The 288,358-nt window shown below is 38.1% G+C and overlaps 3 protein-coding genes, 1 non-coding gene and 1 pseudogene across 13 annotated transcripts in view; 3 read left to right on the top strand and 2 right to left on the bottom strand.

Annotated features, from left to right (window-relative positions):
• The window catches only part of FAM184A (family with sequence similarity 184 member A), a 129,492-nt gene extending 26,398 nt beyond the window's left edge, over nucleotides 1-103,094 (top strand). For 2 of the 6 annotated variants that reach the window (XM_047859584.1, XM_047859588.1), the window contains exons 2-18: nucleotides 25,910-26,764; nucleotides 27,418-27,553; nucleotides 29,405-29,586; nucleotides 32,721-32,918; nucleotides 36,973-37,095; nucleotides 49,285-49,446; nucleotides 52,443-52,564; nucleotides 53,238-53,388; nucleotides 72,268-72,480; nucleotides 82,264-82,417; nucleotides 86,434-86,561; nucleotides 88,004-88,188; nucleotides 88,613-88,759; nucleotides 95,685-95,802; nucleotides 98,407-98,511; nucleotides 100,947-101,182; nucleotides 102,749-103,094. In XM_047859584.1, coding sequence (XP_047715540.1) covers nucleotides 25,910-26,764; nucleotides 27,418-27,553; nucleotides 29,405-29,586; nucleotides 32,721-32,918; nucleotides 36,973-37,095; nucleotides 49,285-49,446; nucleotides 52,443-52,564; nucleotides 53,238-53,388; nucleotides 72,268-72,480; nucleotides 82,264-82,417; nucleotides 86,434-86,561; nucleotides 88,004-88,188; nucleotides 88,613-88,759; nucleotides 95,685-95,802; nucleotides 98,407-98,511; nucleotides 100,947-101,182; nucleotides 102,749-102,830 — 3,297 coding nt within the window. In that variant the 3' untranslated portion in view covers nucleotides 102,831-103,094. Of the gene's footprint in view, nucleotides 1-25,909; nucleotides 26,765-27,417; nucleotides 27,554-29,404; nucleotides 29,587-32,720; nucleotides 32,919-36,972; nucleotides 37,096-49,284; nucleotides 49,447-52,442; nucleotides 52,565-53,237; nucleotides 53,389-72,267; nucleotides 72,481-82,263; nucleotides 82,418-86,433; nucleotides 86,562-88,003; nucleotides 88,189-88,612; nucleotides 88,760-95,684; nucleotides 95,803-98,406; nucleotides 98,512-100,541; nucleotides 101,183-102,017 lie in introns of those variants that run through there. The other 4 variants (XR_007152306.1, XM_047859585.1, XM_047859586.1 and 1 more) reach the window with 4 other exon arrangements.
• Nucleotides 97,840-97,946, top strand: LOC125166969 (U6 spliceosomal RNA). Its single transcript, XR_007152647.1, has one exon. It is a non-coding gene; the product is annotated as a U6 spliceosomal RNA (small nuclear RNA).
• Nucleotides 103,095-156,033: 52,939 nt separating the features above from the next.
• Nucleotides 156,034-156,558, bottom strand: LOC125166493 (peroxiredoxin-5, mitochondrial-like; annotated as a pseudogene).
• A 1,145-nt stretch (nucleotides 156,559-157,703) lies between these two features.
• MCM9 (minichromosome maintenance 9 homologous recombination repair factor) lies at nucleotides 157,704-275,558 on the top strand. 5 transcript variants are annotated; one of them, XM_047858404.1, is made up of 13 exons: nucleotides 157,704-157,972; nucleotides 161,246-161,564; nucleotides 170,679-170,995; nucleotides 172,444-172,525; nucleotides 177,325-177,525; nucleotides 181,177-181,302; nucleotides 182,727-182,846; nucleotides 230,037-230,211; nucleotides 263,791-263,993; nucleotides 264,607-264,810; nucleotides 266,674-266,756; nucleotides 267,239-267,384; nucleotides 271,460-273,665. In XM_047858404.1, the coding sequence occupies exons 2-13, from the start codon at nucleotides 161,261-161,263 to the stop codon at nucleotides 272,925-272,927; spliced, it is 3,429 nt and encodes a 1,142-aa protein (XP_047714360.1). In that variant the 5' UTR covers nucleotides 157,704-157,972; nucleotides 161,246-161,260; the 3' UTR covers nucleotides 272,928-273,665. The 5 variants fall into 5 exon arrangements, 4 of the variants coding, with proteins under 4 accessions (XP_047714360.1, XP_047714361.1, XP_047714362.1 ...); XR_007152116.1 differs by lacking the exon at nucleotides 271,460-273,665 and adding an exon at nucleotides 275,546-275,558 and having other exon boundaries at nucleotides 157,844-157,972; nucleotides 267,239-270,388; XM_047858405.1 differs by lacking the exon at nucleotides 271,460-273,665 and adding an exon at nucleotides 270,616-271,450 and having other exon boundaries at nucleotides 157,844-157,972.
• On the bottom strand, nucleotides 186,541-199,007 carry ASF1A (anti-silencing function 1A histone chaperone). Its single transcript, XM_047858408.1, has 4 exons — nucleotides 198,533-199,007; nucleotides 192,806-192,921; nucleotides 188,190-188,366; nucleotides 186,541-186,939 (listed from the first exon to the last, which is right to left on the bottom strand). The coding sequence occupies exons 1-4, from the start codon at nucleotides 198,639-198,641 to the stop codon at nucleotides 186,727-186,729; spliced, it is 615 nt and encodes a 204-aa protein (XP_047714364.1). The 5' UTR covers nucleotides 198,642-199,007; the 3' UTR covers nucleotides 186,541-186,726.
• Nucleotides 275,559-288,358: the final 12,800 nt, after the last annotated feature.

The raw sequence follows: 288,358 nt of genomic DNA, 5'->3' as shown, positions 1-288,358 counted from the left end.
ATGTTGCTGTGGGATGGTAGAAGCCTAAATTAATTTTAGGAAGCTTCTGTCCATTTCATCTTTTAAGATTGTCATCTGTACCTGGATGTCTGCCATCACCTCAAATGCCACATGTCCAAAATTGAATTAATCATCTTCTCCATCAGACCTCTCCCACATGCCAAAGAATAAAGAAATAAACCAAAAACCTAGTTTCCTTTCTTAACTATAGCATTTCTGTCTGACCCTACTCTCCTTTTAGAGTGGAACTTTGGAATTAAATTTTCTATTTCTTTTTTCTTGCATTTTTGTTTCTTTGGTATTTCATTTCATTTGCATTTCCCCAGGCAGGAATCCATGTAGACCTTATTTTTGTAGTCTCTTGACTTTTGTCCCTATTTCAATTTGTCTTGTTTAGTCTATTGTACTATTAATAAACGTAACCCCCGCACAAATAGTCATTTTCTCTTTTTTGTTCACTGGACCAAGTCTAAATTCCTCTCCATGACTTTTGCTTATCTTCCTATTTGTGAGTTAAGGGGTTCTATGGCTTAAACATCTGTATTAGTCAGGTTCTCCAGAGAAACAGAGCCCATAGAGTGTATGTGTGCGTGTGAGTCTGCATATATGTATACACTCTATGTAAGCAAACCAAAATCTAAGCCTGTAAATGTCAAGGTTATGAAATCTAAACACACAGAAAACCAATCACAAAGAGCCAACTAGAGTTTAAGCTGTAGCCAATCGGATAATGTCCTTACTTTGCTTCCACCTCTTCTCTATCAAAGTCATCACTAGCTTCTGTCAGTGGAATGCTCTGTTAACCACATTTGGTTTGGCACTGCCCAATTTGAATTAGGTTTTGCTCATATAAACTCTTAAGATTTTAAATATGCCGTAGCAATGTGTGTTAGGAAGCATAAGTATTTGTTAGGACCCATTGGCTCATGTGGTTATGGAGGCTGGGAAGACCCAATATCTTTCGTCGGCTAGTGGGAGACCCAGGAGAATTGATGATGTAGTTCCAGCCCCATGGCAGGAAAGACCAATGTTCCAGTTGAAATGGACAAAGCAGTTCCCTTTTACTCAGCCTTTTTTGTTCTATTTGGATCTTCACTTTGATTGATGAGGCAGTTTGCTTTACTCAGCCCACAGATTCAAATGTTAAAGTCATGGTGAAACCCCCTCACAGACACCCAGAATAATGTCTGACCATACACCTGGGAAACCCCATGTTCCAGTCAAGCTGACACATAAAATTCACAATCACAGCTCTTCAGTTGGAAAGGTTTTCTTCTGTCATTGCTTTTACTCACAAATTAAATGGCAGACAGACTGCAGACTACAGTGACAAACTGAGGAATAGAGAAAGAGAATGGGACAACATTTAATAGTGCCAGGACAAACCATAGGTGAAGGAGTAGGTCTGGAGGGCTTGTAGCCTAGGCATATTAGGAAGGAGGAGCATGGAGAGGATTGGAGGGGCAGAGAGGAGGTTAGAGTCAAAGGGAGAATGAAAAATTAGGAAGGACTTTGGAAGTGTGGAATGTGAGAGTGGGAGACAGAAGAGGGAATTGAGAGAGAGGGAAAAGCTGAAGTTTACAGAGGTAGGGCTGACAGAGGCTGCTGTGATGAGGGCAAGGCTGTGTGAAGGAAAGCTAAGTATGTGTTGTCCAGGTGGGAGCAGGAACCGGATGAGGAGCAGGAACCTGATGAGGACCAGGCCTCAGAGATGAAGTGGAGAGTATAGGCTTCGTAGGAGAAAGAAGAGAACAGGCTAATAGACAAAGAGCATGGCTTTTGGGGAGGTTACCAAGACAGGAGCTGAAAGGGAGGGAGGAACTCATAATAACCACACTCACTCCAGACAGTAGCAGAGGATAAAAAAGCATGTCATAGGCGTGCTTGGGTGGCTCAGTCAATTAAGCATCTGACTTCAGCTCAGGTCATAATCTCATGGTTTGTGAGTTTGAACCCCACATCGGGCTCTGTGCTGACAGCTCAGAGCCTGGAGCCTGCTTCAGATTCTGTGTTTCCTTCTCTCTCTCCACCCACCCCGCCCCAATCATGCTCTGTCTCTCACTCTCTCTCAAAAAATAAACAAACATTTAAGAAATTAAAAAAAAAATCATGTCATAATGCCCAAAGAAATGTATGTGATTTGACACTAGAGATATGTTAATCTGTACCATGCATATTTAACAAAGAATTAGTTGCCATCACTAGTCATTAGGGAAATGCAAATCAAAACTACAATGAGATCACACACTAAGACAGGTATAATAATTTACAAAAATAGGAAAGTGTTGGCAAAGATGTGGAGAAATCAGAGCCTTATATATTATGGGATTATAAAATGATGCAACCACTTTGGAAAATAGTTTTTCAGTTTCTCAGTAGGCTAATGTAGAGTTACCATATGATCCATCAATTCTATTCTTAGGTATATACCCAAGAAAATTGAAAATATGTCCACACAGAAACTTGTACATGGATGTTCATAGCAACATTACTTATTTTCACTAAAAAGTGGAAACAACCCAAATGTCCATCAACTGATATGGGGGAACAAAATGTGGCTTGGCCATAAAAAGATGGGAAGTACTGATACATGCTAAAACACACATAGAACTTGAAAACATTTAAGTGAAATAAGCCCAACACAGAAGGACACATATTGTATAATTTCATTTCTCTGAAGTATTCAGAATGGGCAAATCCATAGAGACATAAAGTAAATTAGTTGTTGACAGGGGCCAGTGGGGAGTGGGAATAACTAATGGTTATGGGTTTTTTTTTAGGGTGATGAAGATGTTCTGGAATTAGATGGTGGTAATGGTTGTAAAACCTTGTGAATGCACTCAAAGCAATTGTATACTTTAAAGGGGTAAATTTTATGGTATATGAATTATATCTCAAAGCAGTTGTTTTAAAAAAAGTCACAATGTTTAGTTACTCAGGGCTCAACAAGACCTTTTTTTTTTTTTAATTTTTTTTTAACGTTTATTTATTTTTGAGACAGAGAGAGACAGAGCATGAACGGGGGAGGGGCAGAGAGAGAGGGAAACACAGAATCGGAAGCAGGCTCCAGGCTCTGAGCCATCAGCCCAGAGCCCGACGTGGGGCTCGAACTCACGGACCGTGAGATCGTGACCTGAGATGAAGTCGGACGCCTAACCGACTGAGCCACCCAGGCGCCCCATCCATTTTTGAACATAGGGCCTATGAGAAGTCTGTATGAATTCCTCCTGCTTTAATCTTGCCTAAAACAAAACGTATGACTTCACAGGTTTGATGAGCTACTTTTAGTGACCATTAAAGTAAATGTATTGATTCCTTAAAGTCATCTTCTGTGCCCCATTTTGGGAAAATCTGGATTATTGCATGCAGTTGGAAAGCTAGCATGCTTTATTTTGTTGTAATTCACTCATTTAGCTTAGTTTCCCTTTCAGGGTTACATACAGTATTTTCTTAAAAAAATTATGTTAGGGGCATCTGGATGGCCCAGTTGGTTGAGCATTCTTTAACTCTTGATTTCAGCTCAGGTCATGATCTCACTTTTGTAAGATCAAGCCCCGTGTCCAGCTCCACGCTGGGCATGGAGTCTGCTTGAGATATTCTCTCTCTCTCTCCCTCTCTCCGTCTCTCCCCCTCTCCCCCTCTCCCTCTTCCTCCCACCCTCCCCCCCCTCCCCCTCATGTGTGCTCTCTCTCTCTCTCTCAAAAATAAACAAACAAAAAGTAAAATAAGGGGCCCCAGGGTGGCTCAGTTGGTTAAGCATCCAACTTCGACTCAGGTCATGATCTCTGAGTTCATGAGTTTGAGCCCCATGTCGGGTTCTGTGCTGACAGCTCAGAGCCTGAAGCCTGTTTCAGATTCTGTGTCTCCCTCTGTCTCTGGTCTTCCCCCACTCATGCTCTGTCTCTGTCACAAAAATAAATAAACGTTAAAAAAAGTAAAAAATTCTGTTACAAAAGTAAAGATGCATGGGTTAGTAAAGGAGTAGGTGTTTTTTTGTTTGTTTTTGGTCACTAAATTAAATGCTAATTTTTTTTCTCTAAACAATTTGAATATTGACAGCACTAAAGCTCTTTCCTAAAATTTCATTACCTTTCTTAACTTCAGATCCTCTCAGAATGGCACTGAGATTTTCACAGTAGGGAGAGCATCATAATATTCATCTCATTAAACTATGTGTAGTTCCTGCTGAGAAGTAGATTGAGACCTGAAAATGTTTATCACCATAGGAAACAACAGAGAAGATATTTCAAAAACCACAGAGTAACTTCTCTTAGAATTCAATTTGGGACACTACTGTTATATATCTGAATCTTATTCTTATAAAACAGGTTAGGAAAGCAGTAAGTGGTTCTTAATCTTGTTTCCACTCAATCCCACCCCTTGGTGAGTGTGTTGGTACCTGTCAGAAAGGGAGAGGGGAATGAGTGTGTAGTTTTAAAAGGCCACTTGGTGATTCTTGATTGCATCCTATCCCTAGATCAAAGTAAGAATGTCTACCGTAGTGATCAAATGAGGGGCGCCTGGGTGGCTTTGTCGGTTGAGCATCAGACTTCAGCTCAGGTCATGATCTCACAGTTCATGGGTTTTTGTGCTGACAGCCTGGAGCCTGCTTTGGATTCTCTGTCTTTCTCTCTGTCCCTCCCCCACTTGTCTGTGCATATGCTTTCTCTCTTAAAAAAAGTTGGGGCACCTGGGTGGTTCAGTCAGTTGAGCATGCAACTCTTGGTTTTGGCTCAGGTCATGATCCCAGGGTCATGGGATTGAGCCCTTTGTTGGGCTCCGCACTGAGCATGGAGCTTGCTTAAGATATTCCCCTCTCTCTCTCTCTCTCTCTCTCTCACTCTCACTCTCACTCTCTCCCCCTCCCCCTCTCCCCCCCCACTCCTCTGCTTGCGGCTGTGTGCTCTCTCTCTCTCAAAAATAAAAATGAAAAATACATTTAAAAAAATGTTATTTATGGGAGCGTAATATCCTCTTGGTTATGGGGCCAAAAAAGGATTAAGCACAAATAGCCCAAGAGAAGGCTACAGAAATTTGGGATGATGCATTTTTAGAAGTGCCTGGTCTTCTGGGAAGATAGAAGCAAAGAACAGAACTGTAGACTTGGGAGTCAGAGGCTCCTGAGTTCTATCCGCCCAGGTCTATTTGAAACAGCAGGTCACTGTCTGGGGGTAAGGGTGGGTGGTAGAGGGGTGGGACGTGTGAGTAATCTCAGTAGGCACTATACAAGTCCCCAGTAACTCATCAGGTATGAATGAACCCTGGTTGAAGATAGAATGAAATTTATAGAGGTACATAACCTCCCTGACAGACTGAAAACTGGGAGAGGTATCTCTCCTTCCACTTTGAATCAGACACCAGATTCCCTTGCTGTGTATGATTTCCTAAATACCTCTAAACAATCAGGTCTCATCTCTCCCTGCCAAAGTTTATGTTAGGAACCTCAGGTTATTTTGATACATTTTGGCTGTTTTTTAGTCTTACCCCATCTAATGTATCTTTCACAGTGCAGTGAGAATTTTACTTTCTAAAATGAAAGATCAAGTTATTTTTCTGCTTAAAAGCCTTCACTTCTCCCATTACTTACAAAGAAAGGCATATTTATTGAACTCCTTAGAAGGTACTGGTACCTTGGCTTTTGATTGATTCATTATGCTGGGGGTACTTTCTTTAAGAAAACGCACATAGAAATTCAAATTCCTCATGAGTTTTGCACCCTGTGCCTCTCAACACAGCCTGTGTAGTACTGGTCTCAGCTTGTGCTGCTTCCTCTGTTGTCTCTGGGGGTATATTTGTTGATTCATTTGGCTTTAGGCTTAGGTTAGGAGTAGGGACCAGATCAGGTACAACTTCGAAGGTCACAAAAAAGGACTTTTTTTTTCTGCATTCGTGTGATGAAAACTATGAGAGTGTTGTTAGAGTGACCTCAGCTGTCTAAAAGGTTCAGGAAAACTTGTGATTTTGTAGGTGTTTGGTATTTTTTGTTACTGTGTACATTGCTCCTTCTATCTTTCTATATCCTACTTGGAAACTGGAAGTCCTTCAGATGATATATATATATATATATATATATATATATATATATATATTTTTTTTTTTTTTAAATTGAACACACCCAATGTCAGTATGACTTTTCTTTGAGTGGTTTGTGTTCTCCAGAGGATTTTTTTCTTTTTTAATTTTTTTAAATGTTTGTTTGTTTTAAGAGAGCAGGGGGGAGAGAGAGGAGAGAGAGAGAATTCCAACCAGGTTCCATGCTCAGCGAGGAGCCTGACACTGGGCTTAACCTCACAACTGTGAGATCGGAACCTGGGCCGAAACCAAGAGTCAGATGCTTAACCAACTGAGCCACCCAGATGCCCCTCCAGAGGATTCTTTAATCTGTTGCCAGGGACCTGTAAGTCTGACTCCTGGCATTTGAAATCTGGGAAGGACAGGGAAACTGGGACTCCTTTTTCAGGATGCGGATTTTGTCTTTAATAGATTTTATATTTTAGAAATGTTTAGGTTCTCAGAAAAACTGAGTGGAAAGTACAGAATTCCCATGTACCCCATTCCTATACAAGACACAGCACCCCCCACTATAAATATCCTGCACTAGGGTGGTACATTTGTTATACTGATGAACCTGCACTGACACATCATAATTACTTAAGATTCCAGAGTTTACAGTAGGTAAATGTAACTCTTGGTGTTGTGCATTCTTTAGATTTTGACAAATGTGTAATGACATGTATCTATCATTACAGTATCATACAGAATCCTTCCACTGACTTAAAAATCCCCTGTGCTCTGTCTGTTCATCTGCCACTTCTCCCTGGCAACCACTGACCTTTTTACTGTCTCCATAGTTTTGCCTTTTCCAGAATGTCCTATGTATCCTTTTCAGATTCGCTTCTTTTACTTAGGTATATGCATCTAAAGTTCTTCCGTGCCTTTTCATGGTTTGATAGCTTATTTCCTTTTAACACTGAGTAGTATCCCCCTGTCTGGGTATACACCAGTTTATCCATTCACTTACGGAAGTATTAATTGGTTGCTTCCAAATTTTGGCAGTTATAAATAAAGCTGCTATAAACATAACGTGTGTAAGTTTTTGTGTGGACATATTTTTAACTCATTTGGGTAAATATTGAAGAGCAAGGTTGCTAGATCATGTTAAGAGCATGTTTAGTTTTGTAAGAAACTGCTAAATTATTTTTTTAATATAGTTGACACACAGTGCTACATTAGTTTCAGGTGTGCAATGTTGTGATTGCACAAGTCTGTACTAAACCTTAGTTATACCAAGCTTATACTAAGTGATACTAAGTTTATATGAAGTCTATACTGTCTTTTAAAGTGGCTATACGATATTGCATTCCTGCCAGCAATCAGTGAAGAGTTCCTATTGATCCACATTCGCACCAGCATTTGTTATTAGTTTTCTGGATTTTGGCCATTTTAACAGGTTTGCAGTGGTATCTCATTTAATTTGCAATTACCAAATGTCATGTGATGTTGAGCATCTTTTCATATGCTTATTTACTTCCTGCATATCTTTGGTGAGGTGTCTGTTCAGATCTTTTGCTTATTTTTTTTGAGTTCATTTATTTATTTTGAGAGAGAGAAAGAGAGGGAGGGAGGGTCAGAGAAAGAGCACCCGAGAGAATCCCAAGCAGTCTTGTGCTGTCAGTGCAGAGCCTGACTCGAGGCTTGACCTCATGGTTTGTGAGGTCATGACCTGAGCGAAAACCAAGAGTCAGATGCTTAACAGACTGAGCTACCCAGGTGCCCCTTGCCCATTTTTTAATAAGGTTATTCATTTTCTTACTGTTATGAGTTCTCTGTATATTTTGGATAACCATCTTCTTCATCAGGTATGTCTTTTGTAAATATTGTCTTCCAGTCGATGGGTTGTTAGATTTTTTTATGCCTCATCCCTGCCCTCTTTTGTGCCCAGTGTTCCCCAGTCTGGAGCTGTTCTAGCTCACTTTTCCCAATTCCCTTCTATTTTGTACCAGTATAGAAATGACTTAACTGTTTGCTTGATCCAAGTGATGACTTGGGGATTTAACTGCTCTTGACAAACTTGGAAACAACCTCCCTATCATCATACCATGATTTTACCCCATGCTTTCCAGACCTCTGCTCTGGAGAAGTTTTCAACTTCTACTCTGAAAAATAATTTATCATTTCTACATTTGCTTTCTATCCTCTGGTCTCTCTGTTGTCAACTCTTCACTTTCTGTAAGGACTCAATTTAGATATGTTCCTACCCCTTCCTGCTGTAGATCTTCTGGTCATTTCTGTTTCTTGTGAGTAAGAAGTAAGAATTTGCAACTTTTTATAGAGTTGCAAGTTGATCATGTTCTACTTTAAATATAAAACACTTTTCCCCTCCTCATCCATTCTTCCTAATGGCTTCATAGTGCTCTCAGTTCATAGTAATGGTTGATTTTTAAGATGCATTATTGTTTTTATGTACCACTAAGGGGGCAAAAAATGTACTGTCCAACTGTGATGCAAATTGATTGCAAGATTCATCCCAACTTAGATGTTTAAGTGTGTGGGAAAAAAAGTATGTCTTGGAACCATTGTCCAGCACTATAGTGAACATAGAAACAGAAAATTATGTATAGATTCTAAATCTAAGTTTACTGGAGAGACCTATTTCCCAATTAAATTTCAGGGAGAAAACTAATCACCAGGAACTTTTTATTTTTAACTTTAACTGGCTTTCCCTACCACTCACCATTCTCTCTCTTCAGGATCTGACCATACCTGCCGTGGTATGAGCTACCCTCATTCCTGTCTTGTACCTTAACTTGGGCTGCTTTCTTCCCATTTACTGCAGCCTTCATGTAGTGAAACTCCTCCCCCCAAAACTTCTCCTGCTGTACGTGGTATTCTATACTCTGTAGCTTGACACTGAATACATATTATCTAAAATTGTCTGCCATTATTTTATGTATGCTTTATTTTAAGTAGTTCTATTTAGGATTAAGTAGGAACACATATACATTTCTTTGCCAGAATACATATAAAAAATGTACTGAGCATATAGCAAGATATTCAGTAAGAGTCTGTTGATTTTTAATTTTTTTTTTTGTTCTTGTTCAGTAGCACAGATCCCATTGCACAAACCCTAAGTAATAAACCTTACAGTGGGTTGTTAGAGTTGCTATTTGCTATTTCAGAAGTCAGGTTAAATCTCCTGCGGAAATAGATATATTCTACATTACCATAGAGAAAAATATGTCTACTGTTTCTAGACTTTATAAATATTTTTCAAAAGACTTTTCCAACAATAATTACAGATATCATAGAGAACAAACATATCTCTAAAAGTAATTCTTTCTCAAAGCAGTTGGGTTCTAAAGCTCTTTTTAAATTAGGGTTTTATAGTGCCCTTGGCTTAAATAAATCCAAATGAGCTTTTTTTGCTAACTGCCTTATAAATGTTTCATTTGGACATAAGTCTTTGCTGTAATTAATTTGATTACATAATGTTTGAAGAATAGCCTTTGTTTTTTATTTTTCTTTCTAACTTAAAACAAAAGAACCTGGACCAAAAAGGAAAAAATGGAAGTAATTGATTGCCAGCACCAAAACTACTCTTGAATAGATAGCATCTCTTCCCTTTCCGCTCACCTTGAACTCTACTACTTCAGTGTATTTCCCTAGTTCTATAGTCATTAGTGGCAAATGCTGTGTGGCAGAATATTTTGTGAGAAGATGGAATAAGAGAGTTTGCATCTTAAGAATCCTGGGTGGCTCAGTCAGTTAAGCGTGTGACTCTTGGTTTTGGCTCATATCTCAGTTTCGTGAGTTTGAGCCCCATATTGTGCTCCATGCTGACAGTATGGAGCCTGCTTGGGATTCTTCTCTCTCTCTCTCTCTCTCTCTCTCTCTCTCTCTCTCTCTTTCTCTGCTCCTCCCCCACTTGTGCTGTCTCTGTCTCAAAATAAATGAATAAACTTTTAAAATTTTTTTTAAAAAGAGGGTTTGCATCACATTGTATATTGCATCTCAATATATATATTGCATATCAATTATATCATATAACATCTCATGTTAAGATCCTCTCTAAATACCCAGCCTGTTTATCTCTTCACCACTCTCACAGACTCTTAGAAAAATCCCCTCCACTGTTTTGAGTAATTCAAGCCTGGCCTTTGGTTTACAAATTCTACTCAGGAAAAGAAAGGACAAGGAGCCCACGGGAGTAGCTATTATTCACACAAGCCCCCTTGAACGGCTTGCCACATATAGGTAAGATGCTTTATCTTAGGGACTCAACCGTTTGTAAACAAAATTAAATTTGTTTTGTAATTATTTTCCTCCTTTCTAAATGGCCTTTAAACTGTGAGTAGGACATCCTCAAAAAGGGAGATTGCATTGGAAGAGGGTGGAGGAACAAAAAGGAGACTGACAAATGTGCCCTTGTATTGTGGCATTAGTTACCATAAAATCTAACAGGATGGGTTGAGAAAACACAACATAAAATTTCCACAAAGAGGAACTTGATGTAATTGTATGAAAGTCTTTATCATATGTTTATTTCTTTTTGAGAGAGAGAGAGAGAGAGCGAGAGAGCGAGAGAGAGAGAGAGCGCAAGCAGGGGATGGGCAGAGAGAAAGAGGGAGACGGAATCCCAGGCAGGCTCTGTGCTGTTAGCACAAGAGCCCGATGCAGGGCTTGAGCTCCCAAATGGTGAAATTACGAACTGAGCCAAAACCAAGAGTCAAGACTTAACTGACTGAGCCATTCAGGTTCCCCAAAAGTTTCTCATATTTATTCTGCAAGACAACCTTAGCCTGGTCTGTTAAAAAAGTCAATGCCATGGGGGGGAAAAAAGGCTTGGTTTTGTTTTTTGTCTTCTTTGTATTTTGACTTCTGTATATTAAAGTAATAAGCTCAGTACAATGTGGGATCCTTGATTGAATCTGCATCCGTAGAGAAAGGCTGCTATAAATTTCACTATTGGAATAATTTGGTAAACTTGAATACAAGCTGTGTGTTTCATTAGGTTAAATTTCTTGGGTGTGATAATGCTGTTGTCTTTGATTTTGGGAAATATATACTAAAGTATTTAAGGGTGATTAGTCCTGATATCTGCAATTTATTTCAAGATGGTTCAAGAAAAGAAAATGTATGGTGTGTGTGTGTGTGTGTGTGTGTGTGTGTGTGTATGCACACATACGTGAGTGCACATGCTTAGTGCTGAAAGAGGGGTTTTCTCTTTCACACATTTGTTTTACACTAAGTGATGTCCTGTGGGTTTTGCCTCTTGCTTGCTTTTCTTTAGGATGCATGCTCATTTGTGACTTCCTAATTGTTATTTTCCCTTGTGTCCATTTTGCTAGTGTGGAGCTACTTGGGACGAGCTCTTTAATTGAGTTCTAGAAACCTAGAATTTATTTTTAAACTGTTTGTTTTCTTACATTGCAATGATTAATCCTGTTATCTAGGTTGCAAAAATACATGCTATTATTGATTACCAACAGAATAGGTCAGAAAATATGGAAGGATTTGTGCAATTTCATCACCTCTAAAAGAAAAAGTTTTTTAAATTGAAGTATAATTAACATGATGATGTTATATTGGTTTCAGGTGTACAACATTCGGATTCAACAATTCTATACGTTATTCAGTGCCCACCACAAGTGTAGTTAACCATCTGTTACCATACAATATTATTATAATATTACTGACTATATTCCCTATGCTGTACTTTACATCTCCATGACTTATTTATTTTATGCCTGTAAGTTTGTACCTCTTAATCCCCTGTATCTATTTTGTCTGTCCACCTAACATTCTTCCCTCTCTGGCAGCCACCAGTTTAGTTTGTTGTCTGTATTGAGTCTGTTTTTTGTTTGTTCATTCATTTGTTTCTTACTATTTTTTTATTAAGATTTAATTTTTTTAAGTAATATACACCGAACATAGGCCTCAACCTACAATACTGAGATCAAGAGTCGCATGCTCTACCAACTGAACCACCCAAGTGCCCTCATTTGTTCTTTAGATTGCACATTTAAGTGAAATCATATAGTATAACTACTTTAGCACAATACCCACTAGGTCCATTCTTGTTACAGATGGCAAGATCTTAAGATCTTAATCATTTTTATCACTGAGTAATATTCCATTGTGTGTATATATCACATCTTATTTATTCATTTGTCTATCAGTGGATACTTGTATTGCTTATGTATATTGGCTGTTGTAAATAATGCTGCAGTAAATATATGGGTACATATATCTTTTCAAATTAGTGTTTTTGTTTTCTTCAGGTAAATACCCAATAGTAGAATTAAAGGATCATATGTGATTTCTATTTTTAATTTTTTGAGGAGCCTCTGTACTGTTTTCCACAGTGGCTGCACCAATTTACGGTCCCACGAAGAGTGTACAAGTATTCTCTTTTCTCCACATCCTCACCAACACTTATTTTTTGTCTTTTTAATACTAGCCATTCTGACTGGTTTAAAGTGATATCTCATTGTGGTTTTGGCTTGCATTTCCCTGAGGATTCAAATGATGTTGAGCATCTTTTCTGTGTCTTGGCCATCAGTATGTCTTATTTGAAGAAATGTCCATTCAGGTCCTCTGCTCATTTTTTAATTGGATTGTTTGTTTTTTGGTGCTGAATTGTATAAGTTCTTCATGTATTTTGGTTATTAACCCCTTTCAGATAGGTCATTTCAAATATCTTCTCCCATTTGGTAGGTTATGTTTTTGTTTTGTTGATGGTTTCCTTTTCTGTGCAAAAGTTGTTAATTTTGGTATAATGCCAATAGTTTATTTTTGTTTTGTTTTCCTTTCCTGAGAACATATATTTATAAGTACATTGCTAAGGTTGATGTTCAAGAGATTACTGCATGTTTTCTTTTAGAAATCTGGTGGTTTCATTATTGCATTTAAGTCTTTAATGCATTTTGAGTTTATTTTTGTATATGGTATAAGAAAGTGGTCTAGTTTCATTGTTTTACATGAAGCTGTCCAGTTTTCCCTGCACCATTTGTTGAAGAGACTGTCTTTTCCCACTGTGTATTCTTGCCTCCTTTGTCTTATACTAATTGACCATATAGGTATGGGTTTATTTCTGGGATCTCTATCCTGTTTCATTAGTCTACAAGCCTGTTTTTGTGCCAGACCCATACTGGTTTGATTACTGCAGCTTTGAGTGTATCATAAAATCTGGGATGGTGATACCTCCATCTTTGTTCTTCATTCTCAAAATTGCCCTGGTTATTTGGGATCTTTTGTTTGTATTATACAAATTTTAGTATTATTTGTTCTGGTTTTGTGAAAAATACTTACTGGTATTTTGATAGGTATTGTATAGAATCTGTAGATTGCTTTGGGTACTATGGACATTTTAATGATATTCTTCCAACCCATGATCATAGTATACTTTCCCATTTGTTTATATCATCTTCAATTTCACTTAGCAGTGTCTGAACAGTTTTCAGAGTATAGGCCTTTTACCTTCTTGGTTAAATTTACTCCTGGGTATGTTATCCTTGTTGGCACAATTGTAAATGGGATTGTTTTCTTAATTTTTGTTTCAGCTACTTTGTGATTAGTATATAGAAATGCAACAGATTTCTGTGTATTAATTTTGTATCCTGCAACTTTACTGAATGCATATTTTAGTTCTAGTAGGCTTTTGGTCTTATCTCTATGGGTAGTATCATGTCATCTGCAAATAGTGACAGTTTTATTTCTTCCTTATCAATCTGGATGCCTTTTACTTCTTTTTCTCATCTGATTGCTGTGACTAGGACTTCCAGTATTATGTTGAATAAAAGTGATGAGTGTGGACGTCCTTTTATTGATTTAAAGGACAAGTTCTCAGTTTTTCACCATTGAGTATGATGTTAGCTGTGGAATTGTCATATATAGCCTTTATTCTGTTAAGGTATATTCCCTCTGAACCTGCTTTGTTGAGAGTTTTTTTTTTTTAAATCATGAATGCATATTAAATTTTGTCAAATGCTTTATCAGCATTTATTGAGATGATCATATGGTTTCTATTCTTCCTCTTGCTAATGTGATATATCACATTGATCACTTTTGCAAATGTTGAACCACTCTTACATCTTGGAATAAATCTCACTTGATCATTGTTTATGATTTTTTTAGTGTATTGTTGAATTTTGTTTGCTAATATTTTCTTGAAGACATTTGCATCTATGTTCATCAAAGCTATTGGCCTGTAGTTTTCTTCTTTTGTACTGGTGTTGCTATCAAAGTAATGCTGTCTTCTTAGAATAAATTTGGAACTTTTTCTTCCTTTTCTATTTTTTTGGAATAGTTTGAGAAGAATAGGTATTAACTCTTTTGTAAATGTTTGGTAAAATTTACCTGTGAAGCTTTCTGGTCCTGGACTTTTGTTTGTTGGAAAATTTTTAGTTACCAATTCAATTTTGTTACTAGTAATTGGTCAGTTCAGATTTTCTGTTTTTTTTCTGATTCAGTTTTGGAAGATTGTATGTTTCTAGGAATTTATCCATTTCTTCCAGATTGTCCAGTTTGTTGGCATATACTTTTTTATAATATTCTTTTGCAGTCCTTTGTATTTCTTCGGTGTTGGTTGTTACCTCTCTTCCTTTGTATCTGACTTATTTTATCTATTTATCTTTTTTTCTTGATGAGGCTGGCTACAAGTTTGGCAATTTTGTTGATCTTTTCAAAGAACTGGCTCTTGTTTTCATTGATCTTTTCTATTTTTCTTAGTTTCTATTTCATTTATTTCTGCTTTAATCTTTGTTATTTCCTTTCTTCTCCTAGCTTTGGCCTTTGTGTTTCTTCTTTTTACATGTAAGGTTAGGTTATTTATTTGAGATTTGTTTCTTAAAGTAGGCCTGTAATGTTATAAACTTCCCTCTTATGGGGCACGCCTGGGTGGCTCAGTTCATTAAGCAGCTGACTCTTGATTTTGGCTCAGGTCACAGTTGGTGACACTGAGGTCCACATTGGCCTCCTCACTGACAGTATGGAGCCTGCTCGGGATTCTCTCTCTCTCTCTTTCTCTCTGCCCCTCTCCATGTTCATGTACATTCTCTCTCTCTCTCTCTCCCTCTCCCTCTCTCTCTCAAAATAAATAAATAAACTTAAAAAAAAAAAAAACTTCCTTCTTAGAACTACTTTTGCTGCATACCAAAGATTTTGTACCATTGTGTTTTCATTTTCGTGTGTTTCCATGTTTTGGGTTTTTTGTTTTTTGTTTTTTTTTTTGTTTCCTCTTTGATTTGTTGGTTGACTCATTGGTTGTTAAGTTGCATGTTGTTTAGCTTTCATATGTTTGTGTTCTTTCCAGTTTTTTTTTCTTGTAATTTATTTCTAGTTTCATACCTTTGTGGTTGGAAAAGATGCTTAATGGGATTTCACTTTTTTTTAATTTATTGAAGCTTGTTTTATTGCCTAACATGTGATCTATCTTGAAGAATGTTCCAGGTGCACTTGAAAAGAATGTGTATTCTTCTGTTTAGGGTGGAATGTTCTATACATTAATCTGTTAGGTCCATCTGTTATAATGTGTCATTCAAAGGCACTGTTTCCCAGGGCATCTGGGTGGCTCAGTCGGTTAAGTGTCCGACTCTTGATCTCTGCTCAAGTCTTGATCTCAGGGTTGTGAGTTTGGGCTCCACATTGGGTGTGAGGCCTACTTAAAAAAAAAAAAAATTAGAAAAAGAAAACAAAGGCACTGTTTCCTTATTGATTTTCTATCTAGATGATTTATCCATTGATGTAAATGTACCATCCCTACTATTAATTGTATTACTGTCAATTTCTACCTTTATGTCTATTAATAATTGCTTTATGTATTTAGATACTCTTATCTCAGGTCCATAGACATATCCTCTTGTTGGATTAATCTCTTAATCATTATGTAATGCCCTTCTTAGGCATAGACATATCCTCTTGTTGGATTAATCTCTTAATCATTATGTAATGCCCTTCTTTGTCTCTTGCTTCGGTCTTTGTTTTAAAGTCTATTTTGCCTGAAATAAGTATTTCCACCTTTTTGTTTTGTTTTGTTTTGTTTGCTTCCATTTGCATGATGTATGTTTTTCTGTCCCTTCACTTTAGGTCTGTATATTTCTTTAGGTCTGAAGTGAGTCTCTTGTTAACAGCATATAGATGGGTCTTTTTTTTTTTTTTTTTTTATTCAGTCACCCTATGTCTTTTGATTGAAGCATTTTGTCTATTTACATTTAAAGTGATTATTGATAGGTATGTACTTACTGCCATTTTGTTAATTGTTTTCTGGTTTTTTGTTTGTGTTTTTATTTGAGAGAGAGCACACGTGTGGCACGCACATACTTACAAATGGGGAGAGGGAGAGGGAAAGAGACAAGCAGGCTCCACACTTAGTATAGAGCCCCATCTGGGCTTGATCCCAGAACTCTGGGATCATGACCTGAGCTGAAAGCAAGAGTTGGATGCTTAACCAACCGAGCCATCCAGGTACCCTGTGTGGTTGTTTTTATAATTCTTCTGTATTCCTTTCTTATCTAGCTCTATTATCTCATGGTTTGTTGGCTTTCTTTAGTGATACACTTGGATTCTTTTCTCTTTGTTTTTTGCATGTCCTACTACCAGATTTTGGTTTGAGGTTACCGTTAGGTTTGTATATAACATGTTATGCATATAGCAGTCTGTGTTAAGTTCATGGTCTCTTAAGTTTGAACACATTCTAAATTTTTACTACCCACTGTCCACATTTTATATATATGATGTCATATTTTACATCTTTCTACTTTTTGTATCCCTTGACTAATTTTTGTAGACATAACTGATTTTACTACTTTTGTGTTTTAAACTTCATACTGGCTTTATAAGTGATTCATCTACTACCTTTCCTCTGTGTTTGCTTTTACCTGTGAGGTTTTTCCCGTTTATAATTTTATTCTAGTTATGGCCCTTTCTTTCCAGTCAAATAATACCCTGTAATGTTTGTTGTAAGGCTGCCTTAGTGGTGATGGTTTCCTTTAACTTTTGTTTGGGAAATTCTTTATCTCTCCTTCTATTCTGAATGATAACTTTGCTGGGTAGAGTATTCTTGGTTGCAGGTTTTTTTCCTTTCAGCACTTTGAATTTGCTACTCCCTTCTGGCCTGCAAAGTTTCTGCTGAAAAATCAGCTGATAGCCTTTGGGATTGCTCTTGTATGTAACTGTTTTCTTTTGTTGCTTTAAAATTCTCTCTTTATTATTACCTTTTGCCATTTTAAGTGGACCTCCTTGGGTTCCTCTTGTTAGGGGCTCTCTGTACTTCCTGGACCTAAATGTTTCCTTCCCCCAGTTAGGGTATTTTCAGCTATTGTTTCTTCAAATAGATTTCTTTACCCCTTCTTTCTCTCTTCTCCTTTTGGGATCCCTGTAAAGTGAATGTTAGTATGCTTGATGTTGTCACTGAGTTCCTTTACCCTGTTTTCATTTTTTATCATTCTTTTTTGTTTTTGCTGTTCAGCTTGATTTTTCCCATACCCTGTCTTCCAGACCGTGGATCCGTTCTTGTGCCTCCTCTAGTCTGCCGCTTTTTCCCTCCGGTGTATTTTTTCAGTTACTGAATTCTTTCTCTCTGACAGGTTCTTTTTTATATTTTCTTTTTGTTGAAGTTGTCACTGAGATTCTCCACTCTTTTCTCAAATCCACTGAATATTGTTATGGCAATTATTTTGAATTCTTTATCAGGCCTATTGCTTATCTCCATTTCACTTAGGTCTTATACTGTGATTTTGTCTTATTCTTTTATTTGGAAAGTATTCCTCTGTCTCCTCATTTTGTCTTACTCTCTGTGTTTCTGTGTATTAGAGAGGTCAGCTACACCTCCTGGTGTTGAAAGTAGTGGCTTTATGTAAAAGAGGTCCTGTGTTGTCCAGTAATGCATTACCCCCTGGTGACCAGAACCAGGTGTTCCACTGGGTATCTCCTGTGTGGGCTACGTTCCCCCTGCTATTGTGACTGAGCCGTATTTGCCTGCAGCCGAGCTGGCTGCACTGACCTGCTTTTCCTCCTGTGGGCGTACTGGGCAGGGTTTGCTCCCTGCACTGTTGAGAGGTCTCTCTGAGGTTGCCTAGGGCTCATTGGTGGGCGAGGTTGGGGTCAGGCTATTTATCTGCAGTCAGCCGCTCTGCCATAACTACAGGTGCATAGAATAACAGGGCTTGCTCCCTCTGCAGCCAGCTAAAAGGGTCAACTGCTGGATCTGGGTTATCTCACCTTCTCCTCTGGGCAAGAGTCAGTTTGGAGTGGCACATGTCCCTGCTGGGGCTGTTTGCAGGAAGTGGTGGGACAGAAGCTGCTTTGGAGGATGCCTGCTAAGGTGTATTCACAGGAGAATGTAGTGCTAGCAACATAGATGGAGAGTGTGAGCTCTGGCTCCATCAAGTGTCCAGCTATTTAGGCTGGGGAGGGGAAGAGAAATGGTGCCTGTCAGCACTATTATTCCTGGAGATATCTGAATATTCCTGCTGTTCCAGTGCACATTCTAAGATTAGTAAATAAATCTTCACATACATCCTAGGTCCTGTGTCTTTGGTTGAGTTAATTATTATGCTGGCTCTTTAAGAGTGGGGACTCAGTTTTCTACTACCTTTCAGATTTCCTAGAGTTAACCCCACTGATTTTTAAAACTCTCAGAGTTAAGGCTTATTGGCTTTCAAAGCCAGATGTTATGGGGACTTGTATTCCTAGTTCAGGTCCCTAGTGCCTAGGCTGCCTGGTGTGGGGTCTATCCTCTTGCTTCTTTGTGCTTATGATGTCCCTCCTGTTTGTGGTTAGTTTCACAGGGAGTTTGGTTCCCAGTCATGTCTATGCCCCTCCTACCCTTTTCAATGTGGCTTCCTCTCTAAGATTAGTTGTGGAAGGTTTGTTCTGCCAGTTTTCAGAGTTAGTTGCACATATGTAGCTGCTATATCAAGAATGTCCTGGAGGAGGTGAGCTCAAGATTCTAAGAAAACGTTTTAAACACATTTTATTAACATGCTCTTATGTAGCAAGTATGCTAATACTATACCGACTCCAAAAAGGTGAACCATTTCATAGAAACATTAGATTCCCTAGGTAAGCCACCTAGAGCTCATCAATGTTATTTGATAATATGTGAAAATTTTACTTAGAAGAGTGGTATGCGAGTACTATTGAATATAAGTTATGGTTTAAAGCAATGGTCTGTGTTATTGCTCTAGAACAGATAGAATAGAACCTACATGGCAGAGGTCAATAACCCACTATTTTTGAGAAGTTAGAGTGTCTCTTTTCAATATTCTTTAAGTTTGGTGCTTTAAGGCCCAAAGTAACCTTTTGGTGAGTAGCTCAATTAGAAGGACTGAGTGTTTAATAATAAAAATATATTTTATTCTTCCTTGTACAGGATCTTTTTAAAAAAAATATTGAATCTGAGATTGTTCCTTTATTACTTTGTAAGTTCCCTTGTGCCTCATATAGTACTTGTGTACTTGAGGGTAAATCCACACTTCCTCCCTCCTCCTCTCTCTCTCTCTCTTTCTCTCTCTGCTATTAGTCTATGTGTCTCTGACATTGATAAGAAAGGGAAAGTGAACAAGTTCCCAGAAATTTCAAATAAACAAAAACTAAAGATTGAGATTGGCTGGGAAACATCTGGAGGAGTAGTGATGAGAAGGGTCTGCACATGGTTGCTGTGTGTCTGAGGCTGTCTTCAGTGGGACATGCTGAGAAGGCTGGGGCTGGCCTCACCAGCTAACATTAGGAGCATTGTTTGTGTCCAGTGGAGAAGAGCACCCCCACTGCACTCTGTGAGGATAATTTCATCTCCCTATTAAGGAGAACTATGACTCAGTCAGACAGGAGTTGTCCATCTTCCCTCTTTACCTAAAGATCTCAGTCTTCAGCCTTGCTCTCTTGGGAGGACTTTCTCCTACTGTCAGCCAGCACCAGTCTTTCCACTGTGTCAGGCAAGCCCAGCCTCAGACTTTCTTCATGACTTCGGTTCTACAATTGACCCTTTCTGGGTCACATTTTCAATCTCTCTTTTAAGAAAAGTACTCTCCCTGGACTTTGCTGCCTCCTAAGCCATTATCCTAGTTGTCCCTAGTTGTTTCCTTTCTTTTACCACCATTTCTTGGAGCTTTTCTCTACTAATGGACTGCCTCCATTCACTTACCATCCACTCACCCACTTTTGCCATTTTTCTTCCAGCTCTGCCCTCACCACTCTACCAAATGTGCTCTCAAAGACCTACTTCTGAGATTTAGATTCTGAATTCAGGGTCTTTGAGTCTTCATTTTTCTTGATTTTTATTCAGCCTTTGACAAGATGTATTGTTCATCTTAGACCTTGATGCTCTGCCTCCATTCCACTCTTACTCATCTGTCCAGCATGTTGCCTCTGTCTGTGGGTCCTCATCCTCCCTGCTGCCCCTGAACCCTGCCCAAGGCCTGTCCTCAGTCTTTTTCACTCTTTCTAATTAGTTTCTCCCTTCTGGATCCCATCCAGAGCAACAGCTACAATGCAAGTACCTCTGCAGTGTGTTGCATGTCTACCTTTGTAGCTCTGGAACCCATTTTTCCCCTCACAGAATCCTGTGCTTTCCATTTCTGTGCCTTCTACTCTTAGCCTTCAGCTCACAATTCTCTCTCTCTACTTTATCCATAACATTTTGACTAAATGAAGAGATTCTGGTTGAGATAAAGTAAGCATTTCATTGAGAATAAGGGGAAACCCCTACATTACCACTGTCACTCCCATCCCTTGCAAAAACTCATTTTGTCTTTATTCTCCTTTGTGTAACTTATCAAAATTTTATTTGACTAATGGAGTAAATATTTGTTTAAGATTGGTCTCCACCAAGTTGCATGAGAATAGATACCATGTATGTGCATCCAGCTTACAGTTGTGTTTACTCTGCCAGTTATAGACCTTGGCACATAGCAGGTGTGCAATATATTTTTGCTGAACGGAAGAATAAATGAAGTAGGAATTGACCATTATGTTATAACCATATGTTATCAAATTTTAACTAAGTATCATTATGTTATAACCAGTATGTTATCAAATTTTAACTAAGTAACTAGATTTTTAAACTTTTTCTCAAAATATGTGATCTTTTTCATAAGTAAAATTACTTCATAAGTAAAATTCTTTAAAATATTTAAGTGTGATTTTTATAAATGTTTTATTGAGTGATTTTAAAGGAAACTTTCAGAGTGCCTGTTGGTAATTAATGAATGTTCCTTTAATTTTCTTTTTGAATTTTGATTGTTTTTTTCCTAAAATGAAGGCATTTTGAATATTCTTTTTTTAATATTGTTAGTGTTAATCTTTTAAAAGGGCTTAATGTTTTCTGACTATAATAGTAACATACATTCATTATAGAAGGTTTAGAAATACTGAAAGTATTTTCAGTGGAAAAGAGAGTGAGGAAGCAAGCTCACTGATGTCTCTTATGTAGGCACTGATCCCATCATGAGGGCACCACCCTCATGATCTTGTCTAAACTTAATTATCTCCCGAAGGCCCCATCTTCAAATACCATTATATTGGCAGTTAGGGCTTCATTCAGTTAGATGAATTTTGTTGGGGGAAGGAGAGGGACACAATACAGTCTATAGCAGCCAACAACAAGAACTATTTCAGAGACTGTTTGTTGTTACTTAAGTAGCATTTTAAAGAGTAGATCTAGACTTATTCTCATTTTATTAGTGGGTAAGATTATTTGAAAATCTTCATAGAAAAAGTAAAAATTACTGACTATTCCTTTTTCATCCTGGAATATGTAGTTAAATCGTGCATTGTTGGCATAAGCTGGAGCTGCGAAATTACATGAAATTGTGGTAATAATTGTGCTCTCCCATTCTCTGAGTGCTTATAGTCCCTGAAAAACTGCAAATGGCTCTTAATGTCTTTAAAAATACTTTATGAAAAGAGATATTAGAGAGTTTCCTTTTCCCATGTGGAAAATAATAGCCAACTTTATGGGTGATTATGATCACTCACCAAAGTTTCTTTTAAAGTTATTCTCGGGCACCTGGGGGGCTCAGGTTAAATGCAGCCTCGGTTAAATGTCCGACTTTGGCTTAGGTCATGATCTCACAGTTTGTGAGTTTGAGCCCTGCATCGGGCTCTGTGCTGACAGCTCAGAACCTAGAGCCTGCTTCAGATTCTGTGACTCCCTCTCTCTCTGCCCTACTCTATCTTGTGGTGCTCTGTCCTCTGTGTCTCAAAAAATAAATAAATAAATAAATAAACATTAAAGACAAATTTTAAAGCTATTCCCATTTTCTCCATAAATAAATGATACAATGAATAAAAAAAGATTTATCATCTCATAGTGCTTTATATTTTTTGAAAAATATTTATATAGTATCATTTTTTTAAATGTCAATGATAGGTTGATCTTATAATAATGATGTCACTAGGATAGAATAAATATGATCTCTATTTAATATTGAGAAACTTGAAGAAATTGGAGAAATTAAGTTATTTTACGTAGAATGAGAAATCCAGTTTGGATCAGTTCTGTTACTTCAAGTCATATTTTCTGTGTGTTCAAAGAACATAGAATATTTCTATTTCTTTGGTCTGAGAAAGAGTAATTAACCAGAGAAAGGTACTTTAAAATGGTTACCTTTGTAATTATGTAGAAAAGTGAACAGTCAGGGGATATCTTGTTAATGTCAAGTTGAAAATTCATATATAGCATTCTCATTTATAGTGGTGTATTTTAAATGGCTATTTAAAGACACTATTAGTTTGTTATTGTTGTTTTTTAAGATTTTAGAAACTTTATTTTAACATTGCTGTCTTGGAAGATACTATTATATGGCCAGTATAATATTGTATTTCTTTTATATTTATACTTTCAGAATCAAATAATTGGTTTTCTTAATGTCTTAAGAAGCTGTAGTGGTAAGAACCCTGGACTATTTATTAGAGGGTAAACAAAGCTAGTGCAAATATTTTTTATTTTTGGCTGCCAACTTTGGCTGATGAGTTGTCAAGTGCGGAGCGCCTGCGGGGCTCAGTCGGTCCAGAGTCTGACTTCGGCTCAGGTCATGATCTCACAGTTCATGAGTTTGAGCCCTGTGTGGGGCTCTGTGCTGACAGCTCGGAGCCTGGAGCCTGCTTCAGATTCTGTGTCCCCACGATCCCGACCCCTGCTTGTGCTCTGTATCTCTCTGTCTTTAAAAAATGAATAAACATTTAAAAAATTTTTTTAAATTTTTTTTTAATGTTTTATGTTTGAGACAGAGAGAGACAGAGCATGAATGGGGAGAGGGTCAGAGAGAGAGGGAGACACAGAATCAGAAGCAGGCTCCAGGTTCTGAGCTGTCAGCACAGAGCCCGACGCGGGGCTCGAACTCATGGACCGCGAGATCGCGACCTGAGCCGAAGTCAGATGCTTAACTGGCTGAGCCACCCAGGCGCCCCTAAAAAAATTTTTTTAAAAGATGACTTGTCAAGTGTACATCACAACAGGAGTCACTACTAAGGTCTCTTCCGTAATTACTCAACTTTGTTGTTGTAGTAGGAAAGCAGCTGTACACTACACATACACAAAGGGGCATAGCAGTGCTCCAGTAAAACTATTTACAAAGACCAGCAGCAGCCATATTGGGCCTGCAGGCCATAGTTTGCCAACGTCTGGAATAGAATATCAAGTAAATAGAGTTCCTCACCATATTTCCCTATTATTGGTCAGACATTTAGTTTGTTTTTCTTAAATTCTATTCTAATTTCACCTTTTAATCCATACTTTTGTATGTTACTGTGCTTTTATATCTTCAGCTACTTTTCTAGGCTCTCTAACATCCTAAGCCAGCTTGCCAAAATTGTTGTCAAGACCCCCATTTTTAACCAGGTGAACATTTACTGATTTACAGGAATGAATAGTGGTAAGGAAATGAAGGTACTGGATATAAAGAAAAGATAGACTCCCGTGAATTTGGGTGGTCTTGGAAGCCTTATTAAAGGATACAGGACTTGAGCTGATGCTTCAAAAACTGCAGGGAAATCAAGTATTAGAAAAAAGAGAAGAGTATTGTTGAGAAATTGTTGACAAGGGGAAGCTCACATCTTCCCATAGTGTTTCATCCCTCGTTATATGGAATCCCACCATGGAGTGGTCCTTTTCAAGATCATTTCCTGGGATAAAATGATGAAAAGTGTCACTTATTATTCTCTAGGGATTCCATCTCTTGTATCATTTATTTTCCTTCCATGTGCTTAGTAAGATAGTTAGGGGATTTGTGCAGATTCCCTGGGAAGGTCTGAGACCTGTGGCCTACACCAGCTCTGCTCTAAGCATTCTACAAATGGACTTCTCTCTAGCTAGTTGGCATTTTTTTCCCTTAGTGCCTCTTTCAGCCTTTTGTGGGCATCAACATGATGGGTAGGTAAGACCCTGGAGGAAGGTTGTAGGAGTCTACCAACTTTCTTGGGTTATAGGCTACCTTTAGGCTTAAATGTGTAAATGAAAGGAGTCCTCTATGGGGATCTTGTCTAGCTCATTAGGGACATAACCTGGGATTTGGAATTAGGGTTATTTAAAAAAGGAGAAACTGGAAATGAGCATTTATTTCTGTTCTGTGCACATATTTCCCTTTGGAAGTAGCTAGCAGGTGAAGTAGCTGGCAAGACAAATCGAGTCCGGCCATCTCTCAATCTTTTCACCTTTGCTATGATTACATCTCTCAATAGTTAGAGCAGACCAAGTGAGTATATGAATGGGGGCCTGATTCTGGAAGACAAAGCCCTGTGTGGAGAGAGTGAAGCCCCTGCAGTGGGGTAAGCCTCCAATGTGTCTTCTCCTTCCACAAGTACAGCTACAGGCCTAGCAGGTGACCACCTAGATTTAGCAATAGGATCTGGCGTCACCAGGATGTGTGAAGAGCCAGGTAGTTTGTTTCTGTTGCCTCAGGCTGTATGAACAAGTTCTCTACAAAAATTGCAACATGTTTGCATCTTAATTGCCTCTGACTTTTGGGGCTAGAATCCATTTCTAAAGCCAGAATAAGATCACATTGAAACGAGCAAAGCTCCAGGACACTGATTTTTTAGCTTCTGGATTTTTGGATTGGAGAGTGTTCATTTCTCTTTACTTCAGAAGAAAGTGGGTGAACCTGTAAGCCTTAAGTAATAGTCATGAATATTGTACTGTTTGGCCACAGTGGTATGATGGAGGGTATCAAAGAACATACAAGAATGGAAGCATCACTACAAAGGGAGTATGTTGTCATTTGTAATTAAGGTTGGGGAAATGTCAATGGAATCATTAAAATCCAAGGACTAAAATGAAAATAAAGACCTTTGCCCAGATACTCTGGCTCTAGAACCCTGGCTTGCCTGGATTCAGAGGGAAAATTAGGCAGTGAGTAAAACTATAGTGTTTAATATGTGAGCAGAAAAGTACTAACTGGATTTTGTAAGGAGACCACTAGGAACTTGGAGAGAAGAGGATCAGCTTTAAAAACTGACCATAGGAGAATTAGAAGAGGAAATTTCTAAATTTAGAACGTACCAGACATTAAACAGATGAAAGAGCCTTTAAGAAGACTTAAGGCCTAGAACTTCCACTCATGCAAAGCACTAGAGTAAGGCAGATACTTTGAGGCTTTTCTGCTGATCCTCACCCCAAACTAGACTGGACCCTATGGAGAGCTCCTTTCTTCTAGGCTTCCTTTGTCTCTTTTCTCCTCACTGTTTCATTTATAGTGGAATCTTCAGATGCAACTTTTCAGGTTGTGCTAAGGTAAAACTTTGCTATGTAAATCAATCTATGAATCTAAAACAATGCATGAAGCTTCAGTATTTAGTATTTACCATACCCAATTTTGTGTGTTGAAAAATATCAATCCAAATGGAAGAATTAACTTCCAGTAAGAACAGAACATGGTTTGCTCAATTCTTTCCCTTTTTTAAAACTGTGCAGGTAATATATGCTTTAAATACTAAAAATGATGAGCATGAATCTGCAATTCAGGCCCTCAAAGATGCTCATGAAGAAGAAATCCAACAGATTCTTGCAGAAACAAGAGAAAAAATATTGCAGTATAAAAGCAAAGTAACAGAGGAGTTAGACCTGAAGAGAAAGATTCAGGTTTTAGAAGCATCATTGGAAGACCACATAAAAATGAAGCAGCAGGCTTTGACAGAATTTGAAGCTTATAAGCACAGAGTCGAGGACATGCAACTTTGTGCAGAAGCCCAGCATGTCCAACGCATAGTAACCATGTCTAGAGAGGTTGAAGAGATCAGAAGGAAATTTGAGGAAAGATTACGGAGTTTTGGGCAACTCCAAGTACAGTTTGAAAAAGACAAACGGTTGGCATTGGAAGATTTGCGAACTGCTCATAGACGGGAAATCCAAGAGCTGTTGAAGTCCCAGCAGGATCACAGTGCCTCGGTCAGTAAAGGGCAGGAGAAGGCAGAGGAACTGCACAGGGTGGAGGTGGAGACATTAAACAAAACACTGGAGGAGCTAAGACTTGAACGGAAAAAGCTAATTGAGGATTATGAAGGCAAGTTGAATAAAGCTCAGTCCTTTTATGAGCACGAGCTTGATACTTTGAAAAGGTCACAGCTTTTTACAGCGGAAAGCCTCCAGGCTAGCAAAGAAAAGGAAGCTGATCTTAGAAAAGAATTTCAGGGACAAGAAGCAATTTTAAGAAAAACTATAGGAAAATTGAAGACAGAGTTACAGATGGTACAGGATGAAGCTGGAAGTCTTCGCGACAAATGCCAAAAGCTTCAGATAGCACTTGTTACAGCAGAGAACAATGTTCAGGTAAGCCTCTTACTTTCAACCTATGGATACCCACTCTCTCTCCCTCCCCAGTTTTGTCTTTTTCTTTTCAATTAGACTACTTTAACTTTTTTTTCCCATTTTGCTTTCTTTGCTTTTCCTTTGTGAGAAAAATCAAAAAAGGGGCAACTTTTTACTACTCTGTAGTTATTATCTACTACTAGAATTTCAGATATTAAAGGCCCATAAAGATAACTTGAAACCTGATAAAGAAAGGTTTCTATTGAAACAACGTGTTGATATTTTTCACAAGTGACTTGGGAGAGTTAAAATATTGGGCTTTAGTTTTAATTATGTTTTCTCCTTTACTTTTGTTAATAATGGTCTGCACAGTGATCAAAAAATTGTTTTCTAAATCTGAAAATAGGTATAGAAAATTTCATAGCTGTTTTTAATATCTGCAGCATTTGAGTGGATTAAAAAAGGTTGAATAGCCTTTCATGATTGGGTCATATGATTTATGAAGGTAAGTTCTAAGTGTTATCAAAACAGATTTAAAACTAGGTATTATTAACTGTGACTTTTGAATACGAGAAAGTTGATGCTTGTAATTTAAGTGAATTGGCATCATTAGCTTAGCTAATTAGCTTTGCATCATTCTTGCATATTAGTAATGGCTATTTGATCATTCTTAGGTTCTTCAAAAACAGCTTGATGATGCCAAAGAGGGAGAGATGGACTTACTAAGCAAGCACAAGGAAGTGGAAAGTGAGCTAGCAGCGGCCAGAGAACGTTTACAACAACAGGCTTCAGACCTTGTCCTCAAAGCTAGTATGTGTGACCACAGTTCTAGGTGTATTCCTTAGCTAAAACCAACACTAAAATATTTACTCAAGACAAAATTTGCCTTCTCTTCTCATACTTTAACATTATTTAGATTCTAAATATTTTAAAGGACTCTAATTTCTTTTTAATCATAAGATAAGCAAATAATAACTTATTTTTAAGAATATATATTTTTATACAAAAATTAAGAGCAGGTATTTTATCACCAATAAATCATTCACTAAAAGAACAAAGAAGCATTCTAAGAAGTTTTTTGTTCTTTAAAAACATGTTTTAAAGTATTTAAATTAGTGGAACTATATGTGAATTATAGTGCCTCATTTCATTTGGCTTATTAATAAGGATCATTTACATACTAAAGCTGAGTTGCCCATCCTAATATGGCTAATGTTCTCATTTCATAACCTGTACTAGAGGAAGTGGGTGATTCATGTCAGTTCTGAAGTTACATTTTGCCCAAGTGTTTAGTGTGCCAGATGAAGCCATTTGAAGTAATTCTTTGAGAATGTCATTTGAGGGGCGCCTGGGTGGCGCAGTCGGTTAAGCGTCCGACTTCAGCCAGGTCACGATCTCGCGGTCCGTGAGTTCGAGCCCCGCATCGGGCTCTGGGCTGATGGCTCAGAGCCTGGAGCCTGTTTCCGATTCTGTGTCTCCCTCTCTCTCTGCCCCTCGCCCGTTCATGCTCTGTCTCTCTCTGTCCCAAAAATAAATAAACGTTGAAAAAAAAATTTAAAAAAGAGAATGTCATTTGATTTGATTGGCTCATCTGTGAATTCCCAGATGACCGTTCTCCTAAGTAGTAGTTTTTCAACTTTAGTGTGTATGAAAATCACCCAAAGGGCTTGTGCAACCACAGATGCTGGGCTCCAGCCTCAGAGCTTCTGATTTAGCAGGTCTGAGATGATCTTCACTGCGGGCTCAAGTTCCCAAGTCTGCTGGTCCAGGGCACTTTGAGAACCACTGGCCTACCTAACACATGCTTTCTGAGACCTTTATCTCACACTCATTTTTCATCTCTCTGTCTCTCTTATTGCCCGTCCCCCTTTTTTGTTGTTGTCATTTATTTATTCTTTGATAACTTGCTGACTTAATCTCTTAATCCACCTTAGTTCTTTATCAGGTTTCTTGTCTAAAACAAATTCAGTTTCAACCAAACCACTGCCTTCCATATTTACTACCTGTGTACAAATTTCTTTCTCTTTAAAATTTTCTTTAATGTTTATTTATTTTTGACAGAGAGAGACAGAGCATGAGTGGGGGAGGGGCAGAGACAGAGGGAGACACAGAATGCAAAGCAGGCTCCAGGCTCCAAGCTGTCAGCACAGAGCCCGACGCGGGGCTCAAACTCACAGACTGTGAGATCATGACCTGAGCCGAAGTTGGATGCTCAACCGACTGAGCCACCCAGGCGCCCCTAAATTTCTTTCTCTTTATGTGAGAATTTGGAAAAAGAGATTAGAAAAGAACAAATTGCTCATTTTGGCACTGTAGTGCCATCCTCTTTGTTTGACTCCCAAGGCTTTTTTTTTACATGCATCTCTGAGAGTTGCTTCTACTTCAGCTTGTTTAGTGTGCAATCTTAAAAAAGGGTCCTGGGTACAGTGATGCAGTGATGTGAAAATAGACCTTTTCCTCATTTAAATGATTCTACTTGGATAAGAAACATTCCCATGGTAAATATTTCCATTTTATACGGTGAACAAACCAAAGTACTGTTTGTACATGCAGACTATTTATTTCACTCAGGTATTAAGTACAATTGTGTCATTAAATATAAACTTTTACACCACAGTGCAACAAATTTTAAATTGCAGAGTTTTTCTTTTTGGGGTATAGGTCATATTGGAATGCTTCAAGCGACTCAGATGACCCAGGAGGTTACAATTAAAGATCTAGAATCAGAAAAATCAAGGACCAATGAGAGATTGTCTCAGCTTGAAGAAGAAAGAGCTTTTTTGCAAAGCAAAACTCAGAGTCTGGATGAAGAGCAGAAGCAGCAGATTTTGGAACTGGAGAAGGTAAAAAGCAGTAGAGTTTGCCCCCCACCTGCTGTCCCACAACAAAGAAAGGAAAAGAAAAAAAGTTCGGTTTTCTCAGATTTGATTTAAAAAGTGTTTACTTCTACTTCACAGTAACAGTCAATTTTTATGTAATGTTTATGTATTTTGAGAAAGAGAGAGTGGGGGCGGTGCGTGGAGAGAGAGAGAGAGAAAATCCTAAGCAGCTAACATGGGGTTTGAACTCACAAAACTGTGAGATCATGACCTGAGCCAAAATCAAGAATCAGATGCTTAACCAACTTAAGCCACCCAGGAGCTCCAATAACAGTCCATTTCTTAATTCTAGTAAGTTTTTGTCTTTATTTTGAGGAAAAAGATATAAAGCTGGACTATCTATTGTACATGTATTCAGAATATTTTTTCAGATTTTTTTAATTTTTTATTTTTTAAAATTTACATCTAAATTAGTTAGCATATAGTGCAACAATGATTTCAAGAGTAGATTCCTTAGTGCCCCTTACCCATTTAGCCCATCCCCCCTCCCACAACCCCTCTAGTAACCCTCAGTTTGTTCTCTGTATTTATGAGTCTCTTCTGTTTTGTCCCCCTCCCTGTTTTTATATTATTTTTGTTTCCCTTCCCTTATGTTCATCTGTTTTGTCTCTTAAAGTCCTCATATGAGTGAAGTCATATGATTTTTGTCTTTCTCTGACTAATTTCACTTAGCATAATACCGTCCAGTTCCATCGATGTCACTGCAGACGGCAAGATTTCATTCTTTTTGATTGCCGAGTAATACTCCATTGTATCTGTATATACCATATTTTCTTTTTCCATTCATCCATCGATGGACATTTGGGCTCTTTCCATACTTTGGCTATTGTTGATAGTGCTGCTATAAACATGGGGGTGCATGTGTCCCTTTGAAACAGCACACCTGTATCCCTTGGATAAATGCCTAGTAGTGCAATTGCTGGGTTGTAGGGTAGTTCTATTTTTAGCTTTTTGAGGAACCTCCATCCTGTTTTCCAGAGTGGCTGCACCAGCTGGCATTCCCATGTATTCAGAATATTATTAACAATTTATAATGTAAAAACTTAAGACATTTCAACGTATTTCAACCAGAAACTGTGAAACTCTTATTTCAGTGGAATGTACATTGTGGTTGATCATATGTTTTTGTACTGATGAAATGTATTTTTGCCTATACACCTAGGAAATTTCGGTAAAACTTTTGGCAATCATTGAGCTCTGAAAATTCATATACCAACATATTGAATTTCTAGATTAAACAAATAAGACCTATCATTTGTAGAGTAATTGCTGAATATTTATTGCAGTTGTTCAGATATCAAGTGGGAGTTCTGGAATCTTTCTTTCCCTCAACAACCAGGCATATTAAAAATAAGTCTGATCTCCTTGCCCTTTGCTCACCTCCCATTCATGCCTTAACCTGAGTGCCATGTGGTTTCTCTTACGACGACTGCACAGAATGTGTGTTTGCCCCAGCCTCCGGGGACATCCTGGTTGCTGGACTTGATGAATCTCATCCAACAGTGTTACTTATTTCTCTCTGATTTACAACATCTCCCTTTTGGTATTTCACATTCACCCACATTTTCCTCCTGCCTGCCCGGCCTTGCAGTCTTGTTTGTGAGCTTTCCTTCTGTCTGTTCCCTTACCATTTACATTCCCCAGCATTTTCACCTCATTCTGTATGCTTTTCCATTCTGGTAACATCAGCTGTCACTTGTTAAGTGATCCCTCCCAAATCTGTTGGCCTAGGCCCCATCTTTTCCCTAAATTTGTGCCCTGTGTGTCTAACTCCCACAAGATATGTTGGTTTCTCACAAACGTGTCAAATCAGCATACCTAGAACTTTCTCCCCTCAGAAGTACTTTTTTTTTCCCCCACTCCTTTTTTCAACCAATAGCACTACTGTGTGTGTAGCTTGGTAAATCAGTTGTTATTGATTACTGTTTCCTTAACCCTCTTATCTGTTAGGGAGTCCTCTTGGCTTTCTGCTCCCTTAATGTATTTTTATTCCATCATATCCCTTCATACCCTTTCGCGGATTCTAGGTTTAGGTTTAGATCATTGTTGCCTGGATTTCAGTTACAGCTTCCTAAGTGCTCTCCCTGCCTCAGCTCACTAGCCTACTGTCAACATGACTGTTGTTAAAAATATGTCAGTTACATAAATTGCAGTGATTTCTCATTCCTATCAGAATAAAAGTCAGAGTCCTTAGCATAAAAGACCCTTTTTCATCATTTGATTCATGCTCCCTGCTGAGCCCCATTCCTTACCACTGCCAGCCTCATATCTGCTGTTCCGTCCACACCGCTCAGCTACATGGTCTTCCTATCTTATCTGAACTTCATTACCCAGCTGGCTACTGCTCATTTTTCAAAATGCTGGAAATGGTTTTGAATGCAGGTTTTTGACACCAGATCTAGGTTTGAAATTTTCTCCTCTTTCATTTCGTGATGGACTTGTGAGAATTAAATGAGAACGTGTCATCAGCAGCTCAGATGTTCTCTTCTGGAAAGCCTTCCCTGATGTATGTATGTATGTATGTATGTATGTATGTATGTCTCTCTCTCTCTCTCTCTCTCTCTCTCTCTCTCACACACACACACACACACACACACACACACACACCCTTTCCCACCCCATCCAGGTTAGTCTCCTTTCCTGTATACTCTTACAATGTGTGATGTACACTCCTTTCATAGAATGTATAAAATTATATTTCCATTGTCTTTTGCCTTTTTCCAGACTATGACTGCTTAAAAGGCATATAATTGGCACTCAGTGAAATTGTATTGAATATCATCTGAGTGGTAAATTGGTAAGCCATTTTGTGTACAGCTTTGACATACAGGAAGGCATTCTGTCTTAAGCTCACAGATGTGCTAACTCACACTTGGTTCTGACCTAGCCTGTTTTATTACTTGTGTTAAAATTATTAATTTTGTCAGTGCTACCCTGTCATTTTCTGAGAACACCAATGATGTAATCTCATGTCCAAAGTCTAAATTCCATAGTACTCAGTTCATTCAAATGTATGTATTTATTGAGTATTCAGAATACTAATAGCAGTAATGAAAAAAGCAGGTGTAATTATTGATCTTTATTTGCTTTAATTTTAGAAAGTAAATGAAGCAAAGAAAACTCAGCAAGAATATTATGAGATGGAGCTAAAAAACCTGCAAAATAGATTGGAAGGGGAGGTTGCTCAATTAAATGAGGCTCATTCTAAGACTTTGGAAGAATTAGCTTGGAAGCACCACATGGCAATTGAAGCTGTCCACAGTAATGCAGTTAAGGATAAGAAAAAACTACAAGCGGTGAGTATAAATTCAACGTAGCATTGCATCATGAACTGGAAGGGTTTCTGTAATGATCCAGTATGACCCATATTGTAGAGTAATAAGTTACTTCATTCTGATGGCTGCTCTCTCATAATCTGTAAATCATGATTCAGAGAGTAATATACTTAAAAATTCTTGTTATCTCCTGTGTGTAAATTGATAGGAGGCATTCCTACTTTGTATGAGCCATGGTAATACTCCCTTGATCTTGAGCTGTTTCTTCATGAGACACTGTCTTAAGTGTGCTCCTCGGGAAGTCTCAACTAGCTGAAGCACTTATTCTCCTGTAGATGTTTCCTTTCGCATAGTAGAAGAAACAAGGTGTCTGACAGATCTGGGATTTACACTGAGCTCTTTGTTTACTGGCTGCCTAAATTTGGGCCTCAAAAACCATGCCTGTCCTCGTGTGACAGATGAAGAGGAGATCCATCTTATAATGTTCCTGTGAAGGTTAAGTGAAATAAAATGTTAAAAACTCAGACATGTCCTAGCATATAGTGATAAATAAATGTTAGTTTTTAGTATTTCTTACAGTGTGCCAGGCGCTGCAATAGTGTTTTCCATCTGTTTTTTTACTTAATTCCCGCCACACTCATAGGTTTAATTTTTGCACCCGCTTTACTGAAGAGGAGATAGAGGAAAGAGAGGTGAAACACTTGTTCAATCACATGCAGCTAGTAAGAATCAGTCAGGTCTTGAACTCAGGTTTCAGATGTCAAACTCTAAGGCGTTTAACCACCACATAAAAGCATGTATTAATGATGATTGTTGTATGTTTTACATAATAGCTTTTTAGAGTTTATTAAGAGCTTTCTTGTATACTCCTCATTACTTAAGGCTTGAAGATTAATGTCATTTTTATTATACAGGTGGTGAAATAGTTTTAATAAACCTAAATGATGTATTCAGTGCCACCAACCTAGTATATAGAAGAAGCAGGATATGAATTGAGAGATTCGCCTCTATGTCTCTTCCTTTTGTGACACAACTAGTTGGAAAAAATATTCAACACTTGAACTTAATTAAAAACTCAAATAAAACTTCCTGTTAAAATGTTATTTCTGTCTAAACCTGCTACTATACGTTTATGTAGCTGGAGACAAATCTTAATGACATGTTATTTCTCAAAATTGTGGTTGTTATTTTCTCTGTGCCAGCTCACTATTCCAGAACGAATTTGTACAGCTTTAATTACGTGGTGCATGTACACGCTTACTGACTCTGTATGTCTGTGTCAGTTGTTCAGGGATTTGTAGTGAAGTATTCAGTGGTAACTGCTGCTTCAGTAAGCTCTTCCATAGCTATTTTTTGTTTTGTTTTTTCATCTCTACATCCCTTATTCACCTTAGCCTACTCCCTTATTGTGATATTTAACCTGCAGGTGTTCTGCTTTTTGCCTCTCTTTACTCCTCTATATTAAGTTCTAAGTGCTAGAATCTAGGCATCTTTCATCAATATCATTTTTGCCTCATTACTTCTCTCTTAATTATACCCTTGCCCACTGAATTTCAATTTCTGAGCCACCTAAAAATCTGCTTTAAGCTACTTACATTTCTTGCAGTGTTTCTTTAAAATGTGGTTGCTATAAAACACATGACATGCATTTCCTGTGTGTGAACATAGTCAAAACTCATGATAGCTTTATCTATCCCCTTCCCTTTTCTCAAAATAACTTGTCACTTGCTGTTTCATTCCTCTCTTGCCTAGCTAGCTCATGTCTGAGCCTCAGCTCAGTTCAGTTAGAATAGTCTTTCTCCAATGTCACATTATCTTTTATTATTTTTTTAATGTTTATTTATTTTTGAGAGACAGAGAGAGACAGAGTGTGAGCAGGGGAGGGGCAGAGAGAGAGGAAGACACAGAATCTGAAGCAGGCTCCAGGCTCCATCTGAGCTGTCAGCACAGTCATCTGAGAGCCTGATGCGGGACTTGAACTCACGAGCTGCGAGGTCATGATCTGAGCTGAAGTTGGCTGTTTAATGAGTAAGCCACTCAGGTGCCACATGTCACATGTTCTTTTAAAGAACATTTACCTAAAGGTGACTTCTTCATTCCTTATTACTTAGTTATCAAAAAGGATTATATTTTTTTTCAAAACTTGAGTTTACCCACCCCATTTGAAAGTGAATACATAGGGGGCGCCTGGGTGGCGCAGTCGGTTAAGTGTCCGACTTCAGCCAGGTCACGATCTCGCGGTCCGTGAGTTCGAGCCCCGCGTCAGGCTCTGGGCTGATGGCTCAGAGCCTGGAGCCTGTTTCCGATTCTGTGTCTCCCTCTCTCTCTGCCCCTCCCCCGTTCATGCTCTGTCTCTCTCTGTCCCAAAAATAAATAAAAACGTTGAAAAATAAAATTTAAAAAAAAAAAAAAAAGAAAAAGAAAGAAAGTGAATACATAGAGAATCCATGCAGAAAAGAGTTACCATTGCAGGCCTGAAGCTGCTATCCTTAGAAAGGCACATGGTGCAAGGTTGGCCCTTGCTAGTACCTGGGAACTTGAATTTCGGGAGGGTTTCCACCATTCCCTGATAACAACAGCTCATGTGCCTAAGGTGTTTATGCAAACAATATGGTTTCTGCTGAACATCCGCTTTCCTTCATGAAGTCTGGGTGTTTGGCACATGGTAATCAAGTGGTACCTATGTGATTAGCCCCGAATAAAAAACCTAGGCAATGAGTCTCTCATGAACTTTACTAGAAGACAACATTTCACATTATTGTCACAACTTGCTAGAGAGTCCTGTGTGAGAGGACTCTTGGAAGTTTGTACCTGGCTTCCTACAGGCTTCACCCCCTATGCCTTTTTCCTTTGCTAAATGTGCTTAGTATCCTTTTGCTATAAAGTAAATTATGACTGTGAGGACAACTATATTCTGAGTCCTGTGGGTAATCCCAGCAAATCATCAAACCCAGAGTTTGTTTTGGGAGCTCCACAGAACTGCATTTATTACTCTTCTCACCTTCCACTATAGAAATATTGAACTGCTTGTAACATACCAGGCTCTTTTGTACCTCCATGGTTTTTGCACGGGTTTCTTCTGCTGAACATGTTATATTTCCCCCTTGCTTCACCTCTGTTCCTTACTAGTACACTCCTTCAAACTCTACTTAGGAATTGCATTATCTGTGAAGGTTTCCTCACCAAGATAGAATTTACCAGTTCTCCATCCATGCACTCCTGTAGTCCCTATGGATATTTAATTTTAATCACATATTCTTTTTTTTTTTTAAATATTTTTAACGTTTATTTATTATGGAGAGACAGAGAGACACAGAGCATGAGCAGGGGAGGTCAGAGAGAGGGGAAGACACAGAATCTGAAGCAGGCTCCAGGCTCCGAGGTGTCAGCACAGAGCCCGATGTGGGGCTTGAACCCACAAACTGTAAGATCATGACCTGAGCCAAAGTCGGTCACCCAACCGACTGAGCCACTCAGGCGCCCCAATCACATATTCTTTAATTGCTTGTTGCCTTGAACCAATTAAGGGCAGGCCCCATGTGTTAATACCTGTGTATCCCAAGTACACCTCCCAAGTAGCATGCCAGATAGTAGGTGTTCTTCAGTAAGTATCAGTTTTACTGGCATTGTTTCTTTAGATGCCTTAATTTTGTACTTGGTAGCTCTTGACTATGTTCTCATGTTCCAGAAATGTTACTGGATTTTGGCTCTTTTTATATAAATATAAAATAATTCTATATTCAAGAGATAGTTAGAATTTTTATTTATCTCCCCACATTATCACTTATAGCATACATTCCTGTTACTGACTCAGCTTGATCTAGACCAGTCAAATATTCTTATCATTTTAAAAAAATAATTATTTAACCACATCATAAGTGATTCAGAATGACAGAATCTAATCCCTTAGGATTAGTTAGGTTGACTAATAACTCCAATATTATTAATTAACAATAAGGCTAATTTGAAGAGCAAAATATCAAAATATAAAACAGAATAGTAGTCTTTTTCTTGGAGTCTTTGAGGTATACAATGTTTGCAATTTTGTTAATGGTTAAAAATGTCTCTTCCTAAGGAATTAGAGGAACAGTATAAAAAGGAGAAACTAAACCTGGAAGAGGATAAAAGTCAACTTCAACAAGAGCTGGAAAACTTGAAGGAAGAGCTGGAAGACAAGCTGAATACAGCCAATCAAGAGGCAAGAATTCTTTAGCCTTATCACCTGTGTTATGTCTTATCCATAACATCCTTATTTGGTAATGTTGTACCAGAGATGGTAAAATATCTAGAGTAAAAATAATCACTTTGCTTCATGCTGAATTTTTCATAATACATTGGCTATATCTTACCAGGTAAAAATTTACTACCCAAAACATTAGACCCAGGTGCTTTTGTGGGGAAAAGCAAAACAAAGGATAATGTCACCATATGAAAAGTAATTGAAAAGGTTTATACACCCTTTTGTAAAACACAGACTTAGTATTCTCTACACTGTATCTCCATTTTAAAAAGAGATTTTATAACATCTGGAGAGTGACATCTAAAATAATTTTTAAATGCTATAAGAAAATAGTATTCTTTAGCTTAGAGAAGGCTAAGAGTATAAAAAGAATGTGAATTCACAAATTCTGTTGTGAATAAAATAAATGTAAAGACAATTTAAAAATTCTAATATTGTTTGTTCTTTTCCTTTCTCTCTGTAGCCCAGGTTCACCTATACCCTAGAATAGCCACACCTGTTGTCTTTTTTTTTCCTTCCATTCCAGTTCATCCTTCATGTGTGTGGACAGTCTTGTCTTGCAGAGTGCTCTTCCTAAGACAAGTTCTTGTCTTGACATTTCTCATCTTGTCAGCTGTTCCTGCCTCAATAGCGTCATCTCTCCCAAGATTGTCTAAGTCCTGCTTTCTCATCACTCAGCTGCTGCTCACAGAAACCATGCCAACACAGGAGTGCCCCTGGGCATGCTAATCATTTGCACCCAGTCTTCTTTACTTATCTTTAAACATTTATTCAGAGAAGGCACCAATCACTGTGTTTGGGAATGATAGAATTAAGACTGTTGCAGGTTTCCCCTGCTTGTCTGTAGGTAGAGTGTCCTCAGAAACCTTTTGTAAGCTGAAATGGTGTAAGGTGAATAAGCAGTTATGATTAATTTATATGGAAAATTGTTTGAGCATTCCAAGACCCCAAAATTAACCTCTCTTAGGCTTTTCTGATACCTTAGGACCCATCTTGCTAACAGATACACACAAAAAATATCCAGCAACTGCACAGATGCTCACAGACACAATTCAAAGCTATGGTAGTGTGATACTGAAATGCTGAGTGTGGTTCTGAAGGAAGGAACTAGGTGGGGCCCTCTCTTCCTGGGGTGCATGCTGTTTCTGTGAGGGTTCACTGCAAAACAGATGCTGAATGCTATTTTATTTTTTGCCTTTTTTTTTTGTAAAAGTGAAAATCTCTCCAGATGATTTCTGTTAGCAAAAATAGGTACTACTGTAGGTATTTTGTGAAAGTGAAGTAGCATAAAATGAACTTTCAAAAAGCAGGTGTTTTAGCTATATTAGATTAGGTCAGCCTCTCTTCTCTTGTCCAAGATAATTCACTGCTGCTCCATATTTGCATATTTCTCTTGGCAGGATATGATCCTTGCAGTTATGGTGTCCTGCTCTCATTAGAAGGCAGTTTAGTGACCATCTGTGTTTCTCATTAAGCTCCCCCAGGGTCTCCTCTCAGTTGCAAATGGTTTAAGCATTCCTGCAATCTACACACTGTAATCTCACTAAGAAGAGCTATAATAAACATGTAATTGATTTTCCTTTTAGATACTTTCTCAATTATGCTTTAGTACCCTGGTAATGTTTTGGTGCCATATTAGAATGTGCCCCAAGAGGAAAGAATTGAAAATGGTGGAGCAGCATGGAGACCCTCAGCTCATCTCATCCCTGAAACACAGGTAGATCAGCACCAAACCATTTTGCACACCTAGGAAATTGATATGAGGATTAACACAATGATATGCATAACTTGAGCCACAGAACTCAGCAGGAATTCACCCCAAAAGAAAAAACAGGAAGAAATGACAGGCAGGGGCTTAATCAACACAGATCTAAGCAAGATGTCTGAACTAGAATTTAGAATCACTATAGTAAGAATACTAGCTGCGGTCGAAAAAAGCATAGAATCCCCTTCTCTGGAGATAAAAGAAGTAAAATCTAGTCAGGATGAAATTAAAAATGCCATAATTGAGATGCAATCTTGAATGAATACCACGGCAGCAAGGATGGATGAAACAAAGCAACAAATCAGCGATATAGAAGACACAATTATGGAGAATAATGAAGCAGAAAAAAGAGGAAAACAAAGGTGAAACAACATGATAAAAGACTTAGAGAACTCAGTGTCTTATTAAAACGGAATAACACCGAAATCATAGGAGGCCAAGAAGATAAACAGAGAAAAAGAGGGCAGATGGTTTATGTGAGCAAATGATAGTGGAAAACTTTCCTACTCTGAGGAAGGACACAGACATCGAAATCCAAGAAGCACAGAGAACTCCCATTAGATTCAACAAAAACCAAACATCACCAAGGCATATCATAGTCAAATTCACAAAATACACAGACAAGGAGGGGGCACCTGGGTGGCTCATTGGTTAAGCGTCTGACTTTGGCTCAGGTCATGATCTCACAGTTTGTGAGTTCAAGCCCCGTGTAGGGCTCTGCAGCTCGGATCCTAGAGCCTGCTTCAAATTCTGTCTCTGTCTCTCTCTGCCCCTTCCCTGCTTGCACACACGCTGTCTCTCAAAAATAAATAAATAATAAATAAAATAGACAAGGAAAAAATTATGAAAGTAGCAAGGGGAAAGAAGTCCTTAACCTATAAGGGAAGGCAGATCGGGTTTATAGTAGACCTATCCACAGAAAGTTGGCAGGCCAGAAAGGAGTGTCAGGATATATTCAACGTGCTGAATTGGGAAAATATGCAGCCAAGAATTCTTTACCCAGCAAGGCTGTCATTTGAAATAGAAGGAGAAATAGTTTCTCAGACAAACAAAAACTAAAGGAGTTCGTGACCACTAAACTAGCCCTGCAGGAAATTTTAAGGGGGACTCTCTGGAGAAAAGATGTAACAAAACCATGAAGACCAAAAGCAACAAAGACTAGACAGGACCAGAGAACATTACCAGAAACATCAAGTCTACAGGCACCACAATGGCACTAAATTCATATCTGTCAGTACTCACTCTAAATGTCTATGGACTGATTGCTCCAATCAAAAGACATAGGGTATCAGAATGAATAAGAAAACAAAACCAATCTATATCTGCTTACAAGAGACTCATTTTAGACCAAAAACACCTGCAGATTGAAAGTAAGGGGATGGAAAACCATCCATCATGCCAGTGGTCATCAAAAGAAAGCTTGAATAGCCATGCTCATATTAGACAAACTAGATTTTAAAATAAAAACTGTAACAATAAATGAAGAAGGGCATTATATCATAATTAAGGGGTCTATCCCCCAAGAAGATCTAACAATTGTAAATATTTATGTCCCAATGTGGAAGAACCCAAATATATAAATCACATTTATATATTTACATTATATATAAACTTACATATGTTTTATTATAATTGTGTGATTAACACAAACATAAAGAAACTCATTGATAATAGTACCATAATAGAGGACCTTAACACCCCACTTACAATAATGGAATAATCATCTAAGTAGAAAATCAACAGGAAACAAAGGCTTTGAATGACACACTGGACTGGATTGACTTAACAGATATATTCAAACCATTTCATCCTAAAGCAGCATATACACATTCTTCTTGAGTGCACATGGAACATTCTCCAAAATAGATCACATACTGGGACACAAATCAAGCCTCAACAAGTACAAAAAGATTGAGATCATACCTTGCATATTTTCAGACAACACTATGAAACTTGAAATCAATGAGAAGGAAAAATTTTGAAAGGTCTTGAATACTTAAAAAACATCCTACTAAAGAATGAATGGGTTAACCAAGAAATTAAAGAGGAAATTGAAAAGTACAGGGAAGCCAATGAAAATGGAAACACACCAGCCCCAAATCTCTGGGATGCAGCAAAGGCTGTCACAAGAGGGAAATATATAACAATCCAGGCCTTCCTAAAGAAGGAAGAAAGGTCTCAAATACACAACCTAAACTTTCACCTAAAGAGCTGGAAAAAGAATAGCAAATAAAGCCCAAAACCAGCAGAAGAAGGGAAATAATAAAGAGTAGAGCAGAAGCCAATGATACCGAAATCAAGAAAACAGTAAAACAGATCAATGAAACCAGGAGCTAATTCTCTGAAAGAGTAACAAAATTGATAAAGCTCAGCCAAATTATCAACAAGGAAATGACCCAAATAAATAAAATAACAAATGAAAGAGGAAAGATGACAACCAACACTGCAGAAATACAAACAATAATAAGAGAATATTATGAGCAATTATATGTCAACAAATTGGGCAATCTGGAAGAAATGCACAATTTCCTAGAAACATATAAACTATCAAAACAAACAGGAAGAAATAGAAAACTTGAACAGACCCATAACCAGTAAAGAAATTGAATCAGTACTCAGAAGTCTCCCAACAAACAAGAGTCCAGGGCCAGATGACTTTCCAGGAGAATTCTACCAGCAGTTTACTACCTGACATGTCTCCAGAGGCAAGGGAAACAAAAACAAAAATGAACAATAGGAATCTCATTAAGATAAAAAGCTTCTGCACAGTGAAGAAAACAATCAGGAAAACTAAAAGGCAACCAATGTAATGGGAGAAGATATTTGGAAATGACATATCAGATACAGGGTTAGTATCCAGAATCTATAAAAAAAAAAAAAACTTACCAAACTCAACACCCAATAGACAAATAATCCAGTGAAGAAATGGGCAAAATACATGAATAGACACTTTTCCAAAGAAGACATCCAGATGGCTAACAGATACATGAAAAAATGCTCCATATCACTCATCATGAGGAAATACCAATCAAAACCACAATGAGCTCACACCTGTCAGAATGGTTAAAATTAACAACTCAGGCAACAACAGATGTTGGCAAGGATTCAGAGAAAGAGGGATCTTTTGCACTGCTGGTGGGAATGCAAACTGGTATAGCCATTCTGGAAAAAAGTATGGAGATTCTTCAAAAAATTAAAAATAGAACTCCCCTACAATCAAGCAATTGCACTACTAGGTATTTATCCAAGGGATACAGGTATACTATTTCGAAAGGCACATGCACCCTAATGTTTATAGCAGCATTATCGACAATAGCCAAAGTATGGAAAGAGCCCAAATGTCCATTGACTGATGAATGGGTAAAGAAGATGTGGTATATATATTCAATGGAATATTATCCAATGATCAAAAAGAATGAAATCTTACCATTTGCAACAATGTGGCTTGAACTAGAGTGTATTCTAAGCAAAATAAGTCAGTCAAAGGCAAATATATGATTTCATTCATATGTGGAATTTAAGATACAAAACAGATGAATATAAGGGAAGGGAAGCAAAAATAAAAACAGAGGGAGACAAATCACAGGAGACTCTTAAATATAGGGAATAAACTGAGGGTTGCTGGAAGGGTGTTGGATAGGAGGGAAGGGCTAAATGGGCAAGGGGCATTAAGGAGGGCATTTTTTGGGATGAGCACTGGGTGTTACATGTAAGTGATGAATCACTAAATTCTGTTCTTGAAATCATTATTCTGCTATGTGTTAACTATCTTGTATTTAAGTTAATAAAATAAAAAAAGAACCACTCCCCAAGAATTTGCCTGGCTCATCCCTCTGTATGTACCTACCCTTTCCTTCAGCCTGGACATCTTTTTTTTTTTTTTTTGTCCTACTTTGCTGGATAAGATGCCTAGAGATAATAAGTTTTCTTGTTTTGTTTCCTGCTCTTAAAGTGAAGGATGTCAACATTTTATAGTTAATTATCATGCTTCTCTAAAATTTTACTTTGTAAATGTTCTTTATCAGGTTTAGGAATTCTCTTATAATTCTGGTTTCCTAACTTAAATCACAAATTGATGTTGATTTTTCTGCATCTGTCGAGATCATACTTTTTTTCTTTAATTTGTTAATGTGGTACCTTATATTAATTTTCAAATATTAAATCAACTTTGGATTTCTAAAGTAAGCCCAAGGTAGTCATAATAGATTATATATATCTTTTTGTGTATAATAACTAGATTCAGTTTATTAATATTCATTTGGGGAGTTTTTTAAGCCTAGGTTCAACTAATATTGCTTTGTACTTTTCCCTTTTAATACCGTCCTTTCTAGTTTTGAAATCAAGGTCCTATTAGCCTCTTAAAATGAAAGACTTATATCCTTTTCTGTTCTATGGGAGATTTGTGTGAGATTGACATGCTTTTTAAACTTTAACTGCATCATGGTTAAATATTGTTTGTATGAAAGCAATTTTTAAATTTTTAAATTCATCAAAGAAATTTAATATTCTGGGTGTGTCCAATTTTTCAATGTAGTCTTGTATCCCAGTTCATTAAACAAGATTTTAAGTTATTTTCTTCAATATTCTGTGTTCCAAATATTATATTCTTTTTGAATTTTATCTTTTTCATATATCACTTACTAAAAACTGATACTTTGATGGGGGATTTGTTTATTTCTTATATTCTTTCAATTTTTGCTTTAAATATTTAAAAGTTTTGTTATGTGCATACAAATATAAAATTTTTTTTAGCTACTTAATGAATCATGATTTGTGGTTTAGTCTGTGTTGTTTGATAGTGTGTCACCAGCTTTATTTTGGTTTGTTATGATTGGTGTATCTTTTTCCATCTACTGACCCTTTGTTTTTCTGCATCCTCATGGTTACACAAATCATGGAATCATGATTTGTGGTTTGGTCTGTGTTGTTTGATATTGTGTCACCAGCTTTATTTTGGTTTGTTATGATTGGTATATCTTTTTCCATCTACTGATGGTTACATGTGCCTCTTGCCAACCACATATAGCTGCATTTTATCTAGTCTTAAGTTTGTTTTATTTTATTGTATTTTATTTTACTTTATTTTACTTTATTTTTTTTTAATTTTTTTTTTAACATTTATTTATTTTTGAGACAGAGAGAGACAGAGCATGAATGGGGGGAGGGCCAGAGAGAGAGGGAGACACAGAATCTGAAGCAGGCTCCAGGCTCTGAGCTGTCAGCACAGAGCCTGATGCGGGGCTCGAACTCACGGACTGTGAGATCGTGACCTGAGCGAAGTCGGACGCTCAACCGACTGAGCCACCCAGGCGCCCCAATTTTACTTTATTTTAAAGTTTATTTATTTTGAGTGAGAGTGCACGTGAGGGAGGGAAAGAAAGAGGGAGAGAGAAATTTCCGTGCAGGCTCCACTCAGCACAAAGCCCAACACAGGGATTGATCCCACAACAGCAGGATCATGACCTGAGCCTAAATCAAGAGTCAGATGCCCAACTGACTGAGCCACCCAGACACACCTGAAGTTTGTACCTTTTAAATAGAGATTTTATTCCATTTACATTTATTGGATGGAAAATAGATATATCTATGGAAAGATAGGGGGAAAGAATTAAGGGGTACTTCATAAAGACTGAGAGTGATTGTTTTAGAAAAAAAATTAATGAATGTATTATCTTCATAAGATGGATCTTGATACTCTTAGAATTGATAAAACCTAAAAACATAAGTAGGTCAGTTAGGGATTTCAGTGATAAATTCATGAATGCCCAAATCATATGAAGATATATTAAGGGAAGCTAGTGAGTCTAAAATCTCAGGGGGGAGGATAATCCTGTTATCCTATCAAATGTTATTTGGGGTCACCTTTGAGGACAAAATACTAGACTGGTCAATAAAATCTGTTACAGTCTTTTTAAATGTTCTGATGTAAGTTGTAGATTTTCTTCTAGACATAAGATTTTTAAGCATATACATAGTTCAGTAGTTTGTTACAATAAACATCATTTGGCTTTATTATAAAATGTTGTATCACAGATGATACACTACCTGACACATAAGAAATCAGTATTTGCAAATGAAATATTTGTTGAATGAATAAAACTCATTGAAAACTAAGTCAACTTAGTTTAATAATAATAAATAAGATTATTAGTTTTCTATTGCTGTGTAACAGATTACCAAAAATTTAGTGGCATCACACAGCTCATGTTTATTACCTCATGGTGTTGTGGGTCAGGAGTCCAAATATGGGTTAGCTGGGTCCTCTGTTCAGGATCTCGCAAGGCTGAAATCAAGGTGATAGCCATACTGCAGTCCCATTTGAGGCACAGGATCCTTTTTTAAGCTTACTGGTTGTTGTCAGAATTCATTTCTTTGTGGCTGTATGACTGAGGTCCCTGTTTCTTGATAGCTGTTGACCAGAAATCTCTCTCTACTTCTAAAAGCCCCCCTCAAGCCCTTGCAACATGACTGCCTCCTCTTATAACATAGCAGTTTACTTGTTCAAGGCTATCAGGAAAACTTTAGTGGCTTTGAATTTCTCTGGTTTCTAAGGGCTCACCCAATTATGTCAGACCCACCTAGAGTAGTATCTTTTTGGATAACCTTAAAGTCAACTACAGTTAAGGATCTTAATTATATCTACAAGATCCCTTTTGCTAAATAACATAATACAATTATGGGAGCAAATCCCATCATATATGCCTAAGTCCCAGGGAAAGTGAGGGTCAGAGAGGGGTCATATTAGAATTCAGCCTACAGAAACACACAAATAACTAATTTCTCTGGCTCCTGTAGTGGCTACACTAGCATTTAGGTAATAGAAGACAAACAGGTTATTTATTGTGATGATTTAGAGAACAGGATTAAGTTTCTAAAGTCTGTTCTGGAATATCCATAATATATTCCTTTCAAAGGCACTGATTGGTACGTGCCAAAGTTGAACATTGCTCTTTATGAACTTAAGCAATTTTACAAAAAAAAAAAAAAAAAAGTAAGAACATGAGGAATGTTTTCAGGATTCCAGATTTTCTAATGGTATTTAATATGTGTATGTGCATTTTAGTATGGTTGCAATCTATATTCACAGTACTTTGTGTACTTGATTTATAAAACTTTTTTACATATAAATATTTGCATTTAATTTTGTCTACATGTTAGTCATTTAAAATATTCATATAGTGTTCCATTATATATCTTTACCATAGTTGCTTAAACATTTTCTTTGTTGAGCATTTAATGTTTTAAATACTTTATTATAAAGATAATTTTAAGGAGTTGCTCCCTCTTAACTTGAGGAGAAAGGATGATCGTGCAAAGGCCATGGCCAGTATGGCAGGATTGCTTTTTCCTAAAGCCAGTTCTTTGTCCTCATCAGTGACCAACCAAGGTGTATTTCAGCCATGAGCCCTGAAACCCTCAGGAGCCTGGGGTATTAGAGAAGACTTTTCTGAATGCTGTTTATCAGTGTCTTATTTTTACTGGTAATTGGATAAATTATCAGTTCTGTTAATACTTTTCATTTTTAAAAATTATTTCCTTTTTGTGTAACTCCTGCCCTCAATGAAATTACTGGGTCAGAGTAGGAATAATGTTATACGTCAAGTTATTTATTACTAAATTGCTCTCCAGTAAAGTTGGAACTACAGTCCGGTGACATCAGTAATATTGCATATCTTTTATGATTTGGGAAACATTTATTGACTACATGATATCTTCTAGATGGTAGGAATACTTTGACAAAATGTCAAGGAACTCATAGTTTCAAGTGACTGTTATGAATTGGTGATAAATACAATGTATTTTTAAAGTTCAGAGGAGGGAGTGATTCTCTACCATAAGTGTTCATAAAAACTCTGGAGAATGTAATATTGGAGAATTTAAATGTGGTATGGGAGGTGGTCTTTGAAAGGTGGGTGTAAATTTTCCAGCTGTAAGAATGATGAAAGACAGTATGGGTATGAAGATTAGTATAAGTAGGGTCATATTGGTATACAAGCTATAATGCCTTGGTGAACCATAAAAAGTTATTTATTTCTCATGTTTAATTGTGCAGCATTTTAAGGTTTTTGTCTATTTAAACATATCAATTCTGTCTAATTATATTCTTAGTTTCTTGAATAGATCTTGTCTATTCTTTATGGTAATAACTACAATACTAAGTTTTTTCTTTTTTCTTTTTCTTTTCTGCAATTTATTTATTTATTTATTTTTGAAACAGAGCATGTGAGCAGGAGACAGGCAGAGAGAGAGGGTGAGAGAGAACCCCAAGCAGGCCCTGCACCATCAGCACAGAGCCCATTGTGGGGCTCCATCTCACGAACTGTGAGATCATGACCTGAGCTGAGACCAAGAGTCAGACGCTTAACTGACTGAGCCACCCAAGCATCCCTATCAGTTTTTTCATGTATTCCATTTGTGCGTGTAACTCTTACTCATTTGAAAATTATCTGGATTGTGAAACAAAATTTTTTTGGCAAGCCAGATCAACACAAAAAGTAAAGATACAAATAAGCTAGATTGATTAGAGAAAGGGGGCATAAATTCAGTGACAGAGAAAATGTTAAAACATGGAATGAATATCATATTCTATTCTTTAGGAAAAAAGGTGACTTTGTATAAAACTTTAAATTTCTGAAATGACTCAAAGTAGTTGATTAACTTGACCGAACTAATTATAACCACGAAATAAAGACTCCCAACATGTATCTAGAGAGGCACCAGGCCCAGAGGATTTTAATGGATGAATTTCATTAAAAATTTTAAGAAACAGAGGGGCTCCTGGGTGGCTGGCTCATTTGGTTAAGGATCCAAGTCTTTTTTTTTTTTCTTTTAAATTTTTTTGTTTACATTTATTCATTTTTGAGAGACAGAGTGCAAGTGGGGGAGGGGCACAGAGAGAGGAAAACACAGAATCTGAAGCAGTCTCCAGGCTCTAAACTGTCAGCACAGAGCCTGATGGAGGGCTCAAATCCATGAACCACGAGATCATGACCTGAGCCAAAGTCAGAAGCTTAACTGACTGAACCACCCAGGCGCCCCAAGGGTCTGAGTCTTGATTTTGGCTCAGGTCGTGATCTCATGGTTCATGGGATCAAGCCCCTAATTGGGCTTACGCTGCAGCGTGGAGCCTGCTTGGCACTGTCTTTTTTCCTCCCTTTCTGACCCTCCCCCATCTCAAATAAACAAACTTAAAATTTCAAATAAATCTTAACTGTGAAAATATTTCAGAGTACAGAAAAAAATAGAAGCTTCCCAGCTCATTTTATGAAGTTGGTATCCATCACCAGAATTGTCCAGTATATAAACATCTGCGTGGAAAGGGGACAGGAAAAGGGGTGCTGAATTGAGACGAGGTTGAAGGAAAATGTTTATAATTTTCTTTATGGTGTCTGTATTTAAAATGAGAAATATTCAGGTGTTATTTTTAAATTAGCAGTTTTCATTTCTGTCGAGTTTTGATCAGCTTGGCCATTTTATAAAAATGAGATTTTTACTTCATAGTGGTTTCCTAGATAATTTAAAGTATTTCATTTATTGATTTTAGTTCTCATAACTCGAGGATATAGATCTTCCTAATCAACAAATAGTCTTATTAACTCCTAATTTCAAGAGTATATATAAATCAACTCTTAACAATTTCAGATATTGTATGGAAACAAAGAAATCACAATTTATTCAAATACACATTTACCAGCTTATCACTATTGACCTAAATCAGTCACTTTATAAATGGTAGGAGAACTTGGTTCAAATGAAGTGTAAGTGATTGAATTTTGAAGAGCAATTTTAAAAGTACTTTTTTATCTAAAAAAAATACTTTTTTCCCCCTCTGTCTTTGATGTAATCATCTTGGTTCAGTTCCTTTGATAGAACTGGGAATTCTCTTTGTTAAAACAGGGCTTTGAATTATCCACCTATTTCCATGGTTGTCACAAAAAAGGGAAATCATAAATATGGAGGTCTTCACAAAAAAAAACAACAGATGAAGTCTATCATGATTATTTAAGTGCTTCTTCCAAATTCATCAAAAAAGACCCATTCAGTAACACTACCACTAAAGAAAAGACTTTAAGAAAACAAACGTGACTTTTGCTAGTCGATAACAGTGAGGTATATTTTTTTTTTAATTTTTTTTCAACGTTTTTTTTATTTATTTTTGGGACAGAGAGAGACAGAGCATGAACGGGGGAGGGGCAGAGAGAGAGGGAGACACAGAATCGGAAGCAGGCTCCAGGCTCCGAGCCATCAGCCCAGAGCCCGACGCGGGGCTCGAACTCATGGACCGCAAGATCGTGACCTGGCTGAAGTCGGACGCTTAACCGACTGCGCCACCCAGGCGCCCCAACAGTGAGGTATATTAAAAGTACTGTATTTACTTGCAGATTGGCCGCCTCCAAGATCTGGTAAGGAAAAGTGAACAAGGTCTTGGCTCTGCAGAAGGACTCATTGCTAGTCTTCAGGACTCCCAGGAAAGACTTCAAAATGAGCTCGATTTGACTAAAGGCAGGCTGAAGGAGACCAAGGATGCTCTATTGAATGTTGAGGTAATTTTATAGTCCTGCTATAAACATTAGCAAGGTGAAAATATAATTTAATTACTCTGCTTAAATTTCTCATAAATAGACATTATATATAGTATACTAGTTCTGTAGGGCTTTCCTAGCAAAATACTAAAACTAAGTGGCTTAAAACAACAGGAATTTATCCTCTCACCGTCTGGAGGCTGAAAGTCCAAAATCAAGGTGTTCTCAAGACTATTCTTCCTTTTCAACCTAGAAAGCAGGTCTTTCCTCACCTTTGCCAGCTCCTGGTAGCCCCAGGCCTTCCTTGGCTTGTGTCACATTTCAGTTTCCTCCTTGGTGTTCAGTGGCATTCTTCCTGTGTGTCCTTACATATTCTTTTTTTTTTTTTTTACTTTTTAGAGAGCACAAGCAGGGGAAGGGGCAGAGGGAGAGAGAGAGAGAATCTTAAGCAGGCTCTGCACTCAGCATGGAGCCTTACTCAGGGCTCAATCTCACAATCCTGGGATCATGACCTGAGCCAAAATCAAGAGTCAGATGCTCAATTAACTGAGCCACCCAGGCTTCCCCCCTTTTTGCCCCACATCTTCTTCTTATGAGGCTACCCATCACATAGTACTAGGGGCTCATCCTATGACCTCTTAAGGAATTACATCTTCACTGACCCCCTATTTCCAAATAAGGTCACATTCTGAGGTACAGGGGTTGGGATTTCCACATATCTCTTCAGGATCACAATTCAACCCATAACAATCAGGATGCACAATTCTTCTATTGGTAAGCATTCAAACTCTCATAGGTAGCAACTAAACAATGCTCTGTCACCTACAAATTTTGAAAGGCTCTGCTCCCTTCCATTCTCACGGAGCAGAGCAAATATTTAGATTCCCTCAGAAAGTGGAGAAAAGAATCCATAACAACTAAGCGTATAGTTTCCAGAGAGTTCTTACTTTTCCTTCAGAGAGGTGATTTAGAGTGTGGGCTCTGAAGTCAGATTGGCTGGGTGTGATTTCTTGATCCATCGCTTAGTGTGTCACTTTGGGCAAGTTACTTATTCTAAGCCTCAATTTACTCATCTGCATATTGCAGGAGGGGGTAATAATACACCTCACACCACTACTGTAATAATTAAATGAGGTAAACCATTTACAGCACAGTGCTTAGTAAATATCAAGCATTCAGGAAACATTGCCTTTTATTAATATTTCAAATTTAATTTTTGTAGCTTAGTATTGGAATCCGTTTCATTTCTCTAAGGTCCTTGCTCATATTTACGTTGCTCTTCTATCAAGTAGTGGAATATACTAAGTGTTGTAAGCAAAACCTTAGCAACTGTCCATTTTTTTTGTTCTGCTGGACAGTTTTGATTGAGAAAATACAGATACTGCATCACAGTTTACTTCAGCTTTAGGTAAGCTCTTCAACAGCAGGTGTTTTCTCTGGATGTGAGTTTTTTCCCCTCCTCCCTGCTGAGTTTCGGTTGTGTATTACATAAATGAACCCATCATAAAATGGATATTGATCCCTGAGTATATGTCCAGTTGTTGGTTGATAACCTGTGAGGGATCCAGACATGGATAAGGCATGACTCTCTGCACTTAGGACGTTTTAGGCCACAGTTGGGAAATAAGGAGTAAGATTCTGATGACAGTGATGATAATATTAGTTTAACATTTGTAAATCTGTAGTTGGGAGTTTATAGTTTCTCCCATTACTCAATCTTGCTGAGCCTGTTTCCTCACCTGTAACCTCCCCATGTTGCTATGAGGATCCCATGAGCTGATGGATGTGAAAACAGTTGGGGGAAAAAAGCAAGTATTTTCTTTACTTCTGTTCTTACCCCACTAATGTCTGATAAAGTACTTTGCATTCAGTAAAAGAAATACTTCTTAAGTACTTCTACCTCATTTAATGCTGCCTGTGGTGGAAAAAGTAGTAGTTCCTAGAGGCAGAATATTTAGTGAAAAGGACGGTTGGCTAAGATGGCCAAACCCAATTTTCGGAATTTACTGCTATAAGCCGGGTCACCAGTGTAGAATGGCAGTTTCAACATTGGCTTGCTTCTCTCCCATTAATCTGGACATGCCCCTCAGCAGTGTTACAGCACATGCAATTAGTAAGTGGGTGATCCAGAAAGGGTCAGTGTTAGAACAGAAGGAAGCACCATCATCTGTTCCTCTTCTGTGGGAGGCAGAGAGCAGCTCCACTGCTGGTGGGGACTGATGGTTGCCAGTGTCGTCCAAACAGTCTAGCCCTAGGCTCCGGAGAGCCACTTGATTGATGCTAATCTACAGGGCTTTCATATATAGTATATTATGTTTCCATAACACTAAACACATGGATCACTGTTTTGAAGTTACATAATAAAAATAGTAGCCAAAATGTCTTATAGTTATTTTAATCATGTCAGTGAAGTATAATTGTAATGCTTCAGCTTTGGATAAATAGCAGACTTTTGATTATAAATATGAATGAATTTGAGGAACGTATCTATGTAACGTGTACATATATGAAGATAATAGATACCCATGATATGGAAAGTTTAGTTAAGATTATTGGGGTGCCAGGTGGCTCCGTCAGTTAAGCATCGACTCTTGATTTTGGCTCAGGTCATGATCTCATGGTTTGTGAGTATGAGCTCAGCATCAGGCTCTGTGCTCATAGCACTGAGCCTGCTTGGGATTCTGTCTCTCCCTGCCCCTCCCCAGCTCTCTCTTTCTCTCAAAGTAGATAAATAAACATTTTTAGAAAGATTATTAATTATGCTAACTTTAAGCTATTTAAAATAATTTGTTAAATTATAAGCCTTGATAAAACATAGTTTGCACAAGGACATTTAAAATATAAAATGTGTGCCACATACTGTCAGAAAATCTTCAGTAATTGTTATAGATGGCACTATCAGTTATTGTGCTGTAAGAATTTAAAAGTGATAATGCAAGCACGCTGCTTATTTGAAATAACCAGCAATAACCTTGCTTTTGAACACTTGTTTTCACTGAAAAATTTTTGTTTTTCAGGGTGAGCTAGAACAAGAAAGACAACAGCATGAAGAAACGCTTGCTGTCATGAAAGAGGAAGAGAAGCTCAGAGTGGACAGAATGGCCCATGACTTGGAAGTAAAATGGACTGAAAACCTTAGGTACATTTCTTACTCTGTGATGTAATCTTATCAGTACAGATGTGCAGGGGCGCCTGGGGTAGCTCAGTCAGTTACGCATCCAACTTCATCTCAGGTCATGATCTCACAGTTCATGAGTTCGAGCCCTCCGTCGGGCTCTGTGCTGACTGCTTGGAGCCTGGGGCCTGCTTCGGATTCTGTGTCTGCCCCCCACCCCTCCCCTGCTTGTGCTTTGTCTCTCTCTCGCTTTCTCTCTCAAAAAAAAAAAAAAAAAATACGATGTGCAAAGATGTTTTTCTGTTATATGGCTTACATTGTCTTATTGTTAAAATCATAGGGACAGTATTTTTAATGAATTTTTTTCATGATTAGATGCAGAGAAATTGGAACTCTTTTTTTCTGCTTGAATACTTTTTCTCATTTTATTTTCCTGAATGTAAAATACTAACCTCAAGTCAGAAATCTTATTCTAGTACCTGTTCTGCCATTGTTAACTGACAAATCAATGATCATGGGTAAGTTACCAACTTGCTGTATAGTCCTGTAAACCTGACTAAAATCATTAGTAACTCTTATTCTGAGTTGACTTTTGAGGAGGATTAATTAAATATGTAGAAAACCTGCGAACAACTGTATTATAGCTATTGAGAGGAATAATTCTCTTTAAAAAGTAAAAGTATTTGTTTTATCTTAGACAAGAGTGTTCTAAACTTCGTGAAGAGTTAAGACTACAACATGAAGAGGATAAGAAGTCAGCAATGGCTCAACTTTTGCAATTAAAAGAGAGAGAGAAAAATGCAGCCAGGGATTCATGGCAGAAGAAAGTAGAAGATCTCTTAAACCAGGTAATCAGTAGTCTCTACATTATGGAAGTTCATTTTCCTTGACATTCCCTAGCTAGGGAAATATTGTAAAATATTGTTTGTTAATTTCATTGTATTTTGGGTTTTTTTCTATAGGGCAAATTTAAAAATTTTTTAATGTATAAAATCAAGGAGACATATTTGTTAACTTGTGAAATGTTGTGTTAAATAATGTTACATCGGGAGCCCTAAATTCTGAAAAGAATTTACATGTTTTTGGTTTAATATTTGAACTGAACACATCAGGGATTTTTAAATGGGAAGGTTACCCATATTTTGAGAGTATAAAAATTTTTTTTAAGCCATCAGATATCATTTGGGTCCTGGAAGGTAAAATTTATTAAATGCATCCTGATTGCCTAAAACCATACCAGAAGTGAGCAATTTCCTTCTTTCTCACTAAAAGGATATTGCCTGTTATGCTTCAAAATGTTATCAACAAAAAGTAGTGATATTCCTAAATCTATCTTCTTATGTCAGGCTCACTTATTTCCATTTTTAACTATAATTAAACGAATGTGCACATTTTCACTCATTTTATACAACTTCTAACTATGAATTCTTAGCATTCTCCTGCAAAGCCAGTTATTAAATAAGACTGACTGCATGAGTCACCAGTTGATAAGCAAGTGCAGAGCTTAGACGAGAAGCAGCTCCATAATTTAGTGCTAGAAATCTACTATTATCTTTCTATTTGTGATCATGATGAAATTCACAAGAAACAGGAAAGGCTTTCTGTAAGATAATTTATTACATAGGTACATACATATAGTATCTTTCAAGAGTTCTTGGGGCCTGCCAATTTGTGTCTGTTCTCTCATAATAATTAGTAATGTTACTTTAAAAAGGGAGTATATACATGAATATTTATGAGTTTTTGTGCCTTTGAAACTCAGACAAAAATAAGAAGGAAACAACTCTCACTAGAAGTTGGGCACCATGTTAGTTAGCATTGTGCTTAGGTTACCTTCTGTACACTTATTTTACATTCCTATTTAGAGACCTAGAAGGACAGATTCTGGGTACAGTGGTACTACCCCTCTGTGATGTTCTCTACTTAAAAAGATGCAATTAATTCAAATATATGATAAAAAATAACCCCCCCACTGAAAGTCTGCCTTGTTTTTCAATCACAAAGTATTGACTAATAGACATTTTTTGGCTGGGTTTAGCACTGTAAAGAGGACCTACCACTTCTCCCACCTGTTTTCTATTATTATTTTATTATTCCTATAATCTCTCTTATAATTACCATATTTCATGCATGCTTCTCTGACATTTTTTTCTCCCCTCCCCGCACCCCGATATCTGGTCTGTGTTGTTTATCCCTGAAAGGAAATAATGCTTTGCATATGGTTTTAGTTCTGTGTATCATAAAATAATTTATTACATAATGGCTCCAATTTTTGCCAGCTTTACAGAAAGAATTTTTTTGATCAATTTTCAAAGCAGGTTAACCATAAATATCAATATAACCAGGAATTAATTGCTTCCAAAGGTGAAACTGATCTGTGCTGCTCTATGCCATCGGTCCATTTCCAAAATTATAATGTCTTCCCCTCTCCCCCCTTCTAAAATACAAAGGGCATACACATTACCCTAGGTAAAACTGGCAAATGGCTGTTGCAGCTCAGGATCTTCTGTGCCTGAAGAAAGTTAAGAAAACAATTGAACAAAAGATTCTACATTGAAGTGAAAATGGTATTATACTATCAAAGTTGCACTTTTTCCAGCTATGTGGGAGGACAAAAACTTCTAGCAGGAACAGCAAGTTGTTTTTTTTTCTTTTAAGTTTATTTATTTATTTTGAGAGAGAGAGTGCAGGGGCAGGGCAGGGAGACTGAATGCCAAGCAGGCTCCACCCTGTCAGCACAGAGCTGGACCCAGGGCTCAATCCCATGGAGTGTGAGGTCATGACCTAAGCTGAAACCACGAGTGGTAATGCTTAACGACTGAGCCATCCAGGCGCCCCAGGACCAGCAGGCTTTTTAATGGAACTTTATTATGGACAAAAGAACCTTTTCCTCCTTCTTGGCCCTTTGGATCTTGTTCTGTTGGTTATTTTAGATGGATTCCTAGAGCCTGTGCCCTACACCTGCTCTACGGCTTTCCCCTTGCATGATCCTACCAAGCCCTGTTCCTCATATTTTCCACCCCCAGCCCTGAGCCCTACAGCCATTTCACTCTGCAGTCCTCACTCATCCCCTTATCCCTAGCACTGCCAGGACCTTTTGCATTTAGGGAAAACAGACCCACCTTGGGGTTTGTGACATTTAAAGAGTAAGAGTGGGGAACAGAATTGGAACAGCCAGACCTTAGGCAGAAACATATATTATGAAAAGTATCAGAGGATCTGTGTTTTCACATATTTTAACTATTTCTGAGTGAACTGAAAATAAGTCTATCTTTGTGCCTTGGTTTACCTGTATTTCATTTTGCTTAGAGCAAAGAAGAAATAATTTCTTTCCTGTGAACTTAGTCTCTTGAGAGTTAAATTTGATTTAAACTTATCTATCAAGAAACGGGTAAAGAAAGGCCTAAGAATTTCACTTTTCTTCAGATGTTTTTCACTTTATCAAAATTTCTCAAAGCTATTATTTTTATTCTGTGCTCTAATTTCATATTTTTAGTTTTAATATTTCATGGTGTTCTTTTTTCTGTCCAGTGATTACACCTTAGTCCAAAACTAGGTATGCTTCCTGGGCTAATCAGTGTGTACATTTAAATTCCTTTAAAATAAAAGAACTACATTTACTCTTCAACTGTAAAGAAAAGTAATTATATAGAGTCATCTGTGATCATATTTTTTCTATTTATGATCCTAAGATGTGATATATTTATTTCACCTTGTTTTCAGGGCAGATTTTATTTGGGGTCCAACTTGATGACTTTATATTCCAATTCTCTCATTCAGATCAGTGGACTGAGAAATTTGGGAGAGACATGGACTGTTCAGACATAGAACTGTGGAACTTTGTTGTTTGGGTCTGACTCTCCAGTTTGAACTTTGAGGCCCCAAGGTTATTTAGCTGGTGATAGCCACCATTGTATATGACAAAGTTTTTACCCTCCACATATCTACAGTCTAATAGAGGAAGGTTTGTATACAGATACCTACAGTAAAAGTCACTGCAGTGAGTGACTATAAATGGTCTGGAGAGTCTGTACTATAGGAGCAATGATATGCTGGGTCTGGCTCCTACCAGCTCACATAGTTGTGATTGTGTACAGGCCTTCTCAGCTCCATATTCTGGGACATGTTGGTGGCTGGGAGTATTTACACCACAAATATCAGCATGTGCTACATATCAGGGCTTTATTTTTCAGAGAGCCTACATCCTTATCAGCTTACTGCTTGGTGGGAATATGGAGTAGAGAAAGAGTGACATAGCCAAAGTGATTGGGAAAATTTTCATTAAAGAGGTCAGCTTTAGTGTGACTTTCAAATACGGTAAAGGATGAACACAAATATTTTTACTCATTCTATGTTTTATTGAATATACTATTATTTCCCAAGCACAATGTATAAGGAGTACAGAAAAATGAGGTGTGGACAGCTGGGGAGATAGGTCATTGTGAAAAATTTTGACTTCCAAGCATAGGAGTTCAGAGTTCACTCAGTAAGCTATGGGATTCTGTCAAAGGTTTATGGATAGGAGAGTACCATGTTGAAAATTTCATTTTAGGAAGCTTAATGTGGTTGTGATTTTGAAGTGAGGATGAAATGGAGACATCTCAATAACCTACAGTGTCTGAAACAGAACTCTTGAATACACATGATGCACCCAACCATCACCCCTCAACAGAAACCAGACTCCTCCTCCTAGACTGTGCTGTCCATTCACTGCTCAGCCATCTCTGACTCCTCGTGCTGTGCCGCCAATCAATTCATCAGCATTTCCTGCTGCTCTCCCTTCAAAGTACACCTAGGATCTGATCATTTCCCAGCATTCCCTCCCCTACCAGCTAGTCCAGGCCACTTGCAGTTCTCTCCTACACTGCAAATGGAATCTGCACTTGGTCTTCCTGCTGTTTCTCTTGTCTGCCTACATATTATTTCCCAACCAGCCAGAGTGATGCTTTTAAAATGTTAAGTTGGATCATGTTACTCTCTTGCTTCACACTTTCCACCATCAGATTATAATCCACACTTTTACTGTGGCCTGTAGTAGCCTTATGATTTGTCCCCTACCAACATCATCTCCTGCCACTCCTTCCCTTCCTTTTCTGCAGTCCTGCTGGAAGACTTGGAATTCCTGGAACACACACACACACACACACACCAAGCTTACTCCATCTCAGGGCCTTTGCACCTGCCTCCACATGGAACCCATTTTCCCTACATCTTTATGGCTTTCTTTCACTTTGTTCAATTCTCTGCTCAATCTTAACTCTTCAAAAAGATCTTCCTTAGCCACTTTCTCTAAAATAGCATCCTCCATCACTCTGTGTCTTCCTATTCTGCTTTGTGTTTCTTCAAAACATTTATTACTGTATAGCATCATATTATTTACACTGTTAGAATGTAGTTCCATGAGAGCTGGGCCTTTATCTGTGCTATTCACTGTTGCACACCCAGATGCTTAAACTCCCTGGCATATAGCAAGCACTTGATAGTTGTTTGATGTAGTGAACAAAAACAGACACGGCTACTGAAGAGGCGTTTGTCAAACATATGAAGTACAAATAATTCTACCCATTTAGGACCTGAATTAAGTTTATTTCATTGAGAACACAAGGGAAACTATAAAGAAAAAAATCAGGTAATTTGATGGAATACTTTGGTAAAGGAGAAATAAATGTTAAAGTTGACTAAATTTGAAGCCAGAATAATCAAAAGGAAAAGCATCATCTGAGAGAGGGAAGTCATGAGCTCCTTAACTGGGGAGAAGGGGGATGATGAGATGGTCAGTTTGGTTTTAGATGTAGTGATTCTACCATCAGAGGAAATTTTGGAATTCTTCACACTCAATTGGAAAGATCAATGACATGAATGAGAAGTAGAGCATTAAAATAAGTGCTGGGGGGCGCCTGGGTGGCGCAGTCGGTTAAGCGTCCGACTTCAGCCAGGTCACGATCTCGCAGTCCGTGAGTTCGAGCCCCGTGTCAGGCTCTGGGCTGATGGCTCAGAGCCTGGAGCCTGTTTCAGATTCTGTGTCTCCCTCTCTCTCTGCCCCTCCCCCGTTCATGCTCTGTCTCTTTCTGTCCCAAAAATAAATAAACGTTGAAAAAAAAATAAAAAATAAATAAAAAATAAAAAAAAATAAAATAAGTGCTGGGGACACTTGGGTGGCTCAGTCGGTTAAGCATCCGACTTGGCTCATGTCATGATCTTGTGGTTCCTGAGTTTGAGCCCCGCATTGGGCTACATGCTGACAGCATGGAGCCTGGAGCCTGCTTTGGATTCTGTGTCTCCCTCTCTCTCTCTGCCCCTCTCCCCTTCACACTCTGTCTCTCTCCCTCTCCCAAAAATAAACATTAAAAAAACATTTTTTTTTAATATTTCAAAAAAAAAAAAGTGCTGTTGATCAAGAACAACTGAGAAGCCAGCTTCCTATGGCTGTTGCAGACTGTGTTCTGATATTAATTAATTAATTAATTTGTTAATTAATTAATTAATTTGTTTATTTATTTGAGAGAGAGAGCATTAGCTGGAGGGTGGGGGGGCAGAGAGAGGTAGAGAGAGAATCCCAAGCAGTCTCCACCTGCCAGCACAGAGCCTGATGCAAGGCTCGAACCCATGAACTATGAGATCATGACCTGAGTCGAAGTTGGACACTTAACACACTAAGCCACCAAGGCACCCTGAAATAATTCTAACCTTTTTAAAAATATGGCTACTGAAAACTTTGTTTTTTATAAGAAAATTTAATTTTTTAACATTTATTTGTTTTTTTTGAGAGAGGGCATGAGAACAAGGGAGGGACAGAGAGAGGGATAGAGGATCCAAGGCAGGCTCCTTGCTGATAGCACAGAGCCCAGTCCAGGGCTTGAACCCACAAACTGTGAGATCATGACCTGAGCTGAAGTCAGATGCTTAACTTACTGAGCCACCCAGGTGCCTCTGGCTACTGAAAACTTTTAAAATTACACATATGGCTCTCAGTTATAATGCTGTTAGACAGCAATGGTCTAGACTATTTAGATCAAAAACTCAAAGTAAATTTGGCTCAGTGCTCATTTTGCTAGCTCCATCTCCTAACTCTTAAATTAAGTTTTACATTAGGAAGGAATTCTCTTTAAAAATTGCATTTCTGCCTACTGAAAAAAAGATTATATTTGCATCAGTTTTTATGTTTTTTTAATTTTTTTAATGTTTATTTTTTAGAGAGAGGGAGAGACAGAGTGCTAGCAGGGGAGGGGCAGAGAGAGAGAGAGAGAGAGAGAGAGAGAGAGAGAGAATCCGAAGCAGGCTCTAGGCTCAGTTGTCAGCACAGAGCCCAATGTCGGGCTCAAACTCAAACCACGAGATCATGACCTGAGCCTAAGTCAGATGCTTAACCGACTGAGCCACCCAGGCGCCCCTTATGTTTGTTTTAAAAGAATAACAATACTGCCTTTTAATGGAAGAACAGATACAAGTAGTTTCTGAGGTAGAGATTAGAAAGAGAGCTGGAATAATCATCTCTTCCCAGCTAGCTCAAAGACCTTGACAGAGCCCTGAGCAGTGATAGGACATCAATGAAGCTGACCCTGAAGGTTCTGAACCCTCTCCCTAGAAATTAGGAGAGCAGGAAACTATCTAGAAAAACATCAGAGATCTAGCTTGAGCCCGGGGAGAAGAGATGACTGGAGTAAGGAAAAGGGAAGTCAAAGGAAAAAGCAGAAGACCGAAGTGTAATAAAACATAGAGAAAAGCCACCTAGAATAGAGAGTGAGAATAGCAGGCAGGACCCAATTTTGCTTTCTCAGAAAATGTGCAATGGAGTTAAAGTCTACCAAAACCCAGCCAATATCCATTATCTTCCATACTTTTAGTTCCTGGCTTCAAAGTTAATATGCAGTCTTTTCCTTAGTAAATATGGAAGCTTGTTCTTCATTTCTCTTCAGTCAAAAAAATTTATGATGTTGGAGCCCCTGGGTGGCTTAGTCAGTTAAGCATCTGACTGGCTCAGGTTATGATCGCATGGTTTGTGAGTTCAAGTCCCACACAGGGTGAGCTCAAGCCCCACCGTGGGTGAACACAAGCCCTGCTTTGGTGAGCCTTGCTTCTCTCTCTCTCTCTGCCCCTCGTGGGACTCTGTCTCTCTTTGCCTGTTGCTCACTTGCACCCTCTCTTTCTTTAAAAAAAAAATAATAATGACATTATTTTAACTATATTATATCCTCTTTTATCAGACTTAAGTTGTTAGTGTTCTTCATCTTGAGATTTTTTTTCCAAGATAAATAGTACTAAATTGTTTTCTGAATTAATTCACAAATCTAAAAATGTTTCATTTTCTTTTCCCTACCCAAACCTCCCTTTTTAGAAGTTTATCCAGTTCTTAAATTGGTACCTTTAGGAGAAGAGACTGAAGAGATGGAACAATGATGCCTACACCTGGCTTTAAAAAGAGATGCTTAAAATACTGGGTAGTGATTAATGTGTACTAAGCATATATAAGTTCTGCAAAATACTATAGTAAGACCTTTGATGAAATGCAGAGCAGTTTGTGCCTCTTTCAGAGGTAGCAGGACCCAGAACACATCTGAAAAATACTTACGAACATTGAGATAGCACTGTAGTAACAAATCAACTTAATATATTTCTATTTCATATGACAAGGTACTAAAAAAAAGCATTTTGGATCTGAAAAATTTCAATGGGTATATGATTATACAGTTATTTAAGATAATCTCTGAGGAAAGTGTTAAGAATTATCTAACATTAGCTTGTCTCTAATTTCATTTATTGTGTGTCTGTTATTACTACTTTAGTTTAAATACTGAACAATTGTTCATGAATTTTTCTTCAATATTTTGCTTTAGGAGAATTATTTTTTTTAATTTTTTTTTTTTTTTTTTTTTTGAGAGAGAAAGAGCACGAGCAAGGGAGGGGCAGAGAGAGAGGGAGACACAGAATCTGAAGCAGGCTCCAGGCTCTGAGCTGACAGCGCAGAGCCTGATGAGGGGCTCGAACTTGTGAACCACAAAATCATGACCTGAGCCGAAGTTGGATGCTTAACCGACTGAGTCACCCAGGCAACCCCGAGGATAATTATTAAAGTTGTGATTTTCACTCTTAAAACTTAAGTTTGTTGGTTGCTTTTCTGTAGATATTAGTAAAACTTGAAATTAATATTAGAAAAGGACTTCACATAATTTGCTTTAAAAAATTACCATATTATATATTAAATATTGAATTTTGGAACATTTCATTAGGCTTTAACGTATTTTACTTGAATTGCAGTGTAAGATCATTGTACCTATTGTTTCAAGGAAATCAAAAATTTGATAAATGACGTTTCTTGTTTTAGTAATGAGAATTTTATTCTGTCGACATTTGATGACATTTTGACATCTGTCAAAAATTTAGTGCTGATAACACCATGTAGTGTGCTAGACCCATAATGGAGTCATAATAATCTCTGCCTTCCCAATGCGTATAATCTAGAAAGGAAGGAAAATAGAAATAACAGTTGGATACATTAACTTATTATAACTGTAGTATACAACATGTGTACCATGGGAACCTAACATAGTCTGGAAACTTGGGGAAGGTTTATTTGCCTATAGGATCCTTTACATAAGACCTGGAAGAGAGGCAGGAATCAGGGAAAGAGGAAAAGAACAGCATCCTAAGCAGAAGGGGACATATGTGCAAAGGCCCTCAGGCAGCCCCCAAACACCTTTGCTCTGGAGAGTAGAGAGTCAGGAAGCTGGGGAGGTAAGCAGGGTTGGATCACTTGGGGTCTTGTGATCCCCAAGGCTGGGAGTTTATCTAAAGAGCGATGAGGAGCTGTTGGAAGATTTTAATCAGGAGTATGAAATATTCAAGTATTATAATTTCAAAATTCTGCAGAATGGAGAATAGAATACAGTGGGACAAGTTAGGTGCCATTCAACAAATATTGTTCCCTCTTGTCGGTCTTTGTTTTGATCAATATTTTGAGGAAATAGTATATTTGGTATACTCACTAGTTCATTTCTGTGAGAGGATTCGTTTCGAAGTCTTAGAATCTTTTGGCCTCTGTCAACAGGATTTTTGCATGATTTGGATGTATGTATTTTTTCTAAATAACTTTTTTCTTTTTAACTTTGAAGCTTTCTTTTTACTGCTTATGTTATTATGGGGGAAAGGAAAAGTAAGGTAGAGAGTAGCAAAAACTAAATAATAAAATTCCATATCATTCAGTCTTGAAATAAGCATTCATTGATCCATTTACATTTTGCCACATACCTTTAGGCACTTTGGATACAAACTGTGAATAAGACAGTCATTGTCCTCCAAAAGCCTGTAATTCAGTGGATTTTAATATTTATATACCAATATGTTTACAAATTGCAAACATGTAAAACCTTGTGCTATTTTCTAAATGAATAAACTCAGGTTTAGAATAAATGTGATGATTCCTAAGAGCATAGTTTCTTACATACAAAGCTCTAAATTTCTTATTAAGCACAGCAACTTTTTGTTTTCTTTCTCACTTATCTGAAAGTCTGATTATATTCATCTTTCAAGAAAAGAAATTCTGAAACACATTCAGTAGGCTTTCGATGTTGAGAAATCAGAGTGCTATCAGTGGAAGAGGATGTCCTGAGGCCCTTTTTACTCATCTCAAAAACTAACAAGAAGCTTAAGTTGTTTTAAAACAAATGGACTATTATATAGGGCATCAGTTTTTATCAACATGGATCTTGCTTATATAGAATGCTTGCTGAGTAACATCTTTGCATACAGACTTTTAGTTCATCCAATATTCTTTCAAGCAGACATTTACTTGGGGAATCTCATCTGTGTTATGGCATAAATACCATCTATGTGTCAGTGACTTCCAAAGTTAAATCTCTAGCCTTGATATCTTCACCTGAACTCAAAATCATTTGATTGGATAATTGGCATCTCAAATTTCACGTGCCTGACTCAGAAATACTGATTCCCAATCTCCGTCTGCCAACCCATCATCTTCATTTCTTGGCACTGCTTGTGGCTCAGAACAGAAACCGAAGAGTCATCCTTGATTTCTCTTTCCTTTATCTCTCATGTAATCTGTCAATCCTATTTATTCCACCTCTAAAACATACCATCAGCTTTTATCTACCCTAGTAAATACTGCGCCAAGCTTCCTATCCAGCCTCCCCAATGTCACTTTTCTTCAGAAGTACTCAAAGCAGTCTTTTATAATGTAATCAGATCTTGTCATTCCCCTCCTTAAAATTCTCTCGAGGCGCTTCATTGAATTAAGGCTCTTATTCTGACTCCTTTATTGTCCTATAAGACCCTAAGACATCTGGCCCCTGAAAAATCACCCATCTTTTGTCATCCTCACAAACCTTCCCCCCAGCACACATATCATATACACATGTACATCCAGTCACTCACAACTCACTTCCACCTCAGGCTCTTTGTGCTAGCTAATCCATTTGCCTGGACACACTTTTCCCAGGATCAGTTATCTCATTTTGTGGCTGGCTTTTTCATTGATTTCAAGTTCAAATTTCACTTCTTTCAAAAGATCTTTCCTTACCATCTACCCAATATCACTTCCAGTCATTTCCTATCACAGCAATCTTTTTTTTTTTTTTATTGTAGAATACTACAATGTCATCAACTTCTTATTTTTGAATTTGTTTTTTGTATGTTTGTTTTATGGTCTTATTCAACTCTCTATATCACTCTGTACTTAAGATTATTTCCTAGAATTTAATAGTACCCCAATAAAGATTTTTTAGTTGAAAAACTAATTTTACTTCATTTATGTATTAACCAATTAGGGTATTGTGACCCAATAGCACTAGTGCGTTTCCCCATTGCTGCAGCCAAGTCTGTGATGTAAGTCACCCCAGGTCACAGCTCAAGGACCATATCTTTTGGTTTAGATATTTCCATGGCCTGTAACAGTGTGTTGACAGAGGCAGTACCCATGTGAGTTTAGATTCCAAGTGTTCAAATATACTTCTGTTGTACAGAATCTAAAGTCTAGAATTCCTAAGGGAAGACCTGGCATGCCATTTTGATATGTTGTGTTAGCCTAGCTTATCAATTAGTTCAGGAATCCTAAATAACATACATATTTTTGTCTGATGATATCTTAAAGAATGAAAAATCAAATCTACTTCCTAAGTAAATGCCATACATTTTAGGTTAACTTCTAGTACTAGAACATCACTTCTGAGAAATAAAAGAAGTAAAACAAACAAGAAAAACAATTAAAAGTCCCTTAGCTTTTTGTAAATTTTGCAAAGTCTGGAGAAGTGTCTTTTTAGTATATAAAGAATATTGAGTATGAGAAAGCATGAAGAAAAAGTAAATAAAATTAATATGACATGTATATAAAATAAAAAGTATATATGCATTTACAAAATATATATTATGTATATTATGTATTCTGTATGTAATTTTATGTATTAAATCAATGAGAAACTTTAAATTGATCAGTTATGGAATAACTAAATAGAAATTAATCTTTTTTTTCTCAGCTTATTTTTATAACTCTGATATATTTGTATCTTAAACTGTATCTTATATTAGTCTAAATAAATTTTTTACCAAATAAAAACTAGTTTTAGCTTATGACACACCAAGGAATAATCACATTATGAAAGAGAGAATTATTTTCTGTCTGAAAATTTAATTATAGTGTCCAAAGTAGAAAGTATTCCACAGGCACTTATTTAAATTACTAATATAAATTTAAAATACTATTTTGTATTTTTAGAAAGCAAAAAAAAAAAAATGAGGCAATTGAAAATGAAATCACATTTTCTCTCATATTTGGGGAAAGAGATGGTGTGGGTATTTCTAGTTGTTTTATATCACTGAAAATTTCAATGAACTTCTGAAAAATGAACCCAGATCATAAATAATTTTGCCAAATATATCCTAGAAAATAGGACTGAAGAGATATAAAAGCATCTCTTCTTTCTTTCCCCTAAATATAAAATCAGATTATTAGTAAATGTTCACATTTTTAATGATTATCTCATATTTATTTTTGGCCCCCAAATTATATAGTCAATCAAGTTAGTGTTTCAGTTCTCATCTGCTCATTTCTCTTGAGAAGTCTTTCATGAGCTTATATCAGTACTGAGTATAATGCTTTGAAGCATTTTATATTGTAGATTTCTGGGAGGAATTTAGAACAGTAAGATTTCTTCTACGTCCTTCAATAACCATTATCTTTCCAACTGAATTCTGATTTATATGTACTGGCCTTCAGTATTTTGCATAGGTAAGTCTGCCATCCCACAAGCATCAGATACTGTCTTAAGGGACTACAGATAATTTAGATTGTGTGTCTTAATTTTTTTGGTCTAATTCCTTTCCGAAAAACTGTTTTCAACTTATTTTTCTTGAGCGTATTATAACTAATGTTCTGTGTTTTACTCTCCCTTTTATATTCCTCTTTCTTTCACTTAGTTGATTTCTGAATGTTTCCCTTTATTCCTTTGATCTTTTCTTCCTAGCGGCACTCTCTGGGTGAAGCTTTGCATAAATCTATCAACAATGTAAGTGAACGGCACTTACAATTTGTACACAAGGGCATGTTGCACTTTTGATTTTGCATAAATATCATCACTGCTTTACAGCTTTAACTTACAATATAAAAAATACACTTCGGTATTCAATAAGTTATGTTTCGTATATGGGTAACAAAAGCTTCTAACTTTCAGCCATTTGTTTGTGTATGTGCATACCTCTACCACATTGTATTAATAAGCAAATTTTTATTACAAAGCCAAGCAAGATTTTACCTTTCAAACATAGAATTCGTTATTTAAATTACTCTGAAAAATATTTTTGAAAACTGTTAACTACTTGACTGTCAAAACAATGGAAATAAGTGTAAATATATTTTTTCTTTTGGTAAACTAGTTTATTTTTTGAAAAAGTAATATCAATTAACAGGTGTTAATTGTGAAGGTTCATGAGATTCAGGACATATTTTATATTTTGATGTTGTAATTATGAAAAGATTTAAGTGAAATGAAGTAAGTCCCTTTCCTAGGAATTGCCAAAGCTATTGTTTTTACTTAAATATGCAGAAATTAAGCTTCAAAGTAATATTCCAATATAAACACCTCTTTAAAAAATTTTCATATATAATATGAAAAGAAAAAATGAAATTTATGTTTATCGTTCCCAACATTGTTCTTTAAAAAAAACAGAGCTGAAGATCTTTGAATATTTTTTTGATATCCTAGGCCAGAGGTTCACCAACTTTTTCTATAAAGCGCCAGATGGTAAATACTTTTGGCCTTGTAGGCCCTGCAGTTTTTCTGGTAGCTACTTGACTCTGTTGCTGTTGTAGGATGAAAGTGGCCATAACAATATGTGAACAAATCTGTGTGGCCGTGTTCTAGTAAAACTTAATTTACAACAGGCTGCAGTTTGGCAACTCCTGTCCTAGAGGACTCAAAGCTTGAGTCTAGAGATGTCCTATAAAATTTTGATACTTCTGGAGTGAAACTATTTCCTCATACCTTTCTAAATTATTTCTACTATGCAAGAAAAGACAACTTTATCTACCTTTAAAATTAAACTTTGCCTATGGAAAGAGCCCAAATGTCCATTGATGGATGAATGGATAAAGAAGATGTGGTATATACATACAATGGAGTATTACTCGGCAATCAAAAAGAATGAAATCTTGCCATTTGCAACTACAGGGATGGAACTTGAGGGTATTACGCTAAGTGAAATTAGAGAAAGACAAATATCATATGATTTCACTCATATGAGGACTTTAAGATACAAAAGACATGAACATGAAGGGAAGCAAAAATAATATAAAAACAGGGAGGGGGACAAAACAGAAGAGACTCTTAAATATAGAGAACAAACAGAGGTTTGCTGGAGAGGATGTGGGAGGGGGATGGGCTAAATGAGTAAGGGGCTTAAGTAATCTACTCCTGAAATCATCATTGCACCATGTGCTAACTAACTTGGATATAAATTGTAAAAAATAAATAAATTATAGAAAGTTAAAAAAATTAAACTTTGCTTTCTACCTAAAACATAATTACAAATACATGAATACATTGAACATCATTTTTAAAATATATTTTTAAAAATTTTTTAATGTTTATTTATTTTTGAGAAAGAAAGAGACAGCATGAGCACAGGAGGGGCAGAGACACAGAATCTGAAGCAGGCTCCAGGCTCTGAGCTGTCAGCACAGAGCCCAACACAGGGCTTGAACTCACCAGCTGTGAGATCATGATCTGAGCCTTAGTCAGATGCTTAACCGACTGAGCTACCTAAGTGCCACTAAAAAATGTATTTAAAAATAAGCAACAAAGATATTTATCCCAATGTTGGTGAAATAAGACTACAGTTAGAAATTCACATATAACCTAGTAAGGATTTGGGCATGATCACTATATTAATCCAGTCTTTTTGACAAATATACTGATTGGGATAGAGATAAGAACCCAAATAAGGTAAGATTATTGTCAGAATTGTACTTCAGAATACTTGTGACAACATAGTCATCTTTACTTAAATAGTTATAAATGGAAAAACTTTAAATTGAAGTTAAATCAATTAGTAACTAGAATGAGAATGCCTTGATTCATCCATATAAAAGGTAAAAGGAGTTGGTGACACAATGAAATCCCCATTAATTAATTCCCTTTGGTAACATCAGTCATTGAGGATCAGCTCTTCTAAGTTGTCCTCATCCAAACAAAACATGACCGTGTCAGTGTTGTTCAGCAGAATGAGCAACTACCCACCCCCTCCACACATTCTTGCCCAGCCTTCCATGCAAACAGTTGTCTGCTATATACTGTCTTGTTCTAAAAGACAAGTGGTTATTGAGACCTTTGTCCTTTATAAAAGCTGTCTACTTTCTTTCAACTAAGAATGAAAGAGTGATTGGGAACATACTGCAGAAATATCTTAAGGACATTAAGTAGGCATTTTTGGGGTTCTTAATTGATAAATTCAGTTTATAGGTTTTCTTAGAAAAATACCAAGAAATTATGAACAATTGAGAATTTTCTTAGAATGGTCATAATTTTCCTAAGCTTAAATTTACTTTTTTAGCTAGGCTCTTCAAAAATAGCAAATTAGTGGTTAAAAACAAACAAACAAAAAAAGGAGCTAAAATATTCAGGGACCTTCAGATGTTTTACATGAACATTTATAGAAGTTGTTGATATAGTAATAAGTTTTCTCTAAGCCTGTGTTAGCAGTTTTTAATGTTGCTTTATATATTTGAAAGTATTGAACTGATATCATATGGTTTAGACTTTCTTATAATTTGTGTTGACTTTTCTTGTCAAAATTGTTAAGTACTTTGGCCTAACATAATTCCATATTCCATGTTGACATCCTATCACATCCAGTACTTCAGATTTGAGTCATTTTCTATTTTGAGGGTGTTTTTTCATACACCATTGTGAAGGTACAGAATCCTTGTGAAATTGCCCCTAGGAAATAGATAAAACTTTCCATTCTCCAGAAAAATGTATCCATATGTTTTTAATTTTAGTCTTTTTGAAAAGTTTACAACACTTTATATTTGAAAATATATCAGCGTTTTAAGTGGTAGAGGTCCGAGGGTAGCAATTTCTATTGGCCTTTAAAACTGTTTGCAAAATATCTCGTAGCTATTAATCAATAGAATATACTATATAATTCATATCCAACTCCTGTGGTAAGAATTTTTTAAATTATTAAAATTCTTTTCTGAAATAAGGATTCTTTTGGTTTATTTAAAACCAACAAAGCAAAAAGCATTAAAATTTAAAATTATAACACATGTAAATAAACTAATACCACATAACTAGATACTTTGAATATATAATTTGAACAACCATTCTCATTCATTTATGAGAAATGGCTTTCTATAATTCTGTAATAACAGTACTGATAAAGATTGCCTATACTATTTGATGTGAAGTCTTTGTTCTCTTTTATTTTGAATTAATGAAGTTTTATATTAATTATGTATTTTCATAAAATATACTCAGCTGTTTAAGTTACAGCTATACATAAAAAATTAGTTCATTTTACATTGCTTTGCTCATTATTTCTGTGTTTTAAAGTGCCATGTAACTGTCACATTGAATAAAGGCTGATAATTTAATGCAATGCTACTAACTTATTTATAAAATGAGCGAAATAAGTTTTGATGCTGCGTTGCATGATAAAGGCTTTCTGCATATAATTCATCTTATGGTATTGAGCATGAATCTAGAGATTTTATATAGCCTTAACATTATTTTGGTGTGCTTTTAAAGTTAAGAATACAGAATATCTAAGTATATTTGAACACTAAATTGCATGATAATGTCTTTTTTGCATATTCTTTATATTTTATTGAATATAGATAACAAAAATTGATCTTATATCCCACAATGAAAAATAATACTTTGGAATTTTTTCAAGGTAAACTATATTATTTTGTAAAATATTTAGCTGTATTTCATTTAAACTAGAGAGGTTTGAAAGTGTCCTTAGATTTTTTTTCTTTTATAATTTTTTTTAAAGTTTATTTATTTTTGAGAGCAAGAGAGAGAGGGAGACAGACTTCCAAGCAGGCTCTACACAGCACAGAGCCCAACATGGGCCTCAAACTCAGGAACTGCGAGATCATGACCTGAATCAGAATCAAGAGTCAGATGCTTAACTGACTGAGCCACCCATGTGCCCCAAAAGTGTCCTTAGATTTTAAATATGTTACTGTTCTATTACTGTGGTTTATCATTTTAAATACTCTATTTCTTCATAAGTTTCATCCTTAAATAGTTAAAATGTGAGTCCACTGTAGTCCAATTAACATATGGGAGAGCTCTTTTTGATGCACTGAATTGTTGAAGTGGGTATTGCAGAAAATAAGATGCACTGCTATGAACTGATTGGCTTCTTACTAATCTAAGTGCACACTTAATTAAAGGACTGGACCCATGGCTACTACTAGTCCATATGGTACCTGTGTGCAAGTTTGAAAAACATGCCCCCTTTCTTTGAGTGTATGCAGATGCATACGAGGGCAGATAGCTTAGTGAGCAGTTTGTTCACTGGTCCTTACTTGGCCAGGGGTCAGTTAATCACTTTGAAAATATCAATCATTATTCTACATGTAACATGGTCTTTTCCTAACATTTCCATATATGTTCTAATAAGTTATCACTAGAGACAAGGGTGTCACATGGGTCCCCATGCTGGGTATGAGACAAAGGTTGAACTTGGGAAGAGAGTGGGCAGGTAGGTGCCTTTTCTGTTTCAAGGGCCAGCTAGCTGGGAAGAAAATGACTACCAATTACACATTAGTGTTCACAAACAACACATTTTACCCTTTTGTAATGTACTTTTTCTTTCTGGACTGTCCTTAACATTCATTTCATCCTGATTTTCTTTGTATAAAATGGTGAGAAGTCACATGATATAATTTGTCTTAGTCTTCCTACTCTACAAGTATGTCCTTAGCTGCTGTTGTAACATTCTCCTTATTTTTTGCATCTCTGATGATTCTCCACCCTTTTTCTTTCCCAGGTCCCTTTTCCTTTGTGAGACATGTGAGGCATCCTATACCTGCCTTTCATCAGTCAAAAGAATATCTTATCCCATTTACAAAACTCACTTTCCTCTCTCCCTTAGTCTTCTTGGCCACAGAAACTGTTTTACTTGTCTATAAACACATATAGCATCTTAAATTAATGGAATACAATTGACAACTTTTTGTCTGGTTCTCCTATGTTCCTTAGCTTCAAACTTCTATTACAATATGGTTGAGTTATCTAGTTCCAAGTTAGATTTTCCTGTGTATGAGAAGAGAAATAGATCAAATTAAATGGTTATATCAAACAAACAAATGACATATGTATATATACGTATACATGCGTTTGTGCTTTTATTCTTTAAAAGGGACTCAGAAGCAATGCAGACATTAAGGGTGATGTCTGTTTCAAAAGGAGTGACAAATCAGTTTTCCATCAGTAAAGAAAAGTACCTGACATTGTGAGGATATAAACAGAGGACTGTGGGATGTTTGTGGTTTTAAAAAGCTTGAAGTTTACAAATTGTTTGAATTAAAATTCAAAAGTGAACATCTTTTTTTTTTACATAAGGATTCTAAACCATAAATGGAAAAATCTTTTATAAAGAGTAATTTTTTAAATCCTCAAAAAATCCTCAAAAACCATTTATTGAGCACTTATTACATGCCAGGGGCTGTTCTAAGTGAACACTACACTAATGTGTAGTAACACACTTCAGCTCACACGGCCTGGTGAGGTATTGGTCTAATAAGTGGCAGAGCTAGGATTTTAACTCAGAGCCCCCATTCTTAACTACTCAATTCTACCACCTCACAAATCAGCAATTTAACTATTTATACTATTTCCTTGAAGGACTGTAACCTAATAAATACATTAACATTAGTTGTCCTGTTTTTATTTCATATTATGAATTTTCATCGCACTATAACACAGGTGTTCACTGTATTTCTAAATGTCGGGTGGTCTTTAGCTAGTCCACAAACTAAATACCAATAAAACTGTCTATTTTTAGGATATTATAAATAGAATTACAAGTGGTGATACCTAAATATTAAATACTTATAATATATTGCAAAACATTTTAAGTGGATACTTAAGGCAGTTATTTTACTTTAGTTAATATCTTGGAAATGCTTTTTTCCCTTAGATTGGAAATTTGTTGTGAAGTATGCCTTGTATTTATTCTTCATTGTGTACCATTCTGTGGCATAGATTTCCTTGCTGAAACAGAATCTGGAGATGCAGCTTTCCCAGTCTCAGACTTCTTTGCAGCAACTGCAAGCCCAGTTCACACAAGAGCGACAACGACTTACACAAGAGCTTGAAGAATTAGAGGAACAACATCAACAGAGACATAAATCTTTGAAAGAAGCACATGTCCTTGCATTTCAAACTATGGAAGAAGAAAAGGAAAAGGAACAAAGAGTAAGTTTAATGTGATATATGTTCTGAGGTATCCGACAGCCTAATAATTATAAGCCTTCATGTTCTTAAGAATTCATTTTTTGCCTCCAAAAAATTATATATTGCTTTATTTCATTGTGTTTTCTAGAATTTTTCTTGTGGGGGTCAGAATGATTAAGCATACATACTAGTTACACAGATTAAACTAGGGCCAACATTTTATTTCTGTTTTCCACCATAATGCCAAATTCATGCTATGACCGATACACCATCTGGTTTGTCGTATAATTGATAGTGGTTAAATAAATTTAGCATGGTCCTACTGAGCTGTAACCACTGTAATCACTTAATACTGTTTTGAACTTATAATTGCCTTTCATCAAATTTTTCAGTTTTCTCTCTCAGGTTGGATCTACAAAAGGCACAAATATCTAAGGAATTTATATTTTTTATCCCATATTTTTGTCCTCAGACTGCTGCCCCTCCTATAAAAAATTCACAATAAAATGAAATTGGAGACATTTTAAAATAGTACAATTCCCTGTATACCTCCCCAAAGGCTATGTGAATAACTAGTGATACAGAAAGATCATACAAAAGACATTTAAATCAAATAGATACATTATTCTTCTTCTGTGTAAGACACTAGTTTGACATGTCATAGTGTGATTAATTTTGGTTCAGTTTATTTCTTAACACTGTATTTTTCATTTTATTCTAACCACTTTATAATTAAGATAAAATATTTGATAGAAAATGCAGTTTTACTAACAATAATTTGCACCATATATAGTAAATTAATGATATAGGTTTTTTTCTTTAAAAAAAAATTTTTTTAATGTTTTTATTTATTTTTGAGACACAGAGAGACAGAGCATGAGCAGGGGAGGGGCAGAGAGAGACAGGGAGACACAGAATCTGAAGCAGGCTCCAGGCTCTGAGCTGTCAGCACAGAGCCTGACATGGGGCTCGAACTCATGGAGGGTGAGATCATGACCTGAGCTGAAGGCAGACGCTTAACCAACTGAGCCACCCAGGCGCCCCAATATAGGTTGTTTTCAATCCTTTATTTGGGTGCAGGCAACTATTTTAAGAAGTAGTAGGCTGTAAAGAAATTGTTAAAACAAAATCACATTCCATTAAAAACAACTGTCTAGCCTATCCAATAAATTATAGTCTATCGATCTTATCTGGAAAGTTAAGGAAGTTTCATTGGTTAAAAATTGGGCCTTATTTCCATTATCCATGATGAATATAGATGCGAAAACTGTGAACAAAATATTAGCAAACCAAAATTAACAATACATTTAGAGAAATCCATACATCATGATCACATGGGATTTATTCCAGGGATACAAGAATGGTTCCATATCTGCAAATCAGTGTAATTTACTGCATTATTAAATGAAGGATAAAAATCACATGATCATCTCAGTAGATGCAAGGAAAAGCATTTGACAAAATTCAACATTCATTTATGATAAAAACTCTCAACAAAGTGGGTATAAATGGAACACGCCCTAATATAATAAAGGCTACCAGTGACAAAACCACAGCTAACATCATACTTAACAAAGAAAAGCTGAAAGCTTTTCCTCTAATACCAGGAACAAGACAAAGAAGCCCTCTTTCACCACTTTTGTTAAACATAGTATTCCAAGTCCCAGCCACAGCAATCAGACAAGAAAAAGAAATAAAAGGCATCCAGATTGATAAGGAAGAAGTAAAACTGTCACTATTTATAGATAACATGATACTATACATTGAAAATCCTAAAGAATCCACCAAAAAACTATTAGAATAAATGAATTCAGTAAAGTTGCAATATACAAAATTAATATATAGAAACCTGTTGGATACAGAAACCTGTTGGATATCTATACAGTAATAACAACTATCAGAGAAATTAAGAAAACCATCCCATGTACAATGGCATCAAAAGAGTAAAATACCTAGGAATAAATTTAACCAATGAGGTGGGACTTGTACTCTGAAAACTGACGTGGATGAAAGAAATTGAAGATAACACAAATAAGTGGAAAGATATGTCATGCTCCTGGATTGGAAGAATTAATATTGTTAAAATTTCCATGCTACCCAAGCAATCTCCAGCTTCAATGCAGTCACTATTGAAATTGCAATGGCATTCTACAAGAGTCTCATTTGAGACCTAGAGACCTCTGCAGGTTGAAAGTGTTGGAGAAACATCTATCATACAAATGGATGTTATGTCAAAAGAAAACTGGGGTAGCAATACGTATATTGAACAAAACTGACTTTAGAACAAAGATTAACGAGACAAAGAAGGATACTTACATAATAATAAAGGACATAGTCCAACAAGAGGATATGACTATTGTAAATATTTATGCAACCAACATGGGAACACCCAAATACATGAAGTAGTTAATAGCAAGCATAAGGAACTAATTGATACTAGAACAATTATAGGGAACTTTACCACTGCACTTACATCAAAGGATAGATCGTCTAAACAGAAGATCACCAAGGAAACAATGGCTTTGAATGACACATTGAACCAGAGAGATTTAACAGATATATTTAGAACATTCCATCCTAAAACAGCAAAATACACACTGTTTTCGAGTGTATATGAAACATTCTCCAGAATAGATCACATATTAGGCCACAAAACAAGCCTCAAAAAATACAAGAATGAAGTCATACCGTGTACCTTTTCTGACCTCAATGCTATGAAACTAGAAGTCAGCCACCAGAAAAAATCTGGAAAGACCACAAATACATGAAGGTAAATAACATGTTACTAAACAATGAATGGGTCAACCAGGAAATAAAAGAAGAAATTTAAAAGTACATGTAAACAAATGAAAATGAAAACATAACAGTTCAAAACCTTTGTGATGCAGCAAAGTGGTTCTAAGAGGGAAGTTTATAGCAATTCAGGCCTACCTCAGGAATCAAGAAGAATCTCAAGTAAACAACCTAACCTTACAACAAAGGAACCAGAAAAAGAACAAACAAAACTTAAAACCAGCAGAAGGAAGGAAATAATAAAGATTAGAGCAGAAATAAATGATAATAGAGCTAAAAAAAAAAATCACTGAAACCAGGAGGTGGTTCTTTGAAGAAAAAAAAATGAATAAAATTGATGAACCTCTAGCCAGACTTATGAAGGAAAAAAAGACAAAGGACCCACATAAATAAAACCAGAAGTGAGAGGGGAGAAATAACAACCAACACCACAGAAATGTGAGCAACTATAAGAGAATATTATGAAAAACTATATATCAATTAATTGGACAACCTAGGAAAGATGGATAAATTCCTAGAAACATGTAACCTGCCAAAATTGAAACAGGAGGAAATAAAGAAATTTGAGCAGACTGATAACCAACAAAAAAGTTGCACCAGTAATCAAAAAACTCCCAACAAACAAAAGTCCAGGATCAGATGGCTTCACAGGTGAAATCTACCAAACATTTAAAGAGTTAATACCTACTCTTCCCAAAGTATTGCAAAAAATAGAGAGGGAAATAAAACTGCCAAATTCATTCTATGGTGCCAGCATTATCCTGATACCAAAACCAGATAAAGACACCACTAAAAAAGAGACCAACAGGCCAGTATCTCTGATGAAACATAGATGCAAAACTCCTCAACAAAATAATAACAAACTGATTCCAACAATACAGTAAAAAAAAATCATTCTCATGGTCAAGTGGGATTTATTCTCTGGTTGCAAAGGTTCAATATTCAGTCAGCGTGATACATCACATATGATCATTTCAAGAGATGGAGGAAAAGCATTTGACAAAGTACAACATTGATTCATAATAAAAACCTTTAACAAACTCAGTTTAGAGGAACATACGTCAACTAAATAAAGGCTTTATGTGAAAAACCTATAGCTAACATCACCCCCAATGGGGAAAAAAGAGCCTATCCTATAAGGTCAGGAACAAGACCAGGATGTCCACTCTCACCACTTTTATTCAGCATGGTACTACAAGTCCTAAACACAGCAATCAGATAACACAAAGAAATAAAAGACATCCATATTAGTAAGGAAGAAGTATAACTTTCATCCTTTGCAGATATGATATGATATATATGATACTATACAGAGAAAACCTGAAAGACTCCACACACACACACACACACACACACACACACACACACACACACACAAAGGCTAGAACTGAAAAAATGAATTCAGTAAAGTTGTAGAATTCAAAATCAGTGTGCAGAAATCTATTGCATTTCTGTACACTAATAATGAAGCAGCAGAAAGTGGAATTAAGAAAATAATCCCATTTGTAATTGCACCAAAAATAATAAGATACCTAGGAATAAACCTAACCAGAGAGGTGAAGGATCTATACTCTGAAAACTTTAAAACACTGACAAAAGAAATTGAAGATGACACAATGAAATGGAAAGACATTCCATGCTTATGGACTGGAAGAACAAATATTCTATTTAACAAATACTAAAATATGTATAATACTCAAAGAAATCTACACATTTAATGCAATCCCTATCAAATTACCAACAGCATTTTTCACAGAATTAGAACAAACAGTCCTAAAATATTTATGGAATTGCAAAAGATCCCAAATCGCCAAAACAAACTTGAAAAAGAAAAGCAAAATTGGAGTCATCACAATTCCAGACTTCAAGTTACACTACAAAGCTGTAGTAATGAAAACAGTGTGGACTGGCACAAAAATAGACATACAGATGAATGGAACAGAATAGAATATCCAGAAAAAAACCCACAGTTTTCTGGTCAATTAATCTTTGACAAAGCAGGAAAGAATATCCAAAAATATCTCTTTGACAAATGGTATTGAGAAAACTGGACAGCAACATGCAAAAGAATTAAACTGAACCACTTTCTTACATCATACACAAAAATAAATTCAAAATGAATTAAAGACCATGGGGCGCCTGGGTGGCGCAGTCGGTTAAGCGTCCGACTTCAGCTAGGTCACGATCTCGCGGTCCGTGAGTTCGAGCCCCGTGTCGGGCTCTGGGCTGATGGCTCGGAGCCTCGAGCCTATTTCCGATTCTGTGTCTCCCTCTCTCTCAGCCCCTCCCCCGTTCATGCTCTGTCTCTCTCTGTCCCAAAAATAAATAAAAACCGTTGAAAAAAAAATTAAAAAAAAAAAAGACCTAAATATGAAACCTGAAACCATAAAAATCCTAAAAGAGAACACAAGCAATAATTCTCTTGACAACTTTCCATGGCAACTTTTTTCTAGAAAGGTTCCCTGAGGCAAGGGGTACAAAAACAAAAATAAGCTCGGGACTGCATCAAAAAAGGAAGCTTCTGCACAGTGAAGGAAACACTGAATGGAAGAAGATATTTGCAAATGACATATCTAATAAAGGATTAGTATCCAAAATATAAAAAGAACTTTCTATGACTCAACACCCAGAAAAGAAATAATTCAATTAACGGGGCGCCTGGGTGGCGCAGTCAGTTAAGCGTCCGACTTCAGCCAGGTCACGATCTCGCGGTCCGTGAGTTCGAGCCCCGCGTCAGGCTCTGGGCTGATGGCTCGGAGCCTGGAGCCTGTTTCTGATTCTGTGTCTCCCTCTCTCTCTGCTCCAACCCCGTTCATGCTCTGTCTCTCTCTGTCCCAAAAATAAGTAAACATTAAAAAAAAAAAAAGAAAGAAAAGAAATAATTCAATTAAAAATAGGCAGAAGACATGAACAGACATTCCTCCAAATAAGACATACAGATGGCCAACACATTCATAAAAAGATGCTCAACATCACTTATCTTCACAGAAATGCAAACCAAAACTACAATGAGAGATGACCTCACACCGGTCAGAATGGCTAAAATCAGTAACATAGGAAACAACAGGTGTTGACAAAGATGTGGAGGAAGAGGAACCCTTGGGGTGCCTGGGTGGCTCAGTCGGTTAAGTGACTCTTGGTTTTGGCTCAGGTCATGATCTCATGGTTTGTGAGTTTGAGCTCTGCATCGGGCTCTGTGCTGGTAGTGCGAGCCTGCTTGGGATTCTCTCTCTCCCTCTCTCTCTGCCCCTTCCCCGTTTGTACTGTCTCTCTCTCTCTCTCAAAAATAAGTAAATAAAAACTTTTTTTTAAAAAAAAGGAACCCTCTTGAACTATTGGTAGGAATGCAAACTGGTGCAGCCACTATGGAAAACAGTATGAAGGTTCCTCAAAAAATTAAAAACAGAAATACCTGAGGCGCCTGAGTGGCTCAGTCAGTTAAGCATCTGACTCTTGATTTTGGCTCAGGTCATAATCTCAGTTTGTGAGATTGAGCCCTGTATCAGGCTCTGCGCTGACAGCATGGAGCCTGCTTGGGATTCTCTCTCTCCTTCTCCCCTGCCCATGCCCTCTTCAAAAAAATAAACATTAAAAAAAATAAACTACCCTATAATCCAGCAATTGCCCTACTGGGTATTTACACAAAGAATACAAAAACACTAATTCAAAGGGATATATGTACCCCTATATTTATAGCAGGAGTATTTATAATAGTCAATATATGGAAGCAGCCGAAGTGTCCATTGATAGATGAATGGATAAAGATGTGGTATATATATCCAGTGGAATATTATTCAGCTATAAAATAGAATGAAATCTTGCTATTTCAGTGACATAGATGGAGCTAAAGACTATAATGCTAAGTGAAATAAGTCAATCAGAGAAAGACAGATACCATATAATTTTACTCATATGTGAAATTTAAGAAAAGAAAAACAAATGAGCAAAAGGAAATGAAAGTTAGAGGCAAACCAAGAAACAGACTCATAAGTATAGAGAACAAACTGGATGGTTACCAGAGGCGGGTAGATGGGTTCGAAGATGGGTGGAATAGGTGATGGGGATTAAGGAATTCACTTGTCATGATGAGCACTGAGTGTTTAATATAAAAACAATAAAAAAAAATCCCTTCTCCCCAGAAGTTAATGTTTGTGTATATAATGTGAATTGAAAATAAACAGCAATTTCATTTTTTAAAAATGCAATGGCATCTTTCACAGATTTAGAACAAATAATCCTAAGAATTTGTGTGGAATTACTGCAAGACCCTGAACAGCCAAAGTAATCTTGAGAAAGAACAACAGAACTGGAGCTATCACTCTTCCTGATTTCAAACTATACTACTAAGCTATAGAAATCGAAACAGTATGGTACTGGCACAAAAACACAGACCAGTGGAACAGAATACAGAGCCCAGAAATAAACCCATGGTCAATTAGTTTACAACAAGAATATATAATGGGAAAAAGACCGTCTCTTCAATAAATGATGCTTGGAAAAATGTGCAAAAGAATGAAACTGGACCACTTTCTTATACCATATACAAAAATAAACCCCAAATGGATTAAAGACCTGGGGCGTCTGGGTGGCTCAGTCAGTTGAGCATACAACTCTTCATTTCGGCTCAGTCCTGATTCCAGGGTCATGGGAACAAGTCCTGCATCAGGCTGTGTGCTGGGTATGGATTCTACTTAAGATTCTCTCTCTCTTCCTCTGCCCCTCTCTCCTGTTCTCTCTCTAAAAAAGAAGAAAAAAGAAAAAAAACATTTTTTAATTAAAAGTAAAAAAGCTTTTGCTAGTAAAGGAAACCATCAATAAAGGCAACTCAATGAATGGGAGAGGATATTTGCAAATGATTTATCCAATAAAAAATTACTATTCAAAATATATAAAGAACTTATAGAACTCAACACCAAAAAACCACAGTCTGATTAAAAAAACAGGTGGGAGACCAGAATAAACATTTTCCAAAGAAGGCATACAAATGGCCAATGGATACAGGAAAAGATACCCAGTATCACTAATCATCAAGGAAATGCACATCAAAACCACAATGAGATATCACCTCTCAGAATGGCTGGTATTAAAAGACAAGAAATAACAAGTGTTGGCAAGGATGTGGAGAAAAGGGAATGTAAATTGGTACAGCCATTGTGGAAAACAGTATGGAGCTTCCCCCCAAAATTAAAAATAGAGCTCCTGCGTGATACAGCAATTTCCCTTCTGGGTACTTATCTGAAGAAAATGAGAAGATATCTGCACTCCTGTATTCATGGCAGCACTATTTAAAATAGCCAAGATATAGAAGCAACCTAAGTTTCCATCGGTAGATCAACGGATAAAGATGTGTGTGTGTGTGTGTGTGTGTGTATGAAAAGATACACACACACACACACACACACACACACACACACACAATGGAATATTACTCAGCCATTAAAAGAATGAAATCTTGCCATTTGTGATAACATGGGTGGACCGGGAGGTATTATACTAAGTGAAATAAGTCAGAGAAAGGCAGATACTGTAGGATTTCACTTGTATGTAGTGAACAAAAAGAAAACAAATGAACAAACAAAACCTAAACAGACTAATAAATGCAGAGAATGAACTTGTGATTGCCAGATGGGAGTAGATGGGGGCGGGGAGGGGGAGAATGAGCAAAGTAGGTGATGGGGATTAAGGGGTACAAACTTCCAATTATAAAAGAAGACCTGGAGATGTAGTAAAGTACAATATAAGCAATATAGTCAGTAATATTATAATAACTTTGTATGGTGATAGATGGTGATTATACTTCTGGTGACTATTTCATAGTGTTCATAAATGTTGAATCAGTATGTTGTATCTGAACCTAATATTGTATGTTATCTGTACCATAACAAAGGTGCATGCACGCGCGCGCGCGCGCACACACACACACACACACACACACACAATTAGACCTGATTGTTAAATAATCTTTTTGTTGGTATCATTTGTGAATGAGAATAACATATAACCTCTTGTATCAGTACTTTAATTTTACACATTCAGCTCTTTAGAACATTAATCATTTTTCAAAAGTTGTGCATCACTAGGTAGCTAAGCTACCTAAGTAACTAAAGTTGTCTAGATTAAAAGTTCCATATTTTACTATATTTAAAGAAACCTGTGCTTTATTTTTCAGAAATAAAACACTTGAGAAACAGTGAGCATAAGTAGCCAAATATTAACTTATAAAAACAGGATTTTAGAGTAATGGCTAGGGAAATATAGCCCTAGTTACAACATGGTATCTTTCTCAGAAACCTTTCTTTCATGTTACAGATTATGGTAAGAAAAACCCTTCTTGTCAGTTCAGTCTGTACCCTTGAGGTACGCTGAGCTCTGTTTTTCTCCTGTGGCCACATAACTTCTCTTAGTTTTAGCCACATATATGTAGTCTATTTTCTCTGGTTAGGCTTTTAGAACTAATCATGTGAGAGGTTTGTTTACTTTTCCAGTTCCCTACTCTCACAGATTTTCTTCTGTTCCCAAATGCCTGTAGAAAGTCATTACAAAATATTTGATAAGGTTGGAGTTGTAAAAGCCATCTGTCATCTGTCTTTTCCTGATCAGAAGGAGATCTTTTCTTGTTAATGCCCTCCTCCTCTCTTCCTAAGTTTGTCCACACAGAGGAAATATTCGTTCATTTAGGTGCCTTACACCCCTCAACAACTTCAGAAAATGACTTTAGTGGAAAACTACCTTAGGTAAAGGGCTGACATCCCAATTTAAACACAATACATTGGATCAACTGGTTTCATAAGGATTGTTCTACTGAAGTGACCCTTTTAATTTAGTTTCTAATGGTTGTTATCTTATATATAAAATATCCTTGAAGATGAATTAAAAATGCCTTGTTTTTCTTAAATAACTGAGTTTTAGTAATTTATTTATTTTTTGCCTCCCCCCACAATTTTTTATTTTGCTTTCATTTTCTTTCCTGTATTCTAACATAATAAATTGAATACATTTCTCCTGTTTTAGGCTCTTGAAAACCATTTACAACAAAAACATTCTGCAGAGCTTCAGTCATTAAAAGATGCACATAGAGAGTCAATGGAGGGCTTCCGGATAGAAATGGAACAGGAACTTCAGACTCTTCGGTTTGAATTAGAAGATGAAGGAAAGGCTATGCTTGGTATTTTGAAAGGATTATAATCTTGTCATATTTATTTGTATCTTCTTTAAAATTCAACATGAAATGACAAAGTTTTATTTTTAATTTTTGACACACCAAAATGAGTATCTAAGTGTTTTGCATATTTGAAGTTATCAGATGAAGAGGTGAGTATGGAGGAGTAGAATGGATAGAACACAATGAAGTGAGGTCCCCTCACCTTTCTCCGTACTCTGGCTATGTAAGCAGCACTCACTGGGGCTTCCACCTATTAAGAGACTAAATGGAGTTTCCCTGACTTTCCAGTGACCGAAAGGAGTAGATAAGTATGGAGCCACACGTCCTTAGACATGATAGTCATATGGGTTGTTTGTTTTTGTTTTGTTTTTTTTTTCCCCACTTCAGGATTTTGTTTGTATGAGAAAACTCTTTAGGTCTGACTTTTTGCTTAGGTATTTTTCAGATATTTTTTATTGGGATTTTAATCTTTGAAGTGTTCAAATCACTACCCTTCTTATGAAGAGATCAGTTGAGTTTTGAAGAAATACTGCATAGGTATTTAAAGAGTTTGGGGGTGGGGGGGTTTGGTGTTGTTTGGTAACTTTATTCCTACCATCTCATTTTCCTTCTGTTTTTTTCCCCAAAATCTCTCAATATAAGTTTTTATTGTATGTTGTCACATTTCAGTGGCATATGCTTTCTAAGTAGGAATTGGAAACAGAGAAGACCAAAGTGTTGTGAATACTTTGGGCCTCAAAGGCAAAGCCATTTGACCCAATACATCATCTCTATTATTGCTGGGAGCCCTAGGCCAGGTCGTCATAGTTCTCTCCTCTTCCTCTGTGACAAGACACTGCGATAGCCAGGGTGAAAATCATCGTGAGAATGTTTATCAAACATTTGTGGAATACCTGTTTACATGCTACAGAAACTGCTGAGCAAGGAGAACTAAAAAGTGAACTGCCGCTCTGTCTTTACATACAAGGAGCATACAGTCCAATGCAGAGGTAGCCTTTGGAGAATTCTGGCCCAAGGGAAGCACAGACTTTCCACAACTGTATGAAAAGAAGTAGAAACAGGCCAAGTGTTAGCACTATTGTTTAGTCCATTGAAACTTGATTAAATACCTCTTTGTTGACAAAAGGACTTTTTGTGATTTTAATTAAACTTTTTTATTTTGAGATAGTTATAGATTCATATGAGCATGTAAGAAATAATACAGAGAGATCCTCTGAACACTTTAGACAGTTTCCCCCAGTGGTAACATCTTTCAAAACTGTAGTTCATATCACAACCAGGATACTGACATTGATACTGTCAAGACACAGAACACTCCCATTACCATGAGGATCCCATTTATAGCAACACCTACTTCCCTTTCCTCCCCACCTTTGATGCCTGGTAACCATTAATCTGTTATCCATTTCTATTATTTTGTCATTTAAAAAATGTTATAAATGGAATAACATATCACCTTTTGGTGATTGTTTTTTTTTTCACTCAGCATAATTCTCTGGAGATTCATCCAGGTTGTCGTATGTATCAATAGTTTGTCCCTTTTTATTGCTGAAGGACAATTGTTATTCTTTACCCATTGAAGGACATCTGGTGTTTTCAGTTTTGTGTAAGAGTAAGCTTTCATTTCTCTGAGATAAATGCCTAGGAGTAGAGTTGCTGGATCATATGATGATTGTAGGTTTAGTTAAGAAACTGTTTTCCAGAGTGGCTGTACCTTTTCACATTCTCACCAGCAATGAATGAGTGACAGTTTCTTTCACATCCTTACCAGCATTTGATGTCACTGTTTTGTATTTTAGCCATTCAGATAGGAGTGTGGTATTACCTCATTGTGAATTTTACTTTGCACTTCTCTAATGGCTACTTATGTTGAACATGTTTTCAGGTATTCATTTGCCATCTGTATATCTTTTCTAACTGGATTGTTTGTATTTTTACTGTTGAGTTTTGGGAGTTCTTCATGTATTCTAGGTACCAGTCCTTTGTCAGGATCCTTCAGGTCTACATTTTGCACCCCTTATACTATTGAAATTACTGTCCCTGAAGTCACCATTGAACTTTGAAATTCCAAATTCATATATTCTCACTAGCTCTCATCATATTTGCTCTGTCTGCATCATTTGACCTCTTTGACCTTCTTGAATCTTCTTTTCCCATTGGTCTCCATGATCATATACTCACCGCACTGCATTCTGACCTCTGCTTTTTAAGAATCTTCACTTGCTGCTCCTGTTTTCTATGCATCTGTTAAATATGGCTGTTTCCCAATCTTTAGTCCCCAGCCTTTTGGTCTGTTTTTCAGTCTTCAGGCTTTTCCCGGTTGATTGGATTCACAGCTATGGCTCCAACTACTGTCTATTGTGCTAGTGACTCCAAATATGTATTTCGAGACCGAACTCCTTTCCTTGTGAATTAGATTTCTATTTCTTATTGCATATTAGAAAGTTAGATATTGTAAATTATATTCTATATTTTTAAATATTAGCTTACCATCTTTCTCAAGTCCAAAGTGTATTGCCATTCCTGTACCTTCCATTTTAACTAAGAGTGTCACTGTTTACCCAGTTGCCCAAGCCAGGAAGCTAGGAGAACTTATTTTCTTTTGCTTCCACATTCTGTTATTTCCTCCACTTTTCATAGTCATATCATTTTTCACCTGGGTTATTGTCATAACCTTCTCGCTGATCTTTGTTCCTTCAGTTCATCCTTCAGACTCCAGTCTGGCTAATCTGTGTAAGACTCAAATCTCACCATGTAACTTCCCAACTTTAAATCCTTCACTGATTCCCATATACCACCTCACTGCCTGTCAAGTTTTTCCACTGAAGCCACCCTTCATACCAGGGGAGACTAAACTTATGCCCTATGTGGAGGCCTCAGGAAGAGCCTAAATTGACTAGCTACAAGCACAGCATTTCTTTGAAGTCATCTTATGTTTTAGTTTTAGAATATATAATTTGCATTTTACTCACATCTCCTTTGTATTAACATGAAAGTAATGACTTTCCCCTAAATCTTTAAGTACAGTTCATGTTTCAGATGATGATATTGTATACGCTAAAAGTCCCTCAGATATACTGCCACACATATCCCAGACTGAGAACCATGAACCTAAACATAAAGTAAAAAGCATTTTATGCTACAACTTTCTCAGACTGGGCTCCATTTTCTTTCCAGTATGACCACATGTTCTGTGGGCTTCTGCCACACCATCTTCCTATAGTTTACCTGATAAATTAAGTTATCTCTGCTTTTGCATATCTTATCCCTTTCTCATTTATGCTTTTCTCTTTCTCCACTTGGAGAACCCCTACTCAGTGCTATAGACTGAGGCCCTGTGACAGTTCCTTTGTGATAGCATTCCTAATTTCCTTCTCCTAGGAAATGGTGCTTCCACTGCTATGCTTTCCTTATAACTCCTATTCATTTCTGATATTCCACTTAATTCCCTGGCATGATGCCTTTCCCTGTAGCCTGTGCAGTTATTAGAACAGGGTCATATTTTGTTCTCCCTTAGTATAGTACCTGACATTCAGTAAATGTGGATTGTATCAAATAATCTCAAATTCAAATAAAAATGATGATTTACAAATCACTAAGAGCACTCACCAGCCAGTGCTTAACATCTTTCAGAAATATTGTGGAAGAATTCTTACCTGGGTGGGAAGTTGCTTCCTAAATGAATATATGTTGTGGTATTATTCAGCTCTAAAATGATGTTATTCCAGTAGTGAATGAGAAAAGTTAAAAATATTTCATTTCCATTAGCACCTTACTGCCAAACTCAAAAGCATATATGGAAATTCCTTGATCTGTTGAGCAGATGAAAATTTTCTTGTTCTTATCAAAGCTGGATGACCTTTAAATTCATGACATTCTATGACAGTCTATGATATTTTAATGGGCATATACAAGTGTCCTAATTTTAAAAACAATATTCTGTGACTTTTATAATTTTTACGTAAAGTATCAGTAATATTTTTCAATATACTAAAGCTCTTTTTTCCCTCGGATTCCAGCTTCCTTACGATCAGAACTAAACCATCAACATGCGGCTGCAATTGATTTGTTACGGCACAGTCATCATCAAGAATTGGCAGCTGCTAAAATGGAATTAGAACGAAGCGTAGATATTAGCAGAAGACAGGTAAAGAAGAACATGTTATGGGATGATTCCTTAAATGTGGATAGATCTGAATGTTCACAATTTTCTGAAAATTTTGTAATAACTAGTATTTACATTAGTTACTATTTACTACCTATATTGAAGAGCTTTATTTTTAAAGGGAAATAAGGTAATTTGACTTATTATATTGGTCATAAAATTACATTTTATGACTCTTTAATTGAATATATTGAATTTTACTTGCATCCTGAGAAAGCGATCAATGAAATATGAATAACACAAAGAGTAAAGACAGAATACCATAAAACAGCATTGTCTATAGGCGGACCTCTTCTGTATCTGCTATCTACTGTGGTAGTCACTGGCCACATGGGCCAAATATGTCTAGTGTGACCGAGGACCAGGATTTTCAATTTTGTTTAATTTTAAATCATTTAAACTTGAATTTAAATAGTCATGCTGGATAGCATAGCTATGGAAGTAGTAGGTCCTCAAAAAAAAAAAAAAAGATATTTCCATACCACTCTAGCACAGGTAATATTTATGCTTTTTAAACTTCGCTCTTTAATGAAGTGTACTTCCTTTAATTAGAGAATTTATGATCTTGAATATATGTCTATCCAGGTGGAAGGATTTCTAGGCATAGTGTAATGAAGTCCATTATTTTTTAGACTTAAGACTTTTACTTTTTAGTCTTTAGCTATGTTAAATGATCAGCTCAAATTTTCTCTTCATTGCTATGAAGTTTTAAATGAGCCACCTTATAATCATGGAGGGAAGTTCTATCTTCAACTATGCTGACACTGAAATTGACAATATCTAGTAGACATTGTGAAAAACAGTGACTTCTAGGAATAAGGAAGGGAGCTTATCTTTCAGACAAGGTAACTGTTAGATCAGCACAAAGTAGACAAAGTCTGCTTTCTAAACCATATGATATGTGTGTGTCGGGATGGCCTCCCTAGATGCAGGGAATTTTTAGATTAAAGGACAGTGGTGCCAGTATTTTACTGTAAGCCCATATAACTTGGTGAGTATGTAGGAGCCCTGCATTCTAATTTGAGCTCTGCCATTCATATACATCCTACTTGAACAGGTATCTCTTGGGTATTGGTTTCCTTGTCTGTAAAATGTGTGGGAAATTGCATTTTATGGTCTTTTGGGCCTCTTGTCACCCTGATATTATCCATATAAACACTTCATATATATATGGAAAAAGAAGAGCCTTTAGATTTTTTTCAGCAGTTTGCTTTCGAAGCAGTGTCATTACATTTGACATTCCAGTATGTCATTTTCTTTCCTTTAGATAAATGCAGAAAGCAAATATTAGAATACGTTTAAGAATTATTTGTAGGGGTACCTGGCTGGCCGAGTTGGTAGAGCATGCAATTCTTGATCTCGGGGTTGTGAGTCCAAGTTCCGCATAGAACTTACTTTAAAAAATAATTATTTGTATTTTGCAGAGTAAGGAACATATGTGTAGAATAACAGATCTACAAGAGGAATTAAGGCACAGAGAGCATCACATCTCAGACTTGGATAAGGAGGTACAGCACCTTCATGAAAATATAAGTGCCCTAACCAAAGAATTGGAATTTAAGGGGAAAGAAATTCTCAGAATACGAAGTGAATCTAACCAACAGATGAGGTATGTCATTAATCACAACAGACAGAATATACAGTGTTACCTGAAAGACTGCTATAATAGTAATTAGCAATACATGCTTATTTTTATGACTAGACTGCCTTCTCGTAGATATTGAAGACCACTCCTTTATTTGTTGATGGCTGTAATTTAGAACATAGATAAAATGTTGGTATTTTGAATAATATGTATGTACTCATTAACTTTGGAAACTATACAATTAACTAAAATCTTTATAAAATGTAATTTAAAAAGCATTAAAGGAGACAACTTTAACAAACTCAAAGATAGGAGCAAAGTAAGTTATTTTAGGCTATTTCCATTAATTTTCTCTATATTATACATAAAACCATTTCAAATCTGTAGAATATAGAAAGTTTTGAAAGCTTGATTTCAGAATAACATTTTCTTAACCAAAAATAAACAGGTTGCATGAACAAGATTTAAACAAGAGACTTGAAAAAGAGCTGGATGTCATGACAGCAGACCACCTCAGAGAGAAAAATATCATGCGGGCAGATTTTAATAAGACTAACGAGCTACTCAAGGAAATAAATGCAGCTTTACAAGTGTCGTAAGTCATATTATATTAAAGAAAATTCATATGTGGGACATAAACTGAGGAGACTGTGTCTAACCTCAGATTAGCTATTCTTTTTAAATCTAATTAAGGGATAACTTAAAAAAGAAAACATAAGTGCTATATTCCAGATGGTAATTGCAGTATGATATTTTATTTAACGAGAATAAGGCAATTGAATGATTGTTTCTCAGCTGCCACTGTTCTGGTTCTGCTAGGACAGTCCTTGCCTAAAGCCTGTCCCTCAGGATCTTGAACCGACATGCCATGGTGAAAACTCCAAAGATGTCCATTATATAATATTAAATACAAAGGGCATATTGTGGCCAAAAGGAATATTATGATCCTATACATAAACTAATAATACATATTTTATATACAAATATCAAAAAATCTTGAAAAACAAATACAGAATTTTAATGACAGTACTTCCATCTAGAGAGTGGATTACAGGGTATTGGAGGTGGGGAAGAGCAAAAACTATAAAAATATCTTATACTCTACAGAGAGATTGTTGGAATTCATACAAACATTTAATACTGATTTGAAAAATTAGTGCAAGTTAAACATCACAGATAGTTACTACTCATACATAGTAACTCCAGTATTGTTAAAACCAAGATTTATCACTGTTGCCTAATGTTTTAAGAAAGTATTTAATAGCTTTTCTCTTTTCTCCACATTTCTAAACTCTTATAGCCAATGTGCAAATAACATTCACTCCATCTCTGTGCCCTAAACCCTGGTCCAACTTAAATTATTTTAGAATTAATTAATCTACTCTAAACTGCTGCTGCTGCAGATGGTTTATTCACCTTTAGTCTGTCTTCTTCCAGTCAATATAAAATGCTGAATAAAAATATGTAAATATCTCCACATAGTTCAGTAAAGTCAAAATAGTGACTAATCCCGTTAACCTTAGTCTCAAAGTGAAACTTAAACTCCTAGTGTCACTGTGCCTTATCCACCTGTGTCCACCACACTGACAGTTTCCTTCTGAGATTCTGTTACGTTTCCTCTACAGTCTAGAATAATCTGTTGTTACTACCTGATTACCTATCCCCATCTAAATATCTCCTCACATTTTATTCATTTAACCGATTAAGCTTCATAGTTGCTTTTGTTACATATATGTAACATATACAACCACATTCACTTCAGCTGAAACAAAAAACAGACCCCAGTTGTTGGCATTTACTTCAGTGGTGGCTTCTCAAGTGAGGTACTCTGCAATGGACACACAGGATTTTCGCATTAGCAGGCACTTGAATGTTTCCTGAATGCATTTTTTGAGAATTCTAACATTTATCACATTATGAAGTTATACTTGAAATGATGAGGAGACCTGTGAGATCATTTTCCCAGTCACGATGATTTCTGGTGTTTCCTGGTTTTGGAGGTAATATTTAAATCCTTTTGAGCTACAGTAAGAGCTCAGGTATCTTCCATGTAGAAGAGTGCATCCATCACCTTAGGCATTTTGCAAAAATTAGTTACAGTAAACCCCACTCTTGGCTTTCCCTTCTCCTGGCCTCAGTGTTACTCATTGGGCAGAGACTGAAATTCTGGTATCTCCCTCTTCACAGTCTGAAAAAACATGCTCACAAAAATAACCTGTGTCTATCCATGTGTCCTGTCTCCTTAGGAATGTTAATTTACAAAGATTAAAGATTTGTTTCTACTTTATTCTGTTTTATATGGTTTTACACATTAGGAATTTTCAGTAGATAGTAAATACCTTAGTTTTGCTAATTATGGTAATTTTTAATTGAATTAGTATTACTCATGAGTCAAATATTTGATCTGCTTTTCCAGGTCTACCACTTGTTTTATACTTCAGCTAGATCCATGTTAACCAACTGTATTTCTTTTTCCACCAGAAAACTGCTATCATACAATTAGTCTCTAGTTTAGGTATTTACTCTTTTAGTTGAAACCAAACACACACTCAAATAAATGTATTTAGACCAGGGCTGCCCAGATTTTTCTATGATAACGAAAATGTCCTGTATCTGCTCTGCCCAGTACAGTTGTTACTAGCCACAATGGCTGTTGACCATTTGAATTGTGGCTAGTGCCACCAAGGAATTGAATTTTTAATTTCATTTTAATTAATATAAATGTAAATAGCCACGTATGGACTAGTGGCTACCATATTGGGAAAGCACAGTTTCTTGTTTTTGTTTTTTTGAGAGAGACAGAGACAGACAGAGTTTGCAAGCAGGGGAGGGATAGAGACAGAGGGAAACACAGGATCCGAAGCAGGCTTCAGGCTTTCAGCTGTTGACACAGAGCCCGATGCGACGCTCGAACTCACAAATCGCAAGATCATCATGACCTGAGCCAAAGTCAGACAATTAACCAACTGAGCCACCCAGGCACCCCTGGAAAGCACAATTTTAGACAATTGAGATATTTCTGCCCCATATCCTTAAATGCAGTGTGCTTGGATCTGCTGAATGCCTTCATCAGTGGTGATGAGCAGGGAGACTGCATTCCAGGTTAAGGAGCTGGGGGGACAACATTTGAACTATTCTTAGCCTGTTGCAAAGGACTATGGACACCTTACTGAAGTTCCTAATCAACTGCATTCTAACTTTAAGTCTTTGAAATTGGAAAAGCCCTGTGGAATCATAGAAGTGGGTGGTAGTGGAAGGGCTGCAGCATTATGGGTCAGGCTGAAGCCTGAAGTGGAAGGGCCTCTCGAGCAGCTGGAAGCTTTATTTCTGTTCCTGCCCCAAACCCTGTTTGGACTTCAGGGAAGAGAGGAATGGAAATTTAAAGAATGGAAAGGTACCCTCTAAACATTGTAGAAATGGTGATGAGTTCTGTAGTTATGGAATGATTACTAGAAAACCCCCTCTCTAGTGCTAGGTACTCAAGTCTTAGATTTTCTGATACTCTATAGAAACTATTTTATTTTCCTGAGTGGGATAGTAGTAAAACCCTTGTGTCTAATATGTCATAGTTTTTGTTTGTTTTAGGAACAAATGAGAGAATGGCTGTTTTAAAGAACTTTAAGCCAAATCTAAATCTATATAGAACGTGGATGGGGTCATGACATCTTTATTATGCAAAAAGGGGAGTTCAGAGATTATTATTGATTGTCTAGTTTACATTAACTTCTCACTGTACTGAAACAAAAGGAGTTTCTTCTTGGGGGAAGCATTGAGTTTTCTGTATGGGGCCTTTAAGTAGGTAAGTAATTCCTAATTGAAAAAACACTCCACCATATTGGAATTACCACTCTTTAAAAGTTGTTGATAAAAGAGTTCTTTTATCTATACTACTCTAATCATCTTTTGTTGTTGTTGTTTGATTTTTAAATTACCATTCAGGTTGTGTTCATAAGTTTTGTGAGGTAAGGAGATAGTCTGTGCCCATAAATTATGGGGAAACAAAGGCTCAACATTAAACTTCTTCAATTATTGTATTTCCTTTCCTTAAACTGTAGAGAAGGATGGTATAATAGAGTTTATTTTTATATAGTTAAAATTCTAAAATATATGTGTGGCAATACTGTTTGGCCTATAATCTCAATTTGCTGACTTTGTCAATTATTTTTATAAAGCATAGGAGTACTGCCACCTTGAAAAGTTTTTTATATGTTTTATACAGCTTTTTTATGTATTCATATTTTTGGTTTGTGTTGTTCATGAACCCTAGACATTGACCTATATATTCCCAGAACCAAAAAAAAATCAGGGCATGCATGCCTGGGGAGAATCCAACAGTGACCTAATTAGTAATTATATATGTTTTACTTCTGTTTTCTCTAGTATTACTTTTTTTAATTTTTAAAAATTTTTTTAATATGAAATTTATTGTCAAATTGGTTTCTATACAACACCCAGTGCTCCTCCCAACAGGTGCCCTCCTCAATGCCCATCACCCACCCTCCCCACCCCCCATCAACCCTCAGTTTATTCTCAGTTTTTAAGAGTCTCTTATGATTTGGCTCTCTCCCTTAACTTTTTTTTCCCCCTTCTCCTCCCCCATAGTCTTCTGTTCTCAGTATTACTTTTAATGTGAGTCTGTATTTTGAGTAAAAGACTATACAAACTTGTACATTTCCCCTCAAGGCAGTGTTTCCCAGGCTTTATTAACCTTTCAGAATTTGGTCATTTCTGGCTACCAGCTACCTTTGATACGGTTTTCATATTTTTAATTGACTCATTATAACTTAAAAAATTTAACAGGAAAACTTGATTATTTCTGCAGTAAAACCATTATCACTACTGAAAAATCATATCCATTTTTCTTTTTTTTTTAAACGTTTATTTTTGAGAGACAGAGTGTGAGCAGGGGAGGGGCAGAGAGAGGGGGAGACACAGAATCAGAAGCAGGCTCCAGGCTCTGAGCTGTCAGCACAGAGCCCAGCGGGGGGCTTGAACCCACAAACCATGACCTGAGCTGGAGTTGGATGCTCAACCAACTGAGCCACCTAGGCGCCCTGTATCCATTTTTCTAAATAGAAGTTAGGCTGGGGCACCTGGATGGCTCACTTGGTCAAGCATCCTTACCATTCTTGTGGGTTCTTGAGTTTGAGCCCCACATTGGGCTCCATGCTGTGACAGTGCAGAGCTGTTTGGCCCTCCCCCCTCATGCTGTCTCTCTCTCTCTCTCTCTCAAAATAAATAAACTTTAAAAATAAGTAAATAAATAAATAGAAGCTAGGCTATAATTATACAAATGTAAATTCTGTTGAAATACAACAATGTTATTAGATCCTAGCTACTATTTGATGCTGCAGGCCTGCCCAAGTGGTATGAAGTAGGGTAATAAGCATATGTTATAAAGGCCATTTAAGATACATAGAACAAAACTGTGACTTTTTTCCTTCTTGTGACCAGAAAGATTAAAGGAGAATAAAACTAAGATCATTTCTTGTACCACCAGTTGTTCACACCTAGTCTTTAGGAAGCAGTGCTGGCCTAGAGTTCACAGGGGCAACTGAAGAAAGAGATTGTTGACCAGCGTTGGCTTGAAATGGATCAGAGTAATACCAAGGGTTCTTCCTGTTAGGATTTTGAAAGACTTGGTAATTCTGGAATTATATTTGCAAGTTAAATCTAGATCATTTTACTTGTTCTCTCCTTTAATGCTTTCCCATTTATATTTATATGAATGGTTTCTTCAATTTAATCAATTATTTTTTCCCTTTAATATCCAGGTATCTTTTAAAAGGTGTGTGTGTGTGAGAGAGAGAGAGAGAGAGAGAAAGTCATTTTGTGGAGAGGATTAACTGATGACAGTTTTGTAGGTAAAGCATGCTTTACCTAAATGAGAACTTACACTAGAATTGAGGCTCAGAGCAAAAAAGATGGGTCACGGGTTGTAAGTGATTTAGACTCACTTTTCCTTAACTTCTCATTGTACTAGAACTAAAACAATAGACATAATAGTTTTATTTTTTTAATTTTGTTCTGTTTTGGGTTTTTTTTTCCATAATAGTTTTAAATAAGGTGTTAAATTGAGTTTTTTAGTGACCATTTACTGCCAAGTATTCTTGTTTAGCTGCAGGAAGCAGTTCAAAAATCTTGTATTTTGTGTTTAATGATAAAGTTCTACAGTGACATCTTGTGGCTACTCCAGTATTAAACCCAATGCCTTTTTCCTTGACTGGATTATTGTTTCTCAAGCTTCTTAAAACTGTTGCCCTTAAAACACCGTATCACTATAAAATGCAAGTCCCTTTATGTGAGCCCAGTGAAATCACATCTTTCACTCAGTCTGCATGGTCACAAAAGAACAAAAGTAAAGACAGTGAAACTAACCTCAAACTGAACTGACAAAGACCAACTGATTCTGAGACTGCCCCTTCCTAACCCCACACTTCCCTTCACCCACACACCTCCCTAAACCCTCTAGATTAGAACTTTAGCTTGGAGTGAGTTAGTGTAGGAGTTTACTAAAATTCCTAAAGTACACAGAGATTCTTGTACCCCTTTAGAATTAGGGGGTGGGAGTAGATCACAGAATCCTAGAAGACAGATTGTCTAGAAGTTATTCAGTATTTGTTGAGTGAATAAGTTTTTCTGTGTGTCTTCATCCACCATGATTTTATTGAGCTTAATTTCTATCCTTTTATTTTCAAAGGAGTGAATTTTTAAGTCGTTCTATTTAAATTTTCTAAAATTGAAAGTACTTCTTCTGTAGCAGTTTCCATTTGCATCCTCTTCATTCTGCCTTGTCCTATATTTTTGGACCCTGCATGGTCTGTGGAGCCTCTGCTCATAAAGGGTGGCCTCTATCCTGGAGTCTTCAGTGGCATTCAGTCCTGTTGCCTTCTTGTCTCATTCAGGGCAGAAAAAGGGAAAAATGAAATTCTCTGATGTACTTTTGTTACAGTGTAATGTATTAGCTGATAATACAGAATTTTTAAATTGAGTTTCCCATAAACTGGAAAAGAATGATGTTATTATATGTGTCCTTTGTTTCCCTTTCCTCTGTATCTTTTCTTGTCCCTTGTCCCTTTTCGATATGTTACCAGTCCTTATGTCATCACACAGGAGTATAATTTTGGTAAGTTCTCCTGATAGTGAGCCTACAATTCCAGCATCAAACCTGTTTTTAGAGGTATTATTCAGTATATCATTTCTTCTACAGAACTTACCTCACCTCATCCCACACACTGTTGAATGACTTACAATGAGTGAATTCTTCCAAAAGTAACCTGCCAAGTCTTTAATAAACATCATCTACCCTGTAGAGCCTTTAATAAGGCTATTTAATAAGCTATTTTAGCTTTAATAGCTTTAATAAGCTATTGAGGCAACCATGTTATTCTGAAAAGTTTTAAGGAAAGAAGTTTGGTTTTAAATTTTTTATGTGTTCAGCTGGACTATTTTGAAAACTGCAGGTATTAAAAAGGATGTGTCTGAGTCCTATCAATGAACTAAAGGTTTCTTGTTTTCAGACTAGAAGAAATGGAAGAAAAATATCTAATGAGAGAATCAAAACCAGAAGATATACAGATGATTACAGAATTAAAAGCCATGCTTACAGAAAGAGACCAAGTCATAAAGAAACTAATTGTAAGATTTGCGGGGAGAGGGGGAGGTTGTAACCATGTTAGTAATCAATAGACTGTGGGTTGGCAAAACATGGAAAAGTATTAAGTAATGCTAAGTGAAAATTGAAAGTATAAACTATATGCATTGTGATTGAAAGTTTATTAAAATGTTCATGAATTAAGAAATACAAAGTAATTAAAAATTTTAAATTTGGTATTAGGGTAAAGGGATTGTGCTTTTCAGTATTTTTTAAGAGTCTTTTTTAGGACATATGTTTAAATAATATGTCATTGCCAATGTACAGTTAATATATGTTTGAAGTTATATACAATGTACAGCTAATATACTACATGAACAATATACATATTGTTCATGTAGAATTAGAGTTGGATAGGAAAGAGTCAACACATGCATATGCATCATCCTGTACCGTATACTTCCAGTTAGTCATGTTAACTTACCCTGATCCAAAGGGATATTCCATGGGAAAAGGGTTCCATTTTGTTAGGGTTCTAAGAAAGGCTTCAGGCTCTCTCTTGAGAGTCTCGGTCCAAACTGAGGTGTTAGGGTCTCTGACCAGTCCATCAGGGAAGAAAACACAGATTTAACAATAAATAGACTGCCTTCATTGAAGCTATTATTCTTCAAGAATAAGAAATACACAAATGTTTCATAATTCATGAAACATTTTAGAGTCTTCTGATCCATAATTAAATTATTGTTTTTTACTATCACTAAAAAAGAAAAATCTTTCAGAGTAAAACTAAACATAGAATGCTAATCACTCTATTGGCTCACTGATCTCCTCAACTGAAAACTGTGGACATTAGCATGAAAAGATAGCCTAGAAGCATTTATTTCTGAAGTCCTTTTTCTTTAACTTATCTATGTTAGCATCTAGGAAAGCTATCCTGTTGGCTGGGACTAGAAGTTCCTGCCAAAAGCAGCAGGTCATAGATTGGGGTTCATTATGGAGCCAGGAGCAGACATTGGCAAGATTTCCCAGGCATTGTGAACATGAGCACAGCTCTCATAGATTGCTTTGGTTACATTACATTCCACACATGAAGTTATTAGCAAATATATTAAGTACATTTCATCCATGGTAGAAACAGCTTTTCCAGTTCTTAGTGAGCATACATCACAGATATAGTTGTATTTTATCCTCACAACAGGATAGGTATCAGACTTCAAAGAATAAAACAAACTCAAAGCAACACCTAGTTGGTGACAGACTAGGAATCCAGGTAAGGGTTGTTCTACACGCTTTCCACTATACCCTGATTCTGTGGACTCTGAAGCACGTGGGCTGAGATTAATGATACAAAAGGTAGTGGTAACTAAGAAGGGAATGAAGAATCTAGTTCTACTAGAGCACAGTCCTGCATTTCACACTCATGTATTTATTTCCTAAAGTTTAGTTGTTCAGTTGACATATACTGGTCACGCGAAAGGCAAAGATTTATCTCTATGTACGTCACTGTTTCTCTGGTCAGTGATTACCACTGCAGTAATACAGCTGACCCTTGAATAATGCAGGGGTTAGGGACACCAACTCTGTGCACAGTTGAAAATCCACACATAACTGGATTCCCCCAAAACTGAATTACTAATAGACTACTGTTGACTGGAAGCCCTGCTGATACCAAAGTCAGTTAACACTTATTTTGTATATGTATTATTACTGTATTCTTATAATAAAGTAAGCTAGAAAAGAAAAATATCACTATGAAGATACATTTACAGTACTGTACTGTATTTATAAAAAAAAAATCAGTGTGTAAATGTACCCACACAGTTCAAACCTGTATTATTCAAAAGTCAACTGAACATTGAGGTTTCAGAAAGGAGATTAAGCAAGATGAAATGTATTTGCAGTACTGAAGATAATGCTGTACCAGTATCACCTTTATAGAAACAACAAAACCATGCACACAACTCCATGAATGTAAGTTAAGCATGTTCAAACTGCACAGCCAGCAGTTTGGAATAGAGATGGGACCAAGGAAACCATTTCGATCCAATCTTGAAGGGAAAAGTTATTAAAGGGTACAGAAGGTGCTCGCTTCAGCAGCACATATACTAAAATTGGAACGATACAGAGAAGATTAGCATGGCCCCTGCGCAAGGATGACACGCAAATTCGTGAAGTGTTCCATATTTTAAAAAAATTTTAAAAAAAAGGGTAGAGAAGAGTCTCAAAGCATAGGGTATTGAAAGGTTTTGATAACCATCCCACCAGCAGTCCTTAAGACACTGGCAATCAGATTCAGAAACCTTTGGGGTGCCTGGGTAGCCAAATCGGTTAAGCGTCCAACTTTGGCTCAGGTCACAATCTCACGGTTTGTGAGTGAGCCTCGCGTGGGGCTCTGTGCTGACAGCTCAGAGCCTGGAGCCTGCTTCGGATTCTGTGCCTCCCTCTCTCCTGCCCCTCCCCTGCTCATGCTCGCTCGCTCTCTCTCTCAAAAATAAACATTAAAAAAATTTTTTTTTAATCTTTGATGAACAAGGTATATAAATCTTCAGGTTTTTAGATTAAATTTTGAATGGAATGGCATTTATACATTACAGTTTTAAATTTTCAATAGAAAATGTCTAAGTGACGTTTATAATTCTTTTGCATAGGAGGATAATAAATTTTATCAGCTGGAATTAGTCAATCGAGAAACTAACTTCAACAAAATGTTTAACTCAAGCCCTTCTGTTGGTGTTATTAATCCATTGACTAAGGTATGTGCTGTAAACACCATAAAATAGGGATGTAGTTTAAAACTTGCTTAAAAATTTTTAATATTTAGAGCAGCATAGGATAAAGCTTACAAACAATGTTTTCAATTTAATATTTAGGACTGAAATCTATGAATTCTTTATGTATACATTTTCACTGAACGAGGCTAATATTTTTGTTGAGAATTCTTATTCCTTAAAACATTTTATTAATTATAAACCCTTGGTTTCTACCATTTTGTTTTTCGTATCTCCAAAGAAAACTAACTTTTAAATCTCCTCAGGATAATTTCTTGTCATTTTCTTGGTGTTCACTATTCTCTGTGGGATCCTAAAGGTACTCCAGCCCTGTATACACAACAGCTCTCCCTAACGTAAAGCCTAAGGCCTGCCATCTTAATGGACGTTGCATTGGACATGTATTTTGTTGCCTACCAGTCTTTGGAAAAAGGCTTTACTTCTCTCAGTCTTAGGACCTCTCATGACAATTAAAATTGAAGATGACCCATTTTTTTGGGCCATCTTTGTTACTCTCTTAGGACAGATAGAAGAGCCTTGTAGACAAATGAGATGGACATGGCTAAGTCTTACACATCTTTGTACCCCAGCTTCCTATGGCTCCCCTCATAGTGCTTTGGGTATAGTAGGTAATCAATAAATACTTGTTCAGTTGCAAACTTCATCACATATTCTATAAGCTACCACAGGAAAGTGAATAAAGCAAATAAGAATAAATAATTATATTGGCTTCACAGGAACTTCTATATCTTCTGGAAGACATCAGTAATAGAAATAAAGTACTAGTGGTAAAGCTGTCTTTTGATTCAGATTTAATTAATTTGCCCATCATGCCTAATTTCTATTAGGCCCTTAGCCAGAAACTTTTGCTTTCAAAGCTCATAAGAACTTCTCTGTTAAGAACATGGGATTCTATCCTTCCTTCACAAGTTAAAGTGCTCCAAACTTTAAACTTAAACCTTTAACATAGAGTGACTTAAATGTTTTATGAAACAGAATGACTAAAGTAGGGAGGCATATAGCTTCAGAGCCTAAAATACTGCCTGGCACATTGAAGGTTCTCAGTAAATAATTGGTGAATGAATTAATACAGTTAGTTTCAGTTTTTAAATCCATAATTTAGAATGAAATAAGCTTTCAATTAGAGAGCAAGATTATGAGACTTGCTGAAACAAGATAATAAAAAGGAAAATATTTCTAATATATTTTGTGGAATTACAGTTTTAGCTATAAAACCATTACCGTAGAACTTTATAATAATACTTTTATAATAACACCAATAACACTTTTATAATAACAATATTTTTTATTTCTTCAAATAGTAACCTTAAATGGGTTTATTTAATGCCCTCTGGTGACCAGAACAAGAAAATGCACACAATACATCTTTGTTAATTTTTGAATGACTTCACCTTTCACTAATATTGTGATTCTAGAAGATATCCTTTCTTTTTTCAGTTATGCTAAAGACTCTTTGTCAGAGACTCCATGACTGACAGAATATGACGGAGGGCAATCTGTAGATAGCAAGTATATTACTTTGTAAATAAAGGAAAAAGGCCAATTAGCCTTTTTTTTTTAAACACTCGAGTCATTTTGCAGAAAAATATTTCATAAATTTAACTAGTACACATTTAGTAAAAGATGGGAGTATTAAAAATATCTTGCAACTTGTGAATTTTTATTCTGCACAGCAAGATGAGTGCGAATAAAATAGAGACTTAAGTTAATGATTTGTAAACTGATAGGTTTTGATACTCTGTGATTATATTCCTCTTGCTATCTGATTTTAAAGACCAACTAGAAAATAAAAAAAGATGGATCACTTTTGTTTTATATCCTTTAAATGCCTTTAAAAGATTATGAGCCAATTAGTGATACTACCAACTGGGAAATGAGATTTAATTATGCAGACTTAATTTTCTCTTGTAAGGCAGCTTTGGGTCTCAAGTGGGAATGTGGAATATGTCTCAAACTACTGTGCCAAGTATTTTTTCACTTCCTCTTTTTTCCAGACAAGGACTGCCTCCCTTTGACAGAAGGCTAAAGTTCACGGACATCTCTTTAAAACTGTTTAACTTTATACCTTCTTCTCCTAATTTGAGCCCAAATCCGTTTAGCCTTGTGGTATCTTCAAGACCTGCTCCTTCCCCATTTCCTCACAGTATTCTTTACCCTTTGGCATTCTTTCCATCTCCTCCCCTCCCCATGAACACCAATCCTCATTCTTTTCTGGCCCAGGAGCATGTCTGTCTGTGAGGATTCCATGTAGATAAAGAACACCTCCAAGGATCCCCAGACCACACTTTGGGTGACACTGGTTCATTTTAACATCCCAATTTAACGTAAAGCTTCCGAAAATTTTCCATGCCAAATTTATATCTTCTACTATTCCTATTTTCTCATTTGTCCTTATACAGGGACTGTCCTCACATGTATTATTTTTAATGCAGCAAAAGAAGAAGAATGATAAATCACCAACAAACAGGTTTGTGAGTGTTCCCAATCTAAGTGCTCTGGAATCTGGTGGAGTGGGCAACGGACATCCTAACCGCCTGGCTCCCATTCCTAATTCTCCAGTCCACAATACCGAGTTCAACAGCAGCAAACCACTTCCACAGCCAGTGCCACCTAAAGAGCCCAAGACATTTTTGAGGTGAGCCCCGTCTCACCAATGATTTTTTTTCTCTTTTCTTTTTTAACCTGAGAAATTTACCTTCTTACATTGCAGAAATTCACTACTTTAAGGACAGCCTAGGGAAAAAAACATATTACTGTGAAATCTTTTCAAAATATATTTATCACTTCTCTAGAGAACTTCTTTTTGGCTCTTAAGATTTTTTAAAATTTCTTGTCAGTTTTTCTATATACTGAAAGAAGTGCTAATTCTTAATATTTATGGATAATTGCTTCATTTTGAGTATTGTAGCCAATTTTTTCACTAATCATCTTTATTACAGAACTTTAAATTATTTTTTATTTCTGTTATATTTTTTCACTGTCTTGTTTGCCAGGCTTATTTACAAATATATATGCTTACTGCCAAAATAAAATATATCTAAGCTCTGGAAACTTCATGATCTACGTAAGCAAAAAATAAAAAAAATTTTTACCATTGACATTCCAATTTTAAGTTAAACTCGGACTTGATTAAATGCATTCACAAGGAGAATTTGAATGAAACCCAATTGTTTATCCATTAAATAAAGTCAGAAAGTACTGGTTTTTGGTAAATGTTTACCTTACTATTACTGATTCTGTGCTGCTTTAAATTTACTGTTTAACTTATTCCTACTAAATCTCAGCTGTGTCACCAGTAATAGCCTTACAGGTAGACTATCTTTTTCTAGGGTAAGTGATTACATAGTTAATGACACATTATTTTAAAGAGAAAAAAATAGCAAGAATGAAAATAGTCAAATACGTTTTGAATGTGTCTCCTGCTAAATATTTTGTGTTGCTTATTTTCCCTTGTGCATGGGTATGTTCAGGTATCAGTAAGATGCATGTGCATGAGCTCAAGGAACATGACTACTGGAGTTTCCATTACACATTGTTGCGTGCCTTGTAATTTCCCCCAAAGACGGTAGGGATTCTTTTATTTTCTCAACTAGCCCAAAGACTCTTTAGTTAGAATTAAGTATAAATTTGAACTTTGAAGATGGAGGGGAAACTGGCTTCTGAATGGTACTCCTTTCCCCCTAGAGTATTTGCTTATGGAATTATGATAGTTCAATATAAATATACATGTAGTAAAAATACTGTACCATGGCTTAGTTACTTAAGTTAGTTATATTTGAGGACACATCTGTAAAAACCAAATGCTTCTGTCAGATTCTGAAATTTTAATTAGCTAGAAGAAAAGGTGCTGAAAAAGAGGAATGTTATCTTATTCTTATTTCTGACAATTCCTCCTGAATTTTCTTTATTCAAAGAAGGTGACATTATTTTTCTCAACTGTCTGGATTTTGGGGGGTTTTTTGTAATTTTTTGTAATTGTTTTGATGTGGCTCCTCCTTAACTGACTTCCTCTGGGCTGCTGATGCACTCTCACACTCTCATGGAGTGGAGAACCCAATCTAGTGTAGAGGGGTCTACAAAACACATCTAATGCAGGGAACCACTTGTGGTCATCTACACTGGTGTTTTTTTGTGCTTTTCCCTTCGTTTTGCAAAACAGCTTAATGCTGGGTTACATGTCTCTCTTTTTTTATGAATTCAGTCCTCCTCAGAGTGAAGCTTCCCCGGTGGCTTCTCCCGATCCCCAGCGCCAGGAGTGGTTTGCCCGGTACTTCACGTTCTGAAAGAGTAGTGTTGGCAACAGCTCTGTGTGGACTGTTCCTAAGAGCATGACCTTATACAGACCATTATGTGAACAGGCTTTCCTATGTCAGACACTGTGAATGAGAAAGTATTTGTCTCTCCAATTTGCAAATACACTATTTCCTGTGATACTTACTGGAATCACTCTACTATATTATGTGTGTAATTATAACAGTTATTTTTATTTGAGATGGAAGAGTCTTTAACCTTTGTAATTACTGCATAATAAATTTTGTTAGAACAAACAGTGCTTTTCATTTTTTTCTAGTAAGTTTGAGTTTTTAAGTATTTTTTAATTCTAGGTAAAACTTACCCAAAAAGTGTTTTCTGAAAAAATTTTTCCTGCATAATAACAAAATATCAAATTATTTGACTTCAATAATCAAAACAAAATCAGGATAGGTAAATCTACTCATTTGTTCCATTACCATGTATAATATAAACTGTGTCCTCTAAATGTACAAGACTATAATGAAAACACTTGTGGAAATTGTAGATTTTCAACTATAGAAAATACTGCTGACTTACTTATAGTGTATTTTACTATTCTGATAGTTGGGGATCTAGAGCTTCTAATACAGTTAGTATCTATGATTAATATTTATGGCCAAAGGCTATTTGGTAGAGACAGTTCTATCGTAATTTGTCTTAGGAATTAGTTTGTTACTGACACATGGACTCAACTACTACTCAACAACTGGAGTGCCAAATTTAGTTGATTAAGAATGTAGATTTTAGAAAAATCTGGGTGAACAAGATAAATACAAATACCTGGTCTATGAATGATTGTAACAACAACAAAGACCAATTTTTTAAATGGTTCCTATGTGTCAGACACTTTGCTCAGGGGCAGTAGAAAGATCATGTTATTTAATCTTCACCAAATCTTCAAGAAACAAACCACTGTGTATGAGTGTGCACAGTTGGCATGTTCTTATAAGTTATCCTGGAAAAAAAAGTTTATATAAAATACTTGCTCTGAATTTTTTTCTTCAACTGAGAATAAATTTTCTAAGAAAAGTGGTTAATGCTTATTTCAGAAAACAAATCTAGTTATAAGCACTTATTCCCATACCTAACTTGTATATATCTGCTATTTGGAGATTATTTACCAAGGAACTGATGATTAGTACTCATGCAGGTGACTGTGCAGGACACAGATATACAGAGATGATGAACATCTGTTCTCAAAGAGCTAACCATATACTTGCTGAAATAGCCAAGGACCACTTTTTCTTTTTTAAGCAACCTCAGAAGGCACACAAATAAGATTTATGGAGTGTACCATGAGAACAGAGAGGAGGAAGTTATCGATTCTACCTAAATAGTGACATGGAAAGCTTGACATGGAAATGGTACCCAGCTGTAATACTGAAAGATGAGTAAGAATTAACCAGACCTGGGACGGGGTTGTTTCACATACAAACTAGAGCAAGTGTCAAGAAAGAACAGGCCAGCTACATCCAGAGAATTAAGTGCAATCCTATGGGTCCAATGTGTAAGGGCTAGAGAACATGGCATAAGAGAGCAACCATTCCTTGAGCATCTAGCCTTTTATTAGAATTCAACATTTTTAATTAACAACTCAAATGAAAAACACAAGCATACAACTAGTAAAGGTTAAAACCTGTGCTCTTTCCATTGTGCTACAAAGGGCCTGAAATGCTTAGTAAGGAATTCAACTCAATCCTCTAGAATCTTGAGCATGTAATAAATAGCATGATTTGATTTAGAATTTTAAATTGCCATACTGGCTGCAAAAAAAAAAAGAAAAAAGACCTACATATATGTTGCCTACAAGAGACTCACTTTAGACCTAAAAACACATACAGACAATGAAAGTGAAAGGATGGAAAAAGATATCCCATACAAATAAAAACAAAGATGAGAGTAGCAATACATCTATCAAACAATAGACTTTAAAACAAAGACTGTAACAAGAGATTTAAAAAAAAAAGGACATTACATAATGATAAAGGAATCAATCCAGCAAAACACAATAATTGTACATATCTAAGCACCCAACATTGGAGCCCTTAAACCATAAGGCAAATATTAACAGACATAAAGGGAAAAATTGACAGTATAGCATGGGAATTTAACACCCCACTTATATCAATGAATACATTATCCAGACAGAAAATCAATATGGAAACAGTGTCTTTAAATTACACATTAGATCAGATAGACTCAACAGACATATACAGTACATTCCATTCCAAAACATCAGAAGACACATTCTTTTCAAGGGCACATGGAACATTCTCCAGGACAGATCACATGTTAGGCCACAAAACAAATCGCAATTAGTTTAAAAAGATTAGAATCTTATCATGCATCTTTTCTGGCCACAACAATATGGAACTAGAAGTTAAACACAAGACCAAAAAAAAAAAAAAAACTAGAAAAAAACAAAAACACATGGATGCTAAACAACATGCTGCTAAACAGCCAATGGCTCAACAAAGAAACGAAAGAGGAAATAAAAAAATACATGGAGACAAACGAACACGAAAATTCAATGGTCCAAAATCTTTGGGTTGCATCAAAAGCAGTTCCAAGAGAAATTTAGAGCAATACAGGCTTAACTGCAGAAACAAATAATAGTCTTAATCTCACACCTAAAGGAACTAGAAAAAGAAGAAGAAAAGCAAAGGTTAAGAGAAGGAAGCAAATAATAAAAATCACAGCAGAAATAAATGAAATACAAAGAAGAGACCAATGAAACCAACAATTATAACCCTTTAGCCACATTCATCAAGAAAAAAACGACCCAAGTAAATCCAGTAAGAAAGAAAAAAGAAAGAACTGACACTACAGAAATACAAAGGAGAGTTGCGGCAAGATGGCGGCTTAGGAGGACGCTGGGCTCACCGCACGTCCTGCTGATCACTTAGATTCCATCTACACCTGCCTAAATAACCCAGAAAACCGCCAGAGGATTAGCAGAACAGAGTCGCCGGAGCCAAACGCAGACGAGAGGCCCACAGAAGAGGGTAGGAAGGGCGGCGAGGCGGTGCGCGCTCCACGGACTGGCGGGAGGGAGCCGGGGCGGAGGGGCGGCTCGCCGGCCAAGCAGAGCCCCCGAGTCTGGCTTGCAAAAGCGGAGGGGCCGGGCGGACTGTGTTCCGACAGCAAGCGCGACTTAGCGTCTGGGAGGTCATAAATTAACAGCTCTGCTCGGAAAGCGGGAAGGCTGGAGGACAAAGGGAGGGAGAACTGCTGAGCCCCCTGACAACAGAGCTCAGTTTGGTGGGGAACAAAGGCGCTCGCCAGCGCCATTTCCCCCGCCCATCCCCCAGCCGAAATCCCAAAGGGAACCGGTTCCTGCCAGGGAACTTGCTCCGCGCAAACACCCAACTCTGCGCTTCGGCGGAGCCAAACCTCCCGCAGCGGATCTGACTCCCTCCCGCTGCCACAGGGCCCCTCCTGAAGTGGATCACCTAAGGAGAAGCGATCTAAGCCTGCCCCTCCTGCCCCCGAGCACCTTGCCTACCCACCCCAGCTAATACGCCAGATCCCCAGCATCACAAGCCTGGCGGGTGCAAGTAGCCCAGACGAGCCACACCACCCCACAGTGAATCCCACCCCTAGGAGAGGGGAAGAGAAGGCACACACCAGTCTGACTGTGGCCCCAGCAGTGGGCTGGGGGCAGACATCAGGTCTGACTGCGGCCCCGCCCACCAACTCCAGTTATACACCACAGCACAGGGGAAGTGCCCTGCAGGTCCTCACCACGCCAGGGACTATCCAAAATGACCAAGCGGAAGAACTCCCCTCAGAAGAATCTCCAGGAAATAACAACAGCTAATGAGCTGATCAAAAAGGATTTAAATAATATAACAGAAAGTGAATTTAGAATAATAGTCATAAAATTAATCGCTGGGCTTGAAAACAGTATACAGGACAGCAGAGAATCTCTTGCTACAGAGATCAAGGGACTAAGGAACAGTCACGAGGAGCTGAAAAACGCTTTAAACGAAATACATAACAAAATGGAAACCACCACAGCTCAGCTTGAAGAGGCAGAGGAGAGAATAGGTGAACTAGAAGATAAAGTTAAGGAAAAAGAGGAAGCTGAGAAAAAGATAAAAAAATCCAGGAGTATGAGGGGAAAATTAGAGAATTAAGTGATACACTAAAAAGAAATAATATACGCATAATTGGTATCCCAGAGGAGGAAGAGAGAGGGAAAGGTGCTGAAGGGGTACTTGAAGAAATCATAGCTGAGAACTTCCCTGAACTGGGGAAGGAAAAAGGCATTGAAATCCAAGAGGCACAGAGAACTCCCCTCAGACGTAACTTGAATCGATCTTCTGCACGACATATCATAGTGAAACTGGCAAAATACAAGGATAAAGAGAAAATTCTGAAAGCAGCAAGGGGTAAACGTGCCCTCACATATAAAGGGAGACCTATAAGACTCGTGACTGATCTCTCTTTTGAAACTTGGCAGGCCAGAAAGAATTGGCACGAGATTTTCAGGGTGCTAGACAGAAAAAATATGCAGCCAAGAATCCTTTATCCAGCAAGTCTGTCATTTAGAATAGAAGGAGAGATAAAGGTCTTCCCAAACAAACAAAAACTGAAGGAATTTGTCACCACTAAACCAGCCCTACAAGAGATCCTAAGGGGGACCCTGTGAGACAAAGTCCCAGAGACATCACTATAAGCATAAAACATACAGACATCACAATGACTCTAAACCCGTATCTTTCTATAATAACACTGAATGTAAATGGATTAAATGCGCCAACCAAAAGACATAGGGTATCAGAATGGATAAAAAAACAAGACCCATCTATTTGCTGTCTACAAGAGACTCATTTTAGACCTGAGGACACCTTTAGATTGAGAGTGAGGGGATGGAGAACTATTTATCATGCGACTGGAAGCCAAAAGAAAGCTGGAGTAGCCATACTTATATCAGACAAACTAGACTTTAAATTAAAGGCTGTAACAAGAGATGAAGAAGGACATTATATAATAGTTACAGGGTCTATCCATCAGGAAGAGCTAACAATTATCAATGTCTATGCACCAAATACCGGAGCCCCCAAATATATAAAACAATTACTCATAAACATAAGCAACCTTATTGATAAGAATGTGGTAATTGCAGGGGACTTTAATACACCACTTACAGAAATGGATAGATCATCTAGACACATGGTCAATAAAGAAACAAGGGCCCTGAATGAGACATTGGATCAGATGGACTTGACAGATATATTTAGAACTCTGCATCCCAAAGCAACAGAATATACTTTCTTCTCAAGTGCACATGGAACATTCTCCAAGATAGATCATATACTGGGTCACAAAACAGCCCTTCATAAGTTTACAAGAATTGAAATTATACCATGCTTACTTTCAGACCACAATGCTATGAAGCTTGAAATCAACCACAGAAAAAAGTCTGGAAAACCTCCAAAAGCATGGAGGTTAAAGAACACCCTACTAACGAATGAGTGGGTCAACCAGGCAATTAGAGAAGAAATTAAAAAATATATGGAAACAAACGAAAATGAAAATACAACAATCCAAACGCTTTGGGATGCAGCAAAGGCAGTCCTGAGAGGAAAATACATTGCAATCCAGGCCTATCTCAAGAAACAAGAAAAATCCCAAATACAAAATCTAACAGCACACCTAAAGGAACTAGAAGCAGAACAGCAAAGGCAGCCTAAGCCCAGCAGAAGAAGAGAAATAATAAAGATCAGAGCAGAAATAAACAATATAGAAACTAAAAAAACTGTAGAGCAGATCAACGAAACCAAGAGTTGGTTTTTTGAAAAAATAAACAAAATTGACAAACCTCTAGCCAGGCTTCTCAAAAAGAAAAGGGAGATGACCCAAATAGATAAAATCATGAATGAAAATGGAATTATTACAACCAATCCCTCAGAGATACAAACAATGATCAGGGAATACTATGAAAAATTATATGCCAACAAATTGGACAACCTGGAAGAAATGGACAAATTCCTGAACACCCACACTCTTCCAAAACTCAATCAGGAGGAAATAGAAAGCTTGAACAGACCCATAACCAGCGAAGAAATTGAATCGGTTATCAAAAATCTCCCAACAAATAAGAGTCCAGGACCAGATGGCTTCCCAGGGGAGTTCTACCAGACGTTTAAAGCAGAGATAATACCTATCCTTCTCAAGCTATTCCAAGAAATAGAAAGGGAAGGAAAACTTCCAGACTCATTCTATGAAGCCAGTATTACTTTGATTCCTAAACCAGACAGAGACCCAGTAAAAAAAGAGAACTACAGGCCAATATCCCTGATGAATATGGATGCAAAAATTCTCAATAAGATACTAGCAAATCGAATTCAACAGCATATAAAAAGAATTATTCACCATGATCAAGTGGGATTCATTCCTGGGATGCAGGGCTGGTTCAACATTCGCAAATCAATCAACGTGATACATCACATTAACAAAAAAAGAGAGAAGAACCATATGATCCTGTCAATCGATGCAGAAAAGGCCTTCGACAAAATCCAGCACCCTTTCTTAATAAAAACCCTTGAGAAAGTCGGGATAGAAGGAACATACTTAAAGATCATAAAAGCCATTTATGAAAAGCCCACAGCTAACATCATCCTCAACGGGGAAAAACTGAAAGCTTTTTCCCTGAGATCAGGAACACGACAAGGATGCCCACTCTCACCGCTGCTGTTTAACATAGTGCTGGAAGTTCTAGCATCAGCAATCAGACAACAAAAGGAAATCAAAGGCATCAAAATTGGCAAAGATGAAGTCAAGCTTTCGCTTTTTGCAGATGACATGATATTATACATGGAAAATCCGATAGACTCCACCAAAAGTCTGCTAGAACTGATACAGGAATTCAGCAAAGTTGCAGGCTACAAAATCAATGTACAGAAATCAGTTGCATTCTTATACACTAACAATGAAGCAACATAAAGACAAATAAAGAAACTGATCCCATTCACAATTGCACCAAGAAGCATAAAATACCTAGGAATAAATCTAACCAAAGATGTAAAGGATCTGTATGCTGAAAACTATAGAAAGCTTATGAAGGAAATTGAAGAAGATTTAAAGAAATGGAAAGACATTCCGTGCTCATGGATTGGAAGAATAAATATTGTCAAAATGTCAATACTACCCAAAGCTATCTACACATTCAATGCAATCCCAATCAAAATTGCACCAGCATTCTTCTCGAAACTAGAACAAGCAATCCTAAAATTCATATGGAACCACAAAAGGCCCCGAATAGCCAAAGGAATTTTGAAGAAGAAGACCAAAGCAGGAGGCATCACAATCCCAGACTTTAGCCTCTACTACAAAGCTGTCATCATCAAGACAGCATGGTATTGGCACCAAAACAGACACATAGACCAATGGAATAGAATAGAAACCCCAGAACTAGACCCACAAACGTATGGCCAACTCATCTTTGACAAAGCAGGAAAGAACATCCAATGGAAAAAAGACAGCCTCTTTAACAAATGGTGCTGGGAGAACTGGACAGCAACATGCAGAAGGTTGAAACTAGACCACTTTCTCACACCATTCACAAAAATAAACTCAAAATGGATAAAGGACCTAAATGGGAGACAGGAAACCATCAAAACCTTAGGGGAGAAAGCAGGAAAAGACCTCTCTGACCTCAGCCGTAGCAATCTCTTCCTCGACACATCCCCAAAGGCAAGGGAATTAAAAGCAAAAGTGAATTACTGGGACCTTATGAAGATAAAAAGCTTCTGCACAGCCAAGGAAACAACCAACAAAACTAAAAGGCAACCAACGGAATGGGAAAAGATATTCGCAAATGACATATCGGACAAAGGGCTAGTATCCAAAATCTATAAAGAGCTCACCAAACTCCACACCCAAAAAACAAATAACCCAGTGAAGAAATGGGCAGAAAACATGAATAGACACTTCTCTAAAGAAGACATCCGGATGGCCAACAGGCACATGAAAAGATGTTCAGCGTCGCTCCTTATCAGGGAAATACAAATCAAAACCACACTCAGGTATCACCTCACGCCAGTCAGAGTGGCCAAAATGAACAAATCAGGAGACTGTAGATGCTGGAGAGGATGTGGAGAAACGGGAACCCTCTTGCACTGTTGGTGGGAATGCAAATTGGTGCAGCCGCTCTGGAAAGCAGTGTGGAGGTTCCTCAGAAAATTAAAAATAGACCTACCCTATGACCCAGCAATAGCACTGCTAGGAATTTATCCAAGGGATACAGGAGCACTGATGCATAGGGCCACTTGTACCCCAATGTTCATAGCAGCACTCTCAACAATAGCCAAATTATGGAAAGAGCCTAAATGTCCATCAACTGATGAATGGATAAAGAAATTGTGGTTTATATACACAATGGAATATTACGTGGCAATGAGAAAAAATGAAATATGGCCTTTTGTAGCAACGTGGATGGAACTGGAGAGTGTGATGCTAAGTGAAATAAGCCATACAGAGAAAGACAGATACCATATGTTTTCACTCTTATGTGGATCCTGAGAAACTGAACAGGAACCCATGGGGGAGGGGAAGGAAAAAAAAAAAAGAGGTTAGAATGGGAGAGAGCCAAAGCATAAGAGAGTCTTAAAAACTGAGAACAAACTGAGGGTTGATGGGGGGTGGGAGGGAGGAGAGGGTGGGTGATGGGTATTGAGGAGGGCACCTTTTGGGATGAGCACTGGGTGTTGTATGGAAACCAATTTGTCAATAAATTTCAGAAAAAAAAAAAAAGAAATACAAAGGATTGTGAGAAAATTATATGAAAAATTCTTTGCCAAATTAGATACCCTAGAAGAAATGGATTAATTCTAGAAACATATAACATTTCAAAACTGAACCAGGAATAGAAAATTGAAACAGACCAACTACCAGTAACAAAATTGACCAGTAATCAAAAATTCTCAACAAATAAAAATCCAGGATTAGCTTCACAGGTGAATTCTACCAAACATTTAAAGAAGAGTTAATACCTATTCTGAAAAAAAAAAAAAAAAAAAAAAGGAAGCAAAGATTCCAAATACATTCTATACGGCTAGCATTACCCTGATACCAAAACTGTATAAAGATACTCCAAAATAAAACTACAGGCCAATATCTCTGATGAACACAGGTGCAAAAATCCACAACAAAATACGAACAAACCAAACTCAACATGACATTAAAAAAAATCATACAGCATGATTAAATGGGATTTATTCCAAGAATGCTAGGGTAGTTCAACCTAGCAAATCAATCAACATGATATATGACATTAACAAAGCAAAGGATAAAAATCATGTCAACAATAGGTACAGAAAAACCATTTGACAAAGTACAATATCCATTCATGACAAAATCTCCCAACAAAGTAGGTTTAGAGGGAACATACCTCAACATAATAAAGGCCATTTATGAAAAACCCACAGTTAACATCATACTTAATGATGAAAAACAGATTTTTCCCTAAGGTTAGGAATAAGACAAGGATGTCCACTCTCACCACTTTTATTGAATATAGTATTGGAAGTCATAGCCACAGCAATCAAACAAGAAATAAAAGGCATACAGTTTGCTAAGGAAGAAATAAAACTCACTATTTGCAGATGACATACTATACATAGAAAACCCTAAAGACACCAACAAAAACAGAATAATTGAATTCAGCAAACTTGTAGGATACAAAATCAATACAAATAAGTCAGTTGTGTTTCTACACACTAATAAGTAGCAGAAACAGAAATTAAGAAAATCCCATTTACAATAGCACCAAAAAGAATAAAATAGGGGTGCCTGGCTGGCTCAGTTGATAGAGTATGTGACTCTTGATCTTGGGATTGTGGGCTTGAACCCCACATTCAATGTAGAGATTACTTAGAAATAAAATCTTAAAAAGAACACCTAGGAATAATCTTAAGGAGGTTAGTTAGAAAGAACTCTGAAAACTAAAACATTCATGAATGAAATTGAAAATGACACAAACAAATGGAAAGATATTCCATGCTCATGAATTAGAAGAATATTGTTTAGGAGTGCCTGGGCGGCTCAGTCAGTTAAGCATCTGACTTCGGCTCAGGTCATGATCTCACAGTTTGTGAGTTCGAGCCCCAAATGGGACTTTCTGCTGACAGCTCAGAACCTTGAGCCTGCTTCAAATTCTGTGTCTCCCTCTCTCTCTGCCCCTCCCTCCCTCCCTCCCCCTTCCTCTCTCTCTCTTTCAGAAATAAACATTAAAAAATATTTGTAAAAAAGAATATTGTTTAAATGTACACAAAAACAATTACAGATTCAATGCAAGATAGCAATAGCATTTTTCACAGATCAGGAACATACAATACTAAAATTTGTATGAAATCACAAAAGACCCAAATAGCCAAAGTAATCTTGAAAAAGAACAAGAAAGGTGGACGTATCACAATCCCAGATTTCAAGATATACTACAAAGCTGTAGTAATCAAAACACTATGGTACTAGCACAAAAACAAAGAGATCAATGGAACAGACTAGAGAGTCCAGAAATAAGTCCATGCTTTATGGTCAATTAATCAATGAAAAGGCAGGCAGGAATATACAGTGAGGAAATGAAACCTCCTTCAATAAACGGTGTTGGGAATACTGGACAGCTACATACATACAGAAGAATGAATCTCGACCACTTTCTTACACCTTATAAGAAAATAAACTCAAAATGGATTTAAGACCTAAATGTAATAAGACCTGAGGCCATAAAACTCCTAGAAGAAAACATAGGCAATAACTGACATCAGACTTAGCAACATTTTTCTAGATCTGTCTCCTCAGGAAAGGGAAGCAAAAGCAAAAATAAACTATTGGGATTAAAAAAGCCTTCGCACAGCAAAGGAAACGATCGAGAACACAAAAAGGCAACCTACTGAATGGGAGAAGATATTTGAAAATGACATATCCAATAAGAGGTTAACATCCAAAATAAATAACTTGTACAACTCCAAAAACGCCACAAATTATCTGATTAAAAATGGGCAGAGAACCTGAATAGACATTTTTCCAAAGAAGACATACAGATGAACAACGGACACATAAAAAGATGTTCAGTATCACTAATCACCAGGGAAATGCAAATCAAAACCACCAGGAGATATTACCTCACACAAGTCAAAAAGACAAGAAACAATTGTTGGTGAGTGTATGGAAAAAAAGGAAACCCTTGTGCACTGTTGATGGAGATGTGAATTGCTGCAGCCACTACTGAAACAGCATGGAGGATCCTCAAAAAATAAAGAACAAAACTATCATATGATCCCATAATTTTACTACGGGGTATTTACCCAAAGAAAACAAAAACACTAATTAAAAAAGATCTATGCACTCCTATGTTTAATGCAGCATTTTTTACAATGGCCAAGATATGAAAGCAATCTAAATGTCCATGAGTAGATGGAGAGATAAGGAAGATATGATACATATACACATATATACACACAATGGAATAGTACTCAGCCATAAAAAAGAATGAGGTCTTACCATTTGTGACAACATGGATGGACCTAGGAAGGTATCATGCTAAATGAAAGAAGTCAGACAAATACCATATGATTTTGCTTCTATGTGGAATCTAACAAATAAATAAGCAAACCAAAAGCAGAAACAGACCCATAAATACAGAGCACTGATGGCTGCCAGAGGGAGATGGGTGGGAGGATGGGCAAAGTGACAAAGGGAAGGGAAATAGGAGATAGTTTTCTAGTTGTAGAATGATTAAGTCTTGGAGATGAAAGGTACAGCATAGGGAATATAGTCTGGTATTGTAATCCCAGAATATAGTATGTTTATTGTATGGTGACAGATGATAGCTACACACTTGTGGTAAGCATAGCATAATGTACAGACTTGTCAAATCACTATGTTGTATACCTGAAACAATGTAACATTGTGTATCAACTATACACCAATAAAAATATTAGATAAATACTTTCCTTAGAAAACAATAAAAATAAAAAATAGGACTGCATCTCAAAGGAAAGAAGGTCCAGGAAACCTCCGTTGAACGGCCTGTCATTCCTGCAGTGACAATGTTGTCCTTGCTGATCGTATACCTAGAGCCATTATTATGCCACCATGATACTCTGCCAAAGAGGTCCTTCATAGGGTTTGGATTTGCCCTCCCTTTCTGAGGTCTGGTCTCCAGAGTGACAGGAACCCTAGGATGAGATTAAAGCCTTTCTACCTCTCTCTTGCTCTCCCCCCACCCCACAGATGGGGTTAACCATATAACTGAAGAAAAACAGTTTTAGCAAAACATTTATTTTGATAGAAAAAGCAACATGGAATCCTAGAATCTTGGAGTTGGAAGAGTCCTTAAAAGCCATCTGTTCTAATCTCTGACAGATTGCTTAAATCTCCCCTATAACAACCCTGACTGAACTTGGATACTCCAGTGAAGGAAGCTCACCTCCTCTGAGGCTCCCTGGTGCTGGCTCTGCCACTGACAAGTATCTTAAAGAACCTCTGTGACTTAGTCTTCAGGTCTGGGTAATAAAATACCTTCTACCCTACCTTCCTGCAAAGATAATATGAGATAGTTTGGGAAAGATATAAATTATGATAGGTGAGTAAATAGTTGTCTTCGGAAGTAGAAGAGCAAATATACTAAAGAATAAAAGGATTATCAAGAAGTGACTGAGATCAGAGGCTATATATATTGAAACCCATCAGCATGATTTTGCTCTTTGGCCATCTTCAGCTACTTGGATGCAGGTTTATATGAATGGATAAATTATACTTCACCAGGATTAGGATTTTGTTAGGTAAGTACAACAGGAGGGAGGTCAAAGGAGGAAGAGTGTTTGCAGAGATGTGAGAACAATGATAAAAATGCTATTTATTATGTTAATACTATTTTTATGCCAGGAGTTTAGAAGTAAAACCACAGTGGACATATACCACCAATTGCCTTACTAACAGTTCTGATCGCCAATTTCCAATATGTGTCAGGGATAGGGATGGGGTTGTCCCACATATTTTAGCAATTTTCCAAACCAGCTGTGTGTACTATAATTCTGAAACTCCCTGGAGATGGCATTAGATCCCACAGGTTAAGTGCTCAGTCCACAAGACTGCTCTCCACTTTATACCCCAATCCCAAGGCTAGGTTGTTATCTGTGCCTCTGACCAACTGGCTATAAATCAAAGGTGCCTGCAACCCTCTCTTTGTGTTCAATTAATTTGCTAGAGCCACTCACAGAACGCAAGAAACCTATTTACACATTAGATTGCTGGTTTATTACAAAGGATATTAAAGGTTATAGATGAACATCCAGATGAAAAGATACATAGGACAAGATCCTCTTGGGATCCTGGGGTTTGGGGCCTGGCACAATGGCAAATGGAAGTGTTCTGGTTCCCCAACCGGAAAGCTCTCTGAACCCTGTCCTTTTGTGTTTTTATGGAGGCTTCATTGGCCATTAGTGATGACCTCAATCTTCAATTCCTTTTCCCTCCCTGGAGGCCTAGGGGTTCCAACCCTCTAATCACAGGGTTGGCCTCCCTGGCAGAGCACCCATCCTTAGGTGGGGTCTAAAAATCACCTGATTAACATAACAAAAGACACCTTCAACCCTCTCCTCATTCAGGAAATTCCATTAGTTGTACAAGCTCTGTGCCAGAAATGGGACAAAGGTCAAATATTTCTTATTATAAATCACAATATCTTTTACTTTGGTCAAGCTGATTTTTACTTACAGGTTGAGCTATTTAGTTTTTATCTCATTTGGTCACTTCCTTCATAACCAATCATGTATGTAGGTATGATTAAAACTCTTGTTTCTGTTCCTAATATCTTCACATATTTACTTAAGGCTTTTCATCATCAAACAGTAAGCTTCTAGCTGTTAGCTTTTCCCCAACACTCTGATTTTAAATCTGGAGTAAAGAGATAGGTCCTACAGGGAGAATCACAAAGAATCAGAGAGCACGTGAATGAAAATGAGAGAGCGAGAGAGAGCATGAGCACACATATGGCATGCTGTGAGAAGTGCTTCTTGAACAGCTGAACCATGATTGGTATATTTTGCTGTGTTTTTCTTCATGTTGTAGAGAGTATTAATGTGGATTAGGGGGTAGAGAAGGAAAAGTTTATAATATAACATGGTTGGAATGCTTTATTCATGTTCACAGGAACGAAATGCAAAATTTTGTAAGAAAAACAATACAAATAAGATATTTGCAAATATATCACAAACAAGCTTCTGAGTTAAGTATTCAGATAAAAGCATATAAAAATATTGACAGCAGTATATTGCTTTGGATCCAGCTAAAAATTATCTGTAGAAGTCTCTTAAGTATTATTTTCATATATGAAATGGAGAACAACAACATATTTTGGAATTGACATATTCTTTGAAAATAATGATATGCATAACTTCTTTTATGTTATCACAAACTTTCTAATATTCTCTGTTACATGATACCACTGTGACAATGGACTATACCATTTAATTTTGGTTTGGAAGGTTACTACATATGAACCACCTCTGGTAATCCTTCGAATTACGGTATCTCTCTAATTTTCTGAATGTAGTTATATTTAATTTTAACAATATAATTTTAATTTTATTAGTATTCAAAATTTTCAAATAAAATAGCCCAGAAATAAACTCTCACACATATAGTCCAATGATTTGTGACAAGAGTGCCAAGACCATTCAATGGGGAAAGGACAGTTTTTTTCAACAAATAGCACTGAAAAAACCCAGATATCCACAAGAAAAAAAAAAAAAAAAGATGAATCCTTACCTTACACCATATACAAAAACTAACACAAAGTGGATCAAAGTCTGAAACATAAAGGCTAAAACTATAAAACTCTTATAAGAAAACAGAAATTAGATTTGGCAATGATTTCTTGTCTATAACACCAAAATCATAGCTAACAAAAGCACAAATAGGACTTCATCAATATTAAAAGCCTTTGTGCATCAAAAGAAATTATGAACAAAGTGAAAAGTCAATCCCTCAAAAAGGGGAAAAAAAGCTCACAAAGCATATATCTGAAAAGGATTAATAGCCAGAATATATAAATAACTACTAAGACTCGACAGCAACAACAACAGCAGCAGCAGCAGCAACAAAAAGCCCAATTCAACAATGGACAAAGGACTTAAATGTTTCTCCAAAGAAAACATACAAATGGCCAATAAACACATGAAAAGATGTTCAACACCATTAGTCATTAGAAAAGTCAAGTTAAAACCATAATGGGATACCACTTCATACCCATTAAGCTGACTTTTATTTTTAAAAGGTGGGAGGGCCACAAACAAACGGAAAGATATTCCATGCCCATGGATTGGAAGAACAAAGATTGTTAAAATGTCCATATTACCCAAAGCTAGCTACAGATTTAATACAATTCCTATTGAAATACTAACAGCATTCTTCACAGAACTAGAATAATCCTACAAAATTTGTATGGAATCACAAAAGACTCTGAATAGCCAAAGCAATCTTGAAAAAAGAAAAACAAAGTTGGAGATATCACAAATCCGGATTTCAAGTCACACTACAAAGTGGCAGTAGTCAAAACAGTACAGTATTGGCATAAAAACAGACCCATAGATCAATGGCACAGAATAGCAGAGAAATAAATGCAAGAGTACAAGAGAGTACAAGCAGTAATTTCTGACATCAGTTGTAACATTTTTCTAGATATGTCTCCTGAGGTAAAAGAAACAAAAGCAAAATAAACTACTGACACTACATCAAAATAAAAAGCTTCTGCACAACAAAGGAAACAAGTAACAAAACTAAAAGGCAAACTACTGAATGGAAAAAAAGATATTTGAAAGTGACATATCCACTAAAGGGTTAGCATCCAAAATATATAAAGAACTTATACAGCTCAACACACACACACACACACACACACACACACACACACACAATCCCATTTTTAAAAAGAGCAAAAGACATGAACAGACATTTCTCCAAAGAAGACACTCAGATGGCCAACAGACACATGAAAAGATGCTCAAGATCACTCATCATCAGGGAAGTGTAAATCAAAACCCCAATGAAATATCGCCTCACCCCTGTCAGAATGGCTAAAATAACAAACACAAGAAACAAGTGTTGGCAAGGATGTGATTTTCCAAGAAAATGGAACCCTCCTGCACTACTGGTGGGAATGCAAACTGGTACAGCCACTATGGAAAACAGTATGGAGTTTCCTCAAAAAATTAAAAAGATAATTACCCTATGATCCAATAATTTTACTACTGGGTATTTATCCAAAGAACACAAAACACTAAATGAAAAAGATATATGCACCTCTATGTTTACTGCAGTATTATTTATAATAGCTAAATTATGGCAGTAGCCCAAATGTCCATCAATTGATGAATGGATAAAGAAGATGTAGTATATATACAATGGAATATTATTCAACCATAAAGAAAGAATGAAATCTTGGCAATTGCAACAACATGGATGGATCTAAGGGTATAATGCTAAGTGAAATAAGTCAGTCAGAGAAAGACAAATACCATATGGTTTCACTTTTATGTGAAATTAAAAAAAAATTAATGCTTGTTTTTTGAGAGAGAGAGAGAGAACAAGACAGAGACAGAGCATGAGCGGGGGAGGTGCAGAGAGAGAGGGAGACACAGATTCTGAAGCAGATTCCAGGCTCTGAGCTGTCAGTACAGAGTCTGACATGGGGCTCAAACTCACAAACCACAAGATCATGACCTAAGTGGAAGTTGGACACTTAACTGACGGAGCCACCCAAGTGCCCCGACTCATATGTGAAATTTAAGAAACAAAACAAATGAACAAATGAAAATAAAAAGAAACAAACCAAAAAACAGATTCTTAACTATAGAGAATAAACTGAGGGTTACCAGAGGGGAGGTGCGAGTGAGGTTGGATGAAATAGGTGAAGGAGATTAAGAGTCACTTATCCTGATGAGCACTGAGTAATGTATAGAATTCTGGAAACACTATATTGTACATATAAAACTAATATAACACTGCATGTTAACTATAATGGAATTTAAAAAAATAAAAAGGTGGGAGGGATAAGTTGGCAAGGATGTTGAGAGACTGGAACCCTTTGGCACTGCTGGTAGGAATGTAAAATGATACAGCCATTGTGGAAAATAGTTTGGCTGTTCCTCAAAAAAATTAAAGAGAATTACCATATAATTCAGCTTTTCCACATGTAGATATACATTCAAAGGCAAAATTTTTTTTTTTTAATTTTTTTTTCAACGTTTATTTATTTTTGGGACAGAGAGAGACAGAGCATGAACGGGGGAGGGGCAGAGAGAGAGGGAGTCACAGAATCGGAAACAGGCTCCAGGCTCTGAGCCATCAACCCAGAGCCCGACGCGGGGCTCGAACTCACGGACCGCGAGATCGTGACCTGGCTGAAGTCGGACGCTTAACCGACTGCGCCACCCAGGCGCCCCTCAAAGGCAAAATTTTGAATAGGAACTCGAACAGATACCTGCACACCCATGGCCATAGCAGCATTATTCACAATAGCCACAAGGTAGAAACAATCCAAATGTCCATCAATGGATGAACAGATAACTAAAATTAAAAACCCAATCTTTCCCTTCTGTTGTAGGGAAATACTTCAATTCAGTCTATCTCCTCATACAAAACATTCATTTCTGACACTTCTGGCCAACAGATGTGTGTGTTTTCTTCCCCTCCCCACCCCTCCCCAGCCAACAACAAGTAAATCTCTGCCATCAGCTGAGTGTCCTTCAATTTAACCAAATTCTGATACTATCTACTCAGAGACATCATTGGCTTCCACAACTTCAGAGTTTAGTCCCACAGGCCATTCCTCTCACTCACTCCCTACACATATGCACACTTCAGAAGCCAGGGACAGGTCCAGGTTGTCACCTGTGCCTCTGACCAACTAGCTATACATTGGAGGCTCTAATGATCCTGGGTTTGGTTAATTTGCTTGAGTGGCTCACTGAACTCCAGGAAACATGTCTACCAGATTATTAAAGGATAGGGTAAAAAAAAGCCAGAGGAAGAGATGCATAGGACAAGGTCTTAGATGTTCCTAAATGCAAGAGCTTTTGTCCCTATAGGGTTGGGGTGCATTATCCTCCTAGTATAGACATGTTCACCAACCTGGAAGCTGTCTAAACCCTATACTTTTGGGATTTTAAGAAGGCTTTCTCACATAGGCATAATCAATTATTAATGTCATTTCAAGCCCCTCTCATCTCTCTGGAGAATGGAGGGTAAGGCTGAAAATTCCAAGCCTCTAATCATGGCTTGGTCTTTCTGGTGACCAGTCCTCTACCAGGAGCCCACCTAAAGCTACCTTAGTAGAACAAAAGGTGGTGCTCTTATCACTGAGGAACTTAAAAGAGTTTTAGGAGCCCTGTGTCACAGATGAGGTCAAAGACCAAATATTAAAACAAGATTGCTCATAGTGTTCTTATAATTTAGGAAATTACAAGAGTTTAGGAGCTTTGCACCCAGGAATCTGGGGAAGAGACCAATATATATTTTTTCTATTATCGTACAATAACAGAATGTGCTACATACATATAATGGAATATTATTCAGCCTTAAAAAGGAGTGAAAATCTGACATGTGCTACAACACAGATGAACCCTGAAAAAAATTCTTGGTGAAATAAGCCAGACAAAAGAAGAAATATTGTTATGATTCCACTTATGTGAGGAAGCTAGAATAGATAAATTCACGACAGAAAAAAAGATCAGAATTTGCCAGAAATGAAGAGAAGGAAGTAAAAGAGAGCTATTGTCTAATGGGTATAGAATTTGAGATGATAAAAAATTCCAAAGATAGCAGTGATGGTTGCATAACATTGTGAATATACTTAATGCCACAAACTGTATACTTAAACTCATTAAAATGATAAATTTCATGTTATACAGATTTTATCACAATTTTTTTAAACAAGAAGTAACAAAAGGAAAATAAGTGGACTATATATCAAACTAAAAAAAACTTCTGTGCAGCAAAGGGAACCCATCAACAAAACAAAAAGGCAACCTACTGAATGGGAGAAAATATTTGCAAATTATATAGCTGATAAGGGGCTAATATCCAAAATATATAAAAAATTCATACAACTCAATAGCAAAAAAAAATCTGATTAAAAAATGGGCAGAGAATCTGGATAGACATTTTTATTTTTCCAAAGACATACAAATGGCCAAGACACAGGAAAAGATGCTCAACCACACTAATCATCAGGGATAGGCAAATCATAATCACAAAGAGATATTACACAAGTCAAAATGGCTATTATCAAAAGGACAAGAAATAGGAAATATTGGCAAGGATGTGGAGAAAAGGGAACCCTCATGCACTGTTGGTGGAAATGTAATTGGTGCAGCCACTATGGAAACAGTATGGAGGGTCCTCAAAAAAATAAAAAAATGGAACTATCAAATAATCTAATAATTCCACTCTGGGTATTCATCCAAAGAAAATCAAAACACAAACTCAAAAAGATATACGCACCCCCATGTTCATAGTAGCATTATTTACAATAGCCAAGACATGGAGACAACCTAACTCTCCCTCAGTGGATGAATGAATAAACACACACACACACACACACACACACACACACACACACACACACTATACAACAGAATACTATTCAACCATAAAAAAAGAATGAAATCTTGCAATTTGTCACAAAATGGATGGACCTCTAGGGCATTATGCTAAGTGAAATAGGTAGAGAGGGACAGACAAATAACATATGATCTCTCTTATATAGAGAATCTAAAATAGCAAAAACAGGGGCACCTAGGTGGCTCAGATGGTTAAGTGTCTGACTTGATTTCAGCTTGGGTCATGACCTCATGGTTCGTGAGACTGAGCCCCGTGTGGGGCTCTGCATGAACAACATGGAGCCTGCTTGGGATTCTCTCTCTCCCTGTCTCTCTACCTCTCCTCCATTCACGTGTGCACTTAATCAGTCTTAAAATAAATAAACTTTAAATATATATATATATATATATATATATATATATATACACACACACACACACACACATACATATATATATACACATATATATATATGTATATAAAATAGCAAAAACAAAAACAAAACCCAGCTCATAGATACAGAGAACATATTGGTGGTTACAAAAGGCAGACGAGTGGAAAAGGGGATATGGAGGGAGAAATATGGGTGAAGGAGGTCAAAAGTTGAGAATTTCCAGTTATAAATGTGTTGGGGATGTAATGTACAACATGGTAACTAGTTTATGATACTGTATTGCATATTTGAATGTTGCTGAGAGTAGATCTTAAAAGTTACCATAAGAAGGGCACCTTGGTGGCTCACTCAGTTAAGCGTCTGACTTTTCAGCTCAGGTTATATGATCTCACAGTTTGTGGGTTCAAGCCCTGCATCAGGCTCCGTGCTGACAGCTCGGAGCATACAGCCTGCTTCAGATTCTGTGTCTTCCTCTCTCTCTGCTCCTCCCGCTTATCTTCTTTCTCTCAAAAATCAATAAACATTAAACAAATGTTTTTAAAAAGTTACCATAAAAAAATTTGTAACTATGTAAGGTGACAGATGTTAATTAATTAGACTTGTGGTTATCATTTCACCATATATATACAAATATCAAATCCTTTATGTTGTATACCTGAAACTAATATGTTATATGAAAATTATACCTCAATTTCAATTAATTTCTTTAAAAATGAAGACTAAACGCCAAAATGAACAAATCAGGAGACTATAGATGCTGGAGAGGATGTGGAGAAACGGGAACCCTCTTGCACTGTTGGTGAGAATGCAAATTGGTGCAGCCACTCTGGAAAACAGTGTGGAGGTTCCTCAGAAAATTAAAAATAGACCTACCCTATGACCCAGCAATAGCACTGCTAGGAATTTACCCAAGGGATACAGGAGCACTGATGCATAGGGGCACTTGTACCCCAATGTTTATAGCAGCACTCTCTACAATAGCCAAATTATGGAAAGAGTCTAAATGTCCATCAACTAATGAATGGATAAAGAAATTGTGGTTTATATACACAATGGAGTACTACAGGGCAATGAGAAAGAACGAAATATGGCCCTTTGTAGCAACATGGATGGAACTGGAGAGTGTGATGCTAAGTGAAATAAGCCATACAGAGGAAGACAGATACCATATGTTTTCACTCTTATGTGGATCCTGAGAAACTTAACAGAAACCCATGGGGGAGGGGAAGGAAAAAAAAAAAGAGGTTAGAGTGGGAGAGAGCCAAAGCATAAGAGAGTCTTAAAAACTGAGAACAAACTGAGAGTTGATGGGGGGTGGGAGGGAGGGGAGGGTGGGTGATGGGTATTGAGGAGGGCACCTTTTGGGATGAGCACTGGGTGTTGTATGGAAACCATTTTGACAATAACTTTCATATATTGAAAAAAAAAATGAAGACTAAATAGTTCAGTACTATCCCAGTGACTCTGCATTAATGCAGATATTTGTATATATATGGTGAAAACTTAAAAACTGAGAACTGAGGGTTGATGGGGGGTGGGAGGGAGCCGAGGGTGGGTGATGGGCATTGAGGAGGGCACCTTTTGGGATGAGCACTGGGTGTTGTATGGAAACCAATTTGACAATAAATTTCATATAAAAATTTTTTTAAAAAAATAAAGATTCATTCCTTTTGCTTTTTTCTATATGCCATTTTTTATGTGAATGTTGTGCCCTTTGGCACCTCAGCATATGTTTAAATCTCAATATATGAATAGAAGATGCTTAGAACATACAGTCAGAGAAGTGGAGAAGGACCAAAGATTACCTGAGATGCTAGGAGAAGGTCATGTACAGACCAACACATGAGTTCTATCTTTAGTATTACCAAAGCATTTACTCTTCTTATCCCTGAGTTTTCTGGGCTTGTGCCTGAAATACCTTTCTGTTACCACCTACAGAACTCTGTTGTCACTTCTGTGAAAGTTTTTTTCAGGCCCTCACAATGAACTAGACATTCTTTTCTATGTCTACCTATAGCATTTATATTACAATTATTCAAATATTTATTAAGTAGCTACTATGTGCCAGGCATTCCTTAAGGTGATTGGGATAAATATGTCATTGAACAAAATGTACAAATATCCCTGTCCTCATGGAACTTAGAATCAGGGGAAATGGACAATGAGCAATAAACATAATAAATCCACTGAATGTTAGAAAGTGGTAAGTGATACAGAAAAGAGTAAAAGGATGGTAGGGTGTCAGTGCAGGAGATGGGAAAAGGTGGGCATGTTTCAGTATTAAACAGAATAGTCTGGGTGAGCCTCGTTAAAAGATGATATACGGGCAAAGATCTGTTCTCAGTCTCCCCAAATAGTCTTAAAGTCAATTACCATATAATTTATCTTTGGCCTTTCCCTTCTGGTACAATACCAAACTCCTAGTCGGTTATCAAATAAATTAAATGAAATAGGTCTGTATTTACGAACTCTGTGTATATCCATATATTCACACTCATGTGTGGGTGTACATACACATAAATTCTTCTACATTCTAAATTCATTGCTATTTTATATTTCATTTATGTATATGTTAAAAGTACATACACACACTGCTTCATTTAAAAAAGTAATTAGAAGTGACTGAAAAGAAGACATAGGATAAAAATATTTATTCTTTATTAAAGTTACTAATTAAATAGGAGTGGAAAATCAGGACTAAATGAAAATAGAAACATGTAATTGAAGGCCAATATAATGACTTAAACTTCAGTGCTTGCCTCATGCATCTTTACACTAGACTGATAAGATGTGTGGTTATTTGATTTTTATTATCAGAAAAGAGGAATGCTTCCAGGGAGGAGAAAAAACTTTCCTAACCTTGAATTGTGGAAGGAATTTTCACAGAGCTTCATTATAAAAGACAATTGGATAAAGAAGCAAATGATATTCTAAATTATTATTACAACAAAACAGGTGACTTTCCCAAAACTGTTTTCTTGAAGTAAACTTTGATAAAAAGGAAAATTATAGTATTTAAGAATAACTCAATGTAAGAAATTCCACAACTTGATCCTAGGATAGAACTGAGAATAAAAGACTGAAAAGTCCCTCAGACAATGTTCCTCAAATACCATTTTTCTCATGTAGGCTCTTGGCTAGCCGGAGGAGGTCATAATCTGACAAAAGCTACTACTGATAAGACTTGGAATGCTGCTAGTTTTTATTTCTGACCAATGATAGAACCATACGCTTTGGAAATGGAAGAACGGACATCAAATCCTGAAATCTGAGATAAACTATGTTATGGCTACCTCCTCTGGCCATTTCATTTTGAGCAAAATGAAAATTTTCCTCCATAAGCTGCTCTTAATTGAATCTATTTTAGTTCTTAAAATCACCTTTTACTGGAATTCCAGAGTGCCATGTCATATGGCATAGCTGAAATAATTTTGGCTGGAATGCTTTCAAAGCAGCTGTTGGTATCACCCACAATAGCCAAAGAATAGCCTCAGTCATGCATCCCTAAAGCATCTGTTTATAGAGCTTCATGACTTCTGGTGTATAAGTTAGCTACAAAATGTCTTTCCAGAAAACTAAAATTCAATTTGCTGTGTGGCAACGCTACAAACCAACTATGTATTATGCAAAAGTCACTGATTTTATTTTTCAGTTAATAAATTCATTAAGTAACCTTTATGTGTCAGTTACTGTCTGTGTTGGGGTTGAGCCACATTTTCCTACTAATAATTTAAAAATAGGACCACAATTCATTTTTCCTAAAAATCAGAGAGACCTTTGCAGAAGATAGCAGAGTAGGAGGATCCTAAGCTCACTTTGTCCCATGGATACAACTAGAGAACACCCACATCAGTGTAAATAACTCAGAAAGTGACCCAAAGACTGGCAGAATAGACTCACCACGGCTGAATGTAAAGAAGAGGCCACATCAAAGAGGATAGAAAGAACAAGATGTGGTTAGGAACCAAATGGACTCATGGGACTGTCTGTGGGAAGGAAGGACTAGCAGGTGCAGAGAGGGGAGAGGAACAGATCCACACACCCAGCACCCCAGGCACAGGAGAATGAATCCCATAACATTTGGCTCTGAAAACCAGAGAGGCCTAACAATCAGTGGGACTCAATATCTGGAAATTTAAAAATCAACGAGTTCAGCTCTAAGAGAACCATAAAAGTAGAGTCCCCACCCTTAAAGAGACAACACAGCTGAGATACAGCATAGAAGTAGCAGTTTGAAAAATGCCTGGGGTATAGAGAAGGAGATTTGTTTACAAAATTCCAGCAGCGTTCTTCATAGAACTAGAACAATCCTCAAATTTGTATGGAATCATAAAAGATCTTAAATAGCCAAAGCAATTTTGAAAAATAATAGTAAAATTGGAGGTAGGTATCACAATGCCAGATTTCAAGTTATACTACAAAGCTGTACTAATCAAAACACTATGGTACTTGCACAAAACAGACACACAGATTGATGGCACAGTATAGAGAGCCCAGAAATAAACTCATGATTATGTGGTCAATTTAATCTTCAACAAAGCATAAGAATGTGCAATGGGAAATTTTCTTCAACAAATGTTATTGAGAAGACTAAACAGCAACATGCAAAACAATGGACCTGGACCACTTTCTTATACCATATACAAAAATAAACTCAAAATGGATTAAGGATCTAAATGTGAGGTGTGAAACCATAAAATCCTAGAAGAGAGCACAAGCAGTAATTTCTCTGACATTGGCCATAGCAACATTTTGCTAGATCTCTCTCTGGAGGCAAGGAAAACAAAAGTAAAAATAGACTATTGGGACTACATCAAAATAAAATCTACATAGCAAAGGAAACAATCAACAAAACTAAAAAACAACCTACTAAATAGTAAAAGCTATTTGCAAATGACATATCTGATAAAGGGCTAGCATACAAAATATGTAAAGAATTTATGCAACTCTACAAACCCCAAATAATCTGATTACAAAAGGGCAGGAGACATGAACAGACATTTCTCCAAAGACATGCAGAGGGCCAACAGATACACAAAAAGACGCTCAACATCATTCATCATCAGGGAAAAGCAAGTCAAGAACACAATGAAGTAACACCTGTCAGAATGTCTAAAAAAAAGAGAAAAAAAGAAAAAAAAAGGAACAACAAGTGTTAGAATGTGGAGAAAAAGGAACCCTCATGCATTATTGGTGGGAATGCAAACTTGGAAAAGTCACTATGGAGGTTCCTCAAAAAACTAAAAGTAGAATTATCATATGATCCTTAATTCCACTCCTGGGTATTTACCCAAAGAATATGAAAAGACTAATTCAAAAAGATCTATGTACCCTTATGTTTACTCCAGCATTATTTACAATAGCGAAATTATGGAAGCAACCCAGTATCCATCAACAGGTGAATGGATAACAAAGAGGTGGCATATATACTGTTCAGCCATAAATAAGAATAAAATCTTGCCATTTGCAACAACATGGATAGATCTAGAGGATATAATATTAAGTGAAATAAGTCAGAGAAAGACAAATACCATTTGATCTCACTCGTATGTGCAATTTAAGAAACAAAACAAACGAACAAAGGAGAAAAAAGAGAAAAGCCAAAAAACAGACTCTTAACTATAGAGAACTGAAGGTTACCAGTGGGGAGGTGGGAGGGGGGATGGGTGAAACAGGTGAAGGGGTTTAAGAATATATTTATCATGCTGAGCACTGAGTAATACATAGAATTCTTGAAACACTGCATTGTATATCTGGAATGAATACAATTCTGTATGTTATACTGGAATTAAAATAAAAAATAAAGAAATAAACTATCCCAGGTAAAAAAAAAATCATTATCAGGAAATATGGCAAATGTGTCCTTTTACTGACTATGACAGCTAGCCATGTATCAGGTTGATACATCCAGAAAGATAATCCAGCAATCAGAATAGGTTTTAAAGTGTTTAAATAATAAATGATCATTACTCTGTAATTTGCTCCATTTGGATATTTAATAAAAAATTAAATAAAATTTAATAAAATGAATTATGGCAAGAGGAGTTTCAAGCCCCAGAATTGGGTAAGGGAGTGGATATCTAGTCCCCACAAAATTACAGACATTTGGAGGCACCTGAGAATTAACCCACTTAGATCTGTGCCCACCTAGAAAATCAATAACACTTTTGTTTTCTCTAAAAACACTCCCTACAAACACTCCTTGATCGACAGGGCTGGCCTCTGGCAGCCATCATTAACTGTATGACTTGGCCAACCTAAGGATAGCTAATTGGACCAAAGATCAACACGGAGCTCTAACTGGACAAATCTAATTCTCTCATTAAGAATTTGGAATTGGATACAAAAAAAGTAGAGTTAGTTTTATCAGATAGCTGCATCTGTAAAATATAAGCCTTAGAGTTTACCAACTCCAGCTAAACTGAGGAGTAAAGAAAACCATAGAACAGATAAGTACAAGGAAGAGGGGGAATGCAGAGATCCCTAACAGCTTTCAATTCCTTGGTTAAGCCCTTCCCTGAGGCTTGAATTCATTCCTCCATAAAAGGCTCCATCCTTACAATAATTTTGTTTAAGCTATTTTGACTTATTTTGTTACTTGCAACCAAGAACTCATTCAAAAGATGTACACTGGGAACTAATAACTACATTATCTTTATTAATCCAGGCAAGTCTGTACCCTCTCAAGCCCATTTCTTTTACATGTTAGTGTTGAAGCTGACAAGTTGGTATCAAGATTTAAACTTACAGGGGCACCTGGCTGGCTCAGTCAGTAGAGCATGTGACTCTTGATCTCAGGGTTGAGTTTGAGCCCCACATTGGACACAGAGATTACTTAATAAATTTTTTTTAAAGATTTAAATTTATGGGGTGCCTGGGTGGCTCAGTCAGTTAAGCATCTGACTTCGGCTCAGGTCATGATCTCATGGTTATTATTCAGAATACAAGGAGAGATAAAGAGCTCCTCAAACAAGAGTTAAAGGAGTTTATAACCATTAAGCCAGCCTTACAAAAAATGTTAAAGGGAATTATTTAACTGAAACAAGATCAAAAGTAAAAGCAAATACACAGTAAAGGTAGCAGATTAGTCACTTCTAAAACCAGCGTGAAGGTTAAAACACAAGAATAGTAAAATCAATTATAGTATATACCAAAACTAGTCAAGAGTTACACAGAATAAAAAGATACTAAATATGACACCATATGCAAAAAATGGAAAAGGGGAGTAAAAAATTAATGCTTTTAGAATGTGTTCAGGGTGCCTGGCTGGGTCAGTTGGTGGAGCATGTGACTCAATCTCAGAGTTGTGAGTTCAAGCCCCACACTAGGCAAGAAGACTTGTTAAAAAAAATTTTTTTTAAATAAAGAATAAAAAAAGAGTTTGTTCAAACTTAAACAACTATAAACTTAGTGTAGATGGCTACACATATAAGATGTTATAGAAGAACTCAGTGGTAACCACAGATTGAAAACATAAAACAGATACACAAAAAATAGAAAGGAACATAATATAACAATAAAGAAAACTAGCAAACCACAAGGGAAGAGAGCAAGAGAATAAGAAAGGGACAGAGAAGACCTACAAATACAACCAATCTAGAAGAAATGGATTAATTTCTAGAAACACACAGTCTTCCAAAATTGAATCAGGAAGAAAAGAAAATTTGAACAGACCAATTAGTAGTTATGAAATTGAATAGGTACTCAAAAACCTCCAACAAATAAAAGTCCAGGATCAGATGGCTTCACAGGCGAATTCTACAAACTTTTAAAGAATTAATACCTAATATTCCTAACTATACCAAAAAATAGAAAAGGAAGGGAAACTTCCATATTCATTCTAAGAAGCCAGCATTATCCTTATAGCAAAACCAAAGACTACAAAAAAAAAAAAAAAAAAAAAAGGAAATCTATAGGCCAATATCCAATATCCCTGATGAACACAGATGCAAAAATCCTCAACAAAATATTACTAAACCAACTTTAACAATACATTAAAAAAGCATTCACCATGATCAAGTGAGATTTATTCCAGGAATGCAAGGGTGGTTAACTATTTTTAAAATTTAATCAATGTGATAGATCACATTAACAAGAGTAAGGATAAAAACCATATGATCATCTCAACAAATGCAGAAAAAGCATGGACAATATATAGCATCTGTTCATGGTAAAAACTCTCAACAAGAGAGCTTAGAGGGAACATACCTCAACATAATAGAGGCCACATATAACAAACCCACAGCTAACATCATACTCAATGGTTTCCTCCAAGATCAGGAACATCATACTCAACGTTTTCCTCCAAGATCAGGAACAAAACAAGGATGTCCACTCATGCCACTTATACTCAGCATAATATTGGAAATCGTAGTCATGGTGATCAGACAAGAAATAAAAAGCACCCAAGTTGATAAGGAAGAAGTAAAACTTACTATTTGCAGATACCATAATACTATGTATAGAAAATCCTAAAGACTCCACCAAAAAACTATTAGAACAAATGAAGTAAGTCAAGTTGCAGGATACAAAATCAATACACAAAAATTTGTTGCATTTCTATACACTAATAATGAATTAGTAGAAACAAAAATTAAGAAAACAATCCCATTTACAAGTATTGCAATAAGAGTAAAATACCTAGGAATCAATTTATCCAAGGAGGTGAAAGACCTATACTCTGAAAACTGTAAGACATTAATGAAAGAAATTGAAGACAAGATAAATAGGAAGGTACATTATGCTTATGGACTGGAAGAGTTAAAATTGTTAAATGTCCATAATACCCAAAGCAATTACAAGTTAAATGCAACCCCTATAAAAAGCATTTTTCACAGAAGTAGAGCAAATAATACTAAAATTTATATGAAACAACAAAAGATTTCAAATAGCCAAAGCAAAATTGAGAAAGAACAAAGTTGGAGGTATCACAATCTCCAATTTCAAGTTATGCTACACAGCTATAGTAATCAAAACAGCATGGCAGTGGAACAAAAATAGACACATAGATCAACAGAATAGAATAGACAGCTCAGAAACAAACCGACATCTCTCTACCTTGGACAATCTACCAAAAGGAGGCAAGACTATACAATGAGAAAAAGATAATGTCTTCAATAAATGGTTCTGGGAAAACTAGACAGCCACATGTAAAAGAATAAAACTGGACCACTTTCTTTTTTTTTTTAATTTTTTTTTCAACGTTTATTTATTTTTGGGACAGAGAGAGACAGAGCATGAACGGGGGAGGGGCAGAGAGAGAGGGAGACACAGAATCAGAAACAGGCTCCAGGCTCTGAGCCATCAGCCCAGAGCCTGACGCGGGGCTCGAACTCACGGACCGCGAGATCATGACCTGGCTGAAGTTGGACGCCTAACCGACTGCGCCACCCAGGCGCCCCAAAACTGGACCACTTTCTTAATGCCATCTAAAAATAAACTCAAGGGGTGCCTGGGTGGCTCAGTCGGTTAAGCGTCCGACTTTGGCTCAGGTCATGATCTCACAGCTCGTGGGTTCAAGCCCCGCATTGGGCTCTGTGATGACACTTCAGAGCCTGGAGCCTGCTTCCGATTCTGATCTCCTTCAATATCTGTTCCTCCCCTGCTCATGTTCTGTCTGTCTGTCTCTCTCTCTCTCTCTCCCAAAAATAAAGATTAAAAAAAATTTTTTTAAATAAATAAAAATAAACATAAACTCAAAATTGAGTAAACATCTACATGTGAGACTTCGACCATAAAACGCCTAGAAGAAACCACAGGTAGTATCTTCTTTGATATCATTATCAGCAACATATTTGTGGATATATCCCCTCAGGCAAAAGTAAAAATAAATTATTGGGATTACACAAAAATAAAAAGCTTTTCCACAGCAAAGGAAATCATCAAAAAAACAAAAAAAGCAACCTAATGAATGGGAGAAGACATATGCAAATAACCTATCCAACAAGGAGTTAACATCCAGACTACATAAAGAACTAATACAACTCAAGACCAAAAACAATAATATTATAAGCAGAGGACCTAAGTAGAATTTTTTTCCCCAAAAAACACATATGGCTGGCCAACAGATGCAGGAAAAGATGCTCAACATTACTAATCATCAGGGAAATGCAAATGAAAACCATAATGAGGTATCACCACATATCAGTCAGAATTGCTAGTATCAAAAAGACAAGAAATAGCAAGTGTTGGCAAGGATGTGAAGAAAAGGGAACTCGCATGCACTGTGGTTGGTGGGAATGTAAACTGGTGCAATCACTGTGGAAAATGGCATGGAGGTTCCTTAAAAATAGAAAAACCATATGATTCAATACTGGGTATTACCACTAGGGTATTACCCAAACAGAATGAAAACACATTCTAAAAGATATGCACCCCTGTGTTTGCTGCAGCATTATTTACAATAGACAACATAATGGAAAGAACCTAACTCTCCATGGACTATTATTCAGCCATAAAAAAGCATGAGATCTTGGCATTTGTAGCAACATGGATAGATCCAGAGGGTATTATGCTAAGTGAAATAAGTCAGACAGAGAGAGAAAAATACCATATAATTTCACTTATATTTGGAATCTAAAAAACAAAACAAATTAATGAGCAAACAAAAATCAAACAGACCCATATACACCCATGTACACTCTTCGGGTGTTTGCCAGAAGAGAAGTGGGTGCAGGGACGGGCAAAATAGATGAAAAGGATTAAGAGGTATAAACTTTCAGTTACAAAATAAATCACAGAGATGAAAAGTACAGCATAGGCAATATAGTCAATAATATTGTAATAACATTGTATGGTAATTACACCTATTGTGGTGAGCATTATATAACACATAGAATTGTTGAATCACTATTGTACACCTTAAACTAATATAACATTGTATGCTAAGTATACCTCAATAATAGAAAAAAAAGGGAGAGGCTTTTTCATAAATTTTCACCCTACAGCAAAGTCTAGAGCAATGTTTTATCACACTCGCATAGCAAAAACATTTCTGAGCACACAATATCAAAGTAGTAGCTAAAGTAACTAACTTATATAGATACATATATTATTGTATTGATACATACATTATGTAGATCCTTCTTTCGGGAAGCTGGCAGCGTAGGAGGACGCTGGGCTCACCTCCTCCTGCTGATCGCTTAGATTCCACCCACATCTGCCTAAATAACCCAGAAAACCACCAGAAGGCTAGCAGAACAGACTCTCTGGAGCCAAGCATAGACCAGAGGCCCACGGAAGAGGGTAGGAAGGGCGGAGAGGTGGTACACGTTACATGGACTGGCGGAAGAGAGCCGGGGCGGTGGAGGGGCAGCCTGCCGGGCAAGGCAGAGCCCCTTGAAAAAGCGGAGGGGCCAGACTCTGTGAGTTCTGACAGCCAGCGGGACTTAACATCTGGAATGTTAAAAGTCAACAGCTCTGCTCGAGAGCAGCAGGGCTAGAGGATACCGGGAGGGAGAGTTGTTGAGCCCCGGAAGACAGAGCTCAGCTCGGTGGGGAACAAAGGTGCTGGCAACCGCCATCTCCCTCTCCCATCCCCCATCCGAAATTCCAAAGGGAACCAGTTCCCGTCACCGAACTTGCTTGCACCACGCAAACACCCAATGCTGTGCTTCTGTGGATCCATCCTGCCAACGGGTCTGCCTCCCTCCAGGTGCCTCAGGGCCCCTTCCGCAGGGGACCACCCATGGCAAAGAGAGCTGAGCCTGCCCCTCCCGCCCCTGTGCACCTTGCGGATCCACCCCAGCTAATATGCCAGATCCCATCAGAGCAGCACCACAAGCCTGGCAGTGTGCAAGTAGCCCAGACAGGGGCCACACCACTCCACAGTGAGTCCTGCCCCTGGGAGAGGGGAAGATAAGGTACACACCAGTCTGACTGTGGCCCCAGAGGTGGGCTGGGGACAAACATCAGGTCTGGCTGCGGCCCTGCCCACCAACACAAGTTACTCCAGACAGCACAGGGGAAGAGCCCTGCAGTTCCATGCCACTCCAGGGAGTATCCAAAATGATGAAACGGAAGAATTCTCTTCAAAAGAAACTCCAGGAGGGGCGCCCGGGTGGCGCAGTCGGTTAAGCGTCCTACTTCAGTCAGGTCACGATCTTGCGGTCCGTGAGTTCGAGCCCCGCGTCAGGCTCTGGGCTGATGGCTCGGAGCCTGGAGCCTGTTTCCGATTCTGTGTCTCCCTCTCTCTCTGCCCCTCCCCCATTCATGCTCTGTCTCTCTCTGTCCCAAAAATAAATAAAAACGTTGAAAAAAAATTAAAAAAAAAAGAAACTCCAGGAAGTAGCGACAGCTAACGAATTGATCAAAAATGATTTAAGCAATATAACGGAACAAGAATTTAGAATAATAGTCATAAAATTAATCACTGGGCTTGAAAAAAGCATAAAGGACAGCAGAGAATCTATTGCTACAGAGATCAAGGGACTAAGAAATAGTCATCAGGAGCTAAAAAATGCTATAAATGAGGTGCAAAATAAAATGGAGGCGGCCATAGTATGGATTGAAGAGGCAGAGGAGAGAATAGGTGAATTAGAAGATAAAATTAGGGGAAAAGAGGAAGCTGAGAAAAAGAGAGATTAAAAAAAATCCAGGAGTATGAGGGAGAAATTAGAGAATTAAGTGATGCAATCAAACGGAACAATATCTGTATCATAGGAATTCCAGAAGAGGAAGAGAGAGACAAAGGGCTGAAGGTGTACTTGAACAAATCATAGCTGAGAACTTCCCCAATCTGGGGAAGGAAACAGGCATTGAAATCCAAGAGGCACAGAGAACTCCCTTCAGATGTAACTTGAATCGATCTTCTGCACGACATATCATAATGAAACTGGCAAAATACAAGGATAAAGAGGAAATTCTGAAAGCAGCTAGGGATAAATGTGCTCTAACATATAAAGGGAGACCTATAAGACTCATGACCGATCTCTCTACTGAAACTTGGCAGGCCAGAAAGGAATGACAGGAAATCTTCAATGTGATGAAGAGAAAAAAAAATATGCAGCCAAGAATCCTTTATCCAGCAAATCTGTCATTCAGAATAGAAGGAGACATTAAGGTTTTCCCAAACAAACAAAAACTGAAGGAATTTATCGCCATTAAACCAGCCCCAGAAGAGATCCTAACGGGGATTCTGTGAGTGAAATGTTGCAAGGACCACAAAGTACCAGAGATATCACTACAAGCATGAAACCTACAGACATCACAATGACTCTAAACCCATATTTTTCAATAATAACACTGAATGTAAATGAACTAAATGCTCCAACCAAAAGACACAGGGCATCAGAATGGATAAAAAAACAAGACCCATCTATTTTCTGTCTACAAGAGACTCATTTTAGACCTGAGGACACCTTCAGATTGAAAGTGAGGGGATGGAGAACTATCTATCATGCTACTGGAAGTCATTATGTAGAAAGATAAACCATTACTATGCTGATGGCTTTTATACTTCAAGACTAATGATAGTGGATGATAAAATCTAAGTTTTTCAATGCTAATTTAGTTAAAATGAGAAATATATAATCTCTGGGGCACCTGGGTGGCTCAATCAGTTAAGCAAGCCACTCTTGCCATTCTTGAGCAGCCACTCAAGCAGGCACTTGTGAGCCACAACAAAGAGTGGCTCACAGTTCATAGGCTCAAGCCCCATGTTGGGCTCTGCACTGATAGTGTGGAGCCTGCTTGGGATTCTCTGTCTCACCCTTTCTCTCTGTTCCTCCAGCACTCTCTCTCTTTCAAAATAAATAACTTAAAAAAAAAGAAAAATATATAATCTATAGGGTGACTTAACATACATCTGAATAATTATATATTCATATATCAACATGTTTTGTTAATTAAATATATATATCTGAACAATATATATAACCTGTAGGGGCTATATGCAAACTACAAAACATTCCCAACAGAAAACAAAAGAAATTGAGTTATAGAGTTACTGTCTAACCCTTTCATTGTAGACCTCTCTCTCCTTCCTTAGAAGAACTCAAGAACTGTACCTGATAAGTATGTGACACAGACAAGGATCCAGTGATAATTTTTATAATAAATCCTAAATGTCTTATTTTTAGACTCAAAAATAGAATATATACCTTCTCAACTAAAAAAAAAAAAGAATATATATAAATAGAAGTTCCAATAAATGTCTCTGCATTACAGTGGTTCATCTTGCACACCCCCTGAGGTTGAACATTACTGCCTCAAGACTACAAACAAAAGTTTCTCTAAGACTTCCATAACTTGCTTTTTCAAATAATAGAATTAGAGCCTAAAATTTTCTCTTTAGTTCATTGAGAAGTGATCCGTGGGAAAAATTCTTCTAAACCACATTCTATAAAGGATTTAGCAACACCACTGCCTACCCTTGCACTGAGATGACCAGAGATAAATATGAACATCACTGTTGAATTAAGAACAAGCATCAAAGCAACAAATGTGCCCTCTGGAAGAAAAGATGTAAACATTAAGCATACTAATGTCCCTGCTGGGACACCAAATCTAGTCAGAATGAATCTGTAAGCTCAGTATGGTCCTCTTAATACTCCTTGAGTTTAATGAGGCCTGTCCTAGAGAAGGAACAGATGGCCATGGAACAGGAGGACCCTAGGCTCACCTCATCCCATTAATACAACTAGAAAACTATCAAATCATCCTAAATACCTCAGAAATCAACCTGAAGACTGGCTGAACAAATCCCACAACTAAAGGTAAAGAAGAGGCCACAACAAAGAAGGTGGGAAGTGCAGAGGTGGGATTTGAGAGAAAAATAGATTGTGGTCACTGCAGTAGGGAGGGAGCACAGTCACAGAGAAGGAAGTCAGTCGAACATACAGGGGATCACATGGAGACAACAACTCCTCATAGCAATTGGCTTGGAATGTGAGAGGGAACAAATTTCATGAGTTCTGGCAATAGTGGGGCTTAAAGCCTGGAGTACTAAAGGTCAGAGGGCATGGTGTGGGGAGAGCCCAGAGGCATTGGGGCTGCCCTTAAAGAGAAGGCAGGTCAAACTGTCCACAGACATACAGCATGGAAAGAGTGGATCTGAAGAGCACCTGTGGCACATAGTGGGGAGGTCACTTGCTCATCTCAGAGTGCATCCTAGAGAGGCAACATTCAGAAAAACGCTTCCAGGAACAAAGGAACTGGCCAGTGCCATTTCCCTCCCTAGTGTCTCATCATAGACACAGGGTCACCTGCAAGAACCAGCACCACGCACACACTCACTACCTAACATGCTTACACCAAGACCTGCCCCACCACACTCTGGTGGAACTTCCTTTCCCAGTCATGCTTGCCTCAGTCCCAGCACTACAGGCCCCCTCCCCAAGAAGACCAACACAACCCTTCCCCCCACATCCCCTGATCCCAGAGTTTTGTGGAGACTTGGTTCTGGTAGCAGTGACGACAGGTCTTATTTCACAAAAGACCAGAGCATACCTAGTTAAAATATGCCACATTTCAGGCCAGGGACCAAACATTATCCACAATAGGCAAGGAGAGACTTGGCAGATGACTGGTCTGAAGGATAAAACTGCCAGGAGAAAACAACAGAGCACATGCAGCACACATCAGAGACACTCCCAGAAGTGCAAGGTCCTGGGAAAAAGGGGACACTGTACTGCAGAGCACTATAGAACCCCTTCCACATAGGGCATTACCCTCAAGAACAGATGATATAGCTGACTGTCCTAACACAGAGAAACAGGCACAGAGACTTAGACAAAATGAAGAGACAGAGAAATTTGTCCCAAATGAAAGAACAGGACTAGGGCATGGCTGGAGATCTTAGTGAAATAGATATAAGTAACATGCCTGATGGAGTATTTAAAGCAATGATTATAAGGATATTGAGAAAGGAATGGAAGACATGAGTGAGATCCTCAATACAAATAAAAAAAGAACAAATCAGGGATGAACAGTGCAATAAATGAGATTAGAAACACTCTTGTGCAATGAACATCAGACTAGAAGAAGCAGAGGATGAATTAATGACCTAGAAGACAGAGTAACGGAAGGTAATCAAGCTGACAAAAAGAGAGAAAAAAATTATGCAAAACAAGAAAAGACTTAGGGAACTTGGTGACTCCATCAAAAGTAATAATATTCATATTATAGGAGTCCCAGAAGAAGAGAGAGAAAAGGGGGCAGAAAATTTATTTAAATAAGTAATGGCTGAAAATTTCCCTAACCTGGGGAAGGAAACAGATATCCAGATGCAGAAGGCACAGAGAACTCCCAACAAAATCAACAAAAGCAGATCCACACTAAGACATATTGTAATTAAAATGGCAAAATATAGTGACAAAAAGATTTTTAAATCTCTTTAAAAAAGAAGATAGAAACATACAAAGGAAACCCCATAAGGCTATTGGGGGGTTTTCAGCAGAAACTTTCCAAGCCAGAAGTCAGTGAAATGATACATTCAAAGTACTGATTAGGAAAAATCTCCAGCCAAGAATACTCTATCTAGCAGGCTAACATTCAGAATAGAAGAAGAGATAAAGAGTTTCCCAAACAAAAACTAAAGGAGTTCATGACCACTAAACCAGCCCTGCAAGATATATTAAAGGGAACTCTTTAAAAAAATTTTTTTTAATGTTTATTTTTGAGAGACAGAGAGACAGAGTGTGAGTGGAGGAGGGGTAGAGAGAGAGGGAGACACAGAATCTGAAGCAGGCTCCAGGCTCTGAGCTGTCAGCACAGAGCCTGATGCGGGGCTTGAACCGACAGACCGTGAGATCATGACCTGAAATGAAGTAGGATGCTTAACCAACTGAGCCCCCTAGGCACCCCTAAAGGGAACTCTCTGAATGGAAAGGAGAGTCCAAAAGTGAGAGAATGAAGGTAGGAGAAGCACAAAAGCAGTACAAATGAATATTTCTGTTAAAAATCAGTAAAGGAACTCACAAAATAAAAGGATATAAGATAGGACTCCATATACCTAAAATGTGGGGGGGAGAGGAGTAAAGAACAGGTTAAAATTTAAATGACCATCAATTTATATATACTGCTGTATGTAGAAGATGTTAATATATAAAACTTATGGTAACCACAAATCAAGAATCACTAATATGCAAAGAATAAAAAGAAAGAAATTCAAATACATCACTAAAGAAAACCAGAAAACCATGAAAGACAAGAAAAGATCAGAGAAAATCTTCAGAAACAACCACAAAACAAGTAACAAAATTGCAATAAGTACATACCTATCAATAATTACTTTGAAAGTAAATGGACTAAATGCTACAACCCAAAGACATAGGGTGATCGAATGGATAAAAAAAACAAGACCCATCTATATGCTATCCACAAGAGATTCGTTTTAGAACTAAAGACACCTGCAGGTTGAAAGTGAGAGGATGGAGAAATATTTATCATACAAATGGGAGTCAAAAGAAAGCCAGAGCAACAGTACCACAGCACACAAAGTAGACTTTAAAACAGTCTGCAACAAGAGGCAAAGAAGGAAACTATATCATAATAAAGGGGACAATCAAACAAGAAGAAATGTCAATTGTAAATATGCACCCAACATGAGAGCACCCAAATATATAAAGCAGTTAATAACAAACATAAAGGAACTGGTTGATAGTAAAACAACAATAGTAGAGTACTCTAATATCCTAATAACATCAATGGACAGATCATCTAATCAAAAAATCAACAAGGAAACAATGGCTTTGAATGACACACTGAAACAAATGGATTTAACAGATATATTCAGAACATTCCATCTTAAAGCAGCAGAATACACATTCTTTTCAAGTGTAAATGGAACATCTTCCAGAACAGATGTTAGGCCACAAAACAAGCCTCAACAATAGAAGATCAAAGAGATACCATGCACTTTTGCTGACCACAATGCTATGAAACTAGAAGTCAACCACAAGAAAAAATATGGAAAGATGAAAAATACATGGAGGTTAAATAACATGCTACTAAACAATAGGTCAACCAAGAAATCAAAGAGGAAATTAAAAAGTACATGAAAATAAATGGAAATTAAAACACAATGTTTCAAAAACCTTTGTGATGCAGCAAAAGCAGTTCTAAGAAGGAAGATTTTAATGATACAGGCTACCTCAAGAAGCAAGAAAAATCTCAAACCTAACCTTACACCTAAAGGAGCTAGAAAAACAACAACAACAAACAAAATCTAAAACCAGCAGAAGGAATAAAGATTAGAGCAGAAATAAATGTTAGAAACTAAAAAACAACAACAACCAACAATAGAACAGATCAATGAAACCAGGAGCTCGTTCTTTGAAAAAAAAAAATCAATAAAATTGATAAACCTCTAGCCAGACTTATCAAGAAAAAAAAAAGGACTTAAAAACATAAAACCACAAATGAGAAATAAGAACCAACACCACAAAAATACAAACACTTAGAATACTATAAAAAACTATATGCCAACAAATTGGACAACCTAGAAAAAATGGATAAATACCTAGAAATATATAAACTATCAAAACTGAAACAAATAAAAAACTTGAACAGACAACCAACAAAGAAACGGAATCAGTACTCAAATGAATTCTACCAAATTTTAAAAGGAGAGTTAATATCTATTTTTTTCCAAACTATTCTAAAAAATAGAAGAGAAAAGAAAATTTCCAAATTCATTCTATGAGGCCAGCATTACCCTGAATATAATTCAGTTATAAAAAAGAATGGGGGCACCTGGGTGGCGCAGTCGGTTAAGCGTCCGACTTCAGCCAGGTCACGATCTCGCGGTCCGTGAGTTCGAGCCCCGCGTCGGGCTCTGGGCTGATGGCTCGGAGCCTGGAGCCTGGAGCCTGTTTCCGATTCTGTGTCTCCCTCTCTCTCTGCCCCTCCCCCGTTCATGCTCTGTCTCTCTCTGTCCCAAAAATAAATAAACGTTGAAAAAAAATTAAAAAAAAAAAAAGAATGAAATTCTGCCATTTACAATGACGTGGATGTACCTAAAGGGTATAATACTAAGTGAAATAAGTCAGAAAAAGACAAATACCATAGGATCTCATTCATATGTGGAATTTAAGAAACAAAATGAGCAAAGTGGAAAAAGGAGAGAGAGAGACAAACCAAGAATCCGACTCTTAATTATTGACAGCAAACTGATGGTTACAAGAGGGGAGGAGGTTGGGGGGAATGGGTGAAATAGGTGATGAGGATTAGGAATACACTTATCTTGGGCTCAGTCAGTTAAGTATCTAACTGTTGACTTCAGCTCAGGTCATCATCTCAAGGTCATGACATCGAGCCCTGCAATAGTCTCTGTGATGAGCATGGAACCTACTTGGGATTGTCTGTCTACCTCTCTCTCTTCCCCTCTCCCCCTCCCCTCAAAGTAAACAAACATTTTTTAAAAAGAATACACTAATCATGATGAACACCTAGTAATGTATAGAACTGCTGAATCAGTATATTGTACACCTAAAACTAATATAACACTGTATGTTAACTAACAGGAATTAAAATAAAAACTTAAAAAAATAGAGTCCAGTTCTTTTCTGAAAATACAGCTAGAATCTTTTAGGCAGCATAGTTTAAGTTTGCAGAGCACAAAACATTGAAAAGAGGTCATGTGAATCTTGTGAACTAGTCTCACTATAAAAACTGTAAAATCAAAAGTCACAAGTAAATTGTTAAAAATATTATAAAGACAGAAATGTTTCCATCATTTACTGTACACATACTATGTGTCGAGGACTGTTTTAGGACTAGGGATATACCAGTGGGGGTGAAGGGGAATCCCTGCTCTGTGTGCTCCAGGGACCCTATATTCTTGTGGGAGTATGTGTGCATATTTGTAAAAATGTTATACACATGCATATATATGATAAAAATAAGGAAAAAGCATGAATGTATATTGTCATATGGGAGTGATAAGTTCCATGGAGCAAAATAAAGGAGGGTAGAAAGGAGTACAAGGCAGGGAGTGGGGCTGTGGAGTAGGCCATGGGGATGTGAACCATTCCAGGCTGGAGTAACAGAAAATGCAAAAGAGAACCAGGAATATCTGAAGAAGAGCACTGTTGCTGTACTGGAGTGAGCACAGGAAGAGAATAATAGGATATGCAATAAATTAATGCAAGTTTTAAAAGTTTAAAAAGATATTTAAAGAATAAAGCAGGGGCACCTGGGTGACTCAGTTGGTCAAGTGCCTGACTCTTGGTTTTCACACAGGTAATGATCTCACAGTTTTGTGAGTTCAAGCCCTGGGTTGGGCTCTCTGCTGACAGCGTGGAGCCCACTTGAGATTCTCTCTCTTTCCCTCTCTGCCCCTCCCTCTGTCTCTCTCTCTCTCTTTCTCTCTTATTCCCCCCCCCAAATAAATAAATAAACTTAAAAAAATTATAAAAGACTAAAGCAAAGTTACATAAAGAAATATTTTAGTCATAGGACAAAAATTTAATACAACAAACATTCAGTCTCTACTATGTGAAAGATAGTGTTTTAAGAGCTTTGAAAGTAACAAAGATTCCTGCTCACATTTTAGCAGAATTTGAATTATTAGATAAAATGGAATACAAGAAGACACAAAATAGAACAAAACCAGAAAGAACTATTGTTAATACAGTAAAATAATTTCCAACTATACAACTAGAAATTTATAGACATAAAACCAAGTAAAGTATTCAAAACCACAAAATTAACAATATGAAGGATCAAGTGGTAGAAAAACATGTTAAGTAGAGACATGATAGAAAAATTTTAAAGACCGAAATTCAACTTCTGGAGATAAAAACTACAATGGCTGAGATGTAAAATAAACGGATTAGGATTAGCAGAGTAGACATTGCAGAAGATTAGTGAACATGCACACATAGAAATAGAAACTTTCCAAAATAAAAGAGGAAAAGGAGTCCAAACAAATTAACGGAATTCTCCCCGAGTCTGTAAAGCAATGTCAAATAGGATAAAAATATGTATAATTGAGCATTCCCAAAGGACTGAGGTATAAGTGGTAGAAAAAAAACAGTAGATGAAATAAAAGCCAAAATATTCCCCAAATTTGATGAAAACTATGAACCCAGAGATCCAAGAAACTCAACAAATCCAAGGCACAAAAAATATGAAGAAAAATACATCAAGGCAAATCATAAGCTGCTCAAACAGGTAATAAGGAGAAAATTTTCAAAGGAACCAAGAAGAAGGGTGTTATTTATTTACATTTTTTAAAGTTTATTTATTTGAGTGAAAGAGAGCATGTGCTCGCACATGAGCGAGGGAGGCACAGAGAGAGAGGGAGACACAGAATCCAAAGTGGGCTCTGTGCTGATGGCAGAGAGCCCAATGTGGGGCTTGAACTCACAAACCATGAGATCACTACCTGAGCCGAAATCAGACGCTTAACCAACTGAGCCACCCAGGCACCCCAAGAAGGCTGTTATCTATAAATAAAGTAAAATAAGGATGACAACAGACCTGTCACTGGAAACAGTGCAAGACAAAGGACAATACAGCAAGGTCTATTGGAAACAGTAACAATAATCAGTTAATCTACAATTTTATGCTCAGTAAAATTGTCTTTCAAAAATATAGGTTATATCTAACAAAGCTGTGGTAATCAAAAAAGCATGGTACTGGCACAAAAACAGACACATAGGGGTGCCTGAGTGGCTTAGTCAGTTAAGTGCCCGACTCTTGATTTCGGCTCAGGTCATAATCTCACAGTTCGTGAGATCAAGCCCTGCAATGGACTCTGCACTGACAGGATGGAGCTTGCTTGGGATTCTCTCTCTCTCCCTATCTTTCTGCCCCTCTCCTGCATTCTCTGTCTCTCAAAATGAATAAAAAATGTCTCTCAAGATGAAAAAAAAATCACATAGATCAATAAAACCAAATTGAACCCAGAAATGAACCCATGCTTATATGGTCAAGTAGTCTATGACAAAGGAGGCAAGAATACACACTGGGGAAAAGCTAGTCTTTTCAATAAATGGTGCTGGGAAAGCTGGACAGCTGCATGTAAAAGGAAACTAGAACACTTTTTCACACCACTCATAAAAGTAGACTCAGAATGGATTACACACCTAAATGTGAGACCTGAAACCATAAAACCCCTCAAAGAAAAGAGTTACCACTTCTTTGACATCAGGCTTAGCAATTTTTTTCTAGACAGATCTCCTGAGGCAAGGGAAACAAAAGCAAAAACTATTGGAACTACACCAAAATAAAAAACTTTCACACATTGAAGGAAACCATCAACAAATGAAAAGGCAGCCTACTGAATGGAAGAAGATATTTGCAGGTGATATATCTGATAAGGGGTTAACGTCTAAAATATATATAGTACTTACAAAACTCAACACCAAAAAACCAAATAATCTGATTAAAAATAGGCAGAGGACCTGAATAGACATTTTTCCAAAGACGACATATAGCTGGCCAAAAGAGATATGAAAATATGCTCAAAATCACTAGTCATCAGGGAAATGCAAATCAAAACTACAATGAGGTATCACCTTACACATGTCAGAATAGTTAGAATCGGAAACAAAAGACATAACCATTGGCAAAGATGTGAAGAAAAAGTAACCCTTAAGCACTGGTCATGGTAAAGTAAATGGGTGCACCACTATGGAAAACAGTATGGAGGTTCCTCAAAATATTAAAAATAGAAATACCATATGATCCAGGAATTCCACTACTGGGTATTTACCCCCCAAAAACAAAAACACTAATTCAAAAAGATATGCACACATGTGTTTATTGCAGCATTATTTACAATAGCCAAGATATGGAAGCGAGCTAACTGTCCACTCGTAGACAAATGGATAAAGACGTGTGTGTGTGTGTGTGTGTGTGTGTGTGTGTCTGTGTGTATATGTGTGTGTGTCTGTGTGTGTCTGTGTGTATATGTGTATATATGTGTGTGTGTCACACATAGCAACAATATGGATGGGCCTAGACAATATTAGGCTAAGTGAAATAAGTCACAGAAAGACAAATACCATATGATTTCACTTATGTGTGGAAAATAAAAAAACAGATGGATAAACAAACAAAAAGCAGGAACAGATCCATAAATACAGAGAACAAACTGATGGTTGCCAGAGAAGAAAAGGGTGGGGAAGATGGACAAAATCAATGAAGGGGAGTGGGAGATACAGGCATCCTCTTATGGAGTGAGTAAGTCATAGAATTAAAGGTATGACATAGGGAATATAGTCAATGGTACTGGAATAGCATTGTATGTTAATAGACTACACTTGTGGTAAACATAGCATAATATGCAACCTTGTCCAATCACCGTTTTACACCTGAAATTAATATAACATTGTGTGTCAACTATAATTTAAAAGGATGTATGTTATATCTAGATATCAAATCATGTTGTATACCTGAAACTAATATAACGCTATATATCAATTATACCTCAATAAGAAAAAAATATATACATGACATTTTCAGGCATACAAAAGCTATATGCATTCATCACCAAAAGACCTCTACTAGAAGAAATATCAATGGCAGACAGACAAAAGAAAATTACATTAACGGGGCACCTGGGTGGCTCAGTCAGTTAAAGTGTCTGACATCAGCTCAGGTCATGATCTCATGGTTCGTGAGTTCAAGCCCTGTGTCAAGCCCTGTGAGTTCAAGCCCTGAGCTAATAGCTCAGAGCCTGGGGCCTGCTTTGGATTCTGTCTCCCTCTCCTTCTGCCCCTTCCCCACTCACACTCTGTCTCTTTCAAAAATAATAAACATTTAGGGGCACCTGGGTGGCTCAGTTGGTTGAGCATCCGACTTCGGCTCAGGTCATGATCTCACAGTCTGTGGGTTCGAGCCCCGCATCGGGCTCTGTGCTGACAGCTCAGAGCCTGGAGCCTGTTTCAGATTCTGTGTCTCCCTCTTTCTCTAACCCTCCCCTGTTCATGCTCTCTCTCTGTCTCAAAAATAAATAAATGTTAAAAAAATTAAAAAAAAACATTAAAAAAAAAGAAAATTACATTTAAAAACACATGTGTAATTGAAGCCACCAAAGGGGAGAGGCAGAGAAAATATTCGAAGAAATAGCGGAAGAACACTGGAAATCATAATATATCAGTAAATATATATGATTACTTTCTTGTTCGTTATTTAACTCTCTCTAAAAGATAATTGAGACCTTCAGTTTCTGGTCAGCATTTAAGAAGCCTGAAAGTTGCCACTACATCCTACAAAGTAAAAACATGAAAAGCTAAAACAATCAACAACTCTTCTTAGATCCATAAAAAAAAGTGAAGTCACAGAGCAAACTACTGCCCCCCAAACTGGAGAAACAACAGGCTGATACAGAGAATCACAACTTACCAGAGCAGAAACTGAGCTGAAAACCTCCACAAGAATGGATGCCAGGGTAGGTAAACTTCAATTGTAATTGATGAATTACTGGAGGCTTAGTGTGGGCAAGTCCAAAAAGATATAAACTTCAGAGGAGTCTACTCACACTTCTGAGAGTTTTACATCTAAGAGTTCATGAGGTTTTCACAGCGAATATTGGAGAAAAATTCCTTTGTTCTTCCAATGGGGTTTGGGGAAAGGGAACCATTTTGAAAGACCCCAGAGCATTCTGTTTTCTGAAAAAGTTCTGCCCTAGGTGAAACTAGTTAACCAGAGCCTAATCTGTTGGGGTTTATTAGAGCCTAATTGACCTGGGGGAAAAGAAACATTCAACTCCACTTGGCTCTAGCCTTTCAGAGGAAGGCAGGGAAATACACAACTCCAGCCCACTGTAACCATGCTGTCCCACCTACAGGAGGTGGGGACTGGGAACAAGTGAAGTTCACAGTCCAGAGGCAAAAAGCTACCTAGAGCCAAGACCTAATTATAGGACTATCAAACACTCCCCCTCCCACCCCACGCCTTACCACCACATTACTAAAGGCCTATTTACGGCAATTTAACCCAGCACATCGTATCCATCTTTCAACAAAAAATTAGAAAACATACTAAACGAAAAACACAGAGTTGAAAAGAAACAGAGCAAGCATTAAAACCAGCCTCAGGTATGGCAGGGATGTTGGAATTATCAGACTGGGAATTTAAAATAACTATGATTGGGGTGCCTGGGTGACTCAGTCGTTAAGCTTTATCAGTCTTCAACTCAGGTCATGATCTCACAGTTCGTGAGCTTGAGTCCTGCTTCGGGTGAACACAAGTCCCACTTCTGGTAAAAACCCCCGGATGAGCCCCGCTTCTCTCTCTCTCTCTCTCTCTCTCCCTCCCCCTATCCCTCTCCCTCTCACTCCATCCCTTGCTCACTTGTGCCCTCTCTCTTTCTCAAATAAATAAATAAATAAATTAAATAACTATGATTAATATCCTAAGGGCTCTAATGGATAGAGAACATGCAAGAACATACAGGAAACATAGGCAGAGAGATAGAAATTCTAAGCACCAAAAAGAAATACTAGAGATTAAAAACTCTGTAACAGAAATGAAGAATGCCTTTGATGATCTCATTAGTAGATCATATGCAGCTGAGGAAAAAAAAATCTCTGAGCTTAAGGATATATCAATAGACATTCCAAAAATGAAAAGAGAAAAAAGTCAAAGCACCCCCAGGATATCTAAGAACCGTGGGACAACTACAATACATGTAACATATATGTAATGGGAATACCAAAAAGAGGGAAAAGACAAAAAGAAAAAGAAGCAATATTAGAAGAAATAATGACTGAAAATTTGCCCAAATTAAAGTCAGACACCAAATCAAAGATCCAGAAAGCTCAGAGAATAGCAACCAGGATAAATGTCAAAACACTAAACATAGGCATATCATTTTCAATCTATAGAAAGTCAATCATAAAGAAAAATTCTTCATAGGCGTCAGAGGAGAAAAAACACCTATAGAGGATAACTATATTCAACTCCTCCTCAGAAACCATGCAAGCAAGGAAAGAGTGGAATGTGAAATATTTATGGTATTGAGAAAAAGCCCGCACCAACCTCAAATTCTGTACCTTGAGAAATTATCCTTCAAAAGTGACGTAGAAATACTTTCCAGATAAACAAAAATTGAGAGAATTTGTTGCACACCAACCTGCCTTGTCAGAAATGTTAAAAGTTCTTTAGTAAGAAGGAAAATGATATAGCTCAGAAAGTCAGATCTATAAAAAGTAAGGAAGAGCACTGAAGAAGGGCTACGTGAAGGTAAAATAAAAACTGTTTTGTTTTTTAAAGTTTATTTATTTATTGTGAGAGAGAGAGAGAGAACATGTGTGTGTGTGGCAGGTGGGGGAGGGGTAAAGAGAGAGAGAGGGAGCGAGAGGATGGATGGATCTCACGACCATGAGATCATGACCCAAGCCGAAATCAAGGAGTCAGCCGCTTTACTGACTTGGCCACCCAGGTGTCCCTAAAACTTTGATTTTTCTTATTCTTAATTGATCTAACAGATAACAGTTTGTTAAAAATAATAATAGAAACAATGTATTTGTGTATGCTTGTGTCTTAAAAGCTTATATAAACAAAACCAATGACTGGCAATGCTTCAAGAGATGAGAGGGAAGAAATAGGATTACTTTGTCACAGTTAAGGTACTCGCACTACCCTAGAAATGATATAGTGCTATTTGAAAATGGACCTGGATAGCTGTAAATTCATATTGCAAACGCTAGGGCAACCAAAAAAAAAAAAAGTTAAAAAAATAAAGAAAGCATAATTGATTTGCTAAGAAAGGAGAAGAAATGGAATCACGTAAAATGCTCAATTAAAGCCACAAATGACAATAAAAGGTACAAAGGCAACAAGCAGAAAAGATTAATAAATATAGTAGATTCCAATCCAATTATATCAATAATCACTTTGAGCATCAGAGGTCTAAATATATGAATTAAAGGCAGAGATTGTCAGGGCAGATTAAACAAAACAAGATGCAACTATATGTTATCTACAAGAAATCTATTTTAAATGTAAAGACCTATAGATTAAAAGTAAAGGGATGGCGATGGGCATTGAGGAGGGCACTTGTTGGGATGAGCACTGGGTGTTGTATGGAAACCAATTTGACAATAAATTTTATATTTAAAAATAAATAAATAAATAAAAATTGTTTTAGTAAAAAAAAAAAAAAAAAAAGGAAGGGATGGAGAAAGATATACCATGCAAGCATTAATCACAAGAAAGCAGGAGTAGCGATATTAATTTCAGACAGAGCAGACTTCAAAGCAAGGGAAGTTATCAGGGATATAGAGATGCATTACATAACAATAAAGGGGTCAACACTCCAAGAAGACATATGTGTATGGGCCTCAGAATATACGAGGCAAAAACTGATAGAACTGCAAAGAGAATTGGGTGTATCCTATTGCAGACTTCAACATCCCTCTATAGAAATGGGCAGCTCCAGCCCACAGAAAATCAGTAAAACCATGATGAACTCTACAGACTACTTTATCCAACAGCAACAGATTGCTTCTGCTGTTACTTCTCAAACTTACATGAAGCATTCACCAAGACACAACACATTCTGAGCCATAAAACAAACTTTAACACATTTAAAAGAATGGATATCATACAATGTCTTAGACCACAATGGAAGTAAACTAGAAATTCATAAGAAAAAGAAGACTACTAAATCACAAAATACTTGAATATCAAGCAACACACTTGTAAACACATGGATCAAAGAAGTAATCTCAAGAGAAATTGTTAAAATACTTTGAACTAGAGGGGCGCCTGGGTGGCTTAGGTGTCTGACTCTTGGTTTTGGCTCAGGTCATGATCTCACGGTTTGTGGGTTCAAGCCCCACATCAGGCTCCATGCTGACAAAACAGAGCCTGCTTGGGATTCTCTCTCTCCCATTCTCTCTGGCCCTCCCCCACTCACGCTCTCTCTCTCAAAATAAATAAATGAATTAAAAAAATTTTTTTTAAATAAAAATACTTTGAACTAAATGAGAATGAAAACACAATTAAAATTTGTGAGATCCAGCCGTAGCAATTTCTTACTTGACACATCCCCAAAGGCAAGAAAATTAAAAGCAAAAATGAACTACTGGGACCTTATGAAGATAAAAAGCTTCTGCACAGCAAAGGAAACAACCAACAAAACTAAAAGGCAACCAACGGAATGGGAAAAGATATTCGCAAATGACATATCGGACAAAGGGCTAGTATCCAAAATCTATAAAGAGCTCACCAAATTCTACACCCGAAAAACAAATAACCCAGTGAAGAAATGGGCAGAAAACATGAATAGACACTTCTCTAAAGAAGACATCCGGATGGCCAACAGGCACATGAAAAGATGCTCAGTGTCACTCTTCATCAGGGAAATACAAATCAAAACCACACTCAGATATCACCTGACACCAGTCTGAGTGGCTAAAATGAACAAATCAGGAGACTATAGATGCTGGAGAGGATGTGGAGAAACGGGAACCCTCTTGCACTGTTGGTGGGAATGCAAATTGGTGCAGCCACTCTGGAAAACAGTGTGGAGGTTCCTCAGAAAATTAAAAATAGACCTACCCTATGACCAGCAATAGCACTGCTAGGAATTTACCCAAGGGATACAGGAGTACTGATGCATAGGGGCACTTGTACCCCAATGTTTATAGCAGCACTTTCAACAATAGCCAAACTATGGAAAGAGCCTAAATGTCCATCAACTGATGAATGGATAAAGAAATTGTGGTTTATATACACAATGGAGTACTACGTGGCAATGAGAAAGAACGAAATATGGCCTTTTGTAGCAACATGGGTGGAACTGGAGAGTGTGATGCTAAGTGAAATAAGCCATACAGAGAAAGACAGATACCATATGGTTTCACTCTTATGTGGATCCTGAGAAACTTAACAGAAACCCATGGGGGAGGGGAAGGAAAAAAAAAAAGAGGTTAGAGTGGAAGAGAGCCAAAGCATAAGAGAGTCTTAAAAACTGAGAACAAACTGAGGGTTGATGGGGGGTGGGAGGGAGGGTAGGGTGGGTGATGGGTATTGAGGAGGGCACCTTTTGGGATGAGCACTGGGTGTTGTATGGAAACCAATTTGACAATAAACTTCATATATTGAAAAAAAAAAGAAAAAAAAATTTGTGAGATGCAGCAAAAACACTGCTTATAGCAAAATTTATAGCATTGAATGAATATACTAAAAAAGAAGAAAGATCTAATATCAGTCATCTAAGATTTTCACGTTAGGTAAACAGAAAGAAGAAGAGCAAATTGAATCCAAAGTAAGCAAAAGAAAAGAAATAATAACAATTAGAGCAGAAATCAGTGAAATTAAAAACAGGATATCAATAGAGCAAACCAACAAAACCAAAAGCTGCTTCTTTAAAAAGATTAATAAAGTCATTAAGCCTCTAGCCAGACTAAGGGAAAAAAGAGAGAAGACACAAATTTCTAATATAAAAAAAAAATGAAAGAGAGGATATCACTAATGATCCCTTAGAAATTAAAAGGATAATAATGAAATATTACAAATAACTTTATGTCCATAAATTTGATAACCCAGAATAAATGGACCATTTGCTTGAAAGATACAATCTGCCAAAATTTACAGATGAAGAAATAGATAATCTGAATAGGTCCATATCTATCAAACAAATTGAATCAACAATTAACAACTTTCCCAAACAGAAAGAACCAGGCATACTTGAGTTTACCAGTGAATTCTACCAAACATTTTAAGAAAGAAGCTATACAAATTCTCTAAAATCTCTTGCAGAACACAGAAGCAGAGGGAATATTTCCTAATTCAGTCTTTCAGGCCAACATTACCCTAGTATCAAAATCTGACAGAGACACTACAAGAAAAACAGAGACCAATATCTCTCATGAACATAGCTGCAAAAATCCTCAACAAAATATTTGCAAATTGAATCCAACAATGTATAAAAAGAATTAGGCACCATACCCAAGTAGGATTTATCCAAGGTATGCAAGGCTGTTTTCAACATTTGAAAATCAGTTACTGTAATGCATCATATCCACAGGCTAATGAAGGAAAATCATGGGATTATATAAAGAGAAGCAGGAAAAGCAACTGACAAAATCTAACTCATTCATGATAAAAATCCTCAGCAAACTAGAAAGAGAGGAAAACTTCCTCAACTCAATAAAGAACATCTACCAAAAATCTCTACAGTTAACATCATATTTATTAGTGAGAAACTTGATTTTCCACTAAGATCCGGAATAAAGCAAGAGTGTCCCCCTTTTTTCAACATCATCCTAGAAGGCACTGTTAATGCAATAAAAAAGAAAAATAAAAATCACAGAGATTGAGAAGGAAAAAATAAAACTGTATTTATTTGCAGATGACATGATCATCTATGTAAAAAACATGAAAGAATCTACATATAAAACTTCTAGAACAAATAAGTGATTACAGAAAGATTGCAGGATACAAATATGTGGAAGTCAAGTGCTTTCTTATACATGAGCAATGAACAAGTGGAATTTGAAATTAAAAACATACTACCATTGACATTAGTACCCCCCAAAAGGAATACTTAAGTATAAATCTAACAAAATACATGCCAAATCTATATGAGGAAGACTATAAAATTGATGAAAGATATCAAAGAACTAAATAAATGGAGAGATAGATATTTCATGTTCATAGATAAGAAGACTCAAAATTGTCAGAACATTAGTTCTTGATCTATAGTTTCACCCCATCCCGATCAAAATCCCGGCAAGCTATTTTGTGGATGTTGACAAAAAGATTCTAAAGTTTATATGGAGAATAAAAGACCCTGAATAGCCAATTCAATATTGAAGGAGAACAAATTTGGAGGACTGACACTATCTGACCTCAACACTCACTATAAAGCTACAGTAATCAAGACAGTGTGCTATTAGTGGAAAACAGACTAATAGATCAATGCAACAGAATAGAGAGCCCACAAATAGACCCACATATAGTCAACTGATCTTTGACAAGAGAGCAAAGGCAATACAGATCTTTGACAAATGTAGCAAAAACAGTCTTTTCAACAAATATTACTGGAACAACTGGACATCCACATGCACACATACACACACACAGGTCTTAACACCCTTCACAAAAATTAGAGTAGATCACACACCTAAGTGTAAAACACAAAACTATAAAAGTCCTAAACACAGGACAAAACCTAGATGACTCTGGGAACAGTGATAACTTTTTAAATACAATGTCAAAAGCACAATACATGAAAGAAACAATTGATAAGCTGGATATAATTAAAATTAAAAATCTACTCTGTGAGAGACAATGTCTAGAGAAAAAGTAGATAAAGCCACAGACTGGGAGGAAGTATTTGCAAGACACATCTGATAAAGGACTCTTAAAACTCAATAAGTCGGGGCACCTGGGTGGTTCAGTCAGTTAAACATCTCTTGACTTTGACTCAGGTTATAATCCAAAACCATGATCAGATTTGTGGGATGGAGCCCTATGTTGGGCTCTGCGCTGAGGGGTAGAGCCTGTTTGGGATTCTGTCTCTTCCTCTCTCTCTCTCTCTCAAAATAAATAAATAAACTTAAAAAGGAGAAAAAAACCTCAACAATAAGAAAACAAACAGCCTGATTTAAAGACTGACAAAGACCTGAACATACACCTCATCAAAGAAGATATACAGATGAAAAGTAAGCACATGAAAACATGTTCACCTTCGTATGTTATCAGGGAATTACAAATTAACACAACGAGATACCACTACATGCTTACTACAATGGCCAAAATCCAAAATACAAACAACACCAAATGTAGGAGAGGAAGTGGAACAACAGAAACCCTCATTCATTGCTGACAGGAACGCAACATTGTACGACCCCTTTGGAAGACATTTTGGGGGTACTTACAAAACTAAACATACCCTTACCATAGGATTCATTCAATAAACAATCATGCTCCTTGGTATTTACCCAAAAGAGCTGAAAACTTATACCTACACAAAAACCTGTACATGGATGTACATATTGGTTTTATCCATAACTGGCAAAACTTGGAAGCAACCAAGATATCCTTTAGTAGGTAATGGACAAATAAAGTGTGGTATATCCAGATAATGGATTATTATTCACCACCAAAAAGAAATGAACTGTTAAGCCATGAAAAGACATGGAGGAAACTTAAGCGTATGTAACTAAGTGAAAGAAGACAATCTGAAAAGGGTAATTACTGTATGATTTCAACTACAGTTGACCCTTGAACAACACAGGGGTTGGGGTTGACTCCCCCACAGACATTAAAAATCCGCATATAACTTTTGACTCACCAAAAAGTTAACCACTAATGGCCTGTTGACAAGAAGCCTTACTGATAACATAAACAACACATATTTTGAATATGCTTTATATATCGTGTTACTATAATAAAGCTAGAGAAAAATGTTATTAAGCAAATCATAAGGAAGAGAAAATACACTTACAGTACTATTTTAAAAACTCACATATAAGTGGACCCAAGCAGTTCAAACCTGTGTTATTTGAGGGTCAACTCTATATGACATCCTAGAAAAGGGAAAACTATGGAGGTAATAAAAAGATTAGTTGTTGCTAGAGATTAGGTAGGAGAGAGGGATGAATAGAGCAAAGAAAATTTTCAGGGCAGTGAAACTATTCTGCATGATACAGCAATGGTGGATACATGTTATTATAATACATCTGTTAAAACCCATAGAATGTACAACAACAAGGGTGAACCAGACTGTAAACAATGAATTTTGGGTGATGATGATGTGTCAGTGTGTGCTCATTAATTGTAACAAATGCACCGCTCTGGTAACAGTATGTATGTTGATGGTGTGGGAGGCTGTGGGGGGTGTGGGGAATATAGTTTAGGGGTGGTGGGTGGAAGGGTTATATGGGAACTTCCTGTAATTTCTGCTCAATTTTCCTGTGAACCCATAACTGCTCTTAAAAATTGTTTATTAATTTTTAAGACTGTTTGAAATAATAAATGTAAAAAGATCAATAGTTCTATATACTAGAAAGGAACAATCAAAATTTGAAATTTAAAATATCATTTACATAGCATCAAAAACTATGATTTCCCGCTTCCCAAGAGTTTAAGGATAAACCTGAGTTAGAGACAGATGTAACAAAAGATTATTGTTTTTTTGTTTTGTTTTGCAAACCACAAATCTTTATTGCAGAAATCTGGGCAAAGTTCCCCATTGGTGGCCCCCATTGAGGGTGGACTGGGGCCCTCTGTCCAGAGCTGGGCAGGAAAGAGGTAGAAGGAATATGTCTGGGCCCAGGGCCTCAGAACTGTGAGATGATGTTGGGTGCCAGGCTGCAGATGAAGCCTCTATCATCCAGCTCCACATTCAGAGACTTCACTATACCATCCTCTACCACCATGGAGAACCTCTTGAGCAGTGGATTTCCAAAGAGAGATACCAATAAATCAATCACCCAGTAACAAATCTGTCTCCTTCCTAAAGGTCCCAAGGGAGTCAGCCAAGAGCCTAACCTTGTCTCCCGAGTTGTGAGCTTGTCCCCACTCTTCAGCTACAAAGACATCATTAACACTCAGATATGCTACCACCTGGACCCCCTTGGCCTTCAGAGCTTCAGCCTGCTGCATAAACCCTGGCAGGTGGATCTTGGAACATCTGGGGGCAGTGGGGAGGGGGTGAAAAGGCCCTAGGGACTCCAAATAGCACTCTCTTCTTGCCCTTGAACAACTGTGTTAGGTTCACCTTGTTCCCAGGTTCCCCTTCAAAAACCATCATGGAAAGGATGGCGACCCACTCTGAATGGGGCCATGGCTGAGGTGGCACTTCTGAAACCTTGTCAAGTGTCCACTCCCCACTGGTTGCTGGCATCCTCTTGCTCTTGCTGTCACTGATGCTACAGATTCAATGGCAGCAGCCCAGGCACCCAAATGAAAACTGAACCTGCTCCATTGTCCAGAAGGCACAGCCCAGCCAGTGGCATGCCCATCCCAGAAGCTACAATTGCTATATCAATTACATGAATAGAAATTATATGGCAAATAAATGGAGGTTACTTTGTTCAAAGGTCATATGACTCAATATCATCAACATGTAAATTCTTCCCATATTGACCCATATTCTGTGCAACCCCATTAAAGATCCCAGTTTTTTTCTTTTAAAGATTTTATTTTTTAAAGTAATCTCTACACCCAACATGGGGATCCAATTCACAACCCCAGGATCAAGAGCCCTGTGTTCCATCAACTGAGCCAGTCAAGCGGCCCAAAAATCCCAGCTTTTTAATAGAAAATGACAAATTTCTGGTTTTAAAATTCATACAAAAACACAAGAGCCCCCACCCCCCCGCCCAGAGAAACACAAGAGCCCAAAAAACTTGAAAAAGAACAAAAATCGAGGCCAAACTCTGATTTCAAGGCTCATTATAAAGCTACAGTGATGCAGATAAAATAGCGTTATTGTAAAGTAGGCACATAGATCTGGCAACAGAAAAGTCTTAGACCCGCACAAACAAAATCAACTGATTTTTGACATAAGTGCAAAGGCTTTTCAGTAGAATAAGTATAGCTCTTACAACAAATGGTGCTAGATATCTATATGCAAAATGTTACCTAGTATCCATACCTCGCATCATATATAAAAATTAACTCAAAAGGGCCATAGACCTAAGCTATAAAACCTTCATCCTAAAACTTCTAGAAGACAACACAGCAGAAAATCGTTGCAACCTTGTATTTGCCAGTTCTTAGACCAAAAGCACGACCCATACAGGCCATGTGAGTCCTCGCATAGCCCCCCTCTTCTCACTCCACCTGGGGCGGGAGGCTCGGCCTAGCCCCGCCCTGGAACTCATCGGGCCCCGCCTCGGCCCTCCTGGCCCCTCCCAGCCCGCCCAGCTCCACCGTCTCGCGTCCCGCGGCACCAGGCGGGGTGCGCGCCCTCCCGCTTCTCCACCCGGAAGAGCCTCCTGAACCGCGAAGTCGAAGCGGCGCGCGGCTCGGCGTCCGTCTGGTGCGCGGGCCCGCCAAGCAGCCGGCGCGGCGCCTACTTCACCCAGGCGCCAGGAGGACCCGTCGGAGCCTGCGCGCCCCCGCGGCCGGCGACGCCTTGAGCGGCCGGCGCACGCGCCCTGCCCCGCCCCCAGCGGCCTCTTCGCGCCCCCCGCCTCCAGGCCCGAGCTCTCCGCAACCCTCAGCCTTGGGAGCAGCGCGTCCCCGGTGACTTCTAACACTGCATGTCCGCCAGTAAGTGACAACTGCTGCCTCGTTTCACCGTTACTATTTTTTTTTTCTCCCGCAGTTCGTCCCAAGTCTCTCCCACATCTGGTTAGTTCCCAAACTATTCAACTCCGGGATTTGTCGGGCGACCGAGGTGCCCGGTTGCCGAGCCAGGCAGTGTCAGAGACCTGCCGAGGTGTTGTAGGGCAGGGGCTGCGTCCAGAGACGGAAGTATGGAAAGCAGTCCTCAGTACGACCCGGCTCCCTGTTCGCCCAGCGCACAGGGGGAGCGGGGCAGGCGGGCGGGGAGGAGGCGCCCACAAGACGCGGGCCGCGGGCGAGAGGGGCGGGTCTTAGGACGCGGCGCAGCGGGGACCGACGAGGGGGCGTGGCTCTGGGTGAGTGCGGCGGCTTCTCGGCGGGCGGGGATTCTCGGTGGTCTGGCTGCAAGCCGCCGCTGATTCGCCCTGCTGGCGCTTGCCTGCGCTTCACTTGGTCTAGAGGATGAAGTAGCACGTGGTTGTATTTTGCCCCGAGCTACTCAATAGGTGAAAGGAAAGGGAACTTGAAAATTGTAGAACAGTAAGAGTGGGCATGTTTATAGGGTTAGCAAACTGCTTAGAAACAGTTGAACAGTTTTGCGCAGGTTTTGAAAGGGAATGCTGTTTTCAGAAAACACGCTATTTCAAAAAAAGACTAGGCGAAATTTAATCTGACTTTAATTTGAACCATGCATTCTGCAGCTACCCCCTCTCTGCCCTATGTGGAGCTGTCTTTTAAATTGCTAAACTGTGACTCCAAATTTAATATGTATTTATAGAATCTTAAAGATTGTCTTGTAGCAACTCTTGGGAGTACAGTTTCTCTGTTTTTTTTTGTTTTGTTTTGTTTTGTTAAAATTTTTTTAATGTTTATTTATTTTTGAGACAGAGAGAGACAGAGCATGAACAGGGGAGGGTCAGAGAGAGAGGGAGACACAGAATCTGAAACAGGCTCCGGGCTCCGAGCTGTCAGCACAGAGCCCGATGCGTGGCTCGAACCCACAGACCGTGAGATCATGACCTGGGCCGAAGTCAGACGCTCAACCAACTGAGCCATCCAGGTGCCCCTCTCTGTTTCAAGCAAAGGCCACGTCCTGGAAATACTGTATGATGAGTTACTTTTCAAGTGCTTTTTTCTGCTTTATATACTTGGCTGAATTTAATATTACCTAATAAAAACAAGTTATTTATCGATGTATTGGCCATAATTTGCTCTCACTCATTCTTCTGGGTATACACATGCCTATCTGTCAGTCTCAGACAGGCATTTGTAGTTGTTAGAATTCTTGGCCTGTGACATATACCGCCCCCCCCCCATCTTAACTCCTTTCACACCTTCTAGAATAGTAGGTTCCCAGAAAAAGCAAAATAATGCTAATAAATAGCATTGTAACACATAGTTAGGATGCTAAAATGTGAACTTCATAAGTTGTCTTTTATCATCTTTCTGTTTGTTGAACCGAGTACAATAAATGTTGGTTAAATAAGTCAAAGTACATTTGTCCTCCAGTACTGTTTCCAAACCAAATAAGATTTTCTTAGATGATCAATTTCAACAGTTTATCTTAACTGCCCATTGCCATGTCTGGGATTGTCACCCCGTTGAAATTTAATACTTCTCTTCTTTGTGCTCCTATTCATATTGTATTTTTACCACTATCAGAGCACTGTTTCATTTGGTTCCCTGAGGGCATTGAGGATCTTTTATTGTGCTTTTTATTTCCCAGCATGGTACCGTGAACATGATAGATATCTGCCTGTATACATGAACTTGGAATGGGGGTAGGCCCTTTTAATCTGTAGATACGAATTTTCAAAAAAATACATTGCCGGGGAATGTGATAGGTGAAGTAATGTAATATAGTGTATTTATTTTCAGTCCTAGTTATTCATCATTTAAAGATCAATTTTCCTTTCCTCAGTTTAATTATGTACTTTCTTTATACTCTTGATAGCTGTTTTTGCTGAGGCCAGTACGTTTCCTAGGTTAGAAAGAGAAAATAGGAAACAAATTAACCTCAAAATGTAAATTTCTTTTTAAATTTTTTAACGTTTATTTATTTTTGAGACAGAGCATGAACAGGGGAGGGGCAGAGAGAGAGGGAGACACAGAATCTGAAACAGGCCCCAGGCTCTGAGCTGTCAGCACAGAGCCCGACACGGGGCTCGAACTCACGGACTGTGAGATCATGACCTGAGCCGAAGTCGGACGCTTAACTGACTGAGCCACCCAGGTGCCCCCAAAATGTAAATTTCTAAAGCGAATCTGTTAACTATTCAAGTCAGAACTAGCAATCCACGGGGGCACCTGGGTGGCTCAGTTGGTTAAGTGTCTGACTTTAGCTCAGGTCCGATCTCGCACTTTGTGAGTTGGAGCCTCGAATTGGGCTCTGTGCTGACTGCTCAGAGCCTGGAGCCTGCTTTGGATTGTGTCTTCCCCACCCCTCCCTCATTCTTTCTCCCTCAAAAATAAATAAACATTAGAAAATTTTTAAAAACCCTGGTTATCCATGTATGTTCCATTTATGTAGCCGAATACACATGAATATGGTGTGTGTGTGATAAGAGAGAAGGATACATTATTTATATGAATAAAACCTAGAACCAGGGCACATGCAAAAAAAACTCTACCAGAAGTAACTTTAGCCAGAAGACTACTATTTAAGATATACTTGAGAGCAAATGTATATACAAATTGTGGTTAAAGAAAAGGGAAGGCCTTTTACCATAGAGTTAATAAGAGATAGTTTGGGGAAAAGATACAGGAAAGGCTTTGGACCATTTTGGATTTCAGTAATCAGTACCAACATAATTCTTTAGTTAGGTTTAGCTTCACTTTCTCAAAAAATACATTTACTAAGTGACTATAACAAGTAATTCCAATCTAATTAAGATTTTAATTTTTTTTTTAATTTTTGTTTTTAACCTTTATTTATTTTTGAGACAGAGACAGAGCATGAATGGGGGAGGGTCAGAGAGAGGGAGACAAAGAATCTGAAACAGGCTCCAGGCTCTGAGCTGTCAGCACAGAGCCTGACTCAGGGCTCGAACTCACGGACTGTGAGATCACGACCTGAGCCGAAGTCGGACGCTCAACCGACTGAGCCACCCAGGCGCCCCTTAAGATTTTAATTTGAATAATATTTTGAGTTTATAGTGTGACCCAAAGTCAGGATGATTTACAACCAATCGTTTTTGTTGAACTTGTGTTTAAGTCTGCAATACCAAAGGTATAATACGGTCCTTTCTTTTTCTTTAGTCACCTAGATTCAAGATGAATAGTGATCAAGTTACACTGGTTGGTCAAGTGTTTGAATCCTATGTTTCGGAATACCATAAGAATGATATTCTTCTAATCTTGAAGGAAAGAGATGAAGATGCTCATTACCCAGTTGTGGTTAATGCCATGACCCTTTTTGAGACCAACATGGAACTTGGGGAGTATTTCAACACATTCCCCAATGAAGTACTAACAGTTTTTGATAGCGCTCTGCGAAGATCAGCGTTGACAATTCTCCAGTCCCTTTCTCAGCCTGAGGGTGCCTCTATGAAGCAGAATCTTCATGCCAGGATATCAGGTGAATCACTTAAGGATTTTACTGCCATGTTATCCTCTAGGAACATTTTGAGAAATCCCAACACATACTGAATTCAGAGCACTAAGAATTAAATAAGAACATCAGTTGATCTTTATACTTAAAAATATATCTATTGTGTAGTTGATGGTCAGTTTCAGAGCAGAATATTGATTTTATACTGGATATTAGAAGGCTGGGGTACTAGCCATTCCATTCAAGGGGAAAGAGAATGTGTGGAGACAACAGTATGGTAGTGTGCACATATATACATGTGGATATGTGTGTATAAAATTATAATTCAAAGCAGCCTTACGAGCTTATGTGACTGCTAACAAAAGAATTGATAATACAAAGAATTAGAAAAGTAGTAGATTACATCTAGTGATCTTCAAAACTATTTTAGGAAATTTATTATTTTTATATATCAAGTTTACCACTATACTGGCCACCCATTAGGCACTCAACTTTTGTTGAATGAATGGCAGATTAAGTATCTTAATTTTTAAGAATCAGCCCCTGGTGGCAAAGCTGTATCTTTGAATCACTGTAGTCTGTGATTAAGCTGGAGAACACACGTACCATTTGTTTAAAAATAAGTACTTTATAGTACATTTCAAAAAGGTGGGGATTTATAATCAACAAAAATGCTTGCTGTGATTGGAAAGAGATGAGTCAGTATGGTAGAAATCTTTGGAGAAAATAAGATTTCCCCCAAGGAGCATGCATTTGATTTAATTGAAAAAAATAGTATTTTATCTAGAATAAAATTATGAATATTATACATCTTTATGCATCAGCACACTAGATAATCTCTTGGTAGGTTCAAGAACAAATGTTTCCTTATAATAATGTTGCGAAAAGATTGTTAGAAGAGGCTTTAATGTTACTGAAATATATTTAGGAATGGTTTTAGGCTGTCCTTACATTCAGATGTTTTTCCATGCTCAGTTTAAATACCAAAATTTTGTCTGCCTAGGTGGGTGACCCTATTGGTTTCTGATAAATTAGCCTGTTGTTTTTTGTTTTTTTTTTTTCTAGTTCTCTGAAAAAGTAAATTGCAAATTATGTTACTACCATGGTAGCATTCCTTCTACAAACGTATCATGTGTAGGCATTTGCTAGTCTCTTGGGAAACCATAATACTATGGTATAGCTCCTCATCTAAAGGAGTTCAAGGCTGTAGAGGAGATAGCTGTATAGTCAAATATTCACCAAATGGTGTCTGTATGCTCAAAGATACATGCCTAAGTACATATTAAACATAATTGTAAAGGAGTTTAATGGCAGCTATTATGTGATGCATGCCTCATTTAAGGTGTGTGCAAGATATATTAGTTCATAGAACAGGGAGCGAATTCTCAGAGATTCACTGGAGATTTCAAGAGGAGAAGGTAAGGCAAGGATAGAGGTGTCCCAAGCAGAATGAACCAGAGATGGAAATAGAGTGGTTTTAAGTATATTGCGGCTTCATCTTGGACTCCAGGCAAGGCATTTGATTATGAAAACATAGGTTGCCTCTGTGGTTCAGACTCCTTAGGAACCTAAGACATTTTCCAGTTTGTTTTTCTAGGATATGCATTGCTCTTTATCTTCTGGGATTTTTATTAGCCTACAGTTTACTTGCTATTTCCAGTGGTTTTGATGAAAGGTCTCCTAATACAAAGATAACATCAAAGTAAATGAGAAGGAAAAAATAGCATTCAGTGTTATTTAAAGTAGTGGTTCCCAAACATTTATGGCAATTGGAATCAACTGTAGGGCTTGTTAAAGCACTGATTGCGGGGCGCCTGGGTGGCGCAGTCGGTTAAGCGTCCGACTTCAGCCAGGTCAGGATCTCGCGGCCGGTGAGTTCGAGCCCCGCGTCAGACTCTGGGCTGATGGCTCAGAGCCTGGAGCCTGTTTCCGATTCTGTGTCTCCCTCTCTCTCTGCCCCTCCCCCGATCATGCTCTGTCTCTCCCTGTCCCAAAAATGAATAAATGTTGAAAAAAAAAAAATTAAAAAAAAAAAAAAGCGCTGATTGCTAGGCCACACCCACAGAGTTTCTAATTGAGGAGGTCTGGCCTGGGGCCCAAGAATTTACATTTCTAACAGATCCCAGGTGATGCTGATGCTACTGTTTGGGGAACTGCAAGCTGAAAACCAGGGACCTGAAGTAATTGATATGGACTTCTCTCTTGCACAGAGAGGGACCTATCGCTGTCTATTTCCAAAATTTCTTTTTGTTCTTTCTCACTGAATTCGTCAGAGAATGGTAAAGGTTTTTGTGTTACTTAGTAACACATACAGATACATATGTTATACCTAACTTGTATAGTTACTTGGTAACATATATAGTAAGACAGGAAGATGAAAATAAATTGTCATTTCTGTCCAAACACCATCTCTTAGCACCTTTTTAGCACTAAGATTTTGCTTGTGTATGGTCAGTTTGGCTTAACATCATATTGCCTTTATAAGTTTATTTAAAAATTATAATCTGTAATGAAAAGAATCTGAAGATGAAATATACTCACCTTTATTATCTTCTTCTTAAAATAATAGTTACTTTACTATACAAAATAACCACTTAATCTGCCATATTTTGAACAAATTTGCTCAGAATTTCTAAAAAAAAGCAAACAGGCACCATATACATGATTCAGTAAATGTAAACTGCTCTTTTGTTTCCGATGTAAGAACATTAAAGATTACGTATTGCCCGGTATTATAAAAGTATAGAAGATAATTGAAAGCTAATTTTCTTAGAAAATTTAGTTGTAATCTTTACATAGTTTTTTCTTCAGAGATGTTGTAATTGTGTTAGACATAGCTGTAGGAAATTCACTCATCCTGGCTGCACTTGTAGAGGAATACAGAAAAGGTTGGGTTGGCATATGCGGGATGCTTAGAAGTGAGCCCTGCTTCCCTCTAATATTCCCTGTGTAGTATCTCTCCAGTACATCTCCTTATGCTGACTGAAATAAAACCAGTTTGTGTAGACTTATCATGAGGCCTGGGTTATCATTTACAAGGAATGGAAGGTGTCTCTGGATTCTTCCTTTTTACTCTTCCTGACGGAAGATTTCTCTAGACATGAAAGGCATTGTTTATATAATGGTGCATTCATTTGACCATTTTGCTTACATATTCCATTTGTGTGAGTGTGCATGTGTTAGCCTGGACTTAGGGAAATTTTCTTGTGGAAGCGAAAACGCGAATGCAGTCTTCATGGCTGAGTGAACTGGGGAGAGTTTGCCAGACCAAGTAAAGTGCCTAAGGAAAGGTACAGAGGTAAGAAGCCCTTGTATGCACCACAAAATTCAAGCGTTTTGTTCTGGACTGGGAGATTTGAGGCCATATATGGTAAAGGTGAGGCAAGAGAGAGAGAGGGAAAGCCCATTCCCCCTTCTCTTCTATTCACTAATTTTCTCCTTATTGAAAAGTGCTTATTAAAGCACTGGGTTGGGCACAGGGGTGTGAAAAGGATCTCAAGAAGTGACTGTCCCCTCCACATATAGAATGGTTAAGAAACAACGCAGAGCAATAGGAGATTAAGACCCTAAATGAGTGGTACAGTCAGTAAGTGATTATGAATGTCACTGTCATGTTGTTACAGCATTTGGAAGAGATCGTCTTGAATGTGATGTAGGACCAGGGGCCCGAGTAGGACATGCTAGAGGTTAGGGCATTACTGTTAAATTAGAGGAGGGGAGGGAAATTTAGTGACTGTTGCCACAGTGTAAGTTCCTTCTGTTCTTAGAGGGAATCGTATGCAAGTCAGTAGAATTATGGGATGGAAGATTTAAGTCAGTTCTTAAGGGTTAAATGTTGAGAAAGATATGGACCCTCTCCAGCAGGTGCAGGTATGTGTATATACATAACATTTTGCCTGAATTTCAAGAAGTTTAGAGCTTTCCTGAAGTCCAGCCATGTCCCCTAATCCGGAACCTTGATTTACGTGAGGTCAGTTAGGATGTTGTAAGTGACCAAGGTAGGGAGGTGGGTAAACCATATGCTATGAAGTCAGTCACCCGGTCAGGCCAAACCCCCCCGGGGAGCATGGAATCTGTGGGAGTGTGGTAGGGGGTGAGAGGGATGACCGTGAATCCTTTTTGGCAGTTATATCTGAATTTTCTCTCTCGGGTTTTGCTCATTTTGTAGAAGGAAAAAGACTTGTCTTTCAACTCTGTGTCCCCCTTCATTCTCCATGCACTCTTCCTTTTCACAAGTAAATGTTCTGACAGAATTCATTCCTTCTTCCGTTCATCCTTTTACTTTCTTTACTTTTACTTCCACCACACAGGAGCCACCCTCACCAGCCTTGCTAGTGACAGTCTCATGGTCAAACTGAGGGTCACTTTTCAGTATTTCTCTTCCTTTATTTCCCTGCTGGGTTTGGTACAGTTGACTCCTCCCACCTTACGAAATTCCAGCCTTGGTCCCACTTGGCAGCACCCTCTTGCCCTTTCCTTTCTCTCTGGCTGTGGCCTCTCTCCTTCCTCTTTGGAGCCTCTTCCTTTACCTGAACCGTACGTGCTAGGTTCAGATGTGGCCGTATTCTCCTGGATCCTGCACTCTCATAGGGTGGCCCCTGTTTCTGGACCTGAGCTTCAGCTGCCACCTACGTAGAAACAAATACCACCTCTACATTTTTTCTCAATTTTAGCCAAAATCTGTCTCTCAAGCTCTGTATCCAGATATCACCATGCTTATCAGAGGTTTCACACTAGATATTTTCTTGCTAATTCAGTGTATCAAAAAGTGTACTTAGGATTTTTCTCTACTCTGTGTCCCACTCCAAGTGAAAATGGTATTTCCTTATTTATTCTTTCAGTAGATATTTACTGTTTGATTACTGTGTGCCTTGCAGAATTCCCTGTTAAGGGAACCAGAGAACTGGGAGTCACTCTACATTTCACCTTCTTCCTGATCCCTTATCTCTACATATCTCAAAGTCAACATAGTATCCTTAATATCTCTCCTATCTACCCCCTCCTTCCTAGTCTTGCCATTCATCTTTCTTTCAAGTATATTTTGAACATTTACTGTTTAGAAAGCATGGTGAATAAAATCTACCTCTGTCCTGTTCCTGTGGAATTTATATTCAAGTGTGGAAGCATAATAATTATTTTATTTAAATTGCAATAAGTGGAGTGAAAGAGAGGAACAGTGTGTTAAAGCTCATAAAAAAGAAAATTCAACCTGAGGTGGGTTAAGGAAAGATTTTATTTAGAAAAGGATATTTAAGCTGATCTTTTAAGGAGGAAAAATGAAAATATCACGTATAAGAACTAACATTTGAATAGTGTTTGCTCGGGGCACCTGAGTAACTCAGTGGATTAAGCATCCAACTTTGGCTCAGGTCATGATCTCACAGTTTGTGGGTTTGAGCCCCCTGTAGGGCTCTGTGCTGACAGCTCAGAGCCTATAGCCTGCTTCGGATTCTGTGTCTCCCTGTCTCTATGCCCCTCCCCTGCTCACACTCTGTCTCTCAAAAATAAATAATAAATAGTGTTTGCTATATGCAAGGTACTGTCCTAAGAAACGTCACATATATGAATTACGTTAGTCTTATGACCCTGTGAGGTAGGTTTTGTTGTTATTGCCATTTTACAGAAGGGAAATCTGAAAGGTTATATAATTTGGGCCAAGATCACACAGCTAGTAGGTAATAGAGCTGTGACTTAAACCCATGTAGTCTGATTCCAGAATCTGTTTTCTCAACTTCTATATTGCTTCTTAGTGTGGACTCTTTTGAGGATCAGAGTTGGGAGGAGAGTGTTGAGGCAAAGGGGACACTATATGTGAATGTTTGAGTGCTTAGAGGGCTTGGTATGAGAGGAAAGCCTTGTAGTCCAGTCCAGACTTGGTTCCTTATTCTTAGATCTGTGGGCAGCCATGGAAAGGTTATAAGAAGAGGAGATTTGGACTTAGGCGTTCTTTATTTCTTTCCTGGATTACTGTAGAAGCAATGGAGGGTATGATGTTTTATTCTTCTATTCTAAGGTGCTATTTACAGTAAGATACTGTCAAATTAAAGATTGCTTTCTAGGAGAAAACTATAATAAAATTACATTTACTTTTGTTTTCAGACCAAAATTTGTTTGTAAGCCAGAAATAGCAAATATCTATCTAAATAACTGTGTAAGACTTCATCAGCTACATGTGACGTTAGCATATGAAATATCCAAAGAGTCTGATAAATTATACTGGGCAGTCTATAGTTTTCCTCGGTATTCTGCAGTTATGAAAGAAATCAGAGTGATACAACACTTCCCATAACTAGTTCTTGTGATCTTAGTTTTCCTTCTGTATCTCTCCTAGAGTTTTAATATATTGATATTAAATATATTGATAGTTTTAATATATTGATAATATAATTTATACTGAGCAGTTTGCATCTGAAGCAGAACTAGAATGAGTAGAAATAGGATGCAAAATGATATCTTTTAGGGGCCATGGAAGAGAGAATGGATACTAAAAAAATCTAAGGAGTTATTAAAATGAGTTTTCTTAATCCATTTTTTCTATTCTTTTTACCTTGCTCATAATTGTTGGTAGATTTTGTTTACACTTCATGAAGGAAATTGGATTAATAATCCTATTTCCCACTTGAATAATACTATTTTCCTGTCCTCTGTATACTTACATTAGAGAACACTAGTGACTTTTTGCAAACACAGAAATAACACTATTTCAAAAAATATATTTAACCATATGACCCAGCAATTCCACTCCTAGGTATATGCCCAAGAAAATTGAAAACAGATAAACAGAAACTTGCACATTAATGTTTGTAGCAGTATTATAATAGCCCGAAAGTGTAAACAACCCAAATGTTTATCATTTGATGAATGGATAAACAAAATGTGGTATAGCCATACAATGGAATATTTAGCCATAAAAGGTAATGAAGTACAGATACATGTTACAACATAAATGAGTCTTGGAAATACTATGCTTAAGTGAAAGAAGTGACACGCAAGAGGCCACTTATTTATGATTCCATTTATATGGAATATCCAGAGTAGATTTACCATAGAGACAGCAGCTTAGTGGTTGACAGAGGCTAGGGGTAAGGGAATGGGGAGTGATTGCTAATGGGTACAGGCTTTCTTTTTGAAGTGATAAAAATATTCTAGAATTAGATAGTGGTGATGGTTGTACAACTTTGTGAATATGCTAATAACCACTGACTTATACACTTTAAAAGAGTAAATGTGAGTTTTATTCTTATCTTTATCTTTATCTCAGTTTTGAAAAAAGTATTCATGTGGGGAGCAAAACAAAAGTAACTGAGAATCTGTAAAGCAGTGTTAAGGGTTGCCATAATATACATTCATTCTAGTTAAGGCCAAATAAGAAGGGAAATCTCCACATAGTCATTTCTTTCTTAACATTAGGGTATAAACTAAAAAAGGACATGGTACTTCCAAAATGTAAGCAATGTAGACATGAGAACAAGACCTGTTTTAAATGAGAAGCTTTGGTTGTTGGTATGGCTTTTACCTGGTTGTAACTAGAAATATCTGTATGTTCTTGGTAGCTCGACATTTAGCTATACACAGCTGAATTAACAGATGCCTGAAATCAACAATGAGAAATAGCATGCATATTTTTTTTTAATGGATAAAATACCTACTTTGATCCAGCTCCAACTTCTCTGTCTATTCCTGCCCATAGAATAGCACACTTGTCAGCTCTGGGGTCAGCCTTGGACAGAAAAAGGAGTTATAGTGGCAAATGTTGGCAGTACCTGCCTTGTTTATACAATATACAGTATACATAGAGTCTCAGCCAGCAGCAGAGAAAATTTAAGTCTATAGAGTTGTAACCTGTAACACCAGATTAATGTAACCTGGTGCCTTAAGCGTACATACAGTTCATATAACTCATTGCCTTTTTTGTTGTTGTTGTTAATTTCATACTTCCCAAACTACCTCATTATTATCATCAATTGGCTTTCAGAGTAGATCTGTCAACAGGGAGAAAGTGTGCTGACCATAGAAACCTAAAGCATAATCATAGCTATTACGGTTATTTCTCATGACTTGACAAATCCTATAGATCCATCTTCAGTGTGCACATTTTCCAGATTTCAGAGCTGCTGAATTCTGAAGACCATTGGGCATGAACCAGTGGACCATTGGGCATGAACCAGTGTAACAAATGCTACCTTGGTAAACCTGTTAGAAGGCAGTCTGTTAGAAGGCAGCCTTTGACCATCACAGCTAGCATCTCTCTACTCCAGTGATGTATGGCAGCCAAACATAGAATGGGCCTTTCTGCCTAAGAATTTTCCTTGGCATTTTGAATCTTTTAAGCTGCCTGTTGATTAATGGTGAAAAACACAAGTTTTTAAAAGGATAAACCGATGCTGTAGGTAAACCTTGAGGTAATTCAAGGCTTGGAAACAGATTTGTGTATTAATAAATTCTGAACCTAACTAAAAAAGGCAGTACCCTTCTAACACTGTAGGACTCTGGTCATTATGCTGCCTTCCCCTTATCACTCAGCTTTGTAGTTTACTCGGTCATCTATTGATTTTATGTGTCACAGGTGGTAGTATATTCTTTACTGAATGAGGTTATAATTACATAATGTATTTAGATTCTACTGAGATAGCCCTCTTATGAGAATCAATCCTTTTTTTAAAATCCTGGTTATTATGTCATCTGGATATGTACTTTTAAACTTTTTTTTTTTTTTCAACGTTTATTTATTTTTGGGACAGAGAGAGACAGCATGAACGGGCGAGGGGCAGAGAGAGAGGGAGACACAGATTCGGAAACAGGCTCCAGGCTCTGAGCCATCTGCCCAGAGCCTGACGCGGGGCTCGAACTCACGGACCGCGAGATCGTGACCTGGCTGAAGTCGGACGCTTAACCAACTGCGCCACCCAGGCGCCCCTGGATATGTACTTTTAAAAAGAGTCCACTGATCATTGTTATTTAAAATGATCTTTTTCTGTTTTCTTAATTGAATTGATCTGATTTTTTTCTGAAGTAAAACTCAAAATTTTTTTTTCTGAAGTTATACCTTCTACTCCAGGAAATATGAGAGGAATATATTCCATAGAGTCAAATCCCAAGACATAAGTTGATGTGGTTTTTTTTGTTGTTTTTCTCCATCAGGGTTGCCCGTTTGTCCTGAGCTGGTGAGGGAGCACATCCCTAAAACCAAGGATGTGGGACACTTTTTATCTGTCACTGGGACAGTGATTCGAACAAGTGTGGTGAAGATCCTGGAGTTTGAGCGGGATTACATGTGTAACAAATGCAAGCATGTATTTGTGGTCAAGGCTGACTTTGAGCTGTACTATACCTTCTGCCGGCCGTCCTCCTGTCCCAGCTCGGAAAGCTGTGATTCTTCAAAATTCACTTGCCTCTCAGGCTTATCTTCATCTCCAACCAGGTGTAGAGATTATCAGGAAATCAAAATTCAAGAGCAGGTAAATGATCAAAGAAATGAGAGAAATCACAACTTTGAAGAAGGTTTTTTTTTTTTTCAGCAGTGGTCAAATTACCAAGAGTGGGGAACACATGAAGGATTACAAATGGGATTTGTGTTATCACACAGTATGGTTGCACATGTACCAGGATATAGTCTTTAGAGACCATGCAGTAATCATCTCTGTATAGAGAGCATTGGTATATGGCACCCAAACATGAGAATGGCCCTTTCTGCCTAAGAATTTTCTTTGGCATTTTGTAGCTTTTAAGCTGCCTGTTGATTAATGGTGAAAACATAAGTTTTTTAAAGGGTAAAACGATGTTGTAGGTAAACCTTGAGGTAATTCAAGGCTTGGAAACAGATTTGTGTGTTAATAAATTCTGAACCTAACTAACAAAGGCAGTAGCCTTCTAACACTGTAGGACTCTGGTCATTATGCTGCCTTCCCTTTATCACTCAGCTTTGTGGTTTACTCGGTCATCTATTGATTTTATGTGTCGCAGGTGGTAGTATATTTAACATAATTAATAATTATGTTAAAATTAAGGGAATATTTAAGAAGTTCAAACTAGTTGTATTTAAGGGATAGGAGAAAAATTAAATGGTTTTAAGTGGTTGTTAAACATTGGAGTATTCAGGATTTGAGGTTTAGGCCCAATTTTATTTGCTGTGTCAAATGAGGTATATATACATAGACACTCTTTAATATGGGACAGTGTGCCAGGTTTTCCTTGCCGCTGAAACACAAAGGTATATTCAGTGTCAAGGATTCAAACTCCTGTCTTTCTATATACCATTCTTAACATGTGACCTCTATTAGGGTTCTCTATAATCTAAGATGGTAGTTACAACTCTTTCACCACTGTATACTAGTCAGACAGCAGGAAAAGGGAGGGACGGGTAACAGCACCAGCCAAGTCTCCATTCAAGTTGACCTCTTTGAAGTCTAAGGCATGTCTACTCATTTCATTGGCCAGAGCTTAGCCATATGACCATATTCCATGTGCAGGGGAGCCTAGGAAATAGTCTTTTTACTGGGTACATGTCCATGTGAAATAAAACCAGAGTTTTGTCACTAAGGAATGATCAAAGGAACAGAGTGATTTGCCCAGGTCTTAGGACTAAAGGTCAGGAAAGAACTGCATGTCTTTTGTAGGTAAATAACTTTGGTATTATGTTTAATAGGTGGAGCATGTATTTATTTTGAGCATTCACAAGGTAGATTATATTTGGAGACATTTTCCATATTGGTGTTTTTATTTTACTCTAGTGAGTTTATAAACAGATAGTAGGTACAATTTTCAAGAAAACTTTATAAATCCCCATCACAATTAAATTGTATGATAATACCAGGGAAATAGAAACAGTAATTCAAGAACTGCTAGGCTTCTGAATACTTAGCATGTATTTAAGCATACTTAGTATGTGTTTCCTTTTCCTTGCTAGGTTCAAAGGCTATCTGTTGGAAGTATTCCACGATCTATGAAGGTTATCCTGGAAGATGACCTAGTAGACAGTTGTAAATCTGGTAAGAATTTTTGCTGGCTTTTATAAGAGGTCCTAAAATATTGACTAGGAAAAAGCCATTTTTTATTTCCACCTGAACACTGCGAAGTTCAGTGTGGAGGCTTAATTGCTCACCTTGAGAACAGAAACTGGCATGGAGGTGGGAGGTGATACACAGCAGGAAAAAAGCTATAGCTTAGTCCAGTCCAGCCACTGTTTTATAAATGAAGAATCTGACTTGCCCAAGGTCACATGGAGAGTTAAGTGGCAGAACTAGAACATGAACCCAGATCCACTGACTTTTCGTCCAGGAGTCTCTTCAGCCCATTCTTGCTTAACAGTAGCAAATTGTAGTGGCTTTAGTGGATCAGACAGTATGACTCTGTCAGATACTACTGTACTCTTACTGGTATCTAGAAGAAAGGAGGTGATTGTTCCTCTCTCCTCTGTGCTGGTGACACCACAGTAGGAGTCACATTGATTTTGTCCTCTGAGGGTTCTTGGTGTTTCCGTTGGCCACTTGCCCAAATTGAGAAGGAATTTGAAACCATGCTGAAAGAACTGTGGGTGTTTAGCATGAAGAAGCCTTAGGAAGGACGTGACAGCTCACTTTTCGTTAATTGGAAAGCTGTCATACAGAAATAGAATTATAGTTAGAGGAGATTACTATTGAGTTTGAGCAGTCTGAAGCTCCAGGAAGGTAGATTTTATCAGACGATGGTTTCTTTTCTCAGTGACAGTCAAGCAGAGGGTGTACAACATCTGTTAGTGACTTAGGCCTCATGATGGCCATTGATCTGGTTGATCTGAAGTGTTCCAGGCAAATCAAAGACAACCTCAGAGCTATTTTGGAAATTGGAGGACTTCACAGGGGTTGTTGCGATGTCATTCTTGGTTATATTTTGATCTTGAGGCTAACCAGACAGCTCCTAAGCTCTTTTTTGCCCCATCTGAAATCATCTTGCCCCTCTTATTCTGCTCAATGGGGAGCCTGGGAAGAATCAAACTTAAACATATTAGTGGGAGGGCAAGGATTAATACTGGCCCACATGTGTAGAATGGAAGTGTTCTACATTAAAATTTAAAATTACTGTATTTACAAAAAAAATGGTAGGGAAGAGTTTTATTGGAAAAATTAAGATGTTAGGAGGTTTTGTAAGTCAGTATTGCTCAAGAGAGTAAATATTATTTTCTTTAGTAACTACATTTAAGTATCATGAGATGTTCTTAATAAAATTTGATATGTTTTTTTAAACAAATGTATTATTCTACATATGTAATGCAAAAAGAAAGAAGGAGAATAAAGGGGATTGTTTTCAACTGTTAGTAGGGGCTAGGGCTGTAAAATTTACATGGCCCTGTCAGCTAAAGGTAGAGATCTCAGAAGCAGACTGCATTCAAATGTATAATCTAACAGTTTTAATCAAAACCTTTTTCTCTAACCGAAGTAACTGATGTTTTCCGTATTTTGGCACCAGTATCCTTATCTATCCTAATCCCTCACTGTCTCTTCTTCCCAGAACTGACAGGCACTAAAATCTCTAGTATACAGTTTAAAAGTCTTTTGGACTTACAGACTTTCAATCCCAAAAAAAGGTTGTCCTAGTCAGCTTCTCTGAGGCTTCTCCTTCCAGCCCTAGAAAAGGCAGGTGGCAACCTGTCTCCCTAAAAGTCAGCAGCTCTGCTCCCTACACACATTCCTAGGCCTTGACCAGACTTTTGCCTGTGAGAACGACACAAGATTATTCTTTCTCTTTCCTCTTCTTATTCCAAATAACTTAAAAACTGTTGCTTTTACTGTTTGCCTAGCGATTTCCACTTGCTATTTAACATTTAAGTTACATTGAAAGTGGGCCAAAAAATGGAAATGGTTGGTAAACCTTAGCCTGGTGTCAAAAATTGTTTCTTGATTCACCTCAACATTCCCTGCTTTAAGTATTTCCTGTTCTCACTCATACCTTAATCTTACTCACCCTTAATCTCAATAGAAAACATATAACACAAGTGTATCCCCTGGACAGAAACAAGTATATCTGACCTCTTATTCCACATCCTTGTTCTCCCCTACCAGACAGATCAAAAGTGCTTCATTTCTGCAAATTCCACCATTTCTCTTTTTCTTTAACCCTAGATATCTCCAGATGCTTCATGTATAAAATATTTACTGAACTGCCATTTCATTAAAATTATAAGGCAAACACTATGGAAATAGAAGAGTTCAGTATCTAGAGTCAAGAATATTTCTTTATTGGGGCACCTGGGTGGCCCAGTCGGTTAAGTGTCTGACTCTTGATTTCGGCTCAGGTCATGATCTCACAGTTTGTGAGTTTAAGTCCCGTGTCAGGCTCCATACCTACAATGCAGAGGAGACTGTTTGGGATATTCTCTCTCCCTCTCTCTCCACGCCCCACCCCAAAATAAATAAATAAATACTTTAAAAACCCTCTTTAAAAAAAAATGTTTTCATGCAGTTCATCTAAACTGAATTCTTTCTGCCCTGAAAAAACCTGAAGCTATTTTTCTTTCACATGTCACTAACAATAATGGATGGAAGCAGTCTGTCAGCAGCTCTTTTTTCATTTATCCATAGCTACAAATCTCTGTGGGAATGAAAAGATATATGGCATAATCCTTGCCCTTGAGGAATATACAGTCTGGTTGGGAACCCCAGATTGACACATGCAGAGTAATAAAGTTGGAGTTTGTGTCCTGAGAACTGCCAGTGCAGTGGGAGGTCAGACATGGGTCTGGTTGGGGGTGGCTGCAGTGGGAAATAAGCTGCAGAAGACAGCAGCACAAAGAGCTGGGATTGTAGAAAGTAAGAGCTTGAGCCTCCTGACAATAACACTGTTTGTAATTTTTATTGTGGGAAAACTTAAGTATAATAACAAGGTTTCGTATAATAGCTAATATTTGCCAGTTGAGCACTTCCTGTATTTTAGATATTGTATGAAGTAATTTATAAACGTTATCTAACTTAATTTTCACTGTTGTTCTGAGATATAAATGTAACTATTCCCATTTTTCTAGGTCAAAATATAGGCTCAGCAAAGTTAGGTAATTTGCCCAAGGACGTAGCCAGTGAGTGGTGGAGCTGGAATTTGAATCCAAATTGGGCAAAATCAGTGCTCTTGGCCGTTCTTCAGTATTCCACATTTTCCACATTGTCACTGCTTAGTGAAATCGGGTTACTTATGGGTGCAGTATCTAAAAGTTAAGTTCCTTGTTTGACTAATTTAGGAACAATCTAAGCATAATCTATTAAAATGACCACAGTAAAGGACTGTTCCAAGTGCTCATACAAAGTTGCCCCAGTCATTTTCATCTAAAAATTGAGGGCAGACAGTATAGTAAATGATCATTTCTTGACTGGGTTTGAAAAACATCCAAGCCGTGGTTTAGGAAGGCTCTTGAAAACGTGTTTTCACCATTTATTATGAAGTTGCCTTTGGCTAGAAATATGCTCTCTATTCTGTAATTGCTGCTACCAGTTCCATGCATTTAGCATTTACAGAACATTTTTCTTCAGAAAATCAAAAGCTCTGCAGATTACACATTACACATTGAAATTTAGAGAGTAAAAGGCATTTTGCATGAGCAAATACCGTATATTTGACACAGGCTTAGATATGAAGACTTGCCAGTTAGTTCAGAGACACTATTTGTTGAGCAAGTTATAAATACCACCAGATTGGTTTGGGGTATGTCCAACATCTTATATTCAACAAGATTTTGAGGACTAGGATTATCTTCTATTCTTCTGGTCCCCTTTTCTCCAGTACCAGAATACTGAATTCCAACCATTCATTCATGTATACCTGTTAATTGATGCATTGAATTGTATGTAATAATCCAGATGTCAGTGTTTGGAGAATATGCCTATCAACTACCCAAGGCCTGTTAGGAATATCTGTAAAAGTTTAATATTCTTCTCACCAGGAATGGGAGTTTCCTCAGGTGGGAAGGAACCAACCAAGAAGGAATAAGCAGGGTTGTATCTTGTGTTTTCATAGTTTAGGGAAAAGGGCTTTGAAGTGTAACAGTAATATCCTCATTTCTTAGTTCGTTCCTCTTTTTTTTTTTAAGTCAGTAGGTAAAATATTAATATGGTAAGTAAAAATTAGTATCTAGGAAATTAAAGCTAGTGTTAGTTATCACAAGATTGTCTCCTTTCCTGACACCAGATTGATGATAGTTTCACCTTTTAGCTGCAGTTCCCACCTGTTCTTTAAATGAGAACTATATGGTTAGGGATTCTGAGAAGATGAACATTTTGCCCAATATAATGATGAATAAATCATCCAGTAAACTGTTTTCCCAGTGAAGGGTAATAATTTGGTGTGATTATTATGTAGCAGATTCACAAAAAGAAAAATGCTCACTTTAGCTTTTAGCCATGCAGATACAAGTGCCTGTAAAAAAAAAAAAAAAAGAAGAAAAGAAAGAAAAAAGTACGAAATCTGTGGTGTTCTTTTGGCTTCAAATTGTTTTCTGGATGAGTGTTTACCACTCTAAACTTGGTAGGAAAGTGGTTTATTTCTTTCTCTTTTTAAAAAATTTTTATTTATATTGAGAAAGAGCGGGGGAAAAGAGAACATCCTAAGCAGGCTTTACGCTCAGCAGGGGCTCAATACAGTGCGGGAACTCGGGACTGTGAGATCGTGACCTAAGCCAAAATCAGAAGCTGGTCGGACACTTAACCACCTGAGAGTGGTTAACCCAAGAGTGGTTTATTTCTTATTTCTGGTTGTCATGCAAGTCTGTGCCCAGCAAGCAGTGTGGTACTACTGGACTTTGCTGCTACGTGGTGCTCTTTCCTAGGCGATGACCTCACTATTTATGGAGTCGTAATGCAACGGTGGAAGCCCTTCCAGCAAGATGTACGCTGTGAAGTGGAGATAGTCCTGAAAGCCAATTATGTCCAAGTAAATAATGAGCAGTCTACAGGGATCATCATGGATGAGGAGGTCCAAAAGGAATTTGAAGATTTTTGGGAATCCTATAAGAGTGATCCCTTTGCAGGTTTGTGATTAAGGGTATAAAGCTGATAATTATTAATGGCATTTCATTCAGTAGTTAAATATAAAGTCTGTGGTCAGGAGGCAGCCTTACATGCTGCATAACTCAATGGCTGAATTCAAAGGGTAGTAGCATTCGTCAGTACTTCTAGCTATAATTTCCCTTTGTGCTCTTTTCTCGTGTAGTCTTTTCTATTTAGAGATCTTCCTGGAAAATCAAGGCTGAGTTAATTACAAGAAATTTTCCGTTTCTATTCTTTTAGACATCTCTTATACTGCCAGTTTTCTCCCTTTTTCACCAAATACACAGTTCCTCCGTAAGTAGGCAAAACTCACTTTATTATGAATCCTCATCCTAATAAAGCCTTATTTCTTTTCTGATGTCCCTTAGATAATTAAGACAACTTCATGCTATTTTAGCTGAAGATTTTTAAATATGCATTAAGTAGAAAGAGATGATGAGAGATAGAAAGATGCAAAAATAAGCTTTGTCATCACTGTAAACACTTATGACTGTGACGTTAAAATATAATTACATTGACTAAAACATCACACAAGCCTTTGGGTTCATAGAGTATTTTTTATTTAAAAATTCCAAAAGTATAAAACACCAATTAAACCTTCAAATGTCTGTTTGCATTCTTCCTTGGGGGCATCTTCTGAGAAAAATAAACTGAAGCCAGTGATAGACTATTTCTAATAAACTTCACCTCAAATCTCATACATATTGATTACTTTATTCTTAAGTCACATACTGGACAGATACCATTTCACAAAATAGAATTCTTATTTGCCTAACTTTAGGCAGTTTGCTTTTGTTTTGTGGGATGATTTTTTTTTTTTTGCTTCTGCATATAGCATGTAATGTAGTGGCTCCCGATCATTCTTTTACCGGATCTGTACAGAAAGAACTTAAATTCTCCACATTGTGGCTTTAGGAAGCAAGCCCTATAAGAAGTATTTTTAAATGAATTTTTTTAATTTGAAATGGTTTCTTAGGATCAGGTCCTTAAAAAAATCCGTAACTCTTTCTTGGACCACAGTCATTTCTTATTAATCGCAGTGCCACAGCTCAGCTCTTCCTGTAACAGTGAAGGAAGGGCATCATACAGCGCTCTATAACCAGACCATGAGAAGTGATTTGTGCTGGTGATTAAAAAGAGTCTATTTTAATCAGAAGGTTATGGATATACAATTTATTTACTAGATAAGAGGAAGAAGTAAATATGACATTGTGAGAAACGGGAAGACAGAAAATGAGGCAACATTTTTTTTTAGTCTGAATGGATTCTGCTTAGTTTCCTAAGTACCAGTACACTGTATTTTACCATTTCAAAGTGTAAGTGTGCTAGTTGAGGGCATGAAGAGAGGGAAGTGTATCCAGAAGGGTGTCTTCATTTTGCTAGTCTAAAGCCAAAGATTCCCTCGGAGGTGGATCTGCTTCATTAAGACCTCATACTGTGGGTATGGTCTAGGAGGAGCTGAAGGCTTTATTCTAGTCTGTAGTAACTTCAGGGATCCTCAAGAGCCTGGTGCTTAGATGCTGGGTAGAAACCAAGATATAGGGATTGGGGTCTCTGGGGCCCAAGCTGAGGTGACTCCGTTATCTTAGATCTAAGAGGTTCTCTTCATCAGGGTAATGGAGAGCCATGCCACAAGAGTGGGGTAATTGGCTGTAGACACACTATTAACATGGTCTAGAACCAGAAATTTGGGAGGGAGATAGGTTTGTGGGTAGTATTCACTGTAATCAATTTTCTTCCATGATTCAGCCATGGGAGCATCTATTGCCATGATTCAAGGAACTTCAGACAACAAATTTAAGGGAATCGTTCTTTCCCTTTATTTTTCTCTGGTACTTCAGACCTGTCTTTATAGTATACCTTTTGTGTTAACTACATTGTGAGGAAATCTTGAGATCAGAAATAAGCACAAATAATACAGGTAATATAACAGTTTAACAGTTAAGTGTGTCAGGCGTTGTTTGTTCTGTGTGCTATACACTTACTGATTCCTTTGATCCTCAACACTTCTATGAGATACCATTATCATCTCCATTTTACAGATAAGGAATAGAAGCAGAGAGGCTAAGAAACTTGCCCAGGTCAGGTGGGTAGTAAGTAATAGCACTGGGATGTGAATCCAGGCATTTGACCCCAGAGCCTGTGCTCCTCACCACCGTGGGATAGGTTTTGCATCAGCACATCAATCACCGAATCCACATTTATTCAGAAGTGGCACTTTAGGTTTTGGTGTAGGAGTCTCCCAGGTCAGTCTGCCTGCTCTGAAACCTACCTGTTGGGGCTATTCCTTCTTTCTTTGTATGTGTAATCTCTAGACTCTGGTCAGAATTTATCTATATGCTATAAGGTCTTGTTTGCTTAGATCTCAAACCTTTCTTCATCTTTTTTCTCTGGGTTTTCTACCTCAGGAAAGGGAGGAATTCCCTCTAGCAGTTAATGAGCCCCCTTCCAGGATTTACTAATTCTGTTTTCTGATCCCCATTTTACTAAAAGGTTTTCTTTCTTCACCATTCCTGCCATCCCAGGTCATATCACCCTACCTTAATTGCCACTGGATCAATTTTGATATGTTACAAAAAGCGGCCTTTGTGTATAGGGCCATAAATTGTGGAGGAAGCCTTTCCTCTCCCTTCATGCTTTGGCAGAAAAGCTTCTGGAACTGGAATAATCAGCTAAAGGAGTACTTACACAATTATTTTCCTCGTCAGAAGACCTACCTCTGAAACAGGAGTACAAACATGGAAATCCTGAAACATACATATTAGTTTCCAGCCTGTAGACATACAGCGTACCATCACGGTAGTGAATTCCACACAAGACAAGCTGAGGACAAGCTTGTTAGGATGTCATAGGTTCTGAGAGCCCCTGGTGGTTGATTATGCCAGTCATCAAATAACATACCTACTTTACTTATAGGTGGGATAGGCAGATTCTCAGATTTGGTGTTTTGACATTTCTCAAAACAGAAACTCAAACGTGATATTCTTTTATTTAAAGCACATGATCAGGAGAATCCAAGACTTCCGGCTTGAATTGCTAGAATTATAGTTTATAATGATCTTTTAAATACTCTGATACCCTTATTCTAGGTAAAACAGACTTTACCAAACTTTTCAGAGTAAATGCTGAATTGACTTCTAGGGTGGATTGATTTTACTTCTCTTACACCTCTGCAGAAGCTCCATGAGCCCCAGGTACTTCTTGTATTTAAAGATTACTGGCTCCTACAATCTGACTTCTTGTTTGAGTTCAAGTACCTTCATTTTATTTAGGCAGTGGAGTAGTTTTACTCAAATTACTACACAGAAAGTGTAGTTAAAGGGATAATGTTGGCTTAATAAGGGAGTAAAGGAGATTCCTTTCTGTCCCTTGCAAAGTATGATAAATTCATGGAAACTTAAGCTATGAAAATAAAAAGCAAGGAATGAAAAGCAGACTTTTCATATCATGGCATTAGTAAAAGAAGGCATTTTACAACCAAGTCAAAGTTATTCACTCCTTTTAGGCATTTGGAAATGGTCCTCATGGATCATTTTAGATGGCAGAGTATGTTCATAGGAAGTTGGAAGGGAAATTTCAGATGGGGTTTCTTGAAAACTGTTGGTAATATCTGATCTTGCTGCCTTTCCTAGGAAGGAATGAAATATTGGCCAGCTTGTGCCCTCAAGTTTTTGGGATGTATCTAGTGAAGCTTGCTGTGGCCATGGTGCTGGCTGGTGGGATTCAAAGGACTGATGCTACAGGAACACGGGTCAGAGGTTAGTACCTACTTAAAACGGAGTAATATTAATACATACAAGGTGAGAAGCTAGAATTTTTCTTTGAATAAAAATTGCTTGTTGAGCTTTATTTTCTAACCATAATCTTTCAACCCTAATGACAGTCAGTTGTCTATCTAATACTTCATCGCCAGTATCTGTATATCAAAAGGTAATTTCTAGAATTCCAAAGACTAAAAGAAATCTTTTAAGTTTTTTTGATGAATATATATTTTTGCTCTAACCTATAAGGGTGCCACAAAATAAAATCTTTACATTTTGATTACTATGTTTTCATTGGATCCCCAGTCTTTCTTCAAGAGGAAAAGATTAGAAATAATGCTTTTTAATATCTCCAAGTCAGTGTCTCTCCATCTGTGACTGTCAGTGTTTCTCTCAGACTGCTGCTTGCAATCATCTGCCTGCTGGTTCCCCTTCTGCCGGTAGGTAGCAAATGTGCAGTCTGCCCTGAGGTGCTGCTGGAGGTCACACGTTCAAGCAAAGATTACTCTAAGTATATAATTATGTTCAAATGGCAAAAAGCTCTTTTGCAGCTAACACATTTAACTGACCTGAATCTGGCATAGAGTAGGTGTATTATGGCCCTCACATAGGCCACATGAGAGTCATAATAACCAAAGACTAAAAGGACATTGTTCATATATAAGGCCATTAATAAGAATTCTAAAACCACATGGTACAATATAGGATAGTATAATAACGTGTGTATGTATTCTATGTTTTGATCACCTACTATTTGCAAGGCACTCTGCTAAATGTGGAGCTTAAATAGGGAGTTTCCTATTAATATATTTAGGAAATACTTGAATATTTCTGGATAAATTTTTTTGATCACTGAGACAGTACATTCCACAGGGTAGTCACATACTCATTTATGTTACATTTGAAAATAAGTACTTTGAGATATTAAAATTTTCATTAAATGAAAACATCTTCACTTAACTGTTGTAATCATAAGTGATACTTATAAAGCACTTATAAAGTCTTGAACACTTAAAAATATTTAAATAAAAATGGAATAAAATACCTGTATGGCTTGTATGGAAAGATTTAATCGAGTAGTTTGTTATTTAAAAATAGATTAAATAAAATCAGCAACTTTAGAAGCCAAAAATGTCTTAAATGTCAAACATACGCCTAAACATCTGGAAATAGCACAAAGTCTATTAATTTAGATATTAAATGTCACATTCAGAAATCACTTAAAGATTGTTATTTTATGATAGTTAACCTAATTTTTAAGGATATCTAGTTAAATCCTTCCTTAAGTGACCTTAAGTATACAGCAAAACATAAAACACAAATCACGATGGCATTCCACGTGGACCATTTTCCTTTTGATTAATTATACTTATTCATGGGTCCTTTCATAGAAATTTAAAACTTTATTAACTTTTTTCTAGGTGAATCTCATCTTTTATTGGTTGGGGATCCTGGCACAGGGAAATCTCAATTCCTCAAGTATGCAGCAAAGATTACACCGAGATCTGTGCTCACAACAGGGATTGGATCTACTAGTGCAGGTATTTTACTTGACAATTTCAATTAGTTTAACCTTATTACAGATGCTAACACAGTGGGTTTTTTCTTATGAAAAAGTACCTTAAGTAGGACAAATTGCAAGCTAATTCTTGAGTTACTGCCCAAAATGGAAATATGTAGCAGTACTTTTGTAGCTCTGAGAAGATATTTTAAAAGCTCCACCTTCACTTAAAGTTATTTTCCTAAAATTCATCCCATATATCTTTTTGCATCTGAGTTTTGAAAGATCCTATTTGATTGGGGGGAAAAAACACAACGTTGAGATAAATGGGAGAAATCTCACTTTACAAAAGTAGATCAGTGGCATAGAGCTTGAGGCATTTTTGTGCTCTTAGATCTCATGGGCAACAGTAGATCCTACTGAAAATTCTTAGGTAGGAAATTTGTCTTAATATGTGGAAAGCATACTTTCATCATTACAACATGGAGCTTCACTCATGTTATAATGATTCTTCAACAAGTACATACAAAAGTTTTTTCAAATAGAATGTCAAGATTTGATTATAAAGTAACTTTAGGAAAAATTTTTAAAAATGTTTTGATGCCATTTTGTACTTTATACTGTTTTGATTTAGGAAATAGCTCTCCTGTCCTTCTGTTATAGGCTCTTGGTTTCACACATTTTACAATATTATTTGCTACCTGTTAAGGGAAGCCTAATGTCCATGGTCTGTGCTGAAATTTCTTAGGAGAAATTATACTATAAAACATCATAAAGCAGCAAAAGCTGTTTTAATGGTCCTACATAATGAGAGCCCCATTCTAAGGGGCTCTCAGATTTTGAAATATAACTGATTAGTACATTAAGCATTGATGAGAAGGGATCTGTAAATTGAGAGGCATAAACAAGGTGCAGCATACTGGAAAGGGTAGTAAGCAAGAATACATAAAGAACACTTTATGTGCATTTAAAACTTCCTATGACCCGGTGTTCTAGAATCCTGTATAAAATGATATCAATAACAAACAAATAAAAGTGTTTGCCAAGTAATTATGTGGAATGTTTCCTAAGTTAATTGTATAGAGTACCAAGAAATGAGTCCAAGCTATCTGCTAGGCTACTAGTAATTTCAGAATATTTGGACAGTTTTCAAGTGAATGGCTGCTGATTCACACTACACTAGCACTTTTCCCTCTTTTACTATTATTATTTTTAATATTTGTTTATTTTTGAGAGGGAGAGAGAGCACGCAAGTGAAAGGGGGAGGGGCAGAGAGACAGGGAGACACAGAATCCGAAGCAGGCTCCAGGCTCTGAGCTGTCAGCACAGAGCCCGAAGCGGGGCTCGAACTCAGGAACCCACGAGATCACGAACTGAGCCTAAGTCAGCCGCTTGACCAACTAAGCCACCCAGGCACCCCTCCCTCTTTTTTTAAATGTAAAGATCATAATCCAAATATGACAGAAGAGACAGGTATAGGGAATATGAATTTTAGAACTATAGGAAAGTTATTGCTACTTCTCATCTACTCAAAGGGCCCGATTAGCCTTTCTTCAAACTGTGTATTGCAACCACTTAGAGTCATAAATGCCAAGTTCAGTGAGTCAAAACCAGCACTTTAAAAAATGAAATACAATAAAAGGTACCAGAATATATTGCACACATAAAGATGCCCTATAAGGGTGCACTGTCATGAAAATTACTATAAAAACTTGAATTACAGGGTCATACTTTGTTTTTTAACTATGGATTACAGTGAAAAGTTTTGAAAACCGCTGCCATAGACTTTCTTGGTAAAACCAGAAACCCAAATCTTAAACCAGAGGACAAGACCACATGGAAGTTTATAGAAGATTATAAATGAACAAATGCATGCATGCTCCTCAGATTTCCTGAATGTTTCCTCAGCTCAAATGACATCCTCACTCCCTCCAATCTATTTGCCTGTCTCTTCTGTGGTATAGGTAATTTGTTCCTGTGTATATTCTCATGACAGAGCTATTTACTGTGATCAAAAAGGAGAGAAACTGTTCCAAACATTTTAGGTATAATTCAGATATTGTCTATAAATGAGGCTAAACAGGGGAAAAATAAAACCCACATGCTATAGCTTCTTAGCTCCTAATGTTTGCATTCTAAGTATTACAGAATCATAAAAATTTTAAGAGATCATAGTTTTTAAGTCTTAACCTTCTGTGAAAATTAGCTGTTTACAAATTGATGTAAAAACCTAACCCTTGGTGTCAATACAAAATCAATCATTATAATTAGAATAAAAACTCAGCAGCAAATTGCTTCATTTGGTTATTTGGCTTATATATGCTTTATTTCTAACAAGCACATATCTTTTTCCTGTTATATTAATCACTGAGCTCTTTGTTGGAAATTTTTACTTTTATTTTCATTTTAATTATTTTAACATATTCTTAAATTTAATTGCAATTAGACAAAAATGAAATTTTCTTCATATAGTTTTAACAGTTGGATGTATTTTAAGTCTATGAACTAGTTAGTGGACAGTATTTTAATCACCTGGTATATTAAATTTCAAAATTTAACATTTAGCAAAATTTTGCTTCACAAATTCACTTTTTTAGAATGACAGGAAATATATACAACTTAGAATCCATATTCAGACAAATGCCCTTTTCCCTTCCTCAAAATAAAAGCTTTAAAAAGTGCAGTATAAAAGTTTTAGATATGAAGGCACTGCATAACTCTGCATCATATGGCTAATGTCTTGCTTAGCAGCAAGAGTAATGAGAATATTCTACACTTAATTTAATGGAGCATAAGAAACTTTGAGGAAGGACCTAGCTTTCATCAAAGAAAAAGAACCCTTTGGCCCACTTAATGGATTCCTTTCCAAGATTGCTTTTAAAAAAACTTAACTGGAAAGGCTATGTAGAATATGTCAACCACAAATATGCCTTATCTTATTCTGCATGAGTGTCCAGGGATATGGAGAAGAGTACCACATGTGTGAAAATATATATATTTCCAAAATAGTGACTTATCTCTTACGATAAAGCTAAATACACCTTCCCAAATACACTGTTTTTATATAAATGCTGCCAACAACAGATGATCTATCAAATCAGTTTTGAAAATTTCATAGCATTTCTATAAATCTAATGAAAACATCTAAGTCATTATAATATCCTGTTCTTAAACTTAGGGAGTTTGTATCTGCTCTTGACATGTTGAATTCAATGGGTGATAATGATGCATCATTCAAGGAATATTCTGATGTCCTAAACCGTTAGAAAACAAAAACCAGAGCCAGAGGACCTTATAAACAATTAACCATATTTGTTGTCATCTTAGAAACCAAACTGAATGCTATCTAACATTCCATGTAATAGCAGCCATAAGAGGCTTCAAGGTGGCCTGGAAAATCAGGTCCTGAAGTTCTTGGTAGCATATACTTGACTTCAAATCCCTTCTTTAAGGATATGACAAAAAAAAAAAAAAAAATGGAAATTTGCCCCTTACATTAAACCAAACTATCACAGGAAGAAACATTTTACTTGAAGTTTGTTCTCTTGAAGGCCAGTAAAATAGTGGTCCAAAGATTATTGTCCAAAAGGCTAAGAAAGCTTTACAGCCTGGTCTAATGATTTATATTTTTTCTTTATAAGTGCTTTAATTACATATAGAGGAGAAGAAAATAATATATATGTTTTAATCAGATTAGTTTCAGAACAAATAAAATAACACATTAGAGAAAAAAATTACTTAAAAATAGTTGTATTTATATTCCACAATTTGCTCAAATACTGGTTTTCTTATAAACTTTCTACAGGATGTTTTTTAAACAAATTCTTCACATTGTGTCTTGACTATGTACTTACGGAATTTCAGGGAAATAGTTCTGTATGTTTTTATAGCTTAATTTGTACTAAAGGGATGGCAGATGGTCACATGCAGTCCATGTGGGATTCTAACATGACATTTAGTGAGTTTTCTGACGTGGACCATCCCTTTGATGCTGAAGGTAATGCATCTGTTGAAAGAAGTGATTGTAGATTTGGATTACTGCTCTCTGCATCTTCCAGTTTTTCTGTGTTGTCTTCCCAATTAATGTGGAATCTTGTAACTCTGGGATTAGATGCCAAAATGTTCCTTTGAAGCTGAAGGAAGAAGGAAATATATAAATAGTAAACACTAAGAAAGTTAGATACTACATACAAATAGAAACTTAATAGAATGATTCTTTACCTTAGTACTCCTAAAGGGCCAAATTCATATACAAAGGCTAATTAAGTAAAGCACCTTAACATAACACACAAGGACCAGGGCTACGGCAGACATTATTATTTTAGCTTAATGGAAACAGGATATGGAGAATCTGAGAGAATTCATCCAGATCTCTTAGTAACCAATAAAATATCTAACCCCTTTATACTTATTTCCTAAAAGGGAGAGAATCTCTTCTTTTTCTTGCAGGTGAATTCTTCATAGAACGCTTTATCTCACATACTAGTATGCTTTGTAGATTGATGTGGTATCTTCAGTAATATTTTCAAAGAAAATGAAAAATTTCTTCAAATATAATATCTCATTATTAGTGGTTTCCTACCTTTTAATTATTATGGTTCACTCTCAGAACCAGTATTCTAGTTTTTTCTCTTTTTGCTATACAAGGTGCCATATAAGTAACTAATACATGGAGTCAATGGAAGGTCCCATACCAGGATTAAGCATTCTGGCCTTATTACCAGAAAAAACATTCCACTTTACTCCCATGTAATTTTTCTTGCATGATCCAGCAGATGGGGTGTTGTGTTCAATCTCACATAAATGATCAGTTACTAAAACTGTTACAGTTCCCAAGAAAAATCATGAAATACTAAGTATTTCAGAGAATCTGTATTTCTGAATCACAGGTTTCAGATTCTCACTCAGAAGCCGTTTTCCATAACCAGAAATATTTAAGACCTTTAGGTTAACCTCTAAGAATAGCAGATAAAGGAAAACCTACATATGCGTGTGTGTGTGTGTGTGTGTGTTCCAATTTTTGGAAGAGTTATAGACTAAGAATATCATTGAATAATCATGAATTTCTATGTCGTAAAGGCTGAAATGAAAATTATGATGTGTGGGAAATGCCATGCAGAAGCTGTAAACAACTGTTTCTTACAGGAGGATTTTTTCAATTTTCTAAATCATCAGAGACTCTCAAGGTGCCTGACCAACATTAATTACTCATGATTCACTTGGAGGTAGGGTCTGAGGTCAAGTATGGGTAATGGAACAATTAGTTTGCCCAGTTAGCACAAAGACCTCAAATTTATTTTGTCTCAAAGGTATTTTCATAATATAGTATGAATTGGCACTTGCTTAATAGTAAAAGTAATGAAAGGAATAGTCAGAACATTACCTTAGAAAAGTCTGGTTTTACTGGCGGATTTTCCCTTAATTCTGTCTCAGTATATTCATTATTTACATAATAGCCAACTCTAATAAATTCTTGACCCCGATAGGTGCATGTAATTAGCACAACTGTTACACCTACTGCATCTGCATCTGGAATGAGTCCTGGATTAGGTGCATCAGCCTAGAATAATTTAAAAAGAAAAGAAACACATCACAAAGAGGCAAGCAAGACTGGAGTTTTAGTTACCTTGAGCATCATGAATTAAGGGTACAGCAACAAAAACTTGGGGACATCATACTGGGAAGGCAAATGTTCATTTTTAAGATTGACTTAAAGCCAGAAAATATAGTTCAAATGTTTCTCCATGGTATATGTAATTACTCTGGGTACCTGAAAGCCTCACTACTTCTATAGGAAGATAAATCTAGCTACACTGTGTGGTAGTTCCTGAGGGATTGTGCAATATTCAATTATAAAACCTTTTATAAAATATAGCAAATAATTAAATCAGTAGTCTCATTGACTCTACCCTTTTCCAGTCATAATTTTCTTTTTGTTTTTGAGAGTGAGCACAAGTGGGGGAGGGGCAGAGGAAGCGAGCATCTTAAGCGGGCTTCATGCCCAGTACAGAGCCCGGTGCAGGGCTCAATCCCATGACCGTGACATTGTGGCCTGAGCTGAAATCAAGAGTCAGATGCTTAACCAACTGAGCCACCCAGACACCCTTTCGGTCATAATCTTCAAACCTAAATTAGTAAATATTCAATGATCTCCACATAGCCTGTTGGCAGCAAATGTTTATTATACCAGTTTCTCTCTTATACCCAGGACACACAGCCACTCTCCCACCTGTCACAGATATTCTAATAGTAAATTAATATCAAATTGAAAATGGAATAGAAATAGCTATTCAGATTCTCAAAAATATTAAACTACTGTGAATGACTTTGATAGGCACTAAAATATAGTGTACTATTTAAACCACGCACACTGGAAATACAATGAAGGTAAAAATTGGTTTGAGCAGACATACTCAATGACCTTGTTTTAAATCCAGCTGCTGAATCTTGAGTGCAGAAGGTGAAGCAAGTGAGCTAGAGGAGGTGGACAGCATGAGCAAAGGCTAGGGCCCTGTGGCGCTACATACAGCTGGAAGGAGTCATAGACTCATGGGCACTGACACAGACCTGAGGCAGCCATTCTGAATGGTAAATGGATAAAGACTGTCCCAGCAGATTAGCTTACTCTTGCCAGGACACTAACGAACATCCCTGAGCCTGGTGAACACTTCAGCCATGGCCTTGGCTTGGGAAAACCCCTGTCTGGCATTCTCAATCAGGCTGTTTGAATTATCAAAGACCAATGATTATTGTATAGTTATTACATGTAGATGACACAAAAAAGCATAAAATATCTATCTAGTCTAAAACATCTATCTAGGCCGAAAAGTTCAGTCACCTTCTGCTTCCCTACCTCCCACATCCAGCCAGTCTAACACTTCTCATCTCCAGTCTCAGTGCGTGTCTTCATGTCTTCTCTGGAATCCTGTTGCAACTTTCTAACTGTTGTCCCCTAGCTCGCTTGCTATTTTGCACTGTTGCCAGCATTAGCTAGGCAAAGATCCATTCCTATCCCTTCACTAATTTTAAAAACTCCTGATGATTACTCCCATTTCTGAGAAAAAAATCCCTTCTTTAACTTCATTTATAAGGCCCTTCACAATTTGTTTCCAACCAACAGCTCATTCACATTCCCTTTATTTCCACACCTCTTACTCTTGTTGTAGAATTAGAGTTCTTTTAAATGTACTGGTAATCTTTCATGCCTCTGTGCTTTGCATATACTGTTACCTTGGCCTGTAAGTCTCTTCCCTAACATCCTAAAAAATTCATCTAAGTTTGCATAAAATGTATCCTTTAGTGAAGTCCTTCCTAATTCAGAAGGTAGAATTAATAGTACTGTTTTTGTACTTTATTACTTGACACAAATCCTCTTTAATGTATGTCCAATAATTTAAATGTGTTTATCTTTCAGTTGTTGCTGGGATTCTAAGCTTTGTCCTGGGCAGAAATCCTGTCCAGTTCATCTTTATAATTCCATGTCTGGCACAGCTCTGGGCGCACAATATATGATTAGTATTTTGAAATTCATGTATAACTCAATGCCTGACCTAAAGTAATTTATGATCATTTTAGAGAGATATCAGCAGGGGTATGAAGGCCTGTCCTGAGAATATGCTGTTTGTCTTACAGATCCTGTGTACCCCTACTGAGAGGGGTTAGGTTACTTCCAGGGTACCCAAAGAGCTTCTAATGTTCTGGAAGTTCGTGGAGAATGGGGAAACAGAGGTAGTTTAGTACTGCTATGGAAACTTTCCTCCCATAGTGCTTCCCGTCCCCTCAGTAGGTTGGTTCTAGCCATGTTTGTGTTTTAAAATTTGATTGCCAAAGAATTCAACTTGAGCAAATCCAAATTCAAGTAGAAAAACTCACAGTCGTCTCAGATCACTTAAGATGAAATAACAGAGGGGCGCCTTGGTGGCTCAGTTGAGCATCGGACTTCAGCTCAGGTCATGATCTCAGGGTTCCTGAGTTCAAGCCCTGCACCAGGCTCTCTGCTGTCAGCATGGAGCCCGCTTCAGATCCTTTGTTCCCCTCTCTCTCTGCACTTCCCCTGCTCATGCTCTCTCTCTCTCTCAAAAAGAAATAAACAGTAAGAAAAAAAAGATGAAGTGATAGGTAGAGATTTTTAACGTCAACCAGCAGTAGTACACAGATGTCTGGACATCTTCCTGCCAGCCTTTGACACACTCATAAGAAAGGCATGTTTATTCATGGCAGACCAGGGGAATACTATGGTAATTTGTTTAAAACACAAAACAAAAACTGTAGGTTAGTCCCTTTTTTGCTGATAATGGTGAATTTTTTTTAAATACACAGGGTGACAGTCTGATTTAAATTGCATGGTGCTCTTTCTCTGTCCTTTTTGGCAATATGAACACTGGTACCAAGGTAAAACTACTGGAAAATCACTGGAGGGAAATATCTTTGAATATATTTTTCACTCCAGCCAAAAGCTTAACAGTGTTCTTAACAACATAAACACACAGAAAAGATCATTTAAGGGTTTGTTTCAAAGCCAAAAGATTTATTTGCAGGTTTTATAGTAGCATAAAAAGGTCTACCAGTACAAATCAATCCAGGTTTCTTAACCACATCATGAATTATCATCAGTGAATTATGGGTTTTCCAAGCTTATGGGTCAAAGCAAATACTTCTTTGTGTAATAATTTCAAGAACTTAAGACACAAGTGTGTTACAAGCAATGGGGCAGGATGTGAAGCAGTCTGTCAACTGCAGTGCCTCCCCCTACCCATGTCTTTCACCAAGGTTATGTACTCACATGACTCAGGTCAACAGCACTTTTAATGAATAGATATGAACTAATATATTTGAGCTTTTCTTAACCATTTGTTTAGATATAGTAAATTATTACTTTTTAATAAAAAGCACTAACGCTAGGAGACTATAATTCTGATTCTGTATTTAGGAGAAGGGAAGGATAGGTAGCAACTCTACAGATACCATGTTTATGATACATGATTCATGGCCCAGATTCATGGCCCATATCAGATGGGATTATCTGACCAACGCTATTCATTTAAATTGAAAATGAAAAAAAAAAGGGGGGGACATCAGGGGTAGAAAGAGTTAATGTCCTTCTGGATGAGGTCTTTTCAGTGGGTTCTACATTAACTGATGGGACTCTGCTGTGTACAAATACCTGTAAGAAAATTAATAGTTTTCTTTTTGAAACCTATGAGTAGTTACTCTTTGGGCTATTATAAATATCTCCCTGTAATAAGCATGGATAATTGGGAAATGACTGAATAGTTTTAAACAACAATTTAACATAGATTAAAAGAAGTAACACTTTGAATACAGAAGACAGTGTCTGAAGCCTTGGTACAGACCCAAATACTGTCAGTGGTATCTGAGAACATAATTTGTTTTGGAATTTCCCCTCACAAATAATAAACACAGTAGTAGATTTGTAACAGTAATTCTCCATAAAATGTGTAGATTAGATGCTTTAGTAAAACAGTGGACTTTAATTCCAATGATCCAAGATTATGCAGATCTCTCTAGTAGCATACCTAACTAACCTAGCTCAATCATGCAGCGTGCTGAAATAAAGTTGTTTCTGTGGTCAGTACTCCTAGTGGCTGAAACCAGAAACCAAGATGCATATTACTAACTATACCAGTTAGTAGTATGCATTCAACCCCTGTACTGGCTGCTGGACAGCCACAGGTCTGATACTATCGGACTGTCCACAGGAAGAGCCCCGAGTTAACCACAACGTGTGCCATGACACAGTATAAGCTTGACTGCATGCTGTGCACACTCTGGAGTAAACATCACATTAACCTCTCAGCACACAAAATCAAGAGGTGGCATTCCTTTATGCTACAGAGGCTGCCTAAAACACAATAGAAGCAGATAAAAAGTGAGTGCAGCAGAAGCAGAGTGATTTAACCCAAAAGGAAACGAGTGAGGACCATGAGATATATAGTTAGAAACATATTTGGCATACATATTTACCAAGAACAATCTTACCTGAAATACAAACATATGCCTTCCTGCAGGAACAGGGCCCACTAAAACAGAGTCTAAAACTTGATCGTATTCTTCACTTTCTGCAGAGCCCACATAGATAATTTTCCATTCCAAGTCTAGGGTTAAAAACCAAAACATTATTTCATATTCAGTAATTACATTATGAGATGATATCAAAGACCCTATTTTAATGTCCACTTAAGCCAATTATTGGTTGCTGAAATTGATTTCTCACAGCAGAAAGTCCAAAAAGGCACTGAACTGCTCCTTATAAAATTTTTACATTTCTTAACAGAGTTTCTCAAAATGTTCTTTTGTGAAACACTAGTTCCTGGGCAGGGCTCCTCATAAACAAACCAACATGGCCAAAAACTTGGGAAATGCTACAACCTTGTCTTAAGGATTCATAAATAAAGCACACTGGCAGAGTGTTCGGGAACTTCCTTCGGTCAAGAACACCAGTAACGTTAATTCAGCATTTCCCAAGTTTATTTGGCTATGGAATCCCTCCCCACTTTTTTTTCATATGTTATCTCTTAACAACCTACTTAAACACTTTGGAAGGGCTGCCCCATACTATATTGCACAGATCCAAATCACCAAAGAACTCCAACATGGAAAAATTATTAACAAACTTCCCTTGTGGCTTAGAAGGGGCTTCAGCTCATCAACTGTCAAAGGGACCACAGTCAGGGTTTTTCCTCATGGTCCCTCTTCATGTCATATATTCTTTAAATTGGGAAGAGGAAACCAAGGATCCTTGTGCCACTTTATACAACAGACTATATACAGTGGGAACAAGCATCAGGAGGAATAAGACATGCTTAAGTGCAACCCAAGACATTTTCTGTAATTCAACTGTTACATGTAATTCAGCTTTTATTGAGCACCTTCTACAGTGTGCTCTGTAGCAAGAACCCAGAGATGGGTAAAATGACTGCTTTTTCAAAGGAGCCTCCTGCTTAGTAGGGGGAAGAAGACAGCTCTGCAAATACAGATTACCCGAGCCCTCCTGGTCCTGAGGGTGTTTAGCACAGTGCGGCCCACCCTTGGATTCACTACGCTGCGACTGCAGCACTCCCAGAGGGGTGTTTCTAGGTCACTGAGAATCTAGTTCTACTAAGTCAGCACTTTCTGAGGACCTATTATGTAAGTCATGGCTCTCTTCTAGACCACTTACATTTCTGTCTTCTAGCACATTTCCAGATGCAGGGTCCTGCATCTGACATCTCACGAGATCATCTATTTGTTGATAAAGATTAAAAGAGGAAAGAAGCAATATGAGTATCTAGTTAGAAGGAACAGCAAGTATCTGCTGAAGAAGCAACGAGGCTGGGCTGGTGCAGACTGAATAAAGGGGAAAATAACTGACCCTTAGCTTGGGTGTGAGGGGCATGGCCAGATTATGTAAAGTTTTTGGTTTTGTTTTTTATTTTTGAGACAGAGTGTGAGCAGGGGAGGGGCAGAGAGAAAGAGAGGGTGATGAAGAATCTGAAGCAGGCTCCAGGCTTTGAGCTGTCAGCAGAGCCCAACGCAGGGCTCAAACCCATGAGCCGTGAGATCACAATGTGAGCCAAAGTCTGACTCTTAACCAACTGAGCCACCCAGGTGCCCCAGATTATGCAAAGTTTTAAAGGTCATCGTAAAGATTTTTGGCTTTTACACTGAGTGGCACAGGAAGCTATTGGGAGGGTTCTGACTACAGGAATAACATGATCCACTTTTCATTTTAGAAGGATCATTTTGGCTCCTGTGTTCAGTATGGATTGTGAGATTGTGAGGGTCAAGAAACAGGGTATTTTAACAACTGAGGCAAGAAATTATGGTAGCTTGGACCACATGTAGCCATAGGGATGAGAGCAAGGACACTCTGGATAAATCTTGAAGATAAAGGCAGCAAGAATCCTTTTTTGCAGGGGGTAGGGGATGAAATCAAACAGGAATTTATTTTGGACATGTTAAATTTGAGATATCTACTAGATAGATATCTAATAAAATTACAAAATTAGTGGCTAGTGACATAGGAAACCCAAAAGCCAAGTGGAGAAACTTTTAAGAAAGGGGTATAAAAGCTATTAAACTTAGCCAAGTGCGAGTAAGACTGGGAACTCTCACACGAAGGTTTTCATATTTTGTTCATTTTGTATGTATTTATTTGTACTAATACATATAGTGCTCTTGGCCTCCTAATTGGTAGAAAGTAAGTTGGCATTTGTAATCTGGCATGGAAACACAGTCAGAATTTATAAACTTATTTTGTAAAATACCTACTATGTGCTGAGCATTGGTCTTGCCAATTTCATACCTGTTATTTAAATCTCAACAGCTTTATCATATGGATTTAATTACACTATTATGCAAACAAGAAAGTTGAGGCCCTGAGAGGCTAAGTAATGTACCCAAATTCACACAGCTAGCAAACTCAGGAATCAGAACCTACGCTATGTCTCTGCAACTCCAAAGCCTGGGCTCTTTCCAAAACCGAAACTAGGAAGATGCATTCTTCCATTTCTGCTCTCAAATGAATAGTGGAATAAAGGAAATTAATTGGGGGGGGAGGGGGAAGATGGGGAGATGGGTGAGACCAGAGGCTATAGGAAGATGATCTACCCTTAAGGAGCACAGGCTGTAACTCAGGGAACACCTGTACCTTAATTTCTATCTGATGGAATCCTTGCTATAGCTACTGAGTTTAATGCTTAGTACTTATTTATAAATTAGCATCAATTGTTTTATTCTTGCTATTTTTTTTTAACTCTGCTTTCATTTTCCTGTCCCTTGTATTTGAAGGAGGAAGGGATAGAGTCAGATGCACAGGTTATCTGCTGAAGTAGTTTAATCATTTAAAAAGTTAACTGTTTCATCTAATCATGGAAATCCCGGCCTGCAAGTATCTGCATTTATGGTTGGGAGTGAGGGAAGTAACCAAGTGAATTTTAAATTAATTACACTACTTGGGACGATCTGTGATCTAGTGGAAAGTATGTAATCTTTGGGAATTAGAACAAGCCTGAAGTTTAAAAGCATGAAACACCATGTTCAATTCTGGTACATTGTAAGTATTCAACTAATAGTAGCTAGAATTATTGGTACTGACCAACTTAAAAAAAGAAAGAAAGAAAGCAAGCAAGCAAGCAAGCAAGCAAGCAAGCAAGCTCCATTCAGTAGAGAAAGAATCAGTAGTCCACAGAGGGCATAACAAAGATTAGCAGGAAGGTCAATCAAAACGTGTACAGACTTGGGACCACCAGATCAAACACATCCTGGGTCTCCTAATCAAATTAAAGTATGAAAAATGGTGGCCAACATCTGGTGTGGGACTGGAGACAAAATTATGAAGTGAAAATTTCCCTTTAGAATATTCTGTAGTTTCATTTTAAGAATAGATTTTTTAGAGATCTGCAATATAAAAGTATGGAACCTGTAAGAAGCTTTTGCTAAGTAAACTCAGTTTCCTTAATCCACATAGCCTCTAGGTGGAGTACACAAGCATGGCACCTTTTTGAAAGATTCCTTTGCAGCTTTCAGTATGACTCAGCTTAAACTCTTTTTAAAAATGCTAAATAACCAGTCTTAGTGCTCTGCGATGAAGTGTACAAGTGGAAGTAAGCGTATTGTTGACAGTAGTATCCTAAAAACTCTGATGTCCTTCAGCTGAGTTCTGATTAGGTCCCAGGTAAAAATGGAACGTAATTCTGCTTCCATGAACAGTGAGTTTCAGCCATCCAATGTCAAAGCCCTGTAACATCATGAATCATCTATCACCCTTGTCCAAAACTGGCTCTTAAAATGGAAGGCATCACTTGAGAAATACCTGTACTTTGAATAACTTAAGCTTAAAATGCTATAGTATAAGTTGGAATGGACTGATCAATGGTTTCTCTTGCATTCGCCAATTTTTATATACAATTGGCAAAAAAAGGAAAGATTACCAACTGGTTGGATAAGAAAAACTGGCCTGGTAGTTAAATGGTGACGATAGCACTCTGGGAAAGTAATCAAATGGTTTCAGAGTAGTAAGAAAAATCCCCCTTAATTTTATTATCAGTGATCTATTAGAAGTTAGTTTATTTTAATAAATGAATCGTCTTTCAAAATGGGACCTACATATTATATATGTGCATATATGCTTTATATATTCATTAATACTTACTGAAGAGCACAGATTAAAGTGTTATAATTACAGGAGATGGTGGAAAGCACTGAGTACAGAGGGCTGTTACTTTATATACGCCTGTACAACTTTTAAAAAGTTTATTACAATGAGCATGTATTGCTTTTATAATTTGAAAACCTAACACCCTACATAAAATACATTTTGTGGATATTAAAAACTAATTTTTAGAGTGAAATTGCTTTATATGCCATTATTTGCATAATTTTAAATGCATTTCGCTAAATATACTTGTAAGTTCAAATAAGTATGTCCTGTTTAATTGTAAAATGACCATTGATGAAGCTAAATTTTTTTTTCCAATTTTGAAAAGTCAAGCACTGGATTATTTTAATAAAATTTACGAGCAAATATATAAAAAAAAAGCCTTGACAAGTTTTAGCTTCCTAAATATTTGTTACTGCATATAACAAAAATATTTTTGGAGACCTTGATACGGACTTTAAAAAAGTAGTAAAAATTTTTGCATTGCCATTAGAACTTTACCTTTTATTTCCTGGCCCACTTTTGTATTTTATGCTCAGGGTGTTTGGATGAGTTATTTTAATTAGATTTCAACACGTTCTTGAAGAAAGTCTTTCAGACTACTGAGAAGCCAGTGATTTTAAGTCCTGGGAATTATTTAAGTGTTTTACTTATTTTTGCTCTTGGGTTAAATGTAACTTTATAGCTTAGCAATATTTTTCTTCTGAGCGAGAGGAGAGAAGGTTTCAGTCATTACGGAACAGGAGTCCACGCCGGTCGGGGCGAGCCTGCGCGCCAGCATCCCCGGGTGCCCCGAGCATCCCGGGCGCGGGCCGGGGAGTGCCGCCGGGGAGCACCCGCGGTCCCCGGGGAGCGCCGGCGCCCGGCCCGCTGCGCCGAGGGGCCGAGCCTGCGCCCGCCTCCCCCGCTGGTTGGTCCAGGGAGCCAGAAATCAGCGCGAGGACAGCCTCGCTCTCCTCCCCGGGGCGGCCGGGCACGGCCACCCAGGAGAGTAGGGCAACTCCAGCGTAAGCTCTAAAAATGGATTTGCCTCTCGCTCGGGGGCAGGAAGGTGGGCAGGCGGGGCGCCGTGTTCGTCACCCGCGGCGCGGAGAGGAGGCGTAGTGACGCCGGGGTCGGTGGCCCAATTCTCTACTCTTGGTAAGATGGCTCCGCTGCTAACTCGCCGGCGCGACCACACACATGCCTCTCCCTTCCCAGCCTTCGTGCCGGGGCCGCGGAGGCCGTTCCCGGCGCGGGGCCAGCCCGGGGCGACCCCCGGCCGGCGCCGCGGGCTCGAGTGCGGGTCTAGCGAACCTCCCGCCCGCCAGACAAAGCTGACAACATGGCTACCTCCGCTCGAACAAGTTCCTCGCAAGTTGAGCCACGGCAGGCGCCCTGGCTGCGGCCGAACGCCGCGCGCGCCTCGGCGGCCGTCGTCCATCAACTTCAAGTTTCCCTCCGCAGAGCCGAGCCTGCCGCCCGTCCGGCGCCGAGCACCGGCCGCCCGCGCGAGGCCGGGCCCGGGAAACTTTCAACGTCTGCAGCCCGCAACTGACAGCCCGGCGGCGGGCGGGCGCCCGACTCACCTTCAGACAGGTCCTCGATGCACTCGAAGGTGATCTCGAACTGGAACGGGTTGTAGAAAGGAGAAGGGTTATCCAGCACCACTACATTGTTCACCTGAACCTTTGCCATATTTTGAAAAAAACACAAACAATGGGAACGGGGCTTGTTGCGGCACAATAAAGTCCAGCGCGCGGCCGCTCGGGAGAGCGCAGACCCCCGCCCCAGCGCCTGCCCGACGTCGTGCAGCGGCGACTTGAGAAACTTTTTTTTCCTCTTTTTATTTACACGGGAGCACTCCACAGTGTTTTGCAGCTTTCCTATTTCACTAAACTACAGCCCATTCTGCTCTGATAACTAGCAGCGTTGCCCGCGATTGGCTGCACCCAAGCTCTGACCCTCCTCCTCCAGCGAGGGCCTCGGCGGTGAGCAAGATGGGCTCCCGCTCCCGGAATGGACTCGGAAACTTTAACTGCGGCTCCACCTGCTGGTGTGGATTAGGACAAAGGCGGAGAACAAAGTGAGTGGAATACGGGCTGGGAGGCCCGCGCGGAGGCCGCCGGCGGCGGCGGCGGGGGGGAGGGGCGGCGCTGGCCCCGCCCCCGGCCCGGCGGCTCCCGCGCCTCACGTCGGGCGTGGCCGCGGCGGGGCGGGGCGGGGGTCGGAGGAGGCGTGGCCGCGGCGGGGAGGCGTGCTCGCGGCCGGCGAGGCGGCGGGAGGGCGCGATTCTGGGCGACGCCCGCCCCTCGGGTTTGCTTCGTGTGGTTTTTGGGTTTTTTTTTTTTTTTCTTTTAACTCTCTTTTAACATCAGTCCAACTGCTGTGCAGTCTCTCTACTGAAATTTAATAGATGTGATTCGGTTGTCTACACTCGGTTAGATTCAGCTTCCTACGTACTGGGTACATTTGGGGTAGAAAGCGTTGGTTGCAGTGGAAATAAATTGTATTTTATAGACCCAGTGCCAGCTCGAACGGAGCAAAGCCATTTTGGAAATCTAGTTCTTGGTCAATATCTGCGTTTGGGCACTACAGCGCGGTTAGTTAAATAGACACAAAATGAAGGGCAAAGAGAGAGGCTTTTCCACGCATACTTTGCATGAAAAACCTAAATAGGTAATATTTGGGCTGCACCTGAGTCGTCTTCCCGTTCTAATCTGGAAAACCCCAGAATAAGAAAAAGATTACCAACGATGTGATCAGTTACACCCCAGTTTTCTGCCGTTTCGTGAGCATAACAGGAACATAAAAAGAGAAAATGGAAGTGTCAGGAAACCAAAGGGCAAAAAATATGATAGGAAAGGGAAAGGAAATGTAAAGAACACAGCGGCATACCAGGGCATGTGATTTTCAAAAAATTTATGACCCAAACCGCTAGTAAATAAAAATTTGTGGCACCACAAACAAGTTTTGAGGAGTCTGCTTGATTCGTCGGCATTCGTGTGGATTCATTTCTGCTGTCTGACTACCACTGTGGGGAAAGGGAGAGCTTTTAACACGTTTGTGGGGTTGTTGAACAATTTCTGTTTACCTAGTAAGAGTGTCATAATGATTTATTACCTGCTGTTCATAAACCATCAGTTTTTTCCTTAAGTGTTTCGAGTGAAACCACTGATCTTGACTAATTAAATTCAGAAAAGTATTACTTCTTAAGTATCATCTGTGCTGAAAGAGTTGTTTCTTAGTATAGTGCCCAGGATTTTGAGTTCTCATTCTTTGGGCATTTTTCATACTAAATAGATTGCTGTTGATGAGGCTTCTTTATCTGATAGATAGTCTTTTGAAAGTTAATATGGAAAAGGTAATACCAGGCCTCCCCATATTCAGAAAAATTGCTTGGAGCAGGGGTTTCTCATTTTATTGTTAATGGATTAAACGGTAAAATAGGACCTACCAGAAAAGGCTTCCTCAAGCCCAGTTGTTTGTGTATGTTACACTAGGAGCCTTAGTGTGGTGATAGATGCAAATTACTGTGACTGATAAACTATATTCTCTGTTCACTCTATTAGTGCTGGTCTTAACACTAGCCAAGATAAAGTGTCAATTGCTATACTATATGCTGTTAAGATACACTAGATATGTAAGATAAATGGCCGTAGAAGATTAAAACATGAGTCCTTTGAGAATGGTATATGCAGTTTTCTGATTATTGCAGGCACTCTTAAGAGGAGATTCTAATTCACTTGCTTTATAAAAATGACATTATAAGCTTGGTAAAATAAAGTGTATTTTGCAGTCTGACCATAGGTGTGTCATAATAAGGTATACCTTATACCATAAAACTTGCTTTTGGTGGATATGCAGCATCAAGAACTGAAGAGATCTACCTGGATACCACTAGTTTGGCTTATTTTCTTTAAAACTCTTTGTTTAACGTGTCATGTACAACAGTATTTAAGGGGAAAGTGACCTTCTTTAATAGTCCACTGGAAACCGCAAATAGTGGCTCGAGGCCTCTCATGTTGTGTGTCCTGCCTTAACTCTTTTATTATTGCCTTTCATAAACATTAAAGAGCCTTTGAGCATCTTTTCCAATAGTTTCCTTCTTCACCTTTGACAGTACTTTACAGGAAAGGCCAAAGGGGTTCCCAGATGTGCCCTAGCATATTTCTAAATAAGCTGGTATTTCACAGAGGAAAAAAAAAATTATAAAAGCATCACTCTAGTTTCAGAGACAATCTATAAGATTGCTGGACAACTTTTTGGTGACTCTCAAGCAGCTGATCATACTGTAACAGATGGGTCACCATGAGTATCTTCATTTATTAAGTACCAAAGGGGACCCACTTGATGCTTGGAGGGCTGCAAAGAATATAATCCCCAAAATTGCTTCCCTCCGTATAAATTCCCTCTGTATGGAGGAAGGATGGCTGAAGGAGATTGTTTGGACTCTAAGATGAATAAAGACTAAACTAGTGCCAAGGACAGAGATAAATGAACCTAGTTAGATATTGTTATAGGCTGAATTGTGCCCCCCCCCCCCCATTCATATGTCGAAGCACTAACTCTCCAGTACCTAGGATATGACTTTATTTGGTGATAGGGCCTTTAAAGAGGTGGTTAAGTTAAGTGAATTGCTGAAAGTGGGCCCTAATCCAATCTAAATGGTATCCCAGAGGAGGGAATTTGGACATGAAAAGAGACAAAGGGCACACATACACAGAGAAAAGATCATGTGAGAATACAGCAAGAAGGCAACCACTTGCAATCCAAGAAGAAAGGCTTTCAAAGAAACCAACCCTGCGGACACCTTAATCTTGTACTTCTAGCCTCCAGAACTATGAGAAAGTTATTTACATTGCTTAAGCTACCCAGACTGGTATTTTGTTATGGCAGCCCTTGCAAACTAATACAGCTATAATTTTTTGTCCACATAATTAAGCTTATTTGACAACCTGAGTTTATTTAATCCAATTATTGGTCTGTTATCACACCTTTCTGTGGTGTAAAATGAGGTGGTCATTTAGCCATGCCAGTAGGCTGTGGTGGGGTGTGGAGTGGTTCCTGTAGCTACTCAGAGAAGTACCTATTGGTGTTGGGCATATAGCTTAAAATCTGAAGGGACAAGATGCAGCTTGCCTCCTCTACAGAGGGCTTCTAAAAATCTTAAGCTTGAAGTTAAATTGAAGACACACACAAAACAAGATGAAAGAGTGAATTAAAATGAACTAGAATTAGATTGAATTAAATGAAAATATAGTGAATTGAAATGTATTATAACTAAGATATAAATCAAGTCTTAGCTCCTGCCTGCTGCAGAAGTTATAGGAATGGAAGTGCTAACCTCTTGCCTTTGTTCAAATCCTGGATTTCCACCTGGGGTAATTACATTAGTCCTGTGTTTAATACTCTCTAAAGAGATATTGTCCCCATCTTTTAAAAAAAGTTCTAATTTAAGGCTTGTCATAGTATGCTCTTTAGTTAGTTTAAAGGGCTCCTTATTATTTATTAGTTATAGAATGTCAAAATTTAATAATAGATTTAGATAAGATTTTGTGTATAATTGTAGAATGTTGGGATTTGCTAGAGTTTATATTTCTAAAAGGAATAAATTCTGTAATGATTTTAATAATTTATCATATAGAGAGCATTTATTATGTGAAATTATTGTGCTCAGCTCTGTGGAGTATTCAAAGATGAAACATACTTGGGCATAATCCTCATAGACTTAATTGGCAGGAAAGATAACTGTGTAATCAAGTCTGTATGGTACAGAATAGAAAGTGTTATGTAACTTTAACCAGTTATTGTTAAAGTTCTGTGGGAGGCAAAATATGGTATCAAAATAAAGGCTGTGTATGTGTGTGCCCATGTGTACGTATATTTGGTATGATATATATATGGTATGTATGTATATCTACATATGGTATGATGCTTTACCATTTGCTTTTTTTTATTAATGTTTATTTATTTATTTTGAGTGAGAGAAGGAGCATGCAAGCAGGGGAGGGGCAGAGAGAAGGAGAAAGAGAATCCCAAGCAGGCTCTGTGCTGTCAGCATGGAGCCCCATATGGTGCTTGATCCCAGGAACCATGAGATCATGACCTGAACCAAACTCAAGAGTTGGGTGCTTAACTGACTGAGCCACCCACCAGCCCCGATGCTTTCCCATTTGTAAAGAACTTTTAAATGACCTGCTTTGGAACCTCAAAACATCCTGGTATAGTAGGAGGGTAAGGTATTATCATTTCCACATAACAAATAAGGACACTGGTGCTCAGAAACTCATTCCTTCCAGCCCCTGAGTGGCTCAGTCAGTTAAGCATCTGACTCTTGACTTCAGCTCAGGTCATGATCTCACAGTTCATGGGATCAAGCCCTGTGTTGGGATCCTAGCTAACTGCATAGAGCCTGCTTGGGATTCTCTCTCTCCCTCTCTTTCTGCCCCTCCCCTGCTCGCATGTGAACATTCTCTCTCTCTCTCTCTCGCTCTCTCTCTCTCTCTCTCTCTCGTTTTCTCTCTCTCTCTCTTCCTCTCAAAATAAATAAGTAAACTTAAAAAAAATAAAAGAAACTCATTCCTTTATTTGCTGACCTTGCTTCTCTATTCTCTCTCCTCTGTGTCCGATATTTAAAGTGGCCTTTATGTGTAGAAAAAGCAATTGTATCCGGCTGGCAGACACCATGGTAATGTCTTGATTAATGAACTCTTGAGGAACAAAGTTCCATGAATGAGATTAGCCCAGGTATATACTAGTTGTGAGAAGAAGCCCAGCCAATGCAAAACTATGGGCCTCTCCCCCTTGAGGCACCGCAGGTGTCAAGCCTCCTGTTGCAGAAGGGATATCTGGGGGAGGATAGAGCTATCCCTCCTGGAATGCATCCTTATGCTTTTTGTAAGATTTCCATATTTGTTACATAAAGTATGTCCCCATCCCCCCATTCTGTGTTCCACCTCATTAATAGCAGTTTTGCTGTTTTGTGTTCATTTCTACCCATCATTAGGTTACAAGTTTGTTGAAGATATAAACTATATCTTATCCCTTATCCATAAATGGACTCTACTGTGAAACACCCTTTGGATAGCTATCAATGATATCAGTTAGCTTTCTGAAGCACCATAATTATATTTGTTGTTGACATTTGCTGATGTTGATATATTGTTTCTGACCAGAAGAATATGAATGAAAATGCTTAATAATTCTTGTCCATTTCTTGAATCTAGTTTTTTTTTTTTTTTACCATGTGTTCTCACTTCTATAAACAGAGATCCTTCTAAACTCGTTTTCCTCTTGAACTCAGTCTCCACTCATCCATCTTCCTTCTTGTTTTACATTCAGTCCTTTTCTCTTTAACCCTCCACCTGTCTTGTTCATTAGAGGCTCCTTTCTTTTCCTGATACCAAGAGAAATGTGTAATAAGTAGAGAGAGGACTGAAATCTTTAAAACCTCTCTAGGCTAGAGCACTGCTTGCACAAAGCCACTGCTAAGCATAGCAGCGTTTCTAGCTGGTTACTATAGAGACAATCGGCATTAGATGGAGACTCACTTGACGGAAGCTAGGCAAGGATGCTTCATGAGATTGGAGGCCTTATATGCAGGATCATGTGGAAAAGGCCAAATACTCGGAAGGATAGGAAGGGGAAAGGTTTCACAAATGAACTACTAGCTAATTGGTAGATTTTAGGTTGCTAGAATCTGTGACTGCCAAAGCCTTGAATCCAGCATACAAAGAATCCACTTCTCAGAACCTCAGTATGATTGCACAGTGATTTTTTTTTTTTTAAATAACAGCTATGCTGCTATGAACATTTGTTTACAAATTTTTGTACAAGACCTGTGTTTCCATTTCTCTGGTTTACACTTAATTATTGCTGGGTTATATAGTAACTCCTCTTAATTATTGCTGGGTCATATAGTAACTCTCATATAGTTTGTTTTCCAAAGTGGCTGCATCCGTTTACATTCCCACCGGCAATGTGTGAGCATTCCAATTTCTTCACACTGCCACCAACCCCTTGTTATGCCTTTTTGATTATAGCCACGGATGATACGCAAAGTGGATCTCATTGTGGTTTTGACTTACATTTCCCTGATGGCTAAAGATGTTGAGCATTTTTCATTTTCTTATTGGCCATTTGTATACCTTCTGTGAAGAAATGTCTGTTCAGATCCTTTGATCATTTAAAAAAAATGGGTTGTTTGTCTTTTTCTTATTGAGTTGTAAGAGTTCTTTATATATTTTAAACACAAATCACTGGTCAGACACTTTCAGAGTCTTGTATTTATCAGGCTTGGAAATTATTTCGCCCATTCTGTGAGATAGTTTTTTGTTTTCATGGGTTTTTTTTGTTTTTTCTTTTTTTTTTTTTGGTGGTGGCCTTTGCTGCTCCAAAAGCTTTCAATTTTCAAAAAGTCTAAAACTCTCAAAAATACTGCCTGATTCAGGGGTCATCACAATTTACACCTGCATTTTCTTCTAAGAGCTTTATACATTTATTTTATTTTTGTTTTCTTCCAGGATTTTAATGGTTTCATTTTTAAAACTTTTTTATTATAAAGTATGCAACTTATTTGAACTAAAAAAAAACACAACCAGTTTTCTCATTTCTCTCTCCCCACCAATAGATTGACAACCACCAATCTATTCTCTGTATCTATGAGGTTGGTTCTCTATATCTATTAGCTTTGTTAGATTCTGCTTGTAAGAGACATCATGCAGTATTTCTCTGTCTGACTTATTTCACTTAACATAATGCCCTCAAGGTTTATTCATGTTGTTGCAAATGACAAGATTTCATTTTTTTTTTATGGCTGAATAAAATTCTATTGTGTATATGTACTACAATTTCTTTATTTATCCATCGATGGACACAGGTTGTTTCCGTGTCTTGGCTATTGTAAATAATGCTGCAGTGAATATGGGAGTGCATGTATCTTTTCTAGTTAATGTTTTTGTTTTCCTCAGATAAATACCCAGAATAGAATTGCTGGATGGTTTTCCTCTGAGAGTTTTATACTTCAGCACCTTATATTTAAGTCTTTGACCCAGTTTGCATTATTTTTTGTATATGAAGTGAAGTAGGGGTCCAAATTTCTATTTTTGCATGTGGATGTCCAATTTCCCAGCAGTTTCATTTGAAAAGACTATTCTTTCTCCAATGAATTGTCTTCGAACCCTTATCAAGAATGAATTGGCCATAGGGGCACCCGGGTGGCTCAGTCAGTTGAGCGTCCAGCTTCGGCTCAGGTTATGATCTTATAGTTCCTGGGTTCGAGCTCCTCGTTGGGCTCTGTGCTGACAGCTCAGAGCCTGGAGCCTGCTTCAGATTCTGTGTCTCCTTCTCTTTCTTTCTCTCTCTCTGCCCCACCCCAACTTGGTGTGCAAGGGCATGCATGGGCTGTCTTTCTCTTTCAAAGATAAATAAAAATATTTAAAAAAAAATGACTTGATCATAAATCTATGGGTTTATTTCTGAACAATCAGTTTTGTTCTGTTGGTCAGTATCTTTATGCCATTACCATATTGTCTTGATTACTGTAGCTTTGTAGTAAGTTTTGAAATCAAGATATGTGAGTCTTTCTTGTTCTTTTTTTAAGGTTATGTTGGCTATTTGAGATTCATTGAATTTCCATAAGAATTTTAGGATCATCTTGTCAATTTCTGCAAAGAAGACAGTTGAGATTTTGATAGGGACTGCACTGAATCTGTAGATCCCTTTGGGGAATATTGCCGTCTTGACAATATTAAGTCTTTCTGTCAGTGAACATAGGAATTTTTTTGTTTGTTTAATTCATCTTTAATTGATTTCAACAATATTTTGTAGTTTTCAGAGTATAAGTTTAATACTTCTTTTATTAAATTTATTCTTAAGTATTTTATTCTTTATTTTTTTTTAATGTTGATTTATTTTTGAGAGAGAGAGACAGAGCATGAGCAGGGAAGGGGCAGAGGGAGATGGAGACACAGAACTCGAAGTGGGCTCCAGGCTCCGGACTGTCAGCATAGAGCCCAACGTGGGGCTCAAACTCACAAACTATGAGATCATGACCTGAGCTCAAGTCGGACACTTAACTGACTGAGCTACCCTGGTGCGCCTAAGTATTTTATTCTTTTTGATGTTATTGTAAATGGAATTACTTTCTTAATTACATTTTATATTCTTCAATGCAAGTGTATAGACATACAGTTGATTTTTTAAAATTGATTAAAAATTTTTAAAAATTTGGTTTTGTATCCTTCAACTTTGCTGAACTCATTTATTAGTTATGATAAATTTTTAATGGATTCCGTAGGATTTTCTGTATGCCAGATTATGTTATCTGCAAATAGAGTTAGTTTTACTTCTTTGTTTCCCCTCTAGATGCCTATTATATCATTTTTGGCCTAATCGCCCTTTCCAGAACCTCCAGTAGTGTTCATAGTCAGAGTGAACATCCCTATCTTGTTTCTGATCTTAGCAGGAAAACGTTCAGTCTTATACCATTAGGAATGATGTTTAGCTGTGGGTTTTCTGTGGATGACTTTTATCAGGTTGAGAGAGTCCCCTCTGTTCCTAGTTTGTTGAGTGTTTTTTCTTGAAGGAGTATTAAATTGAGTATTAAATTAAATTAATTAATTAAATTAAAGGAGTATTAAATTGTCAAATGCTTTTCCTGCCTCTATTGAGATGATTATGTGGTTTTTGTCATTTCTTCTATTAATATGGGAATATTACATTAATTGGTTTCCAGATGTTATATCAATCTTATATTTCTGAGATAAATACCACTTAGTTGTGGTGTAGAATTCTTTTCCTATATTACTGAATTTGGTTCACTCGTATTTTGGGTATTTGTTTTGCTAGTATTTTGTTGAGGATTTTTGTATCTGTAGTCATAAGAGATACTGGTGTTTAGTATTCTTCTGATGTCTTTGCTTTCTGGTACGTGGGTAATACGGGTCTCATAGAATGAGTTAGGAGGGATTCCTTCCTCTTCTACTTTTAAAGAAGAGTTGTAAAGAATTAGTATTTGATTCTTCAGATGTTTGATAGAATTCATCAGTGTAGCTATCTGTATGTGTAGGGGGAGGGGGTGAGTAGTATGTTATTATTACTAACTCAAACTCTTCACTTATTATAGGTCTACAAAGATTTTCTTTTTTTCCTGAGCCAGTTTTGGTAGTTAGTGTCTTTCTAGGAATTCATCAGTTTCATCTAGGTTATCTAAGTAGTTAACACATAGTTGCTCATTGTATTCCCTTATTATCTTTTCTATTTCTCCAAAGTCATTAATAATGTCCCATTCTGGATTCCTAATTTTAGTAATTTGATTTTTCTCTCTTATTGGATTAGTTACCAAAAAAGGATTGTCAACTTTTGGTTTTACTTTCTCTATTGTTTTTCTATTGTCTATTTCAGTTTTATGCTCTAATATTTATTTGACTTTGGGTTTAGTTTGCTTTTCTTTTTTTCTTTCCCCCCACCCCCTCAGTGTCTTAAGTGGAAGCATAGACTATTGATTTGAGATTTTTCTTCTTTTTAAATGTACGCATTTATAGCTATAAATTACTCTCTAATAACTGCTTTAACTGCATCCCATAAGTTATGGTATGTTGTGTTTTAATTTTCGTTCCTCTCAAAGTATTTTCGAATTCCTTATTTATTTATTTATTTATTTATTTATTTATTATTTTTTAAGTAATCTCTACACCCAATGTGGGGTCTTATTCCTTTTTTATACAGCCACTTATTCATTGCATGTATGCCTTTCTACACTGCCTCTGACAAGTAGACATTCCACCTTTGCTTATATAGTTACTTTGATGAAAAGTTAGTACTTTGCAGAGTAGCCAATTCCATTTTATTTATTTTTTTAATGTTTATTTATTTTGAGAGAGAGGGCACAAGCAGGAGATGGACAGAGAAAGAGGGAGACACAGAATCTAAAGCAGGCTCTAGGCTCTGCACTGTCACCACAGAGCCTCATGCCAGGCTTGAACTCAGGAACCTGCAAGATCATGACCTGAGGCAAAGTCTGACGCTTAACCAATGGAGCCACCCAGGTGCCTCAGCCAATTCCATTTTAAACACCTCAAGTTTTCCTCTAGTTCCCTGTAAAACTCTGCATGTTAGTCTTTGTTATTTCTTTTGAAGCTGCCCCCAATTAGGCTAATTCCTTTTCCATAGGATAGTTCTTTAAATATATAAAAATTATTTTCTCTTCACCAAATCTTTCTTTCAGGCTAAACACACTCTATGCCATAAACTATTCTTTAAATTGCATTATTTCCTTGTCCTTTATTATATTTTTACCCTTCCCTTTTCATTAGTATTTCTTTTAAAATGTGATGTCTCAAAGTAAACACTAATACTCTAGATCAAGAGTCAGCAACCTTTTTTCTGTAAAAGGCAACATATAAATATTTTAGATTTTGAAGTCCAGTGTTTGTCACAACTACTTACCTCTGCTGTTGTAGTGTGAAAGTAGCCATCGACAATAAGTAAATGATGGGCATGAATGTGTTCCAAAAAAAGTATTTTTACAAAAACAAATGGTTGGGCCAGATTTTGCCCACAGATCATAGTCTACTGACTCCTGCTCTAGATGTTATCTAACTAGCACAGAAGCCAGTGTGATTGAATCTTCACTTGTGAATACTGTTGTCACATTAACATATTTTTTAAATTGTATTAAAGTGTTTGATATTAGCGTAGCCACTGCAACCCTCTTTTGGTTACTGTCTGAAGTATGTCTCTTATAGACAACACATAGTTGGATCATGGTTTTGTATTCATTCTGCAAACTGCTTTTTATTAAAGTGTTTACCCTATTTACATTTAATGTAATTACTGATGGGGTAGGTTGTATGAATGCTGTTTTCCACTCTGTTTTCTGTCTACATGGCTTATGTCTTCTTTGTTGCAATATTTCTCCATTACTGCCTTCCTTTGTGTTTAATGTAATTTCTTGTGTATCATTTTAATATCTTAGTGTTTGTTTTACTCTATTTTTTTTTTTAGATATTTTCTTAGTGATTGTTTTGGGGGTTATTATAACATCTTAATGTGAAACCAATCCAGTTCAGATTATTTTAATAGTATATAAAAATTTTGTTCCAATATAATTCTCTTTCCCCTACATTCTTTTTTAATTTTCTAAAAATGTTTGTTTATTTTTGAGAGGAGAGAGACAGAGTGCGAGTAGGGAAGGGGCAGAGAGAGAGGGAGACACAGAATCCAAAGCAGGCTCCAGGCTCTGAGCTGGCAGCACAGAGCCCAGCGTGGAACTCAAACTCACAAACCGCAAGATCATGACCTGAGCTGGTCAACTGAGCCATCCAGGCGCCCCATCTTTCCTCTACCTTCTTTCATGCTATTGTAATACAAATTTCATCTTTATACATTACCAGTTGATGAACACAATTTTATAATTTTTGCTTTCTTCAATTTTCTCTTAGATCAGAAGAGAAAGAGTTACAAACAAACCTACATTGATACATCTTTCATATTTCCTTATGGCCTTTACTGGTGCTTTTTATTTTTTTATGTGGACTCGAGTTACTGTCTTAGTGTTCTTTCATTTCAGCCTGAAAGATTCCCCTAATATTTCTTGTAGGTCAGTTCTGTTACCACTAATTTGTTTTTGCCTAGTATTTTTACTTTTACATGAGTGAAATTGTAGAGTATGTATTCTTTTGCTCAATATTATGTTTTAATATTTCACCTATACTGTGTTTAGCTGTACTTTGTTTTTTATTGCTGTATTATTCCACAGTATGAATATACCACATTTTTTAAATGTATTCTACTGTTAATGGACTTTTGAATCTATTGTGTGATTTTTTTTCTTTTTCAGTCTGTTGATGTGACAGATAACATCATTTGATTTTCACTTTTTGAACCAGCCTTGGATACCTGGGATAAATCCCACTAGGTCATGATATATAATTCTTTTGGTTATTCTTTTTGTATAATTCTTATTGTTGGATTCAGTTTGCTAGTATTTTATTTGAGGATTTTTTCTTATTTGTTCATGAAATATATAGGCTATAGTTTTCTTGTAATGTCTTTGGTTTTCGTATTAAGGTAATGCTGGTACCATAGAATAAGTTAGGAGGTATTCCCCCTACTTCTGTCTTCTGCAAGAAACTATAGAGAATGTTTATAATTTTTTCTTTATATCTCTAAGAATTCACCAGTGAAGGCATCTGGGCCTGGTACTTTCTATTTAGAAGGTTATTATTGATTCAATTACTTTAACAGATATGGGCCTATTCAGATTGTCTGTTTCTTCTTTTGTGAGTTGGCAGATTGTGCCTGTCAATGAGTTGTCCATTTCATCTAGGTTATCAAATTGGTGGGCATAAACTTGTTCATAATAATCTTCATTATCTGTTTAATTTCTGTAGGACCAGTAGTGATGTTCCCTCTTTCATTTATGATATTAGTAATCTGTGTCTTTTCTCTTTTTTAATTAATTTATCAATTTTATTGATCTTGTCAAAGAAAACAGCTTTTGGTTTCAGTGATATTCTCTATTGATTTCCTGTTTTCAATTTCATTGATTTCTGCTGTAATTTTTATTATTTCCTTGCTTCTGCTTGCTTTGGATTTAATTTGATCTTCTTTTTCTAGTTTCCTAAGGTGGAAGCTTAGATTATTAATTTTATATCTTCTCTTCTAATATATGCACTTAGTCCTGTAAGTTTCTAAGCACTGATTTCACTGCATCCCACACATTTTGATAAGTTGTATTTTCATTTTGATTTAGTTCAAAACATTTTTAAATTTCTCTTGAGCTTTCTTCTTTGATCCATGTGTTATTTAGAAGTGTGTTGTTTAATCTTCACATAATTTGGAATTTTCTAGTTCTCTGTTATTGCTTTCTAGTTTAATATCATTTTAGTCTGAGGAAAGATTTATGATTTGTCTAATAAATTTGTTAATCTTACCGTCCAGCATGTGGTCTATCTTGGTGAATAGTCCATGAGATCTGGAGAAAAAATTACATTCTGCTGCTGTTGGATGAAGTTGTCTATAGATGTCTGTTATATTCAGTTGATTGATGGTACTATCAAGTTCAGTTATGGCCTGCTGATTTTCTGGATGCTGGATATGCCCATTTTTGATAGAGCGGTGGTGAAGTCTCTAACTATAATACAAATTCATCTATTTCTCCTTTGAATTCCACTGGTGTTTGCCTCACCTATTCTGAGGCCCATAATCATTAAGGATTATTACGTCATTTTGGAGTGTTGACCCCATTTTACCAGTATGTAATGCTCCCCTTTCTCCATGACAATTTTTCTTGTCCTGAAGTCTGCTTTGTCTGAAATTAATATAGCTACTCCCATTTTGGGGGGATTAGTGTTAGCATGGTATATCTTTCTCTCTTTTTAAAAAATTTTCAATCTGTATGTATTTATATTTAAAGTGGGTTTCTTATACATAATATAAGTTGGTTGTGTGTGTGTGTGTGTGTGTGTGTGTGTGTGTGTGTGTGTGTGTGTGTTTTAATCAACTCTGGTAATTTTGGTCTTTGACTTGGTGTATTTAGACCATGGATGTTCAAAGTGATTATTAATATAGCTGGATTAATACTTGCCATATTTGTTAGCATTTTCTATTTGTTGTCCTTGTTATTTGTTTTTGTTTTTATCTTCCACTCTTTTTTTTTGCCTTTTATGGTTTTAATTGAGCATTTTATATGATTCCATTTTTTCACCTTTCTTAGTATATCAATCGCGCTTCTTTTTAACTTGTAATTGTTTGTTCCAGAGTTTGCAATATACATTTACAATTAATCCAAGTCCACTTTCAAATAACACTATACAGTGCAAGTATAGCACTGTATTATAAATAGCAAAATATTTCTAATTCCTCCCTCTCATCCCTTTTATCATTTCTCTCATTCATTTCACTTGCACATAAACACATATAAACATACATACTTGAATACATTATTGCTATTATATTTAACAAACTACTATCAGTTAGATGAACTAAGAATAAGAAAAGTAGAAGATTTTCTTTTATCTAGTCCTTCTTTGTTGTTCTTCCTTTATGTAGATCTGATTTTTTTTTTAAGTTTATTTATTTATTTAAGTAACCTTTACACCCAATGTGGGGCATGAACTTACCACCCCAATACCAAGAGTTGCACACTTTTCCAACTGAGCCAGTCAAGGCCCTTTATATAGCTCTGAGTTTCTGGCCTATATTATTTCCTTCTCTCTAAAGAACTTCCTTTGACAGGTCTGCTGGCAACAAATTACCTCAAAAAAATTTTTTATGGAGAAAGTCTTTATTATTTCTTCACTTTTGAAGATAATTTCACAGGGTACAGAATTCTAGGCTGGGAGGTTTTGTTCTTTCAATATTTTGAATATTTCATTCTACTCTTGTTACTTGCATGATTTCCGAGGGGAAGCTGTATATGATTCTCATCTTTGTTTCTCTACAAGTAAGTTGTATTTTTCATCTGGTTTCTTTCAAGATATTTCTTTATGTTTTATTTTCTGAAGTTTAAATATGACATGCCTACATGTAAGTTTTTTGGAGGGTTTTATTTTGTTTTGTTTTTTAGCATTTTTCCTGCCTAGTGTTACCTTGGGTTTTCTGGATCCATGGTTTGGTGTCTGACATTAATTAATCAATTAATGACTAATTTTTAGTCATTAATGCTTCAAATATCACTCTTGTTCCTTTCTGTCTTTCTTCTCATTCTGGTTTCCATTACATGTATGTTACACCTGTTTTAGTTGTCAGGAAGTCCTTGGATATTCTGCTCTGTTATTTCCCACTTTCTCTCCTGTTTGCTTTTCAGCTTTGGAAGTTTCCACTGTACCTTTACACTCAGTAGTAAAGTGAAGTATCTCTACACTCAGAGATTCTTTACTCAGCTCTGTCCAGTCTGCTGCTAATGAGCCCATCAAAGGAATTCTTCCTTTCTTTTTCAGTGTTTTTGATTTCTAGAATTTGTTTTTTGTTTTTTGTTTTTTTTAGACTTTCCAACTCATTGCTCACAGTATCAGAGAAAAATTGCTGATGTTTAATGGGAGAACCTGGGAGGGCTCGTGGAGGTAAAACTCACAAAAGTGTGAGGGTCCCCCTATGCATGGAGATTTTGATTCTCAGAGTCATCCACACTGAGCCTCCAGCAATACATCAATTACAGTTCAGGTTTTCTTATACCATTACTGGTTCCCATAGAGGTATCTGCCCTGGTAAGGTGTGATTCTCTGTATTTCTGTCTTTCTAATTTTGGGGCATTGGTTTGCCCTGGGACCTCACTTCTCTAATGCATCTTAGAAGAATTATTGATTTTTCAGTTTGGTTAAGTTTTTACTTATTATTAAAGAGGTGGCAACTTGTGGCAACTTCTGAGCTCTTGAAATGCTGGGCTGGAAAACAGAAGAACTCACATAGGTTTTCTCCTGCATCTTCTGCTATGAGTTTTCATCTATAAATTTTACGTTTTCATTTAGATCCTTGAGTTGATTTTTGTATGAGATTTGAAGTATGGATCAAGATTGATTTTTTTTTTCTTTTTGCATAATGCTATCCAATTATTACAGCACCATTTGTGGAACTGATTATCTCTCCCTCATTGAACTGCTTTTGCATTTTTATCAAAACTCACTTGACCAGATATATTTGGGCACATTTTTGGACTCTGTTCCATTGTTCTTGCTGTCTATCCTTTTTCTAGTGTCATTGAGTTGATTACTATAGCTTTGTAGTAAATCTGGAAAATGGATCATATGAGACCTTCTACTTTGTTTCTTGGTTTGCTCTTATGTTTCCTTTGCTTCTCCATATACATTGTGGAATCACCCTGTCAATTTCTATTTTAAAAAATCCCATTCGAATTTTGTTTGGAATTGCATTGAATCTATAGACCAGTTTAGGGAGAATTACAGAACAATTTGGGGACGCATCTTTAAAATACTGAGTATTGGTCTCTCATCCCTGAAATGCAGCTAGATCAACACTGAACCATCTTGCACACTTAGAAAACTGATTTGAGGATTAACACAACAATCTGTACAACTTGAACCACAGAACTCAGCAAGTACGTGGAACAGAGAGGTCAACTGGAGGAGAGAAGCTGCGGAGGGTAGGGAGCTGTTTTTGCTAGTGGAGAGAGGACAGAGACAGGGGAGAGTACAGGAAAAGCACCCCCCCCCCCCGAGAGCAGCTGGAAAGAAAGAAAGAGTGGACTAAACAAAAAATGGAGAAAGGAAAAAGGGACTGCAAGGGACTGAACAAAAAAAGGGAGAAAGGAGAGGGTTTAAATTCCATTAAGACTCTATAAACAGCGAGAGTACAGAGTCTGAAACTCTGCAGCTCGATACCTGGCGGTGCTCTTGTGGGAAAGGTGAATCCCCAAGAGCAGACAGCAAGGTCCAAGGGGTCCTCAGGCCACACGGAGAGAGGCAGTTTCCCTGCTGGGAGGACATTTGGTAGAGGCTGTGCGGCCTCCCCACAGGCAAAGGTTCCAGTGGACCCCGGAGAACAGCCACATTCACTGGTGTTGGAACAAGGATGTTAAGGGTTCACTGAAGCCTGGAGCCCAGATGGGTGTTGTGATTTACCGTAATCCCTGAAATGCTGCTGCTGCTACATGATCATGTGAATTTTTTCTGGGGCGGACTGGCACCTGGCCACAGTCCCTGGACATCTGCAGTAGCATGGTCCCAAGAATGTTCCAGGGGGTGGGCCAGCACCCAGCCATTTCTCAGCGAGACCCTCCCCTAGAGGGTCTAAGTGGGTCAAAGTTGCAGGGCCCTCAGAAGTGAAGGGTTGGGAAACATAAGCCCCATCTGAGATAAAACTCGGGAGGGACGTACCTCCTGACAAGATGATGGCTTGGTCATGGACTTTGTAGAAGTGGGGAGTGGACAGGAGCCAGAAACAAAGAAGGGGTGCTTGATTGCCAGTCAGTGAGAGCACAGAGTTCTGATACTAGAGGCAAGGTAGCTGAGTGATGCCCTTTTCACCCTCCCGTGCATGCACATACACACCTACACCACCACAACAATCCACCCCAATGAACTAAGTAGCACCATCCAGTGGAGAACAGAGCTGCTACACCAAGTCCCACACACTGGGCCGCCACAATCTAGTGGAACACCACAAATCTCTCCTCCTGCTTAGTTTAAGGACTATAAAGTGCTTCATAGTTTGACTTCTAAGGGAAACTGAATGTAATTTCAGTCATATATCATTCTCTTTGCTGGTCTGTCTCTTCAGGTTTTTTTTTCTTATTCTTGAATACAGAAAGAGAATAAACTTATTTTTACTTTCTGTTTTTATAAAATTTTTGTTATATTTTCCTACTATATCTTTTACTTTTTTGTAAATTTTTCAAATTCAATTTTACTTTCATCATTTCATTTTATTCTATTTTATTGTATTCATTTTTAAAAATTTTCAAATGTTTTCCTTTTTTTCTTTCCTTTCCTTTTCTTTTCCCTTTTTCTCTATTCTATCAAGCTGCTTTCTTTTTTTTTTTTTTTTTTTTTTTATGAAATTTATTGACAAATTGGTTTCCATACAACACCCAGTGCTCATCCCAAAAGGTGCCCTCCTCAATACCCATCACCCACCCTCTCCTCCCTCCCACCCCCCATCAACCCTCAGTTTGTTCTCAGTTTTTAAGTCTCTTATGCTTTGGCTCTCTCCCATTCTAACCTCTTTTTTTTTTTTTTCCTTCCCCTCCCCCATGGGTTCCTGTGAAGTTTCTCAGGATCCACATAAGAGTGAAACCATATGGTATCTGTCTTTCTCTGTATGGCTTATTTCACTTAGCATCACACTCTCCAGTTCCATCCACGTTGCTACGAAAGGCCATATTTCATTTTTTCTCATTGCCACGTAATATTCCATTGTGTATATAAACCACAATTTCTTTATCCATTCATCAGTTGATGGACATTTAGGCTCTTTCCATAATTTGGCTATTGTTGAGAGTGCTGCTATGAACATTGGGGTACAAGAGCCCCTATGCATCAGTGCTCCTGTATCCCTTGGATAAATTCCTAGCAGTGCTATTGCTGGGTCATAGGGTAGGTCTATTTTTAATTTTCTGAGGAACCTCCACACTGCTTTCCAGAGCGGCTGCACCAATTTGCATTCCCACCAACAGTGCAAGAGGGTTCCCGTTTCTCCACATCCTCTCCAGCATCTATAGTCTCCTGATTTGTTCATTTTGGCCACTCTGACTGGCGTGAGGTGATACCTGAGTGTGGTTTTGATTTGTATTTCCCTGATAAGGAGCGACGCTGAACATCTTTTCATGTGCCTGTTGGCCATCCGGATGTCTTCTTTAGAGAAGTGTCTATTCATGTTTTCTGCCCATTTCTTCACTGGGTTATTTGTTTTTTGGGTGTGGAGTTTGGTGAGCTCTTTATAGATTTTGGATACTAGCCCTTTGTCCGATATGTCATTTGCGAATATCTTTTCCCATTCCGTTGGTTGCCTTTTAGTTTTGTTGGTTGTTTCCTTGGCTGTGCAGAAGCTTTTTATCTTCATAAGGTCCCAGTAATTCACTTTTGCTTTTAATTCCCTTGCCTTTGGGGATGTGTCCAGTAAGAGATTGCTACGGCTGAGGTCAGAGAGGTCTTTTCCTGCTTTCTCCTCTAAGGTTTTGATGGTTTCCTGTCTCACATTTAGGTCCTTTATCCATTTTGAGTTTATTTTTGTGAATGGTGTGAGAAAGTGGTCTAGTTTCAACCTTCTGCATGTTGCTGTCCAGTTCTCCCAGCACCATTTGTTAAAGAGGCTGTCTTTTTTCCATTGGATGTTTTTTCCAGCTTTGTCAAAGATGAGTTGGCCATACGTTTGTGGGTCTAGTTCTGGGGTTTCTATTCTATTCCATTGGTCTATGTGTCTGTTTTGGTGCCAATACCATGCTGTCTTGATGATGACAGCTTTGTAGTAGAGGCTGAAGTCTGGGATTGTGATGCCTCCTGCTTTGGTCTTCTTCTTCAAAATTCCTTTGGCTATTCGGGGCCTTTTGTGGTTCCATATGAATTTTAGGATTGCTTGTTCTAGTTTCGAGAAGAATGCTGGTGCAATTTTGATTGGGATTGCATTGAATGTGTAGATAGCTTTGGGTAGTATTGACATTTTGACAATATTTACTTTTCCAATCCATGAGCAGGGAATGTCTTTCCATTTCTTTAAATCTTCTTCAATTTCCTTCATAAGCTTTCTATAATTTTCAGCATACAGATCCTTTACATCTTTGGTTAGATTTATTCCTAGGTATTTTATGCTTCTTGGTGCAATTGTGAATGGGATCAGTTTCTTTATTTGTCTTTCTGTTGCTTCATTGTTAGTGTATAAGAATGCAACTGATTTCTGTACATTGATTTTGTATCCTGCAACTTTGCTGAATTCCTGTATCAGTTCTAGCAGACTCTTGGTGGAGTCTATCGGATTTTCCATGTATAATATCATGTCATCTGCAAAAAGCGAAAGCTTGACTTCATCTTTGCCAATTTTGATGCCTTTGATTTCCTTTTGTTGTCTGATTGCTGATGCTAGAACTTCCAGCACTATGTTAAACAGCAGCGGTGAGAGTGGGCATCCTTGTCGTGTTCCTGATCTCAGGGAAAAAGCTTTCAGTTTTTCCCCGTTGAGGATGATGTTAGCTGTGGGCTTTTCATAAATGGCTTTATGATCTTTAAGTATGTTCCTTCTATCCCGACTTTCTCAAGGGTTTTTATTAAGAAAGGGTGCTGGATTTTGTCGAAGGCCTTTTCTGCATCGATTGACAGGATCATATGGTTCTTCTCTTTTTTTTTGTTAATGTGATGTATCACGTTGATTGATTTGCGAATGTTGAACCAGCCCTGCATCCCAGGAATGAATCCCACTTGATCATGGTGAATAATTCTTTTTATATGCCGTTGAATTCGATTTGCTAGTACCTTATTGAGAATTTTTGCATCCATATTCATCAGGGATATTGGCCTGTAGTTCTCTTTTTTTACTGGGTCTCTGTCTGGTTTAGGAATCAAAGTAATACTGGCTTCATAGAATGAGTCTGGAAGTTTTCCTTCCCTTTCTATTTCTTGGAATAGCTTGAGAAGGATAGGTATTATCTCTGCTTTAAACGTCTGGTAGAACTCCCCTGGGAAGCCATCTGGTCCTGGACTCTTATTTGTTGGGAGATTTTTGATAACCGATTCAATTTCTTCGCTGGTTATGGGTCTGTTCAAGCTTTCTATTTCCTCCTGATTGAGTTTTGGAAGAGTGTGGGTGTTCAGGAATTTGTCCATTTCTTCCAGGTTGTCCAGTTTGTTGGCATATAATTTTTCATAGTATTCCCTGATCATTGTTTGTATCTCTGAGGGATTGGTTGTAATAATTCCATTTTCATTCATGATTTTATCTATTTGGGTCATCTCCCTTTTCTTTTTGAGAAGCCTGGCTAGAGGTTTGTCAATTTTGTTTATTTTTTCAAAAAACCAACTCTTGGTTTCGTTGATCTGCTCTACAGTTTTTTTAGTTTCTATATTGTTTATTTCTGCTCTGATCTTTATTATTTCTCTTCTTCTGCTGGGCTTAGGCTGCCTTTGCTGTTCTGCTTCTAGTTCCTTTAGGTGTGCTGTTAGATTTTGTATTTGGGATTTTTCTTGTTTCTTGAGATAGGCCTGGATTGCAATGTATTTTCCTCTCAGGACTGCCTTTGCTGCGTCCCAAAGCGTTTGGATTGTTGTATTTTCATTTTCGTTTGTTTCCATATATTTTTTAATTTCTTCTCTAATTGCCTGGTTGACCCACTCATTCGTTAGTAGGGTGTTCTTTAACCTCCATGCTTTTGGAGGTTTTCCAGACTTTTTTCTGTGGTTGATTTCAAGCTTCATAGCATTGTGGTCTGAAAGTAAGCATGGTATAATTTCAATTCTTGTAAACTTATGAAGGGCTGTTTTGTGACCCAGTATATGATCTATCTTGGAGAATGTTCCATGTGCACTTGAGAAGAAAGTATATTCTGTTGCTTTGGGATGCAGAGTTCTAAATATATCTGTCAAGTCCATCTGATCCAATGTCTCATTCAGGGCCCTTGTTTCTTTATTGACCGTGTGTCTAGATGATCTATCCATTTCTGTAAGTGGTGTATTAAAGTCCCCTGCAATTACCACATTCTTATCAATAAGGTTGCTTATGTTTATGAGTAATTGTTTTATATATTTGGGGGCTCCGGTATTCGGTGCATAGACATTTATAATTGTTAGCTCTTCCTGATGGATAGACCCTGTATCTATTATATAATGTCCTTCTTCATCTCTTGTTACAGCCTTTAATTTAAAGTCTAGTTTGTCTGATATAAGTATGGCTACTCCAGCTTTCTTTTGGCTTCCAGTCGCATGATAAATAGTTCTCCATCCACTCACTCTCAATCTAAAGGTGTCCTCAGGTCTAAAATGAGTCTCTTGTAGACAGCAAATAGATGGGTCTTGTTTTTTTATCCATTCTGATAGCCTATGTCTTTTGGTTGGCGCATTTAATCCATTTACATTCAGTGTTATTATAGAAAGATACGGGTTTAGAGTCATTGTGATGTCTGTATGTTTTATGCTTATAGTGATGTCTCTGGGACTTTGTCTCACAGGGTCCCCCTTAGGATCTCTTGTAGGGCTGGTTTAGTGGTGACAAATTCCTTCAGTTTTTGTTTGTTTGGGAAGACCTTTATCTCTCCTTCTATTCTAAATGACAGACTTGCTGGATAAAGGATTCTCGGCTGCATATTTTTTCTGTCTAGCACCCTGAAAATCTCGTGCCAATTCTTTCTGGCCTGCCAAGTTTCAAAAGAGAGATCAGTCACGAGTCTTATAGGTCTCCCTTTATATGTGAGGGCACGTTTACCCCTTGCTGCTTTCAGAATTTTCTCTTTATCCTTGTATTTTGCCAGTTTCACTATGATATGTCGTGCAGAAGATCGATTCAAGTTACGTCTGAAGGGAGTTCTCTGTGCCTCTTGGATTTCAATGCCTTTTTCCTTCCCCAGTTCAGGGAAGTTCTCAGCTATTATTTCTTCAAGTACCCCTTCAGCACCTTTCCCTCTCTCTTCCTCCTCTGGGATACCAATTATGCGTATATTATTTCTTTTTAGTGTATCACTTAATTCTCTAATTTTCCCCTCATACTCCTGGATTTTTTTATCTCTCTTTTTCTCAGCTTCCTCTTTTTCCATAACTTTATCTTCTAGTTCACCTATTCTCTCCTCTGCCTCTTCAAGCCGAGCTGTGGTGGTTTCCATTTTGTTATGCATTTCGTTTAAAGCGTTTTTCAGCTCCTCGTGACTGTTCCTTAGTCCCTTGATCTCTGTAGCAAGAGATTCTCTGCTGTCCTGTATACTGTTTTCAAGCCCAGCGATTAATTTTATGACTATTATTCTAAATTCACTTTCTGTTATGTTATTTAAGTCCTTTTTGATCAGCTCATTAGCTGTTGTTATTTCCTGGAGATTCTTCTGAGGGGAATTCTTCCGCTTGGTCATTTTGGATAGTCCCTGGCGTGGTGAGGACCTGCAGGGCACTTCCCCTGTGCTGTGGTGTATAACTGGAGTTGGTGGGCGGGGCCGCAGTCAGACCTGATGTCTGCCCCCAGCCCACCGCTGGGGCCACAGTCAGACTGGTGTGTGCCTTCTCTTCCCCTCTCCTAGGGGCGGGATTCACTGTGGGGTGGTGTGGCTCGTCTGGGCTACTTGCACCGTGCCAGGCTTGTGATGCTGGGGATCTGGCGTATTAGCTGGGGTGGGTAGGCAAGGTGCTCGGGGGCAGGAGGGGCAGGCTTAGATCGCTTCTCCTTAGGTGATCCACTTCAGGAGGGGCCCTGTGGCAGCGGGAAGGAGTCAGATCCGCTGCCGGAGGTTTGGCTCCGCAGAAGCGCAGAGTTGGGTCTTTGCACGGAGCGAGCAAGTTCCCTGGCAGGAACCAGTTCCCTTTGGGATTTCGGCTGGGGGATGGGCGGGGGAGATGGCGCTGGCGAGCGCCTTTGTTTCCCACCAAACTGAGCTCTGTTGTCAGGGGGCTCAGCAGCTCTCCCTCCCTTTGTCCTCCAGCCTTCCTGCTTTCCGAGCAGAGCTGTTAACTTATGACCTCCCAGACGCTAAGTCGCGCTTGTTGTGGGAACACAGTCCGTCAGGCCCCTCCGCTTTTGCAAGCCAGATTCGGTGGCTGTGCTTGGCCGGCAAGCCGCCCCTCCGCCCCGGCTCCCTCCCGCCAGTCCGTGGAGCGCGCACCGCCTCGCCGCCCTTCCTACCCTCTTCCGTGGGCATCTCGTCTGCGTTTGGCTCCGGCGACTCCGTTCTGCTAATCCTCTGGCGGTTTTCTGGGTTATTTAGGCAGATGTAGATGGAATCTAAGTGATCAGCAGGACGTGCGGTGAGCCCAGCGTCCTCCTAAGCCGCCATCTTGCCGCCGACCTCCTCTATCAAGCTGCTTTCAACAACCAGACCAAGACACACCTGGGAACTAGCATTTTTTGTGTTATTTTTAATTTTTTAATTTTAATGTTTTTTGTTTTTTACTTTACTAACTCTTTTTCTTCCTTCAAAATGATGAAACAAAGGAATTTACCTCAAAAGAAAGAACAGTAAGAAATGACAGCCAGGGACTTAACACAGATACAAGCAAGATGTCTGAACCAGAATTTAGGGTCACAATAATAATACTAGCTGGGGTTGAAAAAAAGCACATAATCCCTTTCTGCGGAGATAAGAGAAGTAAACTCTAGTCAGGATGAAATTAAAAATACTATAATTGAGCTGCAATCTCAAATGGATGCCATGGCAACAAGAATGAATGGAGCAGAGCAGCAAATCAGCGATATAAAGGACAAATTCTGTAGAATAATGAAGCAGAAAAAAGAGAGAAACTAAGGCAAAAGAACACAATATAAGAATTAGAGAACTCAGTGACTCATAACACCCAAATCATAGGGGTCCCAGAAGATGAAGAGAGAGAAAAAGGAGTAGGAGGTTTATGTGAGCAAATCATAGTGGAAAACTTTCCTAACCTGGGGAAAGACACAGACATCAAAATCTAGGAAGCTCAGAGAACTCCCACTAGATTCAACAAAAACCAGCCATCACCAAGGCATATCATAGTCATATTCACGAAATACTCAGTCAAGAAAAGGATCATGAAAGCAGCAAGGGAAAAAAAGTCCTAATCTACAAGGGAAGACAGATTAGGTTCACAGCAGACATATCCACAGAAACTTGGCAGGCCAGAAAGGAGTGACAGGATATATTCAGTGTGCTGAATTGGAAAAATATGCAGCCAAGAATTCTTTATCCAGCAAGGCTGTCATTCAAAATAGAAGGAGATATAAAAATTTTCCAAGATAAACAAAAACTAAAGGAGTTCGTGATCACTAAACCAGCCCTGCAAGAAATTTTAAGCAGGGGCTCTCTGGTGGGAGAAAAGATGGAAAAAAAAAAAACCCTAAAAAGACCAAAAGCAACAATGACTAGAAAGGACCAGAGAACATCACCACAATTCCAACTCTACAGGGAACATAATGGCAATAAATTGATACCTTTTCAGTACTCTAAATGTCAATGGACAAAACAATCCAAAGACATAGGGTAACAGAATGGATAAGAAAGCAAGATCCATCTGTATGCTGCTTACAAGAGACCCATTTTAGACCTAAGGTCATCTTCAGATTGAAAGTAAGGAGATGGAGAACCATCTATCATGCTAATGGTTGCCAAAAGAATGCCGGAGTAGCCATACTTATATCAGATAATCTGATTTTAAAGTAAAGACTGTAACAACAGATGAAGAAGGGATTATATCATAATTAAGGGTTCTATCCACCAAGAATATCTAACAATTGTAAACATTTATGTTCCAAACATGGAAACACCCAAATATGTAAATCAATTAATCACAAACATAAAGAAACTCACTGATAATAATAGTAGTGGGCTTCAACACCCCGCTTACAACAATGGACAGATCATCTAAACAGAAAATCAACAAGGAAACAATGGCTTTGAATGACACACTGGACCAGATGGACTTAACAGATATATTCAGAACGTTTCATCCTAAAGCAGCAGAATACACATTTCTCTCGAGTGCACATGGAACATTCTCTAGAATAGATCCCATACTGAGACACAAATCAGCCCTCGACAAGTACAAAAAGATCGAGATCATACTATGCATATTTACAGACCACAATGCTATGAAACTTGAAATCAAACACAAGAAAAAAATTGGAAAGATAACAAATACTTGGAGACTAAAGAACATGCTACTAAAGAATGAATGGGCTAACCAAGAAGTTAAGAGGAAATTAAAAAGTACATGGAAGCCAATGAAAATGATAACACAGCCCAAAATCTCTGGGATACAGCAAAGGCAGTCATAAGACAGAAGTATATAGCAATCCAGGCCTTCCTAAAGAAGGAAGAAAGGTCTCAGATACACAACTTAACCTTACACTTTAAAAAACTGGAAAAAGAACAAGTAAAACCCAAAACCAGCAGAAGATGGGAAATAATAAAGATTAAAGCAGAAATCAATGCTGTCGAAACAAAACAACAACAAAAACAAAACAACAATAACAAAAAACAATAGAACAGGTAAATGAAACCAGGAGCTGGTTCTTTGAAAGAATTAACAAAATTGATAAACCCGTAGCCAGACTGATCAAAAAGAAAAAGGAAAGGACCAAAATAAATAAAATCAAGAATGAAAGAGGAGAGATCACAACCAATACAGAAGAAATACAAATGGTAAGAGAATATTATGAGCATTTATACGCCAATAAAATGGGCAATCTGGAAGAAAGGGACAAATTCCTAGAAACATGTAAACCACCAAAACTGAAACAAGAAGAAGTAGAAAATTTGAACAGACTCATAACCAGTAAAGAAATCAAATTAGTAATCAGAAATCTCCCCCCCCCAAAAAGAGTCCAGGGCTGGAAGGCCTTCCAGCAGAATTCTACCAAACATTTAAAGAAGAGTTAAGACCTATTCTTTTGAAGCTGTTCCAAAAAATAGAAATGGAAGGAAAGCTTCCAAACTCATTCTGTGAAGCCAGCGTTACCTTGACTCCATAACCAGGCAAAGACCCCACTAAAAAGGAGAACTACATACCAGTTTTTCTGATGAACATGGATGCAAAAATCCTCAACAAGATACTAGCCAACAATACATTAAAAGAATTATTCACCACAACCAAGTGGGATTTATGCCTGGGATGCAGAGCTATCACAAATCAATCAATGTGATACATCACATTAATAAAAGAAAGGACCAGAACTATATGATCCTCTCAATAGATGCAGAGAAAGCACTTGACAAAATACAACATCCTTTCTTGATAAAAGCTCTCAAGAATGTAGGAATAGAAGGATCATACCTCAAGATCATAAAAGGCATATACAAAGGAGCCATTGCTAATATCATCCTCAATGGGGAAAAACAGTTTTCCCCTGAAGGTCAGGAACATGACAGGGATGTCCACTCTCACCACTGTTACTCAGCATAGTATTAGAAGTCCTAGCCTCAGCAATAAGACAACACGAAGAAATAAAAGGCATCCATATTGGCAAGGAGGAAGTAAACTTTAACTCTTTGCAGACAACATGATACTCCATGTAGAAAATCCAAAAGATTCCACCAAAAAACTGCTAGAACTGATCCATGAATTCAGCAGTCTCAGGATATAAAATCAATGCACAGAAACCGACTGCATTCCTATACACCAATAATGAAGCAACAGAAAGAGAAATCAAGGAATTGATCCCATTTACAATTGCACCAAAAAAACATAAAATACCTAGGAATAAACCTAACCAAAGAGGTGAAAAATTTATACGGTGAAAACTGTAGAAAGCTTATGAAAGAAATTGAAAACATACACACAAAAAAGGAAAAATATTCCATGCCCATGGATTGGAAGAACAAATATTGTTAAAATGTCAATATTACCCAAAGCAATCTACATATTCAATGCAATCCCTATCAAAATAACACCTCATTCTTCACAGAGCTAGAACAAACAATCCTGAAAGTTGTATGGAACCAGAAAAGACCCCAAATAGCCAAAGCAGTCCCAAAAAAGAATACCAAAGCTGGAGGCATCATAATCCTGGACTTCAAGATGTATTACTAAGCTGTAATGAAGACAACATGGTACTGGCACAAAAACAGACCCTCAGAGCAATGGAACAGAATAGAGAACCCAGAAATGAACCAACAAATGTATGGCCAATTAATCTTTGACAAAGCAGGAAAGAATATCCAATGGAATAAAGACATGTCTTCAGCAAATGGTGCTGGGAAAACTGGACAGCAACATGCAGAAAAATGAACCTGGACCATTTTCTTACACCATACACAAAAATAAACTCAAAATGGATGAAAGACCTAACCATAAGACAGGAAGCCATCAAAATCCTAGAGGAGAAAGCAGGCAAAACCTCTTTGACCTTGGCTGCAGCAACTTCTTACTCAACACGTCTCCGGAAGCAAGGGAAACAAAAGCAAAAATGAACTACTGGGACCTCATCAAAATAAAAAGCTTCTGCACAGAGAAGGAAACAATCAGCAAAACTAAAAAGGCAACCGACAGAATGGGAGAAGATATTTGCAAATGACATATCAGATAAAGGGTTAATATTCAAAATCTATAAAGAACTGATCAAACTCAACACACTCAAAATACAAATAATCCAGTGAAGAAATGGGCAAAAGACATGAATAGACACTTCTCCAAAGACATCCAGATGGCTGACTGACACATGAAAAAATGCTCACCATCACTCATCATCAAGGAAATACAAATTAAAACCACAATGAGATACCATCTCATACCAGTCAGAATGGCTAAAGTAAACAACTCAGGCAACAACAGATGTTGGCAAGGATGCAGAGAAAAAGGATCTCTTTTGCACTGCTGGTGGAATGCAAACTGGTGTAGCCATTCTGGAAAACAGTATGGAGGTTCCTCAAAAAATTAAAAATAGAACTACCCTACGACCCCCAAATTGCACTACTAGGTATTTATCCAAGGGATACAGGTGTACTGTTTCAAAGGGGCACATGCACCCCAGTGTTTATAGCGGCACTATTGACAATAGCCAAAGTATGGAAAGAGCCCAAATGTCCATCGACAGATGAATGGATAAAGAAGATGTGGGGTGTATATATATGTGTGTGTGTGTGTGTGTGTGTGTATGTGTGTGTGTGTGTGTGTGTGTGTGTGTGTGTGTGTATATATACACAATGGAGTATTACTTGGCAATCAAAAAGAATGAAATCTTGCCATTTGCAACTATGTGGATGGAACTAGAGGGTATTATGCTAAGTGAAATTGGGCAGAGAAAGACAAATAACACATGACTTTACTCATGTGAAATTTAAGATACAAAACAGATGAACATAAGGGAAGGGAAGCAAAAATAATATAAAAACAGTAAAGGGGACAAAACATAAGAGACTCTTAAATACAGAGAACAAACTGAGGGTTCCTGGAGTGATTGTGGGTGGGGTAGATGGGCTAAATGGGTAAGGGGCTTTAGGGAGGACACTTGTTGGGATGAGCACTGGGTATTATACATAGGTGATGTATCACTGGAATCTACTCCTAAAATCATTATAGCACTATATGCTAACTAGGATGTAAATTAAAACAAAACAAAACACAGGCCACTGGAAAAAAATAAAATAAAAATACTGAGTTTTTCATTTCATGAACATGGAATATCTCTTTGTTTGATTAGGTTGTATTTGACTTCCTTTATCAATGTTTTGTAGTTTCTGCTTACAGATCTTGCACATTTTTTTTATGTTTTATTTATTTATTTTTAGTAATCTCTACACCCAAAGTGGGGCTTGAACTTGTACATTTTTGAAGGTTTATACCCAGGTATTTCATATTCTCTGGTACTATTATAAATTGTATTATTTTTTAATTTCAACTTTAAATGTTTTCTAATATATATAGAAATATGACCGATATTTGTATATTGACTTGTATTCTGCAACCTTGCTACCCTCACTTATTAGTTTTAGTAGATTTTTTGGTAAAGTATTTGGAATTTTAAACATAATTATATTGTCTGAAATGTAAATTTATTTTTTCCTTTTTGTTCTGATGGTTTTGACTTCTTTTCCTTTATTTTATCGGCTAGAACCCCATGATGATTTTGAATACGAGTGATGAGAACAGATCTCCTTGCCTTGTTCTAATTTGGGGGATGAGGGTGAGGGTGGGAGTAAACATTCAGTCTTTTATTGTTAAATATGTTAGTTGTATAATTTTTGTAAATAAGACTGAAGAAGTTCTCTCTATTCCTAGTTTTCTGAGAGTTTTTTTTATCATAAATAGTTGTTGAATTTTATCAAGTGTTTTATTCTGTATGTAGTGAAGTGGTCATTTGCTTTTTGTTCCATTTATTTATATGGTAAGTTATATTGGTTAATTTTCATTAAGAAATTAGCCTTGCATTCCCAAGATGAACCTTACTTGGTTATGATCTATCATTATTTTATGTATTGTTTGATTTGCTTGTATCGTTGGAAGATTTTTGCATCTATGTGAGAGATACTGGTCTGTAGTTTTCTTTTAATATGTCTTTAGTTTTGGTATCTTGATAATGCTGATTGCAGTAAATGAGTTGGGAAGTGTTCCTTGTTTTTCTGTATTTTTAAAATTTTGTGTAGAATTTGTATTAGCTCTTTCATAAATGTTTGGTAGAATTCACCATGAGGTCATCTCAGTCTATAGATTTTTGTGTTGCAAGATTTTGATCTAAATGGTCAATTTTAAAATAGATATAGGGGTATGCAAGCTATCTGTTCCTTTTTAGGTAAACTTTGGCAGTTTATGTATTCCAAAGAATTTGACCATTTCATCTAAGTCATCAAACCTAGGGTATAGAGTTGTTCATTGTATTTCCTTATTATCAGTTCAGTGTCTGTAGGGTTTATAGTAATCTCCCCCTATCATTCCTGATATTTGTAACTTGTCCCTCCTCTTTTTATTTCTTGGTCATTCTGTCCAGAGGCTTACTGATTTTTATCAACAGTAGTTGTTATAAATACTCGTTATGTGTCCTATACCTTTTAAAGAGCTTTATTATATTCTATTTGAATATCTAAGACTCCATAAGATACATTCCATTGTTACTCCCTTTTATAAATAAATAAACAGAAGCTTGGACATCTTAGGAAACTTGCCTATAGTATGACAGCCAGAATGACGGATCCAGGATTCAGATCCAGGTTGGTGTACTACAAAGCCTTTGTTTTGGCCACTGTGCTTTACTGACTGGTATAAAGGATAAATCAAAACCAGAGAAGATATATAACGGAGTCTTCACCCTCACACCGTGACTGGGAGCAAACTCTTCATTTTTATCATTGGACCGTAGTATCTACTGTTTTCTGTCTTTGGACCCCTCTCTGTAAACAGCATATAATACAGAACATCTTGTGATAAGATGTCATAAGGTCTCCAGAGCTCTGTTTGCTCCTTCTAAAAGTTTAGATCACTCAGTGAGGGTACCCACCAAGGAGAGACAGAAAATTTGGGGACTTCTGGTTGCTACAAAATATTTAATAACACATCTTACATTTTCAGAACATAGGATCTTCTGAGGCCTTCCAGTGCCTGGATATCTGAAATAGTTGTCCTGATGCCATCCATTTTTTTAAATTGAAGTAAACTTGACATGCCATATTGTATTTGTCTCAAATGTACAACATAGTGATTTGACATTTATATACATCATGAAATGTTCACCATAAGTCTAGTTACCATCTGTCACCATACAAAGTTATCACACTATTATTGACTATATTCCTTATGCTGTACTTTACATGCTGTGACTTACAAATAATTTCACACTTCTTAATTCCCTTCATTTGCTTTGCCCATCCTCCCACCTGCCTCCCCTTGGGAACTACCAGCTCTCTGTCTGATGCCATCCATTCTATGCAGAATAGAAATAGAAGTGTTGACTCTATGCCCTTCCCTTTAAAATATAGGTACTTCGCCCTCAGAGATATAAGATATGCTTTTGAAAATAAAAGCTGACATAGCTTGCTTGTTTCCTTAGGTCTGACGGTAACTGCTGTGAAAGACTCAGGAGAATGGAATTTGGAGGCTGGAGCATTAGTACTTGCAGATGCGGGCCTTTGCTGTATCGATGAGTTTAACAGTCTCAAAGAGCATGATAGAACCAGTATCCATGAGGCAATGGAGCAACAAACCATAAGTGTTGCTAAGGCTGGGTAAGAGTTTCTTTTCTTTAAAATCTATAGGAATAATGACATTAGTTAATATGTGATTATGAAAAAATATGAACCTTATTGAACTACAAGGTATTTTTGGTCTTATCAGGTTTTATCAGTTAACATTCATCAAGACACACATTAGCATCCCCCTGGAAGTGTATGAGGAAGTAAAAATGAGGTTTTGGGACAAAGAAATGAAAAACTAAAGTATATGCGTATTCAATAATGTGTATCTACTGTGGGCATATTACTATGTTAGGAAATTTAAAAGATTCAAAAATAAAAATAGCATAATTTCTCCTTTCAATGGCATTCTCCTTATCTGTCCTAATAGAAGGTGATCACAGCATGTGGAAAACTGAATAATAAAATATATTAACATAAAATGATGTGCCTATTTGTGACTCCAAAAGGTTTAGGGGTTGAGGTGTGTGAGTCACTGGTGGCATATGACCACTGAGGAGGAAAAGTAGGCAAGTCAGATAGAAATCCATTCATTCAGGCCCTGAGGTGATTATGAGAAACTTCTCTGGCTACAAAGGCTGACCACCAAGTAGGCTGCTGGGTCATCCAAAAAAGGACAGAGCTAGAACTATCTCAGCCCTAATGCTACTGTTATAGATGTGAGGCCAGCTGATCAGGCAGATAGGACTGCCAGCAGAGTCTTCAAACAGCAGTGGGTATAAAGACAGATGCTGGTGTGTATAGATTCTCTGAGATCTAATTTTATGCACTTGCAAAAAAAAAGAAAGGGAGGAGATGAGAGGATATAGCCCATAGGAAAAAGACACAAGAAAAAGCTAGGTGGAACCATTACCAGATCTATTCATTTCACTTGATGTACATTCACTCTGTATATATTCATTAAGAGCCTGCTATGTGCCAGGCACTGAACTAGACACTGAGAAGTACAAAGATGAATACAGCACTATTCTTCAGGTGTTTGCTATTTTGTTGGGGAAGATAAACAAAAGAGCACGAAAGTGGTAAGCTCATAATAAAAGTGATATGAGATCATACTTAAAATAATTATTGCTTCTAAACTCTTTATCAGGGGGAAATTAGAGATATAGTTTCCTAAATATCTTCAAGGCTACTTTCTCTTCTCATTATGTCTCCATTTAGTTAGCACCTTTGCTGGTTGGCAGGATTTGTAGTTTATTTTGATATGCCTTTTCCAGAGAAAATCTGGGACATTTTGAAGTATTCCTTAAAAATTTACCCTTACATCAGGGAAAATTTGAACAAATGCTTTGAATCTAGTTTTAGAAAGGGAGAAGATTAGCAGTGCTATATGATAGGCTACAGAATAAACTTTTTAAAGTGAAAATATTTGCTTAATCACTCCTAGTACCTTACTCTCTGCTAGGTGTGAATTAGTATGAATCTTTTTGCTATCCATAAAGGTGTCATAAGCTCCAAAAGAAATGTTCTGTAGCTAAACAGTTCAGTTATGGCAACCATAGGTTGGACAATCTTGTCATTACTATACTTTATGCACTGAAACAGGGCTTTTTACACTGTGATGAGGGACCAGTTTTGTCTTTTTCAATTCATCACAAAGCGATACTTTTTTAAAGTTTATTGAGAGACAGAAAGAGCGCACACATGTGCATGAGCAGGGTAGGGGCAGAGAGAGAGAGAGAGAGAGAGAGAGAAAGAGAGAGAGAATCCCAAGCAGTCTCTGAGCTGTCAGTGCAGAGCTTGAACTCACAAACCACGAGATCATGACCTGAGCTGAAACCAAGAGTCAGAATCTTAACTGACTGAGCCACCCGGGTGTCCCACAAAGCAATATTTTTAAAAATACAATAACTTAAAAAAAATTTTTTTTAATGTTTATTCATTATTGAGAGACAGAGTGTGAGTGGGGGGGGGCAGAGAGAGGGAGACACAGAATCTGAAGCAGGATCCAGGCTCTGAGCTGTCATCACAGAGCCCAACGTGGGGCTCAAACTCACCAACCATGAGATCATAACCTGAGCTGAAGTCAGATGCTCAACCGACTGAGCCACCCAGATGCCCCTATAAAAATTATCTTAAAAAATGAAATAAAAAAGCAAAGACGTACAGAACATAAGCCTAAGTTCTTCTTCCCCTTCCAGAGTGTGGAAAGGTGTAAGAGCATGTCACTCCCATCCTAACAAGAAAAATCCAGATAGCCCACAAAAATGATAACTTTCCTTGAACATATCAGAGAGCTGAATTTACAAGGAAATCAAGGGAATTAATTCTAAAGTGTGACAGGCCCATCTGAGGAGAGATGATGTTCACTTTTGACAGAGCGTGAGAGGAAGAGGTGGCTGCCATAGAAGCAAATAAGGAAAAATGACTAAAGTTTTTAAAATTCCTTGATCTCCAAGCATGAGCTAGCATGTCAGTGTAGAATAACTCACATCCAAACACAAAGGGAGTTCTCTCCTGCAAGCCCTTCTCCACAAGTCTCCAACCCAGGGCCTCTTAGGGGAGGGATAGAGCAGGAAAACAGATCAAAATAAAACAAAAAACACTGTACTTCAGGAAGAGGTTAGAGCACCTTCCTTCCCTCCCACAGGAGCCAGGCAAAATGGTGTTGCTTCTGGGGAAAGGGTAGAAGCAAAAGCCTTTTTCTCCTGATGGAAGGGCAGGAAACACTCATCAGGTCCAGGATCCTGAACCAAGGCAAAGCATCCATTTCCTTGGGAAATGGGACAGAACAATTCCTCCTGCCCAAGGACCACCACAGATACATGGCAGGGTTCTGCTGCCACCAGGCTGGAGGGACAGAGAGGCTTACAGCTTCCCAGCCCATCCCACCAAAAAGCGGGTTCACAAACCCTGCTTCAGACCAGGAGACCCAAGAACCAGTCTGGCTCCCAAATAAGCCTAACACCTGGTAACTAGCAGTCTGCCACTGGGGAAGGTGCAGGAGTATGGAAAGAGACACCCCCTGTGGTGTGGGTGTGCAAAGACTGCTGAAAGCTGAAGGTAGAGTAAAAACACTGAGAATGATCTTCCAGCATTGCACTACAACCCCCATCTAGATGCACAAAATTGTGGCGACTCAACAGTGACCAAATTTGAAATCTCTGGTGCATTGAAGGTAAAGATAACAACAAGGCCACTACCCAGATCAACTGTCATGGCCTTACAGACACTGAAGGCCATCTCTACACATGAAATGGTATAATATTATTTGAAGGCAGACTGTAATAAGTTAAAGATGTAAACTCTAGAACAGCCACTAGAAAATAAAAGAGTGCATAACTAATAAACCAGGCGTAGAGATAAAATGGAACTATAAGAAATAATACAAAAGGAGGCAGGAAGAGAAGAAAAAGGAAACAGAATAGTAGATGGGACAAACAATGCAGTTAACAAGATGGTAGATCCAAAGTCAACCATATCAATAATTACATTAATAGCTATGTAAACAATTAAAAGGCAGTGATTGTCAGATTTGATAGAAAAGTAAGACTCAACTAAATGCTCTCTTCAAGAAACTGACTGACTGATTGATTGATTTATATTGTCAGGTTATCTAACATACAGTATAGTCTTGGCTTCAGGAGTAGATTCCTGTGATTCATTACTAATACAACACCCAGTGCTGTCTTTTTTCCAGGGATATTCTTTCCTATTTTGTCTAAGATTAGTTGGCCATATATTTGTGGGTCCATTTCTCGGTTCTGTATTCTGTTCCATTGGTCTGTGTGTCTTTTTTTGTGCCAGTACCATACAGTCTTGTTGATTACAGCTTTATAAAGCCAAGGACTGTGATGCCTCCAGCTTTGGTTTTCTTTTTCGACATTACTTTGGCTATTTGGGACCTTTTGTGGTTCCATAGAAGTTTTAGGATTGTTTGCTCTAGCTCTGTGAAGAATGCTAGTGCTATTTTGAATGAGATTGTATTGAATGCATAGATTGCTTTGGGCAGTACCAACATTTTAACAATATTTGTTCTTCCAATCCATGCACATGGAATGTTTTTCCATTTCTTTGTGTCTTCTTCAGTTTCTTTCATAAACTTTCATAGTTTTCAGCATATAGATCTTTTACCTCTTTGGTTAGATTTATTCCTAGGTATTTTATGGTTCTTGGTGCAATTGTAAATGGGATTGATTCCATGATACCTCTTTTGTTGCTTCATTATTGGTGTATAGAAATGCAGCCAGTTTCTGTACATTGATTTCATATCCTGTGACTTTGCTGAATTCATGTATCAGCTCTAGCAGCTTTTTGGTGGAGTCTTTCAGGGTTCCTGTGTAGAGTATCATGTCACCTGCAAAGAGTGAAAATTTGACTTCCCTGCCTGTTTGGAATGCCTTTCATTGCATTTTGTTGTCTGATTGCTGATGCTAGGACTTCCAACACTATGTTAAACAACAGTGGTGAGAGTAGACATCCCTGTCATGTTCCTGATCTCAGGGGGAAAACTCTTGGTTTTCCCCATTGAGGATGATGTTAGCTATGGGCCTTTCATATATGGCATTTATGACATCAAATATGTTCCTTCTATCCCAACTTTCTTGAGGGTTTTTATTAAGAAAGGATGCTATGTTTTGTCAACTGCTTTTTCTGCGTCTATTGACAGGATCATATGGTTCGTATTCTTCTACTAATGTGATGTGTCACGTTTATTGATTTATAAACATTGAACCAGCCCTGTAGCCCAAGAATGAATCCCACTTGATCTTGGTGAATAATTCTTTTAATATACTGTTGGATTTGATTTGCTAGTATCTTGTTGAGAATTTTTGCATCCATGTTCATCAGGGCTATTGGCCTATAATTCTCCTTTTCAGTGTGGGGTCTTTTTCTGGTTTGGAAATCAAGGTAATGCTGGCTTCATGGAATGAGTCTGGAAGCTTTTCTTCCATTTTTATTTTTTTGAACAGCTTGAGAAGAATAGGTATTAACTCTGCTTTAAATGTCTGGTAGAAAGTCCCTGGGAAGCCATCTGGCCCAGGACTCTTATTTGTTGGCATATTTTTGATAACTGATTCAATTTCTTTTCTGGTTATGGGTGTGTTCAAGTTTTCTTGAGTGTTGGTAGTGTGTGAGAGTCAGGAATTTGTCCATTTCTTCCAGATTGTGCAGTTTGTTGGCATATAATTTTTCATAGTATTTTCTGATAATTGTTATTTCTCTAGTGTTGGTTGTGATCTCTTTTATTCATGATTATATTTATTTGGGTCCTTTCTCTTTTCTTTTTTAGAAGTCTGGCTAGTGGTTTATCAATTTTGTTTATTCTTGCAGAAAACCAGCTCTTAGATTCATTGATGTGCTCTACTGTTTGTTTTGTTTTGGGTTTTTGTTTGTTTGTTTGTTTGTTTTTTGGATTCTACATTGTTTATTTCTGTTCAAATCTTTATTATTTCTCTTCTTCTGCTGGCTTTGGGCTTTCTTTGCTGCTGCCTTTCTAGTTTCTTTAGGTGTGAGGTTAGGTTATGTATTTGGGACCTCTCTTGCTTCTTGAGATAGGCCTGAATTGCAACGTATTTTCCTCTTAGGACCACCTTTGCTGCATCCTAAAGGGTTTGGACTGTTGTGTTTTTATTTTCATTTGCTTCCATATATTTTTTAATTTCTTCTTTAATTTCATGGTTGACCCATTCATTCTTTAGTAGGATGTTCTTTAACTTCTATGAATTTGGGGGCTTTCCAAATTTTTCTTGTGGTTGATTTCAAGTTTCATAGCGTTGTGATCTGAAAATATGTATGGTATGATCTCAATCCTTTTATATTTGTTGAGGGCTGTTTTGTGACCCAGTATGTAATCTATTTTGGAGAATGTTCCATTTGTACTTGAGGAGAATGTGTATTCTGCTGCTTTTGGATGAAAAGTTCTGAATATATCTGTTAGGTCCATCTGGTCCAATGTGTCATTCAGAGCCGTTGTTTCCTTATTGATTTTCTGCCTAGATTATCTGTCCATTGCTCTAAGTGGAGTATTAAAGTCACCTGCAATCACAGTATTGTTATCTAAACATTTATTTATGTTTGTGATTAATTGATTTATATATTTGGCTTCTTCCACATTGGGGGCATAAACATTTACAATTGTTAGCTCTTCTTGATGGATAAACCCTTTAATTATAATATAATGCCCTTTTTTATTTCTTGTTAACAGTCTTTGTTTTAAAATCAAGTTTGTCTGATATAGGTATGGCTACTCCAGCTTTCTTTTGCCATCCAGTAGCATGATAGATGGTTCTCTGTTCACTCACTTTCAATCTACAGGTGTCCTCAGGTCTAAAATTAGTCTCTTGTAGGCAGCATAGAGATGGATCTTGGTTTTTTTAATCCATTCTGATACCCTATGTCTTTTGATTGGGGCATTTAGTCCATTTTCATTCAGAGTGACTATTGAAAGACATGGATTTAGTGTCATTGTGTTACCTGTAGGTTTTGTGCTTGTGGTGATGTCTCTGGCCCTTTGTAGTCTTAGCAGCATTCCACTCACAGATTCCCCCTTAGGGATCTCCTGTGGGCTGGTTTAGTGGTCATGAACTCCTTCAGTTTTTATTTGTCTGAGAAGCCTTTATCTTTCCTATTCAGCATATTGACTATTTTCTGCCACTCCCTTCTGGCCTGCCAAGTTTCAGTGGACAGGTCTGCTACTACCCTTATGTGTCTACCCTTGTAGGTTAAGGCCCGTTTGTCCCTTGCTGCTTTCAGAATTCTCTCTTTCTCTTTGTAACTTGCCAGTTTCACTATGATATGTCATGGTGTTGACCTGCTTTTGTGGATTTGGAAGGGAGTTCTCTGTGCCTCTTGGACTTGGATGCCTGTTTCCTTCCCCAGATTAGGGAAGTTCTCAGCTATAATTTGTTCAAATAAACCTTCTCCCCCTTTCTCTCTCTTCTTCTTCTTCTGGAATTCCTATGATACAAATACTATTTCATTTCATTGAATCACTTAGGTCTCTAATTCTCCCCTCATGGTCTAGTAATTTCCTTTCTCTTCCTTTTTCAGGAAGGAAAAGGAAGTTTATCTTTTTCCATAAGTTTATCTTCTGTTTCACCTGTTCTCTCCACTGCTTCTCCCATCCTCTTTGTCAGTGCCTCTGGTTTATTTTGCATCTCTTTTATAGCATTTCTTAATTCATTGTGACTATTTTTTAGGTCTTTGATCTCTGCAGCAGTAGATTCTCTGCTGTCTTTTGTGCTTTTTTCAAGCCTGGCTATTAGTCTTATGACTGTTATTCTAAATTCTTATTCAGATATATTGTTTATATATGTTTTGAGCAATTCGTTAACATTTCTTCTTGGAATTTATTTTGAGGAGAATTCTACCGTTTTGTCATTTTGGCTAGGTTTCTGTCTTGTTTTAATAGCTTGTTGTGTGTCCTGCACCTGTGAGAACTACTATATTAAAAAGGGGTCATAGACTCTCCAGGGCCTGGCACTTCAGCAAGTGTTTTTAAAAAAATTTTTTTTAATGTTCATTTATTTTTGAGACACAGAGAGAGAGACAGAGCATGAACGGGGGAGGAGCAGAGAGAGAGGGAGACACAGAATCGGAAGCAGGCTCCAGGCTCTGAGCCATCAGCCCAGAGCCCGAGGTGGGGCTCAAACTCACGGACCGCGAGATCGCGAGATCGTGACCTGAGCTGAAGTCAGACGCTCAACCGACTGAGCCACCCAGGCGCCCACAGCAAGTGTTTTCAGAGTGTTTTTCTTGCACTCTTTTGTTGCATATTTTACTGCTTTATCCCACTGGTCAGTCTTCTACAAAGCTTCTCCTTACTTGTAGTGGTGGATTGTTTAGACCTTCCACCAGGTGTGCTTTGATTTGTTCATTGAAGTAACCCTGGAAGAAAGGAAAGGGCAGGGGACATGATCCCACACAAAGAGAAGAATGAAAGGGGCAACAAAAAAGACCAAGCAGAGAATCAAAGAAACTATAAGGCATAATCCAGAGAGAGAGGGAATGGAAAATAAGAAGAAGGAAATATAGAAAAGGGGTAAAAGAATAAAGTAAAAATGCCCGATTAAACAGACAAAGCAGAGAAAGAAAGAAAGAAAAAAATATTTATGTATTTAATAAGAATTGACTAAAAATCAAATCAGAAACTATGGGCCTGATCCCAAAGGGAAAAAAAGAAGAGGGTAGAAAGAAAAAGAGAAAAGAGAAGAGAAGGAAAGAAAAGAGGCAAAAGAGAGAGAGAGAGAGAGAGAGAGAGAGAACAGACTAACATACAAAACCACAGGACAGTTGTCTGTTGGTGCCTGGGACTGTGGCTGTGCTGGTTGGGAGGAGAGGCTGTCTGGTTCCCTCAGTGTCAGTCCCGCTCCAGTAGATAAGCAAGTGCCAGGCACAGAGGGGTGGGGTTTGGGGTAGGCTGGTACTGCCCCCACTGGGGGCCACTGTGCTGTTCCCTAAAGCCCCACAGTGTTGGTGATGGGGAATAAATGGTGACACCGCAGTCTCCCTCCCTAGACCATGTGTCAAACCACACTGTTCCTCACAGAGTGGCGTGGGCAGTCAGCTTGCCCTGCTCCACAGTTTCCTGTGCCTTCTGGGCACTTGGCTGGGATTCAAGACCCGATGTTTTAAAGGATCCCGCACCGTGGGGACCAAGTTCTGGGATGGTGCCACTCTGCCCTGCCAATATGGCTGGTGCCTGCAGGGTCTTTTGTCCTTGCGGGGCAGGGTGGGGGGGGGTGCAGTATACTCTCTTTCCACAGTACTCAACGGAGGGGACTGTTCTCTTCCAGTGTGCCTCTGATATGCTGTTTTATCTCCCCCAATTTGCACACACACACCTCTGTCCCGCCAGACTGTCTCTCTCCACCTATGGAGATTTTTCTGTCATTCTGCAGATAGATTTCTTAGGTGTTCCAAGTGTTCTGACCTCAATACAACTGTGTTTGAGGGAAATCCTGGTCCCCCTGCATGTCTGCCATCTTAACTCCAGAAACTGACTTTAAATTCAAACATATAAGTAAGTGAAAAGGATAGGAACAAAATATTCCATGGAAACACCAAACCTTGACTAAAACGTTATAGGAAAATAAAATGATACAGAATGATCATTACAGAATGATATCCCTCACAAACATAAGACATGAAAATTCTTTTTTTTTCTTTTTTTTTTTTTTAAGTTTTTTTTTTCAACGTTTATTTATTTTTGGGACAGAGAGAGACAGAACATGAACGGGGGAGGGGCAGAGAGAGAGGGAGACACAGAATCGGAAACAGGCTCCAGGCTCTGAGCCATCAGCCCAGAGCCCGACGCGGGGCTCGAACTCACGGACTGCCAGATGGTGACCTGGCTGAAGTCGGACGCTTAACCGACTGCACCACCCAGGCGCCCCAAATTGTTTCTCCTTTAAATCACTTGTCAAATATGTAATATATGCTGAAAGGAGTTTTGCATGAGAAGCACCTCTGAATGCTCTGATATAATGAACTTTTCTTGGGTTCCTCGGTGGCTCAGTTGTTAAGCATCTGACTTCGGCTCAGTTGTTAAGCATCTGATGAGGTCATCAGTTCATGATCTCACAGTCTGTGAGTTCAAGTCCTACATCTGGTGAGCTTGAACCTTGCTTCGGGTAAACCATTAGCCGCAAGTGAGCCCTGCTTCTCTCTTCTGTCTCTCTTTCTCTCTTTCTCTCTCTCTCTCTCTCTCTCTCTCTCTCTCTCTGCCCCTCACTCACTTGCTCCTCTTTCTCAAAAACAAAACAAAACAAAACAAAACAAAACAAGAAAACTTCTCAAGGGCTTACTTTTTTGACCATTATACCATAGTAGGCATTAAATATAAGTTATTATTATGCTAAGCATTTGTATGATTATCTTTTTGAAATAAAATTCTTCAAATGTTTCTCTTTTGTCTTGGCTACTATCCAGACTTTAATACCTCTTTGAACTGTGGCATGGATCATGACTGATATTTTTGTCTTTCAGCTTCTTTACATTTACGTAAGGATTTTTACTTATGGAAGCACTTTGGCATGTATATTTAAAGATTACTATAATTTATCACATTCCAGGAATTAAAAGGCTCTTTGAGCCTGTTTCCGATTCTGTGTCTCCCTCTCTCTCTGCCCCTCCCCCGTTCATGCTCTGTCTCTCTCTGTCCCCAAAATAAATAAACGTTGAAAAAAAAAAATTAAAAAAAAAAAAAAAAAGGGGCGCCTGGGTGGCGCAGTCGGTTAAGCGTCCTACTTCAGCCAGGTCACGATCTCGCGGTCCGTGAGTTCGAGCCCCGCGTCAGGCTCTGGGCTGATGGCTCAGAGCCTGAAGCCTGTTTCCGATTCTGTGTCTCCCTCTCTCTTTGCCCCTCCCCCGTTCATGCTCTGTCTCTCTCTGTCCCAAAAATAAATAAACGTTGAAAAAAAAAAATTTAAAAAAAAAAAAAGGCTCTTTGTTCTCTTCTAGTTATTATCACTACACTAGTTCTTATCCATGGACTGTCAGGTTTGGATGTTGGTGGCATTATGATGTATTTCACACCCTACATAACTATTTCTAGATTCATAAATACATTTATACTATTTAATATTTATCATGCATTTTAAGACATAGTTTGTAAATACTGTATAACAGTATTATTATGTAATGATATTCAGTGGTTTGCTTTTTTAATTTCTCCATCTTCTTGAAAGGGTTTCTTGAGCAATGTAATTGTGAAGATATTTTTTAATTACCTTGTACTAACAGAACTTAGGTTCTTGTGGTCTCTGAACTTACTAAATGGCAATTCCCAGGGATAACAGGGCCACCACATGCTGATGAGCACTTAGGAGTCACTGCTTTTGCTTCTGAACATAATGTTGCTAATGCATGCTGGCCCGAAAATATATTTCAATTAGACTTAATGTTTTTTTACACTATTTAAAAATTTTAAATTTTATTTATTTGTTTAAGATTTTATTTTTAAGTAATCTCTAAACCCAATGTGGGTCTTAAACTCACAACTCTGAGATCAAGTGTTGCATACTCTACTGACTGAGCCAGTCAGGTGTCCCGAAAACTGTATTTAAACACAGATTAGACATATAACTTAGATTTGAATCTCTTCCACCTTGAGTTGTTAGGTTCTATATTTTTCATGCAGAGGATATGACCTGTAATAATAATCCTTAGTAAGGACAGATGTTACTATCTAAGAGACCAAACACCTTTCCTCTGGAATTATTTCCTGTATGGTGAATTCTTGGTAAAACTACTTAAAACTGCCACTGTCACTACTCAGTAACAACAAATATGCAACAATTACAAAAGTAGTATATGTCCCTGCCTTTAAAATAAAGTAAAACTTAATTGTTAATATTCTTTTTGAAAAGTCAGTTGGTTATGGTGGAAAGAGCATATAGGCTTGGGATTAAAGAGACCCATAGTCAAGTCTAGTCTCTGTTACTTCTTTTTGATCTTGTGTGACATTATTCCCATCTCTGGGCCTCAGTTTAGTCATCTCTGAAAGGCAAATAACAATACCCTTCTTCCAGGGATAGTCTCAAGTTAGGGCTGATATATATCAACATCCTGACTTAGTGCCTGCCACATAGTAAAATATACATAACATGAAACTTTCCATCTTAACCATTTTTAAGCATACAGTTAAATATTAAGTATATTCAGATTACTGTGCAATTATTTGTGTACTTTTTAAAAAACTGTGTTTTCTAGCCACTCCTGATAGGCCAGGGCTAGAAGATACTTGTGACTTTCCAAAATTATTTTATTTCCTATGTATATGAAAGTGTTCACAAATCTCCTTGTATTCCTGAACTCAGTTGAGTCTGCAAAAATAGTTTCAGAATTACTATACCAACACTGTTGCCAGTAACAACCACCAAAAAAAAAAAAAAAAAAAGAAAAAAAAACAACCAAAAAACTTAGTGATATTCAAGCCTTCTTTGCAGTTTGTTTGGTTTGTATTTTGTGTATGTGTGTGTGTGTGTGTGTGTGTGTGTGTGTGTGTGCTTAGAATATATTTCACTAAGGCCATATATGGTCAGAGTGCATATTCAGAGGTTATTTGAATTAATTCCTTTCTTTGTGTGGTCATAGTTGCTGTGGGTTTGGCATTTATATTTCTCTGTCTTAAAGCTTTCTGGTCTGAATGTTGCCTTGCCTAGTATCCAGATCATAACTCCTGGTTTCATATTATTTGTTTTTGCCTAATACATCTTTCTTCAATCCTTCATGTTTAATCTTAAGATTTCAGTTTTTTTTTTTACATTTTTGAATTTTTTTTTTATTTGTTTTGAGAGAGAGAGAGAGAAAATACAAGTGCATGGGAGCAGGGAGGGTCAGAGAAAAAGGGAGACAGAAAATCCTAAGCAGGCTCTGTGGAGAGCCTGATGTGGGCCTTGATCTAATGACTCATGAGATCATGATCTGAACCGAAATCAAGGGTTGGATACTCAACTGACTAAACCACCCAGCAACCCCCTAGTATTTTTATTTTTCAAATGCTTTTGGGGCGCCTGGGTGGCTCAGTCATATGAGCATCTGACTTCAGCTCAGGTCATGATCTCACGGTTTGTGGGTTTGGGCCCTCTGTCGGGCTCTATGCTGTCGGGCTCAGAGCCTGGAGCCTGCTTGGGATTCTGTGTCTCCCTCTCTCTCTTTCGATGTCCTTCTCCCACTTGCACTCGATCTCTTTCTGCCTCTCAAAAATAAATAAACATTAAAAATAAATAAATCAAATAATAAAATAAAATAAAATAAAATAAAATAAAATAAAATAAAATGCTTTCATTATATCATAGGAACAGGACCTTTGGGCAAAAAAAGATGCCTCAGTTTGTTCTTTTAGATAGAGCATACAGTTGGTTTTATTTTATTTTGCTTTATGAATGACCTGAAAAATCTCTTTCTTTTAATGTGTGAATTAAGCACATTTATATTTATTGGTATTACCTATATGAATGGTGTCAACTGTTTCATTTTTGAAAATTTTACTATGTTTCCTTTTCTATATGTTTGGCATTTAGGAAGGTTTGTATTTTTGTTATATAGTAGGCATTGGCAAACTTTTCTATAAAGACCCAGATATAAATATTTAAGACTTTAAGGGCCATACTATCTCTTACAACTACTCACTTCTGTTGATTTGGATAATTTGACTACATTAGTGTCTATGATGTAGACAGAACAAAAGTCATAGACAATATGTAACTGGATGTATGTGGCTGTGTCCCATTGAAACTTTATTTACAAAATGGGGCGCCTGGGTGGCTCAGTCGGTTAAGCATCCGACTTCGGCTCAGGTCACGATCTTGCGGTCCGCGAGTTCGAGCCCTGCATTGGGCTCTGTGCTGACCGCTCAGAGCCTGGAGCCTGTTTCCGATTCTGTGTCTCCCTCTCTCTCTGACCCTCCCCCGTTCATGCTCTGTCTCTCTCTGTCTCAAAAATAAATAAACTTAAGAAAAAAAAATTGAAAAAAAAAAAAAAAGAAACTTTATTTACAAAAGCAGGTGAATTGGACTTAACCTGTCGCCTAAAGTTTGCCAACACCTGTTGTAGGACTTACTTTTAAAAATACCTTTTTGGGGTGCCTGGGTGGCTCAGTCAGTTAAGCATCCAACTTCGGCTCAGGTCATGACCTCACAGTTTGTGGGTTTGAGCCCCACATCGGGTGCTGTGCTGACAGCTCAGAGCCCGGAGCCTGCTTCAGATTCTGTGTCCCCCTTTCTCTCTGCCCCTCCCCTGCTCACTCACTCTCTCTCTCTCAAAAATAAATAAACATTAAAAAATTAAAAAAATAAAAAATAAATAAAAAATACCTTTTATAATGCCTATAGCTCCTTTATTTTCAGTTGAGAGGTGTAAGTAATACCTTTGACTCTATTACCCATGTGGTAACCAATGAGCTTATTCTACTCCCCCCCCCCCCACTCCCTTCTCTTTACTATTAAAAAAAAATGGTCGTGTTATTTATACTTTGTACAGAGTACTTTGTACAGTACAGATAACACATTATTTTCTACTTTTATCCCTCCCAATGCTTTCGTCTTTGATCTAATATTAAATGTATTTATTGCTTAACCATCAGTCCTTTTGCCAGAGTATCGCCAACATTTCTTGCTTGAATGAAACTCATCCCCTTAAAAGATTTCTTGGAAAGGGCTCCTGAGTGCTGTACTGAATCTATGCAGGTTTCAAACTATTTTTCATAGCTTTAATACTTGAAAACAGTTTGGCTGGATATAAAGGCCTAGCTTTACACTTTCTTTCCTACAGTTTTGCTTTGTGTGTTGCTGTTAACAAATTTGATGCCATTTTGGTATCTTTTACTTTATAGGCAATTTGATTTTCTCACCTAAAGGCCCAGAAGGATTTTTTTCTTTTGTTTTAATTGCAATAGTTTTACTAGGCTGTGTCTCATTTGATTATTCCTAGTCCATTTGTCTAGATGTTAGTGAGTCCTTTGAAATATAGAATCCTTTTCTTTCTGAAAATTTTTCCTGAATGATAGTTTTATATATCTGTCCTTTGTTTTTATTTTTCAGAAATTCCAGCTACATGTAGTTTAGGTCTTCTTTGCCTAGATTCTGTAGCAACCAGTTTTTGTCTTAAACTTTTTTAGCTGTTTTGTATTTTGTTTTTTATTCTCATGGTGTTTTTATTCCTCTTCTTAGCACCCTTATTTATATTTCTAGCCCCGTGTCTTGTCTGTTTGGCATCTCAGATTTGAATGTTCATTTCAAAAATTATTTTGCTTTCCTCTCTCTCCTCCTTTTCTTCCCTGAGTTATCTCTGGATATACATCTTCTTTTTTGTACGTTTATGTTTTGAGTTTTTGAATTTCTGATTTGGAGAGTTTTTTTATATATGCAAATATTTGTTTAAGGATATATAATTCAAGTGAGCATATTATATACAGATTTATTTTGCTTTGTGGGTTTTATGGCAAGAGATTGGATAAAGGATTTTATTGTAGTTTTGTATGGATGTTGCATATGTTTCCACTAATATTAAAATGTCTTATCTTTTGCTCAACATCACTCATAATCAGGGAAGTACAAATCAAAATCACAATGAGATGCCACCTCAGACCTCTCAGAATGGCTAAAATTAACAACTCAGGAAACAACAGATGTTGACAAGGATGCAGAGAGAGGGGAACATTTTTGCACTGCTGGTGGGAATGCAAGCTGGTGTAGCTACTCTGGAAACGAGAATGGAGGTTCCTCAAAAAATTAAAAATAGAACTACCCTGAAACCCAGCAATTGCACTGTTAGGTATTTATCCAGAGGATATAGGAGTGCTGATTCGAAGGGGCACATGCACCCCAATGTTTATAGCAGCACTATCAACAATAGCCAAATTATGGAAAGATCCCAAATGTCCATCAACTGATGAATGGATAAAGAAGATGTGATTTATAAACATACAATAGAAAACTACTTGACAGTCAAAAAAAAAAAAATGAAATCTTGCCATTTGCAACAACGTGGATGGAAGCAGAATGTATTATGCTAAGTGATGCAAGTCAGTCAAACAAAGACAAATGTATGATTTCACACATATGTGGAATTTAAGAAACACAAGAGATGAACATAGGGGAAGGGAAGGAAAAATAAGACCAAAAAAAAAAAAAAACAGAGGGAGGCAAACCCTAAGGTACTCTTAAATACAGAGAACAAACTGAGGGTTGCTGGTGGGGTGTTGGGTGGGGAGATGGGCTAAATGAATGATGGGCATTAAGGAGGGCACTTTTAGGGATGAGCGCTGGGTGTCATATGTAAGAGATGAACCACTGGGTTCTACTCCTGAAACCAAGACTACACTGTATGTTAACTAACTTGAATTTAAATTAAAAAGAAGAAGAAAATAAAATATCTTATCCTTCACTAAATCAATAATAGTTACTCTGTTGTGATGGTGAGAAGCTTGGATGGTGTACTAGTTTTTAGTTCAGAGTAGTGTTAGCTGAGTGCATATTACTTAACAGATAGTGTTTTTTCTAAAGGTTAAGGGGAGGGTGGTTGCTGTGTCTTCTGATTTTGTGTTTCTTATGTGTTTAGTAGGATCTTTAATATCCACTGCTTGTCTCCCCCTTACTCTGATCACCAAGACTCCAAGGGACTCCTGCCCCTTGCTGGTCACCTTCATCTAGTCCAGGACCCTTCCCAAGAAGGTCTCAAGAACTTTCAAGTCCCTCTTTCTGTTCCCCAGTAGTGAGTGTTTTGATCCACAAGGTCTCAAACCTTTTCTCAATGTTTCCCCACTCCATGTGGGACTCTCCCCTTCTAAGGGTGATTTTGTCTATGTTCTACCATCGTGAGGAACCCATTGGTCTCTTCTCCTTTTCACTTAGTCTCCACTGATCTTTCCATTCCATTGTGGGCTCTAGATCAGTTTTGCTGGTTCCTAATGTCTATTTGTTGATTTCCATGTAAATTGAAGTTTGTACTATTCTCTCTCACTTTTATTTTTTAGTTTTGTTTTATGGGTTTATTTGCTCTCCTTGTTTATCTGTAACATCTCTCAAGGATATGTGGAGAGATTTGGATATAAGCAGCTGCCATTATCCTCTGGAAACCTAGAAATCAACATTTTATTTTATTTTATTTTATTTTATTTTATTTTATTTTATTTTATTTTATGTTTATTTTGAGAGAGAGAGAGAGAGAGAGAGAGAGAGAGAGAGCGAGAGCATGAGCAGAGGAGGGACAGAGAGAAAAGGAGAGAGAGAATTCCAAGCAGGCTCCACACTGTCAGCTCAGAGCCCAATGCAGGGCTCAAACCCAGGAACCATGAGATCATGACCTGAGCTGAAACCAAGAGTTGGACGCTTAATTGACTGAGCCACCCAGGCATGCCATCAACGTTTTACTTTTAAGTTATTCTTTCTTGTTGTTTAACTTACCATACCAACTTCTCTGTATTTTTAAAACATTACCCATGTTTTCTTTGAACCATTTCTAGAAAGAGTAATTGGAGAAATAGTTACCTACAATTATTTTTAAAGGATCAAATATATAGAAATGGAATTAAACTTTTCTGTATCCTTTAGAATCAATGGCTAGAAAGTTCAGGGAAGCATATTTAGAATCAGTACAAGGAAGACTTCTTAGAGGTTTGAACTGTCAGGTAGACTGCCTGCATGGTTGTAGGGGCCTTCAAAGTAGACGAGGAAACATTTGTGTAAGGAATTCAAGCATCTAATGAGTAAATGGATAACGTTCAAGGTACCACCTGTGAGGTACTGTAAACCTAAGCCAACAAATGAATTCAGCTGCTGGCTAGTTTGTTGCAGAATGTGTACATGTATAAAATGTGGCTTCACGTTATATCATGGAATATTGAACATGATCTGTGCTAGATGTGGAACAAGTTCAGGAAACTGCATCAAGAGCTCCACCTTTTTTTTTTTTTTTTAGTGACCACAAGAATGCATTGGGTATTGAAAGAATTATAATAAGAAAAGAATTCCACAGCTAATCTGGCTGGGTTGAGGTTCCAGCTCCAATACCTACTAGCTAATTACTGGCATTTTACTGGACTTTTCTGTGCCTTGGCTTTCTCACTGGTAAGATGGTGAGAATCACTCCATTTCATAGGGCTACTATGAAAATGAATGAGTTAATCCATATAAAGTGCTTATGATATAACCTGACATATAATAAATGCTAGTTAAGTGTTACTGTTATAGGCCTACAATTCTTTTTAGAAACCCCTGAGGCCAAATACATGTTGGAATGCAGATTTTTTGGTTTTCATTTTAGGAAAGTAATACAGTGCATATGTCCTATATTATGAAAGCTACCAGCAGTGCCTGCGACAGCACCTGTAATCAAACATTTTAATCGTATTGCAGTGAAGCTATAAAACTTAACACTAAATGGAATAAAGACACATCAATTCAGGTCAGACTTTCCTGCCAAATTAACTATTAAGAATTTCATTAACAATTAACAACTTGCTTCTTCAGAACTTTTTGGATTTTGAAGTTGTGATAAATGAATATGGACTATTGTCACCATCATCACCTGGCTCCTGCATGTGTCCAGGGACTTTGATCAGTGAGCCAGAACATGATTGTGCTCCAGGATGAAACCTCGATTGCTGCAGGGTGGATGATAACTGTAAAGGCCTTTTAAAGCTATAATGAGAAAAGCTCACGTTACCTGAAGGGCACCTTAAGCTAGGCCTGCTAGGGTGCCCGGGATGGCAAAAGCTGCATCTTTTGATGACTGGAGCATAATTTGGAAAATGGGTGTTTGTTCAAAGTAGATCTAAAATAGCAGCTGTATTGTTTCATTTCCGCCTCAGCATCAGAAGTGTATTCACCTTCAAACTTGCTCTCCCATCATTGTGACTCAGATACTTTCTCTGACTGATTTGTGTGTGTGTGTGTCTGTGGGTCTTTCAGACTTGTTCAGCTCTCCTTAGTGGTTGCACTTTATTTAATTCTCCCATGTAAATGCTCATACTGATGCTTAATGCTGTATGATTCATTTTACTTCTTTAGTTGTTGTCTAAACTCTTTGTTTTGAAGGGGGAAAAAAATCATCTTCATGTGTGTGTGTGTGTGTGTGTGTGTGTGTGTGTGTGTGTGTATATATGTAACTTGTTAACAATAAAATAGAAGTCCAGTTCAGTGAATCCTGCGGTCAGTCAGTAGAACAACAGAAGGCAGGCCTTGCATCACCTAGGGTTTCAGGAGGTTTCTTAATGAGGTAGGGGGGAAAAGAGGAAGGAGAAACCACCACTACCAACAACCACAAAATCGGAAAGGTCCACCCTGGATGACGTGCTGCATGTGGTTCCAACACTCAAAACATCGGTTCCAGTGGCACCATTGAGATTAGGCAGCATGGTAATTCCTTACCATGTGTTTATGCTTTCGTGTTGTTTGTTTTTCACTTTTCTAAATCCACACACTCCTCTTCTGGGGAAGCCAATGAGGCACTTATTTAATGCTCCTGTCACTATTTTCTGCTTCCAGCCTGGCTTTGGTGAGGGACACCAGCATGCTGCCTAGAACCCAGCCCTCAGCTGTGGAAGGATGGTTGCTGGCAGGCTGATAACGTGAGACACATGTCCTGCTTGTTGACCGTGAGGACCTGGACCACCTCACCTTGGTTCACAAAGATTTCATTCTCCTTTAGCACATAGTAATCTTTGATGAATGAGGTCCCACTGCAGCATTTAAGGAGTCTCACTGTGTTTCTAAGACTTGATTGGTGTCCTGTGTCCGGGCTTGCTGGATGTCCGTGTTGGCGGCTTGCAGAATGATCTGCTCAGAAGTCTCCCTGTTCATGAGTGAAGAGTTGCTGGGGGCGTTGTCTGTGTTCTCCTCCAGGGCCAAGTAATTCATCTTCATGCTCCTTTTGAACATGAAGTTCAGGGTGAAGGACCCCTTCCTGAGTAGTTTGCTAAAGGTGACAGTTTGCTCAAAGAGGAGCACGTGCTTCTACTTGGTCTGGGATTGCGTGCCTGCCTCCGGTTCAACCATGTAGAATGTGTCTTGCTGCAACAATATCTTCAAAAGGCAGTCCTAGAGGGGCGCCTGAGTGGCTCAGTCAATTGAGTGTCCGACTCTTGATTTTGGCTCAGGTCATGATGCCCAGGTCGTGGGTTCAAGCGCCACATGTGGCTCTGCACTGAGCATGGAGACTGCTTGGGATTCTCTCTCTCTGCCTCTGCCCCTCTCCCCTGCTTGCGCGCTCTCTCTTTCTAAAATAATAACTTTTTTAATTTTAACAAGGCAGCCTGCATAATAGAAAATATTTGCCAACCATATGTTGGATAAGGGGTTAATATCCAAAATATATACAGGACTCATACAACAAAATCTGATTAACAAATGGGTAGAGAACTAAATGGACATTTTCCCAAAGAAGACATACAGATGGCCAACAGACACATGAAAAGATGCTCAACATCACTAATCATCAGGGAAATACAAATCAAAACCACAGTGAGATACCATCTCACATCTTTTAAAATGACCATCATCATGAAGACGAGATAACAAGTGCTGATAAAGATGTGGAAAAAAGGAAACCCTTGTGCACTGTTGATAGGAATGTATTATTGGTTCAGCCACTATGGAAAATAGCATGGAGATTGCTCAAACAATTAAAAAAGAACTGCCATATGATTCAGGAATCCCATTTCTGGGTATACACCAGAGGAAATGAAAACAGGATATCGAGATATCCTGTACTCCCATGTTTACTGCAGCATTAGTCACAACAGCCAAGATATGGCAACAACCTAAGTGCCTGTCAACAAATGAATTAATAAAGAAGATGTGGTATGTGTATATACAATGGAGTACATTCAGCCTGAGAAAGAAGAAAATCTGCCATTTATAACAAGGACGGACCTTGTGAGGACATTATGCTAAGTAAAATAAGTCAGACAGAAAGGCAAATGCTGTATGATATCACTTATATATAGCATCTAAAAGAGCCAAACTCAGGAGCACCTGGGTGGCTCAGTCGATTAAGTGTCTGACTTTAGCTCAGGTCATGATCTCGCTGTTCCTAAGTTCGAGCCCCGCGTTGGGCTCTGTGCTGACAGCTCAGAGCCTGGAGCCTGTTCCGGATTCTCTCTCTCTCTCTCTCTCTCTCTCTCTCTCTCTCTCTCTGCCCCTCCCTTGCTCACGTTCTGTCCCTCCCTCTAAAAAAATAAGTAAACACTAAAGAAAAAAAAATTTTAAAGAGTCAAACTCTTATAAAAACAGAGAGTAAAATAGTGGTTGCCAGGGCCTGGAGGTTGAGGGAGAAGGAAAAGATATTTTTTAAGGGTACAAACATGCAGCTAGTAGACTAGACCTGGAGATCTGATGATTGCATAGTGAATGTAGACAACAATATTATAATCAAACATGCTAAAAGACTAGATCTTAATCACTCCCACTATAAAAAAGAAATGGTAATTCCGTAACATGATACAAGTGTTAGTTTTCACTTCGATGGCAACCATGTTACCATATATATAAATGTATCCAATCAACATGCTATATAGCTTAGATTTATACAATGTTACATGTTAAATATAATTCAATTAAAAAAGGGTTCGTTTGGGGGCCTAGGTGGCTTGGTCGGTTAAGCGTCCGACTTCGGCTCAGGTCATGATCTCACGGTCCGTGAGTTTGAGCCCCGTGTCGGGCTCTGTGCTGACTGCTCAGAGCCTGGAGCCTGTTTCAGGTTCTGTGTCTCCCTCTCTCTCTGCCCCTCCCCTGTTCATGCTGTGTCTCTCTCTGTCTCAAATATAAATAAAGGTTAAAAAAAATTAATTTGTAAAAAAAAAAAAAAAGGGGGTTAGTTTACTCTTACATGTAAATCACACAGCGTAGTGTCCTGCACATGATGAGGTACTTAACTATAACAAGTAACGCAAGTATCTCTCTCTAGATAAATCTATTTTGTTCCTGAATTTGGATAGCAAGGAATGTATCAGAAAATTCATCTTAATATATTCAAGTTCCTAGGAACATATATCTTGATATATTCAAATTTCCTTACAGAAAGCAGGAGTTTAGATAATAAGGGCTATCTGTATTTATCTAGTACTTATTAGGTGCCAGGTTCTATTCTAAATCTTGCACATGTAATAACCCATTTATTTCTCAGAATAGTTGATAGCAGACCGCAATTATTATAACCCCATTTTTACAAATGCAGAAACTGAGGAACAGAAAAAAAGAAGTTGCTTCTTTTGGTGACTGGAACATAATTTGCAGAATGGAAGTTTGCTTCAAGTAGATATAAAATAGCAGCCACTCCTGCTCTCCCATTACTACGACTCAGGTGCTTTCCTGTGACTGTTTGTGTGAATATGTATTTGTGGGTCTTTCAGATTCGTGCAGCTCTCTGTAGAAGTAGTTCAGTTCTCCCTCTTGTGTCCATTTAAGATACCCTTAAAGGAGGGCCAATTAGATTGTCCCAAGTAGATTTATGCAACAGCAGCTCAGATGTCTCTGGCTGGTTTATGAGTGACTGCCCTTAGTCAGTTTCCAATCTCTGGTCCAGTCCGCTGTTCCCACGTGGCAGTTTACAAAGAGGAGATTGTGGAGTTACCTGCTTGGTGGATGTTCCAGTGGTTGGCCTGCCCGGCATTATAACGAGGACGAAAGAATCACGTAAGCAATACAACAGTCGTCCGTGCTTGTGGATTTGTCCGTGCTGAGGAGCAATAGTTTAGACAGACAGAATAGCCTGATGAATCAATCTAAATAGCAGGTGGCTCTTGATGAGAAAAGTCTTGAGCTCAGTGGGTTTCAAAGAGATGAACAAAAAGGATGGCAGGGGTTTATCAAGACAGCACTGAGTCACTCCTGGTCAGGCTCTGCAATAGTTTTTACGGTTTCTCCCCAGACCACATCTACCACCAATTCTGTGATATTTTTCTCCCTCCATCTGGAGGAGTTGTCCTTTTACATTTAAAACATTTTTATTTTGACATAATATCACTTGTAGAACAGTGCAAGAATAGTACATGTTGGTTTTGCTCTTGGGATGGCTGTTCAGTGTGCCTTCAGGGCACAGTTTTTACAGATCATCTGCTTGGTAGTGGGAACAACAAAAACATCTTTAAGTTCCACCATAGCTCGTGTTCATTTTTCATGGCACTTTCTCTGTGTGTCACTCTACTGTTCAAGAAAGAGTTGGGTCTGTCTCCAACAGTAGCTCATCAAATTTTTTGGGTAACAGTTTTCAGAATCCTAAGTTCATTCTGTCCCTAATTAGGAGGCTGTTAATCTTCCTAATGCAAAGTATACAGTTATTTGCCAAATCCAGAACTCTTGAGAAAATGTCTCCAGAGACATAAAGCGCATCAAGTTGTTAATCAGTAAGCAGATCAGAAGGGTTAAGTATGAAAAGGGAATACTTAATCATGTATTCTACCAAAGTAAAATAAAGGTACTCTGAATTTTCCCCTTAAAACACCTTACCTACTCCTCACTCCTCATTTCAAAGCCATCTTAATTTGGCCAGCAATACAAAGGCCGTCATCATCCAGACGTTCTGGGCTCTTTCTCTAAGAACACTTCAAGTTTTTCTTTAAGATGTTTAACACTTTACAGTGTCATTTTTAGGAATTCTTAATTGTGTGTTCTTTTGTTTTCTCTCTCATTTCAAGTGACTAAAGTCTGATTGCTTTGTGAAGGATTTTTTAATTTGAATTATAGCTTAAGGATATAGTATGAATCATTGAATCACAATATCTGGCTGGCCCCAAGGCTGCAGGGAATTTCTCAGAGTTTGTGTGTGTGTTTTTAAATGTGTCACTCTGGGGGCACCTGGCTGGCTCTGTCGGTTAAGCATCCGACTTTGGCTCAGGTCATGATGTCACAGTTCATGAGTTCAAGCCCCGTGTCAGGCTCTGTGCTTACAGCTCAGAGCCCGGAGACTGCTTTGGATTCTGTGTCTCCCTCTCTCTCTGCCCTTCCCTCTGCTTGTGCTCTGTCTCTCTCTCAAAAATAAAACAAATGTTAAAAAAAAATAAGAAACATGTCACTTTGTATACACTGCACAGAGTTAGAGTTCAAAGGCAGGGTATCAGTTGACTCTTAAGTAATAAAGGATACTTTTGCTATTTGCTGAGAAATAGCATTGTAGGAGAAAATTTGATGTTGCAATTATATATTTGGTGCTACTAAATTATACTCAGAAGTCTAGGTAGGAAGCACAATCTAAATTTCAAAAACAAGCACGATGGGAGCACCTGGGTGGTTAGTCACTTGCGCGTCCGACTCTTAATTTTGGCTCAAATCATGATCTTGTGGTTTATAAGTCTGAGCCCCACATTGGGCTCTGCACTGACAGTGTGGAGCCAGCTTGGGATTCTCTCTCTGCCCCTCTCCCACTTATGCTCTCACTCTCTCGAAATAAATAAAAAATATTTTTAAAAATCTTTAAAGAAATAAAAAATGATTAAAAAGTAAAAACAAGCATGATGGCAATTTATCATTTTGCTCAATAAACCTGTCTTGAGCACTAAACATCGTCTTGCTGTCTGCTACTCACACCACAAAGATGAAAAGGCAAGGCATTTGTTCTCAAGATGCTCAGAACTTTTTTTTTTATGTTTATTTATTTATTTTTGAGAGACAGAGACAGAGCACAAGCAGGGGAAGGGGCAGAGAGAGAGGGAAAGACAGAATCGGAAGCAGGCTCCAGGCTCTGAGCTGTTAGCACAGAGCCCGACACTGGGCTCGAACTCACGAACCACGAGATCATGACCTGAGCTGAATGAAGTTGGATGCCTAACCGACTAAGCCACCCAGGCGTCCCAAGATACTCAGACTTTGCAGTGAGACAGACAAGTAGTCATTTATTGTCCATGTGATTCTAACAGCCATGGAAGAGCCACAGCACCAGTCACTCGACTGATGTTCAGTTTTCTAGCCCACACCAGGCCTACCAGTCAGAATCTCAGAGGTGGGACCTGGGGATCTCTGTTACTACAACCAACCGTGGCCCTCATTAATGAGCCAGACTTAGGAACCACTGCTCCCAGGTAAGATTCTCTGCACACCAGACAACCTGTCTGTCCCTTCCTCCAGATCTTGTGAAGCTGCATCTCTGGTGACATCCTCCTCAGATTAGCCTCAGGTTAAGGCGAGGAGACAGGGAACAAATCCTTCTCCCCAACCCCACTGAGATGGCTCTGACTCCTGGGGGTGCTGAGGAGGCTCTGGAACAGGATGAGACGTATCCCTTACAGCCATCCAAGTATGCCACCAGGGTGTGAAAATGTAAGTTCATGCCATGCACTCTGAGAGTTTCTGTTCTTTCTAGATGTTCCATATGGGCTGCCCTGGCTTGTGTCTTGTCTCTTGTTACCCTTCATTGAATCAATCTGCAGTAAAAGGTGATTTGTCAACTTTATCAGTCTTATTTTTTAATAGTTTTGTAATACGTATTCATGGATTGTGAGAATATCATTAATATATTTTTGTTTTGTATAGTTTTGTGAGGCTTTTTACCCCACTTTTTGGGTGCTGAATAGTTGTTTTTTTTAATTGGGGCCCTATTCTGAAAGTGTTAGATAATCTAGAAACAGATATGTGAGTATGACATCACAGGCAATTTTTTGGCCTGATTCTTTGCGTGAGGAAACCACTCAAACATTGGAGTAGTTTTTGCTATAGCCAAAGGATCTAGAGCTCATTAGAGAGATTTGCTGGATATCACTCAGGGGAGGCTAACTGCTATAGCAAACAGTGGCTTAACACAATCTAAGGTTGTGTCTTGCTCATCAATGTGTGGAAGAGGAGTTGTTCTAGCCCATGAAATCATTCAAGGACCCCGGCCCCTTCCATCACAGAGCTCTTTAGCCTTTGGGACTGGTCCTCAAGTGTTCTCACTGGCATAATGTTCCCTAGTTTCATCCACGCTGTGGCATATACCACCAATAGCTTTCTATTCATGGCCAAATAGTATTCCATTATATGAATATACCACAGTTTGTTTATCCATTTATCAATTGATAGAAATTTGGGCTTTCCACTTTTTGGTTATTATGAACAATGCTACTAAGAAGATTCACATACAAGTTTTTGTGTGGATATATGTTTTCATTGCTCTTGGGTATGTAATAGGAGAGATTACTTGGTCATATGTTAACAGTATTTAACTTTTTAAGGAACCGTCAAACCCTTGCAATGCCACTGTACCATTGTACAGTCCCTCAAGCAGTGTAGGTGGGTTCCAATGTCTCTGTATCCTTGCCAATACTTGTAGTTGTCTGTGATGATAACAGTTCTAGTGTGTCTTTAGTATCTTGCCTGTGGTCTTGATTCGCATTTCCTTAATGACTGATGATACTGAGCATCTTTTCATGTGCTTATTGGTCATCTGTGTATCGTCATTGGAGCAACATCTATTCAAATCCTTTGCCCATTTTTTAACTGGATTTTGTGCCTTTTTATTGTTGAGTTTTAAGAGTTATTTTTGTTTTTTGGATAAAGTCCTTTCTCAGCTACATGATATGCAAATAATTTCATTCTGTGAGGTTTTTTTTCACTTCTTTGATGGCATTCCTTGAAGCACAAAGTTGTTAATTTTGATGAAGTCCATTTCATCTGTCTTTTTTTGCTTGTGCTTTTGGTGTCATGACCGCCACAGGTTGTTTTACAACCTGAAAGCAACGAAGGCTTTCTTTAGAGCGAGGTTATGTTTCTTTGGCAGCATGGATCTCCTGGAATCATAGGTCTCTCATCCCTTTGCTTCCAGTCAAATGCCTGTGCTGGTATCCAGAGTTCTTTTCTTCATGGATATCTCAAGTCTGGTTTGCTGGGTTTTTGTTTTCTTTCCTTCTTTGCCTTTGTCTTAGTGTGGGCTGCTATAACAAAATACCATTTACTGGTGGCTTACACAGCAGACATGTATTTCTCACAGTTCTGGAAACTGGAAAGTTCAAGATCAAGGTGCTTACAGATTCGGTTCCTAGTGAGGACCCTCTTCTTGGCTTGTAAACAGCTGCCTTCTTGCTGTCTTTACTTGGTGTGTGTGTGAGTGTTCAGGTATGTGTCTGTGGGAAAGAGAGAGAGAGAGAGCACGAGAGAGAGCACGAAGAGAGCTCCTCCTCTTCACACGAGGACATTCATTCCCTTATGGGAGCACTACCTTCCTGAGCTCATCTTACCTAATTACCTCCTTAAGGCCCCAACTCATAATATTATCACATTGCTGGTTAGGGCTTCAACGTATGGATTTGGGGGAATTGCAAACATTCAGTCCATTGTAGTCTCCTTTTTTTTTTTTATTGTGGTAAATAAAAATCATAACATAAAACCATCCTAATTATTTCTAATTGTACAGTTCAGTGATGTTAAGTATATCCATATCACCTTGTTGTACAACTAATCTTCAGAACCCTTTTCATCTTGCAGAACTAGAACTCTGTACCCGTTAAACAACAACTCCCCATTTTCCCTTCTCCCCCATCCCCGGAAAGCACCATTTTACTTTCTGTGGCTGTAAGTTTGACTGCTCTAGAAATCCCATATAAGTAGATTCATATCACATTTATCTTTTGTGACTGACTTAGTTCACTTAGTATAGTGTCCTCAAGGTTCGTCCCTGTTGTAGTGAGTAGCAGATTTCCTTTCTTTTCCAGATTGAATAATATTTCATTGTGCGTGTATGTATAGGTATACGTACATCACTTTTGTTTATTTGTGCATCCATGTTCCCTGGGGTTGCTTCCACCTCTGGGCCATTGAGAACAGTATTACTGTGAGCATGAGTGTGGCTTCCATTCATCTTTTATTCACCCTAATGTTGTCTGCCTTCAGGGCATCTAAACTGAAGGTTTCACCCTTAACCTGGGTCATTTTGTACACCTAGGAAAATTTACTGGGGCTCTGTTGTTCAAAGCCCTTTCTTGCTCTTACTCTCTGAGGTCTAGAAGCAGTTGTGTTTTCCAACCTTTCAAAACTTCACATTTCTGAGCTGTGTATTCTCTTCATTACTCCTTGAAAATTCATCAGTTCTCTCCTGTGCTCATCTCTTTCCTGCAATATTTTGCCAAAGGAAGTTTTCCTTGCTTATGTCATAGTCTCATGTGGGTTGAGGGTGGGGTGCTCTGCTCCACACACTCATCCAGGGCCCAGGCTTTGTCCCTCAGGTGGCTCTCTGACTCTGGGCCTTATCCTGGTCTATGCTGGCAGAGGGAGAGGATGAGGAGGGTTGCATAGGGACGTAGGTGCCCGACCTGGAAATGGCATACGTTCCCCCACCCCCATTCCATTGACAAAACTTATTTACCACAGTTCTACTCACCCATAAAAGAGAATGGGAAACGTGGTCTGGCTCTGTGCCTGGGGCGAAGGGGAAACAAGGTTTGGTGAGCACATAGCAGCCAGTGCCACAGGTGAGAACTGAATTTATGGATATCAGCACATAGGTGGTGATTAAAGCCATGAGTGGAAATGGGGATCACCCCATAAAGGATGTAATGGGACTACTGGGAGAGCATTGCAAAATCAAGGGCACTATCTGGAGGGCCTGTAATAGTACAAATAATTTGTGTAACCTAACTTTAGAATAGAAAAGTTATCACTGTGTTTTTAGGAAAGTGAAAACGTGGATTAAAAATGGAAAAGTAGCTTTTTCAAAAACTGGAATGTTTTCACTCCTTGGGGTTAATGTAGAAAAAGCTCCACATATTAGCATGATTATTTTATGACTGTTGAAGCCTGTAAGTATAAAATGGCTCTGAATTTTAGAAATACTGAACTAAGTGAAGATTTTTTTTTGCCATGTATTTTGTGAATGTTTATTGAGCATTTAATATGTGACAGATGTGACAGGCATGTGAGCATGGTAACAATAAGTCATAGCCCTTCAAGGAGATCAAATCAAGTAGGAAAAAGATAAGGTAAGTCAATGAATGTCTAAACCATTCAGGCAGATTCTTTAAGACCACACAGGATGGGATGCCTGGGTGGCTCAATCCGTTAAGCATCCGACTCTTGGTTTCAGCTCAGGTCATGATCTTGTGGTTCATGAGCTCAAGCCTCACGTTGGGCTCCATGCTGATAGCATGGAGCCTGCTTTGGATTCTCTGTCTCTCTCTCTTCCCTGTGTGCACACGTGCTCTCTTTCTCTCTGTCTCTCAAAAATAAATGAATAAACATAAACACACACACACACACACACACACACACAGAAACATTTAAAGACCACACAGGAACTGTTTAAGATGTCACACTACAGTGGCAGTCTTCAGGTAAAAGAGCACTGGTTTTGGAGCTAAGCAGGTTTGGGTTTGAATGGGAGCTCAGCTCTGCCGCTGTCACCTTCAACTTCTATTTTCCTTATTTCTAAGTTGGTGATATGTTATCTTACCTGTTAAGTTTTTGTGAATATTAGGGACAGTGTATATACATAAAACCTAGCACAATGCTTGGTATTACAAATACGGTATTATTGTTATTGAAGAAGGTGGAGGTCATACTAGATTGGAAAAATGATTATTACCCTACACTAATCCATGAGTTCATTCATTCAGTAGATATTTAGTGAGCCATCACTATGCACAAAGTACTTAGGATTAGCCTCTGTGTGTGTGTGTGTGTGTGTGTGTGTGTGTGTGTGTGTGTGTTTTACCAAAACCTCATTTGGTTTTTAATGCAGCAATGTTTGTGTCACAGATCTGCAACCACCAGGTGTGTATATAGCCTTCCCCTGTTTCAAATGACCAGAAACGACTCTTCTGTTTCTCATTGCTCACATTTTCACTGTCCATCAGACAGCCTTTTTTCTTCACATGTAAATTGTCCTTAGCCCCCTTCCTTAAACTTATTTGTTCCCCCTCCCCACCCAGTTACCTCAGAAATAATTCACCTCCTTTCTGTCTTTGCTTGTTCATTTCCCTTCTCACATCATGGGTAGTTTTAAGATTATGTACATTACAGATACGCAGGAGTCTCCACAGAAGTGTCTCCTTGCTGAGGCTGATGCTGACAGGGACGCCATCATCCATGGCTCACGTATTGTCTGGCAGGCGCTGTGTAGAACCTCCCCCTCCTCCATCAGTTCTGTTGGAAACTAACTGAAGGCAGGAACCACTGTATACCTTCCTGAATTGTCATTATAGTCCTCTGCACATAGGAAATGTATTATAAATATTTGTAGATCAGAGAGAGGACGAACAGTCAGTTTTATCTCATATTGAAAATATTTTTTAAAAAATCACTTCAATGCAATTGTACTTTGTTTCATTGCCAGTATTTCAGTAATATTCCTTTTCTATGATAAATGCAAACAGCCTCACTTCAGTATGGATTAAATGTGCTTTGTGAGATTAGTTAGGAACAATTTACTACCTTTTTTTTTTTTTTTTGGCAAACTGGATTCCATGGCCTACACAACTGCCTTCACAAAGGCATTTTGGCACATAAATTATAAGATGTAGACTATTTAGAATTTTCCCCTTTCAATAATTTTTTTTTAAATATTTATTTTGAGAAAGAGCAAGTGAGCAGTGGAGGGGCAGAAAGGGAATCCCAAGCAGGCTGTGCACTGTCAGCACAGAGCCCGACGGAGGGCTTGAACTCACAAACTGCTACCTCATGACCTGAACCAAAATCAAGAATGGGATGCTTAACCAACTGAGCCACCCAAGTGCTCCCCTTTCAGTAAAATTTCAAAAGGGATTTTGTTTTAAAGGGGGATTTAGTGCCTTGTTTGTGTTTCTCCTTAATGAGTGTCTTCTTGTGCCATTTACTACAAATAAAGACTCTTAAACTTTTTCAGTCTCATGAGCTGGTCACTGGAGCCAACGGAAATAGATTAGAGATTAACAAATGTAGCACATGTTTGCTGATGTCACAGGGCTGTGACTACTCAGAGGCAGATATGCCACTATAACTAAAAATGGTCATTGAATGGAGAGCATACAAATTTACAGGGAAAAAAAGAATCTATATTTGTTATTAATGAATATGCCATGCTATTTTGAGGACTTGCCCATCAATGATAAATTTAACAACAATATCTAAGTTATGTCATATCCACACACCCATGGCGCCACTGCTCTGTTCAGGACTTGTGTGCCTCTTCCTGGACCATGGCTCTGATCTTCTCCATGTGTCCTGTCCATCTAACCTGCCCACTGTGCCCAGACCTCCTCAGTCTTCCCTTTACTGTTGCTCCTCAACATATATTTACTCCTTTTCATATATTTGTTGGCTATCTATATGTCTTCTTTGGAAAAATAAGTATTCAGATTCTCTGCCCATTTTTAAATTGGATTGTTTGGTATTTTGGGTGTTCATTTGTATAAGTTCTTTATATATTTTGGATATTAACCCCTGATCAGATTTATCATTTATAAATATCTTTTCCCATTCAGTAGGTTGTCTTTTTGTTTTGTTGATGATTTCCTTCACTGTGCAAAAGCTTTTTATTTTGATGTAGTCCCAATAGTTTATTTTTGTTTTCATCTCCCTGCTCTTAGGAGACTTATCTAGAAAATTATTGCTATGGCTGATGTCAGAGAAGTTACTGCCTATGTTCTCTTCTAGGATTCTTGTGATTTCAGGTCTCTTGTTTAGGTCTTTAATGCATTTTACTTTCGTGCATAATACTAGAAAGTAGTCCAGTTTCATTCTTTTACATGTAGCTGTCCACTTTTCCCAGCACCGTTTATTGAAAAAGTGTTTTTTTTTTCCCATTGTATATTCTTGCCTTCTTTGTCATAGATTAATTGACCATATAATCGTGAGTTTATTTCTGGAGTCTCTATTCTGTTCCACTGATCTATGTGTCTATTTTTGTGCCGGTACTATGTTGTTTTGATTACTACAGCTTTGTGTAGTATATCTTGAAATCTAGAATTGTGATACCTCCAGCTTGGTCTTCTTCCTCAAGATTGCTTTGACTATTTGGGGTCTTCTGTGATTACATATAAATTTTAGTATTATTCATTCTAGTTCTGTGAAAAATACTGTTGGTATTTTAATAGACATTGCATTGAATTTGTAGATTGCTTTGGGTAGTATGGACATTTTAACAATATTTGTTCTTCCATTCCATGAGCATGGAATATCTTTTCATTTGTTTGTGTCATCTTCAATTTTTTTTATAGTTTTCAGAATATAGGTCTTTTACCTCTTTGGTTAAGTTTATTCGCAGGTATTTTATTCTTTTTACTGCAACTGTAAATACTGTTGTTTTTAAAATTTCTCTTTCTGCAACTTCATTGCTAGTGTATGGAAAAGCCACAAGTTTCTTGGTACTAATTTTGTAGACTGCCACCTTACTGAATTTGTTTATTACTTCTAGTAGTTTTTTGGTGAATTATTTAGGATTTTCTGGACCTGAATAGACATTTTTTTAATATGAAATTTATTGTCAAATTAGTTTCCATACAACACCCAGTGCTCATCCCAACAGGTGCCCTCCTCAATGCCCATCACCCACCCTCCCCTCCCTCCCACCCCCCATCAACCCTCAGTTTACTGAATAGACATTTTTCCAAAGAAGATACACGGATGGCCAACAGACACATAAAAAGATGCTCAGCATCGCTAATCATCAGGGAAATGCAAATCAAAACCACAATGAGATATTACCTGTTAGAATGGCTAAAATCAAAAAGACAAAAAACAACAACTGTTGGTGAGGATATGGAGAAAAAGGAACAGCTGTGCACTGTTGGTGGGAATGTAAATTGATACAGCCACTATGGAAAACAGTATGGAGGTTTCTCAAAAAATTAACAATAGAAATACCATAAGGTCTAGTAATTCCACTGTTAGAAAACAAAAACACTAATTCAAAAAAATATATGTACCCCCGTGTTCATTGCAGCATTATTTACAATAGCCAAGACATGGAAGCAACCTAAGTGTCCACCAGTAGACATATAGATAAGAAAAATGTGTGTGTGTGTGCACATGTGCACGTGCATGCGCACGCACACAGATACACACGCGCACACACACACACTGGAATATTACACAGTCATAAAGAAAGGATGAGATGATGCCCTTTGAGACAACATGGATGGACCTCGAGGGTATTATGCTGAGTAAAATAAGTCAGACTGAGAAAGACAAACACCGTTATGATTCTACTCATAAATTAAATCTAAAAAAATAAATTAAAAAAAAGCAGAATCAGAACTATAAATATAGAGAACAAACTGATGGTTGCCAGAGGGGAGGGGAATGGGAGTTTGGGGAGAGGGAATAAGTTCAGTTTGGAATGAGTAAATCACAGTTCAGTTATGGAATGAGTAAGCTATGCAAATAAAAAGCAGAGCATAAGGAATACAGTCATTGATATTGTAGTAGTGATGTAATGGAACAGATGGTAGCTACACTTGTGATGAACATAGCATAATGTGTAAACTCGTCAAATCACTAAGTTATGCACCTGAAATTAATGTAACATTGTGTGTCACCTAAGCTCAGAACAAAGAGTAATGCTGATCAATCCTTTTTTTTTCCTAATTTCCTTTCCCTCCCTCTCTTCCCCTTCCTCCTTTCTCCTCTTTCCCTCCATCCCTCTCTCTGTGTCTCTGACCCTTGTTTCTTTCACTTTTAGAAAAATCAAAAGAAGTGAGCACACAAGAAGTTTTTGCTTTAACCACTCAGCATTCTCCAAAGTCACCCTTACCCCTTACTTTCACTCCCTCACAAATATACATATATGTATATATATAATCTCCACTTTAAAAGTCCAGATGTTGTGAAGGGCCCAGTTCAAAAGCTACTTTGCATTGTTTCTCTAATCATCTCTTCCAACCATAGAAATGGATACACATCATCTTTACTTCCCCTGGGAACTTTATCCTTCCAGAATGTATCATAGTCTGCCCTGTCTTACCATTATAGCTGGTAAATTACAAGCTCCTTAAGAATAGTATCTGTGTTTAATTTAATTTTGTACACCTCTTAGCACCCAGCAGAGGGATCTGCTCATAGTAGGGGCATAAGAAATATTTATTTAACAATAACTTCTTTCAGCATACGCTGCTTTAATATACTTCCTTTGAACTTGGCATTTGTGATACCTCCTTGTATCATTCCATATTCTCTTACACACAGTTTCTCTAGATTTTCAAGGAACAAGATTTTCTTTTTATTAACAAGTTTAATTTTGCTATTTATTTGAATCTCAGCAGTCAGTGAATTGTACCCTCTCTTTTAATAGCCTCGTGTGCAAGCTGAACACAAGGACCACCATTCTGGCAGCAACTAACCCCAAAGGCCAGTATGACCCCCACGAGTCCGTGTCCGTGAACATTGCCCTTGGCAGCCCACTCTTAAGTCGATTTGATCTGATCCTGGTTTTGCTTGATACCAAGAATGAAGACTGGGATCGTATAATTTCCTCCTTTATCTTAGAAAACAAAGGTATGTGGAGATAAATTATTCACATTGGTGGAGAAAAAGTAGACATAACCAAATGAAATTCTCTTTGAACAAAATTAAGTAAATACTCAAGGTACCTACCTAACCGGCAATAGAGAGATGCTTAGACCGAAGGCAGCAAGAGGAGCCATTTAGTGTGCCCAGAATAATGAGCAGAAAGAAGGAGGCCTGCTGATGATCTTATAGTTGGTAAATATGTTCTTCGTGATTAAAAGGGGGCAACCTTATGTAAATAGTTACCACTCACCTCTTGCACGCAAAGAAAACTGGACTGAATTATGAAACAGAAATCTCTAAATGTGTGTTTCTCTTTAAGTTAAATTAGATTTATTCAAATACTGTGTATTACTATAGGACAGACCAGAATTATTCTGGATAATTTTAGCACCTGTAGGAAGTTTACCTTCATTAAGCTTAGATCCTAAGGCTGCTTGTTCTTGAACTATATGCCATGCAGAATCAGGTCTAGGTTTCAGTGGCCACAAACCTGAAGGTTATCTTTTTTAAAGATGAACACAAGAACGTTATCAAAGCCCTTTAAGTGAGATGTTTGCCTGTTCTTAGAAATTGCTGACCTAGCACCTGATATTTACAGGTTACCCAAGCAAATCAGAAAAACTCTGGAGCATGGAAAAGATGAAAACCTATTTCTGTCTGATTCGAAATCTACAGCCCACACTGTCCGACGTGGGTAATCAGGTTCTTCTCCGGTACTACCAGATGCAGAGGCAGAGTGATTCCCGGAACGCTGCCCGGACCACCATCCGCCTGCTGGAAAGCTTGATCCGATTGGCAGAAGGTTTATTTCTTTCAACAAATAATACTTCTATTGGGTGCCCAATGCGTGCAAGGCATGGAGCTTGGCACCATGATTCAAAGATGAATAAGAATATTTTCTAAGGTGTTCATAGTTGCTTGAAAAGTAAAGGCTCTGAGCTATGAAACCTGCATTCTTCTGAGGACAGATTATGAGTATTGAGTAGAGTGTAGCATCATTAAGAGGACTCTTAGTGACATGATTCATTTAGAAAGTCTTATTTACTAACGTTTGTTTCTCAGTGGTGGTCTGCTAGCATTTTCGGTGGAATACTTGCTTGTTTAGAGTTGTTTCCAGTGAAGCATATCTGGTTTTTTCTCATTAATTGCCATTCACAGGCCACCACTAACATAACAGATGACCCCAACCCTAAAGCATGAGACTTACATGCATACATACAACTAACATGTATCTCAAGACTTTTTTTCTAGGGGCACCTGGGTGGGTGGCTCAGTCGGTTAAACATCCAACTTCAGCTCAGGTCATGATCTCACAGTTCGTGAGTTCGAGCCAGTGTTGGGCTCTGTGCTGACAGCTCAGAGCCTGGAGCCTGCTTCAGATTCTGTGTCTCCCTCTCTCTCTGCCTCTCCCTCATTTCGCACTCTGTCTCTCTCAAAATAAATAAATAAACAAACAAACATCAAGACTTTTTTTCTAATACTAGCTTTTATATTTAGCCCTTGTTAAAATAATTCTAAAAAAATTTCTGTGTGAACTGGCTGTATCATATGATGACAGAATATATACTTAATAAAAAGTTTTAGGGGCGCCTGGGTGGCGCAGTCGGTTAAGCGTCCGACTTCAGCCAGGTCACAATCTCGCGGTCCGTGAGTTCGAGCCCCGTGTCAGGCTCTGGGCTGATGGCTCAGAGCCTGGAGCCTGTTTCCGATTCTGTGTCTCCCTCTCTCTCTGCCCCTCCCCCGTTCATGCTCTGTCTCTCTCTGTCCCCAAAATAAATAAACGTTGAAAAAAAAATTAAAAAAAAAAAGTTTTATAAAACAAATACACTTCACTGTGTCAAGGATTTATAGCTAATATTCAGACAAGTATCCCAAATGCAGGCTTGTGAGTTTGGTAGTTTTGAAAAGCTCACAGATAAAGAGAAGTGCCAGAGATGAGAAATGACTTTAATATTGTGTATTTCTATAATAGACTAGAAAATGAGGATTAATGGGGCACCTGGGTGGCTCAGTCAATTAAGTGTCTGAGTCTTGGTTTCAGCTCAGGTCATGACCTCACGGTTTGTGGGATCGAGCCCTATGTTGGGCTCTATGCTGACAACGCCTGGGATTCTCTCTCTCCCTGTCTCTCAGTCCCTCCCCCACTCACACACATGCACCTTCTCTCTCTTTCCCTCTCTGTCTGCAAAATAAGTAAATAAACATTTTTTAAAATGGAGATTAAAAGTTGTTGAATATTAGCTATATGCTTATATAACCCCTTTCTTTGTTGGAGCCCAGAGTACTTTCATGTAAATACCCAGAATTGACATGGGCTGTGAAAGATTAGGCCCATCATTAGAGAAACAACTTTAAAACTAATTGAAATTAGACTTCTGTGGGGTGCCTGGGTGGCTCATTTGGATAAGAGTCTGACTCTTGATTTTGGCTTAGGTCTTGATCTCAGGGTTGTGATTAAAGCCCCGCATAGGGCTCCAGGCTGGGTGTGGAGCCTACTAAAGAAGGGAGGAAGGAAATAAATTAGACTTTTGTGCTTGTTTTAGTAAAATGAATTTGGTACTAGTAGCTCATTCATAAAATGTAATTTTTCAGGGGGTCAGGTAAAGTATTACATTTATCACGTCAGATGTGCATCAAAAAATTTCTGTCTTCGTAATTTTCTTAGCTCATGCTCGCCTGATGTTCCGTGACACTGTGACTCTGGAAGATGCTATTACAGCAGTGTCAGTAATGGAATCCTCGATGCAGGTAAGGGTATTTTGCACCTAATATTTGAACTCTATAAGCATGTAAAAAAAAAAAAAAAGACAATTTATAGCATATCAGGGGTTGTAAAAGTGATCATAATCTAGATCTAATGATTTCAGGAAATATATCCAAAGGAAACCATTTAAAAGAAGGGGAAAACATGGTCGTGGAAGCATTCTTTGCGTCAGTAGCATTGCTTTTGCCAACTAGTGTGCAGCAGTGGGTGTCACTCTTTTTTCCTCAACACGTCTGAGGGGCGCTCATGGTCCCACTAGTGACAGTGTGCTTCCTGGAGCAGTTCTTACCACCAGGAACTGGAGGGAGAGAACTGTTGAAATTTGCAGAAGGCCCAGTTGACTGACAGTCAAGATGGGAGTAGAGAGGGCCGATCTGGGATCAGTGGCCTCCAGCGTACGCTTCCTCTATGCAGGCTGACTGGTTGACTCTCTCTGGTATTTTCCATTTTCTCGATACCCCTTCAGGGAGGTGCACTGCTAGGAGGTGTGAATGCACTTCACACTTCCTTTCCTGAAAACCCTCTGCAGCAGTACCAGAGGCAGTGTGAACTCATTCTGGAAAAGCTGGAGCTGCACAACCTCTTGAGTGAAGAGCTAAGAAGACTTGAAAGGTGAGAAGAGAAATCCAAGAAAAGGCTTATAATGGAAAATCCTTGTTTGACACTTCGTGAAATGAGGGAAGTGGAAATTAAGTGGAAAATCTGTCTGTACTATCTGTAGGGGATTGTTTCAGTTGGCTGTTGCTGTATAATCAACTACCCCAAAGCTTGGCGGCTTAAAGAAACAAAAACAAAACCACCACTACCATCATTTTATTGCTCACTTTTCTGAGAGTCGTAAATTCGTTTATCTCCACTCCACATAGTGTCGGCTGGGATCACTCATATACTTGAATTTAGCTGGGAGCTCAGGTGGAACTGGAACATCCAGAGTGGTTTCCCTCACATGTGTTGTGCCTTAGTGGAGGTGGCTTAAATGGCCAGGGGCTCTCTTTACCACAGGGGAGTCGGAATTCTGACATGGTAGCTTAATGCTTCAACAGAGCAAAAATGGAAGCCAGCAGGCCTCTTATGAGCTGGGCCAGAACTGATACAGCATCATTTCTGCCACATTTTATAGGTCAGAGCAAGACACAGGGTCAGCCCCCATGCAAGGTAGGGGAAAATAGACACCACCTCTTGATGGGAGGAGTGACATAGATATACAGGAATGGGGGAATTGATGGCTGCCATCTTTGGAGACCACCTTCTGTAGCTACATTTCCTTGGCTTGCTGGTTTGGTGAGCCTCATGGAGAACACTGGCAGGTTCTTTACTATATATGGTAAACTGTGTATTAATTTACTGAATTTATACCACCGGTTCCCAATTACATGAGAAGCACCAAGGTTGGCTACTCACAGTTCACACCCAAGACATGCAGTTTCCGTGGAATCAAGAAGCCTTGGTAAATGGGATTTATTCTGTTCACTACCACTACTTCATCCTCTTCTCTTTCTTTGGGTCAATATAGGTAGAGCGGTGCCATTTAGAAAGGTGGCTGGGAATGCTGTTAAGAAAGAGGAAGTTGAACTCCAGGAGGTCAGTCTACCCCAGGCTAGACCCAGCCACAAAATATTATCATAATTTGGCTTTATCATTTTTCCTTGCCAGGAAAGGACCATGTGCAAGGGAGTTTACATGAAGAATCATTGTGTTTATTAATATTTTAATTTTATTCTTAATGGTTTTAAAGCTCTTTTCCAAGCATAATAAATGTTTGATCTTTATGTAACCCTGAAAATCAGGTAGAAGACTGAGGCCCAGATTGCTTTCGAGCCAGCCAAATAGGATGTTTTGAAAGTTTGAGAAGTGGAGATAACTAGTAGTGACCTTTACCTGTGAAAGGCCCTCCTGGTCCATTAGCAACAGCTCTGACCCTCCCTTCAGCATCATCATTTTCCTTCCCTACATGTGCAGATTCATGACCTTTAAAATTTCACATATTTAACAGACAAAAAGTCTCCAGTGAGAATGATGTATTTTGTTAAAGAGGGAAAGCTGTTTCTCCTCCAACAGGGTAACAACTCAAGAATGACAAAAGCAATGTTTCAAAACTCAGCTTTGTAATGATTTGTTAAAATGTGGGAAGGAACATGTCATGTGCATTACCTAGAGAATTTTTGCCCAGACTTCAATGTTTGCATGCTCCCTGCATACATGAGCTTCTAAAAAGCTAGACTTTGAGGGTGTACCTGTGACACATGAGTGAGCGATGGCAGAGGTATCCATTTGGGTATCTTCATGATCAGCGTGAGTGGCTCAATAATTGCCCTGAGTCTGGCAGCTGGCGTTGACCTCAAAGCTGGGAGCTGGTGAAAGGAGTTCCCGTGGAAGCAGAGCTGCTGCTGAAGGAGAATTTAGAGACTGAGATGGATTGTTGACCGAACAAGTATAACCTTGAGAATTATTTCCCTGGCTTTTCTCCTTTCACTCACTGCCTTCATGTAGTAGCATTCTCTCTCAAATTCATAAAACCCCAGCACAGCCTTCCTGGGGGAAGTTTGGGGACTGGCTTTGTGTTGCTAATACCTAGTGCCCCTTGTATAAAATCAACCCCCTTTTCTCTTGGTCTGGTTTTTTAATGATCCAGAGCCTAGTGTTAAGATGAAAGATACTCCTTTGGTTCTTTTATGGTTTGATGTAGCTGATCCTTTTTAGACCTGCCCTGGGCCCGGCTTGGCTTTTGGAAAGGCTGCTCATTTTGACTGAGCAGAAACTGGACATTTGGACTACCAAAAGCTGTCATGCTGGATTCAGGAAGGAAAGGAATGTGAAGCTCAGAATCAGTGTTATGTGATAGAAAAACAGTGGTTGAACTTACCAAATTCAAAATGACCCTCCTGGAGGGAAAGAAGAAGAAGGGTAGGTAATGATCTAAAAAAATAGGATTCTGCCTTAAAATATCCTTTTCTTCTGATACATCTTTGTAATGCAGGGGCATGTCCCAGTGTTGATCCTCAAAGTAACAAAACCAGGTTGCCCTGCAAATGACAATGCATGACCTCCAAGGCACGTCTAAGGCTAATTTTGTTAAGTGAGAAAAGCCCACGTAGCATATAGTTTTATCCCCTCAGGAAAGACTTGTCTATTCCTTAAAGTGGTCATATATGACTCATCAAACTATTGTACCTTTATCACACTTTTCTTCTGGAAAATGCTTACCAGTGACAGCCGGCCTCAAATGGTGGTCATTCTATTCATATGAAAACAGAATGCAAAGAGATTGTCTTTTAGGAAGCTATAGTAAAACTGGAAACATTTTATGTAGGGGAGAATTTAATTCCCAAAGTCAGAATAAGACTAAAATGGTAGGGCTAAATTATTCTATGCCTTAAATTCACTGTCTTTTAGAACATTTTTTATGGAGCTTTAACAATTATGAATATCTCTGACCCCAATTTGATGTATATTTGATAGAAGTAATTTTGCAAGCTATTTTGGGTTTTTTTTGTTTGGCTTTGACTGTGGTGAATATGGATTTTGCTGTATTGATGTGTCCAAATCTATAGTGAGTGAATATAACCCAGTATTTTTATCATAATTTTTTGTGGGTTTTTTTTCCTGATCATAAGAGGTAATACATGTTCTTAATAGAGTATTTTGAAAAGTAACAGTAATAAATTAAAAAGATAAAAATCACATATAATCTTATTTCCCAGAGAGGCCTACCATTAACATTTTAATGTATTTAAATATATTTAAATCTAAAATTCATTTAAATGTAATGTATTTTCTTCTATACCTTTGTCTGTGATTACACATGATTTTTAGAATAACTTACTCGTCTGCTCTTTGGCTTAGTTCTTTTCATATTTAACACACGGAAGTGGGATCATGTTGCCCCTTATACTGCGAAGCTGTTCCTTTTGAGAAACTGTCATCTCTGTTGGAAGTTGATCCTCTGGCATTATTTCCATTTCTGGCATGCCCAAGATTGAAAATGACTATCACTGATCAGATCCTTCATTCTGGAAGGTCAGTAGGTTTCACCTCTGTGTCAGCTGGATAGAGAGTAGCTGCCCAGAACATGTGTTGAAATGGCTACACTTTGCAGGAAAGATGTCACACTTGCTTGGGGGAGGTGTGCCATGAACGTGATGCCACAGGGCCAGCGGGATCACAGTCTCTACTCCCAAGGAAGGTGACTTTTAGGTGCGCTAAAATTCAGTACTCAGGTGAAGAGACGTGAGGAGATCATAATCTCTGGGCTTCCACTCTGTTTCTGACCTGCAGACTGCCTACGAAAGAACCACCCGATCAGCAGCTGTCCACTGTGCAGATAGTTAGAAGCCTGTGTTGTAGTGGAACATGTAACAGGAGAGATAAGAATAAGCATTTTACACTGACCTTCAAACAATCTTAAATGAATTAAATGGACTTTCAGAGAGATCTAAAGATGTAGACAAACCTGTTACTTCATTTCCTTTATTTCATTTCAGTTTTAAAATGATGATCAAAGCACTTAAATTCTATACTGCTGAGAAAGGATAATTTCCTCCTGCTGCTCTAAGAGACTGTATTTGGTATTAACTTGGAATTATGTTGGACTGAAGCCTTTAGATGGCATCTCAGAGACTAAAGAAATGGAAAGGTTAAAAATTCTCTTCTCTTCAATACATGTTTTCCTTATTTATCTCTGCCACAGGTTACAGAATCAGAGTGCGTACCAATCCCAGCCCCAGGCAGTGGAGGCAGAGACTAACCCAGGATCCTTGAAAAATGATCCAGGAGAAGAATGCAAGTCCAGAATCTGGTCAGCACGGCAGGAAGTGAACTGTAGTACGCTGACGTCCTCTGCTGGAGGCAGTCCTGAGGGAAGCCCACTTCCCAGTCCCCTCTCCCCCCTGGGGCCTAATACATCAACAAATAGAAAACATTTACCTGAGCACAAATACAGCAAAGATGAGAGTTTGGACTGGTTTGACTGCATAGCAGCTCATCAGATTGAGCCCAAAAACACTGTTCCTGTGTCTCCCAAAACAACTGGGGGGAAAATGGCTTTGAAAATCTTCCGGAACAAATCTCAGGGTAAGGAAAGGAATGAGCCAGGCCAAAGGAGCAAATTGGAAACTGGACAGCTTCTAGCACCAGGAGAGGCAGAAGCTCCATCAAGGCCAGATAATGTGGAAGGTAAAGAGGCAAAAAAGGCAGCAATGGTTTCTGAAATGGCAGTGCCTACCAGTGAGCCAGACTCGGTACTGATGCATCACGTCTCCAGGAAACTGCACACGCTGCACAAGGCGAGGGCCCAGGAGCTGTACAGGAATCCCTCCAGGGCGCCTTCACGGCCCACAGGCTCTCCTCATCCTCACTCTGGTCCTGTACACAGCCCACAGGGAGCGTGGGAAACTCCCAAAAGAACGAGACAGAAATCCCTTGCTCAGAGGGAAGAGCCTGAACTTGAATATGCTGAGAGTCCAGGTCCCCCATTGGCCAAACTAGCAAAATTTACTTTCAAACCGAAGTCGAAACTGATCCATTCCCCTGAAGACCACAGTCATGTGTCTCTGGGCACAACTGAAGTAGCCGTCCCAGGTCCTGAAACTCCCCACGTTGCAAGCAGAGACTCAACCTCGCCTGTGAAGGGTCCCCAAAAGTTGGCCTCTCCCTCAGGAAGCAGGAACTCAAACCAGCCACAGAGTGAGGCAAAGCAGGTGTCCCGGAAGCCACCGGAGGAAGACAGGTCAAGAGAGGAGAGCAAACATGTCCCTGAAAGGAGAACCATCCAGCCTGAAGTAGAGCTTGGGAACAAGACTGAGCATTCTCATCTTACTTGTCAAAGAGACAGAAAGGAAGAGGTCTCAAGCAGTAACAAAAGCAGCAAGGTTCACTCCTGCACATTAGCCAAATTGGCAAACTTCTCCTTTACTTGCCCCTCTGAATCCAAACCGGAATCCCTTCCTCCTCCTGAAAGTGTCAACCAGGGAGAGATAGGCCCAAGCCCTCCTCCCAGGACTGCAGCTCCAGTGCCTGGCAAGAAGAGGAGAACTTTCCAGCTAGAGGGGTCCACTGAGAGATTGGCTCTTTCCAAAAAATCTCTCTTTACTTTATCAGAACTAGATGACGAAGCATTGGATTTTGATTGGGATGAAGAAATGAGAAAAAAACCATAATCATGAAAAGCTTTCAGGTCAAATTTCAGCCTCCCCAGCTCAACACAGCACCTTTGGGATATTGACGTGGTGTTTATATGTGAACAAAAACTCTTGGTCATAATGAGTTCCATTTAGAATACCAGCACCCCCAACAGGCTTTATAATTTCAGCTTTACCTTCATGACTTGAAAAGTCATATAATCAGTGTCTGGCAGAGTCGGGCAGTGTCATACCAGCACTTGAATTAATTGAAATTGTGCTTAATTTTGCAAATGTAATACTTGTATTCCCAAAGATGTTTCTGTTTGTTTGGGGTTGGTTTTTTGTTGGTTTTGTTCTGTTGTTTTTGTTTTGTTTTGTTTTGTTTTGTTTTGTTTTGTTTTGTTTTAATGGGGGTTGGGTCTTCGGGAGATCATTTCTTTCATTTACTTAGGAACAAATGCCAGGAAGGTAGCCCTCATAAAGTTAACAGGTTAGGTGAAGAATATTCTTTTTTTTCCTTCACCCAAGATGTGCTGAGTGTGATGAATATTGTAATTTTCCAAAATGATGTGATTTTTCTAATATTTTTGTGTTTATTCTCATGTGTCAAATTAGATGTGCTAATGCTTTTCCTTCGTTAGGAGGCATCCTTACAGTTCCATGGTATTCTTAAAGATCTGGCAACTGGTCAAACAGCAGCTTTCTGAAGTATTGACCTTTTGAGTTTTCCCTGTTGTCTTGAGCTAACATTTTGTGCTTCAGATTCTTTGTATCATTGGCTGTGGGGGGGGGGGGGGGAGGCGGCGGGGGGTGGGTGGCTACCTTCAACACAACTTAAATCCTGTGGTTAGGAGAGCGTGTAGTAATCTCAATCATGTATCGTGGCATCTACCCAAGTGGTTAATATAGAAATATGATTCCTACTAAGTTATGATTCATTTGTCTTTAAAACCAAGCAAATGATGGCTGTGTTTGGTAGGAATAGACATCTCAAACTTTGTCTTTCTTAAGTCCTTTTAAAATCACTTTTTCCTTTGGATTCTAGCAGGAGCTGTTAGGATTTCTTAATTACAGACTTTCTCTTCTGAATTATGAATTTTTAAAACAATAATTAATAGAGGCTTCCATTGTCTGAGGGACTTTTAGATGTGAAGAGTACCCAAAACTACCTGTACTTTGTTTAATGATTGTTTCATTAAGTTCATACCAAAATATTTAGGAACCTCAAATTTTCTTGAGCATTTAAACATTAATTCCAAAATTGACTAATTACGTTTTCTGAAAAATGTTAAACTGTGAGTACAAATTGATGAGTCTTTTGAAATAACACCTTAAACAGCTGGCGAGGATTGTAAAATGTACTATTGCACATTCACCTCAACTTATTCTGAAACACTAAGACTATAGTTTAGGTAATTTCTTCTTCCTTCTGTACTTACTTAATAACTTCCCAGTGTAGTATGATTCTTAATGTGATCTGTCCCTAATGTCTCAGTATTAGTACTTTCCTGAGTTTCAATAGTCTGACTAGAAATGAGGGAAAGAGAGAGGATCCGGGTTATCGACAGGTTGAATCTTGGTCTAGACACAGTCTAGTCTGATTGTGTAGACTGGGACAATTGAAACTGAGTCACCATGCCGAGCTGTTGTTTTTGGTTTGGTTTTTGTTTTTGTGGTAAACTTTTAAGTCCTCCTCTTATAAATGTCTTTGAAACTTGGTATCTCTTGCAGTAATGATGTATTAAATAAAGCTTTGCATGGCTGGCAGTATGTAACCTGTTGGCTTTGTCACTAGGGTATTTTGATATGTTCTGTTTTCATTATTTAAAATGGCTGTGTTCCTTATTGGGAATCTTGATTCTAGAGCTTGCACTTCTTGGTAATGAGGGATTTATGTACTTAACTTATCTCTTCAGGACATTGAATAATTCATGTTTTAAAATACGGTGTTAAATTGTCTCTCTTCCTTAATTATTGTATATGACCACCTGTGCCACCTGCTACCTGGTTATTCTTTGTACCCACCATGCATCCTATTATTTATGCTAATAAATCCACCCTATTTTTTATTTTAGCACCTTCTTCTGTCAGGATCATTTGGCTAAATTACAGGTTCCATGTATTTCTTTGATGCTTACCCAGTTAGAAATAACTTTGTAAATATTGTAAATAGACAAACTTATTAGAAAGAATAAAATATGTTCAATATGAACATTCCCCTACTTACTAAAAAATTAAACTTGTATCACAGCCTGCTTTCAGGTTACGACTACCTTGCTGTGCTTGTGTTTGATGGTCAAAATCTGACAACTTGGTCAATAGGAAGTCCCATTATGTTGATGCTGATGTCCTTTTAGGACTCTGACATTTCTAAAAGTATCCGTAGCATCTGAAAATAACAGCACGTTCCAGACACACTTTGATTTTTTTCCTGCCTCTAGTCTTAGAATCAGCTACCCCCTAAGGCAGTCTATTCCCTTTATAGGCCGATGGTATTACAGGCCAAACTCATGGTCTTAAGGGCATGCAGGGTCAAAAGTACTACCACTGCTGTTTGCTCCCTGTAGTAGTTTAGAGCTGAAAATGTCTAATGTCATGAGGTCACATTCTATCCTGCTGTGTCCTGTTTTTCTTACGCTATGTGATTTCACAAGACTTTCTCTTATATGGTATTTAGCGTGTACCAAAGAAGCACATGGGCATCTTGGGGGAGTATGTACAGTCTCAAAAATCATATTTCTGGTCAATAAGGGAAAGTATAAAAATAACCCTTAATTCTGCATCAACATGTCAAAATACTTTTATTTCAGGCCAGTGAACTCCTTTAAAACATTTTAGTAATGTAGAATTACACCTAATTTGTGAGACCAAACCAGAATTTTAACTCTCTTATAATTACGTAAAAGAGAGGAGTTTTCTGAACCTGTAAAAGATAATGTCTTCAGTGTATATGTGGTAGTCTAAAATTTCTAGTAGGGATTTTATTATAATTTTTAGTGTTTCTCAGAAATGCAGACAGAATAAGCTTATTATTCTGATATCTTTAACTGTTTGGCTTAAGCTTTAAACTTTTTCAGAAGCTATACCAAAACTTTAATAATAGAGATCTCCTCTTGGTTGACAAATTTGAATTCCCACAAACACTGTACCTGATTCCTATGCTTTCTTCAAGTGCTAAAGCTGCCTAGCTGGTAGACTTATTGCAAGATTGTAGGGAAAATCTCAGGTCAACCAGGATACCTTGAGGATACCTCAAGGATACCCTGAGGTCACTTTTAGCCAGTCCACAGCATTTGGGAATTCAGAACCAACCTACACTCAAAGTCTGGGTCACTAGGGCCTACCTGCCAGCCAGGTTAACCTTCCAGACGGCCTCGTTCCAAATCTAACGAACTCACAGGGTGGCAGACGAGGCCAGTGCAAATTCCTCAGTGTTCAGAATAATGTCTCCCATGTCTGCTTTCCTTATTGTTAACATTCAAGAAGATAAAAGAAGGCTCCTGGCTCACGTTAGTACTCCCATAGGGGTTTTGCCGTCTATGTCCCATGCAACAAGTGCCATAGCCCCCCCAGGTATATGGGGAGCCATTACCCAGATACCCCCTTCACTGTTTCTCAGAAGACATGCACAGGAAGCTGTAGAAATTGCTCCCTGTGATACACTTTTCTGTTTCCCTTCTTAAAGGCTTAAAAATGCATCTAAATATAATGTTTATATTAAATATTTATTAAATATTAACATTACTGTTAATCATGTATTAAATATTGTATTTCATATTTGAAACTTGACATTTCTGTCAAGTTAGGCTTAACTAAATTGTTGATGTGTCTATGTAAATACTCTGATTCAAGATAAAGTCTCAGAAGGGAAATAGGATTTATACACTGGGCCTGATCTCCCCCAGGAAGTAGGGTATAAGTTATTTATCTTCCGGGCACAAATGGTTTTTAGGCCACTCTTCTCTATGTTTGGTTAGAACCTTAAGCGTTGGCCAAGTTGAACCACCAGAAAGGTTCATTTTTATGTGGGGGCAAACATGGTTTAATTTAGGACTTTCATAATAAACCAAGCCAGTATGGTAATACTACTTAACACATCTGATCTTTTTCAGTGCCTACTGATACATAAAGAAGACCAGGAAGCCTAGCAAACTGAGAATCAGGCGAATTGGTTTCTAGAACCGAGTGATCAGTAGCCAGCAGTATGACCTTGCTGTCTACAAGGCTCTTGTCCATAAAAGAGGATTAAGCATTTCTGATTCAGGTATTACTGAGTTACAAAAGAGGAAAACTTCAGAGGCTAGCTGAAATAAAATGTTCACTGCAAGGGTATGGCGGGGAATCTCATTAAGGGCAGGAAACAAAGTTTAACCAGCCTACATGACCCCGGAACTGAAAAGTTCTCTCAGCCTCTCTGGGGTTCTCAAGGTCCCTTGAGATTCCCTGGGGCTCCCCTTATCGCCACTTCTCATGGTGAGCGTGCTCCCAAGTACTGTCCCTCTCTGCAGCCCTGTTCTCTGTGCTAACTTGGGGTTTCTCTGGTGCCTTGCAGCTTTTGATCTACCTTGAGGCCTGGCTCCCTGCTGTTCCTTTCTCTGATCTTTCCGGAGGACTCACCTATCTTCATCTTACAGATTCAGGCTCAGTGTTCACTTGGTTCAAGAGGATGTGGGGGGTGAGGGAGTGAGTGGCCACATGGTACAAACAGCATCCGGAGCCGTGGGTGGAGTCCATCGCCAACAATGGGGTGAGAGGCCGTGATTGGCCAGTCTAGCAAACTTCTGTCTTCACACGGTTTTTGGGTTGTAAGTTCTATAATTCTGTAACCTTTTTTGTTTCTGTTACAGTTATTGAGTTGAGACAGCATGCCTCTAAAGGTACTTGGATCATCTTTCCTAAGGGAGCCTTGTAAATTCCTGCCCGACAGCAACTAGGTGTTTTTCAAGGATTGCGAGCCACTTTGGGCTTGTTGGAAGTGCAGTTCAGGCTACCGGCCACCGAGGGCGCTGTTTGTTTTGTCACTGGTTATTAAGTTTCCATTTTTCTGCGCATAAATTTCTCTTCATTAACTCCGTTATAGGGTTTAGAAATACTTAGATGAAAATCAAAATATATAGGAGCATTAAAATACATCTGAAATATACTTTAGAAATAATGTCTGCAGTTAAGATATATTTTAACATTTTCCAAATTTTCAACTGTATAATTGCTAACAAAGCAGGGACTAGATCCACTGTGAAGAGAGGAAGATACATGTGTCTCAGGCCTACTTTGGTCCTTTTAGAATTACAGTTAGTCCAGGATAATTTTAAGTTGAGGATTCATACATATACTGATCTCTAATCTTATTTTAGCATTGTTGGGAAATTAAACTACTTTGTAAGAAGGGGAGCCCAAAGCTGCCTTGAAGGATCCAGCATATTGGAAACCTTTGATTTTCTGCTTTTGAGAGGCCTCCATGCGATGGGGAATGACAAGTTGCCTGGAGTACGGTAAACCCCTGGAGACCACCCCCCCCCCCACACACACACACCATTTATATACTCTGTCCCTAAGAACTGGTAAAGATGAACAAAATAGTGAAACACAACCTATCCTTGAATGGGAAGTTACCTGCCAGACACGGTCCAGTCATTTCGCTTCCCAATATCATTATGTGTTCATGAAGGTTACAAAAACCAAGAAATTTTAATTTCATTATAATTAGATATATGGATGTTATAATTGTTTTCTCAAAAAATGCTAAAATAAACTGAGTTTCAAAGAAACCTTGAGCCAAAGTTAAATTTTAAATTCATAGCAACTGAAATATTTCTAAAGTGGTTTTAAGTGCTTATTTATTTCAATGAGGTTTTAATTACAACATGACAATCATAATATTAGTACTTACTCTTCAAAACACAACACATGACATTTGATTTTCACATTAATACTATTCATAATGAAGGTGATACTTTTACAAATGGGGGAAACCTCAGACATTTAAATAATTTTTTTTAAAGAAGAGACGTTTGGTTGTTTTTTTTTTAAGAGTGTTCTTTTTCTTTTCTTTCTTTTTTTTTTTAAGTTTATTTAAGTAATCTCTACACCCAACATGAGGCTCAAACTCACAACCCCAAGATCAACAGTCTCATGCTCTTCAAACTGAGCCAGCCAGGCACCCCTAAGTGATTTTTTTTTAATGTCTTTAACATTCCTTATTTGAAAGATTAGTTTCTGGAACATATTTCTCAACTCCCCTTACTTTTTATTGCTCCATTAAAAATAATATCTATTGATCGAGGGTAAAAATTATCTATTTATGTTTCTTACTATGTGCTTATTTTTTAAGCACTTTTCAATATTTAGATGAAAGTATTAACTCATTCTATCCTCCCAGCAATCTATAACATAGGTAGTATTGTTATCCTGGTTTTACAAATTAGGTAGCCATAGCCTAGAGACACTAAATAACCTGACCAAAGTTACATCATTAGTGTCAACCTAAATAAAAAGGTAAACTGAGGCAAGCTTGAATTTCCAGAAATCTAGTTTATGTGGGAAAAGCTGAGGAATTGCAGTTAGGAAAATGCATGCTATTGCAAGCTCCAGGGAGTCCGTTGAGGGTTTGGGGTATTTATGGGCAAGGAGTAAAAGCCAGAGTTCAAAAAGCAAGGTCATGGGCTTGAGGATGGGGAGATTCTTGGCATATGTTCACTGATCAGGAGGGAAGGCTCTGTCTTCTGTAAATTAGGCATTTCCAGGAAGTCAGGCTCTCAGTACTTAAGTTCTGTCCTTCTGAGGCGCTTGAATGAGATTCTCCATTTCATACCTTCCCGTCCGCTGTAGACCGAGATCCCCTACAAGAGTTAGCAATGTGGTGCCTGTATTAATTCCTAAAATGAGAGAGGAAAGTATTACCCAGAAGAAACCCCTCACTTTGTCATGCTCTTAGTCCACCTCATACCCCCTGCACACCTTTGCTAGCACCTGCCCCCCTGTGCCCTGCCTTCTGTCCTGTGACAGAGGGGACTATCCACACTCCTATGGGAAGAAAGCCCTTCCACCTGGGCTGGATCGCGCCCCTCCTGCCTCTTCGGAACACGGCCCCAGCATCCTCCCCTCACCCCTTAGCAGTCCCCCTCCCCACTGTATCATTTCCACCACGGATTCAAAACAATAAAAACACCTTGCTTGACTCTACTTCACTATGTCTGTTTCCCCTCTTAGCAAAACTTTTTTGGAGAGTTGTCTATACCCATCTCCAGTTCTCGTCCCTTCTGCTGGCCCACTCCAGTGGAAGTTTTTGGCCTTAATGCTGCTTCTGAGAAGCCTTATCAAGGTGACCTTCATTGCTCATTCTAAGCCCTGATCTTACTTGATTTGATAGACCTGCTTGCTGTCTCCTCCCTGAAATCCTTCCTCACTTGTCCTCCAGGACAACACATGCCTGTGGTTTTCCTTACTAACCTCTTCTGGCTTCCTCAGTCTTTTTGCAACTTACCTAGTTTCTCTTCCTCTTGTAGACCTTTAATGTTTGCGTGGCCCAGGCTCTTTTCTATCCCCGTGATTTTCACGAAATCTTAGGGTTCACAGAACCTACCTGTTAGCTGATGATTTCTGATCTCTAGGCACTGGTATCAAACTCCTATTCGATGTATCTCCTTGGTTATCTAAAAGACATCTGAACCTCAACATATTCCAAATCATACTCCTGATTTTGTCCCTGTAAATTTGCTCCTTTCCCAGATTTATCCATCTTGGCAAATTAAATGGATACTCTATCCTTCCAGTGCTTGGGGCAAACATTTGAGTCATCCTTGACAATATATTGTCTCTTGTATCTCATACCCCATCTGGCAGAAAATCCTATGGACTCTCTATTTTAAAAATATCCAAGGACGCCTAGGTGGCCCAGTTGGTTGAACATCCAACTCTTGATTTCAGCTCAGATCATGATCCCAGAGTCATGGTATTGAGCCCCATAGTGGACTCCACACTGAGCATGGAGCCTGCCTAAGATTCTCACTCTCTATCTCTCTGTCTCTGTCTCTCTCTCTCTCCCTCTCTCTCACTCTGCCCCTGTTCCCTGTTCACACTCTCTCTCTCTTTCACCAAATCTGCTATCACCCCAGTACAAACCACTATTCTCTCTTGCCTTGCCATCCTCCTTGACTTCCTACAGGTTGTTCTCAGCATAGTAATCTAAGCAATCCTATTAATAAGTAAAGTCAGGTCATGATACCTCTTAACCCAGACCCTCAAGTGGCTCCCCATCCTATTCCTGGTAAAAGCCAAAGTCCTTATAATAATGACATCTAAAGCCCTACAACCTCCGGCCACAAGCTACCACCAGCCTTGCTGTTTGTGTAATTCTCCAGACATGAACAGGCCTCAGGGCCTTTTCACTTGCTGTTCTATCCGTGAAGTGCCCTTTCCCTGAAGGTGATCACCCTCACCTTCTTCAAGATTTTGCTCAAATGTCACTTCAGTGAAGCCTACCATAACCTATTCAAAATTGCAAAACATTTCTCCCTTCCCAATTTTTCATAGCATTTTCATCATCTAACATAATATAACATTTATTCACTTATTGTATTATCTGTCACAGGTGCTAACCAAGGGCGAGGGAAATCTAGAATGGATGGTAGAGAAAAGAGACCATGAGTTTCAGGTACTGACTCCAGATCAGCTGCGGGAGGGGTGGGGGGCTGTGGATCGTACCACTTTGTCATGCTCTCAGTTACAGTTGGCACTGCTAGTTGATGGAGCTTGGGGTACTCTGCTGACATCTTCCAGGGTGGGTAGGGGCCAGACTGATGAGTTAAATGGAGATTTGATGGGAATTACCACTGCGCTTCCTTTAGGTCGTAAAGGTGGCACTAATTTCTGCCATTTGCCTTAGGATGTTTGTAATTTGCAGTCTTGTCCTCAGGAGGGGCATAGAGGAAGCTCCAGAGGCTCCCACTTGTCCTTCCCCAGTATGATAGCTTTTAGTCACAGGCCAAGGAACTAATATATGCATGTGGACATTTTGTCAACTTCCAAGAATTGTCTATTTCAATTATACATCAGGGACCAGGGACATAACCACTGGATTGGTCCCTGGACTGAAGAGACCCACTGTGAAGTGGACCTGGGCTAGGAGTCCATTTATTACCTGGCTTCCATACACATCTACTCTGCCAGAAGACCATGATTTGTATCATACTTGTTACCACTGTCAACTCAGACCTTATGTTCAACAGTTCTTAAAATCTTGGGCTATTTCCTTTCCCCGGGGTATGGTTACCCAAGTAAATATCTTTTGGTCCCTTTGGGGAAGGACCGGGGTAGTCATTGTCATGCAGACATGCCAAGGTGTTACAGGGTACTTCTTCCTGAGGACCTGGCCTTCCCGTTAGTAGTGGGCTCTGAGTCTGAAAATTAGTTCAGATCCAAAGCTTGTTAAAGAATTTTGATTTCTTGTTGGCACAGCTGCCCTTAGCCTCCTCGTGATCCTTTCTCTTGACTGTATAGATCAGTGCATCAGAATCAGCTGGGGCCTTATTGAACTATAGATCGCTGGCCCCCATCCCAGTGTTTCTAATCAAGTGGGTCTGGACTGTAGCCTGAGAATTGGTATTTCTTACAAATATCCAGGTAATGTTGATGCCACTGGACAGGGGATCACAGTTGGAGAATTACTGGCACAGATTGATCTTGTGTCTAGAGACTCCAGTCATTTCCCCAGCTCTCTGTGCATCTGTCTCTCTGCCTGTGGCTCTGACTTGCTGCTCAGTGAGATATTTGCTCCCGCCTTGCTTCTGATGGTTAAGCATTGTCATTTGGCCTTTGTAGGGGCAGGGATTCAGCTGTGAGCTGTCAACACTCTCAGCAGCTGAATACAATGTGTGCCGAGGTCTTGAAGGGGAAATGTGGGTGGCACCCTTCAGACCCTACCATGCATCTTCCAGCATCTGTCTTAGATGCTTCTTCCAGCATCTGTCTTAGCATCTGTATTCCAGAGCTAGTGAGGGGAGTGAGATTTGCTTCAGGCACAAAATTCAATGGGACCCCCCCCCCCAAATATAAGCAAGATAAATATTTTGATGCAATATTTTAAAAATGAAAATGCAAGAAAATCCATGATATGAGCAAAATATCAAAACTTTAAAGTCAGGAATCAATGTCACTGATTTCTCCTTTTCCTTGGGCTCCAGTATGGCTTAGCATGTGGCACTGTCCTCCCTCACTAGAATGTAGGCTCTATGAGGTAAGCAGGGATTTTGTCTGTTTTACTCACTTATGTGTCCCCGGTACTTTAGAAGAGTTCTAGGCACACTTCTAAACACACAACATAGCAGATGTTGAATAAATACTTATTGAATGAAACATTTAAGACATTTGAGAGACGTATGACCATTTAATCTACATTTCCATATTTCTGTCTCTTTTTTTCCCTCAGTGTTTGTTCACTAGTGTTGAATGTATGCAAGAGGCCGCCTTCACCTTAGAGCCAGGAGACTTGGAGGGAATTAGGTACAATTTAGGGGAAGCTCCTGACAAAAATAGGATGCATTTAATTACAAAAGTCAATTTTGGCATGTTTAAAAATATTTTCTTAATTGATTCCATCATCAGATCTAAGATATATATGTAGTGCATGTCGCTGTACTAACCACACTATTAGTTGTTAGCTTACGTAACTATTAGAAAGTTTTCAGGAATGTTCTGTTGATCCTAGAAAATCGCCCTGCCTGACCCCCCACCCCCAAGTACAGATGGATTTAGAATTCCAAGGCCAAAAGTTGAATAGAAAACCTTGATGCAGAGGGAAAATGTCATGGGCAGCAGGCTGTCCACCTCTCCTGTGTTCTGTCCCTGTGAGACCTATCAGGATCCTGGGACAGCTCTGAGGTTGGTGTCAGTACATAGAGAGAACCTTCTGGGTATGGGCTAGCTGATGTTTTGCCCGGGATGCTGGAAGAGCATGTGGCCTGAGCAGCCGGGCACTGACTCTGGTAAGTCCCTTCCTCACTGCAGGGCCTGCTGTCACCACACCCTACCTTTTTTGCACCCACAACAAATTCTAACTTCTTTTTAGCTGGTGAAGGGAACTTGGGAGACTTTGGGTCAGATAACAATCTCAGTGCGTTAAAGTCAACTCATATTCGCCCCAGAAAAATTTAGATTGTTTATGTCCTACCCAGGCTAGATGACAGAAGTCTCAAGCCTCCGATCTCCATTGTCATTTCAAAATAAAACAAAATAAAAACAAGCCTGCCTAATACAAATTTAGACACGGTGAAGGGAATGAACAGTACTCTTATCATGATGAGCACTGAGTAGTGTATAGAATTGTTGAGTCACTATATTATGCACCTGAAACTAATATAACACTGTGTGTTAACTCTACTGGAATAAAGAAAAATTTTAGACCTGAGGAACTTCAGAAGCAGGTGAACTGAGTCTAGTTGTCTTGCCCCTCTCAGGAGCAGGAGCCATAGATGCAGACTGTAGGGATGTTGATGGAGTTCCATCAAGCACAGGGAGATCTGAGAAGAGCATATGATTGTGAAGATATGGGAGGATGAGGGGCACCTGGGTGGCTTAGTTGATTAACTGAGGCCGACTTTGGCTCAGGTCATGATCTTGGGTTTCATGGGTTCAAGCCCCGCTTCAGGCTCTTTGTTGACAGCTGGGAGCCTGGAGCCTGCTTCAGATTCTGTGTCTGCCTCTCTCTCTGCCCCTCCCCCGCTCACTCTCTGTCTCTCTCTCTTTCTCAAAAATAAATAAACATTAAAAAAAATTTTTTTAAAAATCTGGAAGGATGAGGGAACTGCCTGGTATTGAGCACCTACTGGGTGTTAGCCATCATATTAGACCCTTTATACATGTGATAGATAGATAGATAGATAGTAGATCATTTATTTAGTTCTCACAGGAATTCTGTGAGAAATGTTTCATTAACCCTGTTTATAGATGAAAACACAGAGGGACTAAGTTAATTTTTCCAGAGCACACAGCTAACCAATGGTGTCTGGTGGAGGAGGAACTGTTCAGTTCCAAAGCCAGTGCTCCATCAACGACATCAGGACAGCTCCCACAAGAAATGTGACTGCATCAGGGCAAGGCCAGAGTCATCTTCCATTCAGTCATTGTGCACTTCCAGAAAGAAAAGCGTGGCACAGCGCTTTCCTGATGGTCACTGAGCCGTGGCAAGGATGCTGGGCTGAGGGCGGGTCTCCTCCCCACTAAAAGCAGACCTCGGCCGCTGCTCCGTGGTCCAAACAGGGGAACCCTCAATGCCTTGCCTCGGTTCAGCATCTCTGAAACTCAGGAACGCTGCAGGGTGGCCATCCCGTGCCACACCAAGCCAGGCCATTCGCAGCTTGTTGGGCTCCGGATACCGTCCACATATGGATGGCAAGGTGTGGCCCTGACGAAGTTTCCTTTTTATTTTCATCAAATGTGTGCAAATTTTTTTTTTCCATGAAGAAATTTTCCTCATTAAAAGGTTTTCAATTGCTGGGCCCTGGACAACTGTCCTGAGGGGGGTTGTTTGTTCATTTCCTGCACTTGCTTGCCTCGGACAATGATCGCTCTCACAAGTGAATAGGCTGGTGGCAGGGAATCTAGGTCAGCTTGTTCTTTCTGCCGCTCACACCACTAGGGGGCACGAAGCACCTCTGATAGAGGAACTAAAAAGGCTGGAACGTGTAAATTGTCCGGCAAAAGCTGGAGGCTTGCCTGCATTCACCTCTCATGATGAAAACATTTCTTCCCAAACCAGTCTCATTGGGGCACTTGGCAGCAGCCACCCAGGCCACCTGAGCAGAATGGCGAGGGTGACTCAGGGGGCTCGCCATTTGGTCATCACAGAAAGCCTGCTCCATCTTCTGAAGACGCTGAAAATGCCGACCTAAAGAACCAGGGTGTAACTGCGCTTTGAAACCCTGTGAGCCACGAAATCAGAGTCCATTTCATAAAAGTCTATAATCTGAAAGAATATGCTTGTACAATAATCTCATTTTGGGGGGGAAGGTGGGGAGCAAGCAGTTAGACTCCAATCCTACAAGATCCTCAGAAAGATTTTGCTCATCAGAAGCTTTAAAAAATTTTCATAAAATCTCATAAAAGCAAGAGCCTGCATATTTTATTGAGATATAATTGACATATAATGTATAAGTATGAAATGTATAGCATGTTGATTTGATAATTTACATATTGCACTAAGATTACCACTGTAACTCTAGCTAACAACCTCCATCATGTCACATAATTGTCATTTCTTTTTTATAGTGAGAACAATTAAAATCTAGTATCTTAGAAACTTTCAAGTGTATAATACAGTGTTATTAGCTATAATCATCATGCTGTGCATTAGATCTCCAGAATTCATTCATCTTCTAACTGCAAGTTTTTGCATTTTGATCGACATCTCTCCAATTCACCCAGCCCCCCAGTCCCTGGAAACCACCATTCAACTCTCTATTTCTACCAGTTCAGATTTTTTAGATTCCAAATATAAGTAATATCATCATAATATTTGTCTTTCTCTATCTGGCTTAATCTCACTTAGCATGATGCCCTCAAGGTCCATCCATGCTGTCACAAATAGCAGGATGTCCTCTTTTCTCACGGCCAAATAGCATTCCATTATATATATAACATCTGACATCTTTATCCATTTGTCTGTTGATGGACACTTTGGTTGTTTCTGTATCTCAGAGACTGTGAATACTGCTGCAAGGAAGAATGCAGGTATTTCCCCAAGATCCTGTTCTCATTTCCTCTGGTGTATACCCTGGTGGAATTGCTGCATCATACAGAGGTCTATTTGTAATTTCTTAAGGACCCCCCATCCTGTTTTCCATAGTGGCTGCACCAGTTTGCATTCCTGCCAATAGCGCACAAGGGTTCCTTTTTCTCCACATCCTCACCAACATTTCTTGTCTTTTTGATAACAGCCATCTGACAGGTGTGAGATGATATCTCATCATGGTTTTGATTTGCATTTCCCTGATGATTAGTGATGTTGAGCCCCTTCTCACATACCTGTTGGCCATTTGTGTGTCTCCTTTGGAAAAATATCTATTCTGTTCCTCTGCCCATTTTTTAATCAGATTTTTTTTCTTTTATTACATTCTGAAATGATCCCCACAATAAGTCTACTTACCATCTGTCACCAAAGTTATTACAATATTGTTGACTATATTCCCTGTGCTATGCATTACATCTCTATGACTTATTCATTTTATAACTGGAAGTTTATACCTCTTAATTCCTTTCACTTATTGTGCCAACTGCCCCACCCCCTCCCAGGAGCTCACTCACTGCCCTCCCTGTCTCCCAAGGAAAGGATACTTGGCCTCCTCTTTCTCTAAACTGTGCTGTCTTAGGGGGAAGGGTAAGGTGGGCAAAGTTCCTCTTACCCACTCAAATGCATCCAAACTCTTTTTTTGTTTTGTTTTGTTTTGTTTTGTTTTGTTTTGTTTTGTTTTGTTTTTGCTCCGACAGAGCAATGAACTTCTCCTCTAGACACTTGGGACTTCTGCATAGTCTTTCTTGTCTGTGGGTTATCTGCCCAAGTCAGCATTTTCCAGGTGCTCCCAGATTACAGCCGGTTGAAAAGAGAGCCAGTTTCCAAGCTGCTGGCAGTTCCACAGTCCATACTGGGGTCTGTCTGCCTATTTCCCAATGCACAGGTGGGTGAGGCTCTCCCAGGTCCCTTGGTATATGGTGCTGGGCCCCACAACTCCCGCAGAAGCAGAGTTGTGAATAGTTGCCAAACTCTAGATGTTAAAGGAGACAAAAATCTTATGCTGTCATGTTGCTGATGTCACTCCTCCCAGTAGCCTGCATACTGACTGATCCATATTTAGCATCCATATAGGTGTGATGATGAAAAGAACATCAGAACATTTGTGACTGCCAGAGTACTTAATCTGAACATCAACAAAATTGCAGAGTATCTCCTTTGTAGGACTACTCAGCACCAACAACTATTTAATGACCTACTGTGTGCCAGACATTGTGCTAGGCCCTTTGGATCTGATAAAAGATAACACAGATATGGCTCGTCCCTGCCTCTTGCATATTACATTGTGATGAGGATCACCTCACCAGTAGGGACTTATCTAATGTGACTGCATTGTGGCACTTAATACATGTTACTTATTTTCTCCCATTCTTTCCCTCCTGTCTCTTCTTCCTTGAAAATAGAGATTGTAGGGCCAGGTCAAGATTCCCCTTGGCAATGTGGGTTTCTAGAAACAAAGAGGAGATTCATTCATACTTTACATTGTATCTGCCTTTACTTAGCACTTAGCTATTTGCCAGGCTGTGCTAAGCTTGAGGGATCTATAATGGATATTGTCATTTTTTTCTGACCGCCATTATCTGATTCACCTTCCTTATTTGAGGAATTCCCCACCTTCTCTGAATAGGCTGAAAACATCAGCTACTCACCTTCCCAGCTTCTCTTGCATTCAGAGTATTGGTAC

This window comes from Prionailurus viverrinus, chromosome B2 (genome assembly GCF_022837055.1).
Source record: "Prionailurus viverrinus isolate Anna chromosome B2, UM_Priviv_1.0, whole genome shotgun sequence".
NCBI classification, from domain to species: Eukaryota; Metazoa; Chordata; class Mammalia; order Carnivora; family Felidae; genus Prionailurus; species Prionailurus viverrinus.
The sequence above is the reverse complement of the archived record's forward strand: the minus strand, read 5'-3'. Positions and strand labels throughout refer to the sequence as shown.

Excerpts from the sequence above, each read along its gene's own strand:
- MCM9 (XM_047858404.1), top strand. The coding sequence starts at position 161,261 with ATGAATAGTGATCAAGTTACACTGGTTGGTCAAGTGTTTGAATCCTAT. Across the intron at positions 230,212-263,790 it reads ATAAGTGTTGCTAAGGCTGG|CCTCGTGTGCAAGCTGAACA; the intron begins GTAAGAGTTTCT and ends CTCTTTTAATAG. Across the intron at positions 263,994-264,606 it reads CTTTATCTTAGAAAACAAAG|GTTACCCAAGCAAATCAGAA; the intron begins GTATGTGGAGAT and ends TGATATTTACAG.
- ASF1A (XM_047858408.1), bottom strand. The coding sequence starts at position 198,641 with ATGGCAAAGGTTCAGGTGAACAATGTAGTGGTGCTGGATAACCCTTCT. Across the intron at positions 188,367-192,805 it reads GGCATATGTTTGTATTTCAG|GCTGATGCACCTAATCCAGG; the intron begins GTAAGATTGTTC and ends AAATTATTCTAG. Across the intron at positions 186,940-188,189 it reads TAAAACCAGACTTTTCTAAG|CTTCAAAGGAACATTTTGGC; the intron begins GTAATGTTCTGA and ends TTCTTCCTTCAG.